This window comes from Pelmatolapia mariae, linkage group LG8 (assembly GCF_036321145.2).
Source record: "Pelmatolapia mariae isolate MD_Pm_ZW linkage group LG8, Pm_UMD_F_2, whole genome shotgun sequence".
Taxonomy (NCBI): domain Eukaryota; kingdom Metazoa; phylum Chordata; class Actinopteri; order Cichliformes; family Cichlidae; genus Pelmatolapia; species Pelmatolapia mariae.
The window spans coordinates 5,049,051-5,281,249 of NC_086234.1; the positions used below are offsets into that span (position 1 = coordinate 5,049,051).

Here is a 232,199-nt window from a genome sequence, read left to right on the forward strand (position 1 = left end):
TAACCCGACAGTCATCGCTGCTTTAAAACTCGCACTGCTTCTGGGAAATCTCTGCCAGTTTTTTCGTGTTTCATGAGTCTAAAAACACGAGTGTGGGTGGGCAAACTGGACTTCTGCTTGTTCCAGGAAAGTAATTTCACTAATTGACTGCAGACAAGTTGCACATCCGGGGCTGCTGAGCCCGGAGTTTAGTCAGGATTCTGCAAAGTTTGTTCCAGATGTTTGACTGGGAAAGTCTGAATTTATGAGAAAAAGTTATAGTCAGGTTGAATGAGCTTTAAGAAGTTCCACCTCTCTAAACCTCTTATTGAAATGAGCATTTGAGAGCTAAAGACTTAAAAAATGATCCATAGAAATCCGAAAAAGTCAAATAAAATGACGTCTCACAACTTTCTTCTGTCATTACAACCACTACAATATATCTCATAAAGAGAAAACAGGGGAAGAATCATAATTTGATTCCACGTTTTACTAAATTGAGTTCAAAACTAATTCTTGTATCTGCAGAAATTTAGACCTGGTGTTACAACTTTGATCTAACTATGGATGTCAAAACTTACACAGTAGACCACATACAGCCCACTTTGGTTTTGAGTGGGGCACCACTGAAACTCCCCTTTCTGTCAGTGTAAAGAAATAAATTAGTGTATCTATAACAGCAATCCCTGAGATTAAAAGTGCAATTTCAACAGCATGTCGTGATTTTTCTATAAATAAAATTAGTCAAATGACAGAAAAAGCTCTGGTAAGCTCATTGCCCAGACTGTCCTGTACGAATATAAAACATAAAGTTCTGGTTAATTCACAGAGAATTTTTTTTTCTATAAAAATAGACATTTTTATAGTGGAAAGTAAAAAATAGGAACTTTTCTACCAGTCAGTTGTTTATATTGTTACTTAACTATTTTGGTGTAGTATGAACAGCAGTGGGGGAGGTCTGAGAGCAGGAAAGGAGGAGGTCGAGTGGAGGTGGGTTGCAAAGTGGCTCGCTGACGCACAGCAACTGTGACAAGGCTAAAGCAGCTTAAGAAATGCACCATATATGAAATCTGAGCTGAGCTGGCAGTGAGATCAGCTGATCCGAGTTCAACTTTGTTTACATTCAGCTGCTGCGTGTCTTTAACTTTTGTCCACTTTCTCTATGTTTTTTGTTTTTTCTCTTCTCTTCTCTCCTCTCCTCTTCTCTTCTCTTCTCTCCTCTTCTCTTCTCTTCTCTGTCCCTTTCAATTCTGGTTCTGTTAGAGGTCTCTTCCTGTGAAAAGACAGTGTCGCCAAATGCTACTCGTAGATGATTGTTGGGGTTCTCTATCTAATATATAATATAAGCCAGTTTGAGGCGACTGTTATTGACACTGTAGGAATTAAAGTTGAATCGTTTGATGTAATACTTTTATCACTTTAGTCTGGCAGAGGTTTAATAGGTCCATAATTATTGGTTATATTTGTGCAAATGCTTTAACAAATTCATTCAGTCAGATGAAAGGCTCTCTGTATATACTTATTTCTTCTTTTATAATACCAGATTAAGTACATTGTAGGGACAAACTAAGACATGTCCACAAATTAATCAGAACAAAGTAACTCTTAGTTAAACCCCCAAATCACAGGGTTTTAGAAGCTTTGACTTTCTGTCCTTGAAAATGTCTTCAAAGTTTTTTTTATTCTACATGCAAAATAGTAGACACAGCTAAGTAATGGATGGATGAATAATAAAGAAATAAAAGTGATACTAACTGTTAAATGTCCATTGCTTTGTTTAGAAATTCATTTATAGGGATAATTTAAGTAAATACAGGTAATCACACTTCCTATTTCTGCTGGTTTTTACCTTAAAAGGGAAATTTTACACCTGTTACTCAGTTACCCGACAGCTTTGGATGCTCACACAGCAGATTATGAACATCAGTGGGGGGTCGGGGAGAACAGATTGCTTGGGTTGTGGTGCAGATTTAAAGAAATTCATTAGTAACGTTAACTTTAATAGAAAGAAACAATGAAAGGAGAAAGGATGGCAAAAGTGTAAATGAAGCCTCTGTGCCTGAAAAGTTCGATAAATACAAGCCTGTCTTGTCTTGTCGTCCAACAGAGGCTAAGTAAAAAAAAGACAAAATAACATCTGCAGCTGGTTGCTGTAGGAAAACACAGTTTATCAGTGTGTCCCTTTTGAAAACACCCTGCAGGTCCCCTGCAGATGAATCAATAGTGAAAAGGGTAGCTCTTCTCAATAAAACTTTTCCATTTCACTAAAAAGCCATGAAATTGAAGGGGCTCTGGGGTTTTCTCAGAAAGGTTATTCCACAGATTGTTCCAAGAAAAATCTGTGGTCTATGGTTGGGTCAAAGAGGCGCCTCGTGGGGTGAAACTTTATTGTGAAATAATCGGCCACAAGGTAAGGCCAATCAGAGAAGATGAGTATTTTCATCTTTTACATGGTAAAAACAATCAGTCACAGGCTTCCTGAAACAAAGAACGAGGAGCTGTGACCCTATTTTGAATTAATACTGTACACATATAAAGTAAACTGAAAAATACTCCACAAACATGCCTGCATTTTCCAACAAAACAAGCAACTAATGCTGCAAACCCTCACAAGGAAACACATGAAGTTCAGATTAACCAGGTTTGTGGCGGCACCTGGAGGCTGCCTCACGTGCTTCTTCGCGTGCCCGCCTGTGCAGAGGTTCGCACAGCTGTTCTTCGTTACATTGTGTGTTGTAGTAAGTATCAAACGCACCGCTGATGTATAGTTTGGAGCACATGTGGAGAAAGCTGTAATGACAGCCTCCTGCCACACGAGGGCGCCAAAGACTGCAATAAGTATGCCCCCATTTAACCATTCAGGGTAATTTTTATCAGTCTAATCTCATGTTACAGGTTATAATTGTTAATAAATATGAACACAATAATTAAAACATTTGTAATTATACAGTTAGTTCATCGTGTGTAATTACAGTAATATGTGCTGGATGTGTTAATGTGAAGGATATCTTTAATCACTTTAAACACTACATCATATTTCATGAAATGTGCTCCTGCACAAACACAAACTGCTGTAACAGCTTATGTTTGTACTGAGATGATTGTCCTCTTCTGCGCACTGCACACATTCAGCTCCTAACAATGTGACTCGTTTCTGTAAGTTTCATAAAAAGTTTGCTTTCCATCACAGAGCTGAGCTGAACACGAGCTGGTGGTGTTCACACAGAAAAATCGCACTGTTGTCGTGACCCTAACCCTCTGTGACGAGTTTGTTTAAAGCTTTTCCCTCTCGGCTCCTCCACTGCATGTCTTTCCTCCCGGTCCTCTGGTGTCACCACCCACGGCTACAAGACTGTAATGTGCTGAGCAGGCAGAGCTTTGTCTTCCATCAACCCACGACCTCCCAGAGAGCGCTCGGCTCAGCCTGGACGTTTTTAGGGCAGTGTGCTGCGAGCTGGAGAGCTGCAGGAGGCCGGTGTGGTTTAACTGTGTCAGCAAGACAAATTCCTCTAGTTTAAAGGCTTCACGGGGATTTAACAGCTTCTGATCATCAGAGACGGACTGAGCCACTGTGTGCTCATCAGTCAATTTATCCTTTAGACTCACACAAGTTTATACAGAAAATACACATCTGTGTCCAATGTGAGTATAATGAGAGCCTTGTTTACATACTTCTGTACATTTTGGATCATATTTTTTTTCTTAGAGAGCTCGCTTTAATGACTAGAACTGAAAAATCTATTATTAAGACCTAATATGTAGATTTGACATGTTATATATTATCTTTCTCTCTTTAAACATTTTCTTTCCTCTGTAATGCATGGTTACAATTTAACACAATCCTATCATACATTTTTTCCCATCCCTTAAACATGCACTATGACTGCAATAATAAATGAAACTGAACTATCACCTTCTTAGCAATGCCAATAAAACCAACACAAATACACAGGAACAGCGTGAGCATCATAAAAGTTTCATTGAACAGCAGTTTCAGAAGTTTTCCAATAACGCCGTCGGTCTTCAAGGAATTCACCTTATATTAAACCTTTTATTTGATAAAAATAGAAATGTGTAAAAGCCTTAAATTTTTTTCTATTTCACTATCTTCTGTATATTTGTGTGTGAGTTTATTTGTGTACCTGTAATGTGTGTGAAAATTTAAATCTGACCTTTCAGTCTCTTTAAATCTTTATTTAGTTGTTTTCCCACAGCTGTTGCAGACACCTAAACTGTTTATGGCACTTTCTGGGATTTTATTTGCGACCAATAAAGTGATGGGAGGCGTTATGTCGCATGTACACAAACCTTTTTTAAAAATTCTCTCATGGTCGCTGAGTTGCCACATTCAGGCCTGAATAACAGAATAATGTGAGACTGCCAGCTATACGGCACTTTTTCAGACCCGTGACCTTCAAAGGGCTTCTCGCTACAACCTTTCACACACATAATTGTCACACCCTGAGGTCGAGGTCACTGAGAACTCATCACCATCTCAGAAATGTATTTTACATTAAGCTGTGTATGCCTGAGTTTGGCTCTCGTCTACGATTAAGACTCGACAATCGTGCAAAAGATTGCTTTTAAATTTCAAGAGCTGCTGTTTAGTTAAATAAAAGCAATTAAATATGTTTATAATGTATGTGCCAATAAAAAGGAAAACTAATTTAAAAAGAAAATAAAAGACAATCAGACTGAAGTCCTGGCTTTATCACACATGCCTGTCAGAGGCTTGAATATATGCTTTATATTTTTTAAGATAATCTTAAGAAAACTAAATCAAACAGCTCATGTTTGTGGCGAGTTTGTCCGTCTTCTATTTAAACACAGATATCCTTCTCCACAGTGAAAATATTTCATCCCTGAAACAACAAACAGAGACATTTAAAACCAGAAAACTTTTATTATAACGTTTCGACACGAAGCCCTTTTTCCAGTAGAAACCACAGGGAGTAAAAATCAGTAGGAAACAAAGCACAGACAACAAAACAAGTAAAGCACGACAGAAAATAAACAGAAGCATGTTGGCACACCAAGTTCAAGTTTTAACAGCGTTACAATGTGTCAGATTTTAAAAATGCAGGCCGTTTCAAACAGTGTTCAGTGCTCTTTACATTAAATCACATAAAAACTACTAGAACTGGTTGATGCTGAAACAATAAGTGCATCTGAAAACGGTGCTTTTATCAGAACTACGTCGTTTCTCACGGATGGTGCGTCAGCGTGACAAACTGTAATTCACAAAGTCCTGAACAATCGGAATTCAACTAGAGACACAAACACAACATCAGCTCCGTCACGCCAAGTCAAAAGTCTCCACACAGGTTTTAAACCACAGCGCTCAGCACACACGTTTCCAACCAGGGCGAGCAGCTTCTGTGGCGAGCACAGGCCCGTTAAACAGGACGTGGTTTGAAAATGTGCTGCACAACTTTAAACACGAACACTGTCGCAGTTCACCCTCCAAAGCGGTGTAAGCACGAGCGTGGATGGAGCAAACTGAACTCAACCCGTTTCCTAATGTGACACCTGCCAAGTAAACCTCACACCTGCTGGAAAACGTAAAGAAAACACATCCTTCTCATCTAAAAAACAGACACCAGCGCCTTGTGGCCTCCTCTTTAGCAGGTCATAAAGAGCAGCAGCACCACAGTGCCACCACAGTCAGCGGCAATCGCCACATAAATTTGGTCCTCGTCATCTGCCGTATGTTTGGTATCAGTTTGTTCAAATAATTTAAAGCACAAAAGGAAAATAAATAACCAAAACCAACATGAGCACAGGGCAAAGTCACAAAGGATGGATCAAAATAAAGCTTTTTTTCTAACTAAACACAAACATCAGGAATCAAGTGTCGGCAATAAAAAGGCAAACGTAGTGGTTGGACCTCGTAGGAGTTGCAAGATACAAAAACCTCTCCTGTTACGTCACATTATGTTCAGTTTATCCTTTTTGTTTGTCTGCTAAATACTTCACACGAGACAATCTGGTTTAACTGCTGCTGCTCAATCAGAGAATCAAACAGTGCAAACAGTTTTCAGATGCTTTTTATCGCTTTTAATAAATGTGCACCATAGAAGTGGAATGTTTTTGTTAAACCTCTGAGTTAAAGCTACAGGTCTGCATCTCCATCACATCTACACTTCTCCTTTTTAAATCCATCGCACAGCTGCACTCCGTCCCAACAGTGAATCGTTCCCGTCATCTCTTATAAAACGTTAAAAAACATATACTGTACAGTGCGTAAACTTGTGAAAACAACCCAAACGACAGGGACAGGAGGACGTCTGGTTTAACGCACTTCCTGTCAGCTGTTCGAGCTGGAACGGCTTTCATCTGAGAAACGCGTTCCTCGCTCAGGCCTCGTCTTACAGAGTGTACGCGTGGTGAAAACGGCTATAAATATTGGCTATGTTAAAGGAAAGCTGGGTTGCATGAGGTACTTATTAGTGGTCAGTGCATCACCTGCAGTAAAGGGTGAAGCAAAGCAACGCACCGCTGTGGACGGCGTTAGCAGCAACACTAAATTTAACCGCTCTAAGTGTTCGTTTTATAAGAATATGGTCACTTTACTGTTGTGCTCTCAGACTCAGAATCTTCACCTCGATTCAAACCAACACCTTAAAAAAACAAACAAAAAAAACCAACCTAAGCTAACAAGATGAGGCAGGTATAAGCCAGCGAGGTAAACTGAGAGGAGCAGACAGAGAAGGCTTTCTTTTTAGATGAAGGTAAAGTGGTGACAGCATTTAAAAAATTACACCGAACTGAACTCGTATCGCTTTTCTTCCTGCACGTTTACGTGCATGAAAACATTCCTCTGCCATTTAGTGCATTAGTCTTCACTCCCTGTTACCTGCTAACCTGCACAGGCGGACACAGGTGTTACAGTTTCTGCGCCTGCAGGCGCCACGTGATGCTCATTTTTACGGCATCAGATTAATACCTGCCCCCGGTGTCACTTTTAAAGGGCTAGTTCAACATTTGGTGCAGATTGTTTATCCTAGTCGAGCATAAAGACAGTGAGCAGGCTCCCGTCTGTAAAAGATGTTTGTTAGAGCTGGAGTCAAGAATCTGTTGCTTTCATGTTTTTGTTAATTTGCAGGTTAAACAGAAAGGTTCAGAGTTTAAATAAGTCAGTTTTCCAGGGAAAGGAAAGTCTGCTTCCAGCCTTTATGCTAAGCTAACTAGAGCTAAACGAACCATTTCCTCACTCAATTAAAGTAAAATTAAGCATTTCTTCTTACATATAAATCAATGACTTCTTCTTTAAAAACACAGGAACAAGTGTCAGTCGCCTCTGACAGTATTTGGCCCTCATATGGCTGTTTTTAGATAAAGGAGTTTAAGTAAACAAGGCAATCGTTTAAATGACGACAGCGCTATTTTTAGTCAAACACAGTTACGGAAATGCCCCTCAATCTCCTCGCTTTCATCGTGAGATCACATTAAAATGCTCCAAATCGTCCTCCTCTCTGAGCTGCAGTCAGAAGAGGAGGATGTTCAGAGCCTTTAATACGACCCCGAGCACAGGGAGGCGCGCTACTCTTTCTTGGACCCTTTGTCCCTGGGGGAGCCTTTGAGGTAGGTGTTGTAGAAGAAGTAGGCAAAAAGGATCAAGTAGCTGAGGTACAAGAGAGAGCCCCACACGATGTTGCCCTGGTGGGACGGACAGCGCAACTCGTGCATCCAGTGGTACACGAGGCCCTGCACGGCCAGGCCCATCACCATCTGCAGGATCTGCAAGGCCGTGATGACCATGGCGAAGGGACGCGGCACCCGCAGGCCGGCCGCTCGGGCAGCGTAGTACGTGTACATGACAGAGTGAACCATGTAGTTCATGGTCATGAACCAGCCGCCGCCCGCCAGCTGATCCTTGTAGGTGTACCAGGAGTAAAGCAGCACGGTGATGTGGTGGTACCAGTGCAGAAAGATGAGGCGCTGTTTCCGCAGGACGATGAACACGGTGTCTCCTGAGAGAGGCGGCAGAGAGGAAATCGTTTAAATAAAACCGCACCCGAGCACCAAACCTCAACCCCTCAGCAACTGAGTCATGATTAATAACACCGGATGTACTTTATTTATCACAAAAGATGGAAAATTCCTGTGTGAGAGCAGGAAAAATATTTTTTAAAAAAACCTACAGAAAAAGTGAAATACCTGACAGGACCTGACTGTGTATCAAGTTTAACGCAGCTCCAATAAAGCCTGACTTCACTTACAGTGCTTGAAGGGGGGGGGGGGGTGTACTAAACGATTTTATGATGGCCTTACAGGTACATGAGGAGCACAGAGACTTTCAACAAGGCAGCACCAACAGTTAGCTTACAGCTTCGTGAACATCCATCACAGATTTGTGGGTTTATGTTTGATCTTTCAGGTGGATTTAACAAATAAAAGGGTTTAGAGTCTCTATAAAGAGTCCTTATCCTGCAGTAGGAAGCAGACATATCCTTCCTGTCTGCAGCTGAGGCAACATTGCTTGTACAGTATTAGCTGTGCGCTAATAGACTTTTCTTGCCAGCTCAGCATCTGCCTCCATTTCAGCTCTTAAGGGAATCACCTGCTGATGGATTTACTGCACAGTGGTGCAACACTTTAATCTACAGTGAGCAAATCATTTCATTCTTAAAGTAGCTGAGCAAGAAAAAAAATCCAGTTTGAATTTAGATCCTTTTGGAACAAAGACTGAAAAACACATTTACACTTTTACACGTTTTCAGTGCATACAACTCTTGCACCAACCCTCATTTCTTAACATTCTGCGAGGAAGGCAGGTGAAACGTGCAAACGTACATGGAAATAGAAAGGTTTGCACAACTATAACAATAACTTATCTGGTACGATCCATGACTGATGACTGTCACTGTATGTGTGTTTTTGTTTGTTTGTTTTTTAATTCAGGTAAACTTTTACTTTAGTGGCAGCGTGTTTGGGATCATCTTTTATTGAAAAAAGAAGCTGCTGCCGATCAGATGTGTTCCAGGCAGTACTGCATGGTGGGTGAAGCTCTGACTTAATATTCTTGTGTTCACAGTTACATTAATTTTGAAAAAAAATCCACACCACTCACTGAAATGCAGCTCTAAACCATGACAGAGCCTCCACCGTGCTTTACAGATGGCTTTAGACACTCATGTTTCATCGCTCTATCAGACCTGTTCTCACTGATCTTTTTTACTGCACATCATGCCAAAAAATGCCAAGTTTTCAGCTAACAGCTCATTGGGAATCACGTTGTTGTTGCAAATAAACTGTTACCTTTGCATTTTGCACAGATTCACCTAATTAAATGGGAACAAACTACGTGGTTTTGCACGGTTAGTAGTAACAACGTGTCAGGAAATGAAATAAAAAATGACATCACAGGTTCATCCCTTGAGTTATATGCATTTATGTTTGAATTATTCATAGGTCAGTGTTAAGGACAGAACCAATGAAAAGCTTTGAGAGACCTTCAGAAAGTACTGATTAAGACCTTTTTTAAAAAACATCACAAGAAAGTCTGGCTCCTTAGAAGCAGAATACAAAGAGATGAGGGGTGGATCAAGACTTTTGCACAGCACTTTATGCCTCATCATGGTTTTAGCTAATGCTAACACCCCCACCCTTAATATGATTAAAACACTGTTTTTTCTGAGTTGCGTGGAGCTCCTATAGTGTAAACAGGTCCTGCTTCACCTTAATTCAGTAACAAAGAAATAAGGAATCTACAGCTGGTGGTCTTTGAATAGGTTAGATTTCAGTATGTGCTTCATTCATGTGAGTAATATTCTGACATTTATGAGATCAGATGAAGTCTCACCCAGCTCGGGGGCCTTGCTGAGGGCAAAGGCGTAGGCCCAGAATTTGGTGAGGGGAGCGCTGTAGAAGCTGTTGTCACACACCGACTGTTTGAAGCCGTTGTTTGTGAGGACGTGCAGCATGTAAGCTCCGGTCCTGACCGCTCCTACGATGCTGCAGAGGAAACACAACAAGGACATATTAGCCAACAGCTAGGATCACAGAGGCTCAGCCACTCCTTTTAGTAAATTATGCCGCTTTACTGGTTTCATATTTTTCACCACTTTCCTAGAACAGAGTCTGTTTTCTCATCCTTATAGTAAAAACAGGGATGGTCTCAACTGGCAGCCCTGATGTGTTAAAGTGTAATCATTCTGCCATGCCTCCTGTGGACAAATGAAGCATTGAAAGCAGCATTTTTACAACCCATCTTACTGTTTGTCATAAAAAAAGAAACCATAACTGAGCTGCAGAGATCACTGCTGAAGTGCAGCCATAAAGGCTTGATGTCAAAAGGTTTATTGACATTGCACTGATGACAAAGAGCAACTTGCACAATGGTGCAACACTGATGTGGAGATTTCATAGGCAATCTCAGTCAGACCATCTTAAACACACCTCAGAGACTCCCTGTGCTTTTATCTGATGTTCCAACAATTGCAAACCGGATCGCAGTCAACAGGGAGCCAGCCTGTGTCATTTTCTCTGATGACTGATCGTCGTATCGGCCTTCGATCTGACACAAATCAAATGCAGGTCAAACAGGACCAAACTGTGAGTTTGATGGGGATTATGCTCAATCCTTTTCAGAGTATCAGACACAAAACGATGGTGTATGTAGCGTATGGATGCCTGTTTATAACTATAGCACTCTGCTACTCTTACAGTCCTTTTAAACTAAGCCACGGTCACTCATTCAAACAGCACTTTTAAACTCTTTTTGCCCAAAGACTCTGCAATATAGTAGTAGTAAATGAACTGCCCTGTTTCCATGCAACTGTAATAGTAACTATATGATGAATGAATAAATATCAGGAAGTGGCCAGAGAGCAGTGAAAAAACCTGATTCTAAATCTGAAAACCTTGTGTGGCCCACTGCACATTAGCCTAAGAGGAAGTACTTTCTTTTTTCGTTCCATCATGAATATATTTTGAGCGCTAGGCGACTGGCTTGTTGAGGTTAAGTCTCCATAAACAGCTTTACCTCCACCTAATTGCATCGGAAATATTTCATCAGTAGTTAAATTAGTCAGGAAATAAGGGTTAAGGTCTAAGTTTTAAGCTCTTGTGCTTCTGCTGGCAGCCCAGCTATAGTAGCCTCATAGCTCAGTAGCGATAGTTTAGTGCTAAACTGTCAGCTAAAGCTGGGAGTTTACATGTGGATTGCACTGATATCTCTTAATTAGCACCAAGACTAATAAAACACTAGAATTCAATTAATCAAAACTAAATTATAAATGTATATTTGTCACATATTTGGGTTAAAAATGCTACAAGAGGCCTTAACACAGGCATGAGGTCCAGCTTTATGACTCCCACTTAGCTGCTACCTGTCTGTGTCAGCACCCACCCACCACTCAAAGCTACCCCACCCCTAATTACATGAGGTTAAAGTAGTCACTCCCTCTCTTAACCAGTAAACCATCTCATCACGTCCATTTCTGTCAGGTTGTTTACTTTAACATGAGCATCCACGAGACAGTCACGGTAAGCCCAAATGACAGCAAAGCAACAAAGCGTGCCAGATGTTGTGTCATCATTCTGGCACACGTCTCCAAGGTTGCAAAAATATACCAGTAATAAAAAACAAACGTATCCTTTAAAGGACAACAGAGTTAACAGGGTGGATGTAGTAAAAAGCAAAAACCACCTACACTAACACCGTCGCGTCCTGTGTGCGGACAGCTAAGTGTGAAAAGAGCAGGATGTACCCACAGCACTGGGATTAAGATTAAAGGGAGGGCCTCCTGCACACCTGCCACGTGGATCCTTGCAGGCTCTGGTGGGTTTGACAAACTCAGCGTAAGGCCTTTAAGTGAAGCAGCAGGATTTTAGATTTTATAAAAACGGCACGCTTCTCTGAGGGAATACCACAGTCTAGATCTTCATAAACAAATCAGTAAATTAGATTGATAGTTGGTAACTGAAGGAGTAGATTAACAAAAACCTGTTTGGAGTTTGGCTGATGTCCTGCTCTAGATAATCTTCTCAGGTATTCTACTGCAGATGCTTTTTTTAAAGATTGCTTTGTAGAAGCCCTGATCTCCTTCAGCGTGTCAAAATGGAGATCTTTCAACTTGATTCAAGAAGATAAAGCAGCAGGGACATAAACTCCCACTACCTATAGGTGAAAAATGCCAAAAATCTGGCTCTTGTCAACAGCAAGGATCCTTTGCATGAAATTCAGGTCATTTTGAATGAGAAGCTGAGGTTGCTCTCTGCTCAGATTTGAGGTTTGTGGTGAAACTGCAACTCGAGTGGAATGTCCTATTTTGAAAATGCAGCTGCTCTGGAATCTGCCTGGAAATCTCCGAGAAGATGATCTCAAACAGGAGATTGGCAAAAATGTAAACCAGTTTTATAGGTCAGCCCCTCGAAGTTTTAGATTCCACCTCACAGATACCATGTGCAGATGGACATCAGGACTCTTACTGAGTGAAATGTCTGTAGTGTTCTTGAAGTACTGCTTTAAATCTTGCGTTGAACCTTGAGGTGACAGCTGTTATCAGACTGGTTGTGGCTTCTCAAACAAATACTCAGAACACATTCCTTCTTTGACTATCCCTCTTTCACTGTCAGTTCATGTTCCTGTTTACCCAGAAAGGAAAATGACCTTCAGAGAAAAAATACCAAACAACTTTTCTCTGAAACACTCGCTTCTAAATGTTTGGTTGACTGAGTGTTAAGGTCACGTCAGCCGTCTCAGCTGCATCGACCTTGAGAGTCACTCACCTGAAAATGGCCAGGCTGAGTGACCACAACACCAGTGGGCGACGCAGGTTCAGTCTTTGCCTTTCCCTCATGAAGTGCTGCCCTCCAAATACGATCGCAGCGTACAGGCCAGAGAATATAAAAGACTTGGTCCTGCAGAGAAGCACACACATAGTGATGCTTATTATTACTCATCCTCACTGTACCACTTTAACACCTCAAAATACTGATAATACTGTTACATGCACTAATTACAGCATAGAGACAGTAACAGGAAAAAAAAGCTCCCCTCAGACACAAAACACTAGATTGAGAATTTACTGGATCAAAATATGCAGTTGTTGCAATTAATTTCAGGGAAACGAATGTATGGAAATTTGGCTGTCGTCACTGTAAAAAGAAAATACGTAGTCTTGTAATTCTAGTCAAAGCATAATAGGAAAATCATTTTGGTCCTCAGCAGGTTCTATAATTATTAAATACAAGTGCAGGTCTGCAGGCATTCGTCCATGCACAGCTCTCTGCATATCAGTCAGGAGGAGATCTGGACTTTGACGGGACCATTGCAGCACCTTGTTTCTCTTCTTTTCGGCCATTCAGTTGCAGATTTGCTTCTGTGCTTGGGATCATTGTCCTGTCAGGTGATCCGATTTAGCTTTAGCTGTCAAACAGATGGCCTCACATTTGAATCTAGAATACTTTGGTATATGAAGGAGTTCATGATCGACTCAGTGACTGACAGTAAGTATGAGGTGTTCGTGCTGATATGCTAAGTTTGGTTTTGTGCATCGCAGCCAGACATCTCCACTCCGGTCTCATCTGTCCAAAGGAGATTTTTAAAGAAGTCTTTTGGTTTTCCCAGATGCAGCTTTGCAAACCTAAGCTGTGCTGCCATGTTCTTTTTAGAGAGAAGAAATCTTCACCTGGCTTGTTTGGAACGGTTGTTCCAAACAAGGATTTGCTCAGTCTTATTCTAATTGTACTGTCATTATCGTTAACATTAACATGCTGAGGCATGTACAGCTCTTGGGTTTTTTGCAGTTTCTCTGAGCACTGCATGGTCTGACCTTTGGATGAATTTGCTGAATGTTAACTCGAGAAACAGCTTTACAACCGTTCCTAGTCTGACGTGCAGCAACAGTTGCTTCTGCGTGCATTAACACAGTGCATTTAAATAACAGCACCTGGCTGCTACTACACTTACCCTCTTAATTCCTGTAGCAAAAATATACATAAAATCTTCTCAAAGTAGGGTGTACTTGTCTTTAGCCACAACCTCACGTCCCTGAGCCCAAATCTGTGGGAAACACTGATGTTACTTAACACAAAACGCCGGCCTAAAAGCTCCAGCATCACACAGATCTTTGACCTCTATCAGCTTACAATAAAGAGGAAGTACCTCACTTCCCCTGACAAACAGCTCTATTAAACACTAAATCACCTCCTGAGACTTTGAAACAGGAGACGACTACACAGACACAGCGCTCTTACATAAAGATATTACACAATTAGTGTGACTGAACCAGACAACTGCAATTAAAGACAAATACGAGCTGACATCAACTCTGTGCTCACTCCAGAGTCGTCTGACAAGTCGGAACATCAGGCTATGAATTACAACATGTCAGCCCTCCTGGCACCAGCCAACTCAATTATTATACTCATAGTAGAGGATTAAGAGATTAGCTCCTGACACACAGACCACTCACACTGCCAGCTATGGGCAATAAGGCCGTTTCCACTGGGCACCACTGCGCCTGATGTTTCAATAACAGCACACAGCAGGAAAGAAAAAGTCGATTTTTGGCTGAGCAGAAACAGCCGAGGAGAATACTAAACCCTGGAAACAGAGACTGCATGTGCACTGACACCGTATATTTTTAATTTCACATTAACCTGCTTCTCATATGTTATTAAAAGCTGTTTTTATTTAAGTAGGGAGGGTATGCGTGAGGCTGAGGGTATTTGGGAATAAAGCAGATGACTAATCCAGATTGGCAACATACATAATACACAGGATGAGTAGATACTGCTGCTGCTGCTTGACCCAGTTAGTGGTTATAGTGGATTCTGATAGCTGGTCCCAGTTTGCCCCTGTGGGAGAGGAAAAACCAGCAAAAAGCTAAAGCTGTTCCCGCTGCACAGATCTGAACCTCCGAGCATACCAAGAGATCTTCACCAAGCTAATAACACATAATCTTAGACAAGATGCATATCTGTTTGTTCCCTGCATACCGAGATTAAATTCAGTAACTGAATAATCATCTAATCAATCAATTTGTCTTCCAGACTCAGTGGTCCAAACTTAAAACAACCAAGAAATCTCAGATTAAAAACAGAAAGAAAGCGTATTATCCTACAGAGAGACTTGTGCACCCAGCGAGGAGCACGTGGTAAGCTTACAATAATTTCGATTTCAGAGGCATTAATCCTGAGATTACCTAAGTCAGCTTTAAAAGCACAGAGTCCTTCAGCTACAAACATTTCACTCAAACATCCAAATCTCAGTAATAATCTCAGGTCTATAACTTTTTGGACAATGACACACTTTTAATGTAGCTGTCCCTCTGGACACCAACACAATCAATCAATCAAACAAAATGTGACTAAATTGTAAACCCTCAAGGTTTACAATTTAGTCACATTTTGTTTAATTGATTGATTGTGTTGGTGTCCAAATGGGTTTTAAGGACCTCAAAAGCTGCAGGTTAAGGGGGATCTCCCCTTTTTTTTTTTAATGTGTTTATAAACCTCTCTGCATTTAATCATTAGTTATTATTAATCTCTGGCTCTCCACAGCCTGGTTTTGCCAGAGGTTTCTTCCTGTTAAAAATGGATTTTTCCCTTCCCTCTGTCACCAAGTGCTTACTCAAAGGAGGACAGTTGGGGGTTTTCTCTGTATTACTGTAGGGTCTTTACCTGACAATAAAAAAGTACCTTGAGGCAATTGGTGTTGTGAAACAGACTCGTCATTATTGGGGTCTGATTGGAATTAGAAAAGGTCAGCTATGATAAAATGAAACAGAACTGTTCATCCAAACTCTTATCAATACTTCAGTGCTGCCTACTCGGGAACTATGCCAAACTCACACCAGTGTGCATATAAACGCTCCAGGTTTTATCTCCCTGCATAGGGTGAGACACACGCGAGCTATCAGAGCCACAATCACCTGGCCGAGTGTGTTGTCTCCAGAAGTCAGTAAGCTAGTGTTTTTTTTTTCAGGGTCATTTAACTTAACTACAGCAGCATTTCTTCCCAGTCTCCTTTAATCATTTGTGTCTCTGTGCAAGTGTCCCTCAGAAATTGTCTAAATGATCTGATTCACATGCCTCTATCTTTATCATTTCTTTTTATCAGTTACTGACGTGCTTTTCTGACAGTTCAACAGAGCACATACAAATGCTGTCAGACTCATGGGGGTGGAACATTTTGCACACCTGAGTAACCTTTTCCTGCTCTGTCTTTTTTAGTATGAATCTGTTTTAATACAAAGTCCACTCCTAATAGATAGCTAATCGTAGGTGGCCTGATTTACGGTCAGCTACTGCTACAAGGTTAATTAATAAAAAACAATACACAGATTACAGATCATCCAGATAAGGAGCTACAACTTTAATTTAAACGTCTTTGTGACTGAAAAGAAGACATGGTATCAACATTGAGTTATCAGCACACGCATACCTAGTCCACAAGTGATACTGAAGACAAGAACAAAGCAGCAAAGTGAAAACATCCACTCTGGTTTTCCAGAATGGCAACATGGTTCTAATCATATGATGAAAAAAAATTATTACCCATTAATAACTTTCAACAACAGGGAAAAAACTCCTTTTAGCATTAATTAGCAGGCATCTGTGTCTGTGCCTGACAACCATATGGTTCAAGGAAAATGTGCACTTTGTCACTGATTGTGTTCCTAATTTTTATGCACAGCATTTCTAGACACAGCTCACAGGCTTCAGGTTCAGAAGTCTCGTCTCTGCTTTTTGCAGACATTGTGGTTCTGTTAGTTTCATCGAGTTACAACCTCAAGCTCGCTCTGAGGGAGGTTTGCTGCCAAGCTGGAGGGAACTGGGATGAGAATTAGAACCTTCAAATCTAAGGCCACAGTTCTGAGCTGGAAAAGGGTGGACTGCCCACTTCTGGTCGGGAAGTTTAGATATTCCAGGGTCTTTTTGCAAGTGAGGGAGGGTGTGACAGGAGATTAAACAGGTCTGTAGTAGGAAAGAGAGAGTTCTGCATCTCAGCAGTGGCTGAAAGAATGAGACTACAGACACCAAAAGCAGAAATAAGCTTTGTGCTGGGCTCTTTGACGGATAGAGTGAGATAAAGTAAGAAGCTCAGTTCTTTGAAACGGAATAGAGCTGCTACTCCTCAACATTGGCAGGGGTCAGCTAAGGTGGCTCAGCATCTCACTAAGATGCCTCCTTGGTGTTTCAGGCATGCCAAACTGTGAGGAGATATCGGTGTAGACATAGGACACACAAGATTATGTCTCTCAGCTGGCTTGGTAGCTTGGGAATGCCTGAGTGTCCCACCAAAAGAGCTGGAGTAGGTGGGCGGGGAGAGATAGGTCTGGGTATCTCCCAGTCTACTGTGCAAACAGGCAGCACAAAATAGATGTCTGGTAACAAGATGCAATTATCTTACTCTTAATTATTACATACAGACAAGCTGAAATAGTTACTTAAAGCTTAAAAAAATCTCCCTCCTCACCCCTGCAGGGGTGTGTCTCGAATCTAAAGCAATGAGTGTTGCACTTTGGTGTGCTCCACACAGCCCCTTTGACTTTGACACGCTGGATACGCAGAACTGCAGCTGGGTAATGGCCTAAAAAATTAGATACCTCAAGTCAAATTTTGTCAAATACAAAAGAAAAATCACCAGAACCATAAATAAATATATTTTATTTTTTACCATTTTTTCCTAATGTTTTAAATTATTTTTCTTCATAACATGGAGAGAAAATAACAGGAAAAAGTACAGAAATCTGTGCCGCTGCCCAGCAAGGCATTACACACATTCACCTTTAACTCATGCTTACTTAAACCCCAAAATAGTTCAAGTAAATAAACTTGAATCACTTCAATTAACTCAAATAGGAGAGGAAACGTCACAGGAACTCAAAATGTTTTACCTTTTTTAATATTAACTTGATACAACGTAACGTATGTCATTAATCTGAGCAAGGTTGGTGTTTGTAACGTACAGATGTCACTGTTTGAGTCTTACAAACTAGCCCAAAAGTGAAAACGTACAAGTGAGGAAGGCATAATTTTTAATCTGTGCCTTAAGGTGAAGGCAGGCAGCCGCAGATCCAGCATGCAGTCTTTACTTTCATAGCTGTTAATTACATAATCAGGACTCCGTGCAGGGCTCGCCTGTTCTGCCTGAAGTGCATCCTTAACTCGAGTTTATTTGAAGTAAAGCGAGGGAAAAAGATGTTCCTGAGGTTCTAAAGAGATTTCATGGGTTTTAGCCCGAACATGCAGAACATGTTACGTTACAAACGGCTTCAACAACAAACGATGGACAGAGCTGCAGTCCAGTGAATGACTTATTTACTGATATTTCACCAACTTCCTCGTTCTTACCAGTTTTCCTGCATCCATTCCACCGCTCTTCTCTCGTCGAAACGTTGCTCGAAGTCGTACGCTGTCAACGGGTAGCTGCTCGGCTCACTCTCGTTCATTTTTAAAAGTTTCTGGTTTAGTTTTGGAAGGAAGAAAAAAATGCAACAAAAAGCTGAAGAAGCAAACGAGAGGCGACAGTTTAACTGTTGCTCGGTTATCCTCCGCTATCAGCCGCTTTTAACTCCGCTTTGGGTCGTCTGAGGTGACAGGAGGATGAGGGGCTGTCAAGACAATTTTTATTTAGCGCGAGAAAGCTAGCTGCAGGAGCACGACGCTATTCCGGTTTACGATTTCAAAATAAAACGTATTTTCCAAAAACTATTAACTGACAAGTCCTAATAACTTTTCTAACCTAGACAATGGCATATATATATTATCTGTACTTTTGAGTCAGAAGCAGTCAGGAAATACAATAAACAGGAGTGAAGATTGTCTTACTGATTGGTATTTTAATAATTTATTTCTATGGCTGCTTCGTCTACCTAGGAAGCATAGTCAACAGTGCTTCCTAGGTAGACGATGCAGATGAAGGTAGGCGGTGCAGGCGGTAGGCGGTGCAGGTGAAGACGTTAGGAGCCTGATCAACAAAGCAAGGCTTGCATTCAACACCCTGCGACCCATCTGGAATTCCAAAGCCTTATCTCAGCGCAACAAGATCCGCATCTTCAACACCAATGTGAAAGCAGTCCTCCTGTATGGGTCCGGTGACCAACACCATTACCAGCAAGATACAGATTTTCATCAACAAGTACTTGCGACACATCTTCAACATCAGATGGCCTGAGAAGATCTCGAACACAGACCTGTGGAAGAGAACCAGCCAGAACCCAGTCGGTCAAGACATCAAGAAGAGAAAATGGGGCTGGATAGGCCACACACTTCGAAAACCATTCGACAACGTCTCAAGGCAAAAACTGGACTGGAACCCATAAGGAAAAGGGAAAGTGGGGAGACCCAGACGTGGAGAAGACCTGTCGAGAGCGAAGTGAAGGCCGCCGGAATGACGTGGACCCAGCTGAAGAGAACAGCCCAGAACAGAGTCTGTTGGAGTGGTGTTGTTGCGGACCTATGCTCCACGAGGAGTCTACAGGAAAACTGATTGATTTTTATGGCACTTATCACAACCAACATTACAAAACAACACAATAAAACACACACAAAAACTTAAAGTCTTGCTGCTTCATTTTGAACACTCTGAAGTCTGTGAATTGATCTGTGACAGTGAGAGGCATGAATTAAAGGATGAATAGGAGCCTAAGTGGCACCAAATCTCAGTGTGGATTGTAGCTATAGCATTACAATTTGTTGAAATAGGGTTGCATGAAATAGCATGCACAGGCAGGGGTGCCTCCAGAATGTTTTCATATAGGGGCCCCTAAAAATATTGGGGGGTACACGAAAAACAGAATTTCCAGTTTTATTATGCTGTTGTCAAATACAGGTTACTTGAAAAATATGGCAAAAAAGAGAGAAACAAAAGAAGCGTCTGGGTAGTTAATTTCCTGCTATTAAAGTTAATATAATTGAAAATATATTTTCAATTTTATATGTACCTATAGGTACATATGAAAAACAAATAAGATTTCGAAATTCATAAAAATCCGTTTTAAGCAGGAATAAATAACAAGTTTATGTTTCAACTCATTTAAATGATTTTTGGTCATAACATGGAGAGAAAATAACAGGAAAAAGTACAGAAATCTGTGCCGCTGACCAGCAAGGCATTAAATGCCTTCACTCTCTCTTGTGCTCTGTCTTGTGCTCACGTTTAAGGGCCCACCAAGGGTGCCACCCAAAACATATAAAGATGCTAATCACATACAAATATATGCAAATCCAGTGTAAGCAAAGAGCAACCAACTGCAACAAAACACAAAAGGGCAAAATCATAACAAGGATATAAAATGAAATCACTACAATACTACATTAGCTATACTGTGAGAATAAGCAATGTTTATATCTTTATTTTATATTTATTTTGATATCTACTTTTAGATTGTTTGGGGAGAGATAGTTTTGATATCTTATTCAACACTAGAGTTAACAGTTCAAGTGCTCAATATCAAAATTTCCACCGGTTGTAGTCTCAACTTTTATTACGAAGGTATTTGCTGGCATTTCCGGTATTCCCTGCGCTGTCATTGGGCGATTCAATAAGAACATGTTTTTTTGTTTTTTGTTTTTAGAAAGGCGGGGCTTGGGTGTGACGTTTTGTCATCAGGCGAGAGCGCTGGGAGTATCGACCCGATAAAAAGCACTGGGACCAGTCGGACCAGTCTGCTCCTGTCAGCAGCGCCAGGATCCCAGATATCCATACTTGGATTAATACTGTCAGTCAAAACCAGCTGCTTTATTATGTAAGAGAAGAGAAAAATATCATTTAGATTAACGGGGCCCTTTCAAATACATTATTACACATACACAGCAGCAGTGTGCACTCAAATGATTTAATGGTTTTAATGCACAAAATTAGTTTTACATGCAGCTAGAATTTACTTCTTTCTTCCATTTCTTTTTATGGTGAATATTTGTGCAAAGGCTTAATCTCTATCAATCACAAAATGACTTGCAGAATAACTCATAACAACTATATGCAGTTTAAGCTTTGCAAAATAAGCATTACATTATTAAACAAAGTGAGGAACGAGCCTTTATTTGCATTTAAGTTTCCCTTTCACATGCCTGCTCGATGAATCCTTTTCTCCACTGGCAGTCTGCAGTGCTCCTATCTGTAATAAGCTCACAAAAATTGACTTTCTGCATTGATCTGCTCTTTGATCCTGTACAAAGGACACAAGGAGTCCCTTGAAGTACATCTGGAACAGCTTGGTGTACAGTTTCATAAGACATCATCTGTCAGCATCGGAAGCACTGCACATGAAACCTGATAAAGGAAGCTGGGAGAGTCTCAGCAATAATGTGGTGATGTGATAAGCTCTTATTTTAATATGTACTATTAATACATGCACAAAGACCAGGAAACTCTGTGCAGCAGATGCTTCACTTCCTGCACAAAGGTGTTTTTTCTATGCACCGTTTCAACCATTGAACACATTTCATAGGCAAAACAACCAACTGCAGAATAACTTTAGTATAATGAAGCATGCAAAATGTTACCTTCATACAGGCCTGTGAGGCGGGCTGGGTCCAAATGTTGTCACTTTTTCATTTAGCTTATTTTTGACAGCATTTTTAAGCCTTTATGAGTACAGGAGATAGCCACTTGAGATTTTGTGGGATGAAAAACACATTTGAACTACAGCTGCAAACTGCATCGGTGGATACCCTCGTCACCGTTTTCTTGCTTCATCGCCCATTCAGCTCGAGGGAATTTTCTTTTGCACTAAGATGGCATGATCCGGTTACTCACTAGGAAAGATCCAGTCGCTGTGACGCTCTGTGTTCGTACTCACTGTCCAGACCCTTCAAGGGTTTCTGAAAAACTGCTTCAGGACTTAGATTGTTAGATCAGCGTGACTTTTCAAACCGTTTTCGCATACGAACACCAAAGTTGTTTCTCTATTTCACTGCAGTGCTAAAATATGACTATATTAGAAAAAATAGAAAGAAGGAATCATGCAGTTTATTGAAACTATGGTTTCCATCCTCTCATGCAGTTCAGTAGTTATGGAGGGGCTCAAGCCTATTCCAGCAGTCAGAAGGAGAGAGACAGGGTACACCCAATCACCAGTCTGCTGCATGACTAACACATAAAGACAGACAACCATTTACATCCACACCTTTAGAACTGACATTTAACCTAACCACAAGCATGTCTTTGGACTGTGGGAGGAAACCACAGTGAGAAGGGTGAACATGAAAACTGCACATAAAAAGACCCAAACCCATGCTCTGTTTGTTGTAAGGCAACACTGCTAACTGTGCAAAACTATGGTATGTATCCCACCATACTGATACTCAAACCTGGTCACAAGAAAAAAAACTGTGCTGCACAAAACCTTTAAAGACTTTGGCTTTAGATTGTGATGCTTGGGAGTGTGTGTAAAATTGTTTTGGCTGTAGTTTTTAACAGAATTTAAATGTGTTTTTCAGCCCTCAAGATCTTGTGTGGATATGTCCCGCACATATGAAGTTAGAATGGGTGAAAAACAGTGCAAGAATCCAAAGTTTTGGCACACCTTTATGTACTTCAACTCAGAAAATATCCACAGTGTTAAATGGATAAGTAAAAGGTTTTGCATAGTGTAACTACTTCTGTCCCTCATTACAATCCCTGCCCCCTGTGATGCTTAAAAATGGTGATGCCGTGTTATTTAATGTTTAAAAAATACTAATGCAGTATAAAGGTGCTCATAAAGGTACAGAAGGACATGGACATGCACCTATGAATTATTCCAGCTGTGTATATGGTACCCAACTTAGTAGATCAATGAAACACGTGTTCAAACTGTCAAATTTCATATTTTACGTAACCTAGCATCATATCTGTAAGATCACCAAAGAAAATAACTTAAACATTAATAAATTCAGGCTCTGAATGCAACTCAGCAAAGTGTGAACAGGATGAGTGCAGGAGGCCATCTGCTGGACAAACCATGAAGTTTGAACCAGCCTGTAAATATTTCTTCGTTTATACAGTATTTCTGAAAGGAGTAAGCTGATTATCTTTCCAAACAGGTGCTCAGTGCAGCAAACTGATGGATGTTTGTATGAGAAGGTTTAATTGCATTTTAGTGTCAGAGCAGCTGGTGGTGACAGGAGAGGACACAGAAAAGCGAACAGCACAAACACAGAGAGGCTTCCAGCAGCACACAGCTGCTGCTCTCGGCCTGCCCGCTGCCCTCTGATGCTGCTGCTTAAAATATTTTACAAAGAAGCCATAAACTACGGCATTAATTTTATATGAATTATTGGGATGGAACCGTTTCCTTTCCTCTCATAGAAGATGCTCCAGTGAATCCTAATAAAGGAAGCACCTTTCATTGGTATTTGGAGAATGAGGAACTTACCAAACTGAGATTGACCTTTCTCCTGCGCTCACGGGTAAAACCTGTTAATCCATTTTCCTTTTCTGGATGAGCTGGAGTCTATCCCAGCTGTCGTTCTGTTCTATCCTATGAGGGTGAACTAGTTGTGAAATGATAACCAGACTGCCTTGAAAATTATACTCAGCTCAACAATAAGTTTAACCCCGACATACTGTTCATACTTTATACCTTTACACTCTGCTGTCTGGGTTGAGAATTTCCTTAGTTTCCAAACTGAATTTTGATCTACAAGTCAGTTTAGTAAGTAGTCCATATGACAAGAACGGATGACTAATCATTAATTAATGTTTCAAAGAGCAGAGATTGTATTTTTGGGGGTTTATAACACCCATTTTCAGAGAGGGACATCTACTATCACACAGTATCATGTCCTGTTTTACAGTATAGTACGATATACTTTGTTGTCCTCTTAGGGAAATGTGTTGTGGAGTCAGGTACTGTCACAGAAGCTGACTTCACGGAATAAAAAAACATTGGCTACAGCATAGACTCTGTTACACACACAGCGTATTTCAGTTCCATGTGAGGATTGGGTACAATGCTGTCCTCTGGTGGTAGAAGTACCTATAAGCCAGTATTAAGGGAGAAACTAGACAGTACATAACATGCCAGCAAGCTAGCAGTGTTGCATTGTGTGATAGAGATGGTTTTCAGAATGGAGGGATTACATGAAGACCTACAGTGAAGACAGACACACTAATGCCTTAGATCAAAGATGTCAGCAGGTACAATGCAGCTGATCTGCCTCCCACTGTAGATATCTCTAAATAATTCATTTTTCTGTCACAGCTCAGACGTCTTTTATGGCACAACAAGATCCAAAGGGATTAGAGCAGGAATTAAGGCAATCAAAATGCCTTTTAGATCAGTGTACAGTAAATTGGCATTAATGCCTCTGGCAGGAAATGATGCTGACTATTTAGACAGGCATGAACATCTCCTACAGTCTCAGTTGTCACTGTGGTCTGAAAGGAAGCAAATTTCAGAGGGAACAAATATGAGTACACTGTGCTCCCAGGCTTTAACGGCATTCAGATCACAGTGATCTGAAGATGAGTGCATTACTAGTTCAGCCAAACAAAAGCAAAGCTACCAGAGGACAGTGTGATGATGTTCGTGATGTCCTAATGTGTCTAAGCGCTGCTTTATTTTTAGAAATCTTTTTGATGTCATTTTTGGTCGAGAGGCACCAGAACAGATTTCTCTGTGTTTGCTGTACAAGCCACGTACGAAGGATGATGAAGACAGAGCTGCCAGGCAGGAAGAAAAGACGAAGCCCACTGAGAAGATTCGTGGATGTGGTTAAGGAGGACGTGCAGGGGGTTGGTGTGACATGTTAGTGATAGGGAGAGATGGAGGCAGATGATCTGTGGCGACTCCTAAAGGGAGCAGACGATGGTTGTACATGCCAGCGAATTTCACTGTACTGTCTATCAACTTGAGGCTAAATATGAATGCACAACCGGCACCTTAAAGATATATTAACCTCTTTCTGCAGCGCTTTGTGGTGTTTGCATGCAGACAGCTTGAGTGCTTACATAAATGCCATTATTTTTTTAATCAAAGAGTCCTGATATGCTTATTGTGGCGATCATCTGTAACCGGAAGGTTGCCGGTTCAATCCCCCAGCTCTCGCCGTCCTGGTCGTTGTGTCCTTGGTCGAGACACTTCACCTACCGCCTGCTGGTGTTGGCCAGAGGGGCCGATGGCGCGATATGGCAGCCTCGCTTCTGTCAGTCTGCCCCAGGGCAGCTGTGGCTACAACTGTGGTTTGCTTGCACCAGTTTGTGATTGTGAGAGTGAATGAATAGTGGAATTGTAAAGCACTTTGGGTGCCTAGAAAAGCGCTATATAAATGCAATCCATTATTATTGCCCACTTTTTATTCTTGGACTCTGCTAGAATAGCTTTGGATGATTCACTGGTAAATAATTCTTTTTCTACATTACACTTTGACTTGGAGCAGCCTCCCCTGGTCTGAAACTATAGCCGTATATAAAACAGACATGACAATAGCACCATAGGTGGTGATTTTATACCTGTTGATCTCTCATTTTGAACATAATCTGTTCCAGAGCAGGTTAGGTTTACTGCATAAGCTACTGTGACATCTTATCCAGGTAATCCTGAAGTTACAATAAGACAAAAATCCTGCTTTTTTACTTTATTGCAGACCTCTGTATTCCATACGTTGAAGACTTTGCGCTTTTTTCAGTTCAAATCAATTTTATTTATATAGCCTCGAACATGAGGTGACTGTTCTGGACAAGATGGGTGAGTGGCAAATTATCAGTGAGCAAGAAAACGTTTGGTCAGCAAGCAACAGGTGAACGATTAAAAACAACAACAACAACAGGACAGTTGCGATGAAAGACAAAACTATCCATAAATGCAAAATCTGTCGCTTTGCACCAGGGTTGAAGCCTAAATTCTGCAAAGTTGGACATTTTAATTTAGGCGTCTGTGGTTACTGATTCCCAGCCAGCCTGAAGTGGTCATTAGAGGAACTGCAGCTTTTATCTGATGGGCTGAATAAAAAACCACATTTTAGCTGCAATTAAGCCAACCTTTACTGTGTGGTTATCTCAAAGAAAACAGAAGGTTTGACCAACAGGTTGATGAGATGTCTGTGCTTACAGCTGTGTGCCAGAGATATATATTAGGGAAGCCAAGTATATTATCATTACTCTTAAAACCACACTAACCAACAGCAGAAGAGAAAACTGTCTGAAGCCTTGGCCTTTGGTTCAGAGAGATACAAACTCTGTCTTCCTTATTTGAAATTTTGACCATATTTAATGAGAATCCACCTCTGTAACAGTGCAGATATGACAGAAAATAAGCACTATTAAAGACTCTTAACAAAATTATAAAATAGTGTATGTAAAACTATTACCTGTGAGCCAAAAACGCACAAAGGTTTTGTTTTTCTGTGTTTGGCTCTGTGTGACGTCATGAAGAGAGGATGTCCCTAATATGGTAATCTCAGAGGTCCCACCCACCATATCTTTTTTCAAGGACCAACCAATCAGAGAGCAGGCTTAAAGGCAAGGTGGCCTCAAAGGTGGAGGATGAACTGAGGAGCTGCATCAAGACTGAGTATATTATAAACAAGGATTATTATAAACTGTGAATCATGCAAAGCTTCTATAGCAGAACTCAAAAATACAAATATGGAGCTGGAGAATAGTAACTCCCCCATTAATGATTTTATACACTTAAAATTTAATTTAACCAATCACACCTTACTACTGTTCTTTAAAAGCTGCATAAAAAGTTTAGATTTTGTATTCTACAAATACAAAAAAACAAAACAAAAACAACTGCATTTGCGCTGGGTTATTTATTTTTGAACTGGCCACTTTTAGAATGTAAGTGCTTCTTCTTCCACCACAGCTTGCAAGTCATAAGTTGGTGCTCACGAAGAGGCACAGACTGGGCATGCCCAGCCTGAAGGGGAGGGAGAGGAGAGGAGGCTGCCTGGCAAAGACGAAGAGAGAGGCAGAGAGTGGAAGAGTTGAGATGTCTGACAGAAAAATCCCGACGAGGAGGAGATGCTCATTTCACAGCAACGCGTCAGTTTCCACCTGACGTGAAACACACCGAGCCTCTCTTCTCTTCACGCGACACACACACGCACACGCGAGCGCGCGCACACAGAGCGGATAAATGTGGACCGCAGTGGCACTCTCAGCGTGCCGCCTGCAGCGGACAGCGATGCAACAGCGTCTCATCATCTCCTGAACCGGGTAGACAAGAAGCTGCTCCGGAGCACGTTTCCTGGTGAGTAGACGCTTTCCTGTCGGCTATGTCTCACCTTCGTGCTGGAGACGGAGTAGCTCTCAGCCCTGCTGTGTGTGTGCGTGCACACATAAGTTGAGGCACTGCATCACTAGCACATCGACCTGTAGGATACGGAACCGCCGGAGAAAGGTCACAACAGCGCACTGATACCTGTGTCATTGACGCATCTGTGCGTGCCATTCACAGCTCCAGCCAAGTTTTGCCCTTGGCACGAAAAGTTGGCGCTGCACTGTTTTAGCTAAGGTGAGTGTGGACGTGAGAGGATTCCAGATAAGTTGGTCTGCACCTGGAGACACGCAGGCGAATGCACCTTGGTCCCGATTTCAGGCAGATGAAAGGATGAGGTGATTTCTTTGGATATGCATCTTTCCGCCCAACCATGAATATTCCCCCAGATCTAAGATTTAAAAAGCTAAAAACACTGGGATGTAACAGCAACAGCTTAATCCGTAATGATTACTTAACGTTTGTGTGGTGCAATCATTAATTATTGAAACAGATTTCAGATTGTTTTAAATTCTGATTTTCTTAATTTCACTTTTACAGTAAAAAAAACAAATGTAATTTTACAACAGAGTAAGAACTTGCACTTTACAGTACAATGCCTCAGTCCAGTAGGTTGTGTATACATTTTATATACTGCACAGAGATGCTATAAAAGATGAATCTAGCTTCTTGGTCTGACATAAAGGAAAACGCACAACACCATTTATTAATGGCCAGCAGAGGGCGACTCCTCTAGGTGTAAGAAGACTCGTGGCACGATGTGACGTCGCCATGTTGGTGTTGTTCCTAGATCATCAAAACTAATGTAGATCCAGGTTCAACATTGCAGGTGACCAATCAGGTTACTGTGTTGCCAATGTTTTGGACGTGGAAACACCATCAGACCATGCACCAAGGCCTAACTCCAACCCTGTTCAATCTGTAAACATGTTCCATTTTAAGAAAAATACTAGGTCATGTGTCAAAAAAGCTGGTACAGGGCCACGTTTGCCACCACGTAGTGCCTGCTTTTAACAACAGCCTGTAAACATCTGGGAACTGAGGAGAACAGCTGTTGGACGTTTGGGAGAGGAAGGTCGTCCCATCCTTGTCTGATGGAGGATTCTAGCTGCTTGCTGTACTTCAGTAGGAAGTATATTTCATGCCTGCAGCATGTATGTTATCCAGACACTGCGGGGAGGCGTTACTGTGGCAACCAAGTAAGCTTTAAAAAAAAAAAGTGGCAAGTGTTTTTCTTAAACCTAACCAAGTAGTTTGTCTGAAAGGAATAAAGTTTTTAAAATCTGTAATCAAAAAATTACAACTGAAGTGCAGAAGTCTTTGATGTGATGGATTCACGCCATCATCAACCAATCCAAATGTGGACTTTTGTCATCCTTCAAAATTTTATGAGCACGAACACATATCAGTACACACAAGAACAAATAGATTAAAAAAGCTTTCAGCTGTGTCACATGCATGCTGCTGTGAGACTGCATTTTAATATCTGCAGAATTTGCAGAAATTTCTTCGCTCCTGATAAATTACGCTGCAGAAAAATAATGTCGTCTGCTCTGCTGTTCAGAAAGGACAAAGCTGTGTGACCAGTCAGAGACCCTGTCAAACGTCCCTCTGTAAAGTCCCAAGAGCAGATCCATTCCCTCCACCAAGGGCAGCTGGAAGCATTTTGTCTTCATTTGTTGCAGTTTATAAATCCCCTGTGTGGGGCTCAGTCTAGACCCAGCTTCTGGGTTTTTGGGAGTGGATGGTGGGGGTAGAAAAAGACTCTATTCTTCCCATCTTTCCTGGTTTCCAGGAGGAGTAAAACACACATAAACGCACAGCTACTCCATCATGTGTGCAGGACTGTTAGTCAGTGCGTCTCTCTGAGGAGGCTGGAGCTGCTGGTTTATGTTACCCTGCAGCCCCATAATTTCACATCACTTTATTTCTTTGATTCTGTAACAAATAGCATCGATTTCAGGTATTAAAAGCTGCTGAATGCCCTCACAAGGGCAAAGGGCTAATTATAGTATAAAGACAAGGATTTCCAGGATTTCCAGAACTTTCTATGCAGTCTGCACCACGGTGTGCAAGCCCCAAGTTCAAAAATACTAAAAAAAAAGGGCTCAGTAATTTCCTGCAACAGCAGTTTTCTGCAAACTTTACTATAGGAAATATAAATAAAGTATTTGTTGGGGACTATTTTTTGCTGCAGATCAATACAGACTTCAACTATATGCAGCACAGTACAACCTGCCCTTTAAATTCAAACTAAAGGACAATTTTGTTTTACTGTTTGGATTTATTTTCTTTAACCAGCAGTATGAAAAAAGTTATAAAGCTTTAAAAGACATACCTGCTGAAGAGAGACAGCAGAGGAGCATCCAGGACGTCCTAAACATAAGTAGCATTAAAATGACAATAAATAAATAAATAACCTGCAGAGTAGTGTGTTTGATTATTGGTTCCTTGATTCTAATTTTAGCTACTGTTGTCAGGTGAATTTGATGATAGTATTATATATTGATTATCCAAATCTGTAAAATAAAACAGTGGAATTAACACACTGGATATTTACTTCTAAAATGTGGAAAAATAGAAATGTAAGGTGATAAATAAGCCCAACTTTTTATTCTTCCTCTTATCACCAAGTAGTAGGAAACAATATCTTCTAAATGTGTTCAATACATGTACGTTTTATTGAAAATATTAATAAAATATTTCAAAAACCAAAAACAATCATGATGTACCTGCTGCACATAAATAAATAAAGACATAGACGATATCCTGATAAATACCATCTGTCTGCTTTGTTGAATCTGTAACTGCATGTGAAGGTCGATCGTATCTCTTAACAAAAACTCTAAAGTAACGACACCTTCAGTTATGACGCATATTTTCATTTAAATGTCTTCCAGCTGCAAAATTAGTTCAAACGAAGCCTTTAAAGTCACCAAATTTTGGCCTTGCTGTTGTGTTTTTTAACAACTTATTACTTTTTTTTGCACATCATTGATAGAGACTGGTCAGTGCTCTGTGTACGGCTTATTTAGTGAGTCAAAAATGCACAGCAGTGGCAGTGCAGCTTGAAAGTTTAGTTTTTTTAGTGTTCATATTCATTGCCACTATCTTGGATTGCTAACTCTGGCTATGTTGGACGGCTCCAACTTTCTGAGTAGGAAATCCAAGTTGAGGGGATGTTCCATGAAAAATTTCCAACTGGGAACTGAGTTTTCGTGTAGGTGTCCTCAAGACCCTAATATCTCTGAAAAGCACAGAGTTGCTGCTTTCAGGAACCTTTGGAATTGTGCGATTGCGATATTGGTTCAAGAGTTGCTCAATCATCCGGGTAAGGAAATCCCAAAACGTTGATTCTGTTCATCTGGACGTAGTCTTGATCAAAGACGTTAAGACTGAGGTCACATTACGTCATACATCCGAGTGATGAAATGTTTCTCCCACTGAAAACGCTACATCTAGATGAACACAATCAATTCTTGGGGGTTCAAGAGTTACGGTAGTTTGACTTAAAAGTTTGAGCTAAAAGAGTGTTCCCCAACCCCCGGGCCATGGACCGGTACTTGTCTGTGAGTCTTTTGGTACCGGGCCGTGAGAGTTGAGGCTCAGGTGTGAAATTTATGGTTTTCAGGGGGTTTATCGTTAACTGGGTCTTTTCCCATGTTGTAGTTGTGTGTCTTATTTTGAAAGGAATATTGAAGCATTACCATAGCGACCAGAGAGCATTAAGGGGCAGAGAGGAGGATGTTACTCTCAATGTTGTTGGTGCATTTCAGGAGGACGCTGCTAATAAAGTTACACAATTACACAGTGAATTTGCATTTATTATTATATTTACAAAATACCACAGTTTTTGTCTTGGTCGTATCATTTTATTTTGTTGTATTTATCTGCGACACCTTAATGGCTGGTCCGTGAAAATATTGTTGGACATTAAACTGGTCCGTGGTGCAAAAAAGGTTGGGGAGAACGCTGAGCTAAAACTATCTCTGTGGGTGTGGAAGTGCCAGAAACTGCAGTTCCTGTAATGGCCACTTGAGGCCAACTCCAAGACCAACATGTGATGTCATGGTGGCCACGTCCATCTTTCAAATACAGTCTCTGATTTCAGGTTGTATGAAGTAAAAATGTATTATTCTCAAATCCAGTAAAAAAAAAAGAATTTTAATTACAAAGTAGAGCTGGGCGATATAACATTTTTTCATATCACGATATGTTTTTTTCATTTCAGGCGATAACGATATATATCACGATATAAGCCAAATAACTATATTTGTAAGATTTAAATGTGCCGTTGCTCACAAGTAAAATGTGAAATAATCTGCAGCTTGTTTTGATTTAAATATTTATTTCCCATAATAAGTTCAACAGGGTAGATGTACTTAAGGAACATGAGACTTCAGTTTCAGATAAATAAAGGCAAATATTGCAAACGACACAAAAGGCAGCCGCTAAAGCGTTTAAGTTTCAAAATAGAACAAACAAAACAGACTACTAAATTGTCAATTCCACTTAGAAACAAAATTTTAATTCTAAAAATAAATCTTAGTTTGTTTTACAGAAGAACAGACAAAATTGACTAACTTTTGTCAATATCAAATAAACTGAGAACTAAAAGGAAATTCTCAATCTCTCCTTGTTGTATAGCTTAGCTTTTCAAACAGTTTTAACAGTGACTTTAGTCTGACAAAAGCCGAATGACGAATTAGTGCTTTCAGTCACAGATTGAGCATGCACCGGTTTATTGTATTTCCAGACTTGCTTTCGGCACAATTTACAGTGCGCGCTACTCTGTTTTTTGTCAGACTTGAAATAGCTGAAATACCTTCACACTACGGAACTTCTATGGCCCTTCCGTTTGACAAGCTCTCCGGAATTGGAACCATCATCGTTTTTTTTCTTCGGTAACCTTCGCTCACGCTCTCGGTTGATTTTTCTCTAGTCGGCAAACTCATTTCCTTCATTACCTGGGCGGCCCGGCTGCAAAAACAAATACACATGTGCGCCTTGGCACTTGTGCTGTACGTAACAAGTCACGTGACGTGACGCTGCGGCTGTGATTGGTTCGGCTCTGCGCTACTTAATTTGGATTGGCTGTTTTTTTTTTTCTTTTTTTTAAGAGGACAAGAGAGATGAGGCCTATCGCAATAGTTTAATTTTTCTATCGAGAAAAAGTTATTTCGCAATACATATCGTTATCGTTCTATCGCCCAGCTCTATTACAAAGTAACTGTAAAAGTCACATTTTTGACATTTTTCTAGCTGCTAGAGCTGCATTTACAATTTCCTACATTCCTCGTACACATATACACATTTTGAAAGGCCAAGAAACAAAATGATCCTGCTTGTTTATCAAATAAGTCACATTTGAGTAGCTGGAACCAGCAAATCGTGGACATTTTTGCTCACAAAACACTAAATTGATTTTAGAATTTCTTCTGAACAGAAAATTGTTGTAGTTTTGCAAAAGTCAAGCCAGAATAACTGTTTAGTAGTTATTTCTCTCTCTAGTTGATCAGCAAAGTCAGTCTCATCCTGTTTGTTTTTCATTTCAAGCACAGAACATCAGACACACTCTGTGAAAAAGAGATGCAGGCAGGGATTCAGGCTATATTTATGGAACATGTTGTTCAGTGCGGCTCATATTTGCTGACAGTTAGCAAAAAATATAATTATCAACAGCTCGGTGCTTCGGTTAGTGGATAATAGGTTATATTGATGCCTCGGTGGCCTGTGTGTGAGCCACGATAACAAAGTGGTTAACGCTAACAATGTTTGTGTTCCCATCAGTTCTTATTGGAAGATTGAACTGGTCAGCCCTGTTGCTGTTCTCATGCTGTTAATGGTGCTGGGAAAACAGCATTAGGGACAAGAGCAGTCTTGAATTACAGTTTTTCTCCTTCCCACGTCTGTTTTTATTTCTTCCTACACTCTCCCACTCCTTGCTCTCTCCAGCCCATGGTTACTAATGTCTCTTTTCTTTCTTTTCTTTCAACGAATGAGCAGTAAGTACGTCCACCCTTGAAGTAACTGTTATGAAGCGCCGTAAGGTGTATTTTCTACTCATAACAGGCCCAGGAATACGTTTCAGAGGTGTGGTACTAGTGGGAGTATTTCAGAGGCGACAGTGCTGGCAATGAAAGGGGCTTTTTAGCATTTGGATAGCAGCAGGCTTGTGTGATGATGGAGAGTATTAGCATTTTACATTCCTGCTGTGTTTCCCTGTAATGACTGGTCATGTGCTGCTCACCCCTCCAATCTCTATAGCTTTTTCTGGATGCTGGCTGCGGTGCAGATGGAGCGCTTTGCAGTGGCCTGGATCCTGTGTGATTAATGAAATGCAAATCTGTCGTAGAGTCGCTTTCGGCTTGTTACATGCTGAAACGCCTCCTTGTTTGTGTCATGCTGGCCACTAAGTAACGGTGCAATATGAGTGTGGGGATCATTCTTGGCTGTTTGGTCACATTTCACTGCCAGTAATTGATTTTTCCTGATGCTTGATAGCCCACAGCACCCTGCTATAGTGTCCGGCGGCAAGTGATATTGCTGTTTATCTGATTCTAAGGGGCTTAATTGAGCAGTACAGTTGCATATATCACAAGCTCTGTTACACACTGTTTTGATTGTCGGTATACTCAAGTTTTTATAGTGCACTTGATTGTCAGGAATCTGTTTTACAAGGCTGCTTTTATTTTTTAGAAGATTTTATTTCCTGTACAGTGTACACTATGATTTCAGTAAATATTATGCATAAAATGTAACGAACTCACAGGGAGTTTTGCATTACGTGACTTAAAGGCAAACAAACTGTGACTTGAATTTCCTGCAAATATTTATAATTACAGTTATTATTTTTCAAGCTGTAAGAAACCTCTTAATTTCCTCTGTACATTGCATTTGGAGGATCCAGCACACACTCTGCTGTATTACCTGACTGCCCCTGGATGTGTTGGTGGAGCATTTAGAAACCTGGACATGTTGTATGTGTGTGCATTAATATTTGCATGAAAAACAACTTGTTGCACCTGTAGCAGTGAGTATTATCAGCATACACTCCAGTGAGATGTCTCCACACGCTTGAACACTTAGTTTCTTTGTTACTAAGACCAAGGTATCTGTGTTTGTGTTTGACTGCACGGTGCTGCAGCTGCGCAAAAGACAGGTGCCTCACACAATCACTCAGAGACAGACCTGGCTACAAAGTGCACCTCCTACCTTCACAATGGTACACGATTGCCCCTCCCTGCAATTTTAGGGTTGTTTTCACACCTACAGTTCGATTACTCTGGTACAAATCAGTTAATGAGTTTGTAAACTGTGGTTTAGTTTCTTTCCACACAGGGAAAAATCCAAGTGAATCAAAATATGTCACTACAAACCAACAGAGAATGACGTTTACCCCCAGATGTGTCCTAGGCGGGAGAAACAAAAACAAACAGAGAATTTCAGTTCATTTCACAGCTAGTTGCTAGCCCGTGCATACCTTTTCACATCTATAGTAGCTTGCCACATTCCTGAATACAAACCATACACAGTGTACATCTGGTAGTTGGTTAAGATCAAGGTCACATTCATGCCATGAACAAACTTCTCTGGAGTTAATAGACCCTTTGAAGGAGGTGGTTTCGGTGTGGTTGTTTTGGTCCACATCCGAGTGCGATTACTGCATTCACATCTACACAAATGAACCCCACTGGGGGAAAAACAAACCAGAGTTCAGTTTAAACAGACTAAACACCACAGGTGTAAAAACACCCTTAGACTGACTTACAGTTTAGTTCAGCTCGTGCCAGTATGAACGAAAGAGACAGCCAGTCCAGAAGTTCTCTCTGGAGTTCTAGAGATCATTAGTGGGTTCTGCTGTCTTTATTTCTGGACTTGGAGTTTCTGACCCAGTCCTCTTTCAGCTGTTGTGTAGCTGCTGACTTTCCCTCACTCCCTACATGGCTACTGTATGAATTTCCAAGTCCACTAACACTTGGGTCTGTCGTTGCTTGCTATCTCCCACAGGAACCGACGCTTGCCTTTGTGAGACAGACTTTACAGTAAAGGAGTCTGAGTATGAAGCCTACTCCAGGGTAGCTGGATGGGACGGAAGCTAAATCCATCTATTTATAAACAGTTTCATGGTCTAAAAAGAAATCCCCCCCCACGCACACAATAACTTGAAAGAAGCATCTTTAAAACAGGGTTTAGAATGCAGTCCATTACCTTTTGTCTAGGAAAGTCATTTGATTATTTAACCCCCCAAGCCTAACTGATCTCCTGCCATTTGCCCCCGTATCAGGAGGCATTGGGGCTTAAGAGGTTAAGTTACAAGCCAACTGGAAGTCAGGTGTGTTACAGAGGGGGAGCTTGGATCTCTGCATGGCCGACAGTGAAGGATGATAATGAGCATGCTCTAGTCTAAGTATGTTAAATTAGCTCTGAGACAGACTCAGAGATGAGCATTAAAAGTGATGTATTGTTTGGATTAAGCAGCTTGCCTTAGTGTATGTTGTCTTGGTGATTTTCATTTCCTTTCATCATTTAATAAGCAGAAGAAGTCACAGATTTAACAGGTGCAAAGTATTTAAAATAGTCAGTCACGGTTTCCCAGGGCAGAAGACGATGTCTTAAAACTGCATTACACTGTGAAAATAATAGGAAAGCAAATTCTGGAGTCAAGGACATCCAGTGTTGATCCTCTGCTTGTCACAACAAGGAGTTTATTTTTACAACCCCATCGATCAATGAGTGCCGTTGTTCCCAAGCTCACCCTCAAAGATCGTCACTGGCCGGTGGAGACAGTCGACATAATCTTTTAATTTGATTGTCCTTAACGTTATTTGTCTAAATTAGAACAGCGGTCAAACATGAGAGAGCTGTTGCTTTCCTGCAGGCTCGCCGCTTTTCAAAACTCTCATCCGCATCTGCCTCAGGAGTGCTGACGCTGCTGGAGGGCGAAAGCTGGCTTGGTGTTGGCTGGTGCAGTCTGCAGAGAGAGAAAGAGACATAAAGGGAAAGAGAGAGAGAGGATGAGGTGGGCTGGTGCTGATCTCTGCCTGTCATTTTCACCTGTGTCACCTCAGAGGAAACCAAGTGAAGTCTCTAGATTTTCCAGAAGGAATAACACCATGATGTCAGAGGTACGTCACTTGCAAACATCTCCAAACTTTTTGAGGTATTAATACGGGTACATTTAAGCTGCTTTAGTTCCAAGTTTGTCTTCTTAGAGGACCGGATTAGCCGGTATTGTTACTCAGAACCAGACATGATCCTTGTGCTCGGTGGAGGAGGATGCACGTTGACTGTGCTGACGTTTCATAGAGCCGTGGAGCTTTATTTACATAAATGATGAGTCTGCTTCAAGGGCTAAACTAGATGTCAAAGCATAAAATACCTCTGTGTTTAATGAAATTACAACAGGAGTGCTAGTTTTACAAGTTTTCTTCCCTTTTCACCTTTTCTGGCTGCTTTTCACTAGTTTTGCATTTGGCTAGGATCAGTGTCACTACTGGTTGCGTGAAGTGATACCTGGACCCTGATAAGGTTGCACAGGTAGTCCAACTTCTCCAGGATGCCGTTCCCAGAAGGTTTGCTTTGTCTTCCTTTGTCCAAGGAGGAACAGGATGAGCACTGCCATAACTACAAAAGTGATGGGAATGTCTCTGACCAAACAATCAGAAACATGACTTCATGAGGGTGGTTTGAAGACCCAACATCCTCTGCTGGGCCCTGTGCTCACTGCCTGACACTATGGAGCCTAACTGGCGTTTACCATAAAATACCAGAATTGGCAGGTCCACTACTGGTTCCCTGTGCTTTTCACAGATGAGAGCAGGTTCACCCTGAGGACATGTGACAGACTTGAAAGGGTCTGGAGAAGCCATGGAGAACATTATTCTGCCTGTAACATTGTTCAAGATGACTGGTTTGGTGGTGGGTGAGTGACACAGACACAGTCCTTTACAGGCAAGGCAATGACACCCTGACTGCCATTAGGTATCGCGATGAAATCCACGGACCCAGTGTTGGACCTTGTGCTGGTGCAGTGGGCTCTGGGTTTGTCCTGGTGAACCACACTGCCCGTCTCATGTGGTGAGAGTACGCAGGACGTTCCTGCAGGATGAAGAAATTGATGCCACTGAGTGATGTCCTGGTCCAGACCTGCTTTCCCCCAGAGCACGATCTGTCGTCTCATTAGGAGCATGTCCCAATTCAGCCCTTTATGGCTTGATACCCAGTCCAGTATAGACATCCAGCAGTGTTCCTTTTATTTTTCTAAACAGTGTACTTTTGATATGTAGACACTGATAATATTTCACACTCCATCTCAGCTTAGAAACTTTTAAACTCACTTTGATGAGTTAAACTTTGATTTGAGCGTCTTTTGTGCTTTCGAGCTGTCCAGAGGCCATCTGAGAAGACAGGAGAAGGACAAAGTCTTAGTTGAGAAGGCTACAGTGTAAATCTGAGATGTTATGGGTCAGTCGCACTGGCATTAAACATCACAGAGAGAGATACAGGTCAGACACAACTGCAAACATTATTTGCTTTTGAGTCTGAATCAAATATCGTACAGTGTATGTTACGACTTTGATGTATTGACTGTCTGATGACGACCCGGCAGGATCAATGCTGTCGCTGTTAGTCGGGATAAAATTGATTCTCATGACCCAGAGCTGACTTGAATGACGTCGGGGATTGTGCATGATCGTTTATTGTTAATTTAGCCCACCAAAAGTGTTCTCGTATTATATTTCCTTATTGTTGTAAAGTTAATCAGTTTATCTAAAATTTTAGTAAGAAAATAAAGTGAATGTCACAATAAATGTCCACCCAGTGCAGCATGTTATTTTATACTGTGTGTAAATTTAAGAACATCTGTTTGGTCAGTTCCTGTTTTATTTTGTAATTCTTTGCATGTTGTTTAGGGATGGGTATCGTTTAGGTTTTATCCGATACCGGTGCCAAACCGGTACTTTTGAAACGGTGCCGGTGCTTAAACGGTGCTCAAACCGGTGCTTAAAGAATGGAGAACACAAAATTGGTCCAAAAACCTCTCATGTTCAGCTGTTTTTTTTGTAAAAATATAACAATGTTAGCCTTTTCTGCAGCTATAGGGCATATATGGTATCACTCTTGGCTGGAAGCAGTGCTTAAACAATGGAAAAAACACAAACTTTGTCCAAAAACCTCTCATGTTTAGCTGTTTTCCACTTTTTCTTTGGTCATTTTAGCCTTTTTAGCCAGGGTGAAGGGAGTATCTGCCATCAAACAAGAAGACAGCCTCATGTAACTACGACGGTGTTTGCTAGTTCACCTTACATGCATTAATTTAATAACGTGGTTAGCCTACTCAACGTAAATTACACATGAACAACATTAAGCTACTCACGCAGAGAAGAACGGCTGCTGCTGCCATCATCATCATCCGTCATCATTTCTGCTACACTGGCAGGGCTAGGGGCCAGGACTCCCCTCTTCGGGTTTTTGGGGGATGTTGCTAACCGATAACAGGCACCACACCCGCAGTAGACGTGCTCGGTGTGAGGTCTCACAGCAAGCTATCAAACACGGCGCATTTCTCGGCTTTTAAAAAAACGCTATGCGTCGCCAGGTGTTTCATCAGATTCGAGGTGTTACCTCCTTTGACAGTATCACCTTAAAGCACTTGTTGCAGGCTGCTGAGTTTGCATCTTTTCCTGTGAAGTACAGCCAGACTTTTGACCGCTTGGCCTTGGATATTTTTGATCTGTAGCTCTGCTCTAAAAGAACGTACGTGCCTGGCCCCGCCTACTATCCTCGGAAACGTAAAATGATTGGCTAAAATCTAAAGTCATCACAGCTCAGGAAAAAAAAGCACCGAAATAAAGCACCGAAATGTGCGCTGCTTTTCGGTCTGGTTACTACCGTTTATGTCAGAACCGGTTCCATAATGGCACCGGACACCGGTACCCATCCCTAATGTTGTTACACTGTTGTCAGTGATTGAGATTTCAGATAAGCCCTGGAAACAAAGAGTAATACATCACAATGAATATTGTGATGTGGACTCAACTCAGGAAGAGTTGTTGTACACATAACTAATTAACCATCATATGCAAATAGAGCTGGGCGATAGAACGATAACGATATGTATTGCGAAATAACTTTTTCTCGATAGAAAAAATAAACTATTGCGATAGACCTTGCTCTCTTAAAAAAAAAGAAAAGAACAGCCAATCCAAATTAAGTAGCGCAGAGCCGAACTAATCACAGCCGCAGCGTCACGTCACGTGACTTGTTACGTACATCACAAGTGCCAAGCCGCACATGTGTATTTGTTTGGGAAGCAGCCAGCCGGGCTGCCTAGGGTAATGGAGGAAATGAGTGTGCCGACTAGAGAAAAATCAACCGAGAGCGTGGGTGACCAGGTTACCGAAGAGAAAAGAGATGATGGTTCCAATGCCGGAGAGATTGTCGAACGGAAGGGCCATAGAAGTTCCGTAGTGCGAAGGTATTTCGTAGTGATGTGTCGGTCGCGAACAAAATGGCTCTTAGAGCCGGATTTTTGACGTGAACGACCCGAGCCGGCTCCTTATCGCGACCCGTGGGGTTTTTTTCTTTCCTTCTCTCACCCTCTCTCGGACTTTTTTTCCACTTCACTCCGCACGCGAGGCTTGTGCTTTGCGCTGGGAAGAGGGGGGAGGGGCGGTAGTTACACTCGCAGTAGCACAGGAACAGAGCGGGAGGGAGAGAGAGAGAAAGAGAGCCAGGGACAACAACGTCACATTAGAAAGGTATAGTAATCATCCACAACTATTTTCATTTGCAGATGATAAAGGATTCAGAAAGTTCAGAAAGCTATACAACAAGGAGAGATTGAAAATTTCCTTTTAGTTCTCAGTTTATTTGATATTGACAAAAGTTAGTCAATTTTGTCTGTTCTTCTGTAAAACAAACTAAGATTTATTTTTAGAATTAACATTTTGTTTCTAAGTGGAATTGACAATTTAGTAGTTTGTTTTGTTTGTTCTATTTTGAAACTTAAACGCTTTAGCGGCTGCCTTTTGTGTAGTTTGCAATATTTGCCTTTATTTATCTGAAAAAGTCTCATGTTCCTTAAGTACATCTACCCTGTTGAACTTATTATGGGAAATAAATATTTAAATCAAGACAAGCTGCAGATTATTTCACATTTTACTTGTGAGCAACGGCACATTTAAATCTTACAAATATAGTTATTTGGCTTATATCGTGATATATATCGTTATCGCCTGAAATGAAAAAAACATATCGTGATATGAAAAAATCTTATATCGCCCAGCTCTATATGCAAATTTCTAAGTAAAGATTTAAAAGGTTTAAAAACCCACAAACATGATATCATCAAATGTGTCTCTGCAGATGGAAACGTGTTTTTTCTTGTACCTGTTACATGTGGAGGTGGCGAGTCTGGTTTCTGCTATACATGGAAAGCTCTCTGTGACATCTCACTTTGTGCTGATGGGAACGCTTTTTATGGCCCAGTGATATAATATTCAACAATAACTCGGTCTGCTTGTTAAAAAGCAGATATTGCTCGTGGATTAGGTGTCTGATATTATTAAAGGAATGCCTTTAAATGTTTGTATGGAAAGAGTCATGTTTGTGTGGGGAGGAAAAAAAGTGAAAAATGCTTTTTCTCTTAAATATTTCAGGGGAATGAGAGCGTACTTTTACCTGCTTTTATATCTGTGATGTGTTCAGCTCACATGAGAGGACTGATTTAAGAGCTCACGTGTCATTCAACTTCCTTCATGTCACATAAATTATTGAACATCTGTTATATAGTGTCAGCATCCAATAAGTCTTCTCCAGCAGCATCTGTTTTGTGGTCACTGAATTATTTAAAAGCTGCTGCAAAATAAAAGAAAATGCTGGTATTGCTGTATGTTCCAAATATACAAGCTGTTAGATAACACGACCCAGATTAGCTAAATATTAAGTATAAATGTGAATTTTTCAGCTTGTTATGAAGTAACTGTGGAGAAAATTAGATGAATTGTACTGTCCTCATAGACTGTATATAAAAGTTGGAGGATAGTGCATTCTTTTTAATAGCCAGCAGGGGGCGTAACTCTTTTCTTGATGGGTTTATGGACTCAATTGCTATTTACACATCGTACTGAATAAAGCATGTTTATCTGTCCTTAATAGTCAGAAAGAAAGATAAACCAGTCTGTGTTCATATTTTAATCACCCACTGTTATCCAGTGAATGTGGAGTAACAGGGTATGCACAAAGGACGAGATGTAGGGACCATAGATGTGGAAAATTAATGACATTTGGCAACTTTTAGCAACAAGAAGCAAAAGTTTGCGCCACAAAATTAGGCCTGTCTCGAGCACTAACTTTTCTCAATTTTGAAGTAAAACATGAGGGATGCTGCTGGGTGGCATAATAGAACAAAACTAAACAACTAAAAGTAAAGGATCCAGCTAGTGAAGAGACAAATACTTAACTGAAAATTAGCTTTTATACACCCACCTTTACCTGACATATTTTATCTTAATAACCAAAGGCAGATGCACCAGATTTATATAACAAAACAAATGTCAGTTACTTACATAACTTTTCAGTATATTTATAACTTCCACTCATCTTCATAGTTTTCCTTATAACTGCTTTGCTCCTTTGCTCATACCGAGGCTGCTGGTTTGTAGCTGACTCTAAACCCTGCTCTAACCTTAGCAACTTAGCCTTTTTAGATTTTTATAAATCTCTCTGTTCAGCTGGGTGAGGGTGATGTCTAATTAGACTTATTGTTACAGTTGCCAGGAAAAGGTGTATTTCATTGAGGGGTTGTGCAAGTTGCTGGCAGTCACTAGTGTTATATTGGTTGCAAAGACGTAGACAATGCTGCACTTTCGAGCTTCACCACAGCTTGGAGGGTAAAGTGAGTGTTTGCAGACAGGTTGGCGTCTTCCATACAAACTATGGGTGATGACAGCAATATGCTAGCAACCAAAGCAATTGCAGGGAGGATTTTGATGGAGCACCATGTGGTGTCAGCCAACAACTCCTAGCAACCGAGTCACTGAACGGTCTCAAGGCCTGTGTAACTGAAGCCTCACCTGTTCACCTGATACTTTTCGTTTCATAAAGGTGGGTTAAAATTTGGTGGATGTATTTAAAGGAGGTTAAATATAAGTCAGTGCTCTCCTGCTGGTTTTTAAATAGGATGCCTGAAGTGGGAATTAAAACTCTCTGTTGTCGCTGCTGATGTCTGCTCCTATGAGCAGAGCTGCACTTAGGCACAGTCCTGTCTGTCTCACTTAAGGATAAGAAAAAAAGACTGCACAAGGACATACTGAAACGTAAATCCAACACCGACGTGTCTTAAACCTGCGTTTGTCCCTCAGACGTGACCTCAGTAAACAGTTTACATATGTTAATGGGCTAAGTCACTAGTTTCAGCTCATACTGAGTAAAATATTACATTAATTTTAGTCTTAATATGCTATTCTTAATTATTTGCACCTGCTTGGTATTTTTTTTCTTATTTGTATTTAAGGTGTTTAGGGTAAGGAACTGTTATTGTGATGCTAGAACCATCATTTCCCTAAGGGGACCTCCCCAAGGGCTTAATAAAGTTCAATTCTATTCTATTCTCTGCTATTCTTTATTAGAGTCACAAATGAGAATTATCCAAGATATGCTAATTGGTTTAAAAGCTTTTAGACAACCATCATGCCAAAATACGAAGATCTCAGCTGAAGACTTCATAACAGGATGTCTTTACCTGTGAGTGACATTCCAGCAGCTAGGTCCATCTTTTATATACAGTCTGTGGCGCCACTATATAATTACAAGTTAGCATCAGAACGGTTTTATGTGAATAAAAGATGACAACGTTTGTTTTGAACAAAGGATTTTTAGAAATCTGGTCTCAAACTAAGGATTTTTAACATTTTAGGCAAATGCATTAACCACTACAGACATGTCCAGAAAAATGTACTACAGACGCTGCTTTATATGTATAAAATGTATCTTTTCTCATTAGAATATATAAAACACTTGTAGTCTCAAAATCAAAGGTGTTATACACGAGATATTTCCATCTTTTTGTAAGTAATATTACTTTGATTTATCTTTAAAATGTTTTATGTTTGTCTAATGTTGTGACGTCAGTGGATCTTTTCCATTTACCACCATATTGTTTCAGAGGAGAGGTTCACACCTGCTCGTGATGTCACTACCCTGCAGAGGATACCGCATGCCCTTGCATCTTTTCAACCTCTTACATCTGCCACTTTTATTTTGAACTGCTTCCTACGTGGAGGTGGGGGTGGTTGTAGCAGTGCCTTTAAACACTTCACGCCCCCGCCGTCTTGCACGTTCCTCCTCGCAGCACCTCCCAAGCCCCATAAAAACACTCCACACTGACTCAGCATGTGTGTGACAGGCAGAGGGGCGGGAAAGGGGCAGGACTGTGGGTTTTATGAGTGTGCTAATTGGCTGAATGTAAGCATGTAGCTGGTTGTGCTGGTTGGACAGGTCTGCACTAACTGCTCAGCTGGAGAGAAGGAAGGAAGGAAGGAAGGAAGGAGGTGAAGATGAGAGTGGAGGAAGAGGGAAGAGGAGAAAGGATGAGACGAGATAAACCATGTGGGAGGTGTAAATCCTGTATGGATGAAGCGGCTGTGAGAGGAGGAGAGGTGAGTGTGAGATTGAGATGGAGGGGGGAGGAGGACAGTGGAGAGGAGAGGCAAGATTTTGTGAGTCTCTGTAGTACAAATGTAGCTGTGAGTGTCTCAGGTTTCTGCTGACAGCGCAGGGTGATAAAGAGCCACTACCGAGGCAGCTGACAGCCCTGCACAATGATGCCGATAATACAGATGTGCATGTCATGCTGTAAGACTTACAGACAGATGACTAATGCACGGGAAAAAGTGGCGCTCTACACTATATTGTGTGTGTTTGTGTGGGTGGATGAGAGGGTAAGTGTGAAACCATGAATGACATTACATGTGTGAGAAGAGGGACTGCATATTTTTGTATAATCAGTTTGTGTGGGCATGTCAATGCACGCAGCCCCTCCTGGACTCGTGTATACCATTACTGAGCTGCTGTACTCTAAAGCATGGCGGCCGTTCAGAGTAATTAGTTACTTAAAAATCATATATTCACAATATAATCATTTTATAGCTGTAAAATTTTGCATGTGGTCAAGTGCACTTATCATTACACTGTTGTCAGTTTTTTAAAAGTTGTCTATATTTAAATGTTAATTAATGCAAAGGTGTTAAATTTAAATGTTGTCGAACATGGATAGAAGTCATAAATATTTAAAGAAGTAGTGACATTTTTAGACTGTTAAGGAGCCCTTCTCTGCTGTGCTTTGCTTTAACTTGCATCATAATGGATAAATCTTTTTTAGTGTTGCAAATTAATATTATTAATATTGGAGAAACCCAAAGGTATCGCCTCTCTCTGCTGCTCAAATCAGCATTATTAGCCATTTTCACACACGCACCATATCTCTGCAACTTTCTTTCCACTGAGGGAGGTGGATATCCAGCGCATTAGCTGCTTTTTAGTCTGGCAGCTCCCCAGTGCGAGAGCTGCATTACACGTGCAGCTGTAAAGTGTGAAGTTGTAATTTCCCAGTTCCCAGTTGGAGTTTTCAATGGGAACGCCCCCTCAAGTCAGACTTTCCACACCAACCCAGACTTCATAATTCAAGATGGCAGCAGCACTTGTAAACATGAGCAAAACTGCAGAACTGTTGTGCATTTGTGACTCACTAAACAGGCCGGGCTCTATGAATGAAGGCGCTGCAGTGGTATTTTTAATGTAAAAAAACCACTGAGTTCTTCTGAGTGAGTGTTTTTTATTATTTTATGCACACTTAGATCGAACAGATGAAAACTCATGTTCAGGGACAAACGTCTCTTACCCAGTATGCTTTCACACCTCCTTGAAAGTTAAAAGTCTCTCACTGTTTCATTCAGTTTGAACTGTTTACTTATGGAAACAAGATCTGTCTACCCCAGTGTGTCTCCATAGCCTAGTGGTTAACATGTTTGCTTGGTAAATGAAAGGTCACTGATTTGATTTCAGCCAGAGACAAAAGTTAAGCATGCAGCGGGATCTGCTGTGGAGAGCTAAAATAAGTGATCGTCGTCTGATGGCGAAAAGCCCGACTCCAAATAAATGCTAATATTGCTCCAAATGTGTGCACATTGTCCACTGTTCCTTCCTGTAGACATGAGACCTTTGTATTGTCTGGATGTTTGCAGTCAAAGTTTGCTTTTATCTTAACCTCTCACTATGGATGTGCAGTCCTTCCAAGTCCATTGGCTGGCATGGGTAGTTTTGGTTTATCTAGGAAAATGGTTTAAATCTCTTTGATATGGAGAAGAAAAAATGCTTTTGACCGACCTGCTGCCCTCTCTAAAGTCTGGTACATTTACCCATTCGATGGAAAATGACTCCTCACCGGGGCAGAGCGTGCAAGGTCGAACGCTGGCAAAATTGGCTTTGGATTAGCTTTGATGTGGGAGTTGTTTCTTGAGATTTCAAAGAAGTTGGTGGCTCAAAAATGCATCTGAAAACACATTTCATGAAAACCACAGTGAGCTCGGAGATGGGCACGACAGACATGACTGACTGAGGAGCAGATTCAAACTGATTATTTAATGGGTCATAATGGTCTGCGATCCCCACAGGCATGAAATTCTATTAATGCCCATAATGCTGTTTGGATCAATACATGACTACTGCACTTTTAAACCACGCTGGCTTTGCAGATGCTAATACGGCTCTGATAGTCTCTAGGCAAAATATCTTGTCATAAATAGTCATGAATGTGGTAGATGGATCCATTTACTCTCTAATGTCTCTGGGAGGTTGTCTTGTAAAATTGCTCTAAAACATTTGCATGGATTAGTGTGAACTTTGCAGGTGTTTTTTCAGTTTCAAGGTGATTTTTAATCACTTCTGCAAGCCCATAAAGTTTAATTTACCGTCATTACTTTTGATACCAATAAGCAAATCAAGGTGAGATAATCAAAAAGTTCAGAAACTGGTGACAGCACACAGTGTTTGTGTTAACCAAACATATGACGTTACATGCAGTAACTGTTAATGGAACGGTGATCTTGTCTATCTATGCATGCAATCCATAGATTGCTTGCATAGATTGAATCCTGTTGTAGTGTAGCGTTGAGTTTGAATCCATGCATGATCTGTCTGCTGGTTCTTTCTGAGTACTCCTGCTTCCTCCCACAGTCCCAAAGCTGAGGGTTGTTAGGTTAATTGGTGATTCTCTCTGTGTTAGCCATCCTCTTGCCCTACGACAAATGGGTTAGGCTCCAGCACCACTGCGATGTAAGAAGATGGATGGGTGTTGTCAGCTTACTCTAGCAAGCTTAGTTAGAAAGCTGAGTCCACACACTGTGCTGGTGCTCATTAATTTTAAAGAACAGATTCATCAAAGTATCAGACTTTTACTCATTAAAGCTGCGATTTTTTTTTGTCAGAGAATTCTTTGAAAATGCTTCAAAACGCCACTGACACGTTAGCAAAGTCCAGTTCAATTACTGAAACTGGCAGAGATGAGGCCTAGCTGACACTAATCAGCTTTATCTTCCACATGTTGGTAATTTAAGCTAAACAGGGTTATAGAAATAAACATCCATAGAAAACAAACCAGGCTATAAAAATGTTTATTTTGCAGTGAGCTTGGGCATTTTGAGTCACTGGGGGAGTCTGTGGGCACTGACTCAGGTGGCCACTAGAAGAACTGCAGTTTTTCTGCACTTGTGCATTTTTCTTTTATTTCTCTTACCTGAGAGGTTGCAGTAAATATGCAGCTATGAGACATGAGCAGGTGAAAGCGGCACTCCATTTCTGTCACTGTTGCATAACGCAACATCGTACTTTTCTGCGATTCGAAGAAAGAACAGTTTGTTGTCTCGTTACTTGTTTAGTGTTTTGGTCTAAGTGTGGTTCTTCATTCACTGAGTCAAGGTAGTGAGTGGAGGAGTTGTAGCAGCAGCAAGGTCACGGCCAACGTGGTGCTGATTGAATGTCTCCCCCTTCTTTTCTTTGCCAATAAGCCTCTCTGCATCTCCTCATACGCACTTGCTGCTGCCTCTGCATGAGTCAGAGGACCAATCAGCTTTTGTCTGAAAATGCCTTTGAAGGCACCGTGAGAAGGAAAGGAAGCGATCCGGCCTTGTATCGAGTGCAAACAACAAAGTCGTGCTTCGAAGAAAGCACTGGCACGGCTTTCTTTCATTTTGGTTCATCCTCTTCAGTTGCTGCTTGGTTAATTATGATTCAGCAGAGTTCACAGGGTTTAAGCGACACGTTTGTGGTGCGACGGTGAGCTTTCAGCCATTTCTTGGGAATTTATAAGAGTCGGCAGTTCTGCCAGATACAGTATATGATGTAACATAATAGTACATGCGGATAAATCGATAGTCCATGAGTGAGAGAATGATAAGGGTGCTTCGCGTTGCAGTGTGAATGCCTCTGAATATCCCTCACCATCCATTAACTTAACACAAACCTCCTAATCTCCCCTCGGGTTTTTAATGTGCACAACCTGTCATGTTGCTGAAATCATAGCTGCTAGTGCACAGCGCCGGCAACAAGCAAGCTGAGAGCTAATATTAGCACAAGCTCCCCCATCATGTGCAGGGAGCTAATATTAGAGCTGCACTCTTTGGCTTGGGTTTAATTACCTGTGTGATTTGACTCATGAAAGCCTGGTCCAAGGACCCAGAGGAGTTTATCCGTGTGTGTGTGTGTGTGTGTGTGTGTGTGTGTCCCTTGTGTCAGCATTATAACCCACAGGAACAACAAGAAGATGAGTCATCTTTATTGAGCAGCTGTGGCTTTCTGTTTATTGAGGTTTGGTCAAAGGTGCGCCATCCTTCAGGCTCCCCATCGAGTCTGTCGCTATTTTTAAAACCAAAGAACATAAACAGCCTTCGCCAAACAAGTATTGAAAAAAAAAAGAGTATGACAGTGAATAAAAGCTGTTGACATCAAAAATACACTCAAAGAATTTCGGTAGAGATGGATAGATATGTCTGTGATTTGCTGAATTTTTGCATTCTTTTTGCTGCTGTTGTTGTTTTCAGTATTTACTGGTAGTTATTTTGTGACCTACCTGTTACTCTACCTGTGAAATGCAATTCAAAGTATGCTAATATTTTTTTTTATTTGTATTTTTAAGCACAGTCCAATCAAGCAGCAACCACTAATGAACGCTTAAGGTCAAGGTCAAGTTTATTTTTTTATAGCACATTTCCAACAGCTCATCCTGCACATATAGTCACAGGTTTAATCAGGGGCCTTATCACACGTACAGCTTTTAAACTGTAAATATTATTTATGAAAGGTACAGCTGAAGCATCGACATCATAAACTTTAAATGTAATATGCTGTCTTCTGCCACTTTGTTCGGTACAACTGCTTTTTAACAAAAAGCGGCAACTCAGTGTCTTTGAGCAAGTAGACATGACTGATATGATCTGACGTTCAAACTGAGCATCAGAATGGGGAATAAAGGTGATTTAAGTGACTTACGTAGCGTGGCTATTAGTGCCAGCTGGGCTGGTCTGAGTATTTCAGAAACTGCTGGGATTTTCCCACACAACCATATCTAGGTTTAGTGGAAATAATGTGAAAAGGGGAAACTATCCAGTAAGCACCAGTTCTGAGGATGAAAATGTTTTGTTTATATCAGTCAGAGGAGAATTTGAGCTGATAGGAAGGGAAGACTAACTCACTAAACGCTCGCTACAGTCAGGGTATGCAGAAGAGCATCTATGAATGTACAACACATCCAGCCTTGAAGCAGATGGACGGCAGCAGAAGACCACACTGGCACATTAACAGTGGCATAAAACAGCATCAAAACACGGCTCCACCCTGCCGTGTCTCAAAGGTTCAGGCTGCTGGTGGTGGTTGAACCCATCAGTACAAATTCAGCATCACAACACCACTGAGTATAGTTACTGACCATGCAAGATAATATATGCTATGTCACAAACAGTTTTGAGGTTGTTAGTAAAAAAAAAAAAGTAATCTATTACACATTACTTGTTACCTTTCTTAAAAGTAATCAAGTTGCTTGCCGGATAAAGTAATTTGTTTACTTTATTTTCACATTGCTTTGTAAATCAAAACACATTGTCTCAAAATTACCAGTTAACAATATAAATGTGATGCTACACGTCCACTTATCAACAAAAGTCCTTATTATAACACAAAGCAAAAATGAAAATCAGTCTCTTAAGACTTTAAAGTGGTAATTGTACTTTGGAAACATGTAAACAGAAACTGAGGCTACGGTGCTGCAAGCCTGACTGTTCATCACTGTCTTTATCAGCTGCTGAAGTTCAGGCTCTGGCTGCCGGGCTGGGGTCAGCACACACTCAGCTTTATCATCACTCTGGGGTCTTGGCTAACTTAGCGTTAGCATGCTCCCTGGGCAGGTGCTTACAAAGAGACAAAGTTGTCTCACTCCACCATTTTCCTCCTCCTGGCACACAAACCGAAATCAGCTGATTGTGGCGCAGGTGTGCTGGAAGAAAAAGGCGTGTTTGTCTGACATTATTATTTATTTGTATCATAACTAAAGAACAAGTGTGTGTATATATATATATATATATTTACAAAGAATTAGGGCGAAAGGCGGCCACACCTGTAACCTGCAAGGTTTGCAAACTGTCCACTGTGTCCAGTCACTGTTTCACAGAACAGTGCACACCCTCAGTTTTTTAAAACCTAGCTATCTGCTTCACATGCATAGTGATACTACCATATTAAAACTGATATAGTTAGCTAAAAGTGAATTAGCCAAGTGACATATCTACTAAAGATAAACCGTAAAATGGGATGAATAATGCTAGGCTAAATTTTGAAAATCAGAGGGTAGCTAAAAATGACTTTTCCATTTGGATAAGTGGAAATAGCTTGATAGTCATAAACGGCTGAGATATTTAGCCAAAAAGTAGAAAATGGCAAACATCAGGGACATGTTTGGACAGACTCACTCCGATCGCACACTCAGGCGTCCTGCAAGAACTCTCCTCGTTTGGTCTAATAGTTTTGGCTTTACCATAGTGCAGTGTCTGAAACTGACATGACTACAGCTAATGCTAGAAATGTAACAATAAGAAACTTTTGTCAAAATGTTTTATTTCAGTACACATTTTGAATCTCAAATATGTTTTAAGGTGTAAAAGTGATTCCCTATACATCCAAATAATAAAAATTGGTCTTAATTATTTAAAACAGGCTTGCTGCACATTTGCATTCTTCTGCATTTCAAAATAATAGTAGTGGTAAAAAGATTAAAAATCATTTTAAATAGTGTGTTCCTAGTACACAATCTAAAAGTAAAACATGTCTCTATTGACCAAAACCAAATCCGATTAGAGACAGTCATTTCTTTGTTTTGCTTTTTAGCCAAACTGTCAGTAATGATGACTCAGTCAGTTAAGATTGCTGTGCATGCTGCATGTCCAGACACGCCTGCAAAATGCACACCTGAGCTTGTATTTGGGCTTAAAATGTTTTAACATTGTGGGTAGAAAAAAATTAGATTAATATCAATCTAAATTTAGCCAGTACTAAATGCAGTAGCTTGAGATTTTGCTGGGACACAGCTGATTGATTCCCAACCTAAATGCATTTCAGTAACAGACAAAGCAATGGTTAAGTCTGAATTGCTGAAATAGCTACTGGATAAAAACGTTTGGCTATAAAAGTAATTAGTGAAACTAAATTGTGGAACAAATCTCATGTGACTGTTGAAGAGGTCAGAAACTTTTAGATGTAAAAGCTTAAAAATAAAAATGATGTAGTTTATCGAATAGTTTCTGATGCAAATAATCTGCTAATAAACAACACAGTACTTTGCCCCAAGCACTCGTCCTACAAACCTCTTAGCTATGAAGCGAAAACCCCACTTAGTGCATCCACACGTACTCTCTGGGTGCAATCAGTTGGCCAGTGAAACTTACCCCCTCAGTGATGCTGCCAGCTTTTCCATTTTTAGCTTGTGGTTGATGGACGGTTTCTTGTCAAGCTAGATGAGTTTTTATCAGAAGTTTAACCAATCGATGAATGAAATCTGTTATTTTTTCTTTACATGCTAATCTAGAAGTTGAAATGATAGGAAACATGCAAAGCAAATAAGACTGAGTGTGGCAGGTGGAGCTGGTAAATGGATTGTTCCTCGTGTAACTACTGGCACTGCAGTGGCGCTCCCACCACACTTCATGCCAAATTGTCCAGAATTACTGGCAAGCTGGACAGCTGAAAGGAACCGGAGCACTCGAGAACAGCACTGCTGCGTCTAGGATTTAACATTACAGTCTGGATACAGGAAGAATTGTAATAACTCCACCACTGTTTACTGTGTAGTATTTATTTCTTCTTATCTCAGCCTTAAAATTGGGAAGTCACATTTTTTTCACACATCTTTTTTTATTGTTGTTTTTTATGGTTGCATCATAAAAACAATGCCTTATGCACTACTTTTGACACATTTCACCGAAATTAAGACTCCAACTTGAAATTACCAATTACAAAACAACAGAACCACAGGGAAACATTACATTTCCCATATGTTTAGCTTACAAGTTGTTAAAGATTTTGATGCTGGCATCCAGACACGGTTGGTTAAGCTTAGGTTAAAGCTGCTTTTTGGGACTCATGAATGATGCGGTGTTTGTAATTAGGTTCAGTTGTAATTTTCCTATATGACTGCGTCACTGTGATTGTGGAAGGTTTTATTAAAGTAAATCTCCACTAGCTATCTGTATGACTAGATGCCAGCAGGAGTTGGTGGGGAAAAAGTAGCCAGGCAGTGTTTGTCTTTGTGTTTTCTGGCAGAAGAAAAGTGGGGTTGTGTTACATCAGCAGTTGTGTTACTGCTTTTAACTCTGGCCTTCCTGTAACTCTACACTCCCATCACTCTGGTTTGCTGCCAGCAGAGCTCTCTCCTTCACTTATACGACTCCCTCCTCCTTCTGTCTTTTATCTATTTATCTATCTCTTGTGGTCTTTCTCTCATCGCCCGACTTCATCTCGCTCGCTCCCATCAGCTCCCGCCTCGGTCAGATGACGAATAACTGGATGAAAGAGGCCCAAATTAAGTTCATGCTCATCCGCGCTCTCTCTGAATCAATACTGACTGGCATACTTCAACCTCTTCGTGGTGGCAAATCACAGATGATCTCTGAGGATCTGTATCAAACGGATCAAACGGATATTTACATTAAAAAAGAGCTCAGCATTTTGAATGTTTAGTGAGGTTTATCATGTGTGAGAGTTGTCCACCACACTGATGTGATACAACTACTGGTTTCTCGGGAGCAATGTGTAATTTCCAACTGGTTGTCAGTGGTTCCTGCAGGTTGCTGACTCTCATTATGTGAACTGTCATAGGGATTGCTTTGTTTGCAATTGGTTGCAATTTTTCGTGTTTAAGAGCTAGAGACCAAAGCAGGCGGGCTGAGGTTTTTGCCAACTGGTTGTAGAATACACATTTTGCCAGGGGCTCACTGAGCGATCTGTAGGTGTGAGTGACTGAGACTTTAGGAATTATTTTCCCAACAACTGCCATCAGCCTATGGCAACCACTTGCAACCAATTGGCCAAAACAAATTTCCCCCATGACTGGTGGTTGCCAAATGGTTGCAGACCAGTCTCTAGGCTTTAGCCCTCAAGGATAAGGGTCTTCCACCTTAGTCTCAGCCAGTTCTGTCATATTTAGAGCTAAGGAGCCACTTTGTCTTCCTCACACCTTTTTACAGAGGCCCCCAGGGAGTTACTAACAACTGGACAAAGGCCAGTTGTTGGCGGTGAATAGTGTAGCTGTGGGAAGACTAGCTGCAAAGTGTGAAAATGACAAATAATGTGACTAATGCAGAGGCAGTGAAATGCACTGAGACAGAGACGTTTTATTGCGGATGAAGCTTCATGCTGCCATCCGCAACAAATAGTAAAGGATTTATCAAATATTGCACGCAAGGGCTCAAGCCTGCTGCAAACATCCAAACAAATGTTGCATGTAGAAATAATTAAACGTCACAGGGAGAATTTGTCAGCTCGGTTAGACTGATGTCTTTGAAGTGAGGGCAAAAACACGAGTTGGGGTTAAGGGAGGGAAAGTTTGGTCGCTCGGCGTGCCAACTTACTCACAAGTTCTCTTTGTTCTGTCGGCTTCAGTTATGAGCGTGCATGTTCTCTCCCACTGCTACCATAAGGCAGCTCCAATCTGTCACTGCTGGCAGCAGGCTGGAGTTCACCGTCCTCATTTGAGTGACTTCTTTTTTTAAAAAAAACAAGAGTTCTGTTGTCTGCGTCGTCACTGGCATGGAAAGTCGTTCTGCATCAACGTTAAACAGAATGGAGACGATTGGAAAGAAGTCAGCTCGGCCAAGATGAGTAACCGCCAGGGGATTTAGCTCGAAAGAGAAAACAAGGACTATAACAAAGAGAATAACAAAGAGATTTCTGTGCTTAGAGTTTAGCTTCATGTGCATGTTGTGGCTGAGCAGCCAGCTGGATCTGATGGTGGACTTGTCAGTGAACAGACAGGAACTAAACATTACTTAATTCAGTATCTTTGCACAGAGAAAGTCCTCTTCATCATCGCTGCATCAGTGTCACGGCGATTCCTGAATAAAATCTGATCACCCTAATCCGATCAGAGTTTCCATGAATCATTTGAACCTGCCTCATTTTCTCATTTTCCCCGTGAGTCCAGAGCCTTTAATTGTTTTATTCAGAATGTAAATCGATCCCCGTCACCGGCTCTTTTCAGAGAGTGGGAGAGGACATGGGGGGATAATTTCCTGCTTCCTCTACAGGATGAGCTCATTTTCTCTCTGACATCATAAAAAAGCTGCATTATTTACTTTTTTTTGAAGTATCTGTCATTGGAAATAACAGAGGCCTTTGATTTTTATTTTGATTTCTATCATTTGTCTCCAATTGAAACTTTCATTTATTTATTTGCCTTTTTCTTTGGCTGAGATTTTAGCAGTGCAGCTGCAGCGTACAGCGAACACACACACGTAGAAAAACATATTTAGTATACACATTAGTATACACATTCAGTAATGTATATACCTTTACATATTGTACATATATTTATTACTTTTTAGATTAGCCATTTTTATATTTTGCTTGTTTTACATTATTGTATTTTGCACAACTCTGTTGCTTGTGAAGCTCGCACACAAGAATTTCACTCACATGTACTGTACCAGTGTACCTGCACATGTGATGTGACAATAAAAGTGATTTGATTTGATTTGATTTGATTTGTACAGTCATACAAGCTCTGCCTCCAAAACAACCCAGGAACCATGGCATTGTTTTATGCATATTTACAATAAAAATCAATTGCATAAAAAAAGAAAATATTTGAAAAAGAAAAGAAAAACACAATTGACTGAGGTGGAAAGCTTGATGTAACAATAAAAGCAGAGCGACAAAGTGTAACGGGAACAAAGTTAGTAAATAAATCCTGCAGCGTTAATATCATCAAAGTGTCCACTGAAGATAAAGTTCAACTAATTTATGTAACACCAAATCAAAACATCAGTCACCTCGAGGTGCTTTATATTGTAAGGTAAAGACCCCACAATGATATATAGAAACCTCAACAATCTTGGCAACAGCGGGAAGAAAAAACTTCCTCTTAACAGGAAGAAAGCTCCTGCTCCAGGGAGAGGCAGCCATCTGTCGTGAACGGTTGGGGGTGAGTGGAGAAGGGAGATGATGAGGACCTGATCATGAGGAGACTCCATCATTTCTTTCCACTTAACTATCAGAGAACTTTGGTTTATTGCAGGAGTGTCAGCTCATGGAGCCACATACAGTCTTCAGGTTGACTATCACACCTTGCTGTAGTTTTCCTTTCTTCCTTTTCACTGAGCTTTAGATTTTATATTTCTGCATCCCCACATTGTGCTAAATTTTAGGTATTTCTGTGTTTTTAACACACACACCATGCATTTCTTCTTCGACTGATCCTGTTAGGGTTCACACCACAGCAGATCATCTGTGTCCGTCTCACCCTATACCCAGAATCCTCCTCTATCACACCAACCATCTGCATGTCCTCCGTCACTACACCATGAATGTTCTCTGAGGTCTTCCTCTTTTCCTCCTGCCTTGCAGCTCCATGTCCAGCATCCTTTGTCCACTCAATCCACGGTCTCTCCTTTGCACATGTCCAAAGCATCTCAGCCTTGCTGCTGTACATTTGTCTCCAAATAACAACCCGAGCTGTCCCTCTGATGTACTCATCATTACTAATCCCAATCTGCTCACTCCCAATGAAAATTTTAACATCTTCAGCTCGGCCTCCTGTGTTTTTGTCAGTGTCAGCATCTCCAAACCTTACATCATAGCAGGTCTCACTACCATCTTGGAAACCTTCTGTCACAAATCACCTCTGACGCTGGTTTCCACCACCCACGCCACCCCACCTGCACTCTCTTCTTCAACTCTGTTGTTCATGAAGCACGTGTTTAGGAAACAAGTGTGCACCCTTTAAACATATTATTTGTATTGACTTTATATGAACCGATGCAGTCACTAAAACTATCTGTGAGACTTGGTTGTGTGCACTTGTGCGTCATACAGTGGAAACTATTTTAAGGTGCCATTACCACAGCAACAATAGTTTGTTGTACATAGAGTACATTTCTCCCCTTTTTGTTCACTGTAAAACTTCAACAGCTAAAATACTGCCAAGCTTTTAGTATTTTTGAAGTTATAAAGTGGGGGAACCGTTACAAGGTCAAAGTGTTTTTACAGCTGTGTCTATACTGTTTGGCATCAGAACATCAGTTTGTTATTTCTTTGTGTGTGTGTGTGTGTGTGTGTGTGTGTGTGTGTGTGTGTGTGTGTGTGTGTGTGTGTGTGTGTGTGTGTGTGTGTGTGTGTGTGTGTATTTAGATTTTATCCAGGTAGTTAATGGTTCTCGGTTTGCCCGTTTTTAATTGATTACGTTCACAGGCCTTCGCCAGATTTATCTCTGATCATTTAAAAAGTTTGCTTCATGATTACATTTTTACTTTAGTAAAAGTATAAAAGAGAGCCACAGACAGACTCATTAAACTGAAACAAAATGCATACATGCATTTTCCATGTGGTTTTGTTTTGTAACATTTTAACTACAGTGTAAAATGTTACAATTAATTGAATCTGATCAAATTGTCTGTTTACAAGCACATTTTCCTTAATGGTTAATTATTAATTAATAAACATTTAATTTGTTATATTTTTTCATATTTCAGTTTCATTTTACTCAAAATTGTTGCTTCATATTGATTGATTGTGACAGTTATATGCCATGGGCATGTATGGCTACATGCCCAGGTCACATACAAGCAGGTCACTACTGTTTATTGATGGCGTGGCTGCTGATAGAAACAGCAGCAGGATGAATCCTGAAGGACAGAGCTTCACAGTGCAAATGGATAATGACCCAAACCAAACTGCATAAACAACCTAAGATGGCCAAGAAAGTATAGAGACCCACAAACAATCAGCAGCTGAAGGTGGCTTTAGTCTCAAAGGAAGATATGCAGCAGTTGGTGTTCTCCATTGGTTCTAGACTTGAAGCACTCATTGACTGCAAAGTATTTTCCCCAGTTACTTTAGAGCCTCTGTAAATTGGGTAGCTACAATGTTTTTATTAAAACCCTTGAATCAAAGTTCAAAGTCTGTACTTCAGTCACATCTTAACTCTTTCAAACTCCACGAAAAAAAAAGATTGAATTTGTTTCATTTTGTTGTCTTAAACTTCTGGACCTAACTCTGTAATTGCACCACATAACATCACTGACTTTGAAGAGTCTCTTTTAGGCCATTCAATGTTTTACCATATAGTTTTAAAAATAATTGGGAATTTAAAAAAAAATGTTCAGAAAGAAGCAGCAAAGTAAAACGTGGATGAAATCACACTGAAAGCAGGAGAGGAAAAAGCTGGCCACCATTAACACAGGAGAGGCACAATATCGTGGGAATATGTAGAGAAAACAGGGCACTCATGGAAGATACTCATTATATTTGCTCCAGTGTTTACATGAATAATGACAGAAATAGCTGACACAGTTTAGGAGTGAACTGTGTCTAGATGGCGGTTACAGAAAGCTTCGAACACAGCTGACAAATTAAGACTTGGGGTTTCCAAGAAGTGGGTTTCCAGAGAGTGAGCTGATGCTTGGTCCCTTTGGGCATCGTAAATACTGAATCATCCAGTGTGTATCAGGAGTCATCTGAGGATGCATAAAGATAACAACAGCTCCTCTCTTTCATTCACAGGTATGAAGAATAGGGAGCTGCTGGAGTCGTCCCGTGGGCATGTTTGTCCTCTGGCCGTTCAGCGTGTGTGTCTCTGCTGTGCACACAGGAGGGAGAAGAAAGACCGTCTAAAAATAAACTGACACCCACCACCAGCAGGAAAACAACATCCAAACTGACAAAAACAGAGAAAAAGAGCAAAGAAGAGCCCTCTTTCCACCCTGTCTGCCTCTTTCTCTGCTCCATTTCTGTTTCTGTGTCCTCATTACGTGCTGAGAGGAGGTCATGTCCCAGTCTGGAAAAGTCCTTCATCTGTATGTGGAAGTGAGGTCTGCCCCAGATCAGAATGGAGGAAAGAGGGAGAGTGAAGAAGGGATTGCTCAGGGGCATTCGGTTCAGGACAGTCCCGCGGAGCTCCTCTCTCAGCTAACGAGCCAGACGACACGCCAGATCGTCAGCAAAGCCTCCACGGCTCGCCACCTGGCTCAGGACTGCACGCACGGCCAGTCTCCCTCTCGAAACACCATTAGCTTTCAGCTCCAGCAAACCAGCAGCTCACCTACGATCGGCAAGCGTTGGAGCTCACCCCTGCACTCTTCACCAGTGACCTCTTCGGGAAAAGTCAGTGTCCCTCACACCCCTCCTATTCGCAAAAGACTTAATGAAGAGGAAGTCAGCGACGGGAAGCGGAGTGTGGTCACCTTCAGTTACGTCGAGAAGTCAAATGTGAAGAAAGTGGAGAGTCCGCGCAACTCTGTGTGCGAGAGACGAGCCAGAGAGGAATGGTCCACGCCTTCCCGCTTTCGAAAACGCCTCAGCGACCCAGTTTGGTTTGGGAGTCCCGATTCATCGTGCAGCTCCAGTCCCAAGCTGACTTTCCAGAGTCCAGGAAGTCACCAGCAGACGTTCTCCCCCAGCCTTTGCCAGCCACACTTTGACCCCATCGGCAGGGCAGCTACCAAGAGGGCTGTAGAGGAGTTTGGATCCCCCTTATTGAGGATTAAACTGGCCCACGCACTTGAGCACACCTCAGCTTCATGCTACTACCAACAACCGCGCTGTCAGTCCTGGGCTGGATCTCCCGTTCAGCGTCAGAACATCAGCGTAAACCCCAAAGATCTGGCTCCATGTGGGCTGCCTCGGAGCCCAGCCTCAGACCAGCTATCGTTGCAGTCCAAGCAGCCCTCCCTTGAGAGATCCGGGCCCCCTGAGCCCCAAAGCCCTCTTCTGGCTGGAAGTCCAGCTGTCAACAGACACATTAAGAGGACCTGCAATATGAGCACTTCACCGCAGGGCGCAATCCTCCGACTTGGCAATAATGGAGTCGACGGTTTGAACCAGTTAAGCAACAGCAAATCTTCCTCTCCAGCTCACAGTCCCGAAGTTGCTCGCCGGCTGGCTGAGGAGGCCACCAAAGCATCTTCGGTTCTCACAGAGGCGAGGAGGTCCTCGTTGCACAATGCTTTAGGAGAGCTCACAAGCAGCTCGAACTCTGGAGAACCAGCTCCAAATGCACAACAGTTTAAGCAAACGCTCAGAATGAACATCCCTTTAAACGACCAACAACACACGCCAGCAACCGACAACACAGACTCACACCAGCCTGAAAACTCACGATCACAAGAGACAAACTGTCACACTAATCATGACACAATGCAGCAGAGCTCCATTTTATCAGCCACTCAGAATTCCCCCGCCCTTCCTTCACGTGTCCTTCGTCCCTCTCATCCTCCCACAGAGCTCAGCTCGCCCATTAGGGACCCGAGGCTATTCCAAGCTGAGCTCCGACCGCCAGATACCCCCACCCTGCATCGCCGTCAGCCGCCACAGTACACCGGAGACTCCTGGTCCCCAGGCCTGGACAGGAGAGGAGATCCGAGCTGTTTCGAGAAAGGGGACTGCACAGAGCTCGCTCGCAGACTCTTTATCAATCAAAGTGTTGAGGAGGCGCCGGTCAGCTGGACTTCCAGGCAGCAGTGGGGAAATGACGTGGAAAACAGCCCCAAGCCAAGCCCCGAGCCCGGATTAGAGTCTAAAAGGGTCCAAACACCTGATCAACAACCCAGGCAGCGCCGCAGGCCTCTCAGCCCGACAGCACAGCAGAAGCGGGCTGAGCAGAGGAGGAGGGAGATCCTTCTTCTGGGTCCTGTGGTGCTGGACTCTGGAGAGGAGGATGAGGGCTGTGATGAGGAAGGGCAAGGTAACGAGGGGGAACTGCAGCCTCGTTCTGGGAGGGCCGAAGAGCCTCCTGAGGGGGAGCAGAATGGCGTTATGGGAGGGTCGTCTTCACGGAGCTCCAGCGGGGTGACGGGGAGCTTGGGAGATAGGGACTGTGTGTCCCCAGAGTCCAGCCAGTCCAGTCACCAGAGCAATGAGACCGGGGCTGCCACCTCAGGAATACAGGTGGGTTCTGCTGATAACAAAAAAGAAGGAAGCAAGGAAGGTATACCTGGATTTTTGCTAACCACCTTTTCCCCTCCTGCCCATTAATGCCACACTGCAGAGTTAGCCTCTAAGCTAGTGTGTGTCTCTTGCAGACGGACAGTGGATGTGCAGTGCCCGTGCCCTCGCTGCACTGTCAGAAGATCGCTCGTGCTAAGTGGGAGTTTTTATTCGGGACCCCTGCTGAGGAGGCTGCTGGCAGGGGGGAGAAACGTGAGAGCATTTCTGCCTTACTTATATTGAGTTTCTGCACGTTCTGCCTTCATGTTCTTCCTTCTTCTTCCTTCCTCTCACGGGAACATTTCACACAGAGATAGAGAAGCTAGTGAAGTAGCAGTACTGCTTTCAGTGTTGCAGTGTGTCGTTCAGAGAAACATACTCAGGTGTGATGTGTCAGCTGATACAGGAACAGGGCAGCAGGGATTTCTTCACAAAAGCTTTTCTGTTTAACTAAGGAAAATAAAATCAGGGAGCTTCCTAATATAATTCTCCCGTTTATTGTAAACATTTTAGTTTCAATAAGGATTTCTGTGAATTTTATTTATTGTTATCATCATAGAAATATTTGAAAAAAGTAATAAAAAAAAAATATCAAGTTTACCGAACTTTCAAAGTCAACAATAACATTCACAATTTGAGAAAACTGTGTTTGGCAGCACAATGCAAGAGGGCAGTGTGCTACTCCCTACCATTTACAAAGGGGAACCAATCAGAAGAAAGCTTGCTTCAACGAAGGATGGTCTTAAAGGGGGAGGAGCAAAAAGAGCTTGCTTCAGACAGATGATCAGCTGCAAAGCTATGCTAAGCTAAGAGCTAGAAGTGAGCATAGCAGGTCAACTTCTTACATCTTGAGCAGGAAGATATTTTTTTCCACTATCAGCAGGTTTATTGTTTCAGTCCAGCTGAGGACTGTGATGCTTGTTTCCCAGTTTTATCATATGGATCATCAATTTTGGGACAGCACGGTGGCACGGTGGTTAGCACTGTTGCCGCACAGCAAAAATGTCCTGAGTTCCATTCCACCATCAGGCCGGGGTCTTTCTGTGTGGAGTTTGCATGTTCTCCCCGTGTTTGCGTGGGTTCCCTCCGGGTACTCCGGCTTCCTCCCACCGTCCAAAGACATGCAGTTTGTGGGGATAGGTTAATTGATCAATCTAAATTGCCCATAGGTGTGAATGCGGGAGTGAATGTGAGTGCGAAAGGCTGTCTGTCTCTGTGTGTTAGCCCTGCGACAGACTAGCGACCTGTCCAGGGTGCACCCCGCCTCTCGCCCTATAACAGCTGGGATACGCTCCAGTGCCCCCCGGGACCCTGGAAAGGATAAGCGGATGGATGGATCATCAATTTAACATTTAACTTGATCAATCAAAGGTATTTAAATTGACAGTAATAGAATACAAATTTGATGCTGTAAATATTCTGATGTTATATATTGAAAAGGGGAAGAACAGACTTTTGGTCATTGCAGTCATAAAATTTAATAATTGGTAAATGTATTGTTTTTCAAAAAACATGCGGACACTCACTCTGATCTTTTTTATATATAAGGTGGAGCAAATCACTTTCTTTCCACTGTAAAACCCAGGGACACTGCACAGCTGTTCAATGAGCATTTACTGGTTTATCCTTTTTTCTGATGAGTAATAACGATAATTTACAAAAATGACTTCATGCTTTATTCAGTAAGACTTTAAACTAACGATTAAGGCTTTAAACTTATGAGGAAAGTGTTACTGAGGTCGCAGATAAAGGTGCTTCTGGGCTGTTTTTCCATAGACTTCTATATGACCGAGTCTTTGTAAGCAGGGGAGTGGCACACTGCTAATCACCTCTACATTGTCCTCAAAAACCACATATGTCTTTTAAGTGGTCATAAATGATTTTCTTCCTCTGCAGATTCTCCAGAGGGAACCTCCACAGCTCCTCCTAGTGGTAACTCCAGCGAGTCTCCCACCCCGACTCCGCCATCCTCCCTGCCTCTGCTTTCAGCCAACCACGAGGTGCAGCACGTGGAGGTAGAGCTGGTGACCCCTCCCCCAGCCGTCATAGGAACATCGCCCAAAACAGGCATCATTCGCAGGACACTCAAGTATTCAGAAACTGACCTGGACGCTGTCCCGCTTCGATGCTACCGTGAGACGGACATAGACGAGGTGCTGCTGGCCGAGCAGGAAGACGCAGACTCTGCATTTGGGAGCAACCGCAGCGTGCAGGGAACCTCAGGGACGGGCAGCAGCCCTCTGGGAGGGCTGGCTTATGGGAGAGCAGATGGGGAGGAGGAGGCGATAAGGGAAGGAAGAGCTGTGGAGGAAGAAGGAGAAGACGATGAGGAGGAAGAGGAAGAAGAGGAAGAAATGGTGAGCTGGGCAAGTGTGAGGATGCAGGGAGACAGCAGGAAGCAGCAGTATGCAGCTGAGGAGGAGCCTGAGGTGTTTGGACACCTTCTGAAGAGGTGAGCAGACGTCTCGTGTGAAGCTGTAAACACAAACAGGAGAATTCTGGCGATGCAGGAAGTTCCCCGACCTAAATGTAGGGATCTCATCCCTAACCTATTTTTCAAGTTGGTCATAATCAGGAAGTAAAGGTCACAACTTTTAAACAGTTTAGTAAATTCCATTTAAAAAAAAACATCTTATCAAAAGTCTCTTTTTCTTTATTTTCTATCCTGTCTGTTCAGACCAGTCGAAACCTTTTTCGACAACCACCATCCAGCCTTGAAATCCCCCATCTTGGTATCCGGACCCCGCCTCGCCACAGAGGACACCTTCAGCCGCCACTTTGAGAGCATTATGGAGTCGCACCGAGCCAAAGGGACGTCGTACAACAGCCTGGACAGCGAGGAGCTGCTCACCTCCAGCACCCACACCGTCCTGACCTTCGACCTGCCCACACTAACACCCGCTATCCACGGCCCCGTGTGCCAGAGCGCCAGGCAGATTGTCCAGCTCAGCTTCGCCCCGCTGGCACACGATGAGAGGCCCAGTCTGTCTGACTCCATCTTTACTGTGACGGGGGACTCGGATGCCACCCGAGCTCCCTCCAGCGAGAGGCTGAGCAGCGGATCAGATGATACCCCGCCCAGAGGGCAGGAGCGTTCACAGCTGGGGAGCAGCTGGTACAGCAACCCCTCCTTCTCCTTACCCAGGTGAGATGGCCTGTCAGGTGGAAAGTTCACTGATTAGTATTTTTGGTGAGTCTGAGATGTTATTTACGTATAAAAATCTGGGGGAGGATTCTGAAAAATTCTGCATCACTTTCAATGGGATCTTAAGAGGAGGAGCAGGTGCAACAGAAGCTATTCATTAAACCAAACTAGGGAGAAAATTACTCTAAACTACAGAAAACACAGCTTCACAACAAGCTGCCACCTCCTCACTGGGTCTAACGCTTAATCAGAGTATAAAAAGTACAGCTGGGGGCTGTGGCTCAGGAGGTAGAGCAGGTTTGGTGGTTCGATTGATCCAGTCTTCATACCAAATGATCCTTGGGGAAGATACCAAACACCGAGTTGCTCCTGATGCATGAATGTTAGATATAAAACACTTAGATGCAGAAAAAGTGTTTGTATCAATGTGTGTGAGTAGGTAAATGAGGCATGAAGTATAAAGTGCTTTGGTGCTCAAGTAGAGGAGAAAAGTGCTGTTTAAGAACCGGTCATTCAAACAGTGCCAGTGGTTACAGAAAACCCCTTTCATTTTCTCCTGCACTGCTACTGTGCTCCAGGCCTTTACTACTCAGGAAATAATCATCCAAACTTGTCTTCACTGCCATTATTATCAGCTGATTTCCAGGAAACGCATGTAAAACACATCAGAAGAGCGGGAAATACAATCCCCAAAACATCAACCTTATTCTGACTAACAGAGCACGTCACAAACCCACAAACAGAGAACAGAAACTTGATAACGATTAAGCTTATCGCTGTTTCTCTTTGAGATCAGGGTCTGATGAAAATGGGGGAGGATCTATTTCACATGCTAAGGTTAATGTGTCCTGAAGGAGCTGTAACGGGAAAATACACCATCGTCACAGGATGTGGTGGCCGATTTTCATCTGTTCGTGCTCCTTTTTGCTTCTCTCAAATGACCTCACCCTCCAATGTCAACATTAGAATAAGCCGCACATGAGCAAAAGCTTTAAATTTAGCTCTCGCTCTTGACTGGCGATAAATTCGCCGGTCGAAGGCCATTTTTTTTATGAGAAGAAGTGACACAGACCGTAATGAAATCTGAACACAAGGAGACTCCTTGGACACACAGCCGTAAACGTTGACGTGTCCACAGTGTCCACTTACGATCCGACCGCACAACATGTAATAAGTGTAAACAGAGTTAATATGTCAGCATAGTGATACTAAAAGTGCTCCATTGCATCTCTGTATCTTAATTCTTTCACTCTACTGCATCAACTTTGTAGTTGAAAGCCTAATTTATCATATAGTGGGCTTAGTGCAGCCCATCAGTTCATCTTCTACCTGAAATAAGCTGTTGTAGCATTCCTTCCATCTTCTTATAAGCCAATTTACTGTATCAGGGAGGGATCCCTCTTTCTATGACATTATGCAGAGCATATATAATATATATATATATTAGTTATTAATTACACTTGAGAAATAATAATAATATAAACCTCTTTGGACAGGCAAAGCTACAGTATGTAAACAGGACCTTATCTTTTGTGTTTCTGAATCCTTTTCCCTTTAAATACTAATTCTACAACACACAACAAACAAATCCAGGTTCGTCTAATATGCTTAAAGGTGACTCTTTCACTGAGTCGAACCCCTACCTGCCACCCAGCCTGGCATTATGAGCCAACATCAGTGCCGGACCCCACTAATGCTCCTGTGGCTGAACGGCGGAAAGTCCCTGCAGCCAGGATCTGGCAGAGAGCCTGAAACCAGAAGGCAGGGGAGGCTGCTCCAGCAGGAGATTAATCTGGGTTTTTGGAAGGAGATGTTCCAACGGTCATAAGCTGTTTTCCCACACAGACAGATTCAGATAATTTCAGGAGAATCAGATCCAGATATTTTACAGTTTTTGTAAAACTTGTATCACACAGCAGGAAATAGTTCACATAAAAGTAAAAATTCTCAGTTTGGTCCTGAATGGATGGACTCATGATGCCCACTCAGAGGTCAACACACCACACTATTAGCTGAGCAGCTCATTCACACATCGGCACAGTAGGACATCAGGTTATAGCAGACATTTACATTTCTAACATGCACTTCACATGTCTGGAAGTTCAAGATCAAGAACCTTTATTGTTACACAATAAAATGACAGTTATAGCAACCTTAGATGGTGTGTGATGTTTAAAACAAGACAGTGCCACAGATAAGAAACATAAGATATAATAAAGATTAAATGTTGGATTATGACCGATAAAAAATTATTTATCCATCCATCCTTGGATATTGATATGCCTACCACCTGGAGAGTATTATTCACTTGGTTGGCTGCTGTGAAGGGGTTTCTCTTCACCGTGGAAATGATTCTGTGATCATCCACCAGGTCTTTTTGGGTTGCTGAGTTCATCAGTGCGTTCTTTCTTCCTCAGGATGTACCAAACTGTAGATTTAGCCATTCCTAATATCGTAGCAATTCTTGGATGTTTTTTTTTTTTCCTATTTTCTCAGCTTAAGGATGGATTGTTTCACCTGCATGAAGAGCTCCTTTGACTGTTCACAGCAAAATTCTCCAGATGCAAGCACCACACCTCAGATTAACTCCAGGCCTTTTATCTGCTTAATTGATAATGGCATAATGAAGGAAATGCCCACACCTGCCAATGATATAGCCAAATCTTGTCCAATTACTTTTAGTAAGCTGAAACTCCTAAACCCTTCATCCAATTTGAATACGGATACCCTCAAATTAAAGCTGAGAGTCTGCACATTATTTCCATGTTCATTATATAACTATAACTGTAATATGTTTCAGTAAACAGGTAAGAAAACAAAGCAGTGTCACGTCCAAATATATATGGATCCAACTGTATGTTGGTGTTTGAAAAGCATTTAATTTGTTTTTTCAGTCATGTTCTGTTTTAGTGTGGGAACTCTCAGTTAAAGTTTTATTGTTTAAAAAATTATTTAGTATCAGTTTTAGATTTGTAAATATTTAGTAAATTAGGGCGTTTGTTCAGATAAAGGTTTAAGACCTTAAGAAGAGGCGTTACAACACAAACACAACAGATTTTTGTGAGGACAGCTTTATTCACAGTCATATAAACGTATGCACCAACACGTCCTCATACTCAGTGTTGTGTGTTCACAAATTAACAAAAAGACTAAAACTAGAAACTTTTATTTTAGTTAATGTGCTTTTTTTTATTATTATTATTATTTTTTAAATACTATCGAACTGCATACTTAACCCAAATGTAAACTGTATTGTTTCCTCATCAGCACTTTTCTGTTTACATTTACAGCCACTTTATTAGGTACACCAGTTCAAAATTAGAGAACAGAAGATTTGACAAACTTTTTCTGGGTCTGCTGCAACATTTAGATAATAGGGTCACAATGTTATGGAGGTAAAACAAGGTCCAATCAGGTAGTAGCAAGGTATACCTTAAATTGGCCGGTGATTTTTGACCTTTGAAGTCATTCTGTAAACATGGTAAGATGAGGTACTTTTTATATCCCAAAAGTTTGTTACAGCAACCAAGACTTGGAAAATAAACATATCTCATAAAAACACAAAAAAACACAAAGGGAGCTCAAAAAAATAGAAAGAACGTGAAGAGCCTGTCCAGTAAGTGGTGGTGGGGAACATCCAGTTATTATCCATAACCACTGACCAGCACTGCAGTCAATCAGGTGACCTCAGTATCAGCTGATGGAGGAGTCCAAACAGTGTATTGATTCATAAAGCAAATACAAGACAGTAGTTTAGATGTTTGAGGATAGAATCATTTGGTCTAGTTTACATGTCTGTCCAGTCCTTCTGCCACTCCACAGTATTTAATGATATTTGTCACATCCTGTGTTATTATTGTTTGCTGTTTCAGTGTCCTGGCACCTGTTCTGGCTTCACAGCTGAGCACATACAGACCAGAGATGCTTGGTTTAACAGTTTCTTGCATTCATTCGTCTTTTCTACATTAAACGTTACGGCTGGTGTTGTGTGCATGTGCTCAGTGTTTTACCCAGCAGTAAAATATTAACAATCATATTGGTGTACGTCCCCAATGAACCAAATATAATAATGGCCACGAGACCTGGGTGAAAGTTTCCTGTGCTGAAAAATTAACTCATCCGGTTGTGAATGAAAAACAAACAATAAAACAGGATGATCCAAAGTCAGAGCTGTTCTCTCTGAATGCAGTTTTAAATCACAGAGTTTCTGAAGTAGATTCAGTTCTAATGCAGCGCTGATTGTCTCCCATCTGAGGTCAGAGGCCTGTTAATGGACTGTTGTCAGGCTCCAGACTAACGAGCATCTCTGCCTCTATCCATCTCCCTGCACAGAGCACTGCAGCAGTGCTATTCTGGAGAGTCGAGTAGGCTAAAGTGAAGGTCGTTAGAAGGCCGCCTGTGGTCCCTCTGCTGTCTGTCAGCCGTGTATGGGTGTATCCATCTGTCTGTGCGTGTGTTTGTGCATGCACATGCACCCTTTTCTTTGGGTTTGTGTGTGCGTGAAGTGCATGCACGGATGTGTGATGCACAGCAGATGGCGGCTGCAGCAGCGAGAGACTCACCTTGACTGTCCCAAAGACTTAATTTTGTCTCTCTGCAGAGTGTTTATCTGAATGCAGATAGCCCTGACACGCACATGCCGGTATATGTGACAGATTCCACCTGTTTCTGCTTCTCGGTGTCTCCAACTCTGCTTATGTGTGACTGCTTTGTGAATGTCACCCTAACTTAGTGTGACAGCACTGCAGAGGTGGAGTGAGTGCACTGGTGCTGCTTTCGCCACAAGATGGCGTAAGAGGACAGCAGTCTTGCTGCCGAGTGCTGTTTGGAAAGAATGAGCGTAATATGCTGCAGGTGTGTGACTTGCAGCCCGAGCACAGTGTGTGTTTTAGTGTGTTTGTGTGTCCAAGGAAGGAATCCGGTCTCAAGTTTCAGCTGATTCATAGTCAAAATCTTACAAAACAAAGCAGCTTCATTTTGTCTCATTTTGTAAACCTGAACTCGTACTTTAGTTTCAGATTTTCTCCTGATGAACTAAACAGTGAAGGCAAATGTTTGCTAAGTGCTGATCTTATCGCACTCTTGCTGGCCTGAAGCTGTGGAATCCAGGAGTGAGACGGCCAGGCAAATATCCCTGAAGGCTTGTCCATACTTTGATAAAAGTTGGAATTTCACTCCCCTCCTCCCTCTCCTCCTACTCCTCCTCTTCCTCCTTCCCTCACATCGCCCTTTTCAGATGCTCTGTACCATTAGACAGTGGCTCATTGTGTCGAGCTGCCCAGTGGACTGAGAGGGGGTTCAATTATCCGTGGACACCGTTAAAGCAGAGGTTGACACTGGGAATTCTCTCAGGCCCTCTCGGCATTGTGCTGGCTCTCGATGGGACAATGCTAACAGGTGGCAGAGCCTAAGCTACAGTGCTGGCTTAATCTTATAATTATGAACACTCCTGCAGGCCCAGATGAAGCGTGTGCTGTAAACAGATGTAGACAAAAGGCCTCCTCTTCTTTGCCCGAGGCAGCAGAGCAAACCGTTTGGGCACACACACCCAGCAGTTTAAACCTGACACTTCACACTTTTGGTGTTCTGTGTAGGTGTGTGAAAAAAAGCTTACATCACAAACAACATAGACTACAATTTGAACAACACTCAAAGGATGGACACGCCAAGTGCGTGTAATTGGAGATGCGTGTAGACAGAGAGAGGGAGAGAGGAATGAATGCAGGAGGGTGATTTTTTTAGGGAACAGACAAGCCAAGTCTCATGCCATGCTTTGAATCCAAGGTCAGTAGGGGACAGTGAGAGTTTACACAGTGGAACAGGGAGGGAGAAAGAGAGAGGGAGGAGTGAAAAGAGGGAAGAGAAACAACAGCAAACAGACTCAGAGGGGAAAAGATAGAGACCGAGAGGCATTGCAGGACAAACAGCTCTTTTACTTTGGGGGGGGAGAGGAGGCTTGCTGAGAAGATCAAATGACAGCAAACACAGGGGGAGAGTGAGAAAGTGGACGGAAAGAAAAGAGGCACCCATGAAGTCTCAGTCAGCCTCGAAACCCGGGAGAGGAGCGTCAAAGCCTGCCGGCCTCCTGGGAGAGAGTGCAGGTGTTCTCCTACATTAGGCCTGCCAAGTGCATGGCGATGCGTTCAGGGTACGAGGCGAGGGGGAGAAGAAGGTTCAGTCGGGCGAGCGGTCAGAGGAGAGGCGCCGGCCATGTGACGACAGCGAGGACGCCGGCCGTCTTCTGTTGTCAGGGCTCGTCTGCAGCCGGGGAGGAGAGGTACTTAGGAAATAGGCGGTCTTGCCACAGGTAGGTCAACACCCAGGAACCTGTCTCACCTGTCTGTCGTGTATATGTGAACATTTGAATATCATGTTTGTGGAACAGACGTGCAGATATGCAGATAACAGTAATTCTGGGAAAACTGTCGGACTGCCCATGTAGCTCTTGTGAACACCGAGACGTTTGACAAACTTTTTCCTTCGCTTTGGACTTTTAATTTCAAGTTAGTGATGACGGCTGATCGCGGGATGGTTCAGAACTTTATGTCATTGTAAATTTTTGGCATGGATTGCTATAAAGTTCCAGACATCCATTACCATCAGGCTTTGAACAGTCACGACTCCCAGATGTTATATCAGCACAGTGACAGTGGCGACAGTGGAAACAAAAAACTCAGTTTTAACAGGAAGAAAGCTGAAGGCCCAGGGAGAGGCCTACTTATATGTGCCATAAAAAGTATTAGAACATTATCTGTGATTATTATCACTGCACCTTGTTTTAAAAACATCTATTCAGCCGTTAGTGAACATCATTCTTATTTAATTGTTTAAATAAATCTAAACTAAATGTTAATTAACTTTCAGTTAAAAAATACATATTTTTTTCCACTTTTGCTTCAGTTGCTCAATTGTTCACATTTGCACTTTTTATTGGATGTTTATGGGTACATTTTTTGTAGACATTCGTTCCCCTGAGGTTAAAACCTCGGCTGATGTTTTTGGTATTTATGAAAATATGATGGTGCCTCGTGAAGAGACTGTTATGTGAAAATGTGGTGTGGACTAAGGTATTATAGTTAACTAAATCTAGCTGTGAAAAAAAAACATTGTAGTTAACAAAAATACAAAATAGACTTTTTAAAAATTATAAATAGCTACAATCAAATAAAGAAATATCCTTTTTTTTGGTATTTGTACATTTGGTAAATTAGCTTTAAATGAGCTTTTAAAAAAATCTGTTTAGATTGTAATATTCCTTTCTTGTAGGGATTTTGAGTTGTTGGGTTCACGTTTGGATTTTTATTTAAACTTTCCCATAAATTATTCGATGTTTTGTGGATACATACACTTCAGACATCCTGGAGTCTGAAGTCTAGTGAGAGAGGACTTTACTCTTCCTCAGCTCTAGCACCACCAGCAGGTCATCACTTCTTTTACTATTTCAGCATCTTCTGGGACATTCATGGTCCCGGGTCATGAATGCCCACGATTCCTATTGATCCCCTGACCTTGTATCTAAAGCTAGCAGCAGGCTGACATGTTTTGGCTTTTAGTGGATTGTCTTAACAGCTGTTGAACTCATATTATTTAAGAGACCCCCCAACTTTTCCTCTAGCAGCCTGTACCAGCAGGCCACATCAGAGTATCTGTTTGAAGCATTGGTGCACAGATTTCTGCAGTTAACAGATGGAAAATTAAACAGTAAAAAAATCAGTTTTGCTGTGAGATGGTGGCCCACTTTCTTCTTTTTCCATTAGGGTTAGATTCACTCTGTATTTTATCCAACACAGTGTCACAAATCTATTGATCATTCTTCTGATTTTTATGACCCCGTCCCTGTCTGCCCTCATATGCACTGATTCTTGTCCACATTTAGAGGTCGGAGCAGAGCACATCAGAGATCCAAGTTTGAGTTATGACCAAACACGGGGTTACTTTTTAGCCACTACTTCACATTTTTCTACGGTGCTGGGCTCATTCAGTTCAATTTCTCAACATCTATTGACTGCATTGCTGCAGAATTTACAAAACAACAAGAGATCTGGTGGACTGGTCATCACTGACCACTCAAAGAAAACACAAATGGTATATTTTCCTCTATAAACCCATTTATTCTCTTTCCAGTACCAACAGTTACCAGCTACGTTCCTCTGAGCGGTTGCACTTTTGACATGAAATAATTTAAATATCTTATGTTGTATTTGTAGCATTTTTTAGACGTTTCAGCTTTTATGTCTCCTATCTTAGTTAGGTCTTTTATGTAAGAGATCTCAGTTGGACTTCCTGTTAAAATAGAGGTAATGATAAATAATAATAAAAGACACACTTTATTCCAGATTTGGGAAATTCTTTCTATTTTAAAAGTAATGAAATAATAAGGCATTCACTCCTCCCACATGTAGTCATCCTTCCACTTTCCTCTTGGATCACAATCTTCTCCATTATCTTGTTTTTTAAAACTCAAAATAAAAATATTTTCAAAATAAAGGCGCCCATTGGCCGAACTGCACTGTGTTTGCTGCAAATTAGCATGCTAACACAAGGACCTCAGACTCAGTCTCAGTAAACATTTTACCGGCTGATCCTCTGTGTGCTTTGTGAAACCACAGTTGACCTTTGAACCCTTGTGGCTTTCTGTTTTTAATCTCTGTTTGCTCTGGTGTGATTTGCCTGACTCATGTACAGTATGAGAATGTGTGAATGAGCGAAGCGAAGCCTGTGGGTTTTCTTGGCTCGCTCCTCATGCCGAGAGATCCAAGTGAGAGCTCGCCTTATTCAGGAAGTGTTTTCGTTCTTTCTTTCTTTCTTTTTGGATTACATCTCTGGGCTGCTGGACTGTCTTTGTTTTCTCTGGCGTGACCAGAATGGCCACGCAGCTCTCGATGGCACAGACAAAAAAAAAACAAAAAAGCCAAAGTCATGTTGAGTTTTCGGCAAGTGAACTCAGAGACCTCGTTCATCTTTAAGCAGAGGATGGAAAAGTAGTTCTCTTTTAGCTCAGTGTGACATAACATGCTTAAATTATTATCACAGGAATAATTCAGATGTAATAAGTTTCACACTTCTGAACTGGCTAACGCTTTGAAGGGGCTTAATTAGGATGTGATAACAAAAGTGGGAAAGCTGGCAAAAGAGGAGATTCTGAATGCAGTTAATAAAACTACATAATCATACGGCATGCTGTGTTTGAATATAAAATTAAAGATCTGCATGTGTTCTGATGTATGTGATGCTCAGCTTGTTTACTCGGTTGTTTTCAGCACATTCAGGATTCATCATGTGTCTTTACTCTTATTTTATTTCACATTTTTACATTTTTTTAGCTGCTTTTCTCCGATCAGGCTCGCTGTTTTCATCTCTCTTTTATCTGTTCTCGTTTTCTTTACTTACACAGGAGACATTAATATCATTAAATTATTGATAAACTGGATTTATGGGGTTTATTATATCAGCTTCATTCTTTGTTCCCCGTTGTATCCTTTTTTGCACTGTGCCTTTGAATTATTCACCATTTCTGTTAACCATAATGTGCTTTATTTCCTTCTCAGCACCTGATTTTAATAACTCTTTCCACTTTGTCTTACACCACCACCTTCCCATCTTACCCCTCAGCAGGGAGAAGGCCCGTCTTGCGACCGACTCGGAGCTGGACCAGGACCTCAGCGACAGGCTGGGCCTGGGCAGCAGCGACACCCTGACCAACGGCAGCCATCGTGCCGATGTGGCAGCGGCCAAACGCCTGGCCAAACGCCTCTTCAACTTGGACGGCTTCAGGAAGTCGGATGTGGCGCGCCACCTCAGCAAGAAGTAAGCTGCTGCTTCACCTGCAGCACTTTGGATCAACTAAAAGGCTTCTTATGGAGCTCTTAGTACAAACTAATAATAATGATGATGATGTTTAATTACAGTAGTCCAGCCAAGAAGTAATAAATGCATAAACTAGTTTTTCAGCATCTTTCTAAGACAGGATGTGTCTAATTTTAGTGATCCTGAGATGGAAGAAGGCATACATACCCTGGTCAAACATGATTGGAGGCCAAGGTTGGGCTGCAAGGCAATCAAACTAATCCATTGTAGTTTAATTAAGATAGTTCAATGCAATGCACCAAGCATTTATGCTATATTCATATGCATCATGAATTATCAATAATAATTCAACAAAATCAACCTCTACAGTATTACTACTGCCACTAAAAAAATCAAAAATAACAATAAGAGGTTACTGCGTGTCATCATACTGTAAGATGAATGTAAAAATCTCCTTCCTGCTGCATCTTATGTTTATTTAATGAAAGCTATTAAACTGTGACCCATGTAAATCCAGTTTCCTGCACATTTATTACTCTGCTCCCCTTTAAAAAGCGCCGTGTTACAGCAGATCTGCATTCCTCCGCTGCTCGATCAGCCCGTCAGTCTGTCAGCTGCTTTGCTCGTGCTGATGAGAAAGAATTTGGGATTAAAGGGTTTTCTCGTTTTCTGACAGCTGCACCCTGGGAATCTCCTCCCTTTTTCTTCTCTGTGTTTCTGGCCTCCGGTCTGCATCTCAATCTGACTGTGCCAGTGCACGCCGACTGACTGACAGCCCAAACTGAGCCCATTCACCGAGCTGAGAAAGCTGCCATCCGAGTGTTTGACTGACACTCTGAGTTTTAATGATCGCTGTAGTTTCTTTGCTTCTTCCCGTGGTTATTTTCTCTCCTAATAAACCTGCGTATAATTCTACTGTGTCTCTGTTTCCTTATTTGCAGCAATGACTTCAGTCGCATGGTTGCAGAAGAGTATTTGAGTTTCTTCAATTTCACAGGCCTCACTCTGGACCAGGCACTGCGGTAAGAAATCACAGTTAAACCAGTTTTTACTTTGACAGAAACTCCTGATGTTAGATAACTGGAAAATGGCCAAGAGTTCCCCTAAAATCAACAAAGCGTTTGATTATTGGTGTAAACCTCTTTTCTCTCTGTGATGCTGATCCCAGTTAGAGAGAAAAACGGACATTTGATGTCTTTGTTTTCTTTTGTGGTCGCCCTCCTCTGGTAAACACTGCTCTCTAGAGGCCAGCTGTGAAATTGCATTGAAAGACTATTGACAGCATAAACATGCATGCTGTTAAAGAGGTTTATGTTTGTTATCTTTATTTATTAGATTTATTCATTCTGGGCATAAACTGAAAAACAACCAATACTGTGAGGGTTTTTTTTGTTTTGTTTTGTTTTCTTTATGAACTTTGCTCAAGAAAAAGTAATAATCTACAGGATTTAAAATCAGTGTTATTGCTGTGTAAAAATGTTCCATTCAAGAAAAAAGTCAAACATATTACTCTCTGTGCAAACTCCTTGTACTACAACATTACATATACAAAAGCTGGGACTTTAACTCTTTAACATTTAAGCTTCTAATCTTTCAACACCCCTGTTTTAAGGAAGTTCAATGTTTTACATATTGTTGCTTTAATTAATCTGCATAATAATAATTGGCATAAGAAATGTGGCAAACTGAGAAGTCTTAACAACAGAGCACCCACACAGAGATTGAGCCTGTTGTTCTACTCCAAACAGATAGGGGGAGCTCTTTATTGAACCCTTAAGCTATACTACACTGTGCTTCAGAGGGTCGCCTCATGGTACTACATTCTTTCCATCAACAATAACTGTTGCTGAATTTATTCTGCAGCATCAGCAAGAACAGTTAAGAGTCACGTAACCATAAACAATAAACATCTTAAACAGCAACACATATCCCCAAGGCATGATGGGAGATAACTAGCAACTCCCAACACGGCACAATAATAATAACAATTTATGTGTCAGAAATGACTCATTCATTTAACCTATCTGGATTGCCTGAAATTTTAAGGCAATGTTTGATTCAAGACAAACAAAAGCATATAAATATGTCAGACCTGCAATAAAACACAATTTCCAGGCTCAGGGACTAATATCTTAATTGAAACATTAAAAGCAAGAACATCCTGGTGTTAAATCTTTTGGAAATATTATGAACATATGAAAGTATGTATGTAATTTTTAAACTTAAAAAAAGACATTAGGATTATTTTACGTCAGTTTTTAAATTGTCACATGACTTTGTACTTTGTATTTAAGTAAATGTAAGAGGATTTTACACTAAGATTTCAAAAATCTAATTAAAGAACATTTTTCTGTTTCTTGAGTGAGAGCGTGGCGTCATTGTATGTTTGGCTTTCAGGATACAAACACAAAGACAGACTGCGTAAGAAAAAGCCTTTGATTATAGATTATCCAAAGTTCAATGAAGAGTCTGCAGGCAAAATTTGAACCAAATCCAACAGACACGATACCAGCACAGGTTAACAGACATTACAACAAAATACAAAATGAAGACGACTCTATGAAACACGCACAGAGGGTAATCTGGTAAGTGAACACAGCTGGGAAAAACTGTGGCACAGGTGAAGGTCATCAAATGACAAACAGGAAGTAAAACTACAGTAAAGGCACAGCAGACACACACTATCAAATTAAAACAGGAAGTAGGTAATAAACACATTCAGAAACATGAAGTAAGAGAAAATAAGCTCACCAATCATTTTCATTCAGAGAAAATGAATTAAAGTGTTCAAAAGGACAAAATCTACTTCAGAAGTATGTGACTCAGTCATTCCAGCATTTTCATGTATTAATATATTTTGGTGATGTGGTGGAACATGAAAATGATGAATTTCAGGAACATAAAGCGCCCTATTTATAAAAAAAAAAAAAAAAAAAAAAATTGATTATTTAATTTCGACACTTCTAATAAAGGACAACAAAAAAGTCTAAAATTAGACTCCAATAATACATGAGATGACTACGGTTTAAAAGAAAACACTTAAAATATAAAAAATCCAATTATATTTAATCTTATTTTACTTCATGCTTGAATTAGTACCTTCAGTCGCTGAAAACAATGATGAAGCTTTGAATGACTTTGTTTTTCCCTGCAATGTTGTTTTTTTCATGGAAACACTAAAGCTAGAAGTACAACTATTGTGTTTAAAAAAAAAAAAAAGAAAAAAGAAAAAAAAAAGAGTCTAATAAATTTAATAGTAATGTAACACTACATCTGTTATTTTACTGCAATTTAATGGTAAAAACAGTTTAAAACAGGTCATCTGTAACCATTTTGGTGTTTAGCAACCATCTGCTGACTTTGTGTTTGTGCTGCAGGACTTTCCTCAGGCAGTTTGCGCTGATGGGGGAGACGCAGGAGAGGGAGAGGGTGCTGTCACACTTTTCCAGGCGTTACTTGGACTGCAACCCAAAAGTGATACCATCAGAAGGTGAATGTTGGTATAAATTTATTTATGTATATATGTGTCTATGGGTTGTTGTTGGTTTTTTTTGCTTCCTATAGATTTAAATAGTCACAGCATAAATAAATGAGACGAAATCAGTAGATCAATAGCATAATGGGTCCTTTTAAGGTAATTTAGCAGGTGTAATAACCAAGTAAGATCATTTAATTTCTCACAGCAGCTGGTAAATTAATATGCATTTATTTAGTTAATGATTAATACATAAACAGGACTAATTGTAGTACCTGTGGTGTTTGTTTTGTGTAATGACTGCGGTGGCAGGCTAGTAAAAGTTAACAGCATATATGAAAGCAGTATTGTTCGCCTTAAAACCACCTTAGAAGGATACACTTGTAATTATGCAAGTTCCCAGTAAAACTAGTTTCATAATCGCAGATGAGTCATTTTGCAGAGAAAGCTAACACAGTGTTTCCACGTTTTAGATGCAGTTCACACTCTCACCTGTGCCCTGATGCTGCTTAACACTGATCTGCATGGTCAGGTAGGTATAATGCTCGAGTGTGTTTCAGTGAAGCTGGAAGTGTGCAGCAAGTGTGTAGGTGCTCACATGATAAACAAAGAAAGAGAGCTGTTTAAGAGCTGCGTTCTCCTCAGAGGCCCTTTGGATTAGCTGTGCGGAGTTTTTTTTTTTAGTATAAGACTCGGTTTGATCACCATCTCATCTGGGTCTGCAGGTCTGCCTGCTGAGCTCCTTTCTCCATCATTAATCTGCTGCTTTTATAATCAGAGCCTTCCTTTGGAAATCTGGGCCATTGGTGGCTCTTCTGTGTGATAGTGCAGCTCAGTGGATGAATGATTAATTAAAGTGGCTGCGAGGTGACAGGATCGGGGAGCGGCTCTTCCATGGAAGAGCACATCAGGAAAGTCTCAACACATTTTAACAAATTTAACTGTTAACTTTTTTGTGACTCTACCTGTTAATATTGGCGGTTCTTTTCTATAAATACCCTCTAATAGTGATTATAATTGGATTTGGTGTTGATTGGCAGGTCGGGTGCACAAGTTTTAATTTATTTTGGATTTTTCCAAATCAACCTAGAGTCAGAAGTACACACTCACTTAAATCTTTGAATAAATGATGATGACGGTTCTATAAATGTCTTTTAACCTGACAAGCCCGAGGCCTGTTAACTTCTCATTAGTGATCATGATTGACTACAACTGGTAGTTTCTTTTTACTGGAATAAAAATGATTTGTTTGAGAGCACTCAAGTCCAGACACAAGTCCAGAGAACTAATAAGGAGAACCACAGAGTTGGGAAGGTCTCTGGGAGATGTTCTCAAACGTCTGCAGATTCCAAGAGCATCAATTCACAGTATTGTTTATAAGTACAGGTTATTAGGACGTGTCACCACTTTGCTGAGTTCAGTAACCACCAAGGCTTAACCACTGTCCACAGTAAAGCCAGTTTTACATCCCCATGGACTGTGAAGTGATGTAAAACTTCAACACCTTCAAGTGACTGAAATTTGCATCTTCCCACATGGACAAGCCAGATGCTTTCTGGAGAAAAGTTTTATCATCAGACGAGACAAAGATTTAGGTACTTGGCCACAACGTCGAAAAATGTGGACCTTGAACGTAGTGAAAACCTGTGGACTATGATTAAAAGCTAGTTTTGTGTGACACCCTGACCAACCAACCAAATTAAACAAACTCTACCATGTCTGCCAAGAAGAGTGGACAAGTATCCGGCCAGAATTATGCCTGAGGCTCATTGGTGGCTACCAAGAGCATGTGGCCAAAAAATTAGGGGACATCTAACTAAATATTAGTGGGGATGTATGTATATATTTGAGCCTGTATGGGTTAGAGAAATTACAAAATAAGTTTATACTTGTGCATCTTGGTTTTTTAAAACTCATTAAACATGTATAATGTACAACCATTTCACCCTGAACGAAAGAAACAAAAGAAATTATTTAAACCCGAGAATGAGCGGATGTAAGACTCTGGCCACGACTATAAATACGGTCTATTCACTGAACTGTCAGAGAGACTTTGCCTGAAAAGTATCTAAAATGTAACCATTTAAATGAGAAACTATCTCATCAAACACTAACTCAACAGCGTTAATAATTTTGACACCTAACCAGTGATTTAATGCTTTTTGCATTGTCAGCTTCTCTCTACATCTCTATGACTTTTCATAGTCAAAGGGACACTTACAATAAAAATTTACATTTAATCAAAGTAGAAGGTACTTTGTGTGAAATAAAGAGGTAAGGAATGTGTGTTAGCATGAAATAATAAATATTAAATGTCTGTTATTTTTTCCAGAACATTGGCAAGAGGATGTCATGCACACAGTTCACTGGCAACCTGGAAGGACTGAACGATGGCCAGGATTTTCCCAAAGAACTGCTCAAAGTAAGCCAGTCTGAAATAGCACAAACGCACATGCTGTCATACGCAAACACACATCCCACATGAAAGTGAGCGGACTGCCTCTGCCAGCGCTGTATTGTCCCTCAAATACTGCGCGACTGAGCCTGGCTGTCTGGCTCGCGCTTGTTGCCAGCTGGCATTCACCTCATCTCCAGGGGCATCCAATCAGAAGGCAACCCCAGGCCCGCCACTTCCCGGTATGCTCCGGCTTGGAACCTTGGGGCTTGACAACTAATTGTTTCGTGGTCTGGAGACGAAGAGAGTGACACACAGCCGACCTCGGGGCATCTGTGTGTGTGTGACTTCAGCAGCATTAGATTAGCCTGTTAGCTTAACCCAGTTGAGCTCGGTCGGTCAGACAGAGGCCTGCAGGCCACATGACAGGGGGAAATAATCCAATCAGAGCTGGTTGCTTGTCCATTGGTGCTCATAATGATGATGCTGTTGATATAGTGTTGTCTGCAGAGCGGTCCATCAGCATGCCACGGGGCCCCTTAGTGCGAGTCAACAAGTTGCATTGCAGTATTTATAATGCATGAGGGAGCAAGTCCTTCTGCTGAACTGGCGGGAACCCTGAAATGAAAAGCCGAGCCTGTTATTAAGGGCAGATAGTATCCACGCTGAGGGCTTGTGGCTGCAACAAAACCAGTCATGCATTATCTCTTTTATTTATGCTTGTGGAAATCCAGGAACGGTCTTTTTAATCATGCATTCCACTTTCCACAGCCTCTTTTATTCTCTTTCTCTCTCAATGAGACTCTTTTTTTTTTTTACCCTGAAGCCTCTGCCTCCCATCCTCTGACTCTCTAAATGTTCTGCCTGCCCGCTCACTGCCCTGCTCCTTATCTCGGCTCCGTTTAGCTCCCGTGCAGTTTAATCTCTGCCTCTAGACTGAGTCTCATTGCCACCTTTATCTGCTCGCTTTCACCTCCATCCTGTTCTGCTCTGTTTTCTTGCCTCCCCTCTCCTGACCGGTCATCTCTGCATTTGTTCTCTTCTGGTTTATGTCATTGTTACCTATAATTTTACCATTTCAAATTCCAACTCAACAACTATCATTCTCTGTAACCATAAAAAGATGCAGGTTAGGGTTAAGACATATTTCACCGTGCTTCTTCTTTGCAAAGTGTATTGGAAATGCAACGCTAATTCAGTAGTTTGCCTTGATCAGACCAAGCGTTTATAGCTGCTGAAGTTAATGAAATCTAGAACTAAAATTTAAAGCTGCTCTTTTAGCTTTTGATATTTCTTTTTGCACCAAACCCCATTTCCTCTAGAGACTTTACTTTTTCCCTGGCAGCTATTATAAACAAGAACATGCATTTATCACAGCCGTTATAAAAAATGAATGACTATGAGTTTATTCACAAATAAAATTTTAACCATTAGAGAAAAAAATTATACACAGCTGTCCTACAGATATAGTTAAGTACAGCAACTTTAATAGCTGCTGATATTTACCTAAACTCCTTCTCTCCTATCAAGCTTTCTGAGTTCATTTAAGTCATTTCTTCCTCATACAAAATTCTTTAAAGGTGCCGGTATTTAAACCATTATTTAAAAAGCCATGACAAGCAGTCTTAGCAAATTATAACCCAATTTATAACTTACCTGATAATTTTAAGCGTTCCTGTCAGGATTTAAATTCATCACATTACAGAAACAGCCCTAGTGAAGAATAATCTCATCATGGCCTCTGACAGTCGACTCAGTGACCTCAGTTTAGGATTCAATATCGCTGACCACAATGTTTTACTACAGAGATTAGAACACACCGTCATTATTAAAGGTACTGTGCTGCAGTGATTTGAATCATATCTAACTTATAGACTCCAGTTTGTTCATGTAAATGGAGAGTCCTCTTCACACACTAAAGTTTTGGAGTTCCACAGGGTACTTTACTGGGACCAGTTCTGTTTACATTATACATGCTTCCCTTAAATAGTATCATTAGAAGGCAAAGCATACATTTTCACTACTATGCAGATGACACCCAACTTTATCTGAGAGTGAAGCCAGATGATATAAATCAACTAGTAATAACTTTATAAAGACTTAAAACCTGGATGACGTCTAATTTCCTGCTTCTGAATTGAGATATAACTGAGGTTATTGTACTCGGCCTTAAAAACTTAGAAATATGGAGTCTAAACAAATATTTTTCTGGATGGCATTACTTTGGCCTAAGGTAACACTGTGGGGAATCTTGGAGTTATTCTATGTCCCTAAATCCACATATTAAACAAACATGTAGGACTGCTTTCTTGCACTTGCACAATATCTCTAAAGATCCTGTCTCAGTGTGATGTTGAAAAAATATGTGCATTTATTACTTCTCAGCTGGACTACTGTAATTGATTATTATCAAGATGTCCTAAAAACTCCCTGAAAAGCCTTCAGTTAATCCAAAATGCTGCAGAAAAAGTACTGACAGGGACTAGAAAGAGAGAGCAGATTTCTCCTATACTGGCTTCCCTTCATTGGCTCCCTGTTAAATCCAGAAGTGAATTTATAATCCTGCTCCTCACATACAAGGTCTTGGAAAATCAGGCCCCATTTTATCTTAATGATCTATAGCACCATATGACTCCATTAGAGCACTTCACTCTCAGACCGCAGGCTTACTTGTGGTATTTAAAAGTAGAATGGGAGGCAGAGCCTTCAGCTTTCAGGGCCCTCTTCTGTGGCTCCCAGTTTGGATTCAGCACAGGCACTCTCTCTACTTTTAGGATTAGGCTTCAAACTTTCCTTTTTGATAAAGCTAGCTAGTTAGGGCTGGATCAGATGACCCCGAATCCTCCCTTAGTTATGCTGCAAGAGGCCTAGGCTGCTGGCGACTTCCCATGATGCACTGAGTGTTTCTTCATGATTCACCTCTTATACGCTATACCTGTTTATACATCACTATTGTGTTTAAAAATGAACAATTAAACTCTGTCTTGCTTTTTGTCCTCTCTCTCTCTGCTGTCTTCTCCTACCTCTCACCCCCAACTTGTTGCAGCAGATGGCTGCCCGTCCCTGATTTCATCCTGGTTCTGTCAAAGGTTTCTTCCTAATAAAAGGGAGTTTTTCTTTCCCACTGTCGCTGAGTGCTTGCTCATAGAGGGTTGTCTGATTTGGGGGTTTCTTTTTAATAATATAGGGTTTGTACCTTACAATGCAAAGCAGCTTGAGGTAACTGTTGTGATTTGGTGCTTTATGTATAAAATATATGCATAAAATATATAAAATATATGTATAAAAAGCTCAACAGGAGGAGGTGTAATCGCTTTCTGCCTTCAAAAATAATCAATAATATGCAGCCAATCAGCTTCCTCCACAGTATTTTGAATCTAGCAGCTTTGCATAATTCACACTTCAAACTAATCCTTCTTTTTCTTACACTGGGACATTTTTGCTCCTTTTCCTCGTCCCACTGACCAAACGTTCCTCTGGTTGGCCACTGCTCTTGAATTGTTTATTTGAACATCAGGTGGGTGAGCCATAGCTGACCATTATGGGGGTTACCCCTCTCAATGACATCATACAAATCCAAGATTAGAAAAGCCAGTCTGAAACAGAGTTATTAGAGCCGTCTGAAGTCTGTGTTTTTGGCTCGCAGGGACTACTGGTGCATAGGCTGACCTCATGAATTAAAAATGTAGCCATGTTTAATAAGAGCATTCACCACAACAGTACACTGTGTATCACGTAAAATAAGAAACACCATTGGAGGTCTTAATTTTGCTGCCACCCATTTTTATTTAGTCAGTGCATCTCTTACTAAATAAACACTGTAACTCGTTCAGGTTTTACTCACAAACAGTTACTGTATCTGTTCCCGGTAGCCTCTCATTCCTTTCTTGTTTTTTCCTGTCCTCCCTTTTTCTCTGTTATCGCACCATCATTTCCTGGTACAAAATGACCTTCTCTCTCCCTCCCCACCGCCATCTATGTGTTCCTCATTTCCTCCGTTCATTTTCTTATTTTCCCATTTCCCCATTTGTGGCTGGTGCTCGTGTTTGTATTTGCTGTAAATACATTAGAACACAGCTGGAGATACCCCTCATTCAGTTTAATTTTCAGCATGCACACGTGCTGTATTCCATTTGGTGTTCTAGGGTCAGAGCTTGTTTCTATTTTTCCACAGTTTTTTTTATTTTCCTGGCATCTTTTTCTCCTTTTGTGCCCACCTTTCCTTGCTGTATCTTCAGGTTTAACTGGTTTTTCCATAAAAATTTTTGTTAGTTTTGTTTCTTAGCATTTAATAGCAAAAAATCTGTTACTGTGTGTCGCACTGGGTCAATTTATGGATGCACCTTTCTAACCAGGCTTGCTAACTTTTGCTGATAACTTATCACTCCACCCTCTCATCTGAAGATTAAAGTGGGATTTGGCAGGTGGGGAAGCCTGTAGATGTGATGTAGCAGTGCAGTGCGGAGGAAAAATTACTTAGAAATAAGTCACAATCATTTGTATAGTGAGCTGCAGTATATATAGTATTCTGTGTGTATAGGAGATTTGCTGCTCTTTGTGGATTTAGCCAATAGAATTCAGGAATATTTAAGCAGATTTTGTGCAAGCTACTGTGGCTAAATTTCAACCTCAAGTCAATATAAAGCTGGTATCAAAAGTAGAATTTGGTAAGTCATTGTAATCCACACTGCCTTAATTTTAATCTCATGTCTAATTTTACTCTCACTTATTTCCTGTAGGGCTAGCTACATGCTGAAGTACCCCAACCACAGGTTTATAGGCATCTGCACCATGAAAACTCACAGGGATAAGAAGGAAAAAGCTGTAAGCAAAAATGTACAGGGGCCAGACCTTTAACCATTTCTTGTCAAAAAATGGTCAGCTGTAGAAAACTAACACGGTGGCTAAAAATGCAGAGTGCCAAAAAACGTAGGTGACATCACAGTGGTTAGCTTTTATCTGCAGTTTATAAAGCACAGCAATAAAACTGATAAATTACAAATTGCAAAAATATGTTTAAAACCTTTAGATGTTACTGAGTTGAATGAATCCTATAGTCATTAATATACTTTGTGCATATTATATGCAAATCTCATCCTGATCCCACAGTACCTTGTGTAGTGAATATGGAAGTACCTAGCTGCTAGCTACTACCACAGCTGTTGGATCTTAAACTACAACTTAAAGCAACCTTTGCAAAGATATTTTGTCATTTGGCGTCACATTGTGTCTCTTTATCATCATTTAAACAGCTTTCCAATAAGGAATACTGTCACCACACAGAGATCAATATTCTTTTTTAGCACAAAGAGCTGAATTTTATACCTTTAATTACTTTTAGGCAGTGGCATACACATTTTAGATATGTCGGGAAATATAAGCAAAAAGAGAGCCTTCATAAAGAGCAGTACAGTGTGACTCTTTAAAATGGTGCCATATGTCGCAGCTTTACTCCGAGGGGCAGAAACACTGACGTGGCACTGAGCCACTTTAGCCCTGTGGCTGAAACAGAAATCAGCTGCCTGGTGGACTGGAAAATAATGAGTGAGGCTTTGCATCCCCCTGACACCTCTTTCCACCTCTCTCCCTCAGGTAGACTACACTCCCTCTTTCATTGTCAATTAACTCATTTCTTCCTCTATTTTCTTTCTTTGTCTTGTTTTCTGGCTCTGCCTTCCTCAGTAACTGTGGCAGATTCTTCCTCTCTCTCTCAATTACTCCTCTCGACCCTCCCTCGCTTTCTCTCGTTTGATTAAACCCTATGATATGTTTCCTCATTACCACCACAATAGAGGAGCAGAATAGAGCAATCTCCTGAAGTGAGTGTGCGAAGCCTCAGCTCCACTGCCTGCCCTTACACTTTCCAGCACACCAATAACTCCCCGAAAGCCTTTTTATGTCAAGATATTTTATTTTTATTGCATTTCAACGGTAATAATGACACAGAAAGAGGCGAGATAAAGAAGGAGATTACATGAAACAAAGGCATTAACCAGGTATAAAATCAGGGGGTGGTGTTCCCAAATTGCAGTGACTATCAGTGGCACGAGTAAAGCTCCCAGACAAATGTAATGTAAGGTTTTAATGAACATATAAATATCTATTCCTGCATTAAATATGTTGCTTACTTTGGTTGATTTCAGTGCTTTTACAGCATTTAAAAGTATAATGGAAACATGAGGCAATCCTTTTGAATGTTAAAAGGCTTCAGGCAAATATCACATCGTTAGGTTGGGGTTTTTTTTAGCATTTACTGTATTTTTTTTATTATTATTATTGTTTTGATTGGTTGAGGCCTTAAGCAGAGCAGCATTAATTCATGTATTGGTTTGCAGGCCGTATGTCTGTGCAATCTGATAGAGTAAAAGAGTAAAAGGCTGAGTTAAATGTTTGGTCGATACGATCTCTGGTAATATGTTGATGCGCACACATTATTAGATCCAACATGTGACACGGTGGATGGATGCATTCAGCTTCAGCACACGCTTCTATTGCAGCGCTGGTGCTCATTTGTCTCAATCATTGTGGTCTCGTTCTGGGATTCGTAATGAGCCCATAAACTATCTTAATGTAGTCCAGAGGATATTTCCTCGCCGAGTTGCCCGCGCTGTGCTATCAGTCAGCGGGCATGTGACAGCTTGACAGGGTGCTCGCAGCTCGAGCACAGAGGCCAGTCAATTTAGTCAGCAGTGTTACGAATAAATTTTTTATCACATGTAGTTGCAGGAAAAACTTGGACATTCTGTATAATATTATTATATTATACGTGACATATCATATGTATTTCATATATATATTAAATATATCATATATATTTATTCTTTTGCATAAATAATAAAATATAAAAATAAAAAATATTATACTTTTCCCTAAATTAACTGATATCGTTCTCTGTGAGGGGGAAATGACAAACTGCAGGATTAACAGTAAATTTAAAGTGAAAGTAGAATGAGGTGTTTCTGATCAGTGAGATAACGATCCGGTGTTGTTTGAGGATGTGAATAATGGTGTGAGTCAAGTCGATTGGTGAGGAAAAAGAGAGTTTAGAGTTCACCAGGCAACAGTTAGACTAACTGTACAATTGAAGGGAATTCCACGGAAAGGGTCGACCAACAAAGGTCTTCACAAGAGCGAGGTCAGAGTCCGCGAGGTCACAGCAGCTTCCAAAGAAAGGCTTCAATCTAAATGGAGGTCCAGGGCCAGTAAGAATTTATTGTTGAACAAACTGATTGGCCAGCTTCAGGCTTCATTCGGGTCAATGATGGTTTTTCCGTCAATCGATTCACCGTGAAGCAAACTGGCTGACACCTATAATAAGTGCTTTCACCTTAAAATACCAATAAACATCATAAAGTTGGCTGTTCACAGCTCCATTTAAATTTACTAATAAATTGTGCTACATATTTAAAGATGAACCTAGCAGTATATAAGGTTGTTACATTTTTGTAGGCCAGTAAAAGTCTGATGTACTTGTTTGCGAGCCCAGTGGGGAGTCCACCATCAGCAGCAGCTATGGAGCGCATGGCAGGGCTGCAACGAGAAACCACTGCTCTCCAAAAAAACACAGCAGCCAGTGTTTAATTAGGTAAAGTTCATATATAGGCTTTTTTTTAACAGATACCAAAACAGAACTTTTTAGGATAGATGAGCAGCATTTTGTTAAATAGTGTGTCTCCTCTGTGAAACATGGTAATTAAAGGGATGATTTTTGATTTTTTTTTATCATTGATTGATGAATTCATTCTGAATTATGCATACATATTTTAAAGGAAATATCAGAAATGTTTTTCTTAAAACCAAAATAAAACCTGAAAAGAACAGTTGTCAAATCAAAAAGATGCTTTACCAACGAACGGTCAGAAAGAAGAACGAAGGTGATGTTTGGGAACGGTCAAATCAAAGCTCGGACTTCAATTGAGCTAAAATGTTGCAAAATGACTTGAAGTAAACAGTTTTTGAGGAAACACACCAACAGGCCGGAGTTTCGAGTATTTTGAGCAGTGAAATAGGCTAAAATAGGAGAGCAAAACATTTTTCCCTGTGAAGGGATTCACCTGGAAAACACCTGTTTCTTTCTCTTAAAGCCAACAGGGTTGATGCTAAGCTAACCAGCTATTGCCTGTAGTCTCATTAATGACCAACAGCAAATAACAAACCATTGCTTTACCTAAAAATTGAACTATATATTTTGGCTTCTTCGTATTGGTATAATTTGTTCACATTTACACCTAATAAATTTACTCATTTTGATCGGGGGAGACAAGATTAAACACGAGTATATGAGATTATATCACAACTCATGCTGAGGCATGGCTAAGGTGGTTTGGATGTGTGCAGAGGAGGTATAGTGGATGTATTGGACAAAGGAGGAAAACAGTGAAGGAGGATTGATGTGACGGAGGAGGATGCTAGGAATAGGGTGAGATGGAGACAGATGATCCGCTGCAGAGTTCCCTTAAGGGAACAGCCGAAAGAAGAAGAAGATTCATCTCTGTTGAATCTTTTGCCTTTGTTGTTGTTTTTGCAGTTCTGCAGTATTTGGACTACTTGTGCTCGTGACTGATAAGTGGTTCGTGTTTGGCCCATTAACACAAAACGAAATGATTAAGACTTGTGCTCTGAGTGCCACAGTGAGAACTCCATGTTCCCTCTATACTGGCCTGCATGGAAGCATAGCGGCTCTGTAGCTACTGTAGCTCCCTGCAGATTTTGAAGCTCTGGCTACTGGCCCAAGCTTGTGCTTCAGAGGAAGCTTTCTTCCTTTATTGTGAGGCTCAGAGATACATAGGTTTGCACTCCCTCTAAGTCTCTCTCTCTTCTCAACACTGCTCAGGGCGCAAAGCTTGAAGTGGGAGCTAATGATGCACTGAAGTAGGTTACCAGCCAGCAGTAGAGCAGGAGAACAAATTCTGCTGAAATGAAAATGTTGTAGAGCTCAATCATGCAGCGAGCCACGCTCTTCAAGCAGTAATTAGGTACACTGATGTTATCGATTGCATGGAAGCATCGATTGCGGGGAGGAAAGATGGATGGTTTATTTGTTTTTGTAATTGAGGGAGAAGAAATCTTTCTCACGTGTCCCTGCTGTCGGTCTGGCTCATGGATAAATGTGTCTGAAATCTGCACAGGAGCGCCGTAGTGCCGGCGCTCGGCGGCTGAGCCAGCCTGGCGAAGACAAACAAGTCATTTCTGAGGACAGATGCTGCTGTTTGCACGTGCGACTACACGTCTGGACAGGGTGCATGGGGAGATAACAGCAGTTTTTAAATTGCAAGACGTGATTTTGTAAAAGCTGTCAAGAATTTCAAACCTGTGTAACTTTGGAGCAGGTTGTCCTCTTCTATTTTTAACTACACACCCTTCAAGGATGAGCAACCCCTAACGCTTGCCCTCTTATTTTCCACATACTGCCCTGCATGTTTATTAGATTTCAGTCGGACTCAGATGATTCATTACGGCAGCAGGATACAGTTAGAATCTGGCATCTCCAACCTCATCACTTCCTGCAAATGTGGCACACATAGCTGATGGAGAAGGATGAGTAAATATCTACTCTGAGTGATGGACAGTATGAAAAATAGATGCAGCTTTCAGGTCTGAAAATATCTCAAACCTGCATTGTTTCTGATGACCAGCAGGGGGCGACTGCTCAGGCTGCAAAAGGATTCGCAGTTTTATAAAAGTCTATCATTATAGATGGTTTTCATGGGCTAAATTGCCAGTTTCTGGTTATACTGAATAAAACATTAAGTTTATTTTGTAAATTATGATCACAATTAGTGTCAGAAACCCGATTAGCTGGAGAATTATCCAAGCGGTAAGCATGAAACCGTAGCTCATCATCTGCGGTTTCAGGGAAAAGCCTGGAGCTTCCACACAGGACTACACAAACCAGCTGATGGCGTCACGGTGGCTACATCCATCTTTTATATGGTCTATGGATGACATGTCAGAGAGAGAGACCGACAAATGTTGGAGGGTGTGTTCGGCACACTTTGGTCTTTGCTCTGTGTGTAAAACAAGGAAAAGCTCGAGTTATCTGCCTGAATCAACTCACAGGCTTTGTTCCATTCATGTTGCATTACTCTTAAAGAACAACTGCATTGTTTATAGATAGATAAATAGGCTAAATCATTATATATGAATACAGAAGTTATTTTCTCTAGGCTGGAAGTGATGAGTCCCTGGAGTGTCTTTGTCTCCCTTGTGTGCAGAGCTATGCATGCGCAGCCTCCCTCTTCTGTCTGTGCAAAAACATTTACTGTTTAGTCCTCCAGAGTTGGGCAATTTTAGATATAGAGTTATATGCATAAGGGTTCATGATGCAGTTATTCATGTTTAATTTGTGTAGGCTGTAAAGGTGTCTGCATTCTTTATTTTATTTTAATTTTTTAAGCAAATTGCAAAATAAGTTGAAATCTCTGTCAAAGGTGGTTTCCAGTCCAGTCCATTGCTCTGGCACTGACCCTGGTCCCAGAGCGCTCTTCATTCAGTTTCTATCATCTTATGTCTTTGCTTTCTTTTTATCTTCTGGCAACAGGACACTGTTTGCTGTTTTAACTACCTGGATAAAGTTACTTATAGCAAACAGGAGGGGAAAAAAAGCTTTTGTTGAATTTCCTTCTCTTTGTTGCATCATCAAGCCTTTATTTTCAGAGGAATTCATACTCAGAGGCAGAAAGAATTGTCCAGTTGTGGAAACAACAATTAGCTCATAATAAAGGTTAAAGTAAAACTGCTACTTTAAATGATACATTTTCTGATAATCTGTGCTGCTGTCGTCAGACTAAAACTCACTAAATCTGCTGCTGTTTATTTTGACTCATGCACCATCCCGCTGTCTCAAACACACAGTGGTAAGAAACACTATGGTGCACACATTTGCCATTTTTTTGTATTATTTTGCAATTTTTATAGTACATATTACTTTTTAAAGACTTTTATCATATCTCTGTGTCAACATCACGCTGTCTGTCTTATTAAAAATGCAGCCTACTGCTGTTTTAAGGAAGGTTTCCAAGTGATGCACTCTGTAAGTGACAGGCCACATGGTTTCACTGTGATTAAAATGAATGCAGCCGTGCTGTGCTTCAGCTCTGATGCAGCAGATCTGGTGGAGTTGCATGTTGAGAATTTAACCACGCCAGTGTCACTGACACACTGATGTTGTTCGCTTCTTATTTAGCATTTCGATGTGTCAGATGCAAAGAATTTCAGGTTTCTCTCAGTTGGTGACAGATTGGGTCCAAAGTTGTGGCAGAAATCAGCAGCTTAAAAAGTTCATGAGAAAGCAGCAGACTTTGAGACATACTGACTGGTTTTGGACTTTGTTTGCAAGAACAAACACATAAAATATTGTCGGTCGTCTCTTTTTAATGTGAACTAATCTTATTTTAATGGCTCCATCTCTGCAGCCCTGCTCCAAGAAAAGCCTGTGGGAAGCCTTAGGAATTTGCTTGCAGTCAGTAGTTTGAGACCCTTGTGTTCGGTGCTTAGCGCTGCACTATTTTTACTTTTCATTGCTAATAGATCAGCTGCAAGGAAAATAATGCAGCTGTCTTTTTCTAGTCAGTAAACAGACGTATGTAGGTGCTGCGCTGGAGCAGGACGAGTAGAAACAAAAGCAGTCTGCACATTTATTCTTATTGAATACAGATAAACTGAAGGAGGTTAACCAACAGCATCAATGTGAAGAGAAAAAGGAAGGAATACATTTTAGCCCATTTTAATATAAGCAAGTGTGAGTGCGAGCAGTCAGTCAGTCAGCCAAGATGGCAAGAATTGCAGTTGCTAACATACCTGCTGTACATATAGCAAGATTGCAAACAGTTGACCTTAGCTTATGTTATTCACAGGATATACCTGTGCAACAGATATTTACCTGAAACCTGCTAAATACAATATAATCTTATATTCTGGTAATTTAAAAAAAACATATGACAGAAAATATAAGCTTATGAAAACTTAACTTACGACCACATGATCACATGATTTATGATTTGACTGTGATTTTAAGGGGGATTTGGAAGGTCAATCAAGAATAACAGAAAAGCACATCTGCTTTTTGCTATTAGCCAGGTGTGGGTCGGTATCATTTCTTATTTTGTCAAATATAAAGCAACATTAATTAAGATTAATTTAATTTTTCACCTTTATTTAAGCAGGAAACAGCGACTCTTGATGTTAAAAATAACCCTCTTTTGCAAGAGTGTATCAGCTGAGATAAACAGCAAAGTACAACTTAAACTTATACTCCATGATACCCATCACACTCATGTCAGGCCAAGCAGGCATTATTGTTCAGGCAGAACATTTGCAGCCCCCAGATCGCTTAAAATCAACTAAATTAATTCATTTAGTTGATTTTGCAGCTGATTTCACGAGGAGGGAACCCTTGTTCCACTTTCAGTATAGGCTTTAGACAGAAGAGCGAAGACAACAGCTTCCAGTGAGCAGCATTGTGCAGAAAAAGAATGTGGGGTAATTTGATTAGAAATGCTGCTGTCACATAGTTTGTGCAGCAGAATAGCGTCACAGCTCAGCAGACAGTGGAGTTAAGCAGCATCTTCATGGTAAATTGTGCATGCAATCATTTTCCCTTTCTGATATTTGGTTTTGGAAACTGAACAAAAATCCACTACTGGACAGGTTCTGGCTCTGCTGAGCTTATTTATCTGTCATATATATTTCTGTTATGGCTCATATTCAAATTAAATACGACCAAAGCTTCCACTAAGGTCTGCGGGTGTGCAAGTAGTCCATGTGAGGCAAAAGCTCGGGCTTCAGACTGCTACAAACACTTAGCTTTGCACAGTTTATTGGATCTCAGAAGCCCTACCCCACCTGCTGTTCTTCTGTTTGTGAGGGGCAACCAATCAGGAGACAGTTGGCTTAAAAGGATATGAGTGAAAACAGCTTGTCGGGTCCAAAAATAAAAATATATTGCTGGAAATGAGCTGAATAGATCTCTTGTAATCTTACGGATATTTGTCAACCCTCCCTGGTAAATCAAGAAAAACAAGACAATGTTTTCAAGCTCGTAACATCCGGGATAAACGAATGTTCCTTTTACCAACACCTGCCACACTCAGCCTCACATTCGACACACTGATCGGTACAAATCTCTCACAGTTTTTACTCCAAAAATAACTTTGAAATGTAGCGCTGCTGAGGGAAAAGGGGTAGAGAAAGATGAAGTGGGAAAAAAGAAAGGCGGAGTGTAAAGAAGAGACAGCTGCTTAGGTCAGAGGAGGCATGTGGCTGAGGAAACGCTCCCCCTCTCCCCGAGCTGTCTGGACTCTCCGTGAGGGACAGAAGGAGAGATTTAGACAGGATGTGAAATATTGAGTGAGAGGAGGAGAGAAGGAGAGGGGGAGACTGACAGCAGGCAGGAGAAACGGTAAGGAGGGGATAAGGTAACTAAAAATACCACATTTGTTTAGATGTTTACACAGTTTGGTTTGCTTTCGGTAAGCAGGCGTTCCCTTCTTCTTTAGCGTAAAGTCACCTGACAAGACCCGCCATCACTGGAGTAATTCAAGGTTGATGGTTTTCTCAAGTTGCTCCCAACCATATACAGCAAAAAGGATGGATAATAGTCACAGGGAGGTCTGCAAAGAGAAAATATAGAAGCTTTTACCTCCTCCTGCAGCAGGCTGTTGTTTTGATGCAGGGTGCTTGCGTTCTGCAGGCAAAGGTTAGCTCTGCTCCCCCGGAGCTCCTACCATTCCTCTTCCTCCTGATCGAGCTGCAGGCGCCTGAGGGACACCACTCACATCTCAGCTCACCAAAATGTCCACCCTGATGTCAAAAGACAGATGCTGGTCATGAGAGAGGAACAGTCTTTTTTTATTTGTGTCCATCTTTGTTCATGCTTGGTATAAGAAGAGAAACAACCACAGCAAAAGTAAGAGTTTTATTGTAACATTTTAAATTTAACAGAGAGCATGAGGTAGAGAAGGGCAGGAGGACACAGCGCATTAAGTATTTAAAACAACAACAAACACAACCGTTTCATCCAATATTTTCTTCCCTGTCTTTCTGGCGAGGAATGCAAGCTGTCTAACAAACCTGTCCATCAGAACCTAAGTTTGTATACCTGACTGTTGCGATGTGAAGCACGGTGGTGCTAATCTGTTGTGCCAGATGCTCCAGTCTTCTCAAACTCAGTAATGATCTAAAACACAGATAGATTAGGGCTGTGACCACCGCCTAAAAAATCTAGTCCTAGGGTACGTTCAACCCAGCAAATCAGCCATCCATTCATGCATTCATTCATCGATTATCTTTGGTTTATGTGAAGTCACAGTGGCAGCACACTAAGCAGATATTCCAGTCGTCCTTCTGCCCAGCAGCACTTCCAGTTCTCAGGGTCTCCTTCCACTTGAGCGTCCAGGAGATTTTTGAACCAGCTCATCTGTATCCCTCTGAATCTCTGAGCTCCTTATCCTAACTGTGAGCTCAGCCATTCTTCACAGGAAGCTCATTTTTCCTGTTTATTTACAATCTGGGCAGCATGGCGTCTGACCTACACAATAAGAAAGTCCTGGGTTCGAATTCACCGTGGATTCATCCAGGAGTTTGTCTGGAGTCTGTGCTGAGTTTTCATGTTCTCTCCATGTTTGGGTGGGTTCTCTCCGAGTACTCTGGCTTTCTCCCGTAATCCAAAGACATGCAGATAGTGGTGTTAGGTTAACTGGTGATTTTAAATTCTCATAGGTGTCTATCTGGGTGCAAATGGTTATCTGTCTGTCTTTGTTGACCCTGCGACAGGAAAGCAAGCAGTCCAGGGCATACCACCTCTCACCCTATGGGAGCTAGAATAAGCCCCGCCCCCCGTGACCCTCAGTTGGATAAGCAGAAGAAAACAGATGGATATTTGCACATCGTCTAATATTACCGAACCAATGGCAGCTCATTTATTTTATCAGGTGCAATTCTTGGGTTTACTTTCTATGCTGGCAAGCATTTGTCTCCATACCAGAGATTTTGCACCCATTTATCGGGGTTTCTGTAATCCCCATGAATGGGGATCATCCCAGTCTGACTCCACATCCCTCTTCCCAGGCATGGGACCCACTCTCTCACCCATTCTGCTTCCATATCTTGACTGTTGTACAGTCTTTTGTAAAACCTCACTCCAACAGTGGACGCCCTCAATCCCAACTGTTTTGGCTGCTTAGTTACCTGAATCAGGCTGCAATCGCCGCAATAAATCTAGCAGATCAGGCCCATATGTAAGCCAGATGACAACCTGTAAAAAAGTAATTACTGACCCAGTATTCTGCCTGCTAGCCCGCTCTGTGCCCTTGACTGAGTAAGGTCAGGGATGGATTTAGGTTGAATGATAAAGAGGCAAAAAATACTCGCATTGAAATTCAGTTGCATGAAAACTGTCTTACAGTAAATTGTAACATATGGTTATATTTGTGCTTAGTTTCCTTATGCTAATGTCAGTGTCATCTTCCCCTTTGCTTCCCTGTTCACTGTTTGAAGTGCGTACTTCAGTTGACAAATCTGTCTTTAGGAAGTGCTTAATTAATTTGTCTTTTAAGCAAAGGTTTTAGTCAGATCCTCAGTTTTCTGTGTCACCTCCTTTTTCTTTTCTACTTTCACTTGGCCTAAAAACAGTATGGTTTATGTTTGTCTTTTTTAGGCCTTTGGAGATCACTTGTAGTTGTCACTTGCCTCCTGATGTGGCACTTTTGGGGTTACTGCAAAGGTTATGTTTGGTTGCTTTAAAATTTTTATGGTAGCTGAGGTTAGTTTTCCTGAAAGCAGGGACAATGTTTGGCAGTTAACTGTGACAATGACTTCAAAATGCTGAACCAGCATCAGGAATAACATTACGACCACTGACAGGTGAAGTGAAGAACACTGGATCCAAAGAAGGTATAGCAGTGAACAAGTGTTGCAGGTGCATGAATGTTAAAAATGAGCCCGTTTAGCTCATTGATAGGTGGTTGCTAGGCAACACGATGATGGCTTAATATCTGATATATATAAGAACGTACCTGATTTGCAGGGATTGTTTATACATACACTGACCTCATTATTGGAACTTTGGCCATGATAAAGTTTGAGTAACTCTTATTATTTATATATCAGAGAAAGTCTGTTCTGTGGGGTTCTTGATGTTCATGGATTGACATAAAAGAAGCCAAATATTTCTATCCATCCATCAGTTTTCTGCTATTTTGCTAACTGGTCTAACCTGACGCTCTTCTGGGACACTGAAGCCAAGACATAATCTTCCGAGGCATACTGTCGGCAAACCCTGGGTGTCCTCCATTTAGGACAGTGGTGGGGGAACTCCAGGCCTCAAGGGCCGGTGTCCTGCAGGTTTTAGATGTGTCCTTGATCCAACACAGCTGATTTAAATGGCTAAATGACCTCCTCAACATGTCTTGAAGTTCTCCAGAGGCCTGGGAATGAACTAATCATTTGATTGAGGTGTGCTCACCTAGGGTTATATCTAAAACCTGCAGCACACCGGCCCTTGAGGCCTGGAGTTCCCCCACTCCTGATCTAGGACCGGCACCTTATCTGGGAGGCATTCAGGAGGCGTCATGTTCAGACGTTGAACCATCTCCATTGGCTCTTTTTGAAGAGGAAAGGTAGCAGCACTGCTACTTGAGTGCCCAGCTCCTCAGTATCCATGAATCACAAGCTTAACATGGTGGAGGGCGTACACAAGTGTTCCCAGGATTCAGGGGAACACTTGTGAACAAGGATTCAAGAAGCCTGGTCCATACCAAGACACCGGGAGCCAGGCTCGTTGGAGCGCATGGTGGCCGAGCCTTAACTGATTTTTCTGTGGGCGCAGCGCCTGTAGGAGGAGCTGAGGAAGTCTGGTGCTTTGTGGATTGGGCAGCTTTCAAAGGCAGAGGTCGTGATGTTTGAATCCCCTGTTATTAATGCTGGTTTTAAGGACACGGAGACAAATAATTGTTTTTCTTAAAAATCCTGAACTCCTCACAGTTTTGTGCACTTTTCTCTCTGCACCTGTTCTTCTTTTCTCTCACCTTACCACCACTGCATACTAATTGCCAGACCAAACATATTTTTAAAAAGGTGTCTTTGTGTATAACCTCGCCTGCAAGCGTGTACGCATGGAAGAGGCAGTAGGAAGACTGTGATTTGCTGGTGATGACTGAGAGGAGGGAGGGAGGTACGCATTGATGAAGCAAGAACGAGGGAGAGGCAGAGAGAGAGAGCACTGTCCCTATCAGTGTCTTTTTCGCTCTGCAATTCAGGCAGCCAGCCTTCCTTTCCTCTCCTCCACCTCCTCCAGCGGCAGTGGCAGCAGCAGCAGCGGCAGCAGCAGCGAGGAGAAGGGAAGAAGGAACGCATTGGATGAAAAAGACTAAAATCGGGACTCAACAAAGAAAGATAAGGAAGGCATGAAAGACATCAGCAGCAGGAGAGCTGCGTTTTTTTCCACTCAGACACCCACACCCGCTGAATGTGCGGTGGAAAGAGGCTAAAACCAGCGCGAAGAGAGTGTGAAAGAAAATACTGACTGAGAGAAGTGGATCGCAGACAGCAGAGTTGGAGGGGAGGGGGGGATGAAAGATTAAAGGATGACAGCGGACCTCTACTCGTGGACGGAGCAGAAGGAAGAAGTGAGAGAAAACCTGAGAGTCGGCACTGTGACTGTTAAACCGACGGTATCCATTTTACAGCGGGAGCAACAGGACCGTGCCGTCTTCTCCCCTCTGCGTTTCTGCCCCTCGATTCTGAATTCTGAATTTTATTCTGTTTGTATCGCTTCTCCGGACTTGTGACGAAATCGAGGGCTCTCTTTGGAATCCCTGCTCTGAAGTCCGAGGGCGGCCGTCCCCCCCTCTCCCTCCCTCGCATCCCTCTCTGTCTCCCTCTATTGTAGTGTGTTTGCGTTCCCATGAGCAGAAAGAGCTCCTCGTGTGTTTTCTACCTCCACATTTTCCACATTTTGCACCCATCTGTTTCACGCTGGCTGTCCGTTCTCACCTCTGCCATCTGTGAGAGTGTCAGCTTTGGTTTCTTTTGTGTGTGTGTTTTTTTGTTTTTGTTTTTTGAGTGCATGTTTAAGGATTCATGCCTGTAACCTGCTGCCACTGTCTTGTTTGCTGCAGAGAGAGGCACTTTATGTCCATGGTGCAGTTTTCCCTTCAATCTTTAAAAGACAATCCAGGTAAAAGTTGTGACTGCTTCTCACCTGCATCAGGGAGCCTGGTTTCCTCCTCACAGGATGTATAATACATGGCTGTCTTATCAATAATTCAGCATCAGGTGGGCCTGGTGAGTGTTGATCAAGACATCCAGGGATGAGACTGTTGGGGCTTGATGCCTGCTGAGAGCACGGTCTGCCGATGCTGTTGACTCACTTGACAGCAGCTTGATGATGTGTTGCCTCCCTCCGTGGCCTCTGCTGATCGCCGGCTGCTATCTGTAATAGCTGAATTCGCTCCCAGCTGTCTGTTGGCACTCCCGGCGTCTACTGGACTCCATCCAGCACCTCATTTCACACTCGGATCAACTTTTTTACTCTTTTTTTTTTTTTTTTTTTTTTTAGAAGCGTGGTTTCTGCAAGACTTAAAAATAAGAATTGAATCATCTGGGTTGGTTTCCACTGATCTTCAGACACTTCTGTGTGATCCGTCACCATGATTGGTGTCAACAGCTTGCACTCGGCGGGGCGCCTGCGCTCACGCTCTCTTTGCACCGTGCGATACGGCAGGGACTTCCGGATGATGGACCCGTTCCGGTATCCCAGAACCCCGCGCTCGCGTTCACTCAAACCCCTGGTATTCCCAGACCTGTTGGGCAAAGCTCAGGACGGACAGAACCACCCACAGGCCAGGAAGAGGAGGAAGGTACTTAAAACCATGCTGTTCATTTAAAATGATGTATTCTGCAGCACAAAAGAGATGAATCATTTTTCCATTTCATGCTCATGTCACAAGTGCTCTGTGCCATTCAAAGCCACACACCTGTTTACAGCCTAAACCTGCACTGTACACTCTCAGCAAATATCGGTAATAACTTTATTTGTCTTTCAAACATAGTAGAATTTCAGATTTGAGAAAACACATTAAGGATGTGAACATAGAGTACATGCACACACATGTTTAAGCAGAGGAAATGGTCTGAAAGTGGGAGTCGTTACAGTTAACCTATAAAATAAATTTTAAGCAGTTGTTTGAAATCTGATAAATTCTACAGCTGCAAAAGCTCGATTTAAAGTAAGAAAATGAAACTTTTAAAGGGCCCCAATCAGCTGTTAGAGAGGTCGCTGGAATAAGGTCGCAGCAGGTGTATGATATAAACAAGAGCTTGGCTATGTAGGGCTTCGTATGTAATTATACTTGATGGTCTAAGACCTCAATCCTAACCGTCAGTTTAGACAATTAGAATATATAACTTTTGTTCTATTAAACTGTTCTCAGAAAGAAATTATTTACTCTAACTGGCCCGGATCAAAAACTACTCCAGTAGGGTTAATAACAATCTAAAATGAAGTCTAATTTTCTCAGAAAGTCGATGAAAGGAAGCCCAATCAGGGCCGATAGACAAACACTGGCTAGTTTTTCTTAGCAGCCTTGCTGATTGTACATTTAGAGCACAGCAGCTTATTTAACTGTACCCAGATTGTTTGGACCTCACAGAGATCAATCCTGAACTTTTGATGACAGTTTTGCACCTTGATGTCCAAAATTGGGCACGTGGGTACCCAGGAATGTATTTCTTTATTTATTATTTCAAGTATTTTTTTCTGTTTTTCTCATGATATATGAGCTGGATGAAAAAATCCAGTTTATGAAAACTGATAAAAGCCGAGCTAATTGTATATCTGAGGGGGTAAAACTTCACTATAGCCTCCCATTGCACCCTTGACAGGTGTACTTACTTGTACCCTTGTGGTTTGTACCTTAATGGATGGATTAAAGGATGGACTGCATTTGGCCCAGGGATGCCTATTCTTTTTTTTTTAGATATATTTTTGTTCTTATTCATTCATAAACTTTCAGTTGCATACCACTTTATTTAGTCGTACAGACAGCTCAAACTGTACTAAAAGCTATCCAAATAGATAACAAGGATTTTATGCCTATTTCTATACGTTGCCTCCTGATATTGCACCTTTAAATCTAAAGCAAAGTGTTCAAATATGTACCTGAAATGGTAAGAAATATGTGTGTGTCCTTTTTTTGCCCTGAGAAGGTCTGGCAATTACCCACAGAGTGTGTATATTTATGCAGATTGCACCTGTAGGGACAGAAACGGCCTTTTACTGTACCCCTATGTCTGAGAGAGCATGTTTACTGTTTGATTTACCACCTGTGCTGCTTGTATACATGTGGAGTGCAGAGCGTTTGATGAAGGCGGCTGGATTTCTGCCAGACCCGACGGCACGTATAGCATGGCTCAGTACAGCGTGCCGCTTAACGCCATCACTCAAGGCTAATGGCTCTCATCTGTTGCCACTTGGTGACGTTGATGGAGCAAGTAGGTGAAGGTGACGAGCATCCATCTTTGTCTGAGTGAGCCTTCAGACTCAATGACTCTCAATACCGTCAATCCCTCAGGATTTACAATCAGGGGAAATACAAATAAAACATATTCTTCAGAAATAACTCGCCAAATAGACTCAGCTGTGACACAGTTTCTGCACATGCAGCATGCAAATCAGAGCTATGCTGAAGTGGAGGCAAATGTAGAATATTACGCATACTTGAAGCTCCAGGCTATTTTTGAAATTTCTTCAGATTCACTCACTAAAAGTTCCACAAGCGTGACCCTAAATGAGAAATCTTGGGATATTATAATGAAAAACACTTTAAAATCTCCTTTTCACCGTACTACACTTATTCAGAACCAAATGAGAGGGTAGATAACAGCCTTATATGTTACTGAATAAGTTTTAAAAGCTCATCAGAAGTGAAATATTAATATGAAATACCTCTGATCCAGATCTTTGAGAAAAACAGAATCATTTTACTTTTTAATAGGAAAGTCAAAACCTGGCTCTATTACTGGCTAAGAACAAAACCAACAAAACTCTTTGTTGAGTGATTGAAACCTCTAATTTTTAGTATTTTGTAACCATGGGAATGACTGTATATAACACACATGCATGTCCTTTTGTTGTCAGCATTTTGAATCTTTTGAAAACAAGCAGTTTTCCTCAGTTGTACACGTAAACTTCTGCAGTCACATCACTGCACTTTTACTGCTTACAAATTCACTGTTAATATTTGATGTTGGTCGGATTTGTGCTACCGTAGCAGTTTGTCTCCTACTCGGGCATCCCAGGAAGATCTTCCCTGTCTGTCGTGATTATTAAAATGCATGAGCGCAGTTAAGTTTGAAACATAACTCGAGAGTTTTACAGTAGCGGGAGCAAAACAGACCTAAATCTGTAACGGTCTCCTCTGGGTGGTCATCAATATTCATGGCGCTCTGGAAGTATTTGTGATTAGGCCCAGTTTCAAAGCTGCGAATGAATCTGATTAGATCACTGAATCAAACACCAACATTAAGTCGGTTTCGGTTGAAAGTCTGAAACGTGAGTGACAACCAGCGGCTTAATATGTTTAATGAAACTGGTTTTAGTTTGAGGTTTCTTTTTTTTTTTTTTTTTTTTTTTTTTTAACCTGTCCCGTTTGGTTCTTTTGCCATCAGAATTATTGTCTAAAGGCGAAGAAAGATGCCCAACGGATTTACTTTACCAAATGGACCATCCCAGCCTTGCCGTAATGGTCCATTTGATTCAAGTTTTTATTGTTTATTTTATTTTCACTTGCTGAATACGGGACAGACTTGACTGGAGGAGAGAATGTGGAGAAAGAAAGAGGGAAAGAAAAAAACCTGAGAAGAGGGACGGGGAAAAAGGGCAAAAAACAAAAACCAACAGAATAAGCAGACAAAAAAATACATATATCGATCACCTGGATCACCTGTTGAGAAAGAAAAAAGAAAGCAAGCAGAAGAAAACGAGAGTAATAAACAACATCACAATGATATATGAGAATATGACAGTAAATATTAAACATTATTGTGCAGCACGTGAGATCGACAGCGCACAGTGTGCTTTGAGGTAGGAGCCAAAAAGGGTGTAATTTGTGTGTGTGATCACCCGTGTGTACACCTGTGAGCATGAACGCGCTTGTTTTTAAAAGGTTCCTTCATGTAATGATCTGCTAGAGGGTGTGGGGGCCACTGCCCCGACCTCCAGGGCATGAAGCAGGTATGGAGGAGATCAAGACTCCAGACATCCAGAGGCCCCCAGAACACAAGAGACCAAGGAAGACCAACAGAGGGGCAGCCGCGCCACTATCCCAGAAAGAGCTGAGGAGAGTCCCAGATGAGGGGTCACTCAGCAGCCGCGGAGCAGAAGCCAGGGGGGGTTGCAGTGACGTGCCCGTGAGCTCCGCCGGCAGCCAGCTGTGCCTGAGTGGCCGAGCCCCGGGCCGTGAGGCCGAGGGCACCCCATCCCCAAAGTGGCCCGAGCGAGCCCCAGGCTCCAGGCCCCAATAAGCAGCCACCAAGGAGTGAGCCGGTGGGTACCTGGGCGCCCACCCCCGGAGACAGAGAACCACCAACGCACCGATGTCTGAGGGCGTCCGCCACCGGCAGGGGAAGTGGTGGGGGGAGATGGGCCTCCAAACCTTGGAGGGCCTGAGATGTCCTCAGAGAGGTGGCGTCTGATACCCAACCTGACATATAGACACAGACAAACAGGCACACACAGATACAAACATCTATTCCCACCCTCATGCTCTCATATACAATTGCTCAACACTCACCCAACGTGGAGACAGACATAGAGAGACGCTGTACACACAATCACACTCCCCAAGCGTACTCTAAGCCCCGAGTCTAGGTACCCTTGCCCCTGGAGGGGGAAACTGCACCCAGACTCAGGTGGTGTAACCCTTTTCCCTGCGGTGGGGAGAAGCAGACCGCCCCGACTCCGCAGCAGCAGGGAGGCCCCATACACCAGACCCCAGTCGGACGGCCAACTCCTCCTCCTAGCCCCCCTGCTCCAGCAGGCCGCAGAGAACGGGGGTGTAGGAAGACTCCAAACCTCCCTCCACCCGCTCATATGTACTGTTGATGTATGTGTGTTCTAAGGTGCATTTAAAACCCAGGAGGGCATGGAGCCACCTGCCAGAGCAGCAGGTAAGCATATAGCCCCTCCTGCTAGCCCTCAATGTCTACATGTATTTAAAATTGAGAGGTGGGCAACGACGCCAGGGGTGAGGTGTACACCCTGATGGTAGTTTGGAATCCGTGTAGCGTGCCCACCTCCAAGATCCTATATGTATGTGTAATGAGAGTGTGAGTAATGTGAATGTCTAAGTTGTGGGATAAAATTGAGGCAGAGGCAGCCAGAAGGGGACAGAGGGGGGGGATGTCTCCTCTGCACCCTGGTGACACACCCCTACCCCAAGGCCCTGCATGTGTGGGTGATTGTGGTGGAGCGGGAAGAGGGAGGCCGCTGGAGATGGGGAGGGAAGGAAGGGAGGGGCAAGTGACCCCTCCCTGGGGCCAGCTCCCCCGCTGACCCCAGTAGGCACCCCCATGCTGTGCAACCCGCCAGGGAAAGGGGGCCCAGGCCCATCCGGACCGGGGCCCAGTGCAGCAGCGCCCCCCGGCCCCACAGAGCCCGGGACAATTCACCTGACCCCACCACAGAGAAAACTGCACCCACCCCCATCATCCACTCATCTTCCAGACTACACAAGACAATAGACGCCCAGGCTGAGATCTTCCTCCACCACTCCTGTATCTCCCCCTCCTGCAGAGAGAGTTCCTGAAGAGAGGAAAGCTCCTGCAAGATGTGACAACCTCCCCCACCAGTTGAAGAGCCCCCCAGGTGGCTCGATGCACCGGCGGCACCCCGCGCCAGGGCCGGGCCCCCATACACCCACCCGCCCACAACCTCGGCAACACACCAACCAGGACCCAAGCCCCTGAGGCCCGGCCAGGGCCCCAGCCCAGAGACGGAGCGCCCCCAGAACCTCACGCCCATCCCGGACCCACCCAGGGGCAGCCAGGCTACCAGGTCAGTAACCCACGTCCGTCAGCACAGACCCTCCCCTAGCCCCGCTGCACGCAGCCACGAGGAAACCGTCACCTAAGAGCCAACAGAGCCCCTAATTGGCCATGACCGCTACCCCGGGTTGAGCCCCCCAAGGAAGATGCTCCTGGGGAACCCCCCGACGCCCTAAGCCTGTCCCTACCCCCACACCAATCACAACAGTGAAGGTGGGACCAAACTATGGCCCCCCACCCCCACTAGGTGATGGAGCTGATCAAAGGAGCCCAGAGCAATTGATCTGATGTGGTGGCAGAGGCTGTATCAAGACTAATGTAATCTAATAGATAATTTCTATATTGGTTAGAATTAAGATTATTTTTATTTTTCCAGTTCATGAGGACTGTTTTCTTGGCTATGCATAGGGCAGTGAAAACCATATGGGCTATATTCTTTTCCGTAGTGACATTATCTAAGCTGCCCAACAAACATACTAAAGGAGAAGTTGGAATGTTACATTTCAGACACTTTGATAAGTCTTCACATATCTCACGCCAAAACTTCTGAACTGGTGGACAGAACCAAAGAGCGTGGATATAATTGTCCGGTGAATTGGTTTGGCAGTGTGAGCAGTTGTTGGTAGACGTAAAGCCCATCTTGAACATCCGATGACCTGTATAGTGCACTCTATGTAGTATTTTGTATTGAATTAATTGAAGACTGGGATTTCTAATTAAATGAAAGGTTTTTAAGCAAATCTGAGACCAGAAGTTTTGGTCTAAGTTAACTGATAAATCCGCTTCCCATTTTGCAATAGGAAGTGATATTGATTCATCTGTTTTAGAAAGCATTCTGTATATTTTGGATAGTAATTTGGGGGTTTTAAGAGTAAGAAATTGAACCACACTTGGTGGTGTTTGTAGTTCAACTTGACCCGGTTTAAATCTCTTTTTTACTATGGATTTAATTTGTTGATATTCTAAAAATCTTTTCTTGTTGATCCCATATTGTGTAACTAGTCTGTCAAATGAAATAAATTCTGTTCCTTCTAGTATATGTTCTAAATATTTGATTCCTTTACTACTCCAATCTGAAAAGTTTATCATATTATTGTTTTGTAATATGTCAGGGTTGTTCCAGATAGGTGTACGTTTGCATGGGATTAATGGAGACTCTGTCAACTTCAGAAACTCCCACCACGCTGTCAGAGAGGAGCTGATGTTGACGCTTTTGAAGCATTCATGTCGTTGGATGTTTGAGCTGATAAACGGTAGATCTGAAATCTCTAGATTATTGCAAAGTGCTTGTTCTACATCTAGCCAAGGTTCATCTAAGAGGGTATGTTTTTGCCATCCTGAGATAAACTGAAGCCTGTTGGCCAAGAAGTAGTGCTGAAAGTTAGGTAGTTCTAATCCTCCTTTATCCTTGGTCTTTTGTAGTGTTTTTAAGCTTATACGTGGGGGCTTATTTTTCCAAAGGAATTTGGACATATATGAATCTAGAGATCTGAACCAATCTTGCGGCGGTTTAGTTGGGATCATTGAGAATAAATAATTTATTTTTGGTAATACCATCATTTTTATAGCGGCAACCCTTCCCATGAGTGATATGGGTAGACATTTCCACCTAGCCAGATCACCTTCTACTTTCTTTAAAAGTGGGATATGGTTTAATTTAGTTAGATCTGCAAGCTTGGGAGAAACATTAATACCTAAATATTTTATATTTCCCGATTGCAGTGGAGTAGAAGAGGAATTATGGAAGGAGCAATTAATCGGAAGGACTGTAGATTTTGACCAGTTAATTGAGTAATCTGATATTCTTGCAAAAGAGTTTATCAGTTCAATCACCCCAGAGATATTGGTTTGTGAATTTTGGAGAAAGAGTAACACATCATCCGCATAAAGGCTGATTTTATGTTCCACGTTCTTGCATTTTATGCCCTTAATTACTGAATTCTGTCTAATTGCTGCTGCTAGTGGTTCGATAAAAATTGCAAACAGTGAAGGGGAGAGTGGGCATCCCTGCCTGGTGCCCCTCAGGAGACAGAAGCTGGAGGATGTCTGGTCATTTGTTCTGACACAAGCTGTTGGGGAATTATATAATATTTTTAACCAGTTGATGAAAGAAGATCCAAAACCAAATTTGTGTAAAGTTGCAAATAGAAATTTCCAGTTAACTCTGTCAAACGCTTTTTCTGCATCTAGAGAAAATATTGTAGTTTCAAGGTTTTTACTGTATGAGTAGTCTATCAAATTAAGTAATCTACGTGTATTTGTTGATGAGTGCCTACCTTTTATGAAACCAGTTTGGTCAGGATGAATTAAGAGGGGGGTTATTTTCTCTAGTCTCTTTGAGAGAGCTTTGCAAATTATTTTAAGGTCTACATTTATAAGGGATATTGGACGATAGCTTGAGGGATATACAGGGTCTTTGCCTGGTTTTAGCAGGAGATTAATGTTTGCAGAATTCATATTTGGTGGAAGTCTGCCATTTTCTTTGATTTCCAACAACGTTCTGTAAAAAACTGGTGCTAGAATCGTCCAGAATTCTTTGTAGAATTCTGCAGGAAAGCCGTCTGGACCTGGAGCCTTATTATTGGGCATATTTATCAGGGCTTCCTGGAGTTCACCTGGCGTCAGTGGCGAATCCAGTGCCATTGCTTGAGTGTCTAATAATTTTGGGAGAGTTATGTTGTCTAAAAACTGATCAATTTCCTTTTTAGATGGGTTTATTTGTGGTGAATACAACGTTTTATAGAAATCCCTGAAGATGTTGTTTATTTGTTTCGGGTCATATACTGTGTTCCCAGATGAATCTTGAACAGCACATATAGTTGTTTTTTCTTTATTTATTTTTAGCTGGTTTGCTAGAAATTGACCGGATTTATTACTATGTTCATAATTTTGTAAGCGTAGTCTTTGTACTAAGAATTTTGTTTTTTTATCAATTATCTCATTTAATTCTAGTTTTGTTTTGCGTATTTTGTTCAATGTTTCCTGATCTTGGTGGGACGCGTAGGCTTCTTCTAGTGATTTGATGGTTTTTTCTAATTCCTGAATATTTTTGTTTTCTTTTTTTCTTTTTATGTGATGAGAAAGAAATTATTTTACCTCTCATCACGGCTTTCCCTGCTTCCCATAAAACAGAAGCTGATGTTCCGGGAGTGTCATTAAAGTCTAAATATGAAGTCCACTCTTTTTTAAAATATTTAATAAAGTCTTCATCTTTAAGCAGTGATGTATTAAATCTCCAGTTTTTACTTGGCGTAGTATTATTCTTGTGCATTAGTGTTAAAGATACAGGAGCATGATCGCTGACAGCTATAGGGTGAATCTCAGTGTCTGAAATGTCACTCAGCAGTGAGCTGCTGACCAAAAAATAATCCAGACGAGAGTAGGAGTGATGAACATGTGAGAAAAAAGTATATTCCTTACTGGTGGGGTGAAGGGAGCGCCATGCATCGCAAAGACCAAAGTCGCTCATATACTGTTTGATTATATTTGTGGACTGCCAATTACGCTGAGTTCCTGCTGTATTGAGCCTATCCATTTCTTCATTTAGTCCAAGGTTGAGGTCGCCTCCAAGAACAAGTGTGCCATCTAAGTGTTCAGAGAGTGCACTGAAAAAACTGTGAAAGAATGAGGGATCATCAACATTTGGACCATATACACTTACAATACATAGCTTTTTATCAAGTATAGATAGTTTAATGATTAAGAATCTGCCCTCTGAATCTATAACTGTATCGAGTACTGTGAAATTAATATTTTTATGTATTAAAATTGCTACTCCCCTTTGTCTAGAATTATAACAAGCTGAGAACACATTAGGAAACTCAGGTGTTTTAAGTTCATTCGAACCTCTAAGAGGTCTGTGGGTCTCTTGTAAAAGGACAACATCTGCCTGTAGTTTTTTGAGTTGGTTAAATATTTTTAACCTCTTTTCTCTGGAGCCAGCTCCATTTACATTCCATGTAACGAATCTCAGTGCACCCATAGATGTCTGTGTATAACTAGGGGTGTATGCTGTGTGTGTCGCTTAGACAGGTGGAGAGAATACATCACTTGTTCATAAATAAAGAGAGGGAGAGAGAGAAAAAGTGTGTGGCGAGATGCTCCCTGAGTCTGACTATGTGTTTGCATATTTACTAAGATGAGTACGCTTGGCTTAAATGTGTGTATCCTATACAACTGTGTGCGCTGTCTGAGTGATGTAAATGTGCTGCCGTTGAGCGCATGACTGTGCGTGATCGTGCTGTGCGTATGTGTCGAAATAAAGGATGTTGTTTGTGGATGAGTGTGGAAGCAGGTGATCGAAGCAGTGAAAGAAAGAAAAAAGAAAGAAACCAAGGACAAGGGTGAGCAGCATAAAAACAAGAGGGGAAAAGGAGAGAAGAAAAAACAAGAAGAGAGAAAAAAAAAAAAAAAAAGCGTCTTTCTTAAGAAGACGCGTGGTATTGATCCACGAGGAATTCGGAGATGAACTGCCCGTAAGTGTCCTCTCCATCACCTCAGCCGGCACATCTGTCTTTCAGCTGCACTCACTGCCTTAAACTCTACAGCCCGATGGCCTCCCGCTGCCTCCTCTGCCCCCCGCTCCTCTGCAGCAGGCTGGCTGTGAAACGAAGCTGCTATGTGTCACATTCAGCTGGCCGAGGCCGATGTCATTGAGGTGTGTGGGGAGCTGAATGAGAAGTGTCTAAAGGTCCTGACTGTCACTACAGATTTTGAGGAAACTAAAGCCAAATGTGCCGACTCTCAGATCAGAGAAGCAGCAGCTGACCGGATCCCTCATTAAAACCCATCTTTGCCTCTGTTTTTTGTTTTTATCTTGTACTGATCATGATGATAATAAAAGTAAAAGACTGCGTTTGCTGTGAGGGGAAGTAATGACCTAAAAATGATAACTGGTGCAAAGGATGTGGAGAATCAGCAAGCAAATGGATACAGAACACTTCTCTGGATTTTCTTCTCTACAATTTTTGCTTCGATTTATCACATTTATCAGGAAGGAAAAGGACCTAAATCCAGGAAATGTAAAATCCTAAACCCAAAAATTTAATCAGGAAGAAACAGAAGTTTTCAGGTAAACAGTTAGCGAGAGCGTCAAAGGTCTGACAAATTTGAGAAAACCTGGAAGCCTTTTTTGAGTAACACCAAGCTTTAATAACATTTCCCTATTTTAATGCGTACTCGCATACATTCACTAGATACCTAAAATGGATTAAATAAGACCTATTAGGCTTAAAGTTCCTGCCCTTATTTTAGGAGCCCATTAAAATAAGAAAGTAAGCTAATGAAAGTCTTCCTGAAGGAACTATGAATAAAGACCGTCTAGTAAATGGGAAGAGCTACACAGGTTGTGTATTTACTCTGACTAATTGAAAAAAGGAGCGTCAATAAAAGATAAAAGCAGAGACAGGAAGTAAAACTGATAACAGGGTAGAGGGAGCAGAATGAAAAATAAACATAACCACATTTCAAACCCATGACACATCCCCAGTGCAAATCAGAGGTGTGAGTCCCTGCTAGGCTACTGTTTGTCTGTGATTTTAGCTCATTGTTAGATGGTTGCTAGGCGCCTTCATTATGCATAATGATGTATCATGATGAACACTTAGTGGATATAAATTAGATGTTTTGTGTCATGTAGTTAAATTGATGCCATGCTTATATAAGGTGTTACAGGTGCGTAAATCCTGCAAATCATTTTAGCACATTGATAGTTGGTTGCTTGACGTGATGATGTCATTACATTTAAAATACCTGTACCTGTGCTCAACTCCTGTTTGTGTAGAAAGAGTTTGCGTGTCACTTATTATATGAGTAAATAAAATTATTTAGTCAAGAATTTTTTTTGTAACCAGTAAACATTTGAAATATGTGCTTATAATTTATTTGGGTTTATTGGATTTTATTTATTCGCATCGCCTATGCTCCTCTTTCCCAACAAGTTTCATTATGTTGAGTTTGGTACAAACTCTTTCCAATAAAAAGACAAATTCCACTCATCACATTACAAATACTGAAGGCCTGGTTAGTTGCGGTGATCTAATGTCTTTGTTATGCTTTTTGCTCCCAGACTGTAACTTAATTTTCCTCCATGTGGGTCGATGCATTTGTCTAAATTATTTATTGGCTGATTGATTTGCCCGTCCATTCATTGAAAGGCTTGGGTGCTTGGCGAATAATGGCTTTGTTACTGATGCAGTGGTGATGGTGGCTGACTGATTGGATGATCGATGGATTGTGTGGCTAAGAAAATGAGTAAAGCTCATGCAAAGGGAAGTTTGAGCAGCATGAAAAGGGATGCCATTTCTCTGACTATAGTTTATTGAATAAACCAGCTTGCTTACTGCGCAATTTTCACAGAAAACCACAATAAACCTGCCTATGTGTTTTACCCGCGCGCTACATTATCTGATCAATTGTCCACCTGTACACTGCTAATATTTTTCCTAAATGTGATTTTCTTGTTTCCTCTACAGGCTCTCTACAACTCAATCAAGAACCAGAAGCTGCAGTGGACATTGTAAGTCTTTTTAAATTGACCTAATGTAAATATTATTATCTTAAGCTGTTTTTAATTCATTATGGTTTCCCATCTGTGGAGGACCAAATGTACCCAATTTTTAAAAAAGAAAGAAAGAAAGAAAGAAATATATAAATTGGTTAATAAATCATTCAGTATTTCAGTATATTTGGAATTGATATGATTAAATTTACTGATGTACATTTTTTTTATAATTACCTATTTATTTATTGGTTGCCTCAAATGGGGAGCTAAGCTGTCAGTGAAGTCTTCTGTGCAGATATAAATGCATGAAGAATAATAAAATAATAAATAATATAAAAAAAAATCATCATTTTTTAAAAACAAATGACCTTATTATTAACTTTATTATTGTGTTGATAAATTGAATAAATTGAACATTAGTTTATTTATTTAAACTATTTTTAAAGATATCCTTTTAGCTTATATTTTTAATACAAAAATATAAATCAACATAAATCAATAATAATATTATCATGTATAATTTGTTTTGTTTATTGTTTCTGATACATGTAATGGCCTGTCATTTTTTTAGTAAGTCATTTATCTTTAAGCTAAATACTAATGAATAAATAGAGTCTTATTTTTAACTCACATCTTCATTTCTTTTCTTATTTTGTTTACAAATAATCATTTATGTACTTGTTTATTTTTTCATATTGGCAGTTTTGGGCCCCCATACGGGGCCTCCAAAAAAAAAAAAGAAAGAAACAAAGGAAATTCATAGATAAATAAATTTGGAGAAAATAATGGAAAGAGAGAAAATAATTACATTTAGAAAGTTACAGAAATATTTGTATTAATAAAATTGAAATGATAAAAACAAATGTGGAAAAACTCTAATTTAAAACACAAAATTAATATGAATTTATTCCATGTTTTTAAAATGAATTAACAACTTCTTTTGTTTTTTTATTCTTTATTTATTGGCTTTTCCAATTTCGATTTTGGTAGTTTGAGTCTTCCATACATTCTGTGCTTTTTATTCTCACACACAGACTGGAGGGCAGGAAACAATACGGGATATTGATCAGCTTGTTTGCATCCTCAGTGATGACGCTAGTGTTGTTTGGCATGTGAAGGAAACATTAGTGTGTCAAGGGTTGCTATTCTGGATCACAGCTCCACGGCGCCTCAGAGATGCCAATTAAGTCGCCAGCTTTCCAAGCTTTGTTGCCATAGTTACGGCACCATGGATACGACTCCATAGCTACCACGATGCTCTTTCCTCCCTGCATTCTCTCGGCAGCAAACACACACAGTGACAGGCAGATAAAATGCACACATTAGTGTATGTATAGGCAGAAATCACATGTATGCTTGTGAACATGTTGCATTTTGGATGCATGAAAAGCAAAAGAAAAAAAATTCAAAAGAGAACGAGAACAAGGCAGCTCCATTTCAACGTCTCTTTACCTGCATCCTGTACAAAGGTGCGACCACAGCCTCCCACTACCTTTCCAAAAATAGCAGCTGCAGCGCTCCCGAAGCAGCCGAACAAAAGTGGTCAGAGGAGCAGATTGCGGAGGAGATCCGCAGAGAGGCAGGCAATCCAGTTCAAACATCTCCGCTGACATATAGACAGCTATTTAAACACTGCCACCGCACAGGAGGCCTCGCTGGGATAGAAGAGATGTCATTTTTAGACACGTAAACACCACAGAGCGAAGGAGAATCCACCTCCAAACAAAACCGGTTACAGATGAAGAGATTCAGCCCACAGAAGTCTGTTGTTCATTTTTAATGCTTTAGCGGGCAGAGATCTCTGCAATGGAATCTGCTTTGGAACTCTGACACTTATGGACAAGACTCATCCGCCTTAATATTCAGGAATCTTTCTCGGAGCCTGGCTCATTGATTGGTAGCCTTCAAACTGCGGTTAAACTTAAAATTAACCAAATTTTAATTTATTTCACAGCTCTGAATCCATGTCATTGTAAGCTGGTGTGTCTGCATTGCTGTGCGGTCACAAATGCAACTGAGTTGTTCATATTGAACTTGGGTCTAATAGATATTTAACAACTCTTCCTCAAAGGCAGGAAGAGGAGAAGCCTTCACAACAGACCGAGATTGTCAGCGCTATAAAAATGAAGAAAAAGCCACATGTCTGCACAGGAATACTAGCTGTTGCATTAGCATAATCAGCAAGCTGGATAGAATCACATTTACTTTCACTGAGACATTACCCTCATTCTAATCAGTATACTCTGTTTACATCACATATTAGGGCCAAACAGATGTGTTGCAGATGTTAAGGTCTGTGTGGCTGGGTGCTTATTTACATTTCTGGGAACTCAAGCATTATACTTAAGGTGAGCTCAAGTCGCTGCAGTCTTGTCCTAAATGATAAAAGCGTCGCTGCTCAAAACTAAAAGAAAAATTGCCTCTTTAACCCTTGAATGCAAACAGAAGAAATCGAAGCAAGAAACTTAATATTCATGGATCTTTTCTAAAAGTTTGCAGCAATCTCCCTCTGCACCATCTGTGAATCTCTGTGCTCCTGCACAGACCTATCAATACATACAGAAGTTTACATCCACTCATAATGGACATCAATGCTGTTGCTAAGGGACATTTAGCCACATGTTACTGGGCCTCCACGTATATATTTGAGCCTGTGTGGATTAGACAAAATCAAAAATGAATTCAAACCCGTGTACCCAGTTCTTGTTTTTTTAAACTCTGCCATACAAGTACTCCAAGAAATCATTAAAAGCCCAAAACTACCATGACATTCATAATCATGGACTTGTGACCACAACTGCAGAAGACGGGGATGAAATGACCTTTTCATATAAACATGGTCAGCATTTTTTAAACCAGGTGTGACAAGGAGCATCATCAAAAGCATGTTTTACTTGCTAATTCTTAAAAATAGTGACTAATATCATAAACTCATCAGGAAAGTGTTTCCTGAGGTCACTGATTGACAAAGCTGAGAGCCCCCTGCTGGCCATTAGAAAGAATGCAGGCTTAAAGCACACCATCACTAGCGTCACAATCAGACCATCTTTTGTGGAGAGTTTGTGGCTGGACCCGCAACAACAAAAATAAAAATAACATAAATAACATCAAAGTTTCCCAACCTGCCATCCCTGGAAAGATTTGGAATTTCTGTAATAACACATTTTAGGATAAAACTAGCTCATGAGCCATGGGCGTGTCTGAATTAGGATTATATCCAATTATCTCTGTGCTTTTGATAAATAGACTGGTTCTTATATAGTGCTTTTCTACCTGTAAATATGCCTCATTTATATAAGCACGTTTCCCATGCTTTTTCTACCTAATTGCTTTCTAACATTCACTCTCGGATGGATGCATCAGAGAGCAACTTGGGTTTAGTATCTTGCCCAAGGATACTTTGGCACGCAGACCGGAGCAGCCAGGTATCGAACCACCAACCTTCCGATAAGCAGATGACCTCCTGAGCTACAGCGACACCTTTTAAAGCTGCTTACTGAGCTCACAGCGTAATGGTCGAGCCCTGGGGGCAGAACCTTGTTCCTGTTTGTTCTTATACAGGCTGATTTGTGTGTTTGCAGTTCTTTTCTATATTTAGCTTGTTCCAGTATCGATTTACTAATTTACTCCCTTATTTTAAAATAAAACCCTTCTCTGCGCGTGATATTCACACTCTAAAACAAACCACTCGCTGCGATTATGTGTATGTGAAATCTAGCGTCCCATCACAGGTGTGTGTTTGTGCTCTATTCTGTTTTTCTTTTCTTTTGCAATGGATGTTATTTCACACCCCCGCAGAGAGAGACGTGCACATGGCCACTCTCAGCGGTGCAGTTGGATGCACCCACATGTTCTTCACTCGCTCGCTCACAGATACAACACAGACGTATACACATGGTTCCTCATTCAGTAGCGGGGGTGGATGGAGAGCAGAGGGAGAGGCGGTGGGCATTGTACTGTGAAAGGGAGACGCAACAAGTCGGAGATACGGGGAGAAGTGGATCCCTGGATAGAAAAGAATGGCAGGATAGTAGGATATAATGAGCCGGGAGAATGAAGCATGCTGTACATGAAGTGAGGCAGGGAGATGAGACCTTCCTGTTCTATTATTCCTTTTATTCTGTTAATCTCAGTTCTCCTATTTCCTCGCTGGCTCTAATCATCGTGTCTTATTATTGTCTGCAGCCGTCACCGCTCACCTGCATACACCTGATGCTGTGATACTGACTGAAATATGTCTGTAATTCCAGGCGTCTTGTTTACTCTAACAGTTTAGGCTCAGAACCTGAGAAAGCCTTCGTCTCCTCACGCTTTTTCCTTTTATACACTTAAAAAAAGCTTCTCTTGCATGACAGTGAAGAGTTTTTGGTAGTGGAATAAAACTTTTTAAAGGCCTTGAATTTGAATTGGGGAGTATAATACACTTTTATTAAATGCAAAAAGTAGTTTTGTCTCCAACTCATTTCATGTATTTGTCCCATCTGGAGTGGGGAATACCTGCCACTTAATTTAAAAAAAAAAAAATGTAAGCAAGCTGTAAATGCAGACATCCACACACCGGGGGCGCTGCAGAAAGGACTGCATGTGTTTATGTCTGTCAAAGTAGAAAAGAATGAAGAGTTGTTTTGATGGCTACAAAAACTCATTTATGGTCAGTCCCATCCTTTCAAAATAAGACTTTGTCTGGGGGTATTGCACAGGTAATTTAAAGCCTGTGTGAATGAAGAAATGCTTTGCCGCCTATAAGAGTGTTTTTTATGAATTATTGTCCTTTTTCACTTGACTGTGTTTGGAGTGTTTTGGTACAGTGACTCACAGTCAGTGAAACACAGCAGATCTCTTTCCTTTTCCTTCCTTCCCTTTCTAATTTCATTTCTTCCCTTTACCTCTGACTCCTCCTCCTTTTAGACTTTTTTTTCCTTTGTTATAGTTTTTTATTTATTTTCCTTTCTTCATTTTTCTTTTTCCTGTTCCGTTTCTTGTCATCTCTTCATCTCTGTCTTTCATTCTTTCCCTTTGTTTTTGTTTCTGTCTTCATTCATTCATCTTTCATGTTGCCCTTCTTTTGTCCTTCCTTTGCTGCCCTCTGTTGTATTTTCCTTCTTAAATACAGTACAGCTGTATTTCCTTTTTTTTCTTACCCTCTCTGTTCCTCCTCTCCTGGACTTCTTTTTCCTTCACTGTTATTACTATATTTGCTTTCATACATTTTCTTTGTTTCCTTAAATTTTCCATTCTTCGCCAGAATTCCTCTTCTTGTCATCTTTTTACCTTCTGTTGTGTTTCTTTCCTTTCATCTCTGCCCTCAGCTCTATCCTTTGTCTCCCGTTTTCCCTTTCATCTTTTCCTCTCCTCTCTTCCTTCTCACCTCCTTTCTCACTCATGTTAAATGTTCTGCCATCTGAGAACGATCAGCTTTGTCTTTTCTCCCCCCTCCGTCTCTGTCACTCCTCTATCTTTCTCCTCCACTCATCCACCCCCCTCCACCTCTCTCTCTCCATCTCCTCTCCACTTTGTCTCTGTGTGGAGACGGATTCAGGCAGGCCAGCAGTTACCAGGCAACAGGCTACATGCTCATTGGCTCCGTCTCTGCTTCTCTTTCTCTCTCCGGCTCCTGCATGGGGTTAACTGCTGTTATGTACTGTTGGTTACTCATAGCGTGGTCTCGGGGGGGTTCGGCACACAGCCATTTTCTATTTTCAGGCTGAACTTTTGCATGGGTGCCGCCTGGTGAGGTAACAAGTGGAATTGCCATATTACCTTGCTGGGTGGATGCAGAGAGGCTCACTGCTGCAGCCTAAAGCATCTATCATCTCTTTAATGTGACAAATCCACTTAAAAACACCAAAAGATGCATGCAGTGCATTGTCAAGGATTATTTAGAGGAGAATGGGATTATCGCTGCTGTAGCAACGTGCATTGTTGGGTTTGTTTACAAACTGAATATTTAGAAAATAGTAATTGTCTGTAATGAACAACGATAAACAAAAAAAAACAAACAACAAAAGTGAATATGGCCATAAAAAGTTATAGTTTTTTTCATACTGGCAAAAAATATTCTAACCTCTCAAATGAGGAATTAAAAATAGGAAAATTCAAAATAAATTGTATTAGAATTAGAAACAAATGACACACAAGACGAGAGGCAAACTGTAGGAAATCTGTTCAAAATAAAATAAAATGTGTATATAAAAATATTTTTAAAAAGAAAATAAAATTATTGTTTTTGGTTAAAAAAAGGGTTGAATTACATTTTTAAATATTTTATTTGGATAACTTCTAGTCCTTTTTGAATAAAAAATTAAAAAAATATATAGGAAAGACAATATAGACTATATACTATTTGTTTAACTGAAACAAAAGTAAATACAAACATAAATACAATATGTTTAAAAGAAAAGAGGTATACATGAAAAAAGTAGATTAGAAAATAAAATGAAACAGAAAAATGTCTTAAAGCAGTAAAAGAAAACCAAATAACACATTTTAAAAAAGGTTGGTGGGTAGTAAACAGACCTGATCTTTTTGGGTGAAGAGTTCAGTTGTTAATCAGACTGAGACTCTTTTTTTCTGGGAAGTTCAGCGCTGAGAAACACATTTCACATGAGGGTAGTTAGAAACAAATGAAGCTGCAATCGACGACTCAGCAGCTTCTCAGGTTTCTCATTTACAGAGATGGCTCCTCAAGGCCTGTTCCTAATGAGCGATGTGCACCCTGCACCAAAACCTCAGATCCACCAGAAACACTCCGAGCCCATAAACTCATTTTAATAAAGGGTGGAGTAAGCCTGGTGTTTGATATAACACTCTGAGACAACACAGTGCTTCCAGTTTTACAATAAATTTGGTCTACGTTTGAGGTGTTTCTAAAGGTTTGGATGAAAATTATTATTAAATAATAATAATTATTAAAACTTCATTAAAGTAACATGAGCAGTTAAATGAAAAGACGGGTTATTTATATGGAAAATGGTTCCAATTTAAATGTGTGCTTGAGATATTATAAGCTGTCCATTTGGGAATGATGGCCATGAGAAAATGTTCTGCATAAAAGCGCCGCTAGAAAAGTTGTTGTTACTGATGTAACCCCAGTTCTATGAGTATGTGTATACCCCAATGGGCTTCAGTGAGTTCTGTAGGGCAGCAAGAGGCAAAAGATCCTTTGCTTTCATCCTTGGCAATAATAAACATATAGTAATGTGGACTAGAGTAATATGAACCAAACCTCTAACTGAAAAGGATCAAATAGTAGTAACAGTAATAGGAGGTCAAGAGGCAGAATCAGTGGCTGACAAACGAGGCTGGTAGCACCAAAACCTGCAGTTAAGGCTGGCTCCTGTAGGAAGTCAGTCTCTATAGACTCCAGTGTTAAAGGGCCTAAATTTACAGCATAAATAAATATGTTTACAAGCCTGGCATTTGTTATAATTGTCATATTTTATTAGAACTTTAATAGGATTTTGTACTTTGTATTATTACAACCGTAACAGACAAGACCGGGGGATGGAAAAAGAAAAAAGTGAGGGGCGGTGGCATGGTGCAGACGACCCACAGCTGCCGTCAGCACAGCCCCTCAATGTTTAACTAGTTCATCGAATAATCTGAAACTCTATAGAAAGAGTTTATTAATGTCATTTTCTCAGAGAAAGTGGTTTGTGAATCCTGAAGAAAAAGTAACACATCATCCAAATATAGATTTATTATTACTTATCTACGTTCTTGCATTTTATGCTAACAGTGAAGGGGAGAATGGCCATCTCTGCCTGGTGCCCCTTTGAAGACAGAAGCTGGAGGATGTTCTGCATCTAGAGACAATATTGTAGTTTCAGTGTTTTTACTACATGAATAGTCTATCAGATTAAGTAATCTAGGTGTACTTGTTGATAAATGCCTACCTTTTATGAAACCGGTTTGGTCAGGATGTATTATGAGGGGGGTTATGTCTCTAATCTCTTTGAGAAAGCTGTCCAGACTCTTTTAAGGTCAACGTTAATAAAGGGTTTGGGCGATAGCTGGTGGGAAATACAGGGTCTTTGCCTGGTTTTAGCAGGAGACTAGTGTTGGCAGAGTTCATATTTGGTGGTAGTCCGCCATGTTCCTTGATTTCCTGCGATGTTCAGCAGAATACTGCTACCAGAATTGTCCAGAACAGACCTCTGCTAGAAATCCATCTGCACCTGGAGCCTTATTATTGGGCATACTTTTCAGGGCTTCCTGGAGTTCACCTGATGTCAGCAGTGAATCCAGTGCTAGTGTTTGATTTGATCATTTCAGAAGCGTTATGTTGTCAAGAAAGTGATCGATTTTGTTTTTAGATGGGTTTATCTCTGGTGAATATAAAGATTTGTAAATGTCCCTGAAAGTGTTGTTTATTGTTTCAGGGTCATATTGTTACAGTCTGGCTGAAGCTGACTATGTGGAGCGAGAAGGAGGACCCAAGTGCAGACACCGAAAATGAAACTTTGATTTAACTAAGTACGAGCTGCTTATTTAAGGCTGGTTAAACAATACAAAAATAAAAGGGCAAAGGCGAAACTAAACAATAACCTAGACTGGGTGAACTAAGATTAAACATAGAAAAAAACCTTAACGTGAACATCTGGCATGGATACATGAAAAACCCAGAAACATGACATGAACACAGCAGACGACCAGACAAGGAATGAATGAAAACACACAGACTAAATACACACAGGAGGTGATCAGGGGAAGTGGAAACACACGGGGAAGCAGCTGACTGGAATGAACATAATGACGCCACAGGGGAAGTGAAACTAAACACAGTGAACATGGGACACCAGACCTCTTCAAAATAAAACAGAAAACATAACGGGACGCAGACATGGCAACGCAAACCTGATGACACATGAAAGGTGAAGGAGACTTAAACACAGGGGGAATCTAATAAACAATGATCTATAACAGGGAAACCTAGGCAAAATAGAAACGAGATTAAGATAACTAAGACTTAAACATAAACAATGAATATCAAAATATAAGAAAGCTCAAAACAATGGGTTAAACGACCCAGGACCGTGACACATATACTATTTTCCCAGACCCAGTTAAAGTCTTTATTTAATCTTTCTTTAGTTTTAACTGGTTAGCTAGAAATTTAATTTAAGTCTAGTGTTGCTTTACGTATTTTGCTCAGCACTTCCTGTTTCTGGGACAACACGCATGCTTCTTCTAAGGATTTGATGATTTCTTTTCATTCCTGAATATATTTGTTTTCTCTTTTCTTTTTTTATAATGTGAATGAAATTATTTTACCTCTCATCACAGCTTTCTCTGCTTCCCAGAGAACAGATGCTCATGATCCAGGCAGTCTAAATATAAAGCCCACTCTTTTTAAAAATATTTAATAAAACCTTCATCTTTAAATCTCTAGTTTTTACTTGGTGACCTTTTTATTTATTTGAATTAAAGACACAGGGGCATGATCTCTGACAGCTATAAGGTTTATCTCAGTGCCTGAAGTGTCACTCAGCAGTGAGCTGCTGACTTAGGGTGAAGGAAACGCCATGCATCTCAAAGTCCGAAATTGCACACGTACTGTTTAATTATATTTGTGGATTCCCAACAGAGCTGAGTTCCTGCTGTCCATTTCTTCATTTAGTCCAAAATTGAGGTTGCCCCTGAGAACAAATGAGCAACCTTGGTATTCAGAGAGTGCACTAAAAAAAGCGTGGAAGAACGAGGGGTCATGAATATTTGGGCCATATACACTGACAGAACAGAACTTTTTGCTACCTATAAAGGATGTAACTATTAGAAATCTACCCTGTGATTGTAAAATGAGCATTTTTATGTATTAAAATTGCTCCTCCCCTTTGCCTGGGGTTATAGCAGGCTGAGAACACATGAGAAAACTCAGGTGTTTTAAGTTCATCTGTAGCTGTGACAGGTCTATGAGTCTCTTGTAATAAAATAATATCTGCCTGTAGTTTGGAGCCAGCACCATGCACATTCCATGTGATAAACCTTAGTGTGCCCATAGTTGTGTGTGTGTGTGTGTGTGTAGCTAATGTTGAGCACTCTGTGTGAATGAGAAAAAACACACTTCCATTGGGTGTAAGAAAGTGTGTGCTGAGAGTTTCCATAAAGGTGCAAATACATAGATCCGAGTGGTGCTTGGTGTTGTCTGATCACATGTGTGCACATTAACTTATATGAGCGATATTATTATATGTGCACACCTGTGTGTGAGAGTCCTATATGTCTGTGTGCACTGTGAGGCTGTAGTGCGTATCTGCGTGATCGTGCCATGCAGATGAAATAATGATTGTGTAATGACAGAGGGTGCAGAAGCAGTAAAAAAGAAAGAAAACATATTGGAAAGGGGTTGTGGGTGAGAGGGAGTGCAAAGAGTAACAAACAGCCCACGATCTTAGAGGAAAGTTGTGTGTGACTTAGTAGGAAAACAGCTGATCTGTGCAGTGAGAGGAGGGAGAAAAACATGCAAAGGGACACGAGGGAGGGATGAAAGAGAAAACCTGACATATCTAATAATTTTATAGCAGTTATCTAACAAGAAATATGGCTGCTGTGTGGCAGAGATCAGTCCAAGAAGTCTGTATTCTCATTTTAATGAGTGAATAAATGTAGTTTTTTTTGGTCTGTGACTAAAATACCAGATATTTCTTCCCTCGTTGTACAGTGCATGGATGCAATTTAAAAAGCAAGCTAATTAGCTCCAATTAGCTCCAACCTCAGCTTGGCAGCAGATAAAATGCTGATGCTGAGACTTGAAGTTGCTGACATCAGTGCGTGACACCACTATGGTCATCTTTTATATACAGTTTGAAGAAGACGAAGAAGAAGAGTAATAACAATGATACAATTGGAATTTTATTTTTAGTAACAGTAACAGAAAAATTGTTCTCAGACTTGTATAGCAAGGGAACTTCAGTTTCTTAACATAATTATTTTTTAAATATTTTGCACTAAAATTTATTTTTAACTGATCTGTTATTTAAGGGTGTTTTCAGCCAAACAATAGGATGATATGAATAATACTAAGCAGCAAAAACTGAATGAAAATCTTTTTTTTAAGAACAAAAATGCAGTCTTTCACAGAATAATTGTAAAAAAAAAAATCTTTGATGCTCAGTCTTGAATTTGAATAACTTAGCAGCTTGATAAGATTTTTACATTTTAAAAACAGAATAAGGGTTTGTGCTTTCTTAGCTTTTTGAGAAGGCTTTAAAGCCTCAGCGTTTTGTAGCATCCTCTGTGTGATGTGTCGGCATCTCTGAGAGCAGCTGTCCCTCTGGGTAAAAATGCCCCTGTTTTTCACCTCAAAGCAGGAGCAAGATAGATGGTGTCACTCTTTTTCCTGTGGTATTTTTTGATCAAGGAGAGTGGACGTCTGTTCTGAGGAGAACAGGAGCACAGCAAGAACGGCGAGAGGAAAACACACAATTAAAGCTTTGAAGAAAACTTTGTTCGCTCTGGTTTCCCCCAGTGAGATGATGCTTTGTAAATGTCTTGAAGAGCAGAAGCTGTGCCAAGACACCAGCAGCGGACAGCGATATTACTCATGTGTACGTGTGTGAAATCTCCGGACCTCATGTCCTGTGCTGAGTGTGAGGCAAATGGACAGGATGCATGATGATGTGTTTATTCACGATGCTAATGAGACATGACACATAAGTGTTGATCACCATGGAGTCTGAACTCTTTTTTTTTTTTTCCTCCTCGTAGGGATGAGGAAGAGCTGCGGAAGTCGTTTTCGGAGCTCGGGGACAGCCTGTGTGACTCCAACACCTCCAGATCGATGAAGAGGGTGGGCAGCAGTGGGAAGCCCCTGTCGGATGAGTTGCAGCCCACGGGAATGATGCTGTACAAGAACGGATTCCTGGTTCGCAAAGTCCACGCCGACTCAGACGGAAAGAGAAGTATGAGTTACAAAGTTCAGATTTAGACAATGTTTTGAAACATTTGGCTGCTGCCCAGAGCATCATAAGTGAAACTGTAGGTCATGTCATGTAGAGCACATCCTGTGTGGAGTGTTTGTACTCCAAAGCGAGATGGTTTTTCTGCAACGGCACAGACTAACACATGCTGAGGATTTGGGATTTTAATGCTTTAATTCCAAGAAAAACAACCAACATTAAATGTCACATTAGTCACTCAAATGTCTTTAAAATAAGCTTTATTATTCAACAACATTTAGGCTGGTATTTGAATTTAAAACAATGAATTGATCTGAGGAAATACAGAAAGCAAAGACCTCCGTTATTCGCTTCATTAATGAGTCACAATCAGATGAAATCATTTGCACATATTCACAGGTTAACTATGTGTTATTCATCAGGTGGATTTGTTTGTTTTTATGAATATATATACATGAAAAGTAACTAATATTGACCTCCGTTTAAGTGCAAAAGCATGTACTTTGCTACTAGTCGTTGGTGCTGGTGCCTTGATGCACCAGGTTCCACATTAGATAGGTTTTCACTCCAAAACCAGTTGGTTAGGTTTAGGCTCTCCCTGTAGGGAAGAGTGTGAACATGAGAATCAGGGTGTGCTTTGTCCAGTGCAAGCGTCCTCCCCCTGGACAGACACGAGTCTTTTTGTACCTTACTGAGTTGAATGAGCCTGCTGCTGAAAACACTCAGTTTGATGACAATTTACTGCATACATTAAAACATCTAAGCTTCCTCAAAAAGTAGAGTCTGCTACATTTTCAGTGCAGGGATCTGGCAGATCTTAGTGGCAGATTTTCGGAGGCGTATCTCTTTAATATAGGCTACGTTTCAGGAGGAGGTTGTTATTACTGCACCACTCGAAACCAGTGGAATTCACCAGTTTCCAGTCTCCTCACCCCTGTTGACACACCCCACAGAGTCTGAGAATTTCTGCGGGTGATGCAGATGTCTGTCAGATCACAGTTGTCAGTGATCCGGCAGGTCATGGCTGTGTCCACCTGCATCCTTATCAACTTCTTTGAATTGTGTTGAAGGCACCTGATATTGGTTAGGTCTAGGCACTAAAACATGTCAACATATCAGCAGTTTGCACCTTTGCCTCAGCAGGAGGCTTTTATGTTTACCTGGGTTTTCTCCTGGATCTCTGCTTGCTCCCACCATTTAATAATATGCTAGCGTAATGCCACCTATGTCAGCCCTGAACACTCAGTCAATCACTTTCTGGTTAAATAAAGGTTAAAAATATTTAAAACTAGATAAATAAGTCAAATCAAATACGGGTGGGCCCTCAAAACACAAATCCATATGAGATGAGTTAGGACTGGGGCCTCTCACTACAGTCAAAAACACCAAAAATACAATATAATATATAAATTATACACCAGATTTAGTTGAGGGAAATCACATATTAGTGATTAGAGTGCATTACTTTCAGCTAAGTGTGGGTAATGTGGGGTGGCTGGAGCTGTGGTTCAATCCCAGGCTGCTCCAGTCTGCGTGCCAAGTATCCTTTGGCACGCAGACTGGATAATAACCCTCTGATGGATGCTCTCCGATGCATCCATCAGAGTGTCAATGTGTGTGAATGTTAGATAGAAATCACTAAGTAAGAAAAGGCATGGAAAAACGGGCTTGCATGAATGGGTGTGAATGAGGCGTGTTGCATGAAGCACTTTGTAGCACGCAGTCATAAAGATGTTTATGAGAGTGGCACAAGCAAGATTTTCAAATATGTCAGTAATAGACCAGATGAATGTGAGACTGATAACTGTGATGTTCTGGCAGGGAAGTCTGTGTGTTGGATTTAATTATGCGGACAGCCACTACAACACAGATAGCAACAAGTGTGCCCCAGACTGGCAGTTTTCTGTGCCGTGTGTTCACAGTATAAGGGTCGAATGTTAGGTGTGTCAGCTCTCCCCAAAAGTTCCTGTAACTCAAGTCGAGCCCACCTCGTGACCTTTAGGACACACCTAGCCTAAACAACGTTGGCCAGTGCTAGAAATCAAGTGCCATAAATGGCCCAGATTATACCCTAATGTGTGGACTATCTGGGAACAGACGACACTGGGTTACATGTGCAGTTTTGATTGAAGGTTTCCTGGATGCACCTCTGACTTAGTGCTGCAAAGCTAAGAGCATGATGTAACTTTGTATCCATGACTGAAAGTCTGTAATTAACATTTAATGTTTTCTGCTCCTCGCAGCACCGAGAGGGAAGAGAGGGTGGAAGACTTTCTATGCCATCCTTAAAGGGCTAATCCTCTACCTGCAAAAAGTAAGTTTCTCACAGTAGACATATGTTTAGTTATAAAAAATAAATAAATAAAATCTAAAGGGCTGAGTGAGAAACAATTTGCAACAGCCACTGTTTGATATTCATTATTCAACCTTTTAAAAAACGGTTGACTGCATCTCCATAAACATCCTGTCTTACTTTCATGCCAGCAGCAGATTTTTAACAGAAGGCGGATCTTTATCCCTGCGGTGAACGTCTCTTTAGAAACCCAACAACAACAAAAAAGTTCTGCACCAAATGTTACCTGCCTGCCTGCCTGCAAACGATCGCTTAAGATGATTTATTGATTTATTTAAGCAAAATATCAGCAATGAAAAAAACAGCAGCTTTGCACTGACAGCTCAAGAAGCAATCTGTCCTTTAGAGTCACGTTTTGGTGCCTACTTCCTGTTTACAGGAATACATGTTGCTGTGACATAATGTCCTCATGCAGGCCGGGCCTTGGCACCGTGCAGAGGACCCATACGGAGCGGCGGTGGGCCTGGGTAACCTCTGCCAACATAACAGGCCACTGCTGCTCCAAATTCCCCCTGAATGCAGAGAAAAATGTGCCTGTAGGGATGCTGTGGCTCTGCTCTCTAAAATAATAACTGAACTTTATTTTTACGGAGGTTTTTTCACTAAGGTCTTCAAGGTTAATTCAAGGCTCATGATTCTTGTGGTGTGTGTTGTCAACACAAGTCCTGTGTAAGGATTTACAGTGACCTTTGACCTCTCCTTCAAGATCAATAGATTAATTTGAAGGTCAAAGTGATAATAATGCTTTATAGAGCTATTCAAAACCACGTTTCTTATTTTTTTAGACAATAACATAAACTTGTAATTAAACACTTTTTTGACATGTGACTAATTATGCTATATGCAGAGCTATTAATTATGTTTTCATGCCATTGTTATAGAACTAAAAGTGCGGAAATATTTACTTTTTATAAAGGTCACATATGTGATATGGAGGAACAATATCCATTAGCACGTTTAGGCCTAGGGCGGTGCGGTGGTTCAAACCCACAGCAAGAAGATTTCAGGCTCAAATCCAGCAGCTAGGTATTGAGTTTCTGTGTTCTCCTAGAAACATGGATGTTAGGTTAACTGGTGGGTATATGTTGGCTGTAGGGGTGAATGTGAGCATAAGTAAATACAATAACATCTAATAAACCTTTGTGAGATCAGGTTTATCAAATAAAAACTTAATGGAGAACGTGACACTTTGTCAGTATATTTTGGTTATTGATTACCCTGTGATTTGTAGACGTATGCATTCGAATCAAAATAATTAATTCGGATGTTTTTAAGTTAAATTAAATTGTTTCAGACTTTGTCGTAGAAAAAAATCTTCCACTAGTGTTTCAGTTTAGATATGAGAACTGTCAAAACTCAAGCCTTTAAAGTTAGCTGAGGTATGAGTCAAGTAATATTTAAAAAAAATTTTTTTTATCAAATTAAAAATAATTTGAGAAGACTTGAGAAGTTTATGTCCACAGCTTTGTTCTTCCTTAATGAAAATGTAGACGTCTGTCGTGAAACCAAAATATCTTCAACTCAAATAAGGTATCAAATATATATTTTATATTTTTATTCTTACTGTTGAATGATTTTTTAATAATTAACTAAAAATAAACTTAAAAAATTAAAACTAAAAGTTAAAACACATTTTGTTTACCAGAATTTTTTTAAAAAAAAGAAAAGAAAAGAAAACTAGACCTTTAAAAAAAATCAAAACTAAATCGAATGGTGATTGTGTACATGCAAAACTAACCATAATAAAATAAAAATATGTAGGAAATAACTATTTTAAGTATTAATAATAATAATAAGGTCAATACAACCTGCCTGAGGATGCACTGACCTCTGCATAACCATGACAAACAACAAGAAACAAGAAACTAATTAAAACTAGACTAATAATTCAAAATAAAAAAAAACCTGATGAGAGACGCCTACAGAGCTCAAATTCAGAGCAATATCAGTTGCTTCATGTAAATGTGTATAAGCGTCACCCACTCCTCCAATAAAATATGATCATAGTCAGCATCTTTAATGAGCGTTAGCGCCGCAACACACCATTCTCCTTTATACCTGTTGTTCCAGGGGGAGTACAGGCCCGATAAGCAGCTCTCTGATGAGGACCTGAAGAACGCCGTGTCCATCCATCATTCTCTGGCAATGAAAGCTTCAGACTACAGCAAGAGACCCAACGTGTTTTACCTGCGGACAGCGGACTGGAGGGTGTATCTCTTCCAAGCACCGTGAGTCTCTTTATGCTCTTCTCGCTGAGCTTGAACAAACGCACACACTGTACGATTTATAGCTCCCACGCTGAGCAGCATGGACAGCTGTGCAACATCTGCAGCAGAGCAGAAAATTCAGACAGCTAAAAAAAAGAACAAATAAGAAACACCCATGTTTTATTCCACTCTTCTCTTGGTGCTGACTTGCCGTCTCTGGCAATGTTAAACTGAACAGTCAAAAGTATGTGGACACCGCTGTTTTTAACTACATGAGCCCACATGAACAGATACTGGTGGATGTTGGGGTGGTGGAGGGGTTGAATCTGCAGGAAGCGATGCAAGCAAAGAGCTGCGCTGATATTCCAGAGGGGGGAGGAGGTTTGGTATGTGACACAGCACAGCTCAAGCTGCAAGCCTGAACTTGCTTTCAGCCTGTATTCTGTTTCACTTCGTGTCACGTGGAAATCTGAACTGCATAAAGTCATGAACTTACATGCGTAGTTCTGTAGTCTACTCCAGCTACCATAGTGTGAGAGGTGACGCAAACCCTGCACAGTGAAGATAAATGCAAGTGCCAATCGAAAACAATACATAAATGGTAAAAAGGCTATAAAACATGATTAAAAGGAAACTCAAATGCAGTATCACATAAAATAGAAGTCTGTAAAGGTGTGTTTTATGAGGCAAATCATTCTTCAAGCCTTTGCTCCTCAGGTAGGTCCTTTTAAAGCCAGGGACCCTGATTACACCCTTGCCCAGCCTTTTGGAACAGACAGAAAGATCCACCTGAAGAATAAGGCTGTGCACTGGCTTATAAGGAGTCAACATTTCTGCTCTGACCCAGATGCACTTTAAAATTAATCAGTAAAATCCAACCATCCTACAAAACCAAAGCCGGGATTTGGGGTTATTGAACCGATGGCATGAGTAGAGGCTGTTTCGGTTCACAATACTATGGTGTCCACATATTTCTGGCCATATAGTGCTGCTGATAACAGCTAAATGTCCACCCTCAGCAGCACTCATGTGCTTACAGATTAGTGATACATGGAGAGGATGCGCGATGAAGGTGAAGGTGTGTGTCTGTGTGTGTGTGTCTTAGCAGGATCCAGGAAGTGGCACATGATTGGCCACATGTTTCAGCCCCCAGGAGGACCGGCTCTGTGCTCCAGTTGCAGCTTGCATTTGTCCCAGATACTGTACCCCTCTCTGCGCCTTTCTCCTCTCCTCGTCTCTCTCTCCTCCTGTCTCTCCCTGATGATTTAAGCAATGCTGTCTGATTCGATCTGATATTACTCGGGCTCTTAATGGGCCTGTTAATGTAAAACAGGACTTTTTTCTCTCTCATCTGTTAATTGGCTCCAAAATCATTTCTTTGTTAACAGCAGCGCTGCTTTCTCTGATAATTATCCCTTTGATGTTGTAAACCAGCCATGAGCGGATGTGAGCGGGCATCGCAGAGGAGAAGCATTTGTACTGTATGTGTTTTGGAGTTTAAGACTTGTTTGTAATTAATCGTGTGTGTGTGTCTGTGTTAACCATCTCAGGAACGCGGAGCAGATGCAGTCTTGGATCACACGGATCAACACAGTGGCCGCCATGTTCTCATCTCCTCCTTTTCCAGCAGCCATCGGCTCGCAGAAGAAGTTCAGCCGGCCACTCCTGCCGGGGACGATGTCAAAACTGTCCGAGGTATCCTAACTTTAATGAGTCTGACAGGTGGCTGATTCCACTCTGAGTATATCAAAGTAAATAAAAGATGGGCGTAGCTTCTGTTTAAGTTGTTTAAAGTGGCCTAAGCCTCCATTAATGACCAGCAGGGGGCGACTCTTGAAGTTGTAGAAAAAGAAAAGTCTGATTGTACACAAGCTTAAGAACTCCATGTGGAGTCACATGGTCTCTTAGTTAAAACTTAGTTCACAAATACAGCAGCAGACTGTACACTGTCTTCATCTTTCACAGGTGGAAAACGTAACTTTATAATTACTGTCTGTGAGAAATAACAGGGGTATGAAAGCAGTTCCCTTGTTTTACGGTGGCAATACTTATCCATTTGATGACAGAAAAAATACGAGTAGACCCAAACCATGCCAGTAAAATGCTCCACTAGGAAATCAGTTCCACCTCTGGGTCAGGGTTTTAAGTTTTTCCTCTCATAATCTTGGTTTTAACTCTGTGCTCTCAGGAGGAGCAGGTCAGATCCCATGAAGCTCGATTCAGAGCCATCTCCACTGAACTGGCTGAGCTGCGATCTTATCCACCTGACCGCAAGGTGAAAGGACGTGAGCTGGAAGAATACCGCCAGCGAGATGAATACCTGGACTTTGAGGTGAGCTGGATTCACGAATGAGGAATCGAGTATTTACATGAAACTGTCTCGCCTTAAATTTAAGCATTTTCTTCTTTTCTCTTTTTATAGAAAACGCGGTACGGGACCTACGTCATGTTGCTGCGAGCTAAAATCCGAAGCGGCGAGGAAGACCTGTCTGTATTCGAGTCTCAGCTTCTGGAGGACAACGGGCTGCAGAGGGCTCACTCCAGCCCCACGCTGCAGGACAGCAGCCAGGCCAGCCTGGCCAGCAGCACCAGGGACGGCGGCAACAGCAGCAAAGCCAGCGGCTGCAGCAGCAAGCAACGGCAGGAAGGCCAGAGACACAGCTACCGACAGGCCGTCAAGAAGTGAGACGGGGCGGGGGCGCCGGGAGCGGCACGGCGTTGCACTGCCAGCGGCAGGCTGTCTCCCTGCAGAGGTTTTGTTTGGAGCTCTGCTTGAAGGGGGGAGCAGGAGTGAGGGTCTACCCCACGCCTTCCCCCAAAACACGAGGCCCTACCCGGCACCCCAATCTTCTCATCTAACCGAGGAGGTGCAGATCCTGTGACTGGCAGACAGGCTAGTGCAGGAGGTGGGAGGGAGCGCTGGGAGGTCACGGATCTGCAGACGAGGTGTCTTTGAGAACGGACGCTGGGTGCCGCAGCAGACTGTGAGACAGAGAGGCTGCTTACGGATCGGACGGGGCAGCGCACAGGGACCTACATCCAGCATCCTTTCCTTTTTTCTTCCCCTTTTGTTCTTTCAAGGCACCTCCGGCCGCGTTCTCACACCTTTTTTCTTGACCTTTCACTCCGTTTTTTGGGACCAAACATGTTTACACACACTTTGAATTGTCATCACATTATAGACGACTGATGATTTGTTTTCTGTTGAATTTCTGCCGCCGCTCTTGAGGTGAAGCGCTGTAATAATAATTTAAAAAAAAAAAAAAAAACTTAGGAAACATCACCAGGTCTACGGAGCCATTACATTCCAGCTCCTTTTTTTTCCCACCACGGTGTGTTCACATTCCACACAGGAGCTGTAAATTCCAGCTTTCAGCTCCTGTATGTTTCGCTGAAGGTGGTTTCCAGTTAAATAAGTGTGTGGCTGCAGTATGCGACGTGACGAGATGGTGCCGCTGCGTGCAGCTCGTCTTTCCTCCTTTCTCTAGCCGCTGACGGCCAACTAGAGGCGACGATGTCAGCAGAAGTTCACAGTCCTCCTGATATGCAGCAAAACACTGCATGACACAAAGAGAAAGAGGTCTTTTTTTCTTTTTTTGCTCTACTTGAACTCAAACATCTCTTGCTTTTTGCTTCCGTCCTGTGATGTGCTTATGTTCTCTTTCTTGGCCGAATGTTGTTTTCTGCAGTGATCCGCATGTCTGCATCCAGCACTGCTTCTTTTAGGGCTTTTTACTACTTTGAAGGCAAAAATCTGAGAGCGGAGAAACTGCTCTCGGTGAGGGGTGAGGAGCAGGTTCGTTCAGTCACTCTCCTCATGCCAGTGCCATACCCACCACGTGTAATCTTCATCTGTACTTATAAACCCGACTCACTGGACAGACCCTGAATGTTCTTTGTTTTTCGATATTTTTACAGTATTTTACAGTCATTTGTTGGTGTTGAACTTCATGTGTATGTCAAGTGTATGATGAAATATCTCTTTGTAAACATCCAGGATATGTTGTATATAACGCACCATATATTGTAGGATATATGACTGTATATTTACAATATATTCAGCACACTCATGAGAAGCTGCATTGGGTATACACACACACAAGTCTGGAAATCGCTACTTGGTAATCACATTATTTTATTTTTTCTTACAAACTTTATGAATATTATCAAAATAAGTCTATCAAAGATTAGTAAGGGTGAGTTTTTTGCAGGATTTTAGTGTAAAAAGAAAATTCTTGTGAGGATTTAAGCTCCAGTGGGAACTAGTCCAAAGACAGATCATGCTCGAGGTCCTTTGAGAGTCAGCAGCCAGCTTGGTAACACCCCCCAGGCAGTTTAATTATCTGCCCGGGGGGCAAATAAAATGAATTAGGGAGAGAGCCTTAACTCTGATTTAGTGGTCTCTGGGACGCATCAAGTGGACTTTTAAAGAAACCGGTCAAAATATTAGGTTTAAAGTTTCACTCCTTCTACCCAACACTGTTAACATCTCTGTTTAACCCACCATAGACTTATGCTGTCAATACCATAAGTCAAGAAAAGTACTCTCCTCTTCTCTACGATGAAGAGTAGATAAACTCGCCACAACACCGGTGAAATTTTGCAGATCCAAAGATCTTCTAAATACTTGAACTCATAGTCTCTGCACTTCCTGTTTTATAGGGGCACTTGTGAGATAATCCATGATGATTGGGGATCTACGGAGGCCAAAACAGCAAATTTTGTGGTGTAAACATTTGTTATTGTTGTGTTTTTGAAAGAAGAGGTTAATCTATAGTTCAGTTTTTTTACTATTTTTACCTTATTATTATTTTTTATTAGAGATGTAAAAACTACCCTGAGTCACTTTATGGAATCTGTGAATTTGATTTCAAACAGGAAGCCTGGAAAACGGGTGCAGTCAGATTAGAGTGACTGCAGCGTGAGTGTGGTGAATCCTTGTCCCACCAATCAGCATCCGTTTGCAAAATGTCAGCAGTTAATTGACAGTTTTAGTCTTTCTGGAAAAATAAATTGGAAGCATATTTTATTTGCAGACATGTTATCTGTACCGTATTTCCAAAAACTAAAAGAAGTGTGTGTTTTGTTTTTTCCTTTGTCTAGAGTGTAAATATTAATTTTACCTCTAATTCATTAAGGACTTTCTCGAGAGTGCCCCCTTCTGCATTCCTTCCTGAATCGCATCCAATTTCTCTACAAGAGTATTAACAGAAAGTGGAATAACTCCCCCAGATCAGCTCTGCAATCTAAATGAAAGGATAAAGGGCTTTAAATTTAATTATTGCGTCACAGAGACAGAAAAACTGGATATTTAGTCAAATCTCATTTTGAAAAAATGCTTAAAAAGTTTGGCGACTTTACACATGACTTCAAAAAGGGCTCAATCCAAAAGTGCAAAAACAAAATCCTACCAGAGCACTGAATAGCACTGCAAGTGCTCACACATTTTTCTACAATACATAGAAGATAAACCTCCTGCCAGCATACAGCTGAAACAGGAGCAAAACTTTACCATTGATATGTGTGATGCAACAAAACGATTGGCTCATATCTCTCCGGGAACTCTGAATGCCACGGCTTCTCTCTCTTATAATGTCTCATTGTTTGCCATGAGCTAATGGCATGATTTAAACTGGATCAGGGCTGATACTGTTGTAAAAGATGCATGGAAAAAAGAATGAAAACAGAATGTAAAAAAGAAGAAGACAAAGAAACTCCTTATTCAGGAGTGAGTGTGATTATGTGTTTGTGTGCGGGCGGACTGATCTAATTATGGAACCACATAATGTTTGGTAGCCATATACACTTCATAGCATTATTAATGCACAGCCATTTATTACTCAGGCTTTAAAACGACACCTTGAGCAGCTGCAGTGCCAGCGTCCAACCAGCAGGGAGAGCTGTCAGCATTCACCTATGTTCTTTCAGCCATAATCACACCTGCTGCACCTGCAGTGAATATGCACGGCGTCACCCGCTCGCCCGAGCAGGTTGGTGGGGGCGGGTATTGCAGGGCTAAATGAGATAGGACCTGTTTGTATTGTAACTACGGATGTCAAGTCTGAGTGTGTTTTGGGAGTGTGTGCTTATGTGAAAGGCTGCAGAGAGCCTTCCAGACCATCTGACTTTTATCCAGCGCCAAATGTGTTGTTTAAAGCTGTACAGTTTCTAGAACAGATGATTGAATATTCAGGCTTAAGCGTGTCACGGTGTAAGTCTCTTAATCATGTAGATACCTGCAGCGTAGAGCTGAATCTACCCAGAATTTTTGGTTATTGACTGTCACGTGAGTCATTTTAAGTCATCAGCCTTTATGTCTTTTCTTTGTCTTATGTGACACTTTTACTTGCTTTTGGGACTTTTTGTAAGACAGAAGAAGCAGTTTAAAGAAATTTATGCCCAATTCTCAGCAGCTTATTTCATTTAAAACTCATTGCCTGCTTCTCTTGTCTGCACCTTTGCGCACGCTGGTGGTATTAAAAGGTTTTATGTGTATATTGTTGCCATAACTGACCTCCTGTACATTTCGTGTAACTTTACAGACTTTATACTTGTGTGTTATTAATAATGTTTGCTGTCTGTTATGTGGCCAAACTGTCAATAAGCAGCCAGACTTACAATGAGTACCTTAACACTGACCTATTCTGCTCATTTACAGCTATATATCTTCAGTCTTAGACTTAACTAGCGTAGCTTTGCATGATCCAGAGCTCAAAAATAATCCTGGTTTAGCTGATACTGGGCCCTGGGGGAGGAAGGCATCCTCTGTCTGAAAATAAAACAGTTTTAGACAGAGGATACCTTCCTCCTTATTGGTTGCCCGTCGTAACACTTTACGCCACAGCAGGTGGGCGGGGCTTCTGTGTTCAGATCACCTCATTAGGAATCACAGAGTTAAAGAGTATCAGCAGCCACTTTGGATTTGGTTGATTTATACAAATAATGGCCAAAATATTTTGAAACTATGTCCGTGTTTGATATGAGCATCCATCATTCAAACAGAATATAAATAACAGTAAATAAGGAAAAGCATAGTAGGTCTACACAGATAAAATGTGAAAACACTTGTCAGATTTTATCTTGAAAACCTACATCTCTTGTTATTGCATACACAAGAAACTATTATCTATGTTACCCTAAAAGTAAATGTTTTTTGTCTGTGAGTTTTAGTTACTTTAGTTCGTCTGTGTTGACATCGTACGTGTCTCATAACAAGCAGCCAAACTGCACATGAATTTTGTGCTGTTTTTATAAAAATGTATTCAAATTTCTGTTTTCTCTGTCAACTGCTGCTTCTGATGTCTAGGCTCAAATAACAGGAGAGCTGAAGGAAATTTGACTTTTTAAATGTGAGGATTTTCTGCTTTGGAAATCTCTTTGGGTTTTAGAGGGAAGATTTTTTAATAGCTTTTTCGTACCTTTATGCTAATATTTTATGATATGCCCTCAAATGGTTGATCAGAAATTCAATCAGAAGCTCTCCATTTTGTGCTTAAAGGCCAGATTACCCTCTTAATGGTGCAAATTCTCCAATATATGAGTATAATAATGAAACGCCTGTGAGCACGTGGGTTTGGGGACCCTTGGGGCAGTGGCCCATTCGACCTAATTTTGGTAATCCAGCACTGCTGTCTGCACAAGATAACAATAAATGTCATCTTTTTCAAGTTTTAGGGCTCCACAGACACGATGCAAAAACATTTATATTTTTAAATATAAATGACAACATGATTTGACCTGTTAGAGCAGCAGGGCCCTGGGCGGTCACCCAACTGATCCTAAACTGGTTCTGGCACCAGATTTAAACCAAAATTAACCCTTAACCAAGCAACATATCAGCTGCATGCCTCATCTGATGCCTTAACCCGGGCAGCCTTTCATTCAATCAACAAAAACAGTGCTGACATTCAAAAGAGTTTAATAGTTGAAAGGTAACTAAGAATAAAACTCAGTTTGATTCAATGTTAGTTATATAGTACCAAATCACAACAACAGTGGAAAGGAAAAACTGGCAAACGTGGGAAGGAAAAACTCCCTTTTAACAGGAAGAAACTTACAGGGAGAAGAGGCTTAGGGAGGGGCAGCTATCTGCTGCAACCGGTTGGTGGTGAATCTTAAACTCATAAAATTCAGAATCTCTTTCACAAGAGTGTCCTAGGCCAGCTTTGACCTCACATGTTAGCTTAATGTTACGAACTCCTCTATCAGCTGCTGTGTTTTGCTATCTTTAATGCAGTTATCGGTGCACATAGCTTCCATACTATTGCCAACTCTGTGGCCAGATCAGTTTCACCATTTATTAACCGACTGTTTGGGGGATATAAAGAGCTGCACTGAAGTGCGATCCATAAAGTGCCAAAGCCAAACCAACAACAGCGAGAGCAGTCACTTAATCGTCTGTGGCTTTATATGCAGTACAGATTTAAAGCAGTTTAGAGTCTTCACTGTATCTCAAAGTTTTCCCCTTCCCACCGCCTCTCTCCATGTGTTCTCACCACTCACATACATCACAGAGCAGCAGCTGGTCCTCCATGGCACTGGTTAGCATAGAAATGCCTGGTTCCCCTTGATGACACCTGCGTGATACTCAAGTCAAAGTGTTGGACTGTGTTCACAGACGTAGGATATCTGCAGCTCAAACTGTCTCTTCAGCGTGCACTTGTACATCACAGCCTCATTTCTGAATGTAAATAAAGCATGAGATATTACGGCCTGCTTTCATTTATATTATGGTTAGAGTATTAAAAGAAGGCTTAATATATAAGGTAGGTCAGCATTTTTTCCTGTCCTTGAGCTCATGGTCATTTCTCTCTTTTTGTTTTTAATCAATGTGAATGAAGGGAATGGCTATATTTAATGCTGTTGTATGCTGTCGTGTTTTAGAGACTTGAGCCAGCTCATACGAATCTTTTTAAATGTAGAGGTCTGATCTGATCCGTCTCAGTGTTTTTTAGACTGGTGCAGATAAGGCGATGTTCATTTTATGCTATACATACAGTGAGCTACATGTGTCACTGCCTTGTTATAACTCACCAAGGAAATGTTGTTTGTGAGCTTCTCACTTTGAGAAGCATAGGAGATAAAAATAAAAGTGTTTTGAAAGGTTTACTGCACGTGTGAACATCATTGCGTGGAACGTAAAGTGCCGTACTTAAGCGCTTTAGTCGTGTGCGTTAGTTGAATGCTTCTGTACAAATTTCATATGTGAGACTTTAAAAAAAAAAGTGCTTATAAAATAGAGTGCTTTGTTAAGCACCAGTTAAACTACTATAATGTATAAAAATTTGCCCAACCTTGACCAGCTACAGTATTAACAGGCAGCCTACATGTTAATATATGAGTTTGAATGACCCATTAATATGTTATAGCACTAAAACAGGTGATTCTTTTACATAACGAGTAGAGTTTATGTTGATGTACTTTTTATCTTACATTATGGTATTAGATCCATCGCTGGTGTGCACAAGGAGCTGATTATACTGTTATCAGCTAAAATGTACTGTTTTTTGCCTCTATTAACACATCTCCAGGGGAAAATGACTGCAAAATCTAGCCAGTTGCCATCTTTTATTAACAGTCTATGCAAACCCCTCTTTTCACAGTGGTTTAAGTGTTATTAAAACCAGCTGGTCACAAAATACACATTTAGGGCTCTTGGGGGAGTTTGCCATTTTGGTCCAAGTTCCACTCTAATGCACAAGATTCAAATTAATGTTTTAATTCTGCAGCTGAGGAATCTGAGTGTCCTCAGCTCACTCACAAAGCAGATTCGGTCTGGCCCAGTAACATACACACAAAACAAACAAACAAACAAACAAAAACCTCATATACACAAAAAATAAAACAAAATAAAGAAAACCATCCTTCATGTGTGGTCCAAAGAACAGCTGGTAGAATAAGACAGCCACAGCTGGACCTGACTGGGTTTATGTCATGTTTGAGTTCTGGCACCAGGTGTAAGCCTCATAAAACAACTGTCTCACTTACAGCTGGAATATTTATTAAATCACAATGTTTCTGTCCATCCAACCTTCATTGGTTGTATATTCTTACCAGAAACCTTTCTAGTGCTAAAAAAAAAACATAACTCAGAGATTTTGGTCACAGATAAATTGAGATCAGACTAATGAACACCTTGCACATGTATCAGTAGTCAGCTAATATAACTGGAAGAATGACCGATATGGCAGTATTATTTTAAAAGTAATTTCACAAGCACTCCACTGTAGGCTTCCGCAAAATCTGCCAATCAGAATAAAGTGGGCATTAATGGGGCGGGCTTTAAGAGCCAGGAGCTGTTCGGGAAGATGCTGGACAGGGGGAGCTGCATAGCAGACTCTGGGGCAGTATAAATATGTATTTTGTTTAACTATGAATCAACAAAACTCTATTGGACCCCAGAATAAAAACACACGACTTAAAATTAACACAAAATGCCGCTTTTACACAGTCTTGACAGTGTTTTGAACGCAGTGGGCGTTGTGTTTTTTGAACGCACCCTCGTTTCATTTTTAAGCGACACAGCCGGGCTTTCTGGTGACGTTTAGGTGGGGAAGTCCAGTGTCGCGGTGCTGCGTTGACCTGAAAACAAGACACACTCCAGTTACACCTTTCTACTGCACACGGCTCATGACACTTCCATAGAAACCACAGGTAAGTGTCAAAAAGCGCCGAGAAGCCTTCATTTTCTAACGCAAGGAAGCTAATAACCGGCTCCGTCTATTTCCTAGTAGGGCTACCGTTGGCTGGCTGGCTATGCTGTTAGCTAGCTGCTTGTTTGTTGACAAATATGAAAAACAAATGTGTATCTTGTTGTCTGGTATATTGAGTTGGGTATGTCTTGTCTATGAGTAGACAGCCCACTTGTGTCACACTGCCACACAACGTCAGTGGTAGCGTTTTTCCTGCTATATCATCGAGCTGACATTAGCCTAGCAGCCGTTCCAGTATGTAGCCCTGCCCTTGTGTTTGATAGGTTTATGTGATAATCCAAACAGCGCAGTCACTTAATAAACTGAAAGGGTCTGCTGTGTTTCTGTCGCGTGACTCAAATATAATTCCCACACTCCGGTACAGGCTGCGTTAACAACAATGGAGAGACCTCCCTTCAGGCAGAACCAGAACTTCGGAGACTGGGAACTGAAAGAGAGGCTGGGGATGGGAGGCTTTGCCCATGTTTACCTCTACCAGCATATGGTGAGTGTCCAGCCAGGAGAGCTCCTGACCCTATACGTAACTTAGGAAAGGAGTATATGGTGTTGGAAATTGAAATGGTCTGTTTTGAAGTAATCACCACCTGCTTTTGCTTGACTGTATTTGTATAATAATGGGATGTCTGCTGTCTGTTTTGCAGCAAACACATGAAAAACTGGCTATAAAAATGTGTCGCCTGGAGCTTACACCAAGGAATAAGGACAGATGGAGCAGAGAGATCCAGATCATGAAAAAGTTGGTATTTATTTTTTGTTATTTTTCTTCCTTAGTGGCTTTTGTTTAAATGTGTCACATCTGTATGTAACACTTCTTAGTGTCACAGAGGTGCCATTTGAATCAAGTTCAGCTTTCTTGTTACCTGGCTTGACAAAACCTGAAACCCTAGTCAGAGATAATGAAGATCGCAGTGATAATTTAGCCAGAATAAATTTCATTCCTCTTGACCAATGAAGCGCTGGCTACTAAAGTCAGATATTGTTAGATGAGTGTGGGATAAAGATCTAGAAAGAATACTAAAAATAAAGTGGCAAAATGCATCACTGGTTGTCCAAATAGGACAAGAGAGAAGTTAATATACATTACCCCAGTTGTGGATAAGTGGCACTGCTCCCAAGAGGCAAGGGGAGTAAACCCTGGCAGAAATCTAGAATGGGGTTTTGGCCCTCCTGCATTCTGGTGTATCTCCAGTTGTTCTGATGTCCTACACTGGATCCAGGGGGGCTCATCCAAGACAGTGAGGTGCTCACATCCTTACTTTAATCCAAGTCACATGCAAATCATGACTACCAAGCCTGACCTGTGGAGTGTCTGCAAGAGCCTTTCTTTGCGCACATATTTCTAATATTTCTAATGTGCACTTTAGCTCTTGGAAGGTTAAAAACACATTATTGCATACTGAGGGTGTTCATGACTGTCACGGCTGTTGTGGAAATCACTTTATTTTGTGTCAACATTAAAGTAAGATAGAATAATCTGTGTTCTTGAATTGTAAAACAGATGTATGAGCAGATGTTTATAAAGCATAAAAACATATTTATGCATTATCTGCATCATCAAATAAATACATGCTATTTTTTCAGTGGTGTCAATAAAATACAGCTCAGCAAGTTGCATACTAATACTCTAAAACTAATCTGTATCACATATCATATTGAAAATTGGAAAATCTGTGAAAATGTGGTGCTGTAAGCAGATTTTTAAACCGAAACTCAAGAGTATATGTTCAGCTTATAACCATAGTGAGCATTGTTACCATGGTGATCTAACCAGGTAAAAAGAGAGCCAGCTTTGCGACAGTGAATGCGACACACCTCACTAACCTATTAGACTAATTTTTTTGGCTTCCAGATCAGGTTATGCTCAAAGTTTTGGTGTATAATTCACTTTAAGCACCACATTTTGTCTGATTCATGTAATTGCAGTACGCTCCAAGTGTGATACAGATTCTCTGCTGAGGATTACCTTTTGGATATAAAACCTGCTAAGCTGGTTTTCGTTAACACTGCAGGATGAAGGTGTGCAGTATTTACAGCAGCTCAAGCTGTGCATCAAAGGAATTTAAATGTATTGTGTTGTTGATGTAGCCTGATCCTCATTTGCTTCCAAGTCTGTTTTACATTGAAGGAATTACAGCTAACAAAGCAAAAGACAGGAAGATGTTAAAGACATGATTAGAATAGAGTACATCAGAGGGACAGCTCAGGTTGAGCAGTTTGAAGACAAAGTTAGATGCGAGGCTGAGATGGATTGGACATGTGCAGAGGAGGGATAGTGGATATATTGGAAAAAAGGATGTTGAAGGTGGAGCTGCCAGGCAGGAGGAAAAGAGCAAGACCACAGAGGAGTTTATGGATGTAATGAAGGAAGACGTGCAGACGGTTGGTGTGAGAGGAAAAAGATGAAAGGGATAGTTTTAGATAGAGACAGATGATCTGCTGTGTCGATCCCTAATGGGAGCAGCCGAAAGAAGAAGAGTGCAGATTGAAAAATTAATAAGTCTGCTTTTAGGATATTTATTACCAAGAATATTAAATCATTTGAGATGTCTGCTTTGATCTGGCAACAAACAAAAGTGATTCAACCCTCATCTGACATCTCCATGGTGATAATGTGCTTATATTAGCCTAACTAATCTGTAGCTAGCCACAAGGTAGGGCATCATTATGTATGTGTGTGTTTGTTTGTTTAGATCCATCAGAACATACTCTGTCGTCCTCTTTTTCACGGATACCTGGAAGTTAAGCTTTAATGTAAACCTGGGAGAAAAGCCCCACTGATCATTTTGCTGGAGCTAAAAGAATTCAGACAGTTTTCTAACTCTCAGTGAACTCACTGTGTGATTGATTTTTGGAGCTGAAGGAAGTTTTACACGAGGAAATGGTGAATGACGTTAGACTTAACAAGCAGACAGCATGACACAATGTGTGAACAGATAAAATGAAGTGTGCACTAGAGCTTTCTTTCCTTGTTCCTTGTTGTGGGCCTTCTGAGAACTCTGGCTTTATACAGTGTGATCTTCTTCACAGTTATTGGTAGTTATTAATCAATTTGTGAAACCCACAGGCTTGCAGATGCAATAAAGAGTTGCACTGTTATGCAGACACTGGATGACTGTGCAGAAGTCTGTCTGGATGTCTTTAAAAAGTAATGTGGTTCCATCTCTCTCACTCAGGTTAAATCATATCAATATCGTGACAGCCCAGGAGGTCCCAGAGGAAGTGGAGCCCATAGCCTTAAATGATCTTCCACTGCTGGCCATGGAGTACTGCTCCAGAGGAGACCTGAGGAAGGTGAGGGGTCGGGGGGTCATTTAGATGGGATTGATATTATTTGGAGAGTTTAGAATTCAGAAATAATATGCAGCAGACTTTGCCTGAGAGCTGTAATATTTTCTGTCCAGTGATAGTTTTGTGGGCAGTCATGGGTGCACAGCGAACAAGCTTTTAATAGGAAATTCAGCGTGCTTTCTGTGGCTCCAGTGTGACAAAATGTGAATAAATTCAGGCTAAAAGTAAGGATCGGAAGACTTTATCGGTATGTGGATTTAAGTCACTGACCAGGGTCATATTTCACAAGCCCTGACCACAACTCAAAATATCATTAAAAAAAGTTTAAACATAACAAAGGCAACAGATCAATGAGAAGCAGTGAGCAAGGCCAGAGCCTGACACCTATAAAAGAGGATGATAAACAGGTGTGTGAGGCAGGTAGTGTTTGGAGTGTGGTCCTGCTCCTGAATTTCACATAAATTATCTCCAGTAAAATCAAAAGTGTGAAATATAGAGGCCACTACACACAGTGAGCAGTATATAGAAGGTAATATATGGAGTGATAGTGTGAAGTTAGCTGATGTTATCTGTATAGCACTTTTCAACAAGATTGTTTAAAGTGAGTTATATAAGACATACATTTCATTAAGTACACACACAAAGATAAATAGAAGATGAAAATAAGCACATCATATCAGACTTCTTAATTTCAGGAAATTTCTCACCCTTTGGTCACATGTTCTAAAAAATACCGCAGCTCTGATAGGATTTCTTTTTCCTGATTTGCAGGTGCTGAGCAAACCTGAAAACTGCTGCGGTCTGAAAGAAAGTGAAGTGCTTTCATTACTTAATGATGTTGGTATGTGCATTGTTCGGCTTATTCATTCAGACATTTCTTCTTTTAACATGTGTCATTGGCTTTGATTAAGTCTGACTTCTGCTCCAGGATCCGGTATCCAGTATCTCCATGAAAACAAGATCATACACAGAGATCTTAAACCGGAAAACATTGTGCTACAAGACATCAATGGGAAGGTAAACCAGCTACTCTTCCCTTTTTTTTTGACTGCTCTGTTTGACTACTACTTCTTTCAGCTGCTCTCTTTAAGAGTCGCCACCGAAGATCTGATCTGCCTCCATATCATCTCTAGCATCTTCTCCTGTCACACCAACCCTTACATGTCCTCCTTCACCACATCCTTGAATCTTCTCTGAGGTCCTCCTCTTTTCCTCCTCTCTGGCAGCTCCATCTTCAGGATCCTTTATCCAATATATCTACTATCCCTTGTCAGCCTTGCCTCTCAAACTCTGAGCTGTCCTCTGATGTACTTGTTTCTAATCCTGTCTATCCTGGTCGCTCTTAACATCTTCACCTCGCCCTCCTGTCTTTTTGTCAGTGTCACAGTCTTGAGACATCACAGCAGGTCTCACTACCATCTTGTAAACAAACCCTCCCTGACACTCGTCTCCACCCACTCCACCCTGCCTGCACTCTCTTCTTCACCTCTCTTGTGCACTGTGTTTTTCTTGGATGGTTGACCCCAGGTATTTAAACTCCTCTACCTTCACTATCTTTGCTCCTTGTATGTCCACCTTTAGACCTGTCTCCCTCTCATTCACAGCCCGCTCTGTTAGACTGCTCACCTGAAATAAACTCTTTTTTTTATTCTGCAGTTGGTTCACAAGATTATCGACTTGGGCTATGCTAAAGACCTGGACCAGGGGAGTCTGTGCACTTCATTCGTTGGCACACTTCAGTACCTGGTAAACACTTAAAGCAAACATTTATTTATCCTCAGATAGTGTATGTTATGTGCTATGTGTTATAGTAATTATAGATTTTAAATCCTTGACTTTACTTTCTACCTTTTATAGAAATGACTGAACAGGGTCATTCTGAAAAATCAATCTGTGCCTCCCACCTCACCTCTTTATAGTCAGCTTGATTTCTATAGTAACATCAGTATATTGATCTCGAGACACTAGCTCTATAATTTAGGCCCTTTGATTTGCTGAAAGAATTGTGAAAAACCTTTTTAGGACCAAAAGTTTTTTAATAAATTAAAAACGTGAACACCTGTATTGTTTTTTCAGCTCATAGCCACGGGCTACATTCAGGAGTGTTAAATAATTGAATATGACTATATCAGAAAATTATCTTGACTTAGAACACATCATGGCTAGAAGACAAGCCTGGTATCACAATGTGGGTGAAAAAGCAGACCTGTCATATGATGTAACTTGTTGACCAACCACATGGTGATATAACCCTTAAAAAACTCAATTTTCTCCGGTGAACTATCAGAAAACATAACATACATCCAGGGTGGCAATGCTCGTCTCTTATCTGTGTCATAAACATTGAATTGGTGCAGTTTTCTTACAGAAATGATGACATATCTTATGATACTGATGCTCAAAGGTGGCTATGAAAAAAATATTGTGTTGAAGAAAAACAAGATTGTAGCATTATAGATTGTGATACTTGGATCAGATGTTAACCTGATATAGTAGCAGTTTATTTATTTTTTATTTATATTTTTACATCTTGTTTTTTCCATCTCTGAAAAAGATGTCATGAAGGCTCAAAAAGTAAAAACTAATAAAAATGGTAACATTTCAACTCACCCCTACGTACAAAGTCAGCCTGTAAGTCTGAAAAAATATTGAGGGTGTAAATATAAAAGATAACACTTTGGATGGCTTCATTAAATACATAAAAATGACTGTATTAAAATATATATATATATATATATATATATATATATATATATATATATATATATATATATATATATATATATATATATATATATATATATATATATATATATATATATATATATATATATATATATATATATATATATAAATATAAAAATTAGCCGATTTGCAGGTTCTGGGCTCCACTACAGTTTACCTGGATGAGTGGGCGACCCACGGCTGCTACAGGGCCGTGGATTCACCATTGAGATCATTTCTTGTGGGTCATTCCTGCCCACCCTTTTCTACTTTTCTGTTTACTCTCTACTGTCACATAAAGGATGGAAATGCCAAATAAGTCTTTAAAAGAGATCACTTCGTGTTTTATGAAAAGATGAAACACTGTTGTTTTTTTTCCCTCTCTCCAGGCTCCTGAGCTCTTTGAGAATAAACCGTACACTGTGACTGTGGACTATTGGAGCTTCGGAACAATGATCTTCGAGTGCAGTTGCGGTTTCCGTCCATTCCTACACAACCTGCAACCTGTGCAGTGGTAAGTTGATCCTAGTGTGTGTCACTAATTTATGAACTACTGGAAATTAGATGAGTCAGATGTCTGAGTAGAGTATGCAGGAGCCCAGCTCTGTTCTCACGTCAGATTTTATTCTACATCACATGTTTGTGCTTTAATTCGACTGAGGTACATTGAGAACTGCATCTTCTAAGTACTTCTAGTACTTTGTATTGAAAGAATTTGATATTGATCCTATCTGATCTTGTCTTCAGGGCCAGCAAAGTGAGGAATAAAGGTCCAAAAGACATCATGGCAGTAGAAGAACTAAACGGAGAAGTGAGGTTCTCCACACATCTCCCCTACCCCAACAATCTCAGCAGGTCAGCTGAAATCATATTTACTGAGACGTTTACTTATTTTATTGAGTTGTTTGTCTCCTGTGAGGACAAATTAGTTTCTTCATGGTGTTGTGCTATAGTAATTTAAATGGAACGCAAAATAGCCCAGAGCATGTGAACTGTGGTTGTTGCTAATTACCCTCCCTGAAGACCTGTTTTAAATGTTTTAACTGGTGTTGTACAGGACGCTGTTGGAGCCGATGGAGGCGCTGCTTCAGCTGATGTTAAAGTGGGATCCAGTGCACAGAGGAGGCCAAGTGAACCATGAAACCAAGAAACCCCTGTGCTTTGAACTCCTTGATCAGATACTGAGTATGAAGGTGAGTCACTGGAAGAGCTGGCTCTTCAGTCAGTAATTTGCAATGACACGCAGTGCCCTAGAAAGTTTTAGTGTTTTATTTTTCTCATCTTAAAATTATAAAGACAAGAAATACTAAAGCTGCCACTGAAGCTTTCACTGCTTTTAGGCATTTTACTGCTAATCTCACTGGAATGATTGTAGCGTTTGTATGTTTGGTGGGCCAATCTGAAAGAAGCTGTGCACCATCATTGTCACTCATACAGGAATTATTGTCATCTATTTTTCCTTTTAAGATTTATTATCATTCGAAATTCTTTTTATTGTTATGCTCTCTGTTTGCATTTGTTCTGCACGTCACATTCAACATGGGTCACCTGTACGTAACTTAACGGTCACCACCCACACGGCAGGTTTTTGCAGTTTACACAAACACGGGTAAAATCCAAAGTGATATTTAAAGGAGGCCTAAACATGCTAAGAGATACGCTGCGTTTTTTAAAAATCTAAGTCACATTTTTTTTCTGTTTTGTTAGTATCAGAAATAATTTTAAAACTAAACAATATTGATTACTGATGATGTTGCAAATTCAACGAAAACATATTATAGTTATAAAAGTACAAGTCATGTTCAAAGGTTAATTAGTCATTCGAATATGTTTTATAGGTCTGTACAGATTTGTGGTGATAAATGTTGATAGTAAAGCTTGTAAACTTGTGATGTAAGTATTTAGACCCATACTTGAGGACTCAGATCTTCTTGGGGTTAACTCTGTGCCAACCTTTTTTAAGGGAGTTTGGTCTTGTTAGAAATATTGAAATAGAAACCTTGATTGTTTGTTTGTTTTTTAGCCAATGGGGAAATGTTTGTTTTTGTTTTTCTGAGCTCAGGATTACCCATATTTTTATATACCCATCCTTTACTTTCTCCCACTTAGTATCTCAATTCCTGTAATAGGGAAAAACATGATGCCACCATCCTGTTTGACTTAGGGACAGTATTGATGAGGTGATGCAGAGTCTGTACATTGTCCTTCACACACGTCATTATAAACTGGGCAGGCAGATAAACCAAACCAGAGGATTTCACATGTTCTGGTTTCCTTCTCGCTACTCTACCATAAATATCTGATTAGTGATGGGCTGCTTCTACACAAAGGAGCTCCAGGCCTCATTCACAGTGACCACTGGGTTCTTGTTCAGTTTGGTTTTGCAACAAAATCTCAAATGTTTGGTTTCAGTGCTGTGGAGATTTTATATTCTTCCCCATATCTGACACAATCCTGTAATCCCACCTCATTTAAAAGCATCTTCTCTGTGCCATAAGAGAGGCCAAAAGTCTCAGTGGAGTAATGCTGTCAAAACACAAGCACACACATGTATTTTACTGTTTGTGTAGCAATTCTCCAAATCCATGTTTTGGTTTCTTTTGTCTTCTTGTGGGAAAGAAGTGTAAGTGTGTGGGGATGAGTGAGGGTTGTTAATAAGAATTCCAGTATTTCCAGTTTATGCTACACATTAGAGCTTTCACCAAACATAACATTTAACAACAACTTGAAATCTTTATAAAAATGAACTGGCTGGCCTCGGCTGTCACATCCCTCCCCATCTGCCAGTTTTTAGCAATAAATTAATTCCAGCTCTTTGGTGAGGCAGCGGTTAATCAATATTAAGAATAATTAGATTCTTGCAGCCCTCTGCTGGCCCATGTACCGCCACATACTGCAGAAAATGATAGATCACGAAGTAGTTTAGTTTATACTGACGGGTTTTCTGTTTTCAGGTCGTCCACATCCTGAACATGACCACAGCGCAGGTCCACTCCTTCCAGCTGACTCCAGACGAGAGTCTCCACAGTCTGCAGAAGCGCATCGAAGCTGAGACCAAGATCGAGGTGGTGAACCAGGAACTGCTGCAGGAGACGGGAGTGTCGCTGGACCCCAGGAAGCCCGCTGCACAGTGTGTCCTGGATGGAGTGGTGCGTTGATTTAACCACTGTTTAGATGAATGAAAGGATTTTAAATCTAAAATCACACATGATGATGTACAATAACTTATTATTAAAATCTCTTGAGTTGTAAAAAGACTACTTGAGATCTTTGTAATGGTTTTCTTTCCTCCTGTGTAGAGAGGGTGGGACAGCTACATTGTCTATCTGTTTGATAAGAGCATCACCAAGTACACTGGCCCCTTCAGTGCCAGACGTCTGCCTGAGAAAGTCAACACCATTGGTGAGTTCATATGAAGTGACTCCAGTTTCTGAAATGAAAAGGACTGTTACATGACAGTGTTGGCTCTCTTCTGCGCTCTATAAAAACTTTCATGGTTTTTATTTTCCCAGTGCAAGATGCCAAGACGCAGCTGCCTTTGGTGGTGATGAAGAAGGTGTGGGGTGAAGCTGTGAGCTACATCTGTGGCCTGAAAGACGACTACAGCAGACTTTTCCAGGGGCAGAGAGCTGCCATGTGAGTCACATAACAATGATGTGTGATGTGCTTTAGCCCAGATCATAGTTTACAATGTGAATCCATGACAGGATTAAGAAATAACATCAGCTTTATGCGTCTGTGCTATTTAAATATTAAACAGTGTAAGTTGAGCTTTTTCATTAAGAGTGTTTTATGTTACATCCTAGCAGCGTACAACCAGATGTTGTGGTTTTGGTGAAGAATAGTTATTGTCAAACACAGAAATAAAACGACCGATATTTGTTTCATATCAACTTAATAATATTAGTTTTTCTTTTCTGAGGAGGAGATAATACTCTGTGTTTGCTACGGATGAAAAGACACCATACTTCATTGCTTTACAATCCCACGTGCCAGCATCAGTAGCTCTGTTTATATTAGACTTGAATTTTAGTTCATCATTTTAAACAATTATGTTCAGCACGAGCCAGAACAAAAAAAGCTCGTAGCAGAAGAACTGAAAGTGATAAAAGGGTACTGTGCGTGAACGTGTGAGTGGATCATTAATGGTTGCATCCAGATTCCTTTTACTCTTGCATAATCCACTTCTGTACGTGCTTTGTGAGGTATTGGTTGACTCTTGGTTCCTTGTTTCTCTCAATGTGGCTACTATGTTGGTTTTTCAATGCACGCGAGCCTACATTTGGGCCACATGTTGCTCCCGTCTGCCAGTGGTTGCCCTCAAAAGATGGGCCGTACGGTCAAAATTATGGTTTGAACTTCACCTCAACCTCATCTTTGCTTTTTATGAGTTGTTTTTTTTTTTTTTTTTTTAATTTAAATTGAGTTCCAAGAAATCTTCCAAGATATATTTGTGGTCTAAGTTATGAAGTAATCCTGATTACAAAACAGGATTAACCAAAATAATCTAGATTATGATTTCTGCTCTTATCCAGCAGCACACTTACACAGGCTTTAGATACCTGCATTATTTTCTGAGTGTGGACAAAGTGTAGAAATGGAGCAGGAAAGAAATTAACTTCCTGGTGACTCATGTGTACAAAAAGCCTACTGTTATTAGGCTGACATCATTGTTTTGAAATGTGACACACCAACATTTATGAAAGAAAGTGATAAGGCCCTGGGAACAGAGTTTCAGTAGGATGGTTCACTTAAAACGGGTTCAAAACTGAAACTGGTTCTCAATTCTATTTATGCTATTTAAGTCATTTCTCTTTGTTACGCTCACGACTTCTGCTTAGTAGCTAGGAATCCCAGTGTCTCCTTATTTATCTGCAAGTTTTTGTAAACAAAAAAAAAAATCATTTAATAGTTTTAGTAATTGCATTTGTTGGTCCAGGTTGTATTATTTGTACCTTGAAGCCTTAAAGTTGAGCCCTGAAGAAACCCATCTAAACGTTTTCTGTAAATTTTATTCCAACATTTAACTGTTGGTTGAATATTTAGAGCAATGATTTAGTTGTCAGCTGAATATAGTTGTAGTGTAGTACACGCCCTTCAGCTCTGCTTATTTTCCAGTGTAATTCTTCCAGAGCACAGTCCTAGTTTTAATTGAACTTTCTGTTGTGTTGCTCCTCACACTCTGGTCCTTGTGACTGTTGCTCCTTTGGAAGCTTTAGCTGTGGCTGGACTGTCAGCCTGCCTTCTTCAGTTCTCCGCCTTCCTCTTGGAGCTTTCTGACTTTACTATCTCCTCCTTCCCCCTCAAGGTTGAGCCTCCTCCGCTACAACACCAACCTGACCAGGTGTAAAAACAGCATGTTCGGCTTCTCGCAGCAGCTCAAAGCTAAGCTGGATTTCTTCAAGAGTAGCATCCAATATGACTTGGAAAAATACAGCGATCAGATGCACTATGGCATATGTGAGTGTTTGCTGGCAGCTGTTTGCTCTTTGTTTCAGTAAACATGTTGTAGGGTGCTCGGTGAGCTCACATTTGTCTGATTTGTCCAAAGCCTCAGAAAAGATGCTGAAAGCCTGGCAGGAGAACGAAGAAAGAGCTGCAGCTTTTGCTCAGGTAACTCATCTTTTAAAAATAAGATACAGACTGGTAGTTGCTGACCAGCTAGTCCAGGCTCTTTCATGTTTGTTTTTTTCCTACTGGTTTACTCCAGTAGGTTTACCAGGTTGCTCTCATCTTGGACTGCAGCTGGTGAGAGTAGTTCTTCTTCTGGTTTCAAAATCACTTCTTAGGTGGTCCCCTGGCCTACGGTGAGGGCTGCAGACCAGAACAAGGACTACCTTCACCTACTGCAGTCCAAGATGGTGGAGTTGATGTTCATCTGCAGGATCACAGTCACTGAGGAGGCTCAGTTCGAAGCACTTTGCTAATGAAAACATTTGCCTGGATAAACGTATTAAATTCAATTTAATAAAGAACACGTGTAGGTAGGGCTGGGCCATATCATACCGTTCACGGTAATAGGCAAGGCAAGTTTATTTATATAGCACAATTCAACAACAAGGTGATTCAAAGTGCTTTACAGAGACATTAAAAACAAAAACAAATAAAAAGCACCGGTATAATGTCGGGCAACGATAAGAAAATGAAATATTGCGATAGAATATGGGTAAAACGCGCATGCGCAGTGCCTTTGTTTTCATACGCAAATGGCGGAAAAAGCGTGCCGGCGACGGAGAATGAGAAGGGCGAAAGCGGATCGGTGAATGAAACGGATGAACCAGAATTGGTTTGTAAAAATGCTGCAACTTCAGTGGTGTGGCACTGGTTTAGCTTTCGTCCATCAGATACACAACAAAGCACTATTTATGGTAGAGCATGCTAGCAGGCCCACGTTATTACTGTGTTTTTTGGAAAATACAGCACACTTAAAATCAATCCTTTGATTTTTCTGAAAATCGACAGTGCCCCTTATAATACCGTGTGCCTTATGTATGAATTCTGGTTGTGTTTACTGACCTCGAAACGATTTTATGTGGTACACGGTGCTGGAAAATGTTTTAGTACGACTTTGCTAAGCTACGAACCCGCACCGCTTGATGGGCATTACGGCTATCATAGGCAGGAGCCTCGTGGAGTGATACGTACTGTGCTTCAACATAATATTACCGTATTGTGTGTGTATAACCTCTTTTTAAGTTTTGTGGATATTATACATGGTTATGCTGAGGATATGTCGGCCAGTTTCCACTGGAAATGCCTTTTGGCTAAACTGTCAGCAAGGAATTTGCATTTGCACTGTTCAATTTTTATATAACTTTAATGCACATAAAAAACAGCTGCTTGTTTAAGTGAAAATACGTTGATTTTTTTTTTTTTTTTGCACTAATAAAGTTGTGGAGTTGTAAAGTATTTTGTCTAGTGTCAATTATATCGTCAGTTATATCGTTATCACAAATTTTCAAATGTATATCGTGATAAATATTTTTGGTCATATCGCCCTGCTCTACGTGTAGGAATCACTGTGATGTTTACCAGTGCAAAGGCTTCCTATAGCAGCCTTTGGTTGATCCATTGTCTGTCCTGCAGGTGGCAGAGGTGAGCCATTTGGATGATGAGATCATGGCTCTGCACTCTGAGATAGTAGAACTACAGAGGAGCCCATATGCCCGACGCCAAGGAGACAAGATGGAGCAGCTGTGAGTATTAAAAGGGTTTAACCTGAGATGATTTAATTTGTAGACATTTATCAAGAGCCATCTAAATCCCACATTTCACCTAATTTAAAAGACATAAGTCACAGTCACTTGTTGGCCTTTGATTCTTTTTGGTTGGTTTGCATAATGGTGTCTGCAGATGATTTTGACACTTTTTGGTTGTCTGTAGACTGATGCAACAGATTTCCCCGCTTCACCTGAGAAAATGACCGGACGGTGCCAAAAAAATCCTACATCATGAATACATTTACGTGCACACTAAATATTTCAAATATGACACACACTTTGACTGAATACCGATGTACTTTGAATGTTTGCAACATGCTTTGGACTGGTGTACAGAGCACATGGAAATGCATCTAAATTTGACTCCCGGCTTCTTGCCTGTTTACAGTCCACTCAGTCACCAGTTTGTAAGGATGGTTATGTCGTGTACATAAATGTCATGATGGAGAATTTTTCCAGAAGGTTTCCAGCTCTGTTTGGACAAACAAACAGATGGATAACATTGAGGGAAGAAAAAAACCTTCCTTCATGACTAAGAGGTCGAGATCGCAACAAATAAATGTGGGACAAAGAGGACAATTGTGTGAAAGAATATGGGACATATTACTAATGCTGAAAGGCATTTAACACGTGAAGGACAAATATGTTTTATTTCAGTGTGATGCTCCCAATTGCCTTACCACAGTGATCATAAAGGAAACTGACATCTATATTTAATTATACAGAAATCTTCATATTTTTATGTGTTCTCCTTTTTTATCCCAGTAAATTTTTTAACGTATTTACTCAGATTTTTTTGTCTCTAACAATCCTCTATCAACTGACACGTTTGTTTCTGAGCTGTGCACTTATAACTGACGAAATAACTGGGGAAAAAACAAAAGCCCTGCATACGTTCATTACCTTTATCTAGTTAGTGGAAGTTTCCCGGTCTTTGTCATTGCGGCAACTTTTATTCGTTTTATTTAGTTTTAGGAAGTTTTAGTCATTCCACAAAAGTTTGTGTAAAGCTTGTGACTTTATATTAGCTTGGAATTTCCTCATAGGCAGCAAAAGACGGTGACATGTTAATCTGCACAAACCCCATGATGACAGTATTTCCTAACAGCAATGTATTAAAAGTCAGACTCTTTACAGGCAAATTTGTACGTCTGCGTTAAATCTGTACTGTAGGTATTTTGTAACCACGACCTGTTTGGAAGTCCTGTGCTATAACTTACACTGTAACCTTACATCCACCTTCGTAGAGATTTAACCACATGTTGCATCTCTAAAGAGAGAAAATGCACATCTACATGCAGAAATGACAAAGGATCACTTTACAAAGACTCTGTAGCGATTCAAAGCAGTATAAATTAAAGTTTTGACTTTAGATCACAGTGTGAGTTCTCAGTCATCACCATGGTAATTTAAGGACTTCTTTTATTTCTCCTTTAAATAAATCCAGTCGCTTTTCTTTCCAAGCTCCTTAGACTTGAGTTTTAGAGCCAGTCATGATGTGAGACTTTATCTCAGTAAAAAAAGCTGTTGTCCCATATAAAGGGGGCACATGAGCTCCACGGTCTACACCCAAGTCCAGTAAAAGAAAACACTAATAAACTTGGACTGTGGAGGAAAAGCATGCAGGTGCAGGGAAAATGTGCAAACAGCACTTAAAAAGGCAAGAAGGTGAAGAATGAGAAGCTGACCAGGAAGTTTGAGTCACGAACCTTCTTGCTGTGAGGCAACTTAAACCACGCCACCATGATGTTGGCAGATTTTTGTCAGTGAAAAAGTCCATTTACTTTGAGATCTTGAGAACACGCGCAGAGAAAAGGTCCAGCAAACAGTTCGATGTTGACTGACCATCAGCTGGCGGACGTTTCTCTACGGTTGGAAAAATGCCTCCAAAATAAAAGCTTTGCTGATGCCAAGACACGGGGGCAGAGAGGCAGTGTTTAAAATTGGCTTAAAATCTTTTATTTATACTAAAGATAAACAAAAAAATTAATTAAAACAGGTTAACCCGGAGATAACATCATCATTTCAACCATGTTCAGCCAAACATAAAGTGAAGTTTATGCAGGACTACAAAGTCTGTAGCAAAGTTAATGAGAATACATGCCAGGTGATGTAAATGGAGGCAAATCCCCATCCACAGCTCAAATATCCAACTTCAGTGAAAAATCCACTTCATGCTGTGTCATCAAAGCCTGCCAGCTCAGAATCTCTCACAGAGTGGGCTCTCCTGACTCAGTGGGAATAAGCATGAAGTCCTAGGATTTCATTTATTTTCCTCCAAGCCCTCTCATTTTCTTTTCCTTCTGTACATGAGTGTAAAAGTGTCTGTAGATTCTCCAGACGCCATTGCTGATAATAAACGGAGGCCAAGCTTGTTGGCTCCATTTGTGGACAGAGCCGTCTTATTCGACTTTATTTGTAGATAGAAGCAGGGAAAAGGGAAAAGGAGATTGGTTTGGAGAAAAGTGAGTGAAATTACTGCGTTTTGTGGTAACTGCTGAAAATATGTGACTGTAACTTGATTCCAGCCATTGGTTGTACTCCTCCTTGTTCTCCTGTCGACTGTGGGAAGTAAAAAATTTGTGTGTTTTGAACACATTTGGTCTGAACGCACGTTAGGAAGTACCAGATGCAGTAACGAGCCCCAGCTGAACTCTAACTGGGGGCATTGCAGTTATGTGCAGCTGTGCACGGTGAAAGCTTAAAGTGCCCCTTCTTTAAAAAATGCGTTTTGACCATGTTAGCTTTGGCTCTGTGGGAAAGTTTCTGATCCTGGTGTTGAATGTTGACAGTAGAGACATAATGATGGGCTCGGTGCTCTTCCTCTTTTTAGTAACATAGCTTCTAAAGACCCTGTTCACCACAGCCTCGCTGTCCTCCTTCAGTAAATGATACAGCAGAAACCCCCATGTAGGCCAGATCTTCTCAACATATCACCAAGTTAATAAAGAAACATAATCGCAGTGACGATAAGGGATGTGGCTGAAGTTTCTTACAGCATAATGAGGTGCTGAAGTGCTGGTGTAACCTCACCTGGATGTATCTTGTTTCACTCCACAGTGACAAGACTTTGCTCTACATTTTAGTCGATCAAACTAGTTTGCTCTTGGGTAAAAGTTTACTTCTTTTTCTTTTGTAAATCCTGTGAATTGCTGTCACGTCATGCACTGGATTGAAAGCGTGCCACTTTAAATTAAAAACCGTCCTCGGTGCTGCTGTGAAAGTTCTGACCAGTGCCTGTCTTCAACACATATGGAGAGGATACCAGTGGTGTTTTAAACATGCAGCTTCAGAGAGTAATCTGATCATGAGCTTAGCTTCAGAATTCAAAGAAGAACATTTTAATGTGATAAAATAATTTTTTGCAGGGAAGAAAAGGCAATCGAGCTGTACAAGCAACTGAAGATGAAATGCAAAGGTAAGAAACGTTGAATGGATCATTTAAAACTCTGAAATCAGAAGAGAAATTAATCCATTCTTTAAACTGAGATGTTGTTTGAACTCTCTCCCCCCCCCCCCCTCCTTTGGTTAGTACCTGACTCTGATGTGAGCTGCGACAGTTCTGAGATGGTGAAGGCCATCATCCAGACAGTCCAGAACCAAGACAAGGTCCTCAAAGATCTGTTCACACACCTCAGGTAAGGGTCCACCCATGCTTGACAGTTTGATTTCACCCTGAGTTTTACACCTCTGATTACTGTTAATTATCTGTGGTCTCATACACTTTTCTTTGTTCTTAAGTGCCACAGTACTAGTAATGCATATTTGTATTTGAATTTATTTATTTAAAAGGGACAGTGCAGTTTAACATAGTTCAGGTGCAAGACATGAGACTGATGTACCGCACATAGGTTTATAGCTACTGCTAATTTTCAACAATTGTCCCTTGTTGGGCTTACAGTCTAAATAAATACATATTACAATAAAACATACATTTTCATAAAACCAAATTACATCATAAATACAATTACAATTAATAGACAATAATGTAAAATAAAATTAAAATCATCAGATAAAATGACTACAACTTTGGTTTCCCTTTAACCACACTTTAACCTTCAATGTAAAGGATCTAATGTCTGTAATCAGTTTGATATCGGTTGGAAGTGTGTTCCACAGATGGCAAACCTTTATAGAAAAAGCTGACTGACCGAATGTAGATCTGCGGTATAATATCTTACAGTTACCGTTCACCTTACTCCTAGTAACACGATTACTGTCTTGTCTCTGAATGTATCTATTGAGACACTCTGAGTCCATCCTATTTATACATTTAAAAACTAATTTAAGATAACACCAATGATTAAAACTCTTAAAACTAAGTAAGTTATATTTCTGTAAAATGTGACAATGATGCCACCACCGAACCGATTTTTTATCCATTATTTTTAAAGGTTTGATTATATAAAGATACCACAGGCTGAATTGTAGATGGTGCTGCTTGAGTCCAAACTGTCATACAGTATGAAAAATGCGAAAATATCATAGAATGCATAAATAACTGAGCTGCTGAAGTGGGTATATAGTGCCGAATTAACTTAAAACAATTCAGATTAGCCTTGACCGTCTTAGAAATCTTCTTTACGTGCTTGTCAAATTTAAGATGTGAATCTAAGATTATTCCTAAAAACTTAAAATCTTTGACCTCCTTTATTTCTTCGTTCCCTAGATTGATTTTAAAATCATCAGATGAATTTCGTTTCCTAATCGAAAAACACATAGAAACAGTTTTTTTTTTAAATTCAGTACAAGATGATTTTGTTCCAGCCATTTTTGGACACCATTTAGATGTATCATTAAGGTGTCTGCTGCTTCACCAGGTGACTTAGCTGGTACGTGTATCACTGCATCATCTGCATAAAGTTGACAGTTGGCTTTTGGGCAGCTGGTAGGCAAATCGTTTATAAACAAACTAAATAGCAATGGGCCAAGAACAGATCCTTGGGGAATACCGATTCTGTTTTCCAACATGGATGACTTTTCTTTATCAACCCTCACACACTGTTCTCTTTTGTGAAGATAGGACTCAAACCAGTCAACTGCTTGCTTTGAAAAGTCAAATTTTATCAACTTAGAAAGAAGTATGTCATGGTTGACAGTGTCAAAAGCCTTTTTTAGGTCAAGGAACACTGCACCCACAACACTACCATTATCCAGATTACACTTAATATTTTCAACAAAATAGCAATTTGCCATTTCTGTGGAAAATTTTGGTCTAAAACCAAACTGCATTGGATGAAGCAGTAGATTAGTCTCTAAATAATCAATTAACTGTGCTGCCACAACCTTCTCAAGCACCTTCGAAAGAACAGGGAGTATGGAAATTGGACGATAATTACATATCAAATCACGCTCGCCTCCTTTAAAGACTGGAGTAACTACAGCCCTTTTCCAGTCAGTTGGGAATGTCCTATTTCTTATTGATAAATTTATAAGATGTGTTAATGGTTTTGTCAGGAAATCTCTATATTTTTTAATAAAACAAGTGTCCAAGCCATAAATATCCTTTGCCCTAGAATCTGATAATTTCTTAATAACCTCTGTGACCTCTGCTTCGTTAACCTCTTCAATAAAAAATGAGTCTGATGAATCGATAGGTCTATTTTTAATAGTGACCACTGGAGAGCTGAAATTTTGCATTAATTCTTCTACAGATTGTATAAAATATTTGTTAAATTCACATGCCATGGAACCCTTGTCTATAATAATTGTGCCATTTATATTGACTTGCTCAATTTCCTTCCTGCTAGATGATCTGTTAATTAAATCGTTTAAATGCTTCCAAAGGGAGACATTATGACCTTTAGCTTTTTCTATAATATGAGTGTAATATAAAGCCTTAGCTTTACGCAATTCCATGACTACTTTATTTCTTAGGCCTTTATAGACCACACAAAGTACCTCTCTCGAGGAACTTATATGTTCTCTCAGGGCAGGTTAATGCTGAATCCACAGGTAAAGAAAGATGTTTTCCCACTCTAGTCTCCATCCACATGAAAATGCAAATAACAGTATCAAGTGCCGCCAAAGCAAAAGGTGACACTATAACCCCAATTCATAGATTCATGTTGACCAGTCAAAAGCCTGCAAACAACAACACAGTGCACACCTTTGATAATGCAAGAAAAGTCTTCATGTTCCTCGTCCATAAGTAAGCACAGAAATGGAGATTATAGAAATCTTGACCCTGGAAGGAGTTTATCTAAAGTTCAGTGACGTGAAATAATGTTTATGTGAAGATGAAAATCCCGTGTATGTGAGGACAGGGCCTAGATTAACCCGCTGATTTATAAAGAAGTGACGGCTCTTAAACACATAAAACGTCTGCTGGTGTTAAGGAAAGTTTAAGCTGCAGACTTTACCCCCTGAATTTTCAGTTACTCCCTCCCTGCTGAGGAGGAAACTTTTGGAGCATAAATTACTCCAGAACTTGAATCCATCCCCGGTGTGAGGTCTACACTGAGTCTGTCTAAAGGGTCACAGTGACTGTGGAAAACATCATTTATGTTGTATTTTCCCTGATTTGTCTCACCCCAACAGTAAAATCCTGATCAGCAAACAGAAGATCATTGACTTGTTTCCCCGGATTGACAAAACTCTGGAGAGCATCAAGGACGCTGACAACACCGTGATGCAGATGCAGATCAAGAGACAGAGGGAGTTCTGGCACTTACTTAAGATCGCCTGCGTGAGTAAATCTACATCAGTCATCAGCAGCCCGGTCTACGTTTTCCAAGTTTGTGACTTTGTCTTTAAAATGTAGTGTGGGGCATGATGCAAAGAAGTGGGGGAAGTTGTGTAACTGCTGGATAAAACTATTTATGTACAACTAAGAATAAAATGTCATCAGCTTTTCTCTAATTCTACAGAATATCAGAAGTTTTGTCTGATCAGCATCCAGCTCAGATAAATTTAGTGTACTGGTGTATAAGAAAAGAAAAAAGGAAGTCTTCTAATTGCTGGAGCTGGATCTCAGTAATATCCTGGAATAGGTTAAGTTCACTTATTCATTTTCTGATTCCCTTTTCTGCAGTTGTCAGACCCAGTGGTGGTGAGCTTTGTTGTACTTTCTGTGATCTCCTCAGACTCAGCTGCTATAAAGTACCAAACACAGAGTGAGCGGTAGGGTGTGCCGCCTGCATTCCTGCTGTAGGAGAGGGGAGGCGTGTTTTTTACAGCTGCCTGTACCGGTGTGTTTCTGTCTCTCCTTCAGGCTCAGAACTCGTCACGGAGCTCGATAGCAGCCAGTCCCGAGTCGTCCAACCTGCTGCAGGTTTCTCAGTGGTCCCAGTCGGCACAGCCCGTCAGTTCCCCGCACCCCCTCACCTCCCTACCAGGGCCAAATGACAGGTAATGTCCACTCAGCCGTGTAGGGACTGGGGTCAGCTCTACAAGTGAGATGTTCACACTCCTTTAATATAGAATTCAGCAGAAGCACCTTCAGCATTGATAACAGCTGGTAGTTTGGTGCCAAATTACTAAGGAAGTGTCGACACGGTGAGGTACCTGTTTGTGAATGTGGATGCGTATATGTGAATAGCTTAGTAATTTCCTGTTCATATACAGGAAATCTCACATCAAACAAAGACTTCACAGACATCTTCCTCTCTCGACAAATGGTCATGATTTGACTCACTCAGCCAGATTGTTCAGTGGTCTGACGGGCTGATTGTTGAGCCACAGCTGGACTCGGTCGGTCTCAAACTGAGAAGAGAACGATACAAACAGCTTTGTTCCAATAGCTATTAATCATATCTTTCATTTCCTACATGATGTTGGTATATTTTCCTCATTATGTCTCATATTGTTGTCTGATTTATTTTTATTTTTTAACTGCATTTGAGAATGGATGACTCACTGAGTGCAGATCATATCTGCCCATGGGTACAGCTAAAGTAACTTGACCAGCTGTGGTGCTGGAGCTCGAATCAATGCAGTCGATCAGATCGCCATGTCCAAAGTGAACGTGTGAATCCTTCCTAACTGGTGCATCAACTCCCTGTTGATGTTCCAGAGAGACTGAAGCTTTATTCAGTCTCTGTTACCAGTTGCTGGCTGGTTGGGGTCATGGTTGTTTCAGGTCTTTAAGCCCTATGAACTGGTTATTAATGGATCGTCTTGGCACTTATTTGGCACACCAGGCCATTTTGAAGCGTTGGAAAAGCTCTAAAAATGCGACACACTAAAGTTTGTGACTAGCCGTGCAATGCAACAGAAGATTCCCAGGAGTTAAGACACCACAGGCAATCCTTGTTCCTGTCATACGTCTGTCACAGTTCCAGGAATGACTCATGTGTCATGAAATCCCTCCATCCTTCTTTTTTTTTTCCCTTCTGCTTTTAAAAAGTTTGGGCTTGTTGGCAGCTGACTAAGCATGTATTCCTGCCAGAGGTTCTTTCCCCCAGCAACATTTTCCAATTCCACCTGGGGGGATCCTGAGTTATTCCTAGGTTTACCTTTATTAGATGTTCTACCCTGAGGTCTCCACCCAGCTGGCTTTTCTCAGAAAATCTTCAAAGAAAGATGAAGAATGATTCAAATCTCCCACATGACTCAAAAAACAGAGCTGCAGCACCTGCCAACCCTGGGAGGAGAGCTCACCAGCAGGGAGCTGTACAAGCTGGACTGCAGGCAAAAGCTGGACTTAGTTTTTGGGACCTGGAATATGCACAATAATTGATTCATAATAGTTTTGTTTTTATGAAGCATTAAAAAAGACACATGCCTGAGGAAGATCCTATGAATTGGAGCATTGCATTTGGAAAAGTGTTTTCAGAATGCTCGTAGTTGGTACATTTTCTTTTTCATTTTTCTAAATATTATTTCATCCTGTTCTGTTTATTACATTTCCAGCCTGTGTTAGCTAAACTGTTAGTATAATAATAACTGTGCACATGACTGAAGCATGAACATACTGCCATATATATAGTTTGTAGGTCAGTGCTTTGTGTTTTGCCCGTGGGCGTTCTTCTTTCTGTTGCAAGATAGTAAACACATTGTGCATATGAAGGAGGCGTCATGTGACTGAATTGTGTTTTACAAGCTGTGTGCGTTTCCTTCAGTGATGCTGCCCCACGACTCCTGCAGGAGAACCAGAAGTACCTCAGTCAGCTGACCAGCCTGATGCAGGAAGCTGCTGACGAACAGGCCAAGAGCATAGTGGTGAGTTTGCTGCTTTTTATCTGCTGCTTTTAAGGCTTGTTTGTTATTGGAGAGGGCTGCATTTAAATCAGCCATAAAGTCTTAATTTATTTTTATTTTTGCCTTTGGGAAACTAGCCGCACTAGGCGTCGCCTATCTGCATCTGTGAAGGACCTGAGGCCTGTCAGCGTGTCTTTAATCTCATTTAGGAGGACAGGACAGGACCTCGCTGTTCTTTTTTTAGTCTTATCATGAAGGAAGGAACTTTTTGTTTCTTTTAAGCTTGCAGATGTGATAAGAAAACAGAATCACACTGTGTTCAGTTTCCTGTATATTATATAGTAATATTTATTAGAGTGATTAATATAAATTATAAATTTTGAATTATATTTTTATCAGTTATTAAAGATGATGACAAGCTAACACTTTATAATAACCAACACTTAAAAACAAATCATAGTTAAATTGATAGTTATTTAAACAGTAGGGATGCTATTAATCATATGTATTCATGTCTTCATGTTTTAGTTATATATTGAGTAATCCTAGCTGATAATCAATTATTTGAGGCTGTTCTCATTACCAAGTACTGCTGTTCATTCGAAGCCATAATGCTTGATTTATACTCTTAAATCTGACATTTGACTCTGAAATTTGATCAATACTTTATTAACATATTTCAGTAAAAGTCACTTTTGTTCCAAGCTCATCATAAACAGCTCAGTTTGAGCACAACATGATGTACTCCACCAGGTGTTCTTCTGTTCTTCACTGGTCTTCACGTCACACCAGGAGCATTTTGGAAGCAGGGGTCTTTTATTTTGAAATTCTTTCTGTAGTTTCTGTATGCATCTTGAGATCTGAGGTTATTTTCAGTGATGCAGTATAGAACGCTGCTTCTGAAACGCACCGCAGTGCACCAGGTGGAAGCCGGTCATGGTCATGAATGCGTGCAGTGAGCCGTGCATTTCACGGGGTCACTCTAAACGGCGCTCTCTACACAGTACTGCAAGTTATGCTTCAGGTTTCCTTTAGCGTCAGTTCCATGAAACACATGTAGCGTTTATAGTCAGACTGGTCTCACGCCTAACCGTGGGAACGCACGGGGCGCCGCTGGGTCACATTTCAGCTCTGACGCAGGCGCTGAAGCTTATCCCGCCAACTCACATTAATGCCGGCAATTCTAACTAATGTGCTGCCGCGTGTTTCAGAAACACTCCAGTGGCAGCTTCTCAACAGAAGTTGTTTGAAGTTCAATAGAGCAGGTCACACAAAGAAAAGCTTTTCAAAATAAAAGACCTCACTCTAAAATGCTCCAGGTGTGATCTGAAGCCCTGCGACAAATGGGACAGAGCACACCCCACATGGTGCATCTCTCTTTAAAGTTGCAACTTCCAACTTATGTTAGCAGTGATTTTTATTTTATTTTTAACCATTTTTAGTAAAGTTTTATCAAAGGCTGTAGATGGTTGTTGTAAAGTCAAAATGTTAGACCGTTAATTGTTAACAAATATTAGATTTTTAATTATAATAATATTTAACTGTGAACTAAGGTGGGTTAGCTATCATTTTACCTTTTATTAATGATGATTGTTATGAAGCGTTATCAAAAACTCTGTAAAACGAGACTGTTTGCAACTCACGTCCAAAACTTATTAAAAACTCAGAGATTAAGATATATTCAGCACGTTACATATTCTTGGTTGTCTTTTACTAACGCCTCCATTTCCATCTTTCAAGGACCAAGACTGGAGCTGGACGAAATACGAAACTTTAACAACAAAACTAAAAAAGCGAAATTCGTAAAGTCCGCCCTCCACCCCCCGCCTGAGTAACACTAAGGACTGTGAGCTGATAACGCGGCTGAGCGGCGTCTAACAGTACAGTAGTACAGTTGTACATGGACTCGGGATTTTCTCGTGAAAATGACTTTCCTGCTCATCTTTAAAGAAAAAAAGAGAAAAAAAAGCTGAGTTCACACATGCTCAGCGGCGTCCGTCTCCTCCCATCGTCTCACATGGTGGAAAGTTTGATTATTGAGCTTGTTTTTTATGACAAAACAATGAAGCTGTCTCTCTCTCTCTCTCTCTTCTTTTCTTTATGCTGCACAATATTCATCACACTTTGGTTTTTACTATCACTGCAAAAATGGAGCAAACTATAGCACCACATTTGAGGGCTTGAGGTGGATCAGTCAGGTGGGAGAGCGTTCGACAGGAACGTGGGAACTCGTTTGACCCCGTGGCATAAAAGAGAAACGCAGGAAGGTGTCGGGGGGCGCTGGAAGGCGGGTTTGGGGAGGAAATAAGAATCAAGCAAAGAGCACTTTGATACTCCCATGTGTCCCTCTCTGTGAAGAGGTGAAACGTTCCCAGCTGCCAAAAATGTCGCAGAATTTAAAGCGAGCAGAAACTGTCAGCGTCGGTTTGATTGATTTACTAGAAACGTTTGAGGGCGCGTGTTGAATTCTCTGTATGTACGTTTTTAAAATACAAGTGTTACAGGCAGAAATCCCATGGCTGGCCATTATGTTCATATGATGTGTATATTGTATGTGTGTCTTTTTAACCGTCATGGATGTAAGGCGGGGTTTTCTCGTCTCGTTCGGGTGCAAATAATGTACGCTAAATTCATAGTCGTGCAGAGCTGAAACGATCAGTCCGTAGTTTCCATAGAAATCTGAGTAATTCTGTAATCAATTCTGCCTCAAGACGAGCAGGTGGTGGGGCTCGTGTTCAGACTGTGCCGTAAAACCACTGCAGAAGAAGAGGACGGGGTTAAGAGACCAGAGGGCTGCAGGGCGGAGGCAGATTTAATGGGACGGTGAAGGATGGCGAGGCTGGCTCTGTGCTGCACACATGAGCTGCTCCAGAGGAAGTTCTTTTCAGATTAAAATGTAAATCTGAAAGTGCACGTTTCCAAACAGCAATTTATATCCTCACCTGAGGGACGAGGTTACCTGCTGAGCTGCATGTGAGTAAAGTTCGCACGGGAACCTTTGTGCTTTTAGTCACCGTTGCAGAAAATAAATTGCATATTCATGGTGATTAAAAATAAATAACACGATTCACATTTGGCCGTCCTCCCACTTTAAGATGATCTGGACCGTCTTCAGCACAGCGGCCGTGTTTGCATCTCTGAGTGAAATTACCGTTATTCCACCAAATCAGTGAACACGTTTAATTTTCTGCAAACGCCTCATGATGCCCGTCTGTCTGAGAGTTTAGGTTTTCTCGTGTCCTAACACAAAGAAAGTGTGTGTTGATCTTGATCTTTGTTGTTGGTGTATTTTTGACAGATTAAAGGCAAATTATTTATTCAAAAGAAAATAAATCAAGTTAAGTTAAATGTGGAATGTTTCTGATCTCTCTAAGATGATCATTTCTTTTTTTTTTAATCAAATACGGCCAAAAAGAAAACCATCTCAAATGTCAGTGCCGTTTTTGAACAGTTTTATATTCAGACTTTCCGTTAAGAGAGATTTTAAGGATTCTCAACTTTTTCTGAAATCAGAGGGAAATGATAGTCAGTGATAACAAATGTGTCATCCACCGGAGTCTATCATTCAAAAAATGAGAAAATGTAAAACAAATGAGTAATCTTACCCTCTTATCCAGCTCAGGCTTGCAGGGGGTGAGTGTGGAAATCATTTCCTCTGTTTTTAAATAATTGCATGTGTAAAGCTCAAGCCTTCACTGAGTCACACCGCACACCTCAACACGTTAATCAGGTAAAGAAAACAGGATGCAGGTTTAATTTTATTTCATTAGCCGTCGGCTCAGTGGGATAGTCTGATGTTCTGCGTCCCACCAATCGGACCCACTCCACAGTTTGAGAACCAAAAGGTAAAACTGGTGTAAACAGACCCAGAGCTGCTCTTACTTTCGTTCGTTCCTGTAGGAGGTCACGACTGAAGTTACTGACAGTGAGAAAGTTACATTTGGAGCCTTTCAATGATAACAAATAATGCCATCTGCCGGAGTCTGTCATTCAAGAAATGAGGAAATAAAAACAAATCGGATGCATTTAGTTTGTTTGGCTTGTCTGCAAGTCTCCAGCTCGATTTTTCCTCTCATTAACGATCAATCTGTCAAAAATTAGGGGTTTTTGTCCTTATTGTTTTAAAAGTCCAGAATTGATTCATCCATGAGTGGGAGTAAAGCAGTGATTATTATAATGTTACACGGTAACATGGTGCTGAAGAAACGCTTCCTGTTTCTCCGGTTTCTCAGATCTGAGTAACAGGAAGCCGAGAAGGTCTCGGGCTAATTTGCTTGAAAAACAAATAAAGACTAGCCGGCTAGTCGTTTCAGCTCTCACCACAAACACGAGTCGTTTCTCTCTGACATCCCATAATAACAGGAATGCAACAACGTTGGTGCAACACGGTCTGGTTTCCTCTAATCTGAGCGATCGAACCCGGGGAGCGATGGGTTGCATGTGCTGTACGGTCGTGTTTCTTTGGGCCAGAGAGAGAAATGAACTTTCTTGTATTTATGAAGTTAAAGTGCAATGGCTAAAATAATATTTTTCTTCTTTTTGTTTTGTATTTAAATAACTCCGTTTGTTTTCTTTCCATTTGAGTTTTGTTTCCGTCTGCTGGTTTAAGTATGTTCACTTTTTAGAAATGTAATTGTATGAAGATCAAATGTTTACCTGGAAATAAAATAAATCACTTTGGCACGATTCCTGTGTCGATGCTTCTTTCAGTTACTCAGTGAGGAAAAGCTGGAGCCCGGCCAAACACTTGCGGGCTGGACCCAACATAACAAGAAGGTTGTTATTTCCATCTGCGGTAGTTTATATTTGTTTGGGTTTGTCTCAGCTCCTCTGCCTCGTACTCTTGCAGAGGTTTATAATTTCATCCAATTTGTGGTTTAATCTGATCAATTCGGTTCAACTTTATAGCACCAAATCACAACAGCGCTCCTCTCAAAACACTTTGAGCAGCCAACCTCTTCAACTGAGCCAAGACACGATTCACTTAACCGCCCCTCATCACGCAGCGATCACAGCAGTGAAACGAGCTGGATTTTGGGAATCCGATGAGTACACCTCGATAGGAGGAGAAAGACTAAAGTGCATCTGTGACAACAGACGTGACACACTGATTAAATCAGAAGCATAATGCAGGTGGTCCCAAACTGTAGACAGGCTTAAACTCATCAGCTTTAAAAATATTAACAAGGTGAATATGGAATTTATGAGAAATGTACAATGCCTTTTTCCTCTGAGGGCTTTGACTGCCAGACTTAGGATCTTCAGTTGATTAGTTTTGTGTTCCACTGTATTATTCTGTTTTTGTTTTTACATGTACGGATTTAATTTCCTGCTAATTTCTTTCCTTTTTTGTACTGCTGGGATTCTTCTGGTGGTCCCCGCTGACGTAGCAGCGTCCATATTATTTGCTTTTTGTAACCACGGACTGAAAATGCTTCCCAGATGTGCTGCTCCTCAGCGAGGAGGAGGGCGGATCGTATTTGTTTGTGCTGAAACTCAGTGGCGGTCCTAGCCTGTTTGGCGCCCTGGGCGAAGACTCCCTCTGCCCCCCCCCCCCCCCCCCCCCCCCACACACACACACACAGGATTGTACATTAACATAGAAATTTTGTCGGAACCATACTGAATTTCACATGAGAAACATACACATACACTAACAGATATGAAGAGAGAGAGAATATGCATAGTATGCAAACAGCTACCAAACAGCCATCATAATTCGTCATACAATGAGAACAGGACAAGTCAACAATTGACAATGACTAATTGATGTTAAAATCTGTAACATAATGTATTGTTTGGAGTTTAGGCTGTTACAGTTACTATTTTTACCATTTCTTCTTTTAGCAACTGTAATCCACATTATTTCCTTCGGGATTAATAAAGTATTCTGATTGTTTCAGGATACATGACCTGCCATTATCCAATGACACATCTGCTTACCTGTATCTTTTGCTCATTTCTCCTCCTCTTCTTTTCTCTTTTTTCTAAACTGAGGACCTGATGGCTTTGAACCCAGGATTCAAATCATGAATACATAATGGGCTTGGATTTACAACATTATGAATGAAATGTGCTCTATTTGGAAACAGCAGGTCTCCCTCCCCTTTCCACTGGTTCTGTATGAGACATTAAATCATCAAAATATAAAATATAAATTTTAAATTGTTATTGATCCCTTTACCCCTGGTCCTAAAGTCTATATTTATTTTCTTACTCTTCTTATATTTATTGTTTGTTTACTTGCACTGATGTAACTGGAACTTCGTCGTCTCGTCTCTCTATATACTGGACTGTATGTAGCGGAGATGACAATAAAGTTTACTTTGACTTCAGCAGCGAGCAGACGCACCGAGGAAAAACATTGGTGCAAATTATAAGTCTGTATCATAATGTCTGCTGTTTTCGTGTTTGCTGGTTTGTTTTTATTTTGTTTTATTTTGCGAGTTGGTTATTAGATGCTGCTCCAGCCAGCCAGAGAATCCCCCGCCGCCCCGCCCTCTCCTCCCTGTGCCGCAAGCAGCAGGCGCACCTCGCAAACGGAGGGCGCCCTTACTCCCAGCAAATGGGCGGTGTTGGGGATGGCGCTGGCATGACGTCGCGCAGCAGGAGTACGAGCAATTTTTTTTTTTTTGCCAATGCCCGTGATGCCGCCCCCCACCACGATGCCGCCCCGGGCAACCGCCCGTGTCGCCCGTATCTAAAACCGCTACTGCTGAAACTTGAGTCTTTAGTCACAGTAATCATAGTCATAGTGGGTCATTGGCTGTGACACTGTGACAGCATGTAGCTCACTAACTGTAATGTTGTGCTTTTACGTTTAAGCTGAGTAATTTGTCCTCAGATTTGACTCATCAAGAGTTGAGCTGCTTTTTACTGCTTGTCCATTTCTCTAATTGCAGCATCACAAATAAAAGGAAGGAAACGTCCTGACAGGACTTCCTGTACACGTTAGTGTTCTCTCGGTGTTTCTCAGGACTTCATAAGCTTAATGCAAACAGTTTGATTGCACTCAGTGCGGTCACCTCTCTGTAATCGTGACTCAATAGAGGACGGGGGTTTTTTTTTGGTCGGTATCAAAAAAGGGGAAGTTGGTATCATTCGAGATAATTTGACTCGGGTATTCAAGAATTTTATCTGAGTCTTTTAAGAGTGAGTCAGTGCAGATTATCATCTTCTTCACTCTTCTTCTCATGACCTGGTTTAAGTGTTTCTGGCTCAGCATCAACTGTTTTAGCACACGTCAGGAAGTGATTTGTCAGAAGTGTTACAAGCACGAAAGGTCATGCCAGGTCACTGCTGTCGGCCTCCGGATAGGCTTAGATTACAATCTTATCTCTGCACACTGAAACGTTTAGGACTAATACGCTGTTATTAGTAATATTCTGTTATTTTACCCCGAGATTAAAATAGTTACAGCCAGGAAACTTAAAACGTGCTTTGGTAGACCACACGGAGGTCACTCTGAAGTATGTTGCCCTAGAAAGTCTTGTGGTTTTTGTCCTGCAAAAAGAGCTCAAAGCAGAGTAAACACACAGCTGGCTGCAGGGTTGAGTCGACGCCCGGATCTCTTTGAAGAGAAGGCTTCGTCATCGCGTATCACTCGTGCAGAATGCGCTCGTTAAATGGGCAGCAAGCACAGGCGAAACTTTCTGCTGCCAAACAAGCCACGCTCATTGTTAACTGTCGCTTTATTAGCCGTGAATCAGAGTGAATCAGACGAGCTCCACCAGCACCCACCCCCTCTACTCAGTCCCACATTCCTCCAGGCTCGACTCCCATGTCTGATTTACAGCGGAGCTTAAAATCAGATTTCCCCCCCTTTTACAGTGAGATTTACACATCTGACATTAAATATTTGTGGGAGTTTGTCTAGCAGAGAGTATTTATGCTTCTCTTGTCTTCGTCCTGCAGTTTGCTGCTTCAGCTACTTTGATAGTTTGGACAAAAGCGAGAGGGTTGCCGGTTTGCTATGGAGGTCCTGAGGTCAGAGTCCTGACCTCAACCCCATCAAACACCTTTGCCAGAGCCGGGATCACAGAACATCAGTGTTTGATCTCAACAGAATAAACGCCTCCCAGCTCCTTTCATGGCCACTTGAGGCCGACTCCCATGTTAAAATGCTTTAAAGCAGAAATAAGCATGTTTAGGTTAGCTTCTATGGATATCTTCCCCTTTCATAACAAAAATACAGAGGGTGAACTGCTCACTTACCCCTCCGTTTTTGTTTTTGAGTCCTGCTCTGCTTGTACGTGTAAACCTGCAATCAGCCAATTGCATGCATGTTGCATGTAGACACAGTCAAGACAACTTGCTGGAGTTCAAACTGAGGATCTGAATGAGGAAGAGTGCTTGCTGCCAAACGTTGTGGCCTAAATACTTCAGAAACTGCTGATCTGCTGCAATTTTCCCACACAACCATCTCTGAGTTTACAGAAATTGGTCTGAAAGTGGAAAATGTCCAGCGTGTGGGAGGTCTATGGGGAGAAAAAGCCTCGCTGATGTCAGAAGCCAGAGGAGAATGGCCAGGCTTCTTCAAGCTGAAAGAGGCAGAAACTCAAATAACAACTCATTACAGTCAATGTATGCAGAAGAGCATCTCTGAATGCACACATCAGACCTTGAAGCTGATGGGCTACAGCAGCAGGAGACCCCACGAGCATCACTCCTGTCAGCTAAGAGCAGGAAACTGAGGCTACAGTTCCCACAGGCTCACTCTAATGAGACAAGAGCATAATATACATTGGATAATGGGATTTCTGTTCAACCCTATATTCAAATGGTAGGGTCAGAAAATAACAGTCTAGCCTTGTATGAGTAGTTCAGGATGCTGCTGGTGTAATGGTGAGCATCATTTAAACCCCTCAGCTTACTGACCGCAGTGTACCCGTCTTCCGATTGCTACTGCAGCATCCTGAACCTCAGATCGTCTCAAACCAGTTTATCGAACGTGACGCTGAGTTCACTGTACTCGAATGGCCTCCAGTCGCCTGATCTCAGTCCAGCAGAGCACCTCCGGGAGGTGATGGAACCCGAGGAAGGCTTCCAAGAATTAGGGCAGTTCAGATGGGAAGAGGGGGTCCAGCATGGATGTTTGTTTTCTGTGCTGCAGTAAGACGTCACTTGAGCCTTTTATTGATTCACTGTGAAAGTTCTTGTTTCTCAGAAGAAAAGTGAGCAGCTTTTCAGTTAACAGAAGACATAAAAAAAAAAAACATGTCTGAATGCCAAACAGGAAACTCAGACGATAAAGTCTGAGTCCTCGCAGCTGCCTCTCAGACCTGCTTCCTTTAGCCGCTCATTAGAGACCAGTAAAGACACTGTTTGCTGGGGAAGAACAATAGAAGGCTGCTCGGTCAGTTAATAAAATGTTACACAAGGAAAACAAATCCAATGTAACGGATGTAATTTCCCTCTCATGTTTTGAACCACACCAATAAATTACACAGTCAGCTGATGCAACATGATCACACTGTCGAAATAAAGTGCACTTTATTCATTGCAACAGAAAGCGCTTCATGGGAATTCAAGTTTTTACATCTGATCATACGCAACTGATTACAAGAAAGAGGACTGTTATCATGTGAAATCATACTCTGTAGTTTTGGATTAATGACTACTTTGCAGTTCAACATATGAAACCTTCACAACTCTTCCTAGAAAAATATCAGTGCAGTTTAAAAAAAACCAAACAAAACAGTAATTTCTCCTCAAGGCTCCATTACATCCACCCATTCCCCACCTCTGTGGGACTAAACGAACAATGGAGCTTAAAAAGGTTTAAAGCTGAACCACAGGAACACATAGAGGCCACGTAAGGGACGTACCAGTTTAAGTCTTCAAGTACAGTGCAAAGTAATGTAAAAAAACACTTTGTAGAAGGCACAAAATGGCTGTGAAGGCACTGTAGGGACTGCACGAAAGTCAAAAATACAAAAAAATACAGTTTCCCAATGATCTATCAGTATCAACTGGAACTTTGTTTAATTTAAAAGGAAAAAAAGGCACACAACAATCACAAAATAACAGGTAAAAAACATTTGAGGCTGCGTTTGCGTGCAGCTATTATTGAAACCTCACTAGTCGCTCTGTTTTTGGCTATTTTTACAAGCTGGTCTCCAAAGAAGAATTTAAATAAGAACAATTAAGGATGCAGACGAACGCTGTCTCGTGGTTGGTTAAAAAAGTTTTGAGTCCAGCATTTAAATAAAATAAAGGGTAGCACATCGTTAAAATTTTGAATAACGGCATTACAAAACCACCTGAATCAACATTTCAAACCACTTAGAAACAGGTTGGGATTAGTAACAGGTTTACAGACTGGCTGTTGTCACTCGTAGTTAGATTCTTCTGCCTCTTTCTGGTATTTTGGAGGTTATTTAGTTTTTCTTTCAGGCTGCTGGACTCAGATTTCCTCCCTAAACCTATAATTTTGCTCACCAGGACATAGAATTACACGACTGATCAAATTTGATAAAAATAGTTTAAAACTTCGCTGACTTTCCCTAAAATATACTTTCAAAAATCTTTTTAACTGGAAGTGAAACATTGCCGGCTGCTGAAGAATTCTCCCATACATTTCCTGACTGAGTGTCTCCTAAAATGCCTCCAGCTCTTTTCTCACATGCAGTCTGCTTGAGATGAGTTTTCACTGCTGAATATACTCAGGCTAGTTAGGCGTGAGAGCTGCCTGAGCTCTTGCTCATTGTCGTTTTACTGGAGTATCACCTGCAGCTGTTTTCACATTCAACATGAAGTTACAGATTTTTTTTTTGTTGTGTTTTTACTGCTGAGTAAGCAACAGGTGTTTGCTGTCTCACACAAATCTCCATCAGGTAAGTAATAGGAAAGTTGATCACTTCTATTTCTTGGTGATCAGGTATTGTATTAGTATACACCATCAGTCAACTGTCTGATTTACTGTGTTACACAGCAGCCCTCTTTGATTCTGCATGGCCACGTGGACATGAATCTAACAGGGCGTATTAGGGCCACTAAAATTTGTTGAAAAAAATGTCAAATTTACAAGAAAAAAAAATAGTAATTTGTTTCTATTTCTTGTAAATTTACAAGAAAACGTACCAAATTTAAGAGAATAAATTTTTAACTTTACAAAAAAGAAAGTCTACAAGCAAATTTGTGCACAAAGACTGGAAAAAAGTGGCAAACTGTCTTATAAATGTTCACCTCAGAAGCTTTTTGAGTTTCCCAATGCTGTAAAAAATGTTAAAAAGTGCTCTGACATTATGCCTGCGCAATTTTAACAATGCAGGGTGGCCCATGATTTAGAGACCTTTGACATATAATTAGGATTTTCTTTCTTATTATGTTCAGATTAGTTGCCTAGTTTTGCTTTGCTCCTGTTTAATTACATCCTAAATGAGTCCCAGCAACATTCAGATCTCTTTATATCACAGTGGAGCTGCAAGCTCAGTCTGTGCAGGTATCAGGACAAGTGACCCTTTGACATGGACACTTTTTCACATTATCTTATAAAAAAATACTGATTATAGCTGCTTGTAGAGGCACAGAGTGTGTGAGAGTGCATCCCAAACAAGCTACAAACTGAACACATTACCATTCACGAAAAAGATAACTGCCTAATCATTTTCATACAGTCCCTTAAACACTCATTAAATAAATACTGTAAAACAATATCTTATAAAAGTGCTTTACACTCGTTACACAGGAGGAAAACTGCAGCAGCAGTTAATTTAAAACGAACCCCACCACCAGAAAACAGCCAAAAAAAATCAGACTTTTCCACAGCAGCTGTGCAGCTGTTGGTCTCGTGTCATTAAAGATACTCTCAGCTGGTGGAGTCTCGGTCTGCACAACATCTTTACCGGCTTTGAAGCGTAAACTTTTCCACAGAGCCGAGCGTCGGCGAGTCTCAAACACTGATGCGGCTGCGGGCTACTCGCTTTTAAAAAGTAAAACTACACCCTGGATGTCTCTGCTTTGGTACAAGTCGATACTCTTGATGAGAATTTCATGCGAGTCTGTGAACGTGAGGCTTCGCTGGGGGCGGAGGAGGTGCGAAAGGCTTTATTCTGGTTGCCGGCGAAGGGCTGGGCTTGACCGGAGGTACGGGAGGAGGGGTTGGTTTCACTGCTTTGTTCTGAAAAACAAAACAAAAAATGATTTTTAGGTGAATTTATGAAAGTAAAGTAGCAACTTCTGCACCTCAACACTGCTTCCTGTCATCGGGGTGGATGCTCATGTTAAACTAAAGTTTCAAATAATGATGGCTCTGCATGATGTCATGGAGATCCCTTATATTGTCACGTACTCCAACTTTGTTTTTAAAGAGGCACCCAATCGGTTTGTTTGAGACAGCTGATGAGCTCTAGCTTCACGAAGGCCCAGTGTGACATACATAAGGATTATTTTGAGTTGTGAATCATGCAAAGCTACTCGAGTAAGTCCAAAAATAAAAAACGTAGAGCTGGAAAATGAGCATTCAAATGTTTGGGCAGATCAGTTGATCCCTATTGATCCCCAGAAGGGAAATACTTTAAACAGGTAGAAAGCAAAGAAAGAACATCTAAACATGAATGAATCAATGAAAATAAATAAAACATGAGTGACCTTTATATAAAGTCCTGGGGAAAAGTGTTTAAAATTCTCTGCTTTGGCGCTCACCTGTGTTTTATTCAGAGGCGGTAAAGGTTTAGATGGAGGTAGAGGTTTCATCTGTGGTGAAAAGGAAGAAGACGGTTATTTAACTGGGATTTAGAGCAGATGCTGACACTTTACAGGCTCCTAATGAACATTAAAGTCCAAGTTTGATCACATGGAAACCAAAAATCAACAATGACATTATTTCATAAAGCCACAGAGCTACACTGATGTTTATCAGTCCTCTGTGACTTGCTGTTCCAGTAAGGTCTGCAAAAATCAACAATCCTAAGCTGTTTTCATTAAACAGCTCAACACAGTAGACTAAACTATGTCCCAAAAAGCTGAGTTTAAAGCTGGGCTCAGTCTACACGATACCAGCACAGAAACAGCTGCCAGTTTCTTCTGATTGGCTGCCCCTCATAAAGATAAGATTGAGTGAGGTAATGAGTCACATGTATTAAAAAAATGAAGCCTGAGCTTTTAGCTTGTCCACACGGTGATCTCATTATAATATTACACAGGGCAGAAAGTAAGGAAAAAAGACAACAGGTCTCCTTTATGCATGTTATTTAATGATGGTGATAGTTTCATTTTTAAGCTTCAATAGATGCTCAAGTTGCTGCGATCTTCATTTTGCATTATGTCTTTAAAAACAAAAGGCTTACCGGCTCAGTTTCCGACGTGACTGATGATGAAGACAGTTTCAGCGGTGGCTGGAAAACAAAAGCGGTTTGTCAGCATTTCACAGTAAAACGGAGACCTGCATACACCTGGCTGCTCGGTGTACCTGTGGGGCGGGTCTGCAGGGGGTCACTCGACCCATCAGAGGGGTGCAGGCCTGTTTCGCTGTGGTCTCCATGAAGGTGGGCTGACTTATCTGAGGTCTTTCTTTACCACTTCCTTCTTGGAACGACGGGTTCAGCTTCCCTCCAGCAGAATGCACTTTCCTGTGAAGACAACATTTATTTATTTAGCCGGGAAGAAGAGGGAAAAGATGAAGAGTCCAGACAGCAGAGGGGGAAAACTACCTTGTAGCGATGTAGCGCTCCATGTCATCCTTCTTACAGCACATCAGCCCAGCAATCAGCAGAGTGACAACCAGCAGGATGGAGACTGCTGCGCACACATAGGCTATCAGCCCAACCTGATCTGCAGGCAGAGGAAACATAAAACTGCACTTAAGTACTGATGCAGTCTGTTTTTGCACTCTTTATGTCTAAGTGCATGTGTGAATTTTACATGCATGTAAAATTCAAATTAAATTCTGAACAACATTAACACTCTTCCCTCAGTGGAGACTTTGTTAGGTACACTTTCCTAGCACCGGTTTGGACTCCCTGTTGCCTTCAGAACTGTGTTAGTCCTTCATGGCATAGATTCAACAAGGTGCTGGAAACGTCCCTCAGAGACTTTGGTTCATATTGACTCTCTCTGTAAAGTGCTAGCCACAGAGCTCTGGAGCCATTGAGTTTGGTCTCAAAAATAACCATGACGTGTCGTCAGATGATGAACAATAAAACTGGGTCACGTTTTCATTTTGTTCAGTTTAATTTAAGCTCTAACAAAGGGTCTTAAAGTTCTGCTACAGCTCTCGTTAAAAGCAAAAACCAGACCCGATTTATATTTGTCCGATCTTCCCTTCAAAGTCGGCTCCTTGTGCAAGTTGTCCTTCTGGACCAACTTCTCCAGCTACTTTGGGCTGCTCCCTTCCTCACCAGTGGGTATCTGGTGTGGTTTCACACCGGATGCCGTTCCAGATAGATTCCCAAAGGCATCCGTTTCTGCTCCTGGGGTCAAACCATGGATCTTTCGCTAGTTAGGTGACTGCACCAAACCACTGCACTATGTTGTGTGTCTTTGCCCCGTCTAAGTCCTGATCTCTCCACTTGAACTCGTTCTTTTCTTTGGCTCATTCAGTAAGTAAATATTTAGTCTGGGTTTCATATCGGTTGGTTGAATGGTTGAATGAGGATGCAGGAATCCTAATCTCCTCATTTCATTACTGCAGAACTTCATGCTGAACGACCACAGCGACCACACTTGGGTCACAGCACCGACCTTCAGGTTTTGACTTGCTCTCTGAAAACAGCTGTTTGCTCCCAGCTCTCCTGAGTAACAATGATCCTCGACACGAAGAGTTTGTGGCCCAGGGTGAAATCACAAAAGAGCTCCTGAAAGTGGTCGGAGCAGGATTTCCACGGAGCGTTTTACAAACGGCAGCCATGCTGGAAGAAGTGATTGAAGATGATCTAAAAGCTAAATTTAAACCAGTCGCGGTTTTTGCTTTTTCTTTGGCCTCAGGAGCAAAATTTTCTGATCACAGCTTTTAAGTAACAAATAAAAATGAAGATTTTAGTTTAAATTTTACAATTAAATTGTGAGGAAGCTCTTGAACTGTGGCTAAAAACTCAATACGAAGCAACTTTTTCCCATTTTAACAACTTACCAGCTTCCGATTTTGCAGAATGATTAGACTATCAAATCTGAAAATTTTATTTTCTAAGAGCAACATGAAAATGTTATGTAAAAGGAATTTTCCACACAAACAACAAGAGCAGTGTTCAGAGGAAGTTATGTCATCCTCTTATTTTCTTAATTAGCTTTAGTTTCACTAAATTCTGGGTAAAACAGTTCTGAGTGTACCGGTTTCACAAAGTCTTTGTTTTGTTCAGAGGAAAGTGTTTTTTAGAGTCTCTTCTTCCCCTTTTCTTTGGTACTATGTGGACAGAAAGTTGCACAATCATGAGGCGCAACTCAAGTTCAAGCTTCATGTGCAGAATCTGCACATGAAGCAGAGACAACCAAGTCTTCTACAAAAGAGTGTTGAAACTAAATTAGAGCAAACGGGGTCAGTGCTGGGAGGCTCTCATAATGAATCACTCATGTTTCTTATTCACTGGAAAAATGATTCAACAAGCAGCTGTGACCTGTTTTCATCTGAAAGTCTCATTGACCTTGTAGATTACAACAGCAGCTGAACGTCTCTAAACGTCGTGCTTCATAGTTTATCGTGAACTTTAAATGCACCGCAGCGTCTGTACCTTGAGGTAAATCCGCGTACTGGACGTTGCATTTGGGAGGAGCCCAGCCGGGATTACAGTGGCACTCGTTCCTGTGATTACACACCTGCGGATAAAAAGCAGTTAAATGATTAAAAACACGAGTCATGGAAGTGGAGCTCATGTTCAATGCGACTGCTTTGGATCGTGTTTGAAAGCCGTTTGCGGTTTTTTATCTGATCATTTCTTCATTTTATTCAGTCATTGTTTAAACTCATTTATAGTTTCTTCCCCCGTCGTTAGGAGGCTGTTACATTCCTTGAGACTAACTGCATTTGTCCAGTTTTAGTCTGCTGTGATGGCTAAAACAACATAAACAGTGCATTCCTCATCTCTTTTCTCATACCTAGCACCGCTTTTAGTTTGACTTATTTGGTAATAACAGCTCTTTCTTTCTCTCTCGCTGCTTTTTCATCTCTTTTTTAATAATTTTTGGCTCTGATGCTGCTATTGTTCCTGCCCCGTCTGCTCTCTTTTGTTTCTTCTACATCCCTCATTAATACATCTAAGTTTATGGCTGCCCGTATGTCGCCTGACAGACTAAACTCAGGGCAAACATGGGGCTCGGGTTCAGTTTAACACCAGATGTTGTTTCAGGTGAGGGGATGAGGTGAAGGTTCATGTTTAATGGTGTGAAAATTACGGTTAAGTCCAGATTAGTTCTCTGATTTTGAACTTACCCCGTTGTTGTTGCACTTCTTTGCACAGTCCTCCCTCTTCCCGTAGGCTGACACATCCACACATCTGTTATTGAGGCAAACCTGAGCACAAACGTTTGATTCTGAGTAAAATGGCCAAAATATATTCAAAAAATAATAATCATCCTGCAATGTGTCTCCCTGTGACAGTTTTACCTTATCCGGCGCACATTTCGTGCCACTCGGCACCATGTCCAGGTTTCTCATCTTATCATCGTCCACGGCGAGTTTGCACTCTTTGCCGTACATTGTGTTGTAGCTTGCCCGTTTCCCTGTGATAGACTCGCCTCCTTCCTCACAAAACATCGATCCGCACTTAACATCCCTACACAAAACAAAGGCATTAATCCAGAGCTTTGTGGTGCTTCTTTTCAGTGCTGGAACTTCATCACTCTGAATTCAGGGTGAATGACAGATGGTGACACGTACTGTGGAGCACAACGAATGAAGCCGAATTTGTTCTTCCCACAGTTAGCGCCTTCCTCGCCACGCTGGTTCAGGTTGAAACATAAATCTGGTGCCACCTGGGCCCCTGGAAGAAGGCACAGAAGGAAAGCTGCATGTTAATCTGTCATTTATTGTAGGTCTGAGACTCTACATCCTTACGTTTGCTATACCAATGCACCTTGGAGCACATGGGTTCAGCAGCATTTTTAAATTTTAAGCGTCCAGAGATGCCAGAGTGTCAGAGTTAAATATAACTAAAGTGATGAGGCGCCTTAACTGCACGCTGCTGAACTCATCAAAATGGCCAGAAAAGTACTGATTTAATGTGTTAGTCTTGCCTTTTATCAATGGACTGTATTTACAAACCTCTTATGAGACTTTCTTTGCAGTCGCTTATGTAACAAAATGTATTAAATATTTATTTGGACAGATTTCTTAAAGTTATTTCCACCACATGACAGTAAAATCTAAATGTTAGTAGACCAATGGCTAAAAGCCCCTTGAGGCTTATCTCATCTACTCAAAAGAGTGCTGATTTATGAACCAAGAAGTAACCCAGAGGGTGGGGCGGGGGACAAGCTAAGGCCTGCAGTTCCCCTGATGGCCACATGAGGCTTCAAAAGCCAGTCAGTTCCCAAAGACTTCCCTTGTTAAAATGTCCAACTTTACTGGAGCATTTTGCATGTTTCGGTGTGCATAACAGCTGCAGGCTGGATGACTATTTTTAAATAACTCATTCATTAGGATGCTGTTAAGCCTCAGAGTCAGCGGTGTGGTGCTTTGGTTCACAGGCAGCCTGTTAGAGCTCATCTACGCTAACCCGAGCCACTGAGCTCAACCTGTTCTCTGTGTCTGTGCTGTTGGAGCCTTTCAGGCCTTTGTTAACGGAATCACAAGCTGTACAGTTTAAGCGTGCAGCTTGCTAACCATCAAGTGATAACCTCGTGCTCCATCCTCGCGTCTGGATATGGTCAGCGAGGCTTCAAAATGCACAGCCAAAAACCAAAGTCACATTTTCATATAAGGTGTTTCTGAGGTGCACCTTTCTAACTGAGCATGCAGATATCAGCCAAGAAAGCAAAAGAGCCTCAAACTGGGACTTCCCAAACCAGCAGCTGATGTCTTCGATAGCAGCATGCTGAGCGTACCTGGTCCAAAAAGCCTCCAGCAGTGATGCTCCCGGGTGGGACACTGGCCATTGTAGCAGTATCCCTGGACAGTGCCGCTGCCCTGGAGCGTTTTGTAGCAGGGCTTGCCGTTCATCTCGAAGCTATCTTCAGGACAATCCGACGACAGTCCGGTGCAGAACTCGGGCAGGTCGCAGTTCCCGGCTGACTGCCTGCACACGCTCCCAGATGACTTCAACTGGACAAAAATAATATTTTAGTGTTTTGACCTTCTGTATGTACCAGATCTGGTCTATAATTCGCTTGTGTGTTTTTGTGACACTGTTCCAGGCCTTGAAACTGTCAGTTGAGGAAGGATGTGGTGAGTTATAAAAAAACTGAAACAGCAGGGTATTATCCTCCCTTTCCTGTTAGTGCTGAACAGCGGGTGTAAGAGTAACCTTACATTTATTAGCCAGAGGCAGGGTGTGTCTTTAGGAAAGGTCCTGAACTTCACAGAGAATGGGAATGGGGATTGTTATATCCCAACAGCTACAACAGAAAACCGGCATTCATTTCATTTACTGGACAGATTGTCAAAAAATTCGAAACTATTCATAATCCTGAGTATTAATCTTGATCTATTTTAGTGACCCTCTGACTTTCCTGCAAATTTTCAGTGAGGTATCTCAGCAGTTACCAGAAGACGAGCCTCTGATCCTCCTCCAAGGCCTTCATGAAGATATCTTTTGAAATATTTTTGCAAAACATGACATACTTTGATAGTGCCTGACTTTTTTTTTTATAGCACATCAATATTTCTCAGTTATATAAAAAAATATTTCAGTATCTACTCAATGTAGATAAGAGGATTAATGTTCCCAGGAGAAAAATCTTCCTCATTACAACATCCAAAACCACCTACTGAGAAACTAGCTGCTGGTGTGTGCAATCGTTTTTGTGACAGCGTGACGTTAATGACTGTTTTTCCATAAAACGTCCCCGCTGGGAGCCAGCTCAGCTCACCGGGTTGAACAGGTGACTCATACTCTGTAAGGTGTTGCAGAGGCCTGAGTTTGAACCCGCCCCGAGCTGTTTCCTGTGTCCCAGCTGTCCTGTGATAATAAAGGCTTAAAAGCACTGAAGTTTTAATATTTGCCCAGCTTGCACAGCCTGATCTAAAATTCTCTGTAATGCATTGTTTGAGTTATTTATATGACTGGAAATAAATGCCATCATTAGTACAATTCACATACAGTGTCTTAATCCCTGAATTCAGGTGTTTTCAGTCCGGTTGTCACAGTTGTATAAAACCAAGCACCCAGCCATGCAGTCTGCCTCTACCAAACCACATAAAGTTGCAGAGCGCGGGTCACTCTCCCGCATTAACATCAGCACAAAAGCAGTGTGCTGGGAGCTTTGTGGGTTTCAGTGGCTGAGCTGCTCCATGCATTGCATGTTTTACCAATTCTGGAAGTTCAAATCATTGACAACTTTCACTACCTTACTAAAGTTGGCAACTATCTGTGACACACAGCAGAGAAGCTGCACATATGGCTCGAATTATCATTATTTATTCTGGTGTGCTTTACAAAATGTGTCATTGCATTAAGCAGAGCTGGAGTTGAGAAAAACATAGCAGCTTCGTTCAGAATCCAACTGGTGTGTGCAGAGATTAGCAGCACACACACACACACACACACACACACACACACACACACACACACACACACACACAGCTGTGTGTTGCATTGATATTTGGGATAAACTGTATACATAATGTTCTTAAAATTCTGGAGAAAGCCCGGGAAATTGCTGAGTGAAAAGCATCTCCCACGGCTTTATTTGGAAATTACTCTGAGGAGAAAAGAGAGTCTGGGGTTTGGCGTTTTCAGCCAACACGTCGCTAAATTTGGGACTCGGATGTTTTTGTGAATGTGAGCTCTGTTAGTTATCAAATCACAGACCGGCTTCAGCGCCAGATTCCAAAAATGTGTCAGGGAATAATTTAAAACACATGCTGAATGTTTTTTTTGTCTCCAAAGAGTTTTAAACTTCATCGAGAACTCGATTAATCACAGCTGGACTTGTTATTGGTATTAATGGCCTCGCAGCACGCTGACGCTCTGAATCTACATTCAAATTTAGGTTGTTTTCTGCACTTTTGTTTAGATGCAACGTGCTTTGGAATGAGGCGTCTTATACTGTGTAGGTACGGATTAATATAAAGCCACATAAGAAGGGAGCAGAGCAGCTTCAGTACCTGACACTTCTCACAGCACTGTCCGTGAGCACACTGGGATCCTGCAGTCAGCCGACAAGTCGAGGCATCGCAGCAAGGGTTGTTGCATTCCTGCAAAAAACACAAAGACACACAACGTTTGTTTCTGTGCACACACTTGATCCTTAAACATGGCTGCAGCGATGAAGGCAGTGGCCTCACCCAGGAATTCTCCCCCTTCTGATGAGGTGTGAGCACACCAGAGAACTATTTTAAATTTGAACTCTTTAAGGCTGCAGCTCTGCACACGCTACCTGCCCTAACCTCAGACAGGAAACCACAGCAGTGGGATAAAATGGAATAACCTAAATAGCATCTCCCTTCAGCAAAGGATATATTTAAACGTAGCTGGGGTTACCTCCACCGTGCCACAGTCGCACTCCTCTCCGGGGTCCACCATGGCGTTGCCGCAGCGGGGGCCCACGGCGATGATCTTGGAGGAGGTGGGCTTTTGCAGGCAGCTGGGCTGAGCTCGCTCCAGGAATTCAGCGAGCTGAGAAAGACTGCAGCTGCTGAACAACTCTGGGAACATTTGATTTCCTGCCCTGTGGGAGGAACAAGGAGATCTGGGCTCAGCTAAAGGTTCAGCGCACCCCTGCTCTGATTTTAACAGTTTACAAATGGGAAAAAGTTTGTTTGTGCAAAAAATTCTACATCTGCTCTGGTCTGCATATTTACCTGAGCTTTTCTGCCATGACACAATCCTTCCCGCTGGATGTGGAACCGCACACGCAGTCTGGAGCGTCGTGGGAAAGGCCAAAGTTATGTCCCATCTCATGGGCGATAGTGGAGGCGAGGCCTATCGGGTTTTCGTTGTGATCCTGAAGGAGAAAAATGAATCAGTATCACCTCCATCGTCCATCCTGATGAACGAGAGTTAGACGCCATTAATCCCACCTGATTCACGCCTCCCGAGTTTCCGGTGCACATGGCGAACTTATTTGCCAGTCCGACTGTTTCTCCGTCAAAATCTCTCCAGCTGTTAAAGACAAAAACGCACCGTCAGATCAAGCCGGCGGCATCACTGCGGTTAAAACATCTGCACAAACGTCAATCCTCACGTCACAAACTGGGCGTTGTCATGCTTCACCCTCAGCAGGAGGTCATCCTGACGCCACGCCAGGAACTTGTCCAGCGTGGCTTCTGAACTGTGGCTGACGTCGATGAGGTCTTTGTTCGACCAAATCTCCAACCCCACCAGCAGGATGCGGATGTTCAGACGCCGATACAGCTGCGGGCGGAGGAGGAGACGCTCGGGAACAGATGTGCTAAGAAACGCCAAACATCTTAAACAGCTGGATGCAAACTCACCTTATCGATGTGATTCACGACTCCGAGGATACGGGATTTAGTATTGCTTCCATATTTTTTATACTGCAGGAGAAAAGGAGGCGAATGTGTCAGATTTACTCAGCGATGAGGGTGAAGTTTTATTTAAAGTGAGACGTTATTACCTCAGCGTTGTCCACCACAACATACAGCTCGACAAACCTCTGAGGACCCGGCGTGGGATTCGATTTCTGAAAGGAAACACAAAAAAACCTGTGAAATACACGCCAACATGACACATCAACCTCATTATTTATTGACTATTTACTCACTTATGTCCTTTCACTACACATCTACACACATTAAAATGGAACAAGGGGACAATAAAAGAGGACCACTCCTCTGCAAATAAAAATCTGAGCGAATGAATTCAAGTCCTGCATTCCAAATATATTTACACAGAGGTTCTAACTGACTTCATCGGCGTGACCCCTTTTATTTGGAGAAATCTAACTATTGATAGTGTTTCTGCTACCCGATGGAGCTCAGGGAGAGCTGAGCTGCTAGCTGACAGTGCAGAGACGGACCGTGTTTCCTTATCCGCAGAGCAGCCTTTAAAGTAGGGTTTGCAAAGCTCTGTGCGAGATAAGATGGGATGAACACGTGTGTTCATCTGTTCTCGATATCAGGAGACGTCTGAACGATAATTTCTGTCCCAAGACGAACCCTGACTCATCGTATGTAACAGAACAGTGGCTGGAATTCACAAACACGCACACAAAAATCAAACCAAGTCTAAGGAAAAGTCCCAGCTGACCTCCTCGGGGTCAGCCAAGTTTCGATTTTACAGCCACTCTGAACATCAGTCATGGGATGGATGTTTGATCTGCTTTCTGATCATTCACTGAGGAAAACTTGCCCATCTTCTAGCTTCGACTCCTTCAGTGTTATAAAACATTTTGTATTATATGAAGGTGAAAGAAAACTACACTGGCACTAGAGCATACCCATGATCTGGACCTGAAGAGTCCAGCGACCTGAGGGCCCTGGTCCTGGTCGTAGAGTAGGGTGATGTTGGATGAAGAGCCACAGCTGGCCCTGCCGCTGATTTTCAGGTGCTCCTGTCTGTAAACGGCATGATCGCCATCGTCCGTCTGCCCCAGAGGCTCGATCAGGTAAACCTGCTGCCGGGCTCTCAGGAAGCCACTGCACATCGACATTAAAGAAATAACTTTATTCGTCTGCCAAGAACAGAAGAGATGTGACTTTTATCATTGTAAAAATATAAAAGCTTTCAAACAGACGTAATGGGTTGTTAAGGGGCATTAAGGGTGAAACAGTGGTAGCCGGGCACAGAGCAGCAATGCGACGAGCAGAAAAACAACCAGGTTGCTAAATATGAAGCAAGGCGTTTCTCAAGAACCTGAGAAACTTTCTCTAGAGATGATGTAAGTGATAAAACAGGAAGTCCTATGTTGTAAAAATATCTATCGCTGCTCTCTTACCTCATGCCAGAACAAATCCCCACGCTCACCGAGGAGTCGTCCACGCCTTCGATGTGTCCGTGATAGTAGCAATGATCCTAAAAACACGGATCGGTCAGTGAGGCCGGCTGGTACAGACATCGCTCACGCAGAGATTCTTTGTTTTTGCTTCCATAAAATCACAATTAGAAGTCTAAAATGTTAGATTTTTATCATTTCTGGGGCAATAAAATTTATTTTTAAACAGCTCCTTCTCCACTAAAACAGGACTCGAGGCTATTTAACATAAATAACTCAGATTTTTTTAACATTTTTTATGTTGCAAAAAGTGAAAAACATATCATTTGAGATTAAACAAACAAGATTTTACTTAATCATTTAAATAAAGTTAAAACGCACTTGTTTTGGTGATGTTGTCACCCGTTTGCCATCTTCAGTATAGTGTGTTTCAGTGTAGTCTCTCCCAATAAGGTTCCTATAAAATTGAAATTCATTTTCATGTATTTATATATAATAACATATATATATATAATATTTGCATTTGCTGAGCAGAAATGAAACTCACCTGTTTTTTTCCAGAAGAATTGTGTGATTTCTCCCTTCGATGGCCAACTCGTACCGAACTGTATCAGGATAAAGCTGCAGAGAAACGTGCACAAGTCACAGGGCGGCGTTTAACCTCCTGAACATCTTTCACTTGTGGGAAAGAAGGCAAGGAAGGAAAATACCTGTGCAGGTAAAAGTCCTGCACCCAAACATGTTCTTCTGATTTATGATAACACATAGTTTGCACATTTTTAATCTGCAAAGCAGCTAGTGAAACTGCACTGATAAATTAGCTGTTATTAGGAAAACATATTGAAATGCTGAGAACACAGAGAAGGTTGGTTTTTCAGTCCTGGGTGTCGCTAATCTCATCCAAAATGACTTAAAAACACAAAATTAAAGGATACTCACAATATGCATTAACACAATAAAGATCAGCTTCATGTCAGAGAACTATAGGAAGAATATTCCTATCTGACATGGAAAAACCAGCACAACGATACTCAGTAACGTATGCAGATTCCACTATTTTTAATAATGAATCACATGAGAAATATTTTAGAGAGAGCACCAGTGATGTGCAGCTGAGGCGTCAGTACCTGCGGGTGGTCCTGAAGGCTCCTCCTGTGTCTCTCCTGGAGTCTCTGAGGTCGGACCACCTCGTAACGCTCCACGTGAGACAACGTCCCCGAGCTGTGCACGATACAAACTACACACCACAAACACTGAGTCACTGTCTGTATATGATCATGAAGGAGTAGTGCAGATGCCAAAGCAAATTTAGGCAAATTCAGCCCAAAAACAGACTGTCTGATGTAAAAAGAAGCATTCAAGAATCTGCAGACATCTGCTCACATCAGTGCATGCATCTAGGTTTCACTCATTTGAGCTCTATGCGAGTCACCCCATAACAAAATCTAGAGCATATAGGAGAAGACAATCATGGTGGCGGAAAAAATCTTCTGGCGTGGGGTTGCTTTGAGGCTTTTAGTAAAATCTGCAACAGTGCTTATATTTAATATGAGGCCATCTGTCCAAAAGTTGGAAATGACCCAGAAATGGATCCTTTAACAGAATTATGACCCAATATGCATAGGAGCAACTCCACCAAGGCTCAAGAGGAAGAAAAGGTCAAGGCAAGATTAGATGTGAACCTCACGGAAACGGGAGGTGAAACAGGAAACAGCAGTCATCTGCATGAAAGCATCCAAAACTTTGTGACAAAAAAATATACTGAAAGCACCTAAAAGCACTCATTATGCACAACTGTATACATGATTATATTGGGTTTAAATTTTTTTATTCATCAATGTGCATATCAAATTAAAGCTGCAACTGTCTAAACTTTGGACTGATCCCCTCAGAGGTGTTTGATTTTCCCCACAGAAGCAATCACAGCTAGAAGGAGAACCTGGTTTCAGACTGTTGGTAAAAAGGAGACGTTTCATATGCTGTAACTTGTTCATATGACCCTTTAAATATTGCCCAAAGTGCCCTTTTTTTTTTTAAAGTTTTCTCCAGTGAATATTCAGAAAACAGATCAAACATCCAGGTTTCTGTTTATTGAAACTATGACTTTGGCTTCAGATTGTGACACTTGGACTGGGTGTAAAATTTATTTGTTTGCTTTTTCCAAATCAGAAAATTTTGATTTGACTGTTTTTTTTTTTTTAATGTAATTACACATACATAGTTATGTGTAACTGGGGACCAGACCTGATTGGTCTTTAAAAGTGTGAAAACTGCAGTGAGATAATTAAAGGCTGATGTTTTGATGCCAGCTTTACTGCAAAAGAGTGAAAAAGTATAGAAAGCTGAAACAGTTTCTAGATCTAGACGAGCTGTTTGAATCCTAAAACAGAAAATGCCACTGCTGTGACAGAAACTGTTCCATTAAATGTGGCATCCCTCAAGGATCCATTTTAGATCCTCTTCTATTGTCATCTCTGCATTTCAGAAGCACAATATTTACATTTAGTATCATCTACCTGCCACACCTCACAGCGACTGATGGCAAAAAAACTTTTCTCAACTAAAAACTGAGCAAAACTGAAGTTATTTTATTTCCATTATTAGACTTAATTTCCAGTACCTATTTATTCATATTTTTGGCTAACTTAATTTTTTTTTAAATCTTATTTTATTTAATGATCGTATTTTAAGATTTTTATTTTATTTTATTTTATTTTTGCTTTGTGTTGATTTTTATCATGTTCTTCTGTGTGTTTTATTTTGAAGACCTCCCGGTATTTTAAATAGGACATAAATAAGACTGACTTCACTTGATCTTTTTAAAATACATTTTTTCTTATGCCAAGATAATTATCATGTGATTTGTAAAATTTTATATAAAATAATAATAATGATACTAATTTAACTAGAAATAATAACACCTGTTGAACATTTTTAGAATGTACTTGTTTTTACACTTAAAGAAAGGGAAACATTAGCGACGGAGTCGTTTTTATTAATGCAGTTGTTTTACTAAACCTGCCTCAGCTTGATCAAATAGTTTTTCTTGGTCATGACTTTCTTTCTAATAGATTTTGTATCTCAAATGTCCCTTTGCTTCTTAAATAAAGGGTAAACATATCTAAGACCACACGTGTCTACCTATCCATCACCTCAGATGATCTAATTGTTTCACGTTTCCTCCTCTGTACTGCTGAGAAGTTGGATTTATAATCAAATACTGTATTTTAAACTCACATAAGATCTTTTAAGAGCGTTAATATTTATTAGTAAAGCAGAATAACTTGTAAATAAAACTAAATTGGTTAAATATTAATTATAGTTATAGAAAAACAACATTTGTGTAAATAAAGAGGGAAATACTGTTATAAACTGAACCATATGTTTTCTTTTCAGAACTACAGGGACTTTAAACCCTTTTTAAACCACATAAACTTCTGCTCGCCTATTAATAGTTCGAAGCTTCTCTGCCAGACTTCATTCACTTTTCTGCTGATTTAGCGGCAGCCTGTTGCTCTTCGTGAAACTTTGTTGGAGTTAAAAGTCTTACCGCATGTGAGCCACAGTAAGAACAAGTCTTCTCCCATCATGATGCGCTCTGCTCGGGCCCGGCCGATCACCTCCCGTTACTCCGTCGTGAATCAGCCGCTTCCAGGCGGCGATTAGCCCGAGCTTCGCTCTTATCTCCGCCCCGCAGACTTACCGGATACCCAGCGTTAAGTCAACCGTGGTTACACTTCCGGTGTAATAAAACTTTAAAAAATAAAGTCAAATTTTATTTATGTGTTGCCAAATCACACAGTTGCCTCAGGTGGCTTTATGGTGTAAGGTAGAGACCCTACAATAATACAAAGAAATCCCCAGACAACTCCCTATGAGCAAGCACTTTGGCGACAGTGGGAAGGAAAAACTCCCTTTTAACAGGAAGACACCTCCAGTAGAACCAGGCTCAGGGAGGCCACAACCAGTTAGGGGGGATGGGACAAAGACGAAAGACACAGATTATTCCCAGATGTGTCTGAAATCCACCCAAAACATGTGTAAATGTAGGAATCATACATCGTACTGTAGTATGACACGTGGGAGTGAGTCATGTTTACGTGGAAACAACACCTTAAGATTTAAACTAAAAATGTTAACCTTATTATCATAAAAACTATGAGACCTTTAAGCTATGATAAATAACTTGGGTCAGCATAAAGAGAATAATCAAAGATTTTTAAAAAGTTCAGACAGCAGTGAATTGGGATTATTTCCCTTACAGTCATTTCTGTCGACCCCAATATGGAAAATTCTCTAAATTTACAGTATATATGTGTATTATAGATAAAAAATCTCTCTCTATATATATATGTGTGTAAGTAAACCTTAGAAAATCTTCAACAATCGTAGATCTAAACATCACCTGATTTATTTTTATTTTACCTTTTAACGTATGACATATTAAAAAGTTCAAATAACGTACCAAGAGTAAGAAAACATGTTGAGTTGAATGAAGAAAACATCTGAAGGGTGTTTTTTCTGATCCACAAAGTTGATCAGAAAAAAACATGATTGTCTGGGTTTATTTTGACTTTTTTTTTTAACACTAGTTTTTTGACTTTTTGAAACCCTTAATAATGAGTTATTCAGACATTTTAAATCTATTCTAGATTTGTAACAAAAAATTCCACAGAAGGTTTTATTGTGAAGTTATCACACTTCCTGTATGACTCATGTTTCTGTGGCTAACGTCATCTGGGAGTGTTCATACTGGTTTCTTTGTTGCTCACTGCTGATAAAAAAACAGTTAAGGCAGGGGTCAAGAGACCAAAATTATTCAGTACATTTTTGTTTTAATTAAGTTCAATACAAACATACATTTTCATAAATTTACAGGTACAATAAGTTACCCATAAGTAGTGACGACTCACATTTTCAGAGCTGAAGCACTAAAATGACACTGCAGACATGAATGACTCTACAGGTCATACAGAAATGTCATGTATATATATGAACAAACATACACGTCTTAGCTCTTTGAATCGTGACTATCTGGGCGGTTGGACTGATGAGCAGGTATGATGAAACTTTTATTTCTGCATATTCACACGAAGCGACGACAGGCTACGCTGCTGCCTTCTGACTGCGCTCGATGGCCATCCTCTCCAGCCGCTCAGTGTAGAAGCCGTTAAAGTCCAGCCTGAGGAATCATCAGAGTAAATATAATGATGCACCTTTTGTTTCAAATAAAATTCATTTTATTACAGTCCAACAAATTTGTGTTTAAATGGAACTTTAAGGTACATTTCTGTTTTTAAAAATTTAACTGATGATATCAACAAGATGCAAAGAAATAACTATTTTGCCTTTATGTTCATAAGCCCTGAGTATCGTGTTAAAGAGACATGACCTGAAGTTGAACTAGTGTTGGGCTGTACTTTTGTGTAATATGATTTTATATCAGAAGATGTTGCAGTGAGGAAAAACTTTTTTTTAACCAGATTTCATATTTACAGCTGAGGTCCAGAGAAAGCAAATCTTACGATTTGTAAACGCTGCCCCCTGGTGGCGAAAGCTTCAGTATAAATTTAAGGTACCTTCTGTAATTATTGTAGAGCCTTCAGATGTGTGCTGCTGTTAGCTTTCGATATTCTGCATTTTTTAAATAAGCGTGTGCTCTAAATGACCGATCTCAGCGATGTCAAACGAGAGGCCCAAGGGTCAGCCTTGTCTAGTCAGCCCAGTGGCTTTAAAAGATCTCAAATTTGCAGTTACTCACAAATATAAAGCCAATAAACAATATCTACCAACAATATGTACCATACCACAAAATTAAACAAAAGAAAAAGAGGTGTTTTTACTGGTAGTATTTCAATCGAATAACAGAAAACATCCTGTTTTTACTCCGTCTTTAGCATTTTCCAGAGTAAATAAATAAATAAAAAGTTAAATAAACACAGTAAATTAAGTTTTTAATTCTTGTTAAAAATCCAGATAATGAGCTGCTTCCACTTTTTCCTGTAATATTACACATATATTTGAGAGTTAACCCCAGGACCTTTACTGACTGATTTAAAACAGCAGCTTTTCTGCAGGAAGATGAAACCTGAGTTTTATGCTCAGCAGCTCTGTTTGATTCATGCTTTCAAAATACATTTAAACTTTTCTGCACTGAGGGGAAGCTTTAGTCGTCCGGCCCACTGAAGATCAAATTATAGTTGTATGTGTCCGAAGAACTATGCTAGGCAACGGTGACTCACTGCACCATCTTGTGGTGCAAAGTGGTATTACAAAAAAGTGCAACATCAGCTGATGTCTCTTCGACACAATACAGACATAAACCCAGAGTAGATGTCTTTTCAAACTCTGTAGTTAGTTTTAAAAAAAATCGTGTATGAACTAAACCTATTTTTAAAGAAAATTATGATAAGTACCTTTAAGGTGATCACATGACCCAGAACCTTTGTTTTTAAATGGGCAGGATATTTTTTTTAATCCCCATTGGAGCAGGATAGGAGTCTAAAAAATGCTATCTTAACAAAAGCCACCTACAAAACTGTTCTGGTTATTAAATGTTAACAACTGTTAGTGAATGCAAAGAGAAAATTGACATTCAGCTTCATTTCCATGCAAATGAATAGTACAGCAACTGCTTTGAGCCTGTGTGATGGCATGAAGGAAAAAAAAAAGTTTTGCTTTGGAATTTAAAGCCTATTACAAACGTCCTCTGTGATGCTGACAGGCGTACCTGTAAATGATGCTGATCATGCTGTGCTCGCAGTCGTTGGTGCTGTAGATGCTCAGCTTGTCCAGCAGGTCCAGCAGCAGCATGCTGAAGTTGCTGTCAAACTTGCTGATGGTGGCTTCGAAGCTGGCGTCGGTCTGGAGGGAGTCTGCGTGATCGGCTAAAAACTGAAGCAGCAGCCAAGAGGAAAGGACGACAAACAATCATATAATGAAAATTTTAGGAGGAGGAATGAACAAAGCCTGATTTAGTAAGGTTTACAGCCTCTCTATTGCAGTACGTGTTTCTCAGAGGAGAGGCTGTGGTGATGGATGCTTTGTACCTTCGTGGTCAGCCTCTTTTTCTCTGGCTCGTCGGCCTGCTCGCTCTGAGCGGAGGGCTCATCCATCGTCCCCTGCTCCATGGAGAGGCGCTCCAGCCTCATGCTCTGTGTGAAACGCTTCATCAGCAGAGGAGGGGGAAAAAAGGGCAAAAACACATCTTTTTGTTTCATTTTCAGGTTTTTCGAGGCTTACTTATAGCATAGACTATGAAAATGAACAATAATCTGAGTACAGTGTAGGTCCCGTAAATGCTGAACAATAACCACAACATTTTTATCAACGCAACATGCCTGCTGAGGCTTTTGTGCAATTCTGCATCCAGATTTTTAGGCTCTGAGTCGATGGTCACAGAAAAGCTGCAGGCGCCCAAACTAGATTTGCAAAAAGCTATCTCATATTCTTCACATGTCTGGGTTTCATCAAGTCTCCAAAAAGCATGTGGGAATATTTTTTATAGTCTGACGAGATCAAGAGTGATCTCTTCTCCTATTTACCCACACAAAAACTTCACATTTTAACAGAAGTCTGCAGACTTTATTATCCACCGTGTCTAAAAAGCTTAAAGGCCAACATGTGGCTCTTTGAATGAAATTCAAACTATGAGCGCTTCAATTTAAAAATGTGTGTGCAGCAGTTTTTTGCAGGGTTTAAGCTTAAATACATTGATTCATGAAACTAAAGTAAATTAAAGAGTGCTGTAATCAAATACTACATTATTGAGGCTGTGACTTCATTATCTCTGGTTTTATGCAGTCGTGGAAATACCTGCATGCAGTTTGTAAACATGACGCAGACAGACATGAGCTTGGAGAAGATCCTGAGCAGCTCGGGGTTGGTCAGCATGCAGTCCTTTAGGCAGTTGTCCAGGAAGCTGGTGTGATGACAAAGCACATCATCGATGTTTGAAGCCTGCAGAAAGAAGAAAAGAAAAATAACTTAAGATCACATTTTCCCTGAAACCAGCACGTCTCCTTCTCAGTGCTCCTCGGGGGTCCTTCTTCAATCACTCACCATTTTCAGGTTGTTCTCCATGATGTGCCAGGTGGGCTCCATCACCTCAAACATCATGTAGTACTGGATGTTCTGCACAAAGTTGAGCATTCGCTGTCGGAGGGCGAACGCGGCAGCGAACCTGCACACAGGTGGTAAGAACAAAAGGTAAGAACGTTCTACTGGTTGAAAGTTTTACAGGAAGTCACCTCAGATTCGTGGCGGCTCACCATTTGGCAGAGTGTAAGGAGTACTGCCTGAAGTCTTTGTTGCTGATCCAAACGTTGCACAGCAGCCGCTCAACATGTTTGCAGTAAAACATGTGTCTGAACAACATCTGGTACCTCGTCAGTGCTTTCCTGGATAAATAATGCAAACATTAGCGCTTCTAAATAAACAGGTTGGTTTTGTGATTTCCCACTTTTAACAAATTTAATTCAGTCAAACTAAAAGCAATATTTTTTTGTCTTTTTTTGTTTTAACCGTCTCATTTTTTTGTTTATTTTACAGCTTGTATTTTTTATATTTTATCACAATTCACGGATTAATAAATATCTTCAGATGTATTTATCTGGGATAAGATCCACTGGAGCTCTGAACCTGTTGATGATGAGCGAGAGTGGCCATTTGACGATGTAGTCGAAGGAGAAGGCCTCAAGCCCGCTGAGGGCCACGTCTGGCGGATCGGCGTTGATGATGGCCTTCTCTTGTTTGGTCTCGATGGCCAGCACTCGCAGCAGCTGAGTGATGACATCGTGAGGCATTAAGTCGATCTGTGGAGACAGGCAAGGAAGGTCAGACCAGCTAATTGTTCACATTTTACAATCCAAACTGCTAAAAACAAACTAAACAGACACGCCTTCCCCCACCTTCAGGTCATCCTTGAAAGGGTCCGTGTTGGCTGTGCTCATCCTCAGAGCCAGCTCCAGGAGAGCCTCCAGTCTGGGAGGAACGATGTCGTCCACCGGCTTCTTCATCTCCTCCTCCGTCAGGTCCATGAAGTGCACAAAGAAATCTCCTTTGTCCATCAGGAAGTAGTGCTTGATTGATCTGACACAAGAGAGAACAGACATTTGAAAGTGATCAAACCACTTCATAAAATAATCATAGGCTTAAACATAACATAAAATAAAAAACACAAAACAAAAGTGCATCAGGAAGTTCGACTGGCCGGCTGCTGGCTTTGACTTCACATCAAAAGCAAACAGACTAACGTTAATGTCACTATGGTAATTTTGTCTTGGTACCACAAGTAAAGAAAACGCATTTATGATGAAGGAAGAAATCCTTCATCAGACTGTTTAACAAGCTTAAACATAAAGAAAAGTGAGCTTTTCACCTGCTGGTTGGTTTTACAGAGCAGGTTTAAATTAAAGCCGTCTTAACTGCTTGTTTACATTTTTACAAATGTGACAGATTTAAATTGTTTACACTTAAATCTGTCACATTTGTAAAAATGACTGAAATCATATACAGTATAAAAAGATAAGATGAGATAAGATCTTTATTTATCCTGAGGGAAATTCTTTTACCATACACATGCTCAATGCAGCAAGAGAGACAGAGGAACAGAGGAATAAGATATACAATTAGGGCTGTGCGATATGACCAAAATCTCATATCCCGATATTAAGACATCTATCGTCCGATAACGATATAAATCACAAAAATGTAACATTTTCTGTAAATTCTGTGAATCTCGGGCAGCTCGACTTGCGTGAAGTGTTTCCAACTGGGCGTAGCATACCTGGAGTCGAGTGTTTTAACTGATGCATGAAACTATACATTTTTAGACATAAGTTGTAACGGCCGCCGTTTTCTTTGTGAGTATTTATTACACAGCGTGCTTCGGGGAAAAGCCTGTTCTAACGTTCGAGTAAGGTTTATTTTTTAGCACCTGACGGCTCTTTTTTGGTTCTCATCCATAAACACTCTGCATCTTTCACGTGATTCAATTTATTTTGAAAAGTCTCAACAGGATCTTGAGCTTTATTGTGAAAGGCTTATGTGGAACAAGCGGACACGCGGTGGTTTTACCGTCGTTGTTGCTAACGACAACGCATAAAAACAAGCGCTTGTCTGTCTGTAGTGTGGTTATATTAAATATAAGAGAAAGAGAGAACTTTAAGAAATTAATATAGCCACTACAGTGACCATCAAAATAATGAAAAAATATTGCCGTAAACAGTTTATTTTGCGACACAACGAAACAAACGATAGCGTAAAAGGAAACTATAGACGTTTTTATATCGTCATCCGATATATATCGTTATATAGAACAGCCCTATATACAATATATACAATAAGAATAGTAGTATACAGTAATTTACAGTAGGATAGTGCAGAATATAATATCAAATAACTCTAACGAAGTAACTATATAATCTGAAAAATAAATTGCTTAGCTATCAGTGCAAGTGAAAAAGTGACATAGTATTGTGCAATTGAATAAAGGAGAGTAGCAGCATATTATAGTCATCTGCTCTAGCAGTGATATCCACAGCAAGCAGGAATCAGTCAAAAATTTATTTACATTTAGATTAAGATCAAATCTAACCAGTTGTATTTTAAGTCATTAAAACTTGAGCATCTACAGAAATCTTTGCAGTAACCACACAAAGAACAATAGAGACCCAGCAGAACCTCTTTTTAAGACTTATGTTTTCTAGAGGGATCTTTTTTGACCAAAGTATCAGTTTTAGTCATCTTAGCATAAGCTGAACTAAACTGTTACTAAATCTGGGCTGAAAATGCACCACAGCGAAGGCAAAAGGTATATTTGAGTTATTATAACAAGACAAAACAAGCGATTTGAAACAAAAATGGATGCAAAAAGTAACCGCCTCATCCCAGTTATCTTGTTTTCATAATCACTGGAAGCTACAGAAATAGCCCAGCCCTAACACTAGACGCTGACATCAAAATTTACAGTTTTAATCTTGACAATAATTTAGTTCTGTGTGTGTCAAATATAACAGAACAAACTGGTCACACAGCATCTCATCCTATCTTCTCACCACAAAATATCCAATAACCATTAAATATTCACCTCAGACGTGAGACCAGCTCCTTCTCTTCCATGAGGAAGTCCAGAAGCACTTTGCTGGCGTAATTGTAGGCTTTCTCTATCTGCTCCACGTAGGCCCTCTCCTTCAGGGTGTACAGCACCTCCTTAGCATCAGGACACGTCACGTCCCGGCCGCACTCCCGCACCACATTGAGATATTTCCCTGCACGATAGCACGTCTCAACATCACCTAAAGGATTCCCATTTTATGTTCAACAAGTCTTAAATGTTCTGTTTTTACCTGTGCTTAGTATTTTGTCTGCCATCTTCTGTAGAAAGGAGGGAATCCGATGCTGCACAATGGTGTATCTCTGATCCCAGTACTTGTCATTGTAGTCTTCCTGAATCTTCTCCTTTTGCAGCTCGTGCTCCTCCACCATGAACTCACTGTGGAGTCACAAAATATGAGCTTTACATTTTACAACACACATTATTCAGAGTTGAAACTCTGGGAGCAGCTGAACCTGTACGGATCCTTGATGATGCCCCTGTAGATCCACTTCTCCAGGATCTCGAAGTACGGGACGCTGGCTGCTTTGGTGAGGTACAGACACAGCTCCTGAGCCTGGCTGTCACCGGTGTAATTGAAGGTTCTGTCATGGAGAAGGCTCAACGTGGACCCTCCCATACACTCTCCTTTGTCCACGGAGGACGCTGTGAACACAACAGAAAGCATAATTTAACCAAATATCTGTTTTATAATAGGTGAGATTCCACACTAATCAGGTATTTCCACACTAATCAGGTATTTTCAAAGTGTTCAGTGTTGTTTGTGTTCAGCATTGGTGAATCTAGACCTAGTTTGATGTGCCATATTCTCTTATAAAGTGGGTCAGATCACCTTCCAGTCAAATTAACTCTCTGGTGCTCATTTAAAGAAGCTTAGACTGCAGGTCTTCTATGACCTGTGACCCACAAACTAACGTTTACAAAGTGAAAACATTCAGAACTCCTCCTCACCACTAATCTGCAAATTCAGCTCTATATCTCTACAACAGATCAACATTTTTTCTTAATATTTGCTTTGTTAAACATATGTTTAAACATTTTTAAGCTTATTTTAAACAACATCTGAAGACAGTTTAGAAGCAGATGAAATTTTAGGGCTTGTAATTCAAGAAACTGTGCTGGTATGCAGAAGCAGAGATAAACAACTTTAAGTTATAAATCTAAATCAAGTCCACTCTGGCAAAGGAGAAGTAGCACTCTATTCTCAAGAGACTTTCTCCACCCTCTGGTTTGCATTTTGTCCTCCTTTTGCACCAGGATGGTGCCAGAACTCCAGAAACTCCTGATCACTGCGCCCCTAACTCATCCTTCTTTCCATGTTTCTTTGCCAACTTTTAATTCATCATGGCTGCAAACAACGACCATGTGTTATCTTCAGTTTCTTACCGATTGATGACAGTATCTCCATGGTGCGCATGGTGGGCTGGATGTAGAACCAGAGCTTCTGCAGGGACAGCAGGCCCTGCCGCTGGAGATGCTCCAGCTGAGTGACCAGGATGAGATATTCCTTCATCAGCGTCCTCATCGCCGCTGTCAGGGCGTGGTTCACCTGGCCGTACTCGAAGGATGATTTCTCCTCAATGAACCTGGAGGGCAAATGCAACACGTCACCTTTAATAATCTTATAACATATAATCTCTTTTAGACCCTTTAAGCAAAGATCATATGATTCTGAATTATTTGATATTTATGTCACTTTTTTCAAGCTCTAAATCACTGTGACTCCCATTGGTATCGATCATTAAATATGAAATTAATGCGAAAGAGCAACAGAAAATAGATAAAAGGATTCAATAGATAAACAATTAAAATATATACTTTGTGTTTAAGGCGCACATATAAATCATACATAGGATCAGATGTCTAAATAATATATATAAATAAACCTTTCAAAGACAATGCAAAAAAATCTGCATTATCCTGTGCCTGCAGCACATTTTAAGACATTTGGAAATTAAAGTTAGAACTTTTAATGCATTTAAAAATTGTTTTGTGAACAGATATTCAGGACTGGAGGTACTCTGATATTTGCCTCTTTTACTCATGCAGAAATCTGGAGGGCTGAAAAAAGACTTTAATGTTAAAATTTCCAACTTTACAGCTACAAAAACTGTTTGATCGCTAAAGCAAATTTCCTCATGTAATAACCTAAAAACTTTACAGTATGATTTTCTTCTCTTTTCTTTGTATATCCATTTATAGTTTAATAAAGCTTAAGGTCAGGGGTGTGGATTTTTTGAGTGACAGCTGAGTCACTCAGCTTTGTTAACTGCAGTCACTGAACTGAAGCTTCCATTCAAGGTTATTCTAAAAACTCAAAGCTGATGTGAAATAAACATTTTAGTTACAAGAGATGCTGTTGGGTTTTTCTTTTGCATTGCATCAACCTTGAGGGTCCCAGTAGTTCATCTGGAAAACTCATTAGTGATTATGTGCATTTGTGAACTTAAGCCTGTTAGCAATAGCTCATACCGGGCACAGTCTACACTCTTACCGTGTTATAGTCGAGTAGTACGAAGCGACCGGTAATATTCTGTTGACCAGCTCTTTGACAGACATGTCCAGTGTTGGATCAACGATGAAGGAGCGGTTCTGCCGCCCCAGCACCGGCTGAGCGGTGATGTCTCGCCCGTCGACTCCAATCAGCACAAACAGCAGATCCTCCACCAGAGCTTGTTCCTGCGTCCCCAGAGGCAGCGTACCTGACCACGGACAGCAACCACATCAATACGCACAGGGGGACTATATTCAGACTCCATGCTGCACAGGTGAATGTGTAAATTTACCAACTTACCAACAGGAACAGCTGGTTCTCCTTGAGGGGTGGGGCTGGTGATGAAGTCTCCGATGAGAGCTGGACGATCATACACCCAATTGGGGAAGACGGGGTTGGGCTGGGTGGGGTTCTTCTTGTTGTGTTTGTCCCTCAGCATCTTCCGTGTGACTTCAGCCGGCTGCAGGCGAATTCCAAAAACAAAGAAACTCAGGATTTAAAAGCAGCAGGTGGTAAACTGAGTGAAATTTAATGTAATTTTTAATCAATAGCAATAGACTGGCCCTTCTAACCTTCAGATTAAACTATTGATCAAGGCATCTTTTTATTCACAAAAAAATGCCAGCAGATGTTTCTGTAAACAGCGACATACTGCAGGTAACCTTTATATGATAACATGTTATTATTATACCTGATCTACAGCTTCATGATGTTTGCTCACTGTTTAGTTTTTGTTCACTGTCACATCCTTATGGTGGATTCACACCAAGCCTGAAATGAAGTTTTTCATTACAAATAAAGTACATGCAATGAGGCAAATTCAGGTTAGTTAACTGTGATGTTAGGTTCTTTCTGCTGAGCCCAAGTGGCCAAAAACAAATCTTGTGCATGTCTAATCACTCCTATGTGAAATACACTGAGAATCTAATGTGAACGAGAGCTTCTTTTAACCTCTTTATCTCCCTTATTAACCAGAGATTCACCATCTCTGATCTGATCTACTTTAAGAAAACGAAACCTGAATAGCTCTATGAACAAAAATTCTGAAACTTAAAAAGGACCATCTCTGTGAACCTCCAACTCATCTTCATTGTAGGACTCCAGAGAGCAGCTTTGTATGACTCACAGTCCAAAATAAGCCTTCTTTATCTTATACTGGGCCTTTGTGCAGCTTCACAGCTCATTAACTGTTTGAACCAAACTGTTTTAGCTCCTCCATCTTCAAACCCACTTTCCTCTGAGTGATTGCCCCCCCATAAATTATTTGACAAGCAGGTGGTTGGAACTTTGTGCTCTCTTTGACATCACACAGAGACAAAAGAACAAAAATTGTCTGAATCTGTTTCCATATATAAAATAAACCAATAAATACATCCTATCTTGATTAAGTTTCTAGCTGAACTTATTTTAGCTCCAACCTGTCCTGTAGAACTTCACAGGCTAATCTAACCTTCAGATCAGTAACATGATCTGAAGGTAAGAGATGCTCACCAGAGGAGCGTTGGAGCTCGCTGTTACATTGCCAAGCTTCTTACGCAGCTCGTCCAGCTCCTGCATGGACATCTTGGTGCTGGTTTGAGGCAGAGAGTAACTGGTTGTTGTGGTTGAGGTGGTGTTTGCTGAAGACTCCGACCTCTCTTTAGCATTCTGCTGCAGAAACTGGAGGGTCTGCAAAAAAATATCAAGGCAGGGATGCAAAATTAGATTCAAGTATTTTATCAACCAACTCTCTGATGGAGGGACATAAATCAGCAAGTTTCTTACTTCATAGAGTAGATTACATTTTTTAATTTTAAACTACTTTTTAACATTAATAATAAGGAAATAATTGTGATTTTAGACCAGGAAGTATAGAAATATTTGGACTCTATGACAAAAAGAACCGGATGAAAAGCAGCATGTAAATGAGGCATTACCTCTTTGTCCTCACAGAGTTTGGAGAGCAGATACACCAAAGGGTCGAGGTTCCGAACATTTTTGGACTTAAGCTCCTCATATTTCCTCAAGAAATCCTCCGGGGTTTTAGAAAACTCTGCTAACTTGACCTGAAAGTGACACAACATGCAATATGAAGAAAATATTCAAAGAAACATATCTGTTGTGAACATTGAGTATTTAACTACTTAGAGTAAGTTATAAAACTTTAGCGTTAGGGAAATGATGAAGTGATCGCCACTGCAAACAAGAAAGGGGCTCAAGGTGGTGGTGGGATTACATCCCTGACAGACTTCTCAACCAATCCTGACTTCCTCATGCATTACCACAAATTCTCTCTTAGTACCTTATCATATACTTTCTCTAGATCTACAAAAACACACAGTTCAGTTCTTCCTGAACTTCTCTATACTTCTCCATCAACATTCTCAAAACAAGCATCCCATCTGTACTGCTCTTTCTTGGTATGAAGCCATACGTTCCATTCCCCAGGCATCCTTTCACGCTACAAGATTAACTTCAATACTCTGTCATTGGTATGTCATCTGAACCAAGAGTCTTTTCACTCTTGATCCATCCATTGTCGCCTTCACTTACTCCTTACTAATCCTCTGCACGTCCTGATTTCCTACCTGTCCCCCCATCTATCCCATCATCCTCTCTCCTCATTTTCTTCATTCATAAGAATCTTAAAGTACTCCTTCTGCCTCCTCACCAAACTCCCTGTACTCATTAGTACATGTGAAATCTGGAAGGACTGCTGGTCATAATGATGCATTTTGAAATTTTGCTAAAGTTAACTGCGAGATGAATGTCTCTGGGAGGAGTTAACAAACATTACTACGGTGCCAAGTGCAAAAAAACACTCCTTCTGAGAGAGCCTTTGTCTGCTGTAGTCTGACTGCGTGTCTGATAAGAGGACAGATGCAATTTAAAAACTAAATTATCAACTGATGAGCCATGAAAAGCACTGCAGTGAAACACAGTGCAGTACAGTATAGCCCACCTTGGCACTGTGCGCGGACACTGTGGTGGTGATATAGGGGGTCCTGTGTTTCTGGAGCAGGTCTATGTAGCCCTCTGCTCCGTCGCCGCCTCGCACATGAAGTAGGCTGAGCAGTTCGTTCACGTCGTGGTGGATCCTGAACTCGCTCATGGCTCCAGCAGCTGCTATAACGACAAAGAGGTTTTATTTTGTAGGAGAGGGCAGAAAGAGAAAGAATTTAGCTCAGTGGATATGAACATCAGAGCTGCCGGCTCACACTGACAAACATCAGCTGAAGCTTAGTTGAAGGTTTAACGGCTGTATGTTTATGACATCCTGTCTTTCAGTGGTGATGCAGAGCTAACACTTGTTTACGCTAGCTGGCTAGTTAGCCTGCTACAGCAGGGGGATGCTATCTAGTAGCTCTCTGAGTCAAATGAAACATGAAATGCCATAAAAGCAAATAACAACGTAACTCAGTAACATGTAGCCCTGTTACAGGTTTAACTAGAGTCTGAAGTCATCACTCTACCTGGCACTCGCCTTTCTGCAGCGTTCACCGGGGCAGATAGCAAACGCGCCCACTACTATCAAATTCTTCTTCTTCTCCAGCAGCGCAGTGACGGCGCCACACTGACCCCTACAGGTCAGTGACCTTGTGACGCCTGACCATACAAAAATAGCCAGAAAATTATGTATTTATTTATTTAAACCGGAGTGTATATTGAATATTCTGACAAATAAAAAAATGAATTAAAGATAATTTCACATATATTAGTTAAAAATTGTAACATTTTGGCTCTTTTGTGCAAAGTATTGCTTATGAAATGTATTGTGCAATTTATTCATGTTTGTCAGGAAGAAAAAAAATCACACTGATAATGCAGAAGTTTCAAAATCTCACAAAAATAATATTTCAAATAAGATTAGGTTAATAGGTTAATAATATCTTAATGCTGGGGCTGAAAGTCGAATTGTAATACAAATAGGAATATAATAACTACTTTTAAAAATCAATTTGGCAAAAAAATATCAATCATAAAACAGGCATTTTCTCTAAAATCACAATACTGCTTTTGTTACTGTACTTGAACCCGGGTAGATGTCTGCTTATGTATAAGTTTGTAGATTAACTGCAGCTACTATGATGCTGACCAAGGTTATTATAGTTAACTGAAACTAAACAAAAAACTAAAATTAGATGTAAAAAAGAACCCAAACAATTTTAGTTAACTAAAATACAAATAAAGATAAACTTCTGATAAATAATTAAAACTAATTGAAAAGAATTTGTGAACTAAAAAAAACTAATTAAAATAAAATAAGAGGAACTAGCCTTAGTTTTAGTATCTGTTATTGAAAAATTAATATAAATCAACCTACTGTTTATGATAATGTGAAAACAGCAGAAAACATAATTTATTTTAATAAACCCACTAACAATTTAATTCTTTAACTAATGGAAGTACATCAAATATTAGGGTCTCTAGTTCAGATATCATGGGATCGTGTGTACTTCTTTCACGCAGAAGCGGAGATCCACGACCAAAGATACTTCCTCCACCATGGGCATTGTGGGCATTCAGCCCACAATGCCCATGGTGGAGGAAGTATGGGCATTGTGGGCTGAATGTAGAACCAGAGCTTCTGTCACTGGAGGTGCTCCAGCTGTGTGACCAGAATCAGATATTCCTTCATCACCATCCTCATCGCCGCTGTCAGGGCGTGGTTCACCTGGCCGTCCCGAAAGGATGATTTCTCCTCAATCAAACTCGAGGAAAAATGCAACACGTCGCCTTTAATAATCACTTAATAATCACCACTTTAAGCAAAGATCACATGATTCTGAATTATTTTATATTTATGTAACTTTTCGGGCTGTAAATCGCTGTCGCTTACATTCACAGTATCAGTTAATCGTTAAACATGACGTTGATGTGGATGAGGAGCAAAAAAATGATAAACGGATTGATAACTTAAAGTTACCAAGTTAACAAGGCAATGCTAATCCTCAAATCCGCCGACATCCTGTACAGACCTCTGCTGAATGATATGACCCTATGTATGCCCTCATAAGAAAAGATTATGGTCCCAAAGAAAATTTTAACCACGCACATGGATTCAGTAGTTTCGTGTTTTTCTGTTTGATTTGGCCTCTTCTGGAAAATTTAGTCTATGACAGAAAAAGGAAACATGAAACCTCTCCTGAAACCAAACTGATTTTCTGAGACTTACTGAAAGAAACCCAAAAAGTTGGTTCTGTTCATCTGCACGTTTTGTTTTCAGTGGGAGAAACGTTTCGTCACTCACCCAAGTGACTTCTTCAGTCTCAGCTGAATGCAGGTTTCCCCAACCTTATAAACAATACATTTGCATAATGACTGAAACAAGCACCACTGACGAACAATGGGCTGTGAGGTCAGTCTCCTGATCATTAATATGCAAACCGTCATAACCAAATAGGAACAGAACCAATTTTTTGAGATTTCTTTACCTGGACAATTGCGCATGCATCAAGGCAGTCTATGTGGTTGTTTAGGGTCACAACCACTAGGAGGTGGGGCATAATTTTCTGTGTTGCTAGCACGCACTGTGGTTGAAGCGCTTTTACATGTAAATAAAAGTTCTGTTACATTTAAGCCCTTGTCAGATGAGTTCACACAACGCTAAATAAGCTTATCAGCACCTGTTAAATATCTGTGTAGTTTACATGGGGAGATTTTAAATCCCAAGTATCTCCCGACTTTGCAGTACTTCAGCGGGTTGGGAAGCTAACTTCCGGTTAGCTCTAGCATCTACGTAGTTGAGCAAGATCAGAACAGCGCCATCATAACTCTACATCTCGATACAGATTAGCCTAGAGTTTCATAGATGGCTCCTAAAAGAATTAGGAGTGGGCCTCAAGGACAAAAAAAATAAATAAATAAATAAAAATAATAATAATAAAAAAAAAAAAAAAAAAAAAAAAAAAATATATATATATATATATATATATATATATATATATATATATATATATATATATCCCTAATATATAACCCTAACCCTAACCCCCTAACCCTAACCCTTAAGAGCAGTGTGCCTGATTTGGTGGATCTAAATGGTAAATGGACTAGTTCTTATATAGCACTTTTCTATTCTACCTGAGCACTAAAATTGCTGTGCGTGAAGAGTTTTGGGGCTACATATAAAATCTTGTTTAGGACCACCAAATCCTAGAGCCAACCCTGGAAAGGGGTCAGTGCAGCATAAATGGTTTAGGACTATTGATACTGAACAGAAAGATGGATACAAACATTGTCTGCTTTTTCAAGGTAGTTGAGGACCTTCTCAATGCTGTCCAGTCTGACTAACATTTGTGAAAATGAAAACGCAATGCCTCCCCGTCGGGGAATCGAACCCCGGTCTCCCGCGTGACAGGCGGGGATACTCACCACTATACTAACGAGGAAGGTGCCCAACGACTTTTATGTTGTAGTACCGAGCCTGGCCACAATAATGTCCACTATGGGATGTTGTCGCTGTTTCCCCCTTTTTGGTACGTTAAGTTGTGCAGACCTGTTTATGTGTATCAAACGTGTAAACAGCGGGCAGAGATTCTAGAATGACTAGATACCTCAACGTAGAGCTCTCTACCATCAACGAAAAAAGCAACAACAAAAAAAAAAAAAACCCAACAAAAAATCAGAAATCTTTGGATTGTAATGATATTGATATGATAGTGGTTAAAAGAGTCATTGAGGGCATTATAAAACCGTTTACACACATCTGTAATTTATCATTTCAAACTGGTCTATTTCCAGACAGAATGAAAATAGCAAAAGTTATACCTCTATACAAATCTGGCAACAAACACTATTTCACAAACTACAGGCCTGTCTCTTTACTACCTCAATTCTCAAAAATTCTTGAAAAACTGTGTAAAAACCAACTGGAAAAATTTATAGATAAACATAAACTACTAACAGAGAGTCAGTACGGGTTCAGATCAAGCAGATCAACATCACTGACACTATTAGATTCAATAGAATACATCACAAATTTCATATACAAAAAGCAATATGTGGCTGGGTTATTCATAGACTTGACAAAGGCATTTGACACTATAGATCATGATATATTAATAAGAAAACTGGAACGTTATGGTGTCAAAAGGGGTAATTTTAAATTGGGTCCTGAGTTACTTAAGTGACAGGAAACAGTTTGTGAAATTAAATGGTGGTTGCTCCTTATGTATGGACATTGCTTGTGGTGTACCACAATGGTCAGTTTTGGGCCCAAAATTCTTCAACGTATACAGTAATGACATTTGTAAAGTGTCCAAAGTATTAAAAATGGTACTCTTTTCTGACGATACAAACATCTTCTGCTGTGGTGATGATCTGCAGCATTTATTGGATGATATGACTAATGAAATAAGTAAAGTGAAGTTCTGGCTTGATAAAAACAAATTATCATTACATTTGAATAAAACTAAAATTATGTTATTTGGAAATAGTAGTATAAATAAATAAATGGTGTTGATATTGAAAGAGTCAGTGAAAATAAATTTCTGGGGGTAATAATAGATGAAAAACTTAACTGGCGAGCTCACATAAGATATATTCGTTCCAAAGTATCAAGAAGCATTGCAATCCTAAACAAGGCAAAATGGGTATAAGACGGGACATCACTTCATATTCTCTACTGTTCACTGGATTCACCATACTTAAGCTATTGTGCAGAGGTCTGGGGCAATAACTATAAAACTGCATTACATTCACTTTTTACTCTTCAAAAAAAAAAAGCAGTTCAAATCATCCACAATGCAGGTTATAAGGATCATACAAACTCACTATTCTTGCAATCTGAAATGGTGAAATTTGCTGATCCAGTGAAATTCCAAACTGCACAAATTCTATTCAAAGCAAAAAATAAACAAATTCTATTCAAAGCAACAAATATCAACTGCCAGGTAATATTCAGAGTATGTTTTTTGGAAAAAAGTAAGTTATAATTTAAGGGGTTTTTGTAACTTCAAAAAAGTGAAGGTACGAACGACCAGAAAAACCTTTTGTGTTTCTGTGCATGGAGCAAAACTGTGGAACAGTTTGAATATGGAATTGAAGCAATGTCCAAACATAAAGCAGTTCAAAAAGAGTTATAAAGATATAACCTTCTTGAACTATAAAGAAAGGGAAAATGATGAATTTGCTAAATGTACCTGTGTATTGTTTACATGATCGAAAAAAATTAACAAACAGAACAATAAAAAAACGCAATGCCTCCCCGTCGGGGAATCGAACCCCGGTCTCCCGCGTGACAGGCGGGGATACTCACCACTATACTAACGAGGAAGGTGCCTGTTGACTTTTATATTGCAGTACCGATCCTGGCCACAATAATGTCCACTATGGGATAGTGTCGCTGTTTCCCCGTTTTGATACGTTAAGTTGTGCAGACCTATTTATGTGTATTAAATTGAAGCCTCGACGTAGAGTTCTCTGCCATCAACGAAAGAGGCAAAAAAAACCCTCCAAAACAAACATAATTTTATACAGGCACGTGTAGGCCACACACACACCACTGAGCCTCATTTTGGCTTGTTTTAAGGACATTACATCAAAGTTGGACAAGCCTGTAGTGTGTTTTTCCACTTTAATTTTCAGTGTTACTCCTAATCCAGACCTCCATGGGTTGCTAAATTTGATTTTCATTGATAATCTTTGTGTGAATTTTTGTGTGATGTTGTTGCCAGCACATTCAACTATGTAAATAACATAGTATTTAAGTATTTAGTAAGAACATTTCATTCATATGTAGGATGTCTTATTTTTGTGTTCCCTTTATTTTTTGAGCAGTGTACATGGGACTTTCCCATGGTGTGCAGTCTAACTTTTAAAAGAATGAAAAGGTATTGCCTCCCCGTCGGGGAATCGAACCCCGGTCTCCCGCGTGACAGGCGGGGATACTCACCACTATACTAACGAGGAAGGTGCCCAGCGACTTTTATGTTGCAGTACCGATCCTGGCCACAATAATGTCCACTATGGGATAGTGTCGCTGTTTCCCTGTTTTGATACGTTAAGTTGTGCACGGCTGTTTATGTGTATCAAACGTGTAAACAGCGGGCAAAGAGACTAGAATGACTAGATACCTCAACGTAGAGCTCTCTACCATCAACGAAAAAAGCAAAAAAAAAACAAACAACCCAACAAAAAACCCAAAAATCAGAAATCGTTGGATTGTCATTGAGGGCATTATACAACCGTTTACACACATCTGTAATTTATCATTTCAAACTGGTCTATTTCCAGACAGAAATAATAATGGTAATAATAATAATAAAATAGTGACCACAATAATGTCCACTATACGTTTTAAGTTGTGCACGCATGTTTCTGTGTATCAAATTTAACGTGTAAATAACAGCGGGCAGAGAGACTACAATTACAGGCTCTGTTTTGATTATCGATTTTCCGATTAAATTCTATTCTAACTTGAATAACATGATATCAATTCATTAAAATTTTTAATCGATTTTTAAATATAAATTTATTTTGCCAAAACGCCAGAATCTCAGGTTAAACCTCACAAAATTTCAACAACCACCAAACAGCTGAAAACGGAAATGAGAGCAGGTACACGGATTCTGCACAAAGACATAAACACAAAGTGCAGACCGCCTACGCATCAGAATCAGTGAGACGTCGGCTTCCTCACCCGAATGCCGTCGGGGCTGAAAGCCGACAGCTCACAGATTCTGATGCTTTGGCGGTCCGCGCTTTGTGTTTATCTTTTTTGTGCTAGATTCTGGAGCTGTAGGCTTTGTCTCTCTCCAACCAAATTTGACTGAACCAGCAGCAAAAGAAGATGCAAACTACGCTTCATATTTCGCTTCATATAGACATCGTCATGAATTCCTTCTTTGCTGTTTTGCTTCCACCACGGTAAAATGAAGCTTCATGCACAGCTCTCTTCCTTTCTCAGTGTACTTCAAGAACAGTTTCCCCATCTAAAAATCTCTGTTTTCTGCATTATTCACTTGCTTATTACGCACAAGTCTACCGTTATGTACAGCGCTGTCCGCCGCTGTGTTTTTGTTTTTAATTTAACTGACTTCCCACAAGAAAGTCTCAGTTCTGCTGTTCAGTACTGAAGAAATTTAAACTTTTTAAAATTATGCGAAATTGCAGAATGCTTAGCTGTGTCTCTAATGAAACCTCTGTAACTTTGCTCTGCTTCACTTCAGCAACATAATGTTTATATGTTGATTCATGGTTTTCTTCTGTTTTTGTTCTACTGCAGAATATTTTTAAGGTTATCTGCTATAAAACGACCAGGCCAGGAAAATCTCCTTCATGTTTTTCTGTGTTTTATGCTCTGTTACTTAGACTCTTTAGCACTTAGCAATTTTCTATCCTACCTGAGCATTCCAAGCGTTGTCCAGGAGGAGTTTTGAGGCTACAGTTTAGAAAAGATCACTAACTGTCATGAGTGTTAATATTATTTTATTACTTAGTCTGTTAAAGGAAACCCTGAAACATTAAAATAGTTGAGGACCTTTCCAGTGGTGTCCAGTCTAACATTCCTAAGAATGAAAACGCAATGCCTCCCCTTCAGAGGATGTAGGATGTCTTATTTTTGTGTTCCCTTTATTTTTTGAGCAGTGTATATGGGACTTTCCCATCATGTACAGTCTAACTTTTACCATTTCCAAGAGTGAAAAGGAAATGCCTCCCCGTCGGGGAATCGAACCCCGGTCTCCCGCGTGACAGGCGGGGATACTCACCACTATACTAACGAGGAAGGTGCCTGACACCCTTTATGTTGCAGTATTGATCCTGGCCACAATAATATCCACTATGGGATAGTGTCGCTGTTTCCCCGTTTTGATACGTTAAGTTGTGCACGGCTGTTTATGTGTATCAAACGTGTAAACAGCGGGCAAAGAGACTAGAATGACTAGATACCTCAACGTAGAGCTCTCTACCATCAACGAAAAAAGCAAAAAAAAAAAAACAAAAAAAAAACCCAACAAAAACCCCAAAAATCAGAAATCGTTGGATTGTAATGATATTGATATGATAGTGGTTAAAAGAGTCATTGAGGGCATTCTAAAACCGTTTACACACATCTGTAATTTATCATTTCAAACTGGTCTATTTCCAGACAGAAATAATAATGGTAATAATAATAATAAAATAGTGGCCACAATAATGTCCACTATACGTTTTAAGTTGTGCACGCGTGTTTCTGTGTATCAAATTTAACGTGTAAATAGCAGCGGGCAAAGAGACTACAATGGCACCTCAACGTAAAAACAAACCCTCCAAAACAAACATAATTGACGTATAATAGATAAACTCTCAACAGCGCCAGAAGACTAAAGTTTAGATCTCCAAAAGTTGAATCTGTTCATCTGGACGTCCAGATGAACAGATTCAACTTTTGGAGATTTACTTTCCTGGATGATTGAGAATGCATCAAGACTAAAGTTTAGAGTTTAGAAGAAATCAGTAACTGTCATGAGTGTTAATATTGTTTTACTCCTTAGCCTCTTAAAGGAACTCCTGAAACATCAAAATAGTTGACGACCTATGGTGTGCAGTGTAATTTTTACCATTTCCAAGAATGAAAATGAAATGCCTCCCCGTCGGGGAATTGAACCCCGGTCTCCCGCGTGACAGGCGGGGATACTCACCACTATACTAACGAGGAAGGTACCCAACGACTTTTATGTTGCAGTACCGATCCTGGCCACAATAATATCCACTATGGGATAGTGTCGCTGTTTCCCCGTTTTGATACGTTAAGTTGTGCACGGCTGTTTATGTGTATCAAACGTGTAAACAGCGGGCAAAGAGACTAGAATGACTAGATACCTCAACGTAGAGCTCTCTACCATCAATGAAAAAAGCAAAAAAAAAAAAAAAAAAACCCCAACAAAAACCCCCAAAAAATGAAATCGTTGGATTGTAATGATATTGATATGAGAGTGGTTAAAAGAGTCATTGAGGGCATTCTAAAACCGTTTACACACATCTGTAATTTATCATTTCAAACTGGTCTATTTCCAGACAGAAATAATAATGGTAATAATAATAATAAAATAGTGGCCACAATAATGTCCACTATACGTTTTAAGTTGTGCACGTGTGTTCCTGTGTATCAAATTTAACGTGTAAATAACGGCGGGCAAAGAGACTACAATGAGTAGACGCCTCAACGTAAAAACAAACCCTCCAAAACAAACATAATTGACGTATAATAGATAAACTCTCAACAGCCCCAGAAGACTAAAGTTTAGAGTTTAGAAGAGATCAGTAACTGTCACGAGTGTTAATATTGTTTTACTCCTTAGCCTCTTAAAGGAACTCCTGAAACATCAAAATAGTTGACGACCTATGGTGTGCAGTGTAATTTTTACCATTTCCAAGAGTGAAAAAGAAGTGCCTCCCCGTCGGGGAATCGAACCCCGGTCTCCCGCGTGACAGGCGGGGATACTCACCACTATACTAACGAGGACTGCTGGAGAGAGACGTGACGCTGTGCTTTTTGTCACTGCATCACGAATACTTTAGGACATATTCTCTTGAATTATTTAGTTAAACGACCCTCAACTGTTTCATATTCATTCTCTATGGGAGTCCTAAACCACTACGGATGCAATATATTTTTGTCCACTATGGTCTTGTGGCGCTGTTATATAAATGTATAGTGATGAGTCTACCCGTCTGTCACGCGGGACATCGGGGTTCGATTCCCCGACGAGGACGCATCACTCCTTGAACTTCAGGAAATGCCTTTTGCAACATGTGAAAGGGGTTTTTGTGATATGTGCCTTGCTGGTAGTAACAGTGTGTTGAGGAGTCATTTCACCCCTTGTTCCATACCATTCAAGATTAGCCGAAGTTAATACCATCATCAACACTATGAGAACCTCTTTCTCCCTCACTCCCATGGACTTCTTCATCCATATCTCATAATCTCAATTCCTTTTTTCCCGTGAAAGCTAGTTTGCTGAGTGAGCAGTAAAAGCACTCCCAGCAGAAAAAAACAAGCCATGTCTTTGTTTTACTGTAAAAAAAAAAAAAAAAGAAGAAGAAGAAGAAGAAGAAGAAGAAGAAAAAAAGTTCTGAATGGTTGCTTAAAGGTCATTACAAATCCTGTGTGGTTCATGTGGTTTTTCCATTTCAGTTCCTTTTCTCTCAGTTGTTTGACAGACTTGGACTCTAGTTGAGCTCCAAGTTTAATTTGACATCATGTTTACACAAAGAAACCTTGGTCTTCTATGAATCAGAAATACTCCACTTATCTTTACAGAAAAAAAAAGTTCATAAAATGAAAATAGTACATATAACACGTAAATGTATATAGTCATGTCATGTTATTACAAGATTTGTATTTGTTTCCAGTTTCCCATATTGTTTTTGTCCACTCCACCCTAATTATTTCCACCTTACTAAGTACACCTTTAGTGCTTCCATAGTAATTAAGAGAGCAAATGAGAGGTTCAAGTTAAAAATTGAACTCTTTAGTGCTTTCATTTGTACTTTGTGATTGTTTCATAACTATTTAAATATATTTTCCGAGTTTAACCTTAGATTTCGTATTTCATATTGCTCCTTTTTAAAGCAGCAAAAAATGTTCATAAAATCCCCATTCTTGCACATAAGTATGATTGGTTTGTATATAATTACGGCTAAGGTCTTCTTCCTTTACATAACAGAATTTAAAGCGATATTCTGTTGTTTATGCCCGTTCAAGGAAAATAAATAATTTTCCTAATAATTCTATAATAATAAATAATTCTGCATACTGAATTCGCTTTTTATTTTGAAAAGCCGTGACACGGCGGAAGTAAACAGTAATCACGTTACAACCCGGAAGAAATGCCTTTTCTCTGGTTAACATTTGAATAGATGAGAATGACCAATTTAGCTTTTGGAGAAACTGTTAAATGCGATGCTGCTCCTGTTGTGCAGCCTCTCATAGTCGTTTTTGTGTCCTAATCTCTGGGCCTGGAGGTGGAGGCGGTCGACTGCGAGCAGCAACGCCCCGATGAGAGCAGGCAGCCCGTCAGAAGGAGAAAAATATCCTCGGTGTGTTTACCAGGCGGTTCAGGGAGGCTGTTTCCCCGCAGTGTGTCGTTAGCTCACCGTGCGGCTGTGCGACTGGTTCTTCAGACGGAGAGGAAACATGGCTGAGCTGCATGTTGTGGAACCTAGCGGTGCTGGCACCATAGAGCAGCCCGAGCACCGCGACATCCGGGGCTCGGTGCGCCTGGCGTCGCCCACCCTCATGGTTCCGCCGCGGAGCAGTCAGCTCAGCCCGGGTGGGGTGTCAGGCTGCAGCGGCGGCGGCGGAAGGTCGGTGTTTGGGTTCCCGGTGAAGAGCAATCCCAGCTCCCCGTCCGAGCCAGTGGACAAGCCGGGCTCCCGCTGGGTCCGGCTTAACGTCGGTGGTACCTACTTCATTACCACCAAACAGACGCTGTGCAGGGACCCCAAATCTTTCCTGTTCCGCCTGTGTCAGGAAGACCCGGACCTGGACTCTGACAAGGTGAGTGGGACGCCAGAAAAACACAAATACATACAACACAGGTTCACACAGCAAAGGGACGCAAAGAACACAAAAACCATGAACACTGAACTGTAAAAGCACAAATTAAAAAGTGAAAAATCAATTTCCACAGTAGTACCCATCTGCCCTGTACAAAATGTTTATAGACTACTGCAGGTAAAAGCACAAGGACGATACACTTCAGTTTTTAAAAATTTGAATTTTCTAAATTAGTCCCACATTTGCGAGAAAAAAATTACACGAAAAATGGCAAATTTTACATTAACGAACTTCAACGTTAAAGAAAAAAAATATGGAAATTATGGAAATTTATGAGAAAAAAACTGAGAAATTTAATAGAAATAATAGCAAATATAGGTCGACAAGCCTGAAAATTTACAATAAAAACACCATAGAATTTGTAAGAAACCTTGTCAAATTTACAAGAAAAAAACCTATAAATATACATAAACAATCTTTCCAATTTAAAAAACAAACAAACAAACAAACAAACAATAAAAACCAAAACAAAACATGGAACTTGCTCCTCTGTTAACATGGAACTTGCTCCTTGGAACCTGTTAATTCTTGCAGGATGAGACAGGAGCATATCTAATCGACAGAGACCCCACGTACTTTGGCCCTATCCTGAATTATCTTCGGCATGGAAAACTGATTATGGATAAGAATCTGGCAGAAGAAGGTAAAAAGCAAAAACATAATGCAGAGCTGTCGGTGAGCAGCATCTCAGACACCAAATAACACATTCATTCGATTTGTGTTTCAGGCGTTCTGGAGGAAGCCGAGTTCTACAACATTGCTTCCCTGGTGAGGCTGGTGAAAGAGAGGATACGGGACAACGAGAACCGGACATCTCAGGTAAACAAAGCTAAACCAAAATAAGTCTTAGTGGCTGACTTTCTTCCAGTGCAAATATAACCCAGGTAGCTTGTAAAGTGTTCAAACAAAATGTGTGCCTGCCTGCAGATTGTTGATGCTTTTTCAGTAATGCTCTGCGTGCCTTTGCTGTGTCCCTCAGGGCCCTGTGAAGCATGTGTATCGAGTACTACAGTGCCAAGAGGAGGAACTCACACAGATGGTCTCAACTATGTCGGACGGTTGGAAGTTTGAGCAGGTGCAGAAAACGCAGCTTTTAAAATATATGTCATCTCTTAGTTCACGCTTTAGTTGATTCAACGCCGCAGTTTTAAGCTCCGCTTGCCCTGAAATGTATGCCAGCACATTGTCAGGTATTTATTTCCACACAGGAAAGACTGGGGCACAAAATGTTTTAATCATGAGCAGGAATGGATACTAAAAGTACTTCATTTGGTCTTGACCTGAATCTGTATGCAGTCGGACTCTGTCACCTTGTAGTTTCCTCTATATTAGTAATCATGTATTATCAATATGAACCTGTATCAATTTTTTGATCTTCAAAAGATCAACAAATCAAAAAGAAAAAGAAGATCTTTGAACCTTATAATGAAGGTAAGTATGAATTAAACCCCTGACATTAGTAATAGCTGTAAATAATTATAGTCATTGCCACATGTGACTACTCCGCAAAGGTCTGATTATGACTATTTGGTACTTTTAACTTTAATAGAAAATACCACATTTGTTGCATTTATTAAATTTAAAGAGCTAAAATAACACAACTCATTTGCCTTTTTTTAATTACCAACAAACATGACAGAACTAGTAGCATTTTTAGGCCTACTGTGAAGCAGTTACTATAAAGCTCTGCAGGAAACTTTGAGCTCTATCCATGTTTGTGAAAAATAACCTGAAGGCCTCAGTCTCAGTCGTCTAGAGACCAATTGGCAAACCCTTGGCATCCTCCAGTTGCTAGGGGAAAATGTTTAATCTTCAACCACCCTCAAGCACTGGCATGTCACAGTTGGTGCTCAACAAAGCCAATGTGGTGACCATAAACAAAGCATAAGCCAGCGGCTTTGGCTGTGAAGGCACACCTGTTTGTCCACGGACTGCTGATTTATTTTATTTTTGAGTTTCCCCAGTGATTTTAACGTCTTTGGAAACCGTAGCTAGGGGAAGTTAAATAAATAAAAAGTTAAAATTCCAAAATGATATCCATCAAATCTTTTGTCAAAGCGAGAGTGAGTCACAGGAGTTGAGTTGCAGGGTGGCCATCCTTGCTGTAGGGCAAAGAAAGAGAAGTCATGAACAGACTACATAAATGCAGTGATATATGTGCTGAAATATCGCTGTCTAAGTCTATATTGGCAAATAAAATGTCATTTATTAATTGTATCAAATCCCTTTTTTCAGGCTGAGTATTCAGAATAGGAAAACTTAAAATCATTCAGTTGTTTTTTTTGTTTTGTTTTTTTATATAATGAATATTTCTTTGTTTGATTAGGGGTTGTTGTTTTTGTTGTTGTTGTTTTTCAGACATTTTCAACAGTTTCTCTAAAACAACAACCAAAAGTAAATAGGATGGTAGAACTAAATTAAATGGAAAAAACACAAGTTATTGACTGAAAAGATGCAGAGTGTGAAACGTCTTGGAAATGTAGGCTCTCTTCTAACTCCGGATCTTTTGTTTCTTTGCCCATCTCCGCCCTCAGCTTATAAGCATCGGCTCCTCATATAACTATGGCAATGAGGACCAGGCTGAATTTCTATGTGTAGTTTCCCGGGAACTCAACAACTCCACTAATGGCATCGTCATTGAGCCCACCGAGAAGGCCAAGGTAAGCCGACATTTCATACCGTTGTTCAGGCTGTCTGAACATCTCCTGCAAACTGCAGAGAAGGACCGTGTTTGTGTATTAAAACCCAGTTTATAAGCCACAGAAGCTACAGGATCCATGTGTAGGAACCAAAGCTGCACTTGAATCGTCCAAAACACTAAATCCTACTTCCTTTTGCCCATAAGCTTCCCTTGACTCGATAGAAAATGTCACGAGGTCACTAAAAGATCTGAAGAAGTTTTAATGAGCTCAGACAAGCTAACTGCTCTGACGCTAGACTCCTTAATAATGTCGCCAGATGTTGTTGATGTGAGTCTGCTGTATCAAAACCACAGTGCCCCAAAGATGGGCAAAAATGAGCGCGTCGTGGATACTTCACCCCATGAAATGTTTCATATAAAAGAGGATCACTGGTGGAAAATTATTACTTCATTATCTTGTTTGTAATCTTAAAGAACAGGGAGTGAAACAGCTTATTAAGTGGAATTAAATGCATCCCACAATAAGTTTGTGTTTTTAACTGGATGTTAACGACCGGCAGTGCAGTATAGCTGTATGCAAGACACTTAATGCGAGATACAGCCTACACAAGTATCTGGATGTGCTGTTGATTCTTTTCTCTCTGGCATGCTGCCAGCATCCAGCATGCCAACAACCTGGGCTCAGTCAACATCAGTCAGTCACGGCACGGTGGACCTGATGGTTTAGGGTCCATACTTGAATTTCAAATTCAATTCCGATACCCTGGAACTTGATCCATAATCGATGCTATTTTCAATACCACGGCAAGATTCTTACCCCATCCTGTGGTAACAGAACTAAGAGCTAACAGAAATTATTTTTTTAAAAAGCTGGCTACAGCAAAATAATAAGAAACATTTTTATAATTATAATTATTATCTCATTTACATACAATGTCCACACTGCTCCACCTTGGTCTGTAGCGCTTTACATCCACAGTTTTCTCTTCAGGCCTGAAACCATCCTTGACTAAAACCCAGAGCCAAAAGCTACTCACAGTGTTGTCTAAGAGATTAAAGTTATGTGCTGGGAACTTAATTTAAAACATCCATTCTAGACATGTTTCATGACATAAAACTTGAGTAGTTTGTTTTCACTTCCTGCTGAAGAGACGTGCCAGTATAACTTCTGCCTTTATTTTAGGTTCAGTGTGTAAAATCTCATAATTTTTCAGTTTGGTCAACTGAATTCTGTAATCCTCCCCCTCTCAATTCAAGTGCTTAACCTGAACTACAGTGGATACAACATGGGTAATAAAGGTAGCACTGAAGCACCTTCCTTAGTGTTTGTAGAATTTAATTATACTTCCATTTCACTTGACTCAGTGAGGAACCTTCCTAATGAAAATATTTGACTGTTGGACCATAAACCAGTCCATGCTGGATAAGACTGGGTAGAGTGGACCTTACCATCTCATGTGGCTTCTGCTCATTTGGGCGTTTTTCACAAGCAGCCTCTCTGAAGGTCAAAATGCATTTGTATGAAAAATGCATTTTCTGAAGTTTGAGACCTTCACTTGGTGGAAAGTTCATGTTATACTTTTTCCGTAGCTCAGTTTATTGTGCTGTATTAAATACTTAATGTGGAAGCTTACGCTGCAACAAATACAGGAGCTAAATATAACCATATGGATGAGCTCAGCTAGAAATAGTCTGTGTGCTGGCAGCCAGGATGCCACAAAAGTCAAGAACCTTCTGAACTTTACTGAGCCACTGCTGCTGTTGTGTTCAAATAATTTGGTATCGCTTGTCTTCGTAGTTCTTACCTGCTTAACAGTGAGTTAACAAGATCTGCAAGATTATTTTCATGTATGCGATCATATCCATGAAATCAATGCAAAGACTCGGATTTCATTCATTCTTCTTGTGTCTTTTTTATGGAACTGAGTCTGTTTTTAGATGTAGATTTATCAATGAAAGCATCTTTTCTCAAGTATAAAGCATTTATCGACCAAGTATTCATTATAAACTTTTTTTTATAACATGAACCTAGCTTCTGCGTTTGTGAAAGTAAAGCCACTGCAGACCTGCATTCTTGCAAATGACCAGCAGGGGGCCACTCCTGTAGTCTACGTTGTATACAAGTCTTTCGGGAAACGATTTCTACTTCTCACTTGATCCACTAACTTTCCAAATAATCTAATGCTGTTAATCATTAGTTTCATATTTTATTAAATCCAACATGCTGCTTGTTTTGAAAATTAGTTCCTGTTTTAGAGAAAAATAGGTGATAAAGCAGGGTATGATTCAGATTTACAAATCTGTATCAGGGTACTGGCGTGCTGCATCCTCAGTTTCACATCCATAATTATGGTGTCCAGTAGGGCTGCACGATTAATCGTTAGAAAATCGTGATCTCGATTCATACTTACGTGCGATCTCATTTCCAAATGACAACGATTTAAAAAAAAAAAAAAAAAGACGACGACGATTGTACCGCATTTTGATCTGGGACATAACCTGCATGAAAACAAGCGCTCACTCTTCCTGCTCAACAAATGACAAGGGCGGAGCCTTATACCACGTGATACAGAAGCTGTGCCGTGTGATGCTCAAATTGGCAGGAAAGAAACAACGGAGAACACATCAGGGATGACGAGAAAGTGACAGGAGAAAATCTGTCCCGGTCAACCATCCAAACATCAATAACGGGAACCTTATACAGCGCTTCCCTATACACGTCGAACTCCTGCAGGCAGAAAGAAATTACGGAGGCTATTTACTTATCACCTGACCAAAGATATGGCTCCCATCAACACAGTGCAAAACGAGGGATTTAGGAAAATGATCAACACCCTAGACCAGGGGTCGGCAACCTGCGGCTCCGGAGCCGCATGCGGATCTTTAGTCCTTCTACGGCTCCGCATGGTTTGGGGAAATAAATAATTTTTTGTAAGTAATTAGCTAAAGTCTTTATTTATGTTAGTTCTTTTTTTTAACTCGTAGTTCTAAATTGGAAGATTATTGTGATATTGAAATATAAATATAAAATTATATTCTATTAGTTTTTGATCGATCAAAATAAGCGTCACACTTGCGGAAGCCGATATACCCGCCGAAACGCCGTGCGAGACTTTCAACCCCAGGCAGGCCAATTATGGATCTTCGGATCCACATTATGTCAGCAGCTGTTCTCCAAAAACAAACACGTTCACCCCTCACAGACGACAGCTTACAGTCGTGCGTAAAGATGAAAGTGACTTCGTACAGCCCCGACCGTACAGCAGACGCTGTGCGCAGAGGTTCAGGAGCGGAAGTCCCATTGTAAACATATCACGGCAGACCCGACTATGTTTCCATGAACACGCTTTTCAGCATCTTTTTATTGACCACTTTTCACACACGGTTGCTTTACGCATACAGCCGGTGTTAAAGCTCGCAGCCCGACACACACCAACACAACAGCATAGGTGGCACAGACGTTAAGGCGGCGAGGCGTGATTGCGGGTACCGCTAAGGTGCGTCCGCCTCCCCGGCAGCGGCGCTGCAGTCCACGCCCCGCCACACATATTAACCAGGTAAAACATATACTTAGGCGGAATTTTGCAAAGTTCAAAATGTGTTAATTACAAAATTAAAATGTAATTTTCTCTGTAGCACTTCATGCATTTAAGCAACACACCTTAGTTGTTCACACAAAGCATAAAGGTAAAAAAAAACAATATATACAGTGTTATGTTCATTTTAGATGTCAAAAAGTATTTGCGGCTCCCAGAGTTTTCTTTTGTGTGGAAATCGCGTCCAAATGGCTCTTTGGGTGTTAAAGGTTGCTGACCCCTGCCCTAGACAAACGCTACACAGTGCCGTCCGGCAACTATTTTTCTATTGTTGCACTACCTGCGCTGTACACGCAGTGTCGGGCAATGGTGGAGACGGAATTTCAAGCAATGTAACATTTTGCGGCAACGACAAAATGTGAGGCATTTATTGTTTTTATGTTTATTTATTGTTTTTATGTTCAGTTTCAACTGTTACGAAGTTGATGTGCAGTTAATAAGTGCTATAAATATTTATGTTGGAAAAGAAAATCGTGAGAGAATCGTGATCTCAATTCTAAGCAAAAAAAATCGTGATTCTCATTTTTTGCAAAATCGTGCAGCCCTAGTGTCCAGACTTTTCCCTCAGCAAATAACAATTTAAATTATTTCCTTTGCTCTGGCTGAAAAAGGGAAGCTAATGCTAAAAGGAAACCCAGATTGCTTTGACTAATTGTTTGTTTTGGACAGATTTCAGCTGGACGAAAACCCCAAGCAGTTATTCTGCATCTGCATTCATTATAAAAAAGTATGCAAGGAATGAAATTTTGTTACAACTGGCTCAACAGAGGATTACATTATTTTAAAAATATGTTAAATATATCAATAAAAATACTATAGAGTGTACTGGTAAAAGTGATAGCATAGAGAGTGGAAAGTTGTAAAAAGTGGAGTACAGCACACTGACTGCTGAAATATTTACTGGATTACAACATTTCAGTCTGTCTGACCCTCTCTTTGTTCTCCTAAATGTCTCAGCAAATGTGACACATAGTTTCTGAAGGGAAAAAGCAAAGATTTGAGAATGCTGTCTGTGCAGGAACCTGAACACCACAGCTTTTTTATATCAGTTTAATCAGTAGGGGTGGGGGAAAAAATCGATACTGTGTAGTATCGTGATATTTTGTTTGCTAATAATGTATCGATACAGGGACAGCAGAAATCGATATTTTGTTACAAAAAAAGTTTTTGTGGACTAGAACATGCTCTGACTTCAGAGCATGTTGATCAGCTCCTTTTTCTGAGCAAGAATCCTGACATTCCTTCACTGTCCAAATGTTTAACTTTTTTTATGGCAGCAATAAACATGACAGTTTACTTATTTTAATTTAAGACATGTTTTATTTTAACTAAGTTTAAAACTTTTTTATTTAATGTAAAATTATATTTTGTTTTAATTTACTTTCAAATTCCTCAGTTGCTGAAGGGGCTGCATAGTTTTCACAAATTGCATAGTTCAGAATAGCTATAATTGTACCAGATGGTTGCATTCAGTTAAGTTGGACTAGACTGTAGGGCTGGGCTATATCATACCGTTCACGGTAATACCGGTGTAATTTTGGGCAACGATAGGAAAATGAAATATCGCGATAGAATATGGGTAAAACGCGCATGCGCAGTGCTTTTGTTTACATACACACATGGCGGCGACGCAGAATGAGAAGAGCGAAAGCGGATCGTTAAATGAAACGGATGAACCAGAATTGGTTTGTAAAAATGCTGCAACTTCAGTGGTGTGGAACTGGTTTAGCTTTCGTCCGTCAGATACACAACAAAGCACTATTTTTGGTAGCGCATGCTAGCGGGCCGTCGTTATTACCGTGTTGTTTGGAAAATACGGCACACTTAAAATCAATCCTTTGATTTTTCTGAAAATCGACAGTGCCCCTTATAATACCGTGTGCCTTATGTATGAACTCTGGTTGTGTTTACTGACCTCGAAACGATTTTATGTGCTACACGGCGCTCAAAAATCTGTCAAATGTTTCAGTACGACTTTGCTAAACTACGAAGCCGCACCGCTTGATGGATTGTCGGAGCATTACGGCTATCGTAGGCAGGAGCCTCGCGGAGTGATACGTACTGTGCTTCAACATAATATTACCGTATTGTGTGTGTATAACCTCTTTTTAAGTTTTGTGGATATTATACATGGTTATGCTGAGGATATGTCGGCCAACTTCCACTGGAAATGCCTTTTGGTTAAACTGTCAGCAAGGAATTTTGCACTGTTAAATTTTTATATAACTTTAATGCACATAAAAAACAGCTGCTTGTTTAAGTGAAAATACATTAATGGGGTTTTTTTGCACTAATAAAGTTGTGGAGTTGTAAAGTATTTTGTCTAGTGTCAATTATATCGTCAGTTATATCGTTATCGCAAATTTTCAAATGTATATCGTGATAAATATTTTTGGTCATATCGCCCTGCTCTACTAGACTGTAATACAAACCGTTCAGTTTGTCAACAATAAAACTGACTGAAATGAGAGAAAGACTGAGTGTGAGACTTTGTTATTAGATAAAATGAATATTGATAAAGTTTACCTTTATGTACAGAATCTGATTATCGCAAAATATTTTTAAAAATTGCAATAATATCGTATCGTGCGTTAAGTATTGTGATAATATCGTATCGTGGGATGTATGGTTATTCCCACCTCTATTAATCAGTGTACTAAATTACTTTTATCCTGTGACTTCATCTGGAAGAAGGGTTTGCTAACACTGCCTTTTTATTGCAAAAAACCCTCAAAATTCAAAGTGTTTAAGTGTTGTTTTTTCTTAAACGTCTTGTTTAAATGTTTAAAAGTGGTCTTTTTCCTGTCTGCCTTTCACAGATCCTTCAGGAGCGAGGCTCGCGGATGTGAAGAGATCCTGAGCTTAACAACAGTTTATCAGCAACAACCACGTTGTTGTCGAACATTTTCTTCACTTTTCATCAACCCCTTCCACCTTTTACCATCATCATCATCATCATGACCATCCGCCCCTTCCCTTCTCCTCTGGTGTGCCTTTCCACAGCGGGCGCTGTTGGCGTCCCCCTTCAGTGCTGCAACGTGACCCTGGCTTGTTGTCTTGTCTCTCGTCTCTCCTTCTTTACTTTGAAAGAGAGACGACAGGTTCAGGGCTTTTCCTCATTGCAGCTTTTTGTTGGACAGTGTGACAGGAGCGCAGGCTACGGCGCTGATATTAGCCTCTTGTTGTTCTCAGTTGGACGGACAGAGCTACCAGAAATCATCGTCTCCATCTCCACCTCGATTCTGGATCTCCATCATCGTTATCAGACGGGATATTTCCTCTTGTCTTACACATCTGGCTCTGTTGATTTAGCAGAAACCTCCTCAGGACTCTCAAAGGACATAAAGGAATGAAAACACTCCACTTACTGACCGAGAGAGCATCGACTCCTCTTCAGGTGGAGCCCGAGACGGAGCAGTCGCAGGCGGATGATGCACGGACCGATCACTCATTATGAGCTAACCTGGAAGTCTCCAGTGGCTCCTTTTGATCTGTAAGAAAAGAAAACACATGACTAAAAAACGGACTTACCTACACTAGTGTACAATTTGTCAAGGCATGTGAGGAATCTATATAAATCTATATAGGCTACATGATGAAATTATATGAAAAATTGAATGCAAATGATGTAATTATTGATTTCTGTATCATAGTTGTGATATATTTACATATTCTGGTGGTTGAGTCTATTTAAACAATGGAGAAAATATCAGTTTTCCCACCCGCTAACACGGGTGTGAATTTGTGTATGCAGTGCCTCTCTGCTTTCTGTTCATGACTGAAATATCACCAGTTTTTCAGCTGCACGTTTTCTGTAGTGTTCCTCAAAGAAAAAAAGAAGATAACACCGGTAAGTTTTCTCTTAAATATCCGACTTTAAACTATTGCATATCTTAAAATTGTAATTAGGGATAAGGAAAACTACTGTCATTGTCATTTGTCCAAGTAATGTGTGGCGGAGGTTGGACTGTGGCCAGACTGTATGCTGCCTCAAAACCCTGAAGCACCCCTCTCCTCTCGGGCCTCGTGCTATTCTCTTTGCCAATATTCGCTCACTTTGCAGCTGCCTCTTGTTGCCACACCAAAATGACTGTGTTGTCTTACACTCTGCAGCACTTGTAGCAACCGTGGCGCAAGCTAAACTGTACCACTCACCGCTTAAAGCCCTGAGATACCTGAGTTTTATACGCTGTGTAAACAACGCTGCCAGCCGGGAAGTGAGTTCAGTTTTTATGAGCTCGAGAGCGAAGCCTTAGTAGTTTGACTAAAGTATGTTGTTCTTGTGCTTAACATTAAGTTGATATGTTATTGTGCTGTTTTTGACGCTTTCAAAAACGCTGCAACAACATATAAATCTTCTGTGTACAGGCCAGGATGTGAGCTTGATTTATACTTCCACACTAACTGTAACAGCTGCTTGGTGGTGAATAATGGAGTATATTACTTTTGCAAACGTAATGCATATAATGGGGTTATGGGGGTTACAGGGCTAATGTAGGAGCAAGTAACCTGCCTGAATAATTCAGTTTCAGTTGCCTGCTTTTTTTTTTTTTTTTTTTAGTAAACTATTAGTGGCATAGAAACCACACTAGCTGTGAATGCTAACAACAGCTTAGCAAAATTGTAATGCAGAAGTATAAGTCAAGCTTTAATCTGTGCACATGTGTGCAAGTGAACTGGCTCGTACTAAAGCGAAAACGGTGATTTGTCAGTTGACAGAAAATAAACGGGGATCTGTTCTGGCCATTTTAGCTCTAGAGTTTTATTCTTGAGCTTTGCATGAGTCACATTTCAGACTAATCCTTATTTGTCCTACATTTGGGCCTTGGTTCAGGCGCTTAGCTCATCCTTGAACTGAAACAAGCTCCTTTAGCTCCCGGATCCCAGACTCTAGTCTGATTGGCTGCCCCTTGTAAAGATAAACTGAACTTTTGGCTCCCTGGGATTACTTGTACATAAGCTCACCTCATTTCATGAAACTTTAACTCAGCTTGATGATAGAACCCACCACTGTAGCACAGTAGGTCCCCTTTAATCTGCCACAATTGAATATCAAGTCACTTATCAAGCAGAAAGGATAACTGTTCTTTCAGTTTTCTGCTTTTTCTTTTTTATATTTATGTAAATTGAATATAGTTTGGTTTGGAACTGGATCTGTGCTTCACTAATTTGTAGTTTATCACATAATAAAAATTTTAAAACATTTCTGGAGTCCAGATGGTTCAAAAAGGGTTCATAGGCCTTATCAAAATTGGGTAATTAGTCACATTTATTTTAAAAAAGAAAAGAAAAAGAAAATCCAATAAAATAGCAAAATACCTTTTTGTACTTCTTAGTCTGAACATTTTGGCTTCAGATGGCCCACCTCTCACCTTTTAGCCTATTTTCAATCATTTTTACTCAAATAATCAGTAACTGTTCAGCCAGTATTCATTTATTTGCTTATGAGCAAGAAAATCAATTTAACTGACAGGTGATGAAGAAATGCACCTAATTCTCACACTGAAAAGCAATTTTCTTTAATGTTTCTGCTTCATCTGTGACTCACATTTGTTAATTAATTATTATATTTTATTTATTCTGTCAGTGACTAATCATTTCACCATCTGGGGTAAATGCAGCTTGTTCATGTGAGCAACTTGATGCAAAGTTTGAGCCATATTCACACATATCAGAAGGAGAACTGAGAATCACGTTGTTCACATTTTAATCAAAGCTGAGGAGCGCTCAGTCGTTATCGCAGACACCTATTACTGGCATTGACCCCTTTGTTAATCCATCCTTTGTATAAAGAATTTATTTGATGCAATTATGTTGTACCAAGCATGAGGAAAAGTAATGCATTTTATTGGGGGAAAAATGGTACCTTACCTGCTGTTGTTACGCTCCCTGACCATGTTCGGTCAGGATTCGGAGCTCAAACTTTGATGTGACTTCCTCTTTGTTGTTGAGGGTTTTTTATATATATATATATATATATATATATATATATTCCTCACCTATTGAGTGTGTTGTGCAGTTTTCTTCAACATACCAGAGTCATGAGCAGACTTGCTAAAAATACTGCTAAAAATGCCCAAACATGTCATTCAGAAGCACTTTTATTTCCTCCCTTGTGGTTTTCTTGGCCCATTCAAAGCACCTTGGGTGTTGATTCCCTTCGTCTTTGTCCAGTGTTGTGCCTTTGACCTGTGTTGTGCACAGTTGTACTCCCCTGTTATCATAATGTGCCTCTCATACCTTAAAAAAGCCAGGAGGCACGTATCTGAGGTATCATGTATACTGTGGTCTTTTTATCCTGGTTTTTATCGTTGGTGTTTCAGTAAGAGGCGAACCAAACGGAAACATTACCCTTGGCGTTATTTTATTATATGTAAATTTTACAAATTGCTGCTTTCTTTGTGCCATTGCGTTCCAGCTCAAACCAACCACAATCCCTCACACTCCTGGAGGTTTGACATTTCTGTTGTGGTAGTTTGTTGCATTGTTGGTGGAGTGGACAACAGGAAGTCCAGTCCAAGCTGGTTATCTTTTTTTTTTTTTTTTTTTTAATGCTTTTTTAAAAATGCTCGTATCTTAGTAAAACTCCAAAAATGCACTTGGCAATTAATTTGATGTCAAACTTATTATATTGTGGCAGCTTCTTTTCTCCTTGACCTGCATGCTGAAGCGACCTACAATGGCCCCACTTTTAAGTGTGTGTAACCAACATTTAAAGCACTTAATGTACCCTCGTGAACCCCGGTTTGGTCTCACCGTGGTTGCAGAGTTTGGTGGTTCCCAATTTTTTTTTTTTTCAACTTTCTTTCAACTTTCTTTCAATATTGCTCTTAGCCCAAGAGCTTAGGAGTGTCAGTCAGTTTATAGACTGGAAATGTTGGTATTTAAAATGACAAAAGAGGTGATTACATGGCAAACGTTCAAGTACAGAAGCCTGAAAAAAAGCATCATCACAGATATTTTGCTGGTGTCGTTAGCTTCCCATTAATACAATAAAATTTTATCTTTTAATTCATTTAATTTTTTAATTCAGCTAAGTTAAAATATAAAAAATATTGTAAATAGAACTAAATATATCACAGACTGGTAGGGTGGGAGTTTGGGCTAGCCATTGCTATAAAGGAAAAAGATACACGGGATTTATGAAACAAGAAGAAACATTTTTAATGATAAAACTGCCGATTTAAAGTTTGTTTAGTAGATATTAGCATTTTAAAGCCAAAATTAGAATTCTAATTATTCAGTGTAATGGGTTTAACATGTTTTTATTTAAAAAACACAATCAGAAGAGTCTTTTGGAAATATTAATTTTATTGTTAACTGCCACCTCTGTGTTAAGCTAATTAGCTTTTAAGTTCTTGTTAGCATCGAGCTAGCCACACTAGCTTCATGTAATAACTAGCAAAGCTTTAGATTCTTTCCCCCCCCTGAATTTAAATATAATTTAGCTGAAAATAAAAAAAAACAAAAAAACAACAAGATCATCATGAAACATGATGATCTTGTTGTTCAACCCCAAAGGGTTTTTTTTTTTTTACGTTCACCTGTGCTAGTTACTCAACAAATAACGTGCAATGTTAACAAATCTGCAAAAAATTACTCGTGAAAACATGAGAGCATGCATTGTACTAGAGATGTCGTGTACTGGATTTTGTCTGACCTCTGTGTTAGTGCAAACTAAATGTGATGCATGGTGGTGGGAAGCAGAGGGACGGCATGGCTTTGTGGTTTGTAGGTGTAGATTTCTTAAGTGGAACAGTTGGTCTACAAGTCAACGTATTCTCCTACTCACAACTTCTGTTTCTTTGTCGTTTTGTATCTTTGTCACGTCAATTGATCTTAAAAGTAGAAAGAAGAGCTAGCTTTAATCACATATTTCCCTACTGATGATATTGCAGACCTTTCCACCCCCATAACCTTTGTTTATATAGCATTTATGTGACCTGCAGGTCAACACAAAATGGAAAAAAAAAAAGAGTTGTTTTTTTTTTTTTTTTAATTCATTGATCATTTTGCCAGTTAACCTGTAAACACCTGCATGCGTTTGTGGACATGCACACTTGTACACTCATTTAGACGTATTGATAATGTCACCTATTAACTTACTTTGTGTTCATTTATCAACAGTATTGATGTCAAATGTGAATATTGTCAACTGAGACTGTGGAGAAACGTCTGGAAGCCGACAAAACATTTTGTCTGATTGTTTGTTTCACTTTTATTTATTTTATATTTTCTGAATTTTGTCTACCATGTAACAATTTTAACAAAAACCCAGTCTGGTTTTTATTCATAAAATGTGTCTGTGTTTTAAAATGTGGCTCACTGACTATTTGTTGGTTCATTTGAGTGTGGATTTAAAAAAAAAAAAATTAAACAAAGTGAAGTTCATAACAAAATATATGTTTTGGAAATGTCTGTTTGCAGCCAAATTTGATTGTTAGAGACAAAGCTTTGAGACCTACCAGTCGACCACAATATTGACACCATCTGACTAGCATTATCTAGATCTCCTTAACACAAACTTAACAATGTGGTGTGTGCTGTACAGTGTAGCGAGGAATGCTCAGACCTCTACATTGGAGAGACCAAACAGCCACTTCATAAACGCATGGCACAACATAGAAGAGCCACCTCCACAGGACAAGACTCGGCGGTCCATCTGCATCGAAAGGACAAAGGTCACTCTTTCGAGGATGCCAATGTTCACATTTTGGACAGAGAGGACAGATGGTTTAAAAGAGGAGCGAAAGAAGCCATCTATGTCCACTGTGAACAGCCATCTTTGAACAGAGGCGGTGGTTTACAACACCAACTGTCTGCCATCTATAATCCAGTTCTGAGATCCCTTCCCAGACGCCCACTCACATCCTGGGCCATCTGACCTCAGGAAATCACATGATAGGGTGGGGCCAGGTTTCACAATGAGCTCACCTGAAACCTTGGCTGATTGTGACCTACACCCGTCTTCACACCTTGGCTCGTGTGATTAGGTAGAGGATCATTAGGGGGTTCACTGTCCCTCTTGGGGGGGGGGGGGACACTCCCACAGGCCTTAAATCTGGGACTCTCCACCATTTGACCCTAGAGCCGAAGAAGCTTCTCGTATGAGAGGTGTAATGCCTTCAAGCAAATTAAAGAAGTCCAGGCACTTTTCTTTCCAAGCTCCTTAAACTAGGATGACCTGGATGACTGAGAACCTTCACAGACATTATCTAGGTCTTTGTCCCGCCAAAAACATTTTAATCAGTCTGGGCATGGACGTGGAGTGTGCATGTTGAAGCCTCAGGCTTAGATTTTCACTCATCACTGCCATATACAGCACAAAAGATGGATGAAGCCAATACAGAAGTGCCTTAAACCTGCATTCTATTTAATGACCAGCAGGGACCCTTATAGTTGCAGGAAAACTGCCCTCAGCTCCCTCTCTGTTACTTTAAATGCTTTTCTAATGATTTCCATGTGTTAGTCTCCAGTTTCAGGTCATATTGAGCTTCTCATTAGCAAATTATGGTCATCACAGGTGTCAGAAAGTAGGATGGGCCAGTCCAACAACTAGCCAATCAAGTTGTTAGTCAATGAGCTTGTGGTTTCACAGCCTTCCAAAAGATCAAGATGTCAGGATCAAAAATGGTCACCTGAAAACTTCATAACAGGACTTCACTCACCTATGGGTGGTATCATGGTGGTAGCATCTGAGGCTAGGAGGTTTGGTTATCAAGCTCCATCCATAAACTATAAGTGGATATGATAACTGCTCATTCGTGCTGTAATACTGGACGTACTTCTTGGATGCTATGTACCACACAGGAAGCCATTACAGGTCCTTCTCAAAAAATTAGCATATTGTGATAAAGTTCATTATTTCCTGTAATGTACTGATAAACATTAGACTTTCATATATTTTAGATTCATTACACACAACTGAAGTAGTTCAAGCCTTTCATTGTTTTAATATTGATGATTTTGGCATACATAACTCATGAAAACCCAAAATTCCTGTCTCAAAAAATTAGCATATCATGAAAAGGTTCTCTAAACGAGCTATTAACCTAACCATCTGAATCAACGAATTAACTCTAAACACCTGCAAAAGATTCCTGAGGCTTTTAAAAACTCCCAGCCTGGTTCATTACTCAAAACCGCAATCATGGGTAAGACTGCCGACCTGACTGCTGTCCAGAAGGCCATCACTGACACCCTCAAGCAAGAGGGTAAGACACAGAAAGAAATTTCTGAACGAATAGGCTGTTCCCAGAGTGCTGTATCAAGGCACCTCAGTGGGAAGTCTGTGGGAAGGAAAAAGTGTGGCAGAAAACGCTGCACAACGAGAAGAGGTGACCGGACCCTGAGGAAGATTGTGGAGAAGAACCGATTCCAGACCTTGGGGGACCTGCGGAAGAAGTGGACTGAGTCTGGAGTAGAAACATCGAGAGCCACCGTGTACAGGCGTGTGCAGGAAATGGGCTACAGGTGCTGCATTCCCCAGGTCAAGCCACTTTTGAACCAGAAACAGCGGCAGAAGCGCCTGACCTGGGCTACAGAGAAGCAGCACTGGACTGTTGCTCAGTGGTCCAAAGTACTTTTTTCGGATGAAAGCAACTTTTGCATGTCATTCGGAAATCAAGGTGCCAGAGTCTGGAGGAAGACTGGGGAGAGGGAAATGCCAAAATGCCTGAAGTCCAGTGTCAAGTACCCACAGTCAGTGATGGTCTGGGTTGCCATGTCAGCTGCCGGTGTTGGTCCACTGTGTTTTATCAAGGGCAGGGTCAATGCAGCTAGCTATCAGGAGATTTTGGAGCACTTCATGCTTCCATCTGCTGAAAAGCTTTATGAAGATGAAGATTTCATTTTTCAGCACGACCTGGCACCTGCTCACAGTACCAAAACCACTGGTAAATGGTTTACTGACCATGGTATTACTGTGCTCAATTGGCCTGCCAACTCTCCTGACCTGAACCCCATAGAGAATCTGTGGGATATTGTGAAGAGAAAGTTGAGAGACGCAAGACCCAACACTCTGGATGAGCTTAAGGCCTCTATCGAAGCATCCTGGGCCTCCATAACACCTCAGCAGTGCCACAGGCTGATTGCCTCCATGCCACGCCGCATTGAAGCAGTAATTTCTGCAAAAGGATTCCCGAGCAAGTATTGAGTGCATAACTGAACATAATTATTTGAAGGTTGACTTTTTTTGTATTAAAAACACTTTTCTTTTATTGGTCAGATGAAATATGCTAATTTTTTGAGACAGGAATTTTGGGTTTTCATGAGTTATGTATGCCAAAATCATCAATATTAAAACAATGAAAGGCTTGAACTACTTCAGTTGTGTGTAATGGATCTAAAATATATGAACGTCTAACGTTTATCAGTACATTACAGGAAATAATGAACTTTATCACAATATGCTAATTTTTTGAGAAGGACCTGTATATATTTATCAAAAACAGCGCCAATACTGTGGTGAGGTTCAGTTCAGTGACTCCATTTAGCACTGCTTTATCCCTTGCAATGACAACAGGTATTCCCCTAACATTAAACCTTAACAGCATACAAACGGGTGTTCAAAGATCACCACTTGAGAGCTGGTGTGAGTAGTTGTTTAGTGAGTGAAGCCACAACCTCAACTAGAAGTGTGAACACTTTGGTCTGCAACAATGTTTAGGGCATATGGCTTCTTACTATTGGACATATCTCTGTGCTTGTCCTGTTTGACCTCAGTGCAGCGTTCATTACCTTAAACCATAGCATTTTATTAGAGAAGAGATTAGATTATGACATATTAAAGGTACTGCACTGCAGTGGTTTGAATCATATCTATCTGATAGACTCCAATTTGTTAATGTAAATGGAGAGTCATCTTTACACACTAAGTTATTGGAGTTCCACAGGGTTCCATGCTAACCTCAACTAGAAGTGTGAACACTTTGGTCTGCAACAATGTTTAGGTGGGTAGCAAAGTTGGAATGCCAGAACTCAAGGTTGTATCAGCTCATTGCTACATTGTATAGCAATTTTCTAGGGTGGCATTGAAATCAGATGGGGTTGATTTTATGTACTGTATAGCCTATATGATGAAGATTCCTTCACAACCACCAAACAAGCCCCAGGTCAAGCTGCAGCTCTTGCCTCTCTTGAATATGCTGAATTATTTTTAGTTGGATGTTTCTGAAAAAGGTGGTGTTATGAATGCTGTCCTTTTTCAGAAAAAAGGAGGGAGGACGACATGTACTGCAGCTGGAACGACTTCCAAAGGACATGAGCTGCATGGCTGTGCTGAGGTGGGAAATGGACTAGACACTGGCAGGAGGGCAAATCTAACCTCGCAAGTCTAATAGCTTATTTTAAAGCTTAGATTATTAGTAACAGAAACTGTGAAAACATGCACATAAATTAAAATGCTGGATTTAATGACACTAAACCCTAAAAAAAAAACATCAGTGCATAATGTTTAATTGTTCTAAGAAGTGTCAATATTCAAAAAAAACTGAAATGCATTTTCAGATTTTTTAATCACTTTTTTTTTATATTTTGAAATAATTGCACTTTGGGTTCCTGCAACTGTGAATTTCTTAGCCCCATGTTGGCTTCTGCTGTTTTAATGCATTGCAATAGAACAGCATGTAAATGTTGGAGGGTCAAAACGTAGGACTGTGACAATGGACCATGGTTCAAGCAATATCCCTGCCACTGAAATCTATCAGCAACGTTTAAATGGTGCCTTATTAGTTTTAACAAATTTAGAATTCCTGATTTGATTGTTTTTTTTTCTTTAGAGCTAAAGATTGCAATCCTGTCTTAAAGAAGTGAATTTCAATTCTTAGAAAATAAATTACTTGAATTTGTGCATTTTATCACAGATGGCCTTTGCTGCAGGGAATGAATGAGTTCTGTTAATCATCAGCTGATTTATTAGGTCAGATCTTGTAATATTTCTTTATACCTCAATCATTTGTAACTCTGGTTTTGCACATTATAGCAACATAATTATCTTGCTGATCCTGCCAGACTATTGCTGAACATTAACATTACCAGCAATTGCTATTCCAGTGTTCTATAAATCCTCCATAAATCCTATATAAGTCCTCTCTCTCTCTCTCAGGTCTGACCAGAGGACAAGAGATGGTTGCCATGGTGAAGTGGGAAGAGTTGCCTTAATATTACAGTGAAAAGTTCACGCCATACAGGGCGTAATATTACCTGAGGGAAGAATCCAAGACAAATAGGAGGAGCCAAGTCTAAAGCCACGGTCTTCCCCCGACTTTCTGACCAAGCACATTGGTATTGAGTTTTTATGGCACATAATAAACTGTTTACTATTTGGGTGCGGCATCATTTTCTCTAGGATTCCTTGAACGACAGAACAGGTCTTTCTAGGAATCGTAGAATTAACTTGAAATAACAACTGTTTAATAATAAATTTTGAACACTTATACTTTGAGCACTTTTGTCTTTTCTCAAAAAAACGCAACACGACAGATGCCATCCCACAGCAGCGTGTGACCAAGCTGGTGAAAGGAAGCATTAGGAGGAGGTGCCAGGCTGTTGTGACTGCGTATGGCTCTTCCACGTGCTGCTAAAGCTCCCATTTGTTAAAGGAATACATTGATAAATTGCCTATATGTCTTGTTTATCCAGACTTCAATCATCCGATTCAATAAACAGCATGCAAAAAAATCATGTTATTGTTTTTATATTAAAAGCTCACTTAATATTGATCATTTAAAAAAATGAAAGAAATATCTTGTGTTCAATATGATGTGTTCAGGATGGTTACCTCACATCTTAAAATGAAAAGCCTGGTCTCGTACCCATGTCTTTCTGCAACATAAAGAGCAAGCCAACATTTTCTCAACAACACCAACAATCAGCTCGATAATAACCGTAATCATTTCAAAGACGTGACATTATGTAGAGCTACTTTCAGTACCACTGATATTTATTTAGAGCATTAATTAATGTTTCAATCTTAAATATTATCAACCTATCTCTAATAATTGTACCACAGGCCTCAAGCTGGCAGTAGTTAAACTGTTACTTAAAAAGCCATCACTGACCCAGCTGTCTTAGCCAACTCATCATCTGCAGAGGAATGGCTTAATTGAAGAGTTTCAGTCAGGTTTGAGAGCTCATCACAGCACAGAAACAAATTTAGTGAAGGTTACAAATGATCGTCATATGGCTTCTTACAGTGGACATATCTCTGTGCTTGTCCTGCTTGACCTCAGTGCAGCATTCATTACCTTCAATTACCTTCATTGGAGTTCCACAGGGTTCCATGCTAGGACCGATTTTGTTTACAATATATACGCTTCCCTTGGGCATTAACATTAGAAGGCATAGCTTACATTTTAATTGCTATGCAGATGACACCCAACTTTAGCTATCCACGAAGTCAGATAAACACACCAATTGGTTAAACTGCAGGAATGTCTTAAAGATATAAAGATCTGGACGGCCTCTAATTGTCTGCTTCTAAATTCAGATAAAACTGAGGTTATTGTACTCAGCCCTATACATCTTGGAGATACGGTTTCTCACACTATGAACCTTGGAGCCATTTTTGACCAGGATACGTCTTTCAATGCACATATTAAACAAATATGTAGGATTGCTTTCTTCCATTTGCCCAATATCTCTAATATCTTTAAAACACCTAACCCTAAAATATCCTTTCTCAGAGTGATTCCAAAAAAACTCGTTCATGGATTTATTTTTCGGCTGGACTACTGTAATTTGTTATTATCAGGATGTCCTAAAAACTCCCTGAAAAACCTTCAGTTGATCCAAAATGCTGCAGCACGAGTACATACAGGGACTAGAACAGGGGTAGGCAACTCCAGGCCTCGAGTGCCGGTGTCCTGCAGGTTTTAGATGTGTCTGTGATCCAACACAGCTGATTCAAATGGCTAAATGACCTCCTCAACATGTCTTGAAGTTCTGCAGAGGCCTGGTAATAAACTAATCATTTGATTCAGGTGTGTAGACCCAGGGTAAGATCAAAAACCTGCAGGACACCGGCACTCGAGGCCTGGAGTTGCCTACCTCTGGACTAGAAAGAGAGAGCAGATTTATTCTATATTGGCTTCCCTTCATTGGCTCCCTCTTAAATCTAGAATCAAATTCAAAATCCTGCTCCTCACATATAAGGTCTTGAATAATCAGGCCCCATCTTATCTTAATAAACTTGTAGTACTGTATCACCCCATTAGAGCTCTTTGCTCTCACACTGTGGGCTTACTTGTAGTTCCTAGAGCAGGAATGTCCAACTCCAGTCCTCGAGAGCTACTGTCCTGCAGCTTTTAGATACATCCCTACTCCAACACAGCTGAATCAAATGGTTGGATTACCTCTTCAGCATGCCATCAAGTTTGGCAAAGGCCTGATAACAAGCCATTCATTTGATTCAGGTGTGTGAGAACAAGGATGCGTGTAAAAGCTGCAGGACATCCCTGTCCTATTTAAAAGTAGAATGGGAGGCAGAGCCTTCAGTTTTCAGGCTCCTTTTTTGTGGAACCAGCTTCCAATTTGGATTCAGGAGACAGATACTATCTCTACTTTTAAGATTAGCCTAAAAACTTTTCATTTTGCTAAAGCATATAGGGCTGATCCGGTGACCCTGAACCCTCCATTAATTATGCTGCAATAGGTGTAGGCTGCTGGGGGAATCCCATGATGCATTGAGTATTACTTCTTCAGTCGCCTTTTCCACTGACTATGTGTTAACAGACCTCTCTGCATTGAATTACACTTATTCTTTATCTCTGGCTCTCTTCCACAGTGTGTCTTTTGTCCCGTCTTCCTCCCCTCACCCTGACTGGTCAGACTTAAAATGAAGAGCCGTTTGGAGTCCATAGAGTTCATTTTTCTTCTCACATGTTTACACTGATTTGCTTGTTACTGTGCAGGTTACCTGTTTGAATATCATGCACAAAGACTGCTTGTGTTTTAAAAGATATAAAGGGAACTTCTGGGCTTTTTTGATGATGTCAGTGATGCATCAAATCAAAACACAGTCATGGAATGTGGAAATTTATTCCCAG

At 40.7% G+C, this 232,199-nt stretch overlaps 6 protein-coding genes and 6 non-coding genes across 17 annotated transcripts; 3 read left to right on the forward strand and 9 right to left on the reverse strand.

The window, feature by feature from the left end:
- Positions 1 to 4,876: 4,876 nt before the first annotated feature.
- LOC134633051 (very long chain fatty acid elongase 6-like) lies at positions 4,877 to 18,541 on the reverse strand. Its single transcript, XM_063481912.1, has 4 exons — positions 18,289 to 18,541; positions 12,715 to 12,846; positions 9,785 to 9,936; positions 4,877 to 7,952 (listed from the first exon to the last, which is right to left on the reverse strand). Exons 1-4 carry the CDS (start codon positions 18,384 to 18,386, stop codon positions 7,522 to 7,524), a joined length of 813 nt encoding a protein of 270 aa, XP_063337982.1. The 5' UTR covers positions 18,387 to 18,541; the 3' UTR covers positions 4,877 to 7,521.
- An 8,275-nt stretch (positions 18,542 to 26,816) lies between these two features.
- On the forward strand, positions 26,817 to 134,811 carry LOC134633634 (PH and SEC7 domain-containing protein 1-like). Of its 5 annotated transcripts, none has more exons than XM_063482543.1 (17): positions 26,817 to 27,119; positions 57,468 to 59,849; positions 59,984 to 60,101; positions 61,785 to 62,340; positions 62,566 to 63,033; positions 72,646 to 72,840; positions 73,782 to 73,862; positions 76,218 to 76,330; positions 76,789 to 76,847; positions 78,648 to 78,737; positions 109,226 to 109,269; positions 120,961 to 121,154; positions 123,395 to 123,465; positions 125,575 to 125,732; positions 127,262 to 127,406; positions 127,900 to 128,043; positions 128,134 to 134,811. In XM_063482543.1, the coding sequence occupies exons 2-17, from the start codon at positions 57,732 to 57,734 to the stop codon at positions 128,395 to 128,397; spliced, it is 4,818 nt and encodes a 1,605-aa protein (XP_063338613.1). In that variant the 5' UTR covers positions 26,817 to 27,119; positions 57,468 to 57,731; the 3' UTR covers positions 128,398 to 134,811. The 5 variants fall into 5 exon arrangements, with proteins under 5 accessions (XP_063338613.1, XP_063338615.1, XP_063338614.1 ...); XM_063482545.1 differs by having other exon boundaries at positions 72,649 to 72,840; XM_063482544.1 differs by lacking the exon at positions 26,817 to 27,119 and adding an exon at positions 43,695 to 43,810.
- Positions 134,812 to 136,053: 1,242 nt separating this feature from the next.
- Positions 136,054 to 163,482, forward strand: LOC134633635 (inhibitor of nuclear factor kappa-B kinase subunit alpha-like). The gene is made up of 22 exons (XM_063482548.1): positions 136,054 to 136,364; positions 136,788 to 136,907; positions 137,065 to 137,159; positions 139,597 to 139,714; positions 140,483 to 140,552; positions 140,640 to 140,728; positions 141,368 to 141,457; positions 142,825 to 142,949; positions 143,183 to 143,290; positions 143,493 to 143,628; positions 145,390 to 145,584; positions 145,735 to 145,837; positions 145,948 to 146,071; positions 147,744 to 147,895; positions 147,987 to 148,048; positions 149,522 to 149,631; positions 153,024 to 153,073; positions 153,188 to 153,293; positions 156,196 to 156,343; positions 156,869 to 157,005; positions 158,718 to 158,817; positions 160,537 to 163,482. Exons 2-22 carry the CDS (start codon positions 136,803 to 136,805, stop codon positions 160,600 to 160,602), a joined length of 2,289 nt encoding a protein of 762 aa, XP_063338618.1. The 5' UTR covers positions 136,054 to 136,364; positions 136,788 to 136,802; the 3' UTR covers positions 160,603 to 163,482.
- A 5,283-nt stretch (positions 163,483 to 168,765) lies between these two features.
- On the reverse strand, positions 168,766 to 185,449 carry LOC134633636 (zinc metalloproteinase-disintegrin-like 2d). The gene is made up of 23 exons (XM_063482549.1): positions 185,333 to 185,449; positions 182,910 to 183,019; positions 182,330 to 182,403; positions 182,164 to 182,239; positions 181,786 to 181,862; positions 181,288 to 181,486; positions 180,466 to 180,531; positions 180,323 to 180,385; positions 180,073 to 180,242; positions 179,909 to 179,990; positions 179,690 to 179,832; positions 179,370 to 179,556; positions 178,994 to 179,083; positions 176,773 to 176,989; positions 175,607 to 175,709; positions 175,334 to 175,502; positions 175,160 to 175,240; positions 174,462 to 174,546; positions 172,449 to 172,569; positions 172,208 to 172,367; positions 172,086 to 172,133; positions 171,442 to 171,492; positions 168,766 to 170,917 (listed from the first exon to the last, which is right to left on the reverse strand). The coding sequence occupies exons 1-23, from the start codon at positions 185,370 to 185,372 to the stop codon at positions 170,789 to 170,791; spliced, it is 2,541 nt and encodes an 846-aa protein (XP_063338619.1). The 5' UTR covers positions 185,373 to 185,449; the 3' UTR covers positions 168,766 to 170,788.
- A 1,148-nt stretch (positions 185,450 to 186,597) lies between these two features.
- On the reverse strand, positions 186,598 to 198,937 carry tubgcp2 (tubulin gamma complex component 2). 2 transcript variants are annotated; one of them, XM_063482550.1, is made up of 18 exons: positions 198,845 to 198,937; positions 198,334 to 198,497; positions 197,309 to 197,437; positions 196,884 to 197,060; positions 195,693 to 195,852; positions 195,393 to 195,600; positions 194,285 to 194,484; positions 193,354 to 193,543; positions 193,131 to 193,276; positions 192,872 to 193,052; positions 190,692 to 190,872; positions 190,423 to 190,595; positions 190,053 to 190,181; positions 189,844 to 189,964; positions 189,598 to 189,741; positions 188,832 to 188,948; positions 188,513 to 188,676; positions 186,598 to 186,964 (listed from the first exon to the last, which is right to left on the reverse strand). In XM_063482550.1, exons 2-18 carry the CDS (start codon positions 198,481 to 198,483, stop codon positions 186,889 to 186,891), a joined length of 2,646 nt encoding a protein of 881 aa, XP_063338620.1. In that variant the 5' UTR covers positions 198,484 to 198,497; positions 198,845 to 198,937; the 3' UTR covers positions 186,598 to 186,888. The 2 variants fall into 2 exon arrangements, with proteins under 2 accessions (XP_063338620.1, XP_063338621.1); XM_063482551.1 differs by having other exon boundaries at positions 198,334 to 198,494; positions 198,845 to 198,913.
- A 2,754-nt stretch (positions 198,938 to 201,691) lies between these two features.
- On the reverse strand, positions 201,692 to 201,763 carry trnad-guc (transfer RNA aspartic acid (anticodon GUC)). Its single transcript has one exon. It is a non-coding gene; the product is annotated as a tRNA-Asp (tRNA).
- A 1,813-nt stretch (positions 201,764 to 203,576) lies between these two features.
- trnad-guc (transfer RNA aspartic acid (anticodon GUC)) lies at positions 203,577 to 203,648 on the reverse strand. Its single transcript has one exon. It is a non-coding gene; the product is annotated as a tRNA-Asp (tRNA).
- Positions 203,649 to 204,212: 564 nt separating this feature from the next.
- Positions 204,213 to 204,284, reverse strand: trnad-guc (transfer RNA aspartic acid (anticodon GUC)). Its single transcript has one exon. It is a non-coding gene; the product is annotated as a tRNA-Asp (tRNA).
- A 1,744-nt stretch (positions 204,285 to 206,028) lies between these two features.
- Positions 206,029 to 206,100, reverse strand: trnad-guc (transfer RNA aspartic acid (anticodon GUC)). The gene has a single exon. It is a non-coding gene; the product is annotated as a tRNA-Asp (tRNA).
- Positions 206,101 to 206,940: 840 nt separating this feature from the next.
- On the reverse strand, positions 206,941 to 207,012 carry trnad-guc (transfer RNA aspartic acid (anticodon GUC)). Its single transcript has one exon. It is a non-coding gene; the product is annotated as a tRNA-Asp (tRNA).
- Positions 207,013 to 207,747: 735 nt separating this feature from the next.
- trnad-guc (transfer RNA aspartic acid (anticodon GUC)) lies at positions 207,748 to 207,819 on the reverse strand. Its single transcript has one exon. It is a non-coding gene; the product is annotated as a tRNA-Asp (tRNA).
- A 1,305-nt stretch (positions 207,820 to 209,124) lies between these two features.
- Positions 209,125 to 224,530, forward strand: kctd2 (potassium channel tetramerization domain containing 2). The gene is made up of 6 exons (XM_063482552.1): positions 209,125 to 209,856; positions 210,451 to 210,559; positions 210,644 to 210,735; positions 210,896 to 210,991; positions 212,451 to 212,576; positions 218,973 to 224,530. The coding sequence occupies exons 1-6, from the start codon at positions 209,494 to 209,496 to the stop codon at positions 219,000 to 219,002; spliced, it is 816 nt and encodes a 271-aa protein (XP_063338622.1). The 5' UTR covers positions 209,125 to 209,493; the 3' UTR covers positions 219,003 to 224,530.
- Positions 224,531 to 232,199: the final 7,669 nt, after the last annotated feature.

Excerpts from the sequence above, each read along its gene's own strand:
- LOC134633636 (XM_063482549.1), bottom strand. The coding sequence starts at position 185,372 with ATGATGGGAGAAGACTTGTTCTTACTGTGGCTCACATGCG. Across the intron at positions 182,240-182,329 it reads ATTCTTCTGGAAAAAAACAG|GAACCTTATTGGGAGAGACT; the intron begins GTGAGTTTCATT and ends TCAATTTTATAG. Across the intron at positions 175,710-176,772 it reads CTGGAGGCTTTTTGGACCAG|GGGCCCAGGTGGCACCAGAT; the intron begins GTACGCTCAGCA and ends GCCTTCTTCCAG.
- LOC134633634 (XM_063482543.1), top strand. The coding sequence starts at position 57,732 with ATGTCCCAGTCTGGAAAAGTCCTTCATCTGTATGTGGAAGTGAGGTCT. Across the intron at positions 63,034-72,645 it reads CCCTCCTTCTCCTTACCCAG|CAGGGAGAAGGCCCGTCTTG; the intron begins GTGAGATGGCCT and ends CTTACCCCTCAG. Across the intron at positions 73,863-76,217 it reads ACTCTGGACCAGGCACTGCG|GACTTTCCTCAGGCAGTTTG; the intron begins GTAAGAAATCAC and ends TTTGTGCTGCAG.
- LOC134633051 (XM_063481912.1), bottom strand. The coding sequence starts at position 18,386 with ATGAACGAGAGTGAGCCGAGCAGCTACCCGTTGACAGCGTACGACTTC. Across the intron at positions 12,847-18,288 it reads GAATGGATGCAGGAAAACTG|GACCAAGTCTTTTATATTCT; the intron begins GTAAGAACGAGG and ends GCTTCTCTGCAG. Across the intron at positions 9,937-12,714 it reads CTCAGCCTGGCCATTTTCAG|CATCGTAGGAGCGGTCAGGA; the intron begins GTGAGTGACTCT and ends TTTCCTCTGCAG.
- kctd2 (XM_063482552.1), top strand. The coding sequence starts at position 209,494 with ATGGCTGAGCTGCATGTTGTGGAACCTAGCGGTGCTGGCACCATAGAG. Across the intron at positions 210,736-210,895 it reads ACGAGAACCGGACATCTCAG|GGCCCTGTGAAGCATGTGTA; the intron begins GTAAACAAAGCT and ends TGTGTCCCTCAG. Across the intron at positions 210,992-212,450 it reads ACGGTTGGAAGTTTGAGCAG|CTTATAAGCATCGGCTCCTC; the intron begins GTGCAGAAAACG and ends CTCCGCCCTCAG.
- tubgcp2 (XM_063482550.1), bottom strand. The coding sequence starts at position 198,483 with ATGAGCGAGTTCAGGATCCACCACGACGTGAACGAACTGCTCAGCCTA. Across the intron at positions 195,601-195,692 it reads AGAACCAGCTGTTCCTGTTG|GTACGCTGCCTCTGGGGACG; the intron begins GTAAGTTGGTAA and ends GTCCGTGGTCAG. Across the intron at positions 186,965-188,512 it reads ATGATCAGCATCATTTACAG|GCTGGACTTTAACGGCTTCT; the intron begins GTACGCCTGTCA and ends ATGATTCCTCAG.
- LOC134633635 (XM_063482548.1), top strand. The coding sequence starts at position 136,803 with ATGGAGAGACCTCCCTTCAGGCAGAACCAGAACTTCGGAGACTGGGAA. Across the intron at positions 142,950-143,182 it reads AACCTGCAACCTGTGCAGTG|GGCCAGCAAAGTGAGGAATA; the intron begins GTAAGTTGATCC and ends TCTTGTCTTCAG. Across the intron at positions 158,818-160,536 it reads AACAGGCCAAGAGCATAGTG|GACCAAGACTGGAGCTGGAC; the intron begins GTGAGTTTGCTG and ends CCATCTTTCAAG.